Raw genomic sequence first — 238243 nt, forward strand, 5'->3', positions numbered from 1 at the left:
AGACAGAGCCGTGCGGTCTCTCCTCAAATCGTGGCTACCTTCACAGAGTGAAGTCTCTGATGATGAGATGAAGAAGCTCTGGAAAGGTCTCTTCTATTGCGTTTGGCATGCCGACAAGATGCCGGCTCAGTCCGACATCATCGAAAAGCTTTCCTCGGTTCTTCTGGAGCTCGAACCAGGTCTATCTCTCCAATATTTCTCTGTTTTCCTTCTTACGATGCGTCGCGAGTGGACCGGGATTGATAAGTTAAGGTTAGATAAGTTTTACCTCTTAATTCGTAGGTTTTTGAATCGTTTTTTTGTTATGTTGAAGAAGTGGTCGTGGGATTTGGAATTTACTCGTAATTCGATTAGGATTTTAGTCGATGGAACATTTCTAGCTGACGATAAGTTTCAAGGGAATGGCGTTAATTATCACATTGCTTCGGTTTTTCTTGAAGAAATTAGGCCCTTTATTCCATTAAGAAAGGAGGTTGTTGAGGTTCTGTTGGAGCCGTTTGTTGGAATCTTGGGGAAAGTGGGTGATAAGGTTTTGGTTGGGAAGATTAGGAGTAATGTGTTTGATGTGTTTGTTAAAATGGGAAGGAGATTCCTGGAATTTAAGAGGTCTGGGGGCGAGGTAGATGATGGTGATGATGTGGTCGTGTTGGGGACGATCAGTTTGGTGATGGGGTTCTCCACAAAGTTTTATGAATTGGGTTCTTCAGTAGATTGCTGTCAGGGCAATAGGAAGACTTTGTTAGCTCTACACGAGGAATTCTTGACGTTGGAGAAGGATTTGACATCATTGGGTATTGATATTTTAATTCCTGAGGGTAATGAAGAAGATGAGGCGCCTGAATTGATACCTATTGCTTGTGAGAATGATGTTTCAGAGCCAATTGAAGTTAATATTAATGATTCTGCAAAGAAGGCGGTAAAGAAAAGCAAGAAGGACAAAAAGTTAACTGGGGGCAGTGGCAAAAAGACTAAGAAAGGCAAGAAAACTGAATGTAGCCCTGCAGATCAAGAGAATGATGTTAAGTTACCTGTAGAGGTTGCCAGTTCTAATATCGAGCAGAATGGTGATGGGGATTCATTAACGTTTACTGAATCAGTGGTATCGAACCTTCAGCTCCAGTTTGAGAGGGTTGCTGCAGAAGTGGGCTTGAATGGTGATGCCGCAAGTGCCTGCGATTTGCCAAAAGTTAATGGTGTTGTCTCCAAGAAGAGAAAGAGAGCAAAAAGAATGGATGGCCTAAAATCTCAGAATAGGGAGCTAATCAGTGAAGCTGACGGTGAAGGTGGTGGGACTGCAAAAACATGTGAGAATAGCACAAAGAGAGTAAGATTTTCAATGAAAAACAACTTGGTTTGGAAGCCCCACTGTCCTTTACCTCCATTAAGTTTGAGGTTACCTCCCTCTGTTACTCCTAGAGGAAGTGCACTTAAGCAAGGGATACCTCCAGGTCCTATAAGGGAAATACCTGCTGTGACTAAGAAAACGAAGAAAGCTAAATCTGTGAAGAAGGCTCGGAAAAAAGTGATAAAGAGTATGCATCCTATAGTCAAATGCACGAAGAAATCAAAATCTACGTCCTCTTAGCAGAGTCTGATTTGTTAGTTTCTTCTAAATTTGGTAATCGTGGTCTTGTTTTTCACAGTTAAAACCTTCCATAGCGTTATGCTACATTTACTTGGTAGACATTTTGGTCTTTGAATCCTGAAGTTGATTGTGCTGAAATGGTGACTTTTGATTGAATTATATTCTTTGCTTTCTGGTTGTTTTCTAGCATTCATTTGTTGCTTTATTTTTTTTCATATCTGTGATATTTTTTGTGACTAATTTAGGAATTCAGCTATTCATTGATCATATCCATTCTCATTGATACGAATCTGGCAGCTGATGTTGAGGATTTATGAATTTTAACACATGCCCATGTTGTTGGACATGTAACCTTTAACTCGTCCCTTCTGAAACACCACGGTCAAGGTTAAATATTTTTTGAAAACAATGAAAGGGTATTAAAATAGTTCTATAGTTGAAACCCCTCTGGTTCATATTGGTCTTTCTTTTACAGCCGCCTGGAACTGCAATGCGCAATGCATAAAATTCAGCTCTCTTCTATAGGCCACTGCTATCTACTGTCCTCTGCTTCTCGTCAACCCAACATAAAATGAAACAGTGTAATTGATACATAGTCTAACTCTAAAAAGTTTAATGATCAACCCCTTAGGCATGATATAATATACTGTTCCGAACCATACTAAGCCAAATCCATGGAATGGTGGAAAGTGGAACAGAAAATGTCCACTTTCTCACTGAGGCCCAGCAGAAATACATTATTCTTTGGTCAGGAACACCGAACTGAAAAATTAGGATTAGTTTCTTTGGGTAAACTACATACACACAACCACTTAATTTTTGAGGATTTTATTTTATTTTAACCGCAAATCTTTTAATTTTTTCAATCATACTACTTATTTAAATAATGTCAATCAAGACATCTGCTGTTAATATTTAATAGAGGGCTGATGTGGTTATTAAAAAATTTAATACAATTACACATTTGATATTTTATTATTTGTATATTTTATCAATTTGATCTTAATTTTAATTAGATGATAACACATGTCATTATTTGATTGGGTCTATTAAATATTAACAGTCAATGGTTTGATTGACATCATTTAAATAGTTAAGTGATCTTATTGACAAAATATAAAGATCAATGGTTAAAATAAAATCCCGCAATAGTTAAGTGATCATTACTGTAATTTACCATATATGTAAAATGATGATAAGTTAATAACTTTTGTAATTTTTAAAAACTGAATCAAATGAAAATTAAATGTATACAATAATACAAAATCAAACATTTAATAAAAAATTATGTAATTTTTATATTTATCCAAAAAAAAAATAATTCCTTAACATCATTTGCTACTAGTAATTAGTAAGAGGGTTTTCTTGGTTTGAAGAATATAGCAAGATAGCAGATACCGAAACTTTGAAGGTAACAAATAAGTATCAAACATCGGTCATATATAATACTTATTATTTTTTCTAAGTTCAAATAATGAAAGATTCAAATCCTACTAGCAAGGTAGCAACAACAACAGAAAAAAACATAAATTACCAGTCAATAATGTATTCTTCACCACCGGTGTTCAATGCACCTATATCCAAGTCAATTACCGAAATGTGACATTATTAGTGTGAAATTGAAAAGATTGCCACACCTTGCTTCAAACACAAAGGTGTCGCCAAGTTTACATCCTCCTAAATTTCATGATGAACCAAAATCATGGTTTACAAATGATGACACAAGAATTGCACCTTCATCATGTACGCATGCTGGAAGCAAGGCTCTGCAGTGTTGAACCATGGGAGTTCAACACAACTTCAATATATTGGCACGATCACTTTTGGAACCAAATGCGCAACCTTCTCGGGTTTTCTCTTGCTTGACAACAAAATGGTCTCTTTTTGAGTTCAAAGTTAAAGATCTGCCATTGTCTTTTAAGTTGAGGTTATGGCAGCATTCTGCTCGTGACATAAAAGGGAACAGAAGAGCCATTGTGCTCCATTACTGTGATATCGAAAGGCCAACATTATTCAGGTATAAAGAAAAAATCTTACCACTCAGCTATTGTTCAGAGGTGTCATCGTGATTGTGCTCTGAGGATGCAGCTGCCTCTTCCTTTGGAAAATCAGATTTTGTACTTTCTTGATCGGAAATTCCATTTGGATCATCATCCTCCCTATCAGAATCCTTTTGTGACCCAAAATTTTGAACTATTGATCTATTATCTTCAGATTTCTCAACTGTTTCAACATGTTGCCCGGGTTGAGCTTGCGACATAGACAAAGGAAAAGCCGCAGAAGCACCATCTGATCCTTTTAAAAGATAAACATACTTTAACACAAGTTGTCTATAGTTATTTAGCAGGTCCTCAACATCATTTATTTTCAAATCACCGGCATGAGAAAACATGTATGGGTACTCTCGGAACACGCTCATCGGATCCTCCTCCAGAAGTATGGTTGCCCCTCTATTCTCCAACTCTGAGATAGATGCAATTTTAGTGAGTGATGACTGGTCTTCTTTACTTGACCGTTTTCTTCCAGAAGATTTAGGTCTAACAGCATGGTCCTCCTTAAGAGTGTGATGTCTGGATTCAGTTGGTTCACTCTGATCTTGTCCAGTAATTTGGTTAATTTGACTGGACAGACCATCCAAATCTGTTGAAAGGCCAGAAAGAAGTGCTCGAGCAAACTCCATGTTTTTCTCAAACTCAGTTTCCTCCATAGAAAGGGCCTTCGCATCAATATTTGAGATGAAAGCCTCAGCAGAGAGCATGTTTGTGAAAAAATAGGCTGCTTCAGAAACTAATCGAGATTGACGTCTATAACGTTGTATATACAACAAATTTGAGTGAAGTTGAGGAGGATTTGCCTACATAACAAATTCCATTAGAAGAAAACGTTATGACCCTTTTTTAATGGAGGATTATCAACTAAACAACCAAATTATGCATACATGACTGATCTTACCAAATCTTACCTTTATGGTAACATAAATCAACACAGGAAGAAAATCATCAGCTCCCGGAGGATTCTTGTTTGAAGCAATTGAAACATTAAGCAATAAATTATTGATAACCTTGCAACAATTGAGGATACACACAAGCTTGTCTCTTGGAGCCTTGTACATATTGATTTTTTGTAGCTCTTTCTGTGCAAGCTGGCAACGTAAAGTATAGATTCAGGGGAGAGACCGATAGGTAGAATAGCTATCATATTGGGGAACCCAAACTTCCATGCATATCAACATACAAGCTTCATTGAAGAAGAACTTTTTCAGAAATAAATTAGAACCATAATCAAACTGCACTCAAGTGTTGGGACATATCTTGCACATAATAAATGTCTGTTACTGAACCAGCAAAAAAGGTAGAAAAATACAGGCAGTATATATGGTATGATATATTGATCAATAGTTAATAATCCAAAAAACAAGATACATTGCTCAATGGTTATTAGATCTTAAATTAAATGCAAGACAACGTCAGACACATAAGAGCGTGAAATTAAAAAGGAAGCAACATTTACAGCTAGATTGGACATCATAGTGATGACAGGCTTGTTTTAGATGGACTACTTATTTTGGGGAAGTGTTTGTAAATAATTTGCAATAATGAACTGGTTAAGTCTACAATCGTTCATTAAAAATTAGCAAACTTATTTAGCGTTAGGTGAGAAAAACTTATTGACCAAATTCCAAGTATTTTGCAACCAAAACTAGAGAAAACAAGTTGCTCTTTTGTGGAAAATATTTCTGAGGACAACATTCTTTAAAACCAGCCAAAACTTCATCTTCCAATTCATTCATTACTAAAACAAAGTTCATTTAATTCTAAGTACAACGGAAATATTAGCACAAGTTCAACCAACTGCTGGAGCTATGAGCACAATATCAAAGTGAATTCAATAATCATATTTAAGACAATATCATTGGTCAGGTGTAGAATTCATAGAAAAATGAAAATTAGTGAGGTATGAAGCTCTGAAAAAAGGGGGGAATATTTGAACAAAATAAAATTTAAGGCATCAAACAAGGGAGAAAAGTGCGTGTGTGTGTGCGATTTCATAGAATGCAGCTTCAAGTATCCACTTATGCATCAATGTTCATGGTTTTGGTTAAGTATAATATCTAAATCTAGATAAGCATACATTCAATAGGAAACAGACGAGATAAACTGCCATAAAAAATGTCCGGTCATGTTACCAAGTCTACTGCATGAGGCCTTGTAGAACAAGAAAACCACATCATTAGTGAACATTCCTTATTAGGTCATGCCATGGGAGGAAACCTTAAAATGAGTTCATGTCAAATTTAGACTCCTATGCTACACTGGGGGTAAGACACAAAAGAGTCCACCAATAATATGACTTTGATAGAAGTTCTCTTTTGGCCTCAATCACGGATGCATTAAGGAAAATAGATTCTCTACGAGGCAATGTTCCCACCTTGGAAGCCTCTAATAAAAATGTTAGCCTTTTGATGGTTTCACCATGATGGATTTTGAGAATCCCTATCAGCTTTTATTAAGTAGATGTTAACACCTGATTTCTAGATAAAATCATTGATTCTTATCTTCAAGGAAGGAAGCAACTTGTAAATGTTATGTTACTTCCAGCCAATGCCATATCATTTCACCATTTTCACAGAAGATATCTAAAAGCATATTCTGGCACAGGTTAAAAAGGGTTCTCACTTCTCAGTAAAACAGATTGCCAAACATAACAAAAAATAGAAATAGCTCAAAGAGACAACATATGCCAAAGGAAAGTTTATTCCATACAGAAAAACTATGTGTATGCGTGTGTATTTGAGACATCAATTCCACCATTTACCAGCCATGATGTCTCGTTTTGAAAGGTTGGCTTAATATCCAAATTCTCAGGCCGAACGAATTGCTGAACAAGAGCCATCTTCTCAGAAAGCTGTTCATCATGCTTTACATCATCTGAGAGTGAAGCAAACACACGGGCAAATAACTTTGTCATAACATACTTCTCCAATCCCTGTATTTGAAAAAGGAAAAGGTGAATAAATCAATCCCAGATGAAGTTTTTTCTTCTAGAAAACAAATTACCCAAATATAAGAAAGGCAAGTAATTTAATGCATTATATATATGCAAGTAAAATCAGTATAAGTTGACTTACTTCACCAGCACTGTCCAGCTCCTCCTCAGAGCATCCAGCCCAAAGCGGATGAGCTCTAAAAGCAGCTTCCATGTTGGCAAGAAATGCCTGTACGGCCGCACTATCCCTTTCGGGATCAGGAGCATTGTTCGAGAACGAAACTATGAAACTGTAATATGGCGACACGAACAGAACTCAAAAGTCAAAACCTAGAAATGACAGCCTAAAATGAAACACCGCTATCCAGTCCTTCAGAAATTAAGTTTTATTTGGTAATTAATTAAAAAAAAGTATCCGCATCGGGAATTCTACTTAAATTCGAAAAAAATCGACTAAAAAATTTAAATCATTGATCAAATAAATAAATAATTAATCACTTCCGATTCGTAGCAAATCACGTTCAATCTTGAGCCTCTATATACATTTAAAGATGAGAAATGAAAAAACCAGGAAGGGAAAATAATTAATACCTTTTGATAGATTTGACGAAATCAGCAGCGGTAGGCTGGCGCATGCGGTCTAGAAAATCTTGCAATCCTAGGAAAACGTCGGTGTTCTCCATTTTGGGTAACCAACTTCTGATTGTTTGACGGTCTCTTAGGACACGTTGATTAGAGACGAGAAAGAGAACGTTCTTGCTTAGGGTATAAGTCTTCTAGAATAAGAGGAGTGCTTGATTGAAGGTAGAGGTGTACTAGCAGACAACGACAAAAAAAGATGATTGAATTATTAAAAATTATAAAATAATTTTTTAATTTTTTAAGTTGATATTTTTTTAAAGATTAGAGTTTTTTTTTAGTTGGACGTTAATTTATTAATTAAAATAGAATAAGACTAACAATAAGTTTATCTAGTGAGAAAAGGTATTAGGTTTTTTAAGTAATGTTAGGGGTTCGAATTTTGACGTTTGTAAATAGAGTAAACTGGGTTGAGAGGGTCGCCCTCGCCCCTACAGTACCTGATCTGAATTAATTGGTCAATAGATCGGATATCAGTGATTGATTTAAAAAAATGACAAGATCATATCTTATAATCAATTTGAGTTGTATTATGTGAATTAACTCTTCATTTACATTATGTCATCGAGTCAATACTTGAAATATTATGTCGTCGTTTTAATACTTGAAAAGATCGATTATATCAGTAAATATCATTAAAATATGATTTTATCATATCTTAGTTAATAGTTTAATTTCCATCTCAAATGATTGTCAAATTTTTAGCAGAAAACGACAAGTTTAGAACATATGAATAGTCGAGTGGTATTTTTGTAACTTTTAATAATCATGAGACTTAATAAAATAATATCTTATAATCGAAGGATTATTTATAATTTTTAATAGTCACGAGGCTCAAAATGTAATATCCTATAATTGAGGAATCATTTGTATATTCACTAAAAAAATAAAATTCCAGATATTAATTTTTAGGGTAAATTATACCCAATATCACTAAATTATTAGGATATTTTATTTTAACAACCGATCTTTCAATTTTTTCAACTAAACCACTTAACCATTTAAATGTTGTCAATCAAATAACATGCCTTTCACATTTAACAGATGAATTGACAAAAATTGACAACAATGATTATCGGCCGAAATCAAGTCACATGTAGTTCACATTCAACAAAATTAGTATAATTATATATTTAATACTCATTACTTATATATTCTATCAATTTAATCAAAAATTAATCCTTTAATCATTAAGTGACACATATTATAATCTGATTGAAGGAAAAATGAATTAAAAATCATTCAAAAACTATAGTTTAACTTAAAATCTGATTGATTTTTGGAATTTTCATTTTAGAGGATCAAATATTTATTTGAAAAAGCAAAACAGTTTGAATTATAGTTAAAAAGCAGTAACTTACCATTGTTGAAGAAGAAAACCAAGATGAAGCTTGAATTCTTTACATTTCTATTAAAAAAAAAGTTCAGAGAAAGGAAAGAAGAAAATAATGTTTTAAGCTGATTTTTGAGAGAGAGAGAGAGGAATTTTGTGTTTGAGTTTATTGAATATCTAGATAATTCATTTAAATAAGAAAACAATAGCACAAACCAAACGATTTTGGTGATTAATGAATTGTTGTTATTTTTTGATGTTTCGAGTTTAAGTATCATGAATGCTAGAGATATGAGCCTTCAATTTTAAATGATTAAGATTTATCTTTCAACAGATACTATATTTAGGGATGGCAATGGGTCGGGTCGGGTCGGGTTTTTGGGCCACCCGACCCGATCCGAGAAGAAAGGGTTTTTCACCCGTGACCCGACCCGACGAAATTAAGGTTTCACCCGACCCGACCCGACCCGAATATATGACTTAGAAACCCGACCCGACCCGAAATAATAATAAAAAAAATTTTATTCAATGAAAACAGTGACTTAATTGAAAAAAATTATATATGGAGGGACATTATTGTAATTATCCCTAAATATATATGATAAAATTATATATATTTTTCGGGTCGGGTCGGGTTGGATTTTTTTCACCCTAAACCCGACCCGACCCGAACAGTACATTTAAAAAAAACCCGACCCGACCCGACCCGAACCCGAATTTTTTAAAAAAAAATCCGACTCGATCGGATCGGGTCGGGTCGGAACCCGTCGGATTCGGGTTGAGTTGCCATCCCTAACTATATTGTACTTATTTTATATTAATAAAAAATATGGTTATAAGAACATAATTTTGATCACCTGATTAAAAAAATATCAAACCTAAGTTTAGATTTTAAATTAAACTTAAATTATTCTCAAGAAAAATCATTGGTAACTATCTTTTCCTGAAAATTAATTAAAAAAATTTAAAATTTAGATCAAAAATTTAATTTTATTAATCTGAATTTTTGGATGCCGCACTCAAGATACGATTTTATATTTTCAAATCTAGAAAAAAAATATTACATCAACAATATTTTTTCTTCTATTGGTTAAATATTCAACCTTATTGAGTGAACATGTTACTAATTAATTGAAGTGTCACTGAAATAAGAACAAAAGGCCTAAGATCTTAACCTTAAGTTTCTTTTTTTATTTTGTGGTCGTTAGTCTTTTTTCCATTTTATTTTTTCAATTGATGACAATATTAGTTTTAATCTTAGTCGTTGATCATTGATAATCATTGTTTTACTTTATTTTATTATATCATATATTTATTTTTTTTAATAATTATGTTGTTATGACACGATTTTTTTATCTTTATGATATATTTTTTTCTGTCTTTTGACATGTTTTCATTCATTTAACCGTTATTTTTGTTTATTCTTTTTTTAAGATTTGATTTAACATCGTCACGATTGACTTTCAGATTAGATTTGAATAAGTGATTGGCGTTCGTGGATAGTTTTTCACGTTGCTTGATTCTGATTTGTGGTTTGCTAATAATCTTTCAATAACTTGATCCTTTTTGTAGTTCGTTTTTATATGCAGTCATATATGTTAGTATCTACATTTTATTTGAGTTTATTTAATTAGTTTTTCTCTCTTTGTATATGGTCCTTGTGAGATCTTAAGTGGCTAGTTTATTGTGTTAGTGATTATAGGAAAATATATTTATTACATGTTTAGTTTACAATTATAATTATAAGCCTTCATTGTAATTTAGATATTTTATATATTTAATAAAACTAGATGCTTCTATATTATAAAAAAAAGGTCTGATATCTTACTCGATTTTATATTTCACTATATTTAGAATGATTAAATGTACTATTGTCTCTTAAATTATGCATTTTGTATTGATGGTATTCTAAAATATTTTTCGGGATGTTTTACTCTTTAAAAATTAAATAGTTAAAATTATCATAAACCATTAATTCTATTAAAGAACAAGGATAAACTATATATTTAGTCCCTCAATTATTCTCACAATTTTATTTTGGTCATATAACTATTTTTTTTAAATCATCATTAAACTTAAGTTTTTATTTCGTTTTAGTATTCTGTTGTTAAAAACTAAAAATTAACATATTTGCAACTTTTATTTCATTGTTTAGTTGAGTTAGAAATTGGTGATACAATGGAACAAAAGCAACCAACCCATCTTCTTATGCTATACCAACTATAGTTGCGAGTTTGACTAGGTGAGGAAAACGAGCAACATATTTATAACTTTTATAATATTTGAATTTAAGAATATAAATTTAATTTAAAATTAAATTATAAATCTAAATATTTTGACGTGAGATCTTAGAAGAACCACACCAATGCTTCGTTATAATTGACATGAGATCTTTTAATCAAAATTTGAGGAAATAAAAACGATAATTAATAAATAAAGAGAGATTAAATCGATTTAATAAAAACGATTTTACCTGAGGCAGAGTTTGAATACAACAAGCATTAATACAAATTGCAAGTCGTTCCTTAAGACCAATGAACACTTATTTCTTATTTCGACATACCATAACAGTAAAACCTAAGTGTCTTTTATTTTAAAATTTTCTCTGCACAGAAACCGTGAGCAATGACTGAACGATTATCTTCACTCGTTTTTGCACTAAAAAAAAACCCTTGATGATAATACGAGTGAAATAATGAAAGAACAAGTTATGAAAAACTTATTATAAACCAACGTTATAAACCTTAAACCTTAAACTCATGTTATGACAAATTTATTCCGGAAAGCGTCACCAATCACGATTGTAAGTTTTCAATTAAAAAGTCGATATAGTATTGGCCGAAATAAAAGGATACAATACAAAATAATACAATTATTGTTAGGGGTATTCAAACTTTGATTTTAATCGAATTAATTGATTGAATCAAATGTTTTTGGTTAATCAGTTGGTTAATATTTTGGTTTAGTCTATTAACGGTTAATAATTTTTTAAAACTTTAATTATCAATTAATTAGGTTCTATTGGGTTAAAAAAATTTGAAAAAATTTAATGATGCTTTTGAGAAAAAATTGTGAAATCTCGAAAACATTTGAGTGACTAAACATATATTTTACTCTTATTTTTTAATAGAATTAATAATTTGAGATAAATGAAATAATTATTTAAATTTTAAAAGAAAATTATATTGACAAAATATATAATTGGGAGGGAACAATACATTTAAACCTATTTAGGAATAAGAAAGAGAGCGAGTGTAGAACACGCAACGAATTACAAGAGCGATGATTTAAAAATCGTATTATAAACAATATCTAACAAAAAGAACACATAGTTAAAACGATAAAAATTTCTTCGAGTAAATATCAATCCGTCAGTGTCTGAATAAAATAAAATACATTATAATTCGTATCACAATGAAAATCATAAACATAAGTATTTCAAAATAAGAGCACATGTCACCGTAAATAAAGCAGTTCGAAATATAGAAATATTACAATATATAGTTCTGTAAGAATGTGCCAATCTTCTAAGTGTCTGGTTTATGGTGCATATCCAAAGGTATCTGAAAGGGGGGGAAACAATTTGAAAAGGGTGAGCCAGCGGCTCAATTTGTTCCAATGGTGCAAGTAAAACATAATAGATAAAATAATCAATAAGTGTTTTAGTAAGGTTTCGTAAAGGTTATCGATAAGTTGAATTTAAAACTCATAGTTACCCTCCTCCAGTACACCAAAATGCAATTCCCTCAGAATTGCATACATAAAGGCTACCTAATACTCATTAGGTATAGGAGCCATCTTAAGGGAGTACCTTGGGGCCTGAGAGCTTACCCAAGAAAGTTATTGGGGTTTCGGAGTCTACCCAAGGGTTGATCATAGCTTAACATCCATACTCCAGTATCATATCCAAAACAATATCTCAATAAAACAGTTCACATAGTAAACATAAATTTCCATGTTCATAATCAGCATAATCGTATTTCCAGTGTAAACAAGTAACCAAATAACATACATCAAACAATCATAATTCATAAATAGTAGTCCAGTAAATCAATAATTTCGAAAAATCACATTTTAAATAAAGTAAAACAATTATATGACACATAAGGAACACACATCGCAAAATACGGTCGGTCAGGGTGTCTACTGAGCACTTGTTTCACCATGCTCTGCAGCAGTGTTTGAACCTAATTCATAATAAAAATGGGAACATTTTAATATATGTAATCACAAGGTTTACGGGTCATACGAGTGACTACTGGCTCAGGAGGTCGAACAGATTAGAGGAGTTGGGTCGAGTTGTCGAACGATCGGGAGAGTCTCGTGTACCTTCAAATAACAGTATATGATCATTCTCTAACCTTAATTTAATCATTCGTAAGTATATATGCATGCTCGAGTTTGACGGTAAATTCAAAAGCCTTCATGTTCGAATATGAAAAAACGGACTCCAGATTCGGATTCAAGAAGTCAAAAAACATAAAATATAACTTTTCGAAAAATTTGACTTTTTGTTCAAAGTCATCAATGGTCAAAGTCAACAGTCATGTCAACAATCATTCAAAGTCAGCGAGTTAACTCAGCTCAGACTCGGTTCAGACTGACTGAACAGTTCCAGAATGCTCCTGGACCGGCAGGAGAGTCTCATGCGCACTGTCGGCACGTAAGGCTGTAAAAAGCTGACCCGACCTGTAAAACTGACTGAAACCGACTCTAGTCAAAACTGTTTTTGACTTGCACTGTGGCGATCCGAAACCGACTCGAGTCGTAATTGCTGTTGACTTGAACCCCGATTTGGACATGGAAATTATGGATCCAAACCCGACCTGCATCCGGCATGAGAACGACCTGAACCTGAATTGAACCGAAAATATGATACCCGAACCCAAACTGCATCCGACTGATATGAACTCGAACCCGATATTGACCTGGTAAATAACTGGTATTACCCGACCTGTTTTCAACCTGGCCTGTTTTTAACCTTACATGTTTTTAACCTGACATGTTTTCAACCTGACCTGTTTTTAACCTGACCTGTAAATGATCCGACTTGTTAATGATCTGATATGATATTTACATAGACAAAATTATAAGATTTTAATAAAATTATAAGTTTTTTAGCTTATGATGTAATTAAAATATTAATATGATTACTTTTTAAATGTTATAATAAAATATTTATTATGATAATTATATTAATAAATAGACCTATTATATAAAATTATTTAAATGTAAATTAGATAAAACATTATTAATAATGCAAAGGAAAATTAATATAGTTTAATTTATATAGATTAATTTATATAAAAAATTATATTATATAAAATAACTTGAGCCTCTAAATTAGGAAAAATAAAGTAAAAACTATAAGGAAAAGGCCCACAACCCATAACTTAACTTCAACAATGTGAATGAAACTGGGAGACTAAATGACTAACCCAATTTCATTTTGATTTTAGCTTATATTGTAAGAGAAAACTGTAAGGAACAAGAGATCGAAGACGAAGAAAAGTGAAAGATTTGAAGGATGATTTATAGTTGGAGAAGTGATGAAAAACAGATAGTACACATCTTTTAATGCCCACTTCCTATACTACCACATGTAATACCGTAAAAAAGTAAATGATAGGATTTTTTGCTGTAAAACTTTCATCATATTAGAATTAGATCAATGAGTTCCCATTGTTATACCAATTCCTATCTATACAAACACATATAACACCGAATCTACCAATTTTATCCACAAGAAAAGATCTCACAAATTGATGGTGTAACCTAATCGACAGTGAGGTCTCTCATCAATATTTTAATAAGCCTCAACTGACGAGAAAATGATGGTCCCCCAACTGAGTCATCTCCTACCCTCCTGACAGACTCTTCATCCAATGCAAGAGTTGCTTCTAAAGTTGGAAGCCAGTTGGGTTGCTGAAGCCAGTGTCTTAATGAAAAGCTATAATGGTACTGCAAAACATGTATATATAAAAACATAAAAAAAAGTAGTTTTAACCCACTCAAAAGAAGTACAGAAGGGAGTTGTTTGTATTGGTATACAAGTCTCATAGGCAAAACAACAGAGTTAGGGAGGAAGCATGGATAGATGATGCAATATACATGAAAAGGAATAGTACTAAAGAGTTAAATGGATATAAAGGGCATACCCCATGGACAAGAGTTAATGAGCTATGACTGCCACTTTTATGTGATGATACATAACCATAAACTTGCATGGAGTAAAAATGGTAGAGGATTCTTCGACCAACAAGCTTTTTCAACACCTGCAATATATTCAAACACAAGGCATCAACATTCAACACAAAAAGAGACTGAACTTTGGGGTAAAAAATTACACCGATTGCTGCACAGACCTCAATTGCACGCCTTTCCCTACGTTGAGCTTGAGCACTAGTAGGTTATCAAAGCACAACTCTCGAGTTATACAAAGGACTGCAATTTCATTAACACCAAATGTTAACCAAATGTTAGAATCATATCAGAAAGACAGCTTAACATTAAATATTCTTACCCCTTTTTGAGGGCTTATAACTGCCAAGTCCAACAAAGTATAAAACATTAGGCTCATCTTACGAGCAATTCTGGATTACTTTGAAACTACAATGGGCATGGTATGCAACAGACTCTCTGTATTCCCTGATGGCAGTTAGGAATATCTACTAAAGAATAAAAAAGAAAAAACCTCTAGATGGAAGCGCGTAAGGAATTCTCACATGTTTAAGCTTTCTGGAAGGTTGAAGTGTGCATTTACAAACAAAGAAGGCTGTAGAAGACAAGTGGTATAAAAGCATTATCAAGTTGCGTTGTGTAGGCCTCCAACAGACCGCTTGTGGTCATAGCTATTAAAACAGGGAGCCAGTGCTGTGGAAATTGAGATTTACGTAATCAAATATTTGCAATGTAACAATAATCCAAACACTCAATTAGGCCCACGAAACTAATTCGAACAGCTTAACAAGATCATTTAAAAGAAAACGAGAAGAAAAAAATAAATAAACAACCTGAAGTACCCACATAGGGTGTTTAAGTGAACAAATTCCTTCCAGGCTAAGTTACCACAGATGTGCTAATGATGAATATCTCAGACAACATAAGAATGCCAGTGTGCGTATGTGGTTGGTGTGAGAAAGAGAAAGAGAAAGAGAGAGAGAGATAGATAGATACCTGAGTTAGAATGTATCCAGTGGATGCCAAAAGTGGAACCAGAACTAAGCAAGCAGCGGGGACAGATGTTATACCAGCTGGAGTGCCTTCAGTAGTTTTCTCTAAAGTGTAAGAAATTTGCTAGAATTAGCAGGTATCTCCTCAAAGGAAAGCTTAAACATTAAAAAATAATCAAAGTAGACAGAAAGAAAGCAAGAAAGGAAAATCCTTACTGCCAGTTTTGCTCCACCTAAGGACACCATACTTATGGCCAACCATTGATGCCTAGCATAAAAGCAAGATGATTACAACTTTATGAGCCACTTGGCAGGAGTAACAGGCAAGAAGCCAATTCTATCACTTTGTAGACTCTTTCATATTTATACCTCTACTAGTTCTCAATTATCCACTGTTTCAGATTATTCTGTAAAACAACCATCATAAGTTGGACTCCTATGGGGTTCGAGAAAACAGAAGATGAGTATAATGATTTGATGTCTAAGAAAAACACCATGGAGGTTGGCGAGGTGGCTGTGGATATGAATATAAAAGTAGAACAAACACTAGGTATGTAGTTACTGATAATACAAAGTAGGATTCTTAAATATGAGGTCAAGGATTTTTGAACCTCCACTACCACTTCACACAATCAAACATTCGGATATCATGTCAAAGTGTTCCGGTTCTTCCAGGTTTTCATTTTCTTATGTTCGCAGGTGCTGCAATACAGTAAAGAGTTAACTGATATATGCTCACCACAAACATCTGGAAACTTATTTCACTTCACCGGCTAGGCTTAGATGCTACGGTCCTCTGGACTGTGGAAACACCATCCACAAATTTTGTCCGGAAAAGGACATTGGCATTATTGAACATGCCCTCCTTCAGTGAAATAACAATAAACTGCAAGGTACAAACACAAAGTTCAAGCATTATTAAACATACACTCGTGTTGATATAGTTTCATAAGCAAATAAAAGAACACTAATGACGATTGAATCCTATATTTATTAGGTAGTCTCCGTGTTCAAGGCAACATTAGCATCGGGAAAACATAGTAATTATCAGTCCACACCTCAAAAAATGATTGCCTTACTGAGAGATTATTGATAAATTTAATTTTTAAATGATAATTGCCCCCATGTTATAATTTCACATTTCAGAGTTCATTTCCAGAAACTAAAATTTCCTCAAAAAGAAAGGGAACAACAAAGAATCAACATACCTAAAGAGTGTGGAAAGTGAGCTTTAATCATTCTTCCTATGTTATGAGTGTGGCTTAGATCTAGTGCTCCATCAACCTGTTGCAACCATCTCATAAGGAGGTTAATCACTTTGACTTTCATTTAATGAACAATAATTTACCGAAAATAAAAAAAGTACAATATCAAAGGATAAAACAAGTACAATTTCAGAAGATAATACAATAAGGAAGATGACCATGATTATGCAAGTTTGCATATTTGCAAGAGCCTTTAGATGCAAAAAGATTCAATAATTAAAATCCTTTAATCAAATTAAAGATTCAGAACTTATTCAAAGTCTGGCATGGTCTAAACATTAGCCTAATTTCTTATTTCATGCCATTACTATGATATTTGTAACCATCTGAAGCAAATCACAATAATCAAAAACCTTGTATGGGTTCCATTGTCCTGCAGAGGGTTAATATGAAGATGCAACTAGAAACTCTCAGCAAGATCAACTAAAAGGAGGAGAAGAAGAAAAAAAGTATAAACTTTCACTAAAAATTGAAGTCACTTTATTTATGGGATGAATGCAGATAATTTTGTAGGCAGTAAAGTCAAACGGGAAGAAAGCAAAAAAGCATACTTCATCGAGTATATAAAGTGGAGTTGGTTTAAACAGCAGTAGAGACAAGATTAGAGAAAGTGCTAGTAGAGACTGTTGACCTCCACTCAACTCAGACAAGGATTGTTTCCAAACACCACCAAATGCAACACGGACCTCAAGACCATCTAAGAAGCTGCAACCTTCTGGTGGTTCAAGCTTTGCCATGGTTCCCGGCAACAGGGTAGAAAAGATGGACCCAAAGTCACTGAAGGAAAGTGCATTATAAGGACAGTGCGACACAAATTTTTTAGAAACCCCAAAACCAAAAGAATCAGCATAGAGATGTAACATACCATTTGAAAAATAAGATTCAAACAAGTAAAATGCAGAAAAATCGACATTTCAGATGCTTACTGGTTAACTTTGACCCAAGTGACCTTTAGTGTTTCTTTCTTCTTCTCATCTAGCTCTTCAATTGTCTTCTTAATTTTAGATTTGTCATTCTAGGCAGAGAAACTATAGGATAAGTAAGAGTGAAATGCTAAAAAAAAGGTTAATAAAGATTGAGAGTAATCAACCTCCACGGTGTTTGTACGGTGCCCACGCTTGGTGGACCGGGATGGAGTTGGGGTAGTTGCCGAATTAGAAAAACGAGAAGGATTTGAAGGTGGGGTTGTGGCGGCAGAGGAATGAGTAGAGGCTTGACGAAGACCACGCGTGTAAATGATGCTGATTTTGGAGAAGAATCGGAAGCCATGGTTATGTTAAAATCATCAGGCGGTAAATGATGCTGATTTTGGCGTCACAGTTGGCGTAGCCTTGTGGCTTAAGCGATGGAGAAAACTCGTTTTTTAACTTCATTTGACATTGTAGTGTTATCTATTAATTTTAAATTTATTTAATTTAGTCTAAATTTAATGATTTAATATATTAATTTAAGCTTCAAATTTTAATTTTTTTTCAATTTAATCCAATTTTAATGTTATAATTTTTTAATTTAAGCTTCATATTTAAAATTTGTTCAATTTGATCCTTATATATTTTTCAATTCTTTCAATTAATATATATTTTTATATTAATATATTAATATATAGTTTATATATACTAATGAACTATTTAATATATAGTTTGTATATATCATATACTATATAGGTTATATATACTAATGAACTATATAATATATAGTTTATATATACTATATAGTTTATATATACTAATGAACTGTATAATATATAGTTTATATATACTAATAAACTATATAATGTATAGTTTAGGGTTTAGGATTTTTATATATAGTTCATGTGTAAATTATACTATATAGTATATATAGTTTATATATATAATATATAGTATATAAATATAAACTATAGTATATATATAGGTCATATGTAAACTATATAGTATATAAATATCAACTCTAGTATATATATAGGTCATATGTAAACTATATAGTTTATATATGTAGTATAAATATAGTATATAAATATAAATTATAGTATGTAGTTTATATAAATATAAATATAAACCCTAAACCATATATACTATATATATAAACTATATAATTTATATTAATAAACTATATAATTTATATTAATAAACTACATAATTTATACGATATATATTATTTATAATTATACATAGTATATAAATATAAATTGTATAGCTTATATATAATTCATATATAATTTATATATAAACTATGTAGTTTCTATATAGTTCAATAGTTCATATATAAACTATATAGTATTATAGTTTATACATGGTATATAGTTTATACTTTATACATAATATATATAATATATGTTATATATATAATACATATACTTTATATATAAACTATATAGTTTATATTATATATATATATATATGTAACATCCCAAAAGTCGGGTCAATAACCAAAATGGAATTTTTGGTAATTTAGTGACCAATCTCAGAAAGATTAAAAGTTTAGGGATTTTAATGAAAAATGTTGGTCTTGGATTTTATAACAAAGTTTGGAAGTAATAAGGGTATTATGGTCATTTCTCAGGAAAGATTTTATTTCCCTTTACAAAGGATAATAAGCACGTGGGAAATGAGAGAATTCTCCAGAGCTTTCTTTCTTTCTCCTTCTTCTCCAGCCGTGAGCTTCAAGAGAAAATGTGAGTTTTATGAATTCTTGATTATTTGTGGAATTAAAGGTTGGGTTTTGATCATTAGATAATAACTAAGCTTAAGGAAGCTTAAGTTATATTAGAAATCAAAACATAAAGGAGTTACAAAAGATTAAAGAAAATGAGTTTCAAAGCGAATTTCTGAAAAAGAGTTAATAAATGAATGTGGTGATGGAATTTGACTTGTCATAGGTGTGAATAAGAAGTTATAAGTGTTAAATCAAAGTTTGGATAACATGGAAAATTGGGAATGATTCTTAATTTTAAGAATCATGAAGAGATATGAAAGATAAAGATAGCTTATATGGATATAAGTTGGTTTATAAAGTGGTAGTTGAGTTTAATGACATGTTAGGGGCTTAAAATAGAAGAATTGAGTGAAGAGTTGATGATTTTCGGGCTTGAATACAATTTTTGGGCATGATGCATCGGTACACATTCAATATGTACCGATGCACTCTTAAAAGAAGAACACCGAATGCCTGGAATGCATCGATGCAGTTTGAGTGTGCACCGATGCACCACCAAGACAAATTTTGAAGGTGTATCGATACGTTAAGGGGATGTATCGATGCATAAAAATTCGAAGCCATTTTTTGTATCGATGCACCTATAGTGCATCGATGCACCCCTAAGGAAAATGTGAATATGGGTTTATTAAGCTCGTTTAAGTTGCTAGTATCAAATTACAAGGTGTATGTATCTAATAATTGTCTTGAAAATGTATAATTATGTAGATTCAGAGCCTGAACGAGTTCCAGAATCATTGTCAAGTAAGATCGATCAAAGGGAAAGATAAGAGATTGGAATTGACTAGTGAGTGCATATTCAATAGTATATGATAGGTGATGGGAAGAAGACTTACGATGAGTCTATTTCCTGAAGAGTTACATATGAATTCATGATTAAAGGCATGAGTTGAATATGAGTGTATGTATACTTGATTATATGAATTGATATGTTTTGTATGTGCTATGTGGTTTATGTACACACCCTATTAAGTGTTAATGAGAGAATATCAAATAAGTTATGAAATTATATGAATATATAAGATAAGTCAGGAGATGTAGGGAAATGGAAATAGAGGTTTATGAAGAATCATAGGAGAATAAATATAAGTAATGAGATAATGAAATATAAGACTATGTGAAATACATGGTTATGAGAATTAGTAAAATAGAGTTATTTGATTTAATGAGAATTGAGGAAACTAAATAAGATTGAATTATAGAATGAAATGAGAATAATATATCTATTAGGGAATTGGAATACAAAGCGCTGATATGTATATATATATGATAAATTATATGCTAAAGATCTATGGGGATTATATGAAAAGGTTATAAGGAATGTATGAAATTGAATTAATTAAATGGATTAAAGTAGTATATAAATAAAAATATGATTAAGTGTAATATATATGTTTAGAAATACGACATTAGTTATATAATCTAAGGGAATATAAAGAAATAAAGCATAAAGTAGACGAAATGAGATTATATAACTATATGATATACGTTATCAGGTAATATGAAAGGATTCAGGAAACTTATATAAGCTATGTGAAAGTGATCTAGGTGTTTATATGTGAATTATTCAGTAATAAGTTATATGAAATAAGTGTAGTGATTATAAGATCATAAGAGATAAGTCAGAGAATGTGAATAATATGACTAGAAACTATGAGCCTGTGTGATGAAATGAATATATGAAGACATGACTATGAGATATATGATAAGAAGTTATGATTAAACGATCAAGAGATATAAACTAAGGGATATATGTGAATTACGTGAAAAATGTGCTATGTGTAAGTGAATTATGTGATTATATGAATATGAAATCATATGAGAATTTATATGAACCATGTAACATCCTCCATGTCGGGTGAGTGATTAATTTGCAAAGTTTCAACATTTGGTGATTAAAGTAGAATAATTATATAGTTTAAAATGTATGGTTAGTAAAAATGAGAAGGAGGTAAGGACCAAATGGTCATTTGTAAGGAATTTTTTTAATTAAAATAAAATGTTATGGGGTTATATGAGACCCACGTGTGACATTAGGTTCCAGAACCCTCCCATTTCTTCTTCCTTCTTCCTTATTTTCTTCTCTTCCTTCTCTCAACGTGAAGCTTGCAAGTAAAGGTAAGAATCTGAACCTTGGTAGTTTCTTTGATTTTTAAGATTGGAAATGAAAGTTTGGATGTTATATAAGCTAAAGGAAAGCTTATATGACATTAAAACAACAAGATAAGTGTTTTAGAGATAGATTTGGAAAATGAATTTTTAGATGAAATTTTGATAGGAATGAGTTTTTGAAGTTTGAATAAGATTTTTGACTTGTCAAGAAGCTAACTAAGAAGTATGAGGTGTTAGAATTCAAATTAGAACATATTGGAATTTGGGGTTGGATTCTTAAATTCTACATGGAGAATTAGATTTCTAGGTTTTAGAGGTATTTAATGGATAATAATTAGTTTAAGTAAGTGTATGAGAGCTAAGAGTATTAAAGGGATTGAAATATGCATGTTTGAGTTGAAATGAGATGATTTCCGGGCTCAAAATAGAATTTATGGGTTAGGGGAATCGGTACCCATTCAAGGGGAACCGATATCCCCTCATCGTATATGAAATTCCAGATTGCTTGAGGGGAATCGATACCCCCAGGGGGGGAACCGATTCCCCCATGAGAAAAAAAAAGAAGAAAGAAAAGAAAGATAGACCAATCTATAAATTTCTTAAATTAGTAAGCTATTAAAGCTTAATTTCAAGACATAGACATCTGATGATCATCTTAAAAATTATGTTTATGTAGATACCGAGCCTACTCGAGTTCGGGAACAATCTACAAGTAGGATCGATCGAGAAAAAACAAAGAAGTATAGGTGAGTGCATATGCATAGCATGAATATAGTATTATATTCAGTTCTAGACTTGTGATAAGTCTAGATTCCATATTTTGACATATGATCACATTCCATATTATGATACATGACATGAATTTATATTAAATGTATTACATGACATGAATTCATATGATATGTATTGCATGACATGAATATGCAGAAAAAGTTATATGAGCTATGTGATAAAGGTATGTAAATGATATGACTATGTGATAAAGGTATGGAAATAATATGACTACGTGATATGAACTACGGGAAATGTATAAGCCCATGTTATGTAGATGAGAACTATAGGTATAGTTGGCATGCCAATGGTAGAGGGTATACTCGGTTCTTTAGGACATATGTATATCCTTTGGAACCTGTGTGAAGTCTTGAAAGACACATACTTGATCCATAGTATATGTATATGATTCTTAAGGAATTCTATGTGGTCCTTATGGACATCATTATATGGCACTACGGTGCAATTCTACGGGCACTTCGGTGCAATTCTACGGGGCACTTCGGTGCATTTATACGAGCTGTGGTGACAACATAGTGCACAACCTCACATTACTCAAATACCTTAGGTTCTCAATATGCTATCATGGGCCAATAAACTTATTAATACAGATTTATAAATGTTACAGTCATACGCTTACAGGTATGGGTATTGATGATGTATACTACATTGATTAAGTACATGTTTGCATTTCATCTCATATGATCATGACATTTTCATTACAATTGCCTTATTATTATTGCCTCACTAAGTCGATGACTTAGCGTGTGAGTGTTTCACACGTAGGATCCGAGGAAATAGACGAGACAGGTGAAGCAGCTTGACAGTATTACTCCTGCAACCATCAGATCAGAAGCAACTTAATCAGTAGGTCATTTTGTTATGTAAATGGCAGTTGGCATGTAATTAAAGGGTTAAGTTGTGTATGCTCTGAATATTTTGGTAAACTTATATTACAGTATGTATATTATGGTATTTTCTTAATATAAGATCAAATATTTTACTATTATTTATTAAGAGTTGTGTTTTAAAGTCAATGTAGTATCTCTGACTCATATCCGGGTCGGGTATGGGTTGGGGGTGTTACATTTAATGGTATCAGAGCTATGGTTTAGCTGATTCTAGGCATAAACCAGAGTCTATGGAGTCTTTAAATAGAATACATGCCAACAAATAGTGAGAACTTCTGATCTGGTATAGTATGAGTATGTTGTTTTGCTAATAGAACAATGTGTTTATTCTTATTAGATATCCGGACATAATAGCTCCCGAAGTGAAGCGGGAGAAGATAGGCATGCTGAAAGCAGTAATTCACCTGCCCTGGCCAGGCAAGGTGAAGAACAGGCATCTCAAGGAGTGCCTGTGCAAGATCAAGATACGTTTTTCAGAACGTTAGACGCTATTCTGACGCGTCTTCAACCTCCTGCTCCACTAACTCCAAGAATGAATGTAGCAAAAGAGTTAAGAAGTTTAGGAGCTCCCGAATTTAAGGGAGAAGCTGAGGAAGGTCCAGTGTCAGCGGATCTTTGGTTGAATGATTTGAAAATCATGTTAGAGGGTCTCCACTGTTCTGAAGTGGAGAAATTAGATGGAGCTGTGTCTTTATTGAGGGGTCATGCGAGGATATGGTGGACGAACGTCACCATGAGGATGTCAACCGACCAGTTGACTTGGTCTTTGTTTTTAGAAGAATTTAAAAACAAGTATATTGGAGATCAGTTTATCCGACAAATGAAGCAGGAGTTTATGAATTTGAAGCAGATGAGCCGCTCTGTATATGAGTACGAATGTGAGTTTAATAAGCTGAGCAGGTTTGCAGCTGAGCTTGTGCCTACTGAGAAAGATGCTTGTGAATGGTTCGTGGAGGGCTTGCGCCCTAGGCTTAAGGAAATGTTGATAGTATTAAACTTGTCCTCGTTTCAGGAGGTGATCAATCGTGCAAAAGCTCTTGAAAGGGCTCAGAATGAACGATTTGGGGACTCAAGAGTTCAGACATCAAAGAGGATGACTACTTCTTCTAGCTCAGCACCAACAAAAAGGGGAAGAGACTCGGGATTTCGATCACAAACTAGATCAGAATCAGTTGTATCGTCTGCTAGGGGAGCAAGTCAGGCAAGACCTAGACAGACGCAGTCAGTGGAATCTGGTGCAGGGAGATCTACTCCGGGTCAAGGGAGACAGTGTCAGCATTGTGGGAAAAACCATTATGGAACTTGTCGTATGGCAGCTGGGACTTGTTTTCGATGTGGAGAGGCCGGACATTTTGTCCGGGATTGTCCATTGATTGTTGGTGAGCCGGCACCATCTGGAAGAGCTGGTTCTTCCTCACAAAGAGGACGAGGAAAAGGCAGAGGAAGGAACCCGTCTGAATTCTCTGCTCAACCTGAAGTTCGATCCACTGCTCGAGTATACAACCTAAAGACAAGTGAAGACCGTGATGACCCTAATATTATAGCAGGTACTTTTCAGTTGTATGATAAATTAGTATTGGTACTGATTGATCCGGGTTCTAATTATTCTTATATTACAAGTAAGTTAGTAAAGGAGTTGGGGATTCCCTTAGAAGCTACGAGTAATGAGATTATAGTAACAACTCCGTTAGGCCATAGTGCCCAGGTGAATAAAGTCTGTAAGGGGTGTCCCATAAAGGTTCAGGGAATTGAATTCCCTGCTAATCTGATGGAATTACCCTTTGACGAGTTTGAAGTGATTCTTGGAATGGATTGGTTGTTCCGTTATTATGGAGATGTTAGTTGCAGATTGAAAAAGGTAACTCTGAAAAGTCCAGAAGGAATAGAGATAAGTGTGAGCAATGAAAGGTTTAATCCTTTAGCAAATGTAATATCAGTGATGTCTGCCAAGAAATTATTGCTACAAGGATGTCAGGGTTTTCTTGCAAATGTGATTGATCCAAGAGCTCAAGAGAAAAGGTTAGAGGAAATTCCAATAGTTCGAGAGTTCCCTGATGTTTTCCCTGCTGAATTGCCAGGATTACCTCATGATAGAGAGGTAGAATTCCAAATTGAAATAATGCCGGGAACAGCTCCGATTGCAATGACACCTTATCGAATGGCTCCGAAAGAATTGCAAGAATTAAAGAATCAATTACAAGAGTTGCTAGAGAAGGGATTTATCCGACCAAGTGTATCGCCTTGGGGAGCTCCGGTGTTATTTGTTAAAAAGAAGGATGGATCAATGCGTCTTTGCATTGACTATCGGCAGCTCAATAAGGTGACCATCAAGAACAAGTATCCCCTTCCGCGCATTGATGACTTGTTTGATCAACTAAAAGGAGCTTCGGTATTTTCGAAGATTGATCTACGTTCGGGTTATCATCAATTGAAGATCCAGGAGAAAGATATTCCGAAGACAGCTTTCAGAACGAGATATGGTCATTATGAATTCATCGTAATGCCATTCGGAGTAACGAATGCACCTGCTGCTTTCATGGATCTCATGAACAGGATTTTTCAGCCCTATCTGGACCAGTTTGTTGTTGTCTTTATTGATGACATACTGGTGTACTCGAAATCCCATGAAGAGCATAGCACACATCTGAGGATCGTCTTGCAAATTTTAAGAGATAAGAAGTTGTATGCCAAATTGTCCAAATGTGAGTTCTGGTTAAAGGAAGTAATTTTCTTGGGGCATGTGATCTCGGCAGTTGGGATTAGAGTAGACCCTCAAAAGGTTAAAGCTATAATGGATTGGGAAGTTCCTAAGAATGTGTCTGAAGTTCGGAGTTTTCTGGGACTTGCCGGTTACTATCGAAGATTCGTTAAGAATTTTTCGATGACTGTGCTGCCTCTAACAAAGCTAATGAGAAAGAATGTACCATTTGTTTGGACTTCTGAATGTAAAGAAAGCTTCGAAGCTTTAAAGAGAATTCTGACGGAAACTCCGATATTGGTTCAACCGGAATCTGGCAAGAATTTTGTAGTATACAGTGACGCATCCCATAACGGGTTGGGGTGTGTACTAATGCAAGAAGGAAAAGTGGTAGCGTACGCATCGAGACAGTTGAAACCACATGAAAGGAATTACCCCACTCATGATCTAGAAATGGCTGCTGTAGTATTCGCTCTCAGGATTTGGCGTCATTATCTTTATGGGGAGCGTTGTTACTTATATACTGATCATAAGAGCCTGAAGTACCTGATGACTCAAAAAGAATTGAATTTGAGGCAACGTAGATGAGTAGAGTTCTTAAAGGATTATGATGTGATAATTGACTATCATCCCGGAAAGGCTAATGTGGTAGCAGATGCTCTGAGTAGAAAGACGTTTGCAGCTTTACGAGCTATGGATGTAAGATTATCTTTAACGGGAAACGGTGGTCTTTGTGCAGAATTAACCCTTAAACCAGCATGGTTGGAACGAATAGGAGAATTGCAAGGTAAAGATGAAATGTGTTTGAAAAGAATTGAACAAGTAAAGAACAAAGAGATTAAAGACTTTGAGATTAAGTCAGATGGAAATCTATATTGTAAAGGAAGAATTGTAATACCTGACAATGACGACTTGAAGAAAGAAATATTAACAGAGGCTCATTGCAGTCCGTTAACGATGCACCCGGGTGGAACCAAGATGTATATGGATTTGAAGAATCGATTTTGGTGGTCAGGGATGAAGCGAAGCGTCACCGAATTTGTGTCTAAGTGTTTGATATGTCAACAAGTCAAAGCTGAGCATCAAGTTCCATCAGGATTATTGCAACCGCTTTTCATTCCTCAATGGAAATGGGAAAATGTTACGATGGATTTTGTTTCGGGGTTACCCTTGGCTCCGAACAAAAGAGAATCAATCTGGGTAATTGTTGATCGATTAACTAAATCAGCGCATTTCCTCCCGGTTAGAACAGATTTCTCTATGGAAAAGTATGCAGAGCTGTATATTAGAGAAGTTATTAGATTGCATGGAGTACCTGTTTCCATAGTCTCTGATCGGGACCCTCGATTCACTTCTAGATTCTGGAAATCTTTGCATGGAGCGTTGGGGACTCGTTTAAACTTTAGTACGGCTTTTCATCCTCATAATGATGGGCAATCAGAGAGAACTATTCAGATATTGGAAGATATGCTGAGAGCATGCGTAATGGAATTTAAAGGATCATGGGAAAAGTATTTACCACTAGCAGAGTTCGCTTACAACAATAGTTATCAGTCTAGTATAAAGATGGCCCCCTATGAAGCATTATATGGAAGAAAATGTCGTACTCCATTAAATTGGTATGAACTCAAAGACCGAAGTATTCTTGGTCCGGATTTAATTCAAGATATAGAACAGAAAGTTCGAGAAATTCAGTATAACCTCAAAGTAGCCTCTGATCGGCAAAAGTCCTATTTTGATCTTAAAAGGAAAGAAATTGAATTTCAAGTTGGAGATAAAGTGTTTTTAAAAGTGTCTCCATGGAAGAAGGTGTTGAGATTTGGTCGGAAAGGAAAATTGAGTCCTCGGTTTATTGGACCATATGAGATTGTAAAGAGAGTAGGACCTGTAGCATATCAGCTAACTTTACCACCTGAGATGGAAAAGATACATGATGTTTTTCACGTTTCAATGCTTCGAAGATATAGATCTGACCCTTCTCATATCGTGACACCAGAACAGATTGAGGTTCGTCCTGACTTGACTTATGAGGAAGAACCGATTCAAATTTTAGCACATGAAGTTAAGCAATTGAGGAACAAGATTATTCCTTTGGTCAAAGTATTGTGGAGAAATCACAAAGTAGAAGAAGCAACATGGGAGCGTGAAGAAGATATGCGACATCAATACCCTCATTTGTTCGTGCAATGAAAATTCGAGGACGAATTTTCTTAAGGGGGAGAGATTTGTAACATCCTCCATGTCGGGTGAGTGATTAATTTGCAAAGTTTCAACATTTGGTGATTAAAGTAGAATAATTATATAGTTTAAAATGTATGGTTAGTAAAAATGAGAAGGAGGTAAGGACCAAATGGTCATTTGTAAGGAATTTTTTTAATTAAAATAAAATGTTATGGGGTTATATGAGACCCACGTGTGACATTAGGTTCCAGAACCCTCCCATTTCTTCTTCCTTCTTCCTTATTTTCTTCTCTTCCTTCTCTCAACGTGAAGCTTGCAAGTAAAGGTAAGAATCTGAACCTTGGTAGTTTCTTTGATTTTTAAGATTGGAAATGAAAGTTTGGATGTTATATAAGCTAAAGGAAAGCTTATATGACATTAAACAACAAGATAAGTGTTTTAGAGATAGATTTGGAAAATGAATTTTTAGATGAAATTTTGATAGGAATGAGTTTTTGAAGTTTGAATAAGATTTTTTGACTTGTCAAGAAGCTAACTAAGAAGTATGAGGTGTTAGAATTCAAATTAGAACATATTGGAATTTGGGTTGGATTCTTAAATTCTACATGGAGAATTAGATTTCTAGGTTTTAGAGGTATTTAATGGATAATAATTAGTTTAAGTAAGTGTATGAGAGCTAAGAGTATTAAAGGGATTGAAATATGCATGTTTGAGTTGAAATGAGATGATTTCCGGGCTCAAAATAGAATTTCTGGGTTAGGGGAATCGGTACCCATTCAAGGGGAACCGATATCCCCTCATCGTATATGAAATTCCAGATTGCTTGAGGGGAATCGATACCCCCAGGGGGGGGAACCGATTCCCCCATGAGAAAAAAAAAGAAGAAAGAAAAGAAAGATAGACTAATCTATAAATTTATTAAATTAGTAAGCTATTAAAGCTTAATTTCAAGACATAGACATCTGATGATCATCTTAAAAATTATGTTTATGTAGATACCGAGCCTACTCGAGTTCGGGAACAATCTACAAGTAGGATCGATCGAGGAAAAAACAAAGAAGTATAGGTGAGTGTATATGCATAGCATGAATATAGTATTATATTCAGTTCTAGACTTGTGATAAGTCTAGATTCCATATTTTGACATATGATCACATTCCATATTATGATACATGACATGAATTTATATTAAATGTATTACATGACATGAATTTATATGATATGTATTGCATGACATGAATATGCAGAAAAAGTTATATGAGCTATGTGATAAAGGTATGTAAATGATATGACTATGTGATAAAGGTATGGAAATAATATGACTACGTGATATGAACTACGGGAAATGTATAAGCCCATGTTATGTAGATGAGAACTATAGGTATAGTTGGCATGCCAAGGGTAGAGGGTATACTCGGTTCTTTAGGACATATGTATATCCTTTGGAACCTGTGTGAAGTCTTGAAAGACACATACTTGATCCATAGTATATGTATATGATTCTTAAGGAATTCTATGTGGTCCTTATGGACATCATTATATGGCACTACGGTGCAATTCTACGGGCACTTCGGTGCAATTCTACGGGGCACTTCAGTGCATTTATACGAGCTGTGGTGACAGCATAGTGCACAACCTCACATTACTCAAATACCTTAGGTTCTCAATATGCTATCATGGGCCAATAAACTTATTAATACAGATTTATAAATGTTACAGTCATACGCTTACAGGTATGGGTATTGATGATGTATACTACATTGATTAAGTACATGCTTGCATTTCATCTCATATGATCATGACATTTTCATTACAATTGCCTTATTATTATTGCCTCACTAAGTCGATGACTTAGCGTGTGAGTGTTTCACACGTAGGATCCGAGGAAATAGACGAGACATGTGAAGCAGCTTGACAGTATTACTCCTGCAACCATCAGATCAGAAGCAACTTAATCAGTAGGTCATTTTGTTATGTAAATGGCAATTGGCATGTAATTAAAGGGTTAAGTTGTGTATGCTCTGAATATTTTGGTAAACTTATATTACAGTATGTATATTATGATATTTTCTTAATATAAGATCAAATATTTTACTATTATTTATTAAGAGTTGTGTTTTAAAGTCAATGTAGTATCTCTGACTCATATCCGGGTCGGGTATGGGTTGGGGGTGTTACAAACCACGTGATTACATGTATGTGTGAATGAAGCTACGAGTTTATATGAATATGTGATATGTTACATGAATATGTGCAATGATATAAAAGATAGTGCCCATGTTATGTGTCTTGAGAGCTAGGGGTATAGTTGGCATGCCAAGAGTCGAGGGTCTACGTGGTCCTTTGGGATATATATATTCTTTAGAACATGTGTGAAGTCTTGCGAGACATATACTTGATCCCTAGTATATGTATATGATTCTTAAGGAATGATATGTGGTCCTTATGGACATTATTATATAGCACTACGGTGTAATTCTATGCGGTACTCTGGTGCAATTCTACGTGGCACTTCGGTATAATTATACGAGCTGTGGTGACAGCATTAGTGCACAACCTATATAGACTCACATATCTATGGTTCTCACATATGTACATGGGCTAATAAAGGAAATAATATAAAAGAACCTTACATGATAGTATATGATTGGTTTGTAATCTTTATGGTATTAAGTGATATATGTGATATGATGATGTGAATATAACTTGGTTAAGAGGAATTGATGCAAGAACATATGACAAAAAGATAAAAAATGAAAATAAGACTAATAAAGAGATAATAATAAATACCTTACATATGATTTACATGTTTTGTGCTAGGAAACATGTTATAAGAATATGTGAATGATGTGTGTGTACAAGTGGATAGTGGTTGCATGACAGAATGTATGATTCTGTATGATATAATAAGTATAGATTATGAATGCATTAGTAGTGGTTATATGTTTTTATGCCTCACTAAGTCATCGACTTAGTGTGTGAGTGTTTCACCCGTAGGTTTCGGAAAGCTAGAAGAAAAGTGAAGAGGAGCAAGACCGGTCAGTTACTTCTTACCGAAGATCATATCATAAAATATGTCTTGAATTAGATGTATTCTGTCTATTGAATATAGTTGGCATGTACTAATTGATTGAGTTAAACAAATCGTTGTGACTTTAATGAAAGTTTTAAATTTTCTCGAGTTTTTGTCATGAGTCAAAGTTTGAAAAGTCAATGTGACACCTCAGACTCGTATCTGGGTCGGGTACGGGTTGGGGGTGTTATATTTAATGGTATCAGAGCTAAGGTTTAGCCGATTCTAGGTTTAAACCGAAGTCAAATGAGTTTTAAAGATGCGTACATGCCAACATAGAGTGAAAATTTATGATATGATAGTGTAAGGAGTATGTTGTCTTGCTAATAGAGTTAGATTGCTAAGTTATAATAGAAGTATGATTATGATAATTCTGAAATAAAGGGAAAGGTGATATTCTTGATTGTTATAGCTATTCACCTGCCCTGGTCAGGCAGGATGAAGAGCGGACACCTCAGGAAATGCCTAGTAAGATCAAAAGTTGATTTCAGAAAGCTGAAATCATATCTGAATAATGATATAAATTTTTCATTGTTTTGAATCGGAAATACGGTATGGAGTAGTTTTGTTATTACGTGGATAAGATAGAATATGGTGAACAAGTGTCACCATAAGATTGTTAAAAAGATCAAAGGATATGGTGAGTATTTGTATAAGAATTCAAGAATAGATGCATCAGAGACAAGTGTATAAGAGATATGGAGATAAAGTTTATGAATTTAAGACAAAAGGATAGTACTATGTTTAAGCAATAATATGGATATGATAAGGGTTTGCATTTTAGATAGAAAGAGTTAGCGTTGGCTAACCAGATGTGATGGAAAAGGTATAGAAATATAAATTTTAAGATGTTGTCAGGATAAGACAATCAAAGATGAGGAGGATTGGGATACAGTTGTATATTTTGATCATGATAATGTGACATAGTGAAGAAGATGAGGATTCATATGTTTAAGTAAAGCTAAGGATTGATAAGAAGAGTTTAAGAATTGGTACATCAGTGATCAGTTTATAAATAAAGGAAGTTAGAATGTTGAGTTAGAACAACGGAAATTTTATGAAGTATGAGAATAAATGTGGATTTGATAAGTTAAGTAAACTATCGTTGGGATAATTTCGACTGAAAGGAATATATATATATTAATGGTTCGATGAAGGCTTATGTTTTAGATTGGAATATTTGGTGGTGACTAACATAATTATGTGATGATAAGTGTATTAAGTTGAAGGATTATAAAATGTTGTCAGGGTAAATTAACTAATTATGGTGTGAATTGAGACATGATTATGTATTTTGATCACATAAATGTAAGGTAATGAAAGAGACAAAAGAATAATATTGTATACGAATAAGAGTGTGGGCTGGATAAGTGAGTAAATTGCACTGATTGGATTTCAACTGAGAAGATGAATATGATTTGTCTGATTAGGGCTTATGCCCTAAATTGGAAAAGTTGTGACGGATTAATTGTAATGGTATGAATAATAAAGTTATAAGCTTTGAAGAAAAGATAAAGTTAAGTTAATTAAGTATGATGTGGATTTGGATATGGTTTTGATCATATAGATATGATGTCGGCAAGGAAATAAGTATTTGTATGTTTAAAAAAAAGGAGCTTTGAGGAAGAAAATACAAGTACAAGAGATGGTAAAGAATGAGGTTTTGTATAAGTAAAGCGGATTATTAAAGTTATGAAGATGCGATGAAGATCAGTAATCAGGGATAAGTATAAACGATATGAAAAGAATATGAGAGCCTGAAGAAAAGATGTGATCTATGTTATAAGGAGATCTTGATTTTGGAAGGAATGAAAGAATAAAGGGATAGGAAAAGACAAAGATTGAGGTTAAACGATCAAGTAAGACAAGAGGTATATTGAGATATAAGTTATAAGTTTGAAAAGATTGTGTGTATAATAATACATACAATGATTAAGAAATAAGCAAAAGCTTGATTTATGTGCAAAGCACATAGAGAATGATGGAAAAGATCAATTGATCCATAATAGTGAGGATTAAGGATTTGGGGTTGTTGTCTATATAATGAATAATATTATATGGACTTATAAAGGTGTAGACGTATATGAAGAATTGAGTATGGGAAAATGGTAAGTTGTCAGCGATAGTAGGAATATTAAGGGAAGCAACATGGAAATATTAAAAGACGTGATATTATAAAGGCATGCAGTAAAAATTCGAGGAAGAATTTTCTTTAAAGGAGGGGAGATTTGTAACATCCCAAAAGTCGGGTCAATGACCAAAATAGAATTTTTGGTAATTTAGTGACCAATCTCAGAAAGATTAAAAGTTCAGGGATTTTAATGAAAAATGTTGGTGTTGGATTTTTTAACAAAGTTTAGAAGTAATAAGGGTATTATGGTCATTTCTCAGGAAATATTTTATTTCCCTTTATAAAGGGTAATAAGCATATGGGAAAGGAGAGAATTCTCCAGAGCTTTCTTTATTTCTTCTTCTTCTTCTCCAGCCGTGAGCTTCAAGAGAAAATGTGAGTTTTATGAATTCTTGATTATTTATGGAATTAAAGGTTGGGTTTTGATCATTAGATAATAACTAAGCTTAAGGAAGCTTAAGTTATCTTAGGAATCAAAACATAAAAGAGTTACAAAAGATTAAAGAAAATGAGTTTCAAAGCGAATTTCTGAAAAAGAGTTAATAAATAAATGCGGTGATGGAATTTGACTTGTCATAGGTGTGAATAAGAAGTTATAAGTGTTAAATCAAAGTTTGGATAACATGGAAAATTGGGAATGATTCTTAATTTTAAGAATCATGAAGATATATGAAAGATAAAGATAGCTTATATAGATATAAGTTGGTTTATAAAGTGGTAGTTGAGTTTAATGACATGTTAGGGGCTTAAAATAGAAGAATTGAGTGAAGAGTTGATGATTTTCGGGATTGAATATAATTTCTGGGCATGATGCATCGGTACACATTCAATATGTACCGATGCACTCTTAAAAGAAGAACACCGAATGCCTGGAATGCATCGATGTAGTTTGAGTGTGCACCGATGCACCACCAAGACAAATTTTGAAGGTGCATCGATGCGTTAAGGGGATGCATCGATGCATAAAAATTCGAAGCCATTTTGTGTATCGATGCACCTATAGTGCATTGATGCACCCCTAAGGAAAATGTGAATATGGGTTTATTAAGTTCGTTTAAGTTGCTAGTATCAAATTACAAGGTGTATATATCTAATAATTGTCTTGAAAATGTATAATTATGTATAGTCAGCGCCTGAACGAGTTCCAGAATCATTGTCAAGTAAGATTGATCAAAGGGAAAGATAAGAGATTGTAATTGACTAGTGAGGCCAGGTGAGTGCATATTCAATAGTATATGATAGGTGATGGGAATAAGACTTGGGATGAGTCTATTTCCTGAAGAGTTACATATGAATTCATGATTAAAGGCATGAGTTGAATATGAGTGTATGTATGCTTGATTATATGAATTGATATGTTTTGTATGTGCTATGTGGTTTATGTACACACCCTATTAAGTGTTAATGATAGAATATCAAATAAGTTATGAAATTATATGAATATAGAAGATAAGTCAGGAGATGTAGGGAAATGGAAATAGAGGTTTATGAAGAATCATAGGAGAATAAATATAAGTAATGAGATAATGAAATATAAGACTATGTGAAATACATGGTTATGAGAATTAGTAAAATAAAGTTATTTGATTTAATGAGAATTGAGGAAACTAAATAAGATTGAATTATAGAATTGAATGAGAATAATATATCTATTAGGGAACTGGAATACAAAGCGATGATATGTATATATATATATATGATATTATATGCTAAAGATCTATGGGGTTATATGAAAAGGTTATAAGGAATATATGAAATTGAATTAATTAAATGGATTAAAGTAGTATATAAATAAAATATGATTAAGTGTAATATATATGTTTAGAAATACGACATTAGTTATATAATCTAAGGGAATATAAAGAAATAAAGTAGACGAAATGAGATAAGTTATTATATAACTATATGATATACGTTATCAGGTAATATGAAAGGATTCAGGAAACTTATATAAGCTATGTGAAAGTGATCTAGTGTTTATATGTGAATTATTTAATAAGTTATATGAAATAAGTGTAGTGATTACCAGATCATAAGAGATAAGTCAGAGAATGTGAATAATATGACTAGAAACTATGAGCCTGTGTGATGAAATGAATATAAGACATGACTATGAGATATATGATAAGAAGTTATGATTAAACGATCAAGAGATATAAACTAAGGGATATCTATGAATTACATGAAAATGTGCTATGTGTAAGTGAATTATGTGATTATATGAATATGAAATCATATGAGAATTTACATGAACTACGTGATTACATGTATATGTGAATGAAGATACGAGCTTATATGAATATGTGATATGTTACATGAATATGTGCAAGGATATAAAAGATAGTGTCCATGTTATGTGTCTTGAGAGCTAGGGGTATAGTTGGCATACCAAGAGTCGAGGGTCTATGCGGTCCTTCGAGATATATATATATTCTTTGGAACATGTGTGATGTCTTGTGAGACACATACTTGATCCCTAGTATATGTATATGATTCTTAAGGAATGATATGTGGTCCTTATGGACATTATTATGGCACTACGGTGCAATTCTACGCGGCACTCCAGTGTAATTCTACGTGGCACTTCGGTGCAATTATACGAGCTGTGGTGACAACATTAGTACACAACCTCTATAGACTCACATATCTATGGTTCTCACATGTGTACCTGGGCTAATAATGGAAATAATATAAAAGAACCTTGCATGATAGTATGTGATTGGTTTGTAATCTTTATGGTATTAAGTGATATATGATATGATGATGTGAATATAGCTTGGTTAAGAGGATTGATGCAAGAACTTATGAGAAAAGATAAAGAACGAAATAAGACTAATAAAGAGATAATAAAATACCTTACATATGATTTACATGTTTTGTGCTAGGAAACCTGTTATAAGAATATGTGAATGATGTGTGTGTACAAGTGGATAGTGGTTGCATGACAGAATGTATGATTTTGTATGATATAATAAGTATAGATTATGAATGCATTAGTAGTGGTTATATGTTTTTATGTCTCACTAAGTCATCGACTTAGCGTGTGAGTGTTTCACATGTAGGTTTCGGAAAGCTAGAAGAAAAGTGAAGAGGAGCAAGACCGATCAGTTACTTCTTACCGAATATTAGATCAGAAATGTCTTGAATTAGATGTATTCTGTATATTGAATAGTTGGCATGTACTAATTGATTGAGTTAAACAAACCGCTGTGACTTTAATGAAAGTTTTAAATTTTCTCGAGTTTTTGTCATGAGTCAAAGTTTGAAAGTCAATATGACAACTCGGACTCGTATCCGGGTCGGGTACGGGTTGGGGGTGTCACAATATATATATATTAGTTGTTTTAATTTTTTTTCTCAACTTATTACTTATTTATATTTATTAATTGGCCCATAACTTTTTAAATGAGTATAATTTAGTACATTTTGTATTAATTTCAACCTCAAAATTTAAAATTATTTGATTTGATCCCTTTTGTGTGTATAAATATTTAATTTTTATTGTAATTTCATATTTGTTCAATTTAGTCCTCCAAATTTTATTTGCACCTGAAATTGACACATACTTATTACTTATTTCTATTTTTAAATTGGCCCATAATTTTTAAATAGGTATAATTTAGTACTTTTGTATTAATTTTAACCTCAAAATTTAAAATTATTTCGGTTTGATCCCTTTTGTGTTGTTTAATATATTTAAATTTTTATTTGTAATTTCATATTTGTTTAATTTAGTCCTCCAAATTTTATTTGCATATGAAATTGACCTATACTTATTACTTATTTCTATTTTTAAATTTGCCCATAACTTTTTAAATTGATATAATTTAGTACTTTTTTGTATTAATTTCAACATCACAATTTAAAATTATTTCGATTTGATCCCTCATCAATGTGTGTTGTTTAATTTTTTTAATTTCATATTTGTTCAATTTAGTCCTCCAAATTTTTATTTGCGTATGAAATTGATCCATACTTATTACTTGATTTTTTTTAATTGGCCCATAATTTTTAAATTGGTATAATTTAGTATTTTTTTGTATTAACTTCAACCTCATAATTTAAAATTATTTCGATTTGATCCCTCATCAATGTGTGTTGTTTAATATTGTTAAATTTTTATTTGTAATTTCATATTTGTTCAATTTAATTCTTAAATTTGTATTTTTCATAAAATTGAACCGTGATTATTTATATTCTTAGTAATTTACTCTAAATCATATACAATTACAAATTGCAATTCAACGTTCGCGAAAGACGAAAATAATTAATCCAAAAATAAAAATTAACCCGATTTGAACTCAATCCGTATCGATAGAGATCCGACATGAATTTTATCTGCCAATGATGTGACTTGATCTGAACGAGATCCGCCTGAAGTCCATCCGAACATGAATTAAGCTGCTTTTTAACTGCTTCGGACCTGAATTGGCAACGATCTGAACTGAAAATGACCTGACTTGAACCCGATCTGGATCTGGTGTCAAATTTACCTGATTTGACATGTATCTGATTTTACCCGACCTGTCAGGATCCGACTGAAACCTGAACGATTACCCGATTTTTACAGCCCTATCGGCACGTAGCGACGCATATGACAGTGACGGGGGTCATTTTGACTGGCCGATACTCCCCCAATCTTTTACATGCTCGAATTAACCACTTTCAAACTTAATTTTGCAATAACACTCGCCAAAACTAACCGAAAACCGGTCGAAAACTTACCCCGATGAAGAATGATGACAATGCAGAGACCTACCGGTTGGGTTTTGAGCGCACGACACTAGAGAAGCCAACGGAGTCGGCGATGAGATGGTACCGTCATTGGATCGGTCGAAATCGAGGGAAAATCAATGTGGCGAGTTTGGAAATGGTGAAGCTTCAAGCGTCGATTAACATTGATTCACGGTGCGACAGGGCTCAGGTCTTGGTTTCCGATCGACGGTGAGTCGAGTAAGGGTTGTAGAGGGCCGGATAGTGGTGGGTTGGTGAGGCCGACAAGGATGTGTGGGTTGGGGATTATGGATTTGAGAATTGTGAATTTTGGGTATATAACCCGGGCTTTAAGCCTCAAGTAAAATTTTAATAAAAAATTAACATGTATAGTAGCCTAGCCTAGCCTAGATAAGAGCGTGGCCGGCTTTTATGGGTGATAAGGGTTTGACACCCAGCTGCACGTAACCATTTTTTTTTCTTGCTGACATAAAATGAGTAAATTCAGGGATATGTCTCTAAATTTATGTAACTTCTAAAACTGGATGTAAGTTATGAAAATTTTCAATTTGGTCCCTAATTTCATTAAATTAATTCTTTTAAAATTTTAATTTATTAATTATTATTATTTAGGTTTGTTACATATTTCTCCTGACGCTAACAGATCGCTTTTCTGCCTGTTTCTCCGACTCTCACAATCTTTTCCGATTCTTCCCTTTTTCAACATACCGTATCTTTTTTTCTCCTTTTAAACCCTACATCCATCGATGCCGCCTCCACAGCCACCTGCTGCGGAGGTTCGCCACCTCGATTCAAGGATCTGGCGAAACTTGCGCTGGCTCTTCCGTTCGAATCCCCATTGTTAACTCCAGCGTTTACTACTTTCCTCAAGGACACATGGAACAATCCTGCGGTTCGGCGCCGTTACTATCTTCTCTCGTACACTCGAGGCCTCTCATCCCTTGCATTATCTCCGACGTTCATTGCCTCGCCGATCCGAAAACTGACGAAGTCTTCGTGAAACTCTTTCTCGTCCCTGTTGAACCTTCTAGACTTCCCAATCAATTTCTTGACATTAACGGTGATGTCGAAGATTCTGATAAGATCGTTTCATTTTCCAAGATTTTAACGCCGTCCGATGCTAACAATGGCGGCGGATTCTCCGTCCCGCGGTTTTGCGCTGACTCTATTTTCCCGCCGCTTGACTACAATTCTGAGCCGCCGGTTCAGACTCTTTCCGTCACTGATGTTCGCGGTGGGACTTGGGAGTTTCGCCACATTTACCGTGGAACGCCGCGTCGGCATCTGCTCACTACGGGATGGAGCAAATTCGTTAATCAAAAGAAGCTCATCGCTGGAGATTCCGTTGTCTTCATGAGGGATGGAAATGGGAAAATGTTTATTGGAGTCCGTCGGGCGATGAAGAAAGGAGGAGTTGGAGGGGATTCTGGGAGGTGGAGAGAGACAAGTGATGGAGGAGCAATGAAAGGGGAAGGAAGGGGGAGGATGACGGCCGAGGCGGTTGCAGAATCGGCGGAAAGAGCCGCGAAGGGTTGCCATTCGAGGTTGTGTACTATCCTCGGCCCGGTTGGACTGATTTTGTGGTGAGAGCGATTTGGTGGAGGCTGGACTCAGTATATGCTGGTCTGGTGGGACCAGAGTGAAGATGGCAGTTGAAACAGAGGATTCCTCGAGAATGTTGAGCTTTCAAGGGACTGTTATTTCTGCTGCTCCGTCGGATTCTGGCCCCTGGATTGGTTCTCCTTGGCGAATGCTTCTGGTAAAAATGCTTTGACTCGGTTGTTTGAATTGTGGTGTTAAACAGAATGCATTTTGCTGATAACTTCAACTTAGAAAAAGTTTTGATGGTAGATTGATGGAGCGAGGAATAGCAGCAGGCTGCATTTTACTTTCTTATATATCATTTTTTGCTTATTTTCCCCTAAAATCAGTGCCCTGTACTGAGATTCTCAATCAATAAATTTGACTTTTTAATGAGATTGGAGATACAGTAACCAGAAAAAATGTACAATAAATCTTGGAGTTAATCTCCATAGGAAGTCGATCAAGGTTTGAGGTTGGGATGGTGCAATTCAGATTTTAGTGATTGGTTTAGATTGGGAACGCTTTGCATCCATTTCATTTTTCTTATAGGTTGTGTTGACTTTTGAGTGGCTTTTTATGTAGTGGTTTCTCCTTAGGAGTAACAGTTATATATATTATTGTGCGTGAATCTAAATTTACTTAATATTTGTTAAAAGAATAAAGTGCTTATGTATTCAGCTTTGAGCCACTTGATTAACAAGAAAATTACAGTTTAATAACTTCAATTTGCATCAATTCGGCTATTTTTTGTTTTGATGCTTGGTTGAAATGTATCTTGTTATGTTTCTACTTAGTGTTATGTTTTCTATTTCAGAGCCCACATTTTGGCTGTTGGGTTTTGTGCAAGGATGTGGGTTATTTAATCTTACATTTAGATTTTTGAGAGTTACTAGGTTTTTATCCATTTTGCTACTTATAAAATATCTTCCTCTTTACCTTTGCTGACTCAAAATTTCATTCTTTATATCATTAGGTTGCATGGGATGATCCTGATGTTCTTCCGAATGCTAGGAGAGTGAGCCCATGGCAAGTTGAAATTGCTTCCTCCTTACCGCTTTATTCCTCATTTCCCTTGGCAAAGAAGTACAAGCTTTCTCGGGAATCTGGGCTGGCTGATGCAGAGGGAGAAATCTTCTTCCCTATGACGGGGTTAACCAATTCAACAATGAAGCACATGAATCCATCACTGTTGAATTACAATTGTTTTCCTGCTGGCATGCAGGGGGCCAGGCAAAATCCTTTTCTCATACAAGGTTCAACCAACTATGTGAGTGAGAATACCCCAATGATGTCCACTGATAGTTTATCCAGCAACTTTTGGCAGCCCAAGTTGAATAGGATATCCACTGAGCTTAACATTGGCAGTTCACAGTCTGACAACTTGTCACCAGATAGCCAGAGCAGCATGGTTTCGTTCGGCACAGGATTGACTGAAAATGTGGGCTGCAGCTCGAGCAAAGTAGGTGTTAATTCATTTCAATTGTTTGGCCAGATAATTCATCCTGTTGGAAGCATATTTGGTAGCATGGAAGATGAAAGTGGTAAAAGATATGATGAAGCGGTGAGTGAAAAGAACACATTAGATCTTTCTTCAACTTATGGCTTTTCAAAGCTGCTTGATGGGATAGACGTCCGATGTGAAAGAGCTTCAGCTTTCAAAGACATTTCTTTGTGAATGAATCCAATCCCACATCTTGCAAATGAGTAACTCTTTAGGTATTGTTTCTCTTATTGGATTTCACAAAATCATTCTACAATTTGGATGCATAAATGTGTTGTTGTTGTCCAAGTTTTACCAATTCCTTTTATATTAGATGTTATTTTACATGATGTACTTGCGGCCTGGACATTATAAAGCTTTTTCTTTAGGGCATCCTATTCCTCTAGAAGTGCTCTACTTTTTATTGTTAATTTGTCATGCTACTGTGGTTATAGATCATGCTCTTAGGTTGCTTTCATCTTTTGGCATGTTTTGAATTTTTATATTGATATTTAGGATTATGAAGGTTGAACAAAATATTCATCAATTTTTTCTAGACTCATACCTGCATCTTCTCAAAAAGAACAATAGAATGTGCAACTGCTTTTAGTTCTTTCCGGCCTCTGCTTTACTACCGCCTATCAATAATGAGTATCAAATCAAATAATTCCCTTATTCTTTAGCAACATTATCAAAGCCAGATGAAAGAGTGGAGCATTAAAACCAGGGCTTTGATTGGAAATCATAGAAATGGTATCCAAAAGTCACCCGCAAATGCTTATGATTTTTGGTACGGACAAAACCCGTGGTGAGGATTTTGAGAAAACCAGTTCGTTTTATGAGCTCTATTTTGGCGAGGGACAGTAGTTCTGGAAGCTGCCACAAAAGAGCCTAATTTTACACGGTCAGTAGTGGACATATCCTGAGGTTTTTTTTTGGGTATTAGTTTTGGAAAGTTAAGACACTTGAATTGATAAAAAAATTGTTGACATATATGGAGTTTGAATACACTAGAGAGTTGCATTTTATTTGAGTTTGGATTCCAAATTCCATGCTCTTTGGTTTGGCGTTTTGCTATGTTTGATTTCCCTCCGACACTGATCTGAAAAGTATATCAATTTTGCCTCTTTAAATAGTAAGCGAGTGTTTGGCCAAGGAATCTTACATTCTCGATGTTAATGTAAGATTCTATGTTTGAATCCTGTAGGGATAGGTAATCTCCTCTTTTTATAATTTTGATTAGTTTTACCCATTAAGGGAAAAAAAGGTATAATGACAAAAAAATCCTTTTAATACGTTTGATTAAATAATAATTTTGATCTATATATATTTTTTAATATTTTGATATCAACGTTTTACTGTTGATTAAAGAGATCCTTTGTTGATGAAAAATTGTCAATCAATAAATTTTTAACATTTTAAAATAGGATCACTTTTACCATAAAATAAAATATTGAAGGTCATAATACTTCAAATAAAAAAAATATTTATAGATTTACAATATAATTATTTTTTTCAACATATCTTAGTATCTTACAATATCCATATGGTTGTAATCCACTGGAGGATAAGCGAACTTTATCTAGCATATGAAGTCTAAGTATTTATTTTAATGATGTCTAAATTTGTTTCAATTTACATTTTGTACGTGTCAAGTATAATTTAATAAAAATATCTTTAGATAATTTACATTAAGAAATGTGAACATGTTGTAAATATATGTAATTTAATTATAGAAATTATGTTATGTTTTGTAAACCAAACATTTCCTTTTAACTAATGAGCTAAAATCTGAAAGGGGAAGGGGCGAAAGTGGTAAGAAGGATTGAATTAAGAGCAGACTAGCCTCAACTCTCTTTTTTTTCATTTTAAAAGTTGAAGACATTTTTTGAAATGGTTTGGGTGTGGTTCAGGTCCTCTGAAACCCCTTCCCCCTTTAGTTATTTCTTTCCAATTCTGGGTTTGTTTATAGCTGCTTTTGAAGAGTCTTCCGATTTGCTCGATGGAGTTCCCCCCCTCAGGTCGGTTGCACTCTTCTTGAGGGTGCTTATAACCAAGGAAAAAGTTCTCCTTCCGTCCACAAGGATTTTGAGGGATTGAAGATGGGTTTTGGAGTTCCTTTTTTTCTTTCTTTCTTTCTTTGATGCTTCTTTCTCTTGTTTTTTTCTTCTTTGTTCTGTAGGGTATGAACATCTCAACTCAGCCTAGCGTCGAAGTTTTGTCATGGTAGATCTCAAGTTCTCTTGTTTTTTGAATGCTGCTCATTTTCTTCTGTTTTGGGTTTGCTCATCCCTGGATAGGAATTCTTTTTACACCTGTTTGTGTGGTTTCTTTGGGGTCTTTCGGACTCATTTTAGGTCGGTGCTTCTTTTATATGGGGAGTTCAGTTATTATCCTTCCTATGTACTTGTTTTCTTTCAAAATTATTTTTTTATTGAAAAATCTATATTTGTACATTTCATAAAAGGGCAAAACAATATCTCCGTTGAAAAACTGTTAATCGTTTACATGATAATAATTAAAAAAAAGTAAAACAATTTTTAGTCTCTCATGCGTTTTTATCAATTTAACTCGGCTTAATTATACAAAAGGTGTTCAATCTAAACATGTTTTTCCAATTTAATACCTATCGTTTATTTTGTTCAAATTTGGTGTTTAACGTTTTATTTCTTTACTCAAAATGGGTCAATCCGTGACGGACCGTTAGTTTTTTCCGTTAAGTGACACATGTCATAATTTGATAATTTTAAAAAAATTATATAAAATAAAAAAATAAAATTATATATTTTTTAAAAGAAAACAAAATTTTTGAAATAACCCTAAAACTTTGAAAACATTCGTTTCAACCCTTAAATCCACGTCGACCGCCACCCTTTTCCGTCAACGAAGCTCTACCCGACCTCACCTCCTCCCAACGACCAAAACCCTATGAAATCGTGATTGATCAACGATCGATCGACAACTAATCGACGTTTTATACCCCAAAATTCTAGGATGAAAATCGCAATCCCAAGCAATTTTAGGCCAATCGACAACAATTACGGCTACTTATAACTAGGATGATGACAAGGACTACGTCGGTGACGGTGGTCATAGTCGGAAAGGGCACCGACGATGGATTAGTGTTAGGATTTGGGGATCTTAGGGATTTTGAAGCTTTTTTGTAATTAAAAGAAATAAGGATTTTTTATAAATATAATAATATTTTTAATATTTAAAAAATTTAAAATTACGAGATTGTGACACATGTTACTTAATGAAGAAAATAACTGTCCGTCACGACTGAACCCGTTTTGAGTAACGAAATGAAATATTAAGCACCAAACTAGAACAAAATAAACGTTAGGCACTAAATTAAAAAAACAAACATAGATTAAATACTTTTTATATTTAAGCCATTTAACTCCTATTAGAAAAAGTCGTGTACATTGTTCCTAAATTTGATATTGCATATAAATCGATAAAGTAATAAATAAATATTAACTCATTGATTATACATGGTTTAATAGAATATTAACATTAGTATAGTGTTGATTATAATATAAAAAGTTAACTTGTATTAGTCAGTAATTTAACCATGTTCGTAGTTTATAGAATTGTCCTGAATAAACAATTTGAAAAAAAATTATTGTCTAAAGTTTAAATAGATATTGCGTTTGTCTTGGCAATCCGAACAAGGCAACTCTCGGTAGGCCTGTAAATGAACTGAACGTTCAGCGAACCGTTTATGAATCGTGCGGCGGGAAGTTTGTTTATGTGCGTTTATTTATTAAATGAACGACCATGAACAAGATTTTGTGTTCGTTTAATTAAATGAACGAACATGAACATATGTCTCGTTCGTTCATTTACGTTCGTGAACGTTCGGTTATGTTCGTTTATGTTCGTTCGATTATGTTTGTTTATGTTCTTTCATTTATGTTTAACCCAATCTTCTTAAATCAATTTTGGTGAGCAATTTGTAAGTATCTTAAAAATATTAATTAATCTGATATTCCGATGACCAACTCTATAATTAACCCAATTTATTTGAAACGATCGCTGAAAGCTTCAAAACAATTTATATTATAATGCAATCTGAAATTTTACAGGTTTGTTTTCATCTCTTTCTCTGTTTTATTTGGCTTAATAGTTGATATGTAAAGTTATTGCGGGTATCATTACATCTAAAACTCAAGAAAACATCATACTTCTTTCTAGAAATAGATGGGAAGATAAAGGTAACAATCGGAAGTATATGAGCATCAGTAAAGAGAAAAATATATAGAATTTGCCAGAAAACAAAACAAAGGTTTATGCAATTTCTGAAAAAGAATGTAATAACGGAAGTAATGGTTTACAGGAAGAACCCATTAATAAGTAGAAAATACACTTTGACAATGAACTTTTCTTTTCATAGTTCTTGTGTGACCTTTAGTTGTGGAGTACACTTTAGGTACGTTAAAATTTTAAATGGTGGTTTAGCAATAATATCATTTACGATATGTAGCATCGAAGGGATTTCGATCTATGTTATTGTCTTGTAGTCCAATTTGTACCGTTCGAAATCTTCATGATGTTAAATTTTCTACTCTGCCAACGGAAATGACCATTATTAACAAACCTCACTAAATTCTGACATTAATGTCACAAAACTTTTAGCCGGCAAATTTATTAGATAACGTAGTGGAAAATGATTGTTCTTATGTAATCATGGACCACTAAGATAAATGTTATAGCGTTAAATTAAAGTCGTGTGAATCATTTAATATTTTTAAAAGATCGATCGAAATATTTGATATCTTCAAACATTTCATCACTGCTAATCAGTTCTTACGTATTTATCACGTAGATTTGGTTGATTTGCATTGTCGACTATTTTTATGAAAGAACAATGGAAGGTAGGGTCTCCAACGTTGATGTTCGTTTATGTTCGTGTTCGCTTATGTTTGTTCATTTATGTTCATGTTTATGTTCGTGTTCGTTTATGTTCGTTTATTTAAATGAACGAACATGAACAAGTTATATTCCTTAATAAACAAACATGAACAAAAAATTTTGTTCGTTTATGTTCGTGTTCGTTTATGTTCGTTTATTTATTAAATGAAGAACATGAACATACCTCTGTTCGTGTGCATTCGGTTCGTTTACAGGCCTAACTCTCGGTAATTAGTTCTGTAATCATATTCGAGGCGAGGTAAGTATAAGATAATATTTGTTTAAAGATAATTCTTAACTATTTGGCATTAAACGAGTACACATCTAGTATTCATAGTGCTCGAACCCAATACTTTAAGGAACAACAACAACAAAACCCAATTCCTATATGCAATGGGGTAAGGGGGAGGTAGGGTAGTAGGCTGCCCCCAACGCCAGGTTGAGAGTAGCTTCCGTGGAAGACCTCCGGCAGTCAGAAAATTAAAAATATAGATAAAATGCAATGCATGTATAAATAAATACATAAATATAAATACATAGTTGAACATATTCATATACAGACATTAATATCATTAATATCATATGCGCGTTTGTACTTGGGCAGTAATCCCTGCAAATAAATCCATACGAAAAAATCTCTGCATATAGACAGAAACGTAAGACCCGACTAAATTTAAAAGTGAAGAGAATGTTACACAAAACAAACCCAGTTCTAAGCCTTCATAAATACCAATAACAGAAACGTTACTTTTTACGAACTTAACTGGTCATTAAACCAATTGGGTCTTCCAAATATTATTCAACACCCATAATTTTAAAGTGCTCCTTGAATCTTAAAGGATACACGTTTAACAAAATATACTTAAAAATAATATCTTCGATCTTTGTCCTTTTAACCCTTCGTAATTTCTTACAAGATTGTCAAACGAATAGGCCTATGATACACTAAAAATAAAAATAATCGAATTATACATTTATTTAAGGACAAAGACTTTTGGAATGTTGACATCCGTTCATCTCAAAGTTGGAGCTTAAGGAAACTCCTAAAATTAAGACAGGAAGCTCGTCCTGTTCTGGACGTTGGAACTACGACAATTACAGCAGTTTGGGATGCTATTAGAGTTAAGAAAGCTATTGTTCCCTGGCAGAAAATACTTTGGTTTCCTATGCACATTCCTAAGCATAGTTTAATCTCTTGGATGGTTTGCTTGATAGGCTTCCTACAAGAGAAAGACTAAACTGCAAATGTATTTTCTGTGATGAGCATTTGGAAACAAGGGACCATATTTTTCTGCTCTGTCCTATGGCTACATCAATCTGAAAAAATGTTTTTTCTCTCTCGGGACTTCACTTCTTCCCTTACCCGTGGGACGCTTTTTGCGCAAGGGCTTCCAATGCTTGGAAAGGCAAATCAATGCTCACTCTTATTCTGAAGTTATCTTTTAATGCCACTATTTACTTACTATGGGATGAAAGAAACAAGCGAATGTTCCAAGGTAGATCCAAGAATGCTCAAGAATTATTCATACTATCAGATATATAATTGGACTGCATTAAACAATAGAAAATTCAATAGTAATGACAATGTTAATATTACTCTTTCTAGGAATTGGAATATAGGGTGATCTTTGTTTTGTGTTGGATGATCACTGCTTACTTCGCTCTGATTCTTTTGTATCTTAATGTGTACATGCTGATTTTGGGTAATAAAAATTTTAATTATCCAAAAAAAATATTTATTTCATTAACGATAACTAATTAATTTACTCACTTTTTTTTTAAATAGTCTTGAGTGATTTACAAAGTAATATTTGTTCAGATTTTTTCTTAGTCAATCGATAACGTAAACACACTGTAAACGTAATTACTCAATTTGAGTTTTCTATGAAACAACAATTCCATTTTACTATTGAGAACACTAATAGATAAACTTACCGTTTATTTAAATCGAATTTATGGACGTAAATGGCTTAACCAATTACCATGGGTTAAATCGATTTCAAGAAAATTTTATTGTGCCCTAGTTAGGCACTATTCCCTTGCTGCAGTTTGTCATGGATATTTACCGGGACAAGGCAAACACTTCCTGCATGGTACAATGAAATTGTCTCTGCCTAAACTTGAAATTCTTACTGTTAGTTATTTTCTTAAAAAAGAAAACCGTCTAGTTTGAGTAACTGATGCAAGGAGGAAAAAGAACTTTAATTATAAAATGAGAAATTCTAAAATACAACTTGTTAATATAAAATTTTAAAAAAATACATAAATGAGTTATAACAAATTTTTTTTAATAAAAGCGTAAATGTTTAGATTAGAAAGAGTAATATTTTCGATTGTAAGTCCTAAATTTTTCCATAATGTAATTTTTCAATTACGATAAGAAAAATGTTATAAATTTCTATAATTTTTAAATTGAAAATCATCTTAAATTAACCGTAAATTAAGACGTGACAAAACAAAACTAGCCTTATAAAAATAAAAAAGAAGGAACATGAAATGTGGGTTGTTGGAAGGGGTAAGGATGATTTGTCGTATACGAAAGTTCGGCCACATATTATGCATCACACTGCCAATACCATAATTTTGTTCTTCCTAAACTTATTCAACACATCGTGCCACCACCGCTGTCCTTGTTTTAATGACTACTTTGATATTCTAAACAATGTCCTCTTTTTTCTTTTAATTAATTCAGCAGTCTTTCATGGAACATGGAACCCTTGAAGGGAGGCAACCCATGAATTCCCGGCAGTCACAAAATGCATGATATATTCACACAAGTGGAATCCCCAATATAATCTCCCATTTATATATTCAACATTCATTTAATTAAATTCTTGAAACTACGAATCAAGTGATTTCAATGACTAAAAGAATAATTGTTATCCTCAGAAGTCTCGAGTCTAAACATGACATTTACAAAAGTTTTTGAACATTCACCGTCAAATGATTAAAAATCTTTCGAATAGATGCCTTATAATCAACTCAAACTAATAATTAAAGAAACTCTTAGAATAAACCCAATAATTAAAGAAATTCTATTTCCTTTAATAACTTGGGTTCAAACAATATAGTTTACACGCGTCCATAACTTTAGATCTAATTTGTTTATTAAAAAAGGGAATCCTTCACTCAACTGCTTTCCTTCTTCTTTTATATAAATTTTATCCAAATTATAATATATTGTAATAATTATATAGATTGAATTATGACCCATCAACATTTATGAATATAATAATTATCAATGTTTGAATTTAATGATGTGAATTTGAACGTATATTTTTAATTTAAATGTTTTAGGTATAATCACGAAGATTTTAGTGGTTAAAAAGATGATTGTTATCACTTGAAGTCTTGGATTCATTGTAAAATGATTGAGTATTCATTTAACATTCGGAAACATTTTCGTTTGAATGTCAAAAAATGATAAAATTATGTTACTAATGCTTAAACTTCTTAAGCTTCATAGTTTAAACATCAACTTTTATCATGTATTCAATTTAGTCCTTACATTTATCAATATTTAAAATATAAAAAATAAAAAGTAAACGATTTTTTAAACAAACCATTAAACGAGTTTGTTGATAAATATAAAAAAACAAATCTTTGATAATTTCTAAACAAGGATGTTATCCCTTGAGGTTTTGTCGCCTTCTCAAACAAGCCAATTTTTTTTAGTAGTTAAGGGATTTGTTGTTATCTCTTGAAATATTGAATTCGAACACTACAAATGTCAGAGATATGAACGTTCATTAAAAAATGATTAAGAATCTTTCAATAGGTGTTACCTTGTATTTATTCTAAATTTACGCCATATAAACGGTTAACGAACAATTCATTTACACCTCTACCTTTTGAGTTGTAGAGATGGAAATTATTATTATTTTAACTCGAAGAAAGGATTGTATTCCCTCAATTATGGATTCCAGTTTTTTTAACAGATTGTTTAAGCCCACAAATACTCTGTTTGTGATTATAGTATCTCCGCAGTGAATGAAAGAAGAATTTAAATGACACATTGTAAAAGAGGACAAGTGTTTAAGGGCACAACAACCCTAAAACCGACTGATTTTGTGTACCTCTAACATTATGAAAATTCCTAGTCTTCTTCTACCTGTGACTGCAAAAATCCAGGAGTTTCTTCCTCCCTTCAACAATCTCATCAAAGAAATCATCAAGTTGAGCTACAATGTTCTCTGCTCCACATCTCAACACCCCAAAGCATCCTTTCATGTTTTCAACTCTTTCCCTCATCATCCCTTCCTCTCCACTTCCACTCTCCATCTCCTCTCTCACCTCTTCCATCGCCATCTTCGCCTTCCTATACTCATACATCAATATCCCCCCGCCCCTCCCATTCATTCCGTTTATCTCTTCCGCCACCCTCCTCTGCAGCCTCGCCGTCGATATCATGAACGTCGATCCGAAAAATATACACCCTTCGTTTCCTCCTCTCAAGAAACTCGATTCCGGCCAGCAATACACCAGCCCGTACAGCAATATCATCAGCAGCAATGAGCTCACATTCCTCATTGCGTAAATACTCCTCGAAAACCATTGAACCCGTTCAGCTTCGATTCTATTGACACCTTCTCGTCGAACCTTAATGAAAGCGGTTGGATTCTCGTTTGCATCAAACCTTTGTTCTCTTCTTCTAGTCCCACAGCTTCCCTTGTGCACCCTGAAATCGCTCGGATTATCTGTTGCTTTTTAACAAATATCAGATCATCAATTCAATGGTTCAACAATTAAAAAACCAAAAAAGGACTAATTTAATGACCTGTCTGGAGAGTTGTGGGCTAAGATATCGATGAGTGTCGAGAGAAGAAGTGATGTTAAAACCACAGAATAATAGTTTTCGAGGCCTGAAAGACCCAACTTGAGGACATGGCAAGCTTCCCAAAGCTTGGAACTTTCGTCCATGTACTCATCGAGCCACTTATCGCCGACGGGAAGGTGGAGTTTTTGGACAAGGAGGAGTAGGTGGGAATGGAAAGATCGAAGAAGGGAGAGAACCCTTTGAAGGAATTGGAGTGACATGAAGTTATTGGATAGGTAAACACGTTCAAGTTCATCTATGCCACGAGTAAGGAAGGTGTAGAAGCCATTGACAGAGCTTGTGGAAGATGGATCCATTGTTAAGGAGGGGGGAAGAGTTTTGAGAGTGAGAGTAGAAGGGGGGGGGGGGGGGGGGGGGGGGGAAAGGATATAAAGAGGAGGATATTTAGAAGCTCAAGTTTCCAAGGTAGAAAAGGATTGTTGGGAGCAATGAAGGTGTTTCCTATAGAGGGGAAAGTATGATGGTAATTTGCCATTTCTTTGTTTAATGGGGCAGAAAAGAAGGGTAGTCAAATAGAAATATATACGTACTCCATATTAAAATAACAGTTTATTATAAGAAAATTTTAAGAATTCGTAACTTTTTAAGTGGATTGAGTAGGAATGTTGATTTCTCATAAGTTTTGTGTTCGAGTAGTTGTATATGTAAGGATAAGAATACGTTGTCAACTGATTAAAAAAATTCTAAATATATATGACTTTAGCCCAATAAAAAAGAGGATGTTATTTTTCTTATGACATAATGTCAAAAATAACCCTAATATTTATTAAAATATCATTTTACCCGTTATTCTTTTTTGGGAGTATTTTAGCCCCCCAATGTTTCATTTTAGGACAAAAAACTCCTTCCAATATGAAAACAATTAGTTAACGAACGATTAACACTAAAATTAAGAGTTTTTTTAACCTAAAATGAAACATTAAAGGCTAAAATGCACAGAAAAAGAATAAGAGACAGAATGATTATTCTGTGAAATGTTATAAGTCATTTTATCTTAAAATAAAATATTATGGGCCAAAATGCTAAAAAAATTAAAATAAACTAAAATAATCATTTAATAAACACTGAGAACTAATTTTAATATTATTTATCATATTATGGGTTCGGATCTATTAGATATATTTAGGTTGTTAATAAACTCAAACTACGTCTGAACATATATTACAAAGAATGTATTTATAAAAATTTTAAATAAAATATTATTTAGGGAAAAGATAAAAAATTTGAAGTGTATGGCTAAACGCTAATGGTCCCTTAAATTCCACGATTTCTTTCATGAACTCCCTTCCGACCTTCCAATTTCTACCTTGTCTCATCCCATTTTTCTTTTTTTTTTTTGTATTTTAGATTAAATTATAGTTTAAATAGCATACTCAAATTTGAGATTTAATCTTTTTAACAAAATATTTCATCTTTATATATTAATTTGACATAATTTAATTCTTTATTTTATATTTTAATTACTTAATAACTAATTTAAATAGCTAAAACTATAACTATTCCTGTTAAAGTTCTTACATATATTTTTCATATAAACATTCATTTTGATAAAAAAAAACATATTTCAATAATTTAACTAAAATAATTAATGGTATGCTTTTTTAAAATAGTATGGGATTGTCACAAGATAATATATGTTCAGAACTTTTTTAATCAATTGTTTGACAAAACACATACAAACCTAACAGATACAACTGTTCGAATTTATGACTTTTAGAAAGAATAATATTATCTTTTATCACTGAGATCACTCGACAAGTTTAACATAATTAATTACATTAAAAAGAACGAAGGCCAACAAATTGTGCTAAGTTAAAATATAAATACTAAATGTGTGAAATTTGAAGGCCAAAATTATAATCGGAGGGTATATTTTAGTGTTTAGAAGGCAAGTGGGGGTATTTAGGCATTTGAAATGGATTAGAGGGTGCATTGTTCAAGTATGATAGACTATTTGGGGTTCATTGGGTTATAAAAAGTTTGACTGGTCTGGATTTCCCCCAAAATAAAAGCTTGAAATTTGCAAGTGGAGTTCATTGTCTTATTTTCCTTCTCGAGCAACTGAATTTGGTCCTTCACTTCACTTGCATTCTATTGAAATTTGTGGCTTTTATTTTTACTAGACATTTTCTCTTTGATTTTTTCAAAAGAATGGGGCCTTGTACTTCTCTCTTATTTAATATACTGTTCCTTCAAATTCATGACCCATAAACGGCGGAACTTAGACAAAACAAAATTAAATCCTGGCTTTATTGTTAGTACTACTTGCTAATCAAAAGCAACGGATACATTTATTTCTCACCACAAATTTTTTAAGGGTAAATATCGTATTTAGTTATATAATTATCACTTTGGTTTCGTTTTGATTATACAATTATTTTTTTCAAAATCATTACTAACGTTATGTTTTGATTTCATTTTAATCATCGGGTCGTTAAAAAATTAATAAAACTATTGACATGTCATTTTTTTTATTTAGTGATGACATGACATTACCTTATAATGACATGTAAGTATCACTGCTAATTTTTTTAACAACAAGTGACTAAAACAAAACTAAAACATAACATTAGTGATGATTTTGAAAAAAAAAATAGTTGGATAGCTAACACAGAACTCAAATAATAGTTGGGTGACTAAATACGATTAAATCTTTTTCTTAATTATTTGAATGTTGTTTATGGAGTATGATAATAAAATAATGTAGAAAATGGATTTGGAGGTCTCGTGGGTTTTTGGAGAACGGGACAAGTAAAGAGGATGTTGGTCTTTTGGGATTTTCATTGGAAAGTGAAGGAAGATGAAGAAGCCAAACAATTTGCGTTGATTCAAACGCCCATCCCCTTCACCTTGTCTTCCATCTACAGCTAGGAACTACCACCACAGCCTTTAATTATGGATTATATTATAAACAACATAACCACTTATCTATTTTTTTATTACATCCCCTTTTCGTACCGTTTTGTCCATTTCCATTGACATAAACGAATGGATGTGTTACAGTACTATCTATATATATCTATATCTATAACTATATTTAATAATATATGGTGATTATAAAGTAGTATCAATTTAAATATTATTTTTAATCTATTGATAACGTACATAATTTCTATAGACGTAATTACTTAAAATCATTGATGAAAATGAAACATTTGTGGAGGGGAAAAAAAGGATGGAAATTCTTTAGTTTCAACACTCATATCAACGTATTAATCAATACCTAAGGAGTTCTGTTACTGAACGAAGCACTAAATGTTTAAAGCGAGAATTGACAGAAGCAATGGATTTTCTTGTCATGGTTTGCAATTTCATGATTCCATCTCCAATAGTTTGGTCATGCTTTGACACTTATGAGCATCTCTGGGAAATGCACTGTATATCCAGCCATGTGTTGTGTTGACCGATTCGGTCAACCGAGTCCATGTTCGAGTTGGTACGATCATTTCGAGTCAATCATCAGCATATCATAGCGCACAAGTCATCATCCTAGCCTGTGAAACGTTGGTGAAAGGGAAGAACCTGGTGTTTCCATTATACAAACAGGTCAATGTCATCTCAGAGCTGCTCTTCATGATCTGCAATTACATGCCATTATACTTTGGATTTGAAGTAAATATGGATCAGAAAGCAGAACTTCAGTTTGGAATTAGATAGTAATTGCTTTGATGCTTTTGTCCACCATCACAAGGACAGTGATCATCACAAAAGAAGCAAAACAATAATCAAATTTGTGTCAGTATATATATACCTCACATGTCTTTGGTCCATCATTGCAGCTCCACCTTTTGGAAGGGATACAGTCAATGAATCTACACCATCCGCAATACTGATTCATATCAATGCCTAGGAATACTGCTACAATACATCCAGAAAGTCTGCAAATGAAACAAGACCCTTGTCTAAGATCGAACACGTTTGTTAACAAGAACAACAAAATGGATTCAGCTCGACATTTAGGCGGACAAAACTTACAGAAGAACAAACAGTACAAGAGAAATGCTCCTCAGGATCAGCCTGTCGAGCTCCAGCTTCTGCTTTACTTTAATAGTATTTTTGGCACGGTTGACGCCATATTCAAATAACCCTGCTTTGTTTTTAGACATTTGCCTAACCTGAGGGGTAAGTAGAAGCACAAACCCGAGTAGAAGTCCTGATACAAAGGCTCCGATATTTGCAAAATTGTCAATGTAAGGTAGCAAACCGAGGAGGAAATTCATCACCATAACTGTGAAAAGAGTTGTTAGGGCTGCACACTGCAATAAACCACAAAGGGAGGGATAAGTGAACATCAGTTGGAGATAGACATTAGTCGATACGAGGAAAACGAGAATTAAGCACCTGCTCGAGTAAACTTTCCAGTTCCGGATTAGCCCTGAGAGCATCGTTCCAAGTAATCCAAACAAAGCACCAGAGGAAGTAACCACAGGATTTCTTCTAACAAAAAGTGAACATATCAAGCTACCAGAAAATGCAGAAAGCAGGTAGATTACCCCAATTCTCACTGTCAATCAAAAGTGAAAATGTCAGTCAATAAAAATTTTAGTGGATCAATGCAAAGTAAGGGTACTTATGTGATGAGAACAGTTCCCTTACAAGCTCCATAGTCTCTCTCTAAGTGGATGCCAAAAAAGATCGTACAGCTGATATTGATTACAAAATGTATGATCCCAGCATGTAACCAGGGGCAAACGAAGAAACGCCAATTGAAGGGGTTCTGAGCCAAAAATACCCTTCGAAGTGCCCCAACTTTGTCTAGCCTGCAACATTACAATCATGATTTCAGCACGGAAACTAAGGCCAATAAACTTAAAATCATAGCCATGAAAAAGTTGAACAAAAATTGTTAGAAATAACAAAGAAAAGGGTAGCAAAAGTGAAAAATCTTTATATGACAGTAATCTGATTCAGAATAGTAAATGACTTAACAGCAATCAAAGCAATTCTTTTTCTTCGAAAAGACTATGATTCAGAGCACCTTAACTAAGAAAACCCGAAAGAACACACTTTAAACACCAAGAATCAAAGAGGAAATAGAACTGACGTGGAAGCAGAGGGGCCAAGCAGGGGATTCTCAGAGAGAGGCTGAAAGAATACACTGGGAAGTGAGAAATAGTTGACGAGAGTGGTGGTTATAAAAGTCATGAGATGGAAGATGACCAAGAGAGAGATGAGCCATGTGTCGGACGCCCTCTGCCGGTACCGTGACTTGAAGAAGGGTAGTTTCCCTTCCATCTGGTTATCCGTATCGGGGTCGTCGAGTACGGATGAGGATGGGGGCGGTGGTTCTTGGCCTTGGGGGTTGATTTCGATCTTGGTATGGAGCTTATTGCCTAGGCTTTCTCCTTCCATTTCATAAAAGAGTCAATCTTTTGCTGGAGAGAATAAAAGAATTGAGCTCCGGTGTTCTTGAAGTCACTGTGTGGTCTAGACGGTTGGTTTTGGAGGGAATATTTTGCGTACGCTACAACGAATTTTCGATTTTGTTAATGTAAGTAGCTGTGTGACTTCGTATTTAGACACCAAATTATCACTTTGTTCAATTTTTATCACCCAACTAGTTTTTTCTTTTTTTCAAAATTATATCTAGCATTACGTTTTGATTCCGTTTTTGGTCACCCGACATTAAAAAATAAACATAATTGTTGACATGGTAAATATTTAATTTTTTCTCAGTAATAACACGCTAATATTACCGTTAATTTTTTAACGAAAAACGACCAAACCTAACTTTATATATGATTTTGAAAAAAAAACAATAATTAAATGACCAAAACAAAACTAAAGTGATAGTCGAATGACTAAATACATAATTTACCCTAGTAAAAATTAAATTATATATGATGTTTAGGATTATATTGTACATATATAATTTATATAAACATCAAATTATTATATCATATTCAAATACAATTTTATATTAATAAAAAATACAATTATAAGATCTGAGTTATGAATTAAATTATATTTTGAAAATATAATTAATTTAAATTTAAGTGTGTTTATTTGAGGGCATGAAAAAATATTTATTTGAGTAAATCCAAATTAAATACAAATCAAATTTAAGTACATACTAAGTTGGAGTTAACTTGAGATCAAATTATTTTGAATTATAGATCAATTTCTAGTTGAATGAATTGAGATGGTTAACTCATCAGATTAGGTCAAATTTGAGATAAAAGTATGAGATTCAGGTCAAATTTGACATCCATCTTATGGTGTTAGGAAACAATTGCGTTGTAGGCAACTAACGAGCAATAACAGTTATTGGTTACTAATTTTTAAATGCATTTTGAGTTTGCATGGAGAGATGAAACAACATAATAGCAGGTGACAATAACCATCCGATATTGAATCACAAAATCCAAAACCCGAAACTGAAAAGCAGAATTATGCAGCAAGTTTTCCTCATTTCGGAGAGAGACATACATACCCCCTATAAATATTAGCAACACGTATATGGGTTGACCAATCCATGTCTTAAATCTGTCTTCAGTCACATATGGGGAAGATGGTGAAGTATTCCTAGCCGGCCACTTTTTAATCATGAAGGGCGTACAACGGCCGCCAATGAAAACCAATAACTGAATTTCTTCGGGTACTTATGCAATTCTTTATCCTTGCAACGTCTTCTCAAGAATGATACACCAGTTTGATTTGTCATAAAACTTATCAACGATCACAGCATTATCCATTCCCGATACCAACCTGCACAAATTTGTGTAAAATAAGTTAGCAGAAATCTGCAGATGTAAATGACAGGGCATAATTTCCATTCCGGTAACAAACTGATTTTATGATGATAAACGAAGATGGTTGAATATGTTCCATCTTAACTGAAATCGTGTAAATCCCTTGGACATCAGTTCCCAAGGCGATAATATAGACAGTTGCAAACAGTATTTTGAAAACCGGACCGGACCGGCCGGTTCAACCGGGAACCGCTGTCTAATCCGGTTTATTCTACACCGGTTAAACATCTACTAGTGAACCGGAAGGAACCGCTGAACCGACTGTGAACCGTTCGAATCGGACCGGACAGTGATCCGGCTGAAAATCGGTTCTGTTTTTTTTCTAAAAAAAATTAAATCAAACGACGTTTATCAAGTTCAACTCGAACTCGAAATATAATATTGAAACTTGAACTCAAAAAAGAATAGAATTCAAAAAAAAATTAGAAGCTCGATTGAAGCCTGAAATTCAAGCTCGATTGAAGCGAAAGAATAGTTCGCTCTATGCTCACCAAAAGACCCCATGATTTTGATTGTCAAATTACCTCTATTATTTATAGAAGTCAGTTGAAATGCTCTTCTATGTTTCTTAGCTATGTGAGATTTTTTTTTTTTAAAAAATTTAACCAAACGACATCGTTTGTTATGATTTTTTTAATCTCAAATTTATTTTTTGATTATAATTATATAATTAAATTTATTATTTAATATGTTTTACCTTAAATATTATGTTGTAATTGATTTGAATCATTTTGTTTCACTTGATTTTATGATTTTTAACTTATATATGTTATAACTTAATTTGAATATGTATTGTGATATAAAAAACTGTTTTTTATTAAATGTTTTTTATATTTTTATTTAATTTTTTAAATAATTAATTAATTATGACGTCGACCGGTTCTTTCGACCGGTCTAATCGGTTCGACTGATTGAACCAGTGAACCGGTAGCACAGCCAGTTCGCTGACCGGTCCGGTTCTAAAAACCATGATCGTAAACCATTTCCATCCCCCATAAGCAAAAAAAAAAACATTTACACCAACTACTATGTCATGATATCATGTCCGGTTAGCTTACTAAAAAACAAAGTGTACTGTACCGACATGTGTTGGGTGCAATGCTAAGACATGATGCATTCTCAAAGAGAGAACTCATGTTCGAACCTTGCAACATTGTTGTGAGGGCAGCCACAAACCCCGAATATGAACAGTTAAACGGACATGCACGAATAAAAAACACAAAACAGTCTATTAAAATCCCAATTAGATAGCTAGAAGTTTTCAGCATCATATATCTAAAATCACACACCACAGACACACCATATTGGAGAGCCAATCGACTGGGGAAGGAGGCTTGCCCCACGTGCAGCCCGACCATTGGTTAATATGTTGCTAAATAAATGGAAAATAGAACAAGCATTTACAAAAAAAGATTTTACATACCTCTCAAGCTCGCCCTCACCAAACACGTGGTAATATCTATTGTACACTACAGCACCCTTCTTATCATCTTTCTTTGCCAAACCATTTGCAAGAGCACTGGCAGAGGCACCACTAACTTCAGCGCGATGATAAGGTAAGTGCCAGGGGACAAAATATTCCTGCTGACTCCTTCCATCATTAGAAACCAATGAATCATCTTCATTTTGCGGGGTTGAACGCATTGATTGTAGCATATTCCCATTTAAGCTCTCCCTAGAATCTTTTGGATTCCCACCCAAATCATTTTCCTCAGTTTCAGGAATGCTTTCCAAAGTTGGGGATGAAGGGCCACGAACACAAGGACTACCTGGTCCAATCCACTCTTCTACATACTTTTCAGCAAGTGGAGTCCATTTAGTAAGTAATGACTTGTCCTCTTGTTCAACAGCCCAGATGGTTATTAGAACTAGGCCACCCTTTTTGACAACTCGTACTAATTCTTCAATAGCTTTCTTTCTCCTATTCTCTGTACTTAAGTGGTGTAAAACAGCAATAGAGATCGCTGCATCACAAAAATTAGTTCTGTAAGGAAGATTAACCGCATCTGCAACCAAAACTTCATGCCCTTTATCAGCACAAATTTTGATAAGGGAAGGACTTATATCACATCCTATAAAATAGCAGCTAGAATTTAAACCCAAATATTTCCCATTTCCACATCCTGCATCTAAGATAAGAGAGCCAGAAGGTAAAGATTCCAAGAAAGCAGCAACCTTTGGCCACTTAGCAAAACGGGTTTGAACTAAAATGGGGAGCAATAGCATCATAAACTCGATGGACATATTTCTTTTCTATTTCAGGGGTAGATATCACACTTATAGACAAACACTTATGGTCCTCACTTCGAGACGAAGGTTGCTGGATACCAGGTTCTGTATCAGGTACAATAGTACACAAAGGAGAAGCATCTTTTACTTTGACTTCCTTCATACTCGGGGAACCTACTGAATGGCCCGCTGCAAAGATACAATCAATAGATGGCCGCTTGTATTCCAAAATCGATGACTGTATCTACCAGCACTCAGAGAATTATAAATCATCAGTCCTAAGCATTAGAAACTATCATCAGATCACAAACAATAAGAAAGAAAGAAACAGTGTAATCTATCAGCATGGTTTTATACTTTCAAATCTTAAAAGAACACTTCACATCGCCAATTGGTTATCTACAGAGGGGTGATTGACAAATTATTGAAGGCAATAGAAATGAGATGGTTCTGGAATAATATCCGAATATAGAGCAGCAACCAGGTAAGAAGTAAGAAGAATGGGGTAGATTTCACTAACTTATCTGTTAAATATTTAGTAATTCATTTTTGTGCTTTCCAGCTGATTGAATCTAGCCAGTTCAATACAGCAAAAGAAACCCAGATATTGATAGAGATAAAATCAACTAACTGAAAGTTTATCTGGTTAAAACACTCTCAAATTATAATTCAAACAAACCCTAACTAACTTCATATTCAGCAAATGAAGAAGGGGCATTAAACCAGATCAGTCACAACCTCAATTCACTCACACTGTTACATATAAGCATCATCCAAAACATTATCTTTCTTTTAATTAACCAAAAACTTTTCAATCTTATTCTCATCTGTATTACTAAGAAAACAATCAAAACTTGATAGAGGGGAAAATCGGAGTGCATCTGGAAAAGTTAAAATAAAACACTAATTACTAGAAAAATTAATAAGCTTTTATCGATAAATTATGGTGGCTTACATTGATGCAGAGCCAGCGGAGATGGAGAAGAGAGAGATTAAAGCTGTGGATATTTCATCTGGTTTTTGCGAATTTCGATATTTAGGGTTTTGGAAATGGAAGCATAATAATATTAAGGGAGAAATATTAAAAGACGCATAAGTATAGTACCGAAACGTGAGCCTTCAAATATTGGCCGTTAGATACATAGACGATTCTATTCTCCCAATGAAACTTCCAATAAAATATGGTTCAAGAGTAGAGAATCTAAATATATCAAAGGGTTTCAATTAGTCTTGTTGAATCTTGATGATGATTACGATGTTTTTTATATTGATAATGGATTTTTTTTGTCACCAAGTTTGAGAATGATGAAGATTAGGGTTGTAATCGAGTTGAGTTCGAGTATTGTTGATCTTAATTTAAATCAAAAAGTTTAAAATTGAGCTAAACTTGACTTAAAAATTTGTTAGTTTAAAATTGTCAAGTTTAACTCGAATTTGAAATAAAAAATTAAAGCTCGATTGAAAAATTCACAAACTTGTTCAAGCTCCACTTGAAATAAAAAATAAATAAAACTCGATTGAAGCTCCCGAGTTTTAAGTTAGACGTCAAGTACCTCGTTTCGTCTTATTAACTATTCGAGTCAAGCTCAAACTCGAGCTAAAGTTCATTTAATTCGTGTTGATCAAACTTTGATTGAATCGATATTGAATAATTCAAAATTTATCTCGTCACATTTATAATTTTAATGAATATAGGTTAAAAGTTATGAGACACAATTTAACAATTCGTGAGCGGTAACCATGATTAGGAAATTATTTTCTGTACAACAATTTGGGTTCATTTACTAGGACTATCATTAGAGTAATTTAGCTCTCGGCGTCCCCTTTTTTCCTCTATTTTTTTGGCAGCTTTGGAAGCGCAGAAACGAATTTATTTGTTAACCATGAGTGCAAATCAATGGATGCTACTTTTCACATTGCACTAACTCGGGCGAGACAGTTTACATCTTCTCCTACCTTGCGAGCTGGTATTGCACGGGCTGCTGTTCAGTCTGTTCAATGGGAAAAACCATCCCTTGGCTGGGTTTGTATTAACACTAATGGAACAGTTTCGAATGACACGGGACATAGCTCTGCTGGGGGAGTTATCCGAGACAATGTAGGAAATTGGATTCTCGACTTCACTCAGTTTACAAGTTGCTCACCGCTTGAGGCTAAACTTTGGGGTATGTTTATTGGTCTGAATCTTGCTTGGAGTCGTGGCTTTGGAAGAGTCATAGTCCAATCTGACTGCCTTTGAAGTCGTAAAACTCATTGAAACTGCTAGTGTTGCTGGTACGTTATTTCACTGGTTCATGCGATTGTGGGATTGCGTCAACGACAATGGGGAACGCAATTCATATGGATTCCTCGTGAAGCTAATAAAGTAACGGATGCTCTTGTGAAACTCGGATTTCCACATCAAGTTGGTCTCACTTTATTCAGTGTTGCTTCTCCGCCCATCGCCAGCTATGTTTCGAGAGAGATTCATGGTTCCCGTAGCTAAGATCATATTGTAATCTTTAATCCATTTCTACTTAAAAAAAGATAGAATACACAAATGGTCCCTCAGTTATAGGGTTTTACTATTTTGAGTCCTCTAACTTTTAAAAGTTACAAAATGATCTTTTGACTATATAGTATTATTTTATTCCGTTTTTGACTATTAAAAGTTATAAAGTGGTCATTTGACAATTCATATGTTCCAAACTTATCTTTTTCCGTTTAAAAATTAGAGGTTGTATGAGCTAGACAAAAACATATTAATTGAGATGTCATAAAATCTAATCTCAAAATCATTTGAGATGTATTTTGTGGATCAACTTCCGATTTATATTATGCCATCGAGCCAACGCTTAAAACATTATGATGTTGAGCCAATGCTTGAAAGCAACGACAATGTCAGTAGAAATCATCAAAATATGATTGATAATATAATATTCAGTATGTTGAAATCTAGTTTAGATGACTATTAATTTTTTAATTGAAACAAATGAGATTGGAACATATGAATAGTCGAGTGACTATTTTGTAACTTTTAATAGTTAAAGGACTAAAAAAATAACACCTTAGAATAAGTGGACTATTTTGTAACTTTTAATAGTCAGAGACTCAACAAAGACACATCGCATAACCGAAGGACCATTTATATACTTTATCCTATTTTTAATTAATCCTATAAATTATAATAATGAGCAAAAGGAATTGACGACTCCAAGCTCCGGCGGGATGTCTCTCTTTTACCAAGATTGAGATCATATTTTACCTGTAAACAAAACCCCATTTCATCCAATTAATTAATTAATTATCTTCTAAATATTTATTTCATTTATTAAAAATCCCCAATATTTTTTCTCTCATTATTTACGCATCTAAAACACACACTCTCCCAAAAATCCTACCTGACAAGATGTTTTCGATTTACAAAAGCACCCGCACATCACTAAAAACAATTCATCGATTCAAAAATAATAATAATAAAAAGCTAAACCTTTTTTGGGATAAAGCACACAAATGATCTCCAACTATAAGACGTTACTTTGTTAAGTCTCCAACCTATCAAAAGTTATGAAATTATCCTCAAACTATTAATGTATTTTAAACTCGTCATTTTTCGTTAAAATTTGACGGTTGGTTGAGTTAGACATTAACTTTATCACTAAGATATGATAAAAATTTGATCCCAAAACTATTTGAATTGTATTTTGTAAATTGAGTATCTGTTTACTTTATGTCATCGAGTTAATGCTTAAAATATTATGCTGTCAAGTCAGTGTTTGAAAGAGATGACAGAGTCAATAGACATTGTTAAAATATGCTTTTATTATATCACAATAAGCAAATTAACGTTGGCTTAAACGACTGTTAATTTTTTAATGAAAAATGAGGAGTTTAAAATATATAAATAGTCGGAAGACCATTTTATAACTTGTAATAAGCGAGAAACTCAACAAAGCAACACGGAGGATCATCTTGTAACTTTTAATAGTCTAGAGACTCAACAAAGTAGAGTCTTATAATCTGGGGACTATTTTTGCACTTTACCCTTCATTTTTTCACCGTCTGTCTCAATTTTTTTTTTTTAAAAAATTTCCTCTCATTCACTCTCTTTTTGTTTTTTTTAAGCACTCTCATTCACTGTCGTTTGTATGAAAAATGGACCCTTCTCTGTAAAGATTCATCTTCCCTTTCTTCCAGCTTAAGCACCTGCCGATCCGCAACTGGGTACTTAACTTCATTGCTCCTCTGCATTATTTTATTGTATTTGTTTAGTGTTTAAATGGATTAAAAATGTCGTTTTTTTACATGGATTATTGTTTCCATGTGCATTTATTGACTTGTTCTCTGTTGGGTTGGGTCAGTTCTTCCTTTTGTTTTTCTAGTGGCAAATTAGTTCTTTTTTTTCTTCTTGATGTTATCTAAAAAGGAAAAAATAGTGGTCTTTTGGAGCTTCTGTAAGGTGCTATTCATTTTTCTTATTTCGGTGTGACATTTGGTTTTGGATTCTCTTTTACTCTATCCTTTTTCCTTTTCTGTCAGTCTTTCTGAAGGTGGACATTTGCAACTTTGTTTCTTTTGAAGTAGTGGAGTGCCATTTTCTCTTCTTTGCTTGTTTTGTCATCTTTAAAGCTTTTTCTTTTGAAGTTCACTCTTTTACTTTTCAATAAGAAGGGTTTGGATCCGCGAATTTTAAGTCAGAGTTTTGAAGTTTGTTTCTGGGTTTTTGCATTTTGGGAAAATTTTGCCTTTCTTTGAGCAAGGTATGGTCTGGAATTAGCGATATCCTCTAATTTGGCTTTTAGTTCAAATATCCTCTTTATTCATATTTGGATCTTGTGTTGGTTTCTGAAGAAATGAAGTCTAACTCCCTAGGTCAGATAATTGAAATCAGCAGAGTTTAAGGGTTTTATCCCCTAGATTTTAACTTTGAATTTTGTTTAATTTGCATTCCTGGTTACTGAACTGAAACCTTGATCTGAATTGACCTTCTGTGTAATTGGGTTCTTTATAATAAAAAAAAAACCTTTTGTTTGCTTTTATATTGTTTTGTCCTAATTATGTTACTGTCTTGGTGAAGTACACTTATTCATGGGATCTCAAAGCTCGCAGTAGGCACTGGATTCCAAAAATGCTCATACCTGCTTTTGAACTAGTTTATTTGGTCTCAGATGTCTTTATGCAAATGATATGGTAATTTTGGTTGATTTGTTGTAAGCAGGGACAGTTTAATCAGGGGGGATTGTTATTTCATAGAGCTGGTGATTAATTGATTTGCTGGTAATGTCGAGGGTCCCCAAGTGGAAGATTGAGAAGACAAAAATAAAAGTTGTGTTCCGGTTACAATTCCACGCTACACATGTAAGTCGCAATTTGTAATTGTGGAATTTTCTTACATTTTTATTCATGATTTCTATTTGAAGCTAATATCTTATTGATATTATTATATGGAAGAACATGTTACAAGTTGATGAATTCGTGATACTGGAAATTGTTACGTGTACCAAATTGTACAATGTACCTTATTAAGGTGAATCAAGAACTCAATGGCAAAGCATTGAATGTAGAACTTTAGCTATATTATGTGAATGTTCTATGATGTTCACATGGATTGTGATTTTATCTTTTATGTTACTTCCACCATGCAATTACGATTTCATGATTGCTTGCATCTGGTAGGAAATATGTATTTTGAATGCAAATTTTGCTTTCAAGTATTTCACTGGTGTTTGCAGTTAGAGAGTTATAGTGGTCAACAATAAAAAAATAGATTTGGAAGTTTACAAAATGGGTGTAGATTGCTCAATGCCCAAGGGTTTTAGAAGGCCAGCTGTTTGAGGGATTTATTTTTATGCACTAACCATGATTGGGGTGCAACAAGGATTGGCATCAAGTCATTTTATCTTCGCCATAGTATTGGATAGATGGTCAACTAGACTTCAGTCCTAAACTGGTTGAATCATCTTGATGACTGATGTCCACCATTTCATATGATCTGTGAATCTAATTTTTCCCACTATTTATATGCCGGTAATCTAATATGTGATTGATTGATTGTCCATCCTTCATTACTGGAAAACATATTCTGATGCATCATTCATCTTGCTATGTTTATTTTTGTGAAAAATTCAGATTCCACAAAGTGGATGGGATAAACTGTATGTATCCTTCATTCCTGCTGATTCTGGGAAAGCAACTGCAAAGACAACCAAAGCAAATGTGAGAAATGGAACTTGCAAATGGGCTGATCCAATCTACGAGACTACGAGGCTTCTCCAAGACATCAAAACTAAGCAATTCGATGAAAAACTCTATAAACTTGTCGTGGCAATGGTAAGATTCTAATCCTTACACTCCAATTGCAAAAGTTAACCACACAGGAAAATACTCTTAGTTTGACCGAAATGTGAATTATGAATTTCCTAGATCTATAGACAGTTTATTACTGACCTCTAATTGTAGCAGAATAGATCTTCGTTTTCCATGTCGTTTTAACTAGGTTTAACAGTCTTTCACCTTGATCAATTTGGCATCAGGGTTCCTCACGGTCTGGCCTTCTGGGTGAGGCTACCATCAACCTTGCCGATTATGCCGATGCATCAAAGCCTTCTGTTGTTCCACTGACACTTATTGGCTGTGATTCTGGAGCTATATTACATGTGAGGACTTTTGGATTTCTCAAAAATATTCTTGGTTTGTTCTTTTCAATTTCTTGTTGGATTGCTTGAGTCTTAATGTAGCTAAATGCTAAAATATTTGTGTGTAGCTTCTTCGAAAATGTTTTCGGAACTCTTTCATAATTGTTGTTGAAGTTTTTTCTCTGTTACTAGAGATCCTATTGTTTTACGCGTAAATAGTCTTTAATTTATATTCAATGACAGGTCACTGTACAACTTCTAACCTCTAAAACCGGTTTCAGGTATTTTTTTTTTTTGTTGAAAACATTTAAACTTATTGCTTCAGCTATTTTCAAACTGCTTATCTGTAACTATGCTTGGTCTTAGGGAGTTTGAACAACAACGTGAACTTAGGGAGAGGGGATTGCAGGTGGGGTCAGATGAAAATGGTCCTGATCGGTCTTCATCCTTAAAAGTATCAGTTTCTGAGGATATCCTCAACAATTATACGGTTAAGGTTCAGTCCTTTGTTTCTTTTGGATTTCTTGATGTAACAGTATGTATTGTATTGTAGTTAAGGTTCTTTGCTTTTGTTTTATGCTTTATATTGATATCTTTGCACATGTACCAACAAATACACATTCTTTGTTGGAGATGCATGATTGGTCATAGTTATCTGCTTTCTGAGACAATTCTTCACTTTTCTGTGTTCTTTTAAAAAATGTGATTGAGATTATAAGATCATTATTGAAGAAAAATGTTTTATCGGTTCCCTGGTTGAATTTAGAATTTAAAATCACAAGGATTGGTTGAATTTAGTTGTTGCAAGCATTTTATGAATGAACAGTATATGCTTTCCTGTTGTCTTCTGCAACTAGGAGGTAGCCTAATCTTTCACCTTTTATTCTGTATGTAGGTTAATCCAAGGGTTAGATTTAAAGAAAAATCTAAAGAACACCCTTTGCTTGAAGAAGATGTTGGCTTGAATGAAGACTATGGAGACTCAGCTGTTGGGTTTGATGCTCTTCTAATACTTCAGAAAGTTTATATGCAGAGAAATATGACACGTCCTGTACTCATGAAATTGGCAGCCTACAGAGTACAGTCTCTGGTGATTTGACCGGACTTGGTCACAGCCCTAAGCAAGAGAAAGGAGATCTCTCAGATCATCGATTTTTGGAACAGGGGACTAACAATTGGGTTCATGGCTGTAGTTCAGACTATTCCGGGTATAATGACTTAACTGTTGCTTATGAAGAAATTAGCAAACACCAAGGGTGCTTGGAAGTGGCAGAGTCCTCTATTCAGGAACTTAAGATACAAGTAAGCTTGTTGGAAATCATGCTAGTCAAATAGGTGTTGAAACTGAGAAGTTTTCTCAGCAACTTGTCACCGAGATTTCTTCGGAACGGTTGACAAAAGAGGTTTCTGCTTTAAAATTAGAGTGCTCGAAGTTGAAAGATGACCTTGAGCAGATGACAAGTTCTGAACTGTGCCCTTCTCTAACCAGCAAAGAAGTTATTAAGAATGGCCAGGACCACTTACTTCAAGACTTAGAGGTCTTATTGTCAAAGGGGCTTTTAGTTATGGAGGATAAGATAAAGGAACTTCAAACAAGGCATGTTTGAATTACCATGGAGACCTTAGGTTCCTTCAAACAGACTTGGAAGCATTACTTGGCATTCTGCAAGATCTCAAACAGGGAACTCAAAAAGAAATGTTTAATCTTAGGTCATTACCATCTGAAAGATGCAACATGAAGAGTAACCGAGAAATGAGCCTAACTAATTCTTTTATACCCGCAACTGGTTTTGATGCAGAGCTTTATCAACCAGAACTGGGCATGGTTCCATGTATTAGTGTACCTGGTCTTATGTCACATGAACCTGATTCTATGGTTGCTACTAGTGCAATGAAAGGAAAAATCTTTGAACTTCTGAGAGAGTTGGATGAATCAAAAGCTGAACAGGAAAGCCTTGCAAAGAAAATGGACCAGATGGAGTGCTACTATGAAGCTCTTGTTCAGGAGCTTGAGGAAAACCAGAGGCAGATGTTGGGAGAATTGCAGAGCCTCCGAAATGAGCATTCTACTTGCTTGTTTAGGGTGCAATCTGCTAAAGCTGAGATGGAGACTAGGCGCCAAGATATGAATGAGCAAATCTTGAGGTTTGCGCAAGAAAAACAAGATTTGGAATCTCTGAGCAAGGAACTGGAAAGAAGGGCTATTATTGCAGAAGCAGCACTGAAAAGGGCACGCCTTAATTATTCAATTGCGGTGGGCCAGTTGCAAAAGGATCTTGAGCTGCTTTCTTCCCAGGTTATGTCTGTGTTTGAGACAAATGAGAATTTCATCCGGCAAGCTTTTGTAGATTCTTCACAAACCAACTCTCAAGGATACTCAGAGAAGATGCAGAATCATGGGCTGGATTCAGAAGAATTCCAACCCACCAAGCCCTTGCATTCTCAAAATCATTATGTAGGTGTGAAGAAACAACAGTTGGGTGGAGATATTCTTTTAGAAGACTTGAAAAGATCCCTCCATTTGCAGGAAACCCTTTATCAGAAAGTTGAAGAAGAAGTTTGTGAAATGCATTACCAAAATGTATACTTGGATGTGTTTTCAAACACTCTACTAGAAACTTTTCTTGAAGCAAATTATGATATTAAAACAAGGAAAGAGAAAATAGATGAGCTTGCATGGCAACTGGAACTTTCACTCAAGTCCAAGGAGTTACTGATGCAAAGGCTGGAAACAGCTATGGATGATGTTCATTCCCTTAATGAGTACAAGGCTACTTGCATTGCCAAGTATAATGACTTGGCTCTGCAGAAACAAGCTTTGGAAGCAAATGTGGAAAATATCACCCATGAAAATCATCTTCTCTCTGAGAAGATAACTGAACTGGAGTGCAGCTTGATGGAGTACAAAAGTTACAGGAGCAAATTTGATGCCTGTGTCGTGGAGAAAACAGACTTGTCTAATTTATTGAAGGAAGGAACAATGGAAAATGATAATCTTAGAAACAATAACTCTTCTTTGGAGGAAGAGTTGAGGATGATAAAAATGAGTTTGATGAATTGGTTCTTGTGAAGGAAAAGCTGCAAAATACTATGAACTTTCTGCGAAACAGGTTTCTTAACTTATTGTCATCGTTTGGGAAATTTTTTGATGAACCACCCCTCTCAAGTGACTTGGTTTGTCAGGATATTGAGTCTGATGACTTGACATCTGTCATTGTCCTGTTAGAAGAGGTCCAAAATAACGCATATGAAAAATTTCTTCATCTCTTGAAGGAGAAGAAAGATCTGATGGGTGAAAGAGACAAGGCTCAGGTGTCTTTAAGTGTGGTAGAATCAGACATGGTGCTAATGAAACAAAAGTTCGAACATGATGTACGATCCATGGTTGATAAAATGGATTTATCCAATGTAGTTGTAGAAAAGCTTCAGTTAGAAATTGAAGCTGTTTCTAAAAAGCTGAAGATTAGCTCTGAAATTGAAGAAACCTATGCACAGCAGCAGAGAGATCTTTTATGTGATCTTGAGCATTTCGAAACGGAGCTACATCAGCTTACTTCTAAGAACAGGGAGATTGCTGAAGAACTCTTGGTCTTAGAGTCTGTCAGTGAAGAACTTGGAAGCAATAAGTTGATTGTGGCAGAACTTGTGGAAAAAAACAAAGCATTGGTACAATCTTTACAGGATAAATCCGAGGAGGCATCCAAGCTTGCTTTGGAGCTTAATGGTCTGAAAGAAAGTTTGCATTATGCACATGATGAGCTGCAAGCACAAAGAAGCGCCAAAGATAATTAGAGAGTACTGTTACAGATCTTACTTCCCAAATGAATGAGAAGCACCATCAGTTGTTGCAATTTGATCAACTGAAATCTGAATTGGCCCATCTTACGCATATGTTCTCGGACCTAGAAGAAGAGAAATCTAGAGTTTGCAGTCTTTTACAGCGGTCCGAGGAGACCCTCAACACTGCTCTCAAAGAGTCTTCCACTATTACTTCTCTGGACTCTCAGTTATCTGAAATGCATGAACTTTCAATAGCTGCAGATGTTAGCCTCATTTTTTTAAGAGCTCAGTATGAACCTGGACAACTGACCTTCTTCGTCAACTTTCCAGGTCTGAAAGACAACTTGCAGAGCTTCAAAAAAGCATCTTAATTTTGAGAGTATACTTGATTGTTGTCTTGCTCGTGAAGCACACTGCATTGAAGAAAATAGAAGATTATCTGCGAGTCTCGACTCCCTACAGTTGGAGTTAGAAGCTTCCGTGGCTGAAAACCAGGTACTTGTCAATAAAAATAGCTCTGTAATAGCTGAGCTTCAGGACTACAAAAGTAGGATTGAAAAGATTGAGTTTGCTTACTATGAGGATAATCATCAGCATGCTCTTGAAGTTGAAAGCCTGAAGCACTTACTTGGCTTCTCCCGAGAAGAGATTGATACTCTAATGGTACTGAAGGAAGAACTGGAACTCAATGTAGTTGTACTCAAAGCTAAATTGGATGAACAGAACACTCAGATGAACTTACTGGAAGTGCGTAGTGATGAAGTGCTGCTGCTGCAGAATCAGTGTAATGAGCTTTCTCAAAGGCTTTCTGAACAGATTTTGAAGACTGAAGAGTTCAAAAACTTGTCAATTCATTTGAAGGAGCTCCAAGATAAAGCTGATGCAGAGTCCATCCAGGCTCTGAAGAAGAGAATCTGAAGCACCACCAACTGCTATGCAAGATTCCTTAAGAATTGTATTTATCAAAGAACATTATGAAATAAGGCTGCAAGAACTAAAACATCAGTTGGCTATCTCCAAAAAGCATAGTGAGGAAATGCTATGGAAATTACAAGATGCCATTGATGACATTGAGAATAGAAAGAAATCAGAAGCGTCTCATTTAAAGAGAAATGAAGAACTGGGAGTGAAGATCTTGGAATTGGAGGCCGAGTTACAGGCATTGATTTCGGAAAAGCGTGAAAAATTGAGGGCTTATGACCTGATGAAAGCTGAACTGGATTGCTCAATGATTAGCCTTGAATGCTGCAAGGAAGAAAAACAGAAACTTGAAGCATCTTTGCATAAATGTAATGAGGAAAAACAGAAACTAGAAGCGTCTTTGCAAGAATGTAATGAGGAAATATCTAGAATCTCAGTTGAACTTAGCATAGTGAAAGAATTGCTTGAGACCTCCAAATTGACCATGAATTTCCAGAAAGAAAGAAATGGCAAACTGAAAGATGCTTGCATTCCTGATGAGCTGGTTGTCAGTAGTGCTCGAACTTGGGACATTGATCTTAAGCATTTGGGCCAAGATACTTCAGAAAACTCCAAAGAAGCAGAATGCTTAGTTTCTCTTGGTGAAGGTGACCACACAAATGCACCCACAGAATTGCAACCTGAGCAGGTAGTTTCTACCACTTTGCTTGGAATATCTTCTCTTCCTTTTATTGATTCAATTAATAGTTCTTTGTTTCTGTATGAATTATAAGTCTAAAATTTTTATGTAGCATATGACTGTTGTGTTGCACATATTTGTTTTTTGATGTTATCTACTCCTGTCCGGGCTAGGCTCTAGGCTTAGCATCATCAGAATTATTAATCTTAAGGTCTGCATTTCAGTTTTTTTGATGAACTATCTTGCATTTACTTATGGACTGCAAAGTTATCAATTTATTTTAACTGGTTAAAAAATCTATTTCAATTTACAATTCATCCTATTTCCCTAGCAAGGATCTTGGTTGAAGATATCTTTGAAGAAAATATTATCCACTTTCATTTATCCTTCCTCTACTGTGTGTGACCCGTTCTATGTACTTGATAATTTTTTTATAGTGATTTTTTGCTTAATTCTATATCAGGATCTTGTATCTAATGATACAAATAAAGTTCAAAGTCTGGCACTTGTCAACCAATGTAACTTGCCGAAGGTTGATGCAAAACATCTAGCCTTAATCAATGATCGTTTTAAAGCCCAAAGTTTAAAATCTAGCATGGACCACCTAAATAGTGAGGTATGCTTATTGTCAAAGCCGTAAGGTGCTGGTTAGTGATGATCTCACACGATTTTAATTGCAATTTCTTCTTATATTGTTGAGCTTTAGGGAATCATTACATTTGTTGCATAAAGTTTCTTTAGAAAATGGTGATTAATTTATGTTTTTCTTTTGGCGCTTTTAGCTGGAAAGGATGAAAAATGAGAATCTGGTTCTTTCAAAAGATGCTTATCATTTCAATACCAAGTTTCCAGGTTTACAGCAAGAACTAATGCAGTTAGATAAGGTGGATTGATATGGACCTCTTCCATAAAGTTTTGATAAAGTTCTTCAATCAGGCTTCACTTTTTGCTTTTCCACAGGTGAATGAAGAACTGGGAAGCATATTTCCTTTGTTTAATGAATATTCAGAAACTGGAAATGCATTAGAACGGGTACTTGCGTTGGAACTTGAACTTGCCGAGGCACTGCAAACAAAGAAGAAATCAAGCATCCTTTTTCAGAGGTACGCTACATTCTAGAAATAACTCTAATTTGCTTTTCTGAGACAACTTTTTTATTAAGGAATTTGCTTTGGCCTTGAAGGTCAATTAAAAGAAAATTGCTATGGCTTCTAAGTTTAAAGTTCTAACCCTACTGCATATTAATCCCTCCGGAGTGTTGCATGCATGAATGAATTCTAAGCCTAGTTGAGCAAAGGAAACATCAAAGAATTTGACATATTTTATTGTGGTCCAGCTCTTTCCTGAAACAGCACAATGATGAGGAAGCAGTGTTCAAAAGTTTCAGGGACATCAATGAATTGATCAAAGACATGTTGGAGATAAAGGGAAGATATGGAGCTGTAGAGACCGAACTAAAAGAGATGCATGAACTATACTCTCAGCTAAGCCTTCAATTTGCAGAAGTTGAAGGAGAGAGACAAAAACTCACAATGACTCTCAAGAATCTTCGGCAATCGAGGAAAGCTCAAAACCTACTTCGCTCCTCATTAGCCTCTACTGGAGACCATTCCTGAGCCGCAAGGACAAACTTGGCACCGGATGTCTTCTTCGCAACGGCTCCCTTGCAGGATTAAGTTCATGCCTGCTCCTTATCATTAAGTTAGCAAATTTCCTATTTCACAGGTTATTAAGATATTGCAAGGTTCAAGGTTCCCAAGCTTGATACACAATGTTTAAAAGCAGTTGTATTTTATGTAAATAAATATAAGTTTCCAGACTTTGTCACGGGTTTAACAGTGTCATAAGGTATAGATAGACATAACACTTCGGCCTTTTACCCCTGGTCATAGTGATTTATTCTTCTATTGTATAGTGATCAAATTCTTTGGTTGGCAGGACTATTTTCATTTAGTTACTAGAAGCAATTATTCTACAGACGTACACATTTCCCTTAATTCCTGCTCTAATTATATGCATATCTGCCCCCCTTTTCTTTGCCTTGTATTCTACGCTAGACTTTTATCTTTCTGGTTTCAATCAACTTACATTGATTTAAGGCCTGCAAAATACCTGTAATGGAAAAAGATAATTGTAAACAGTCACACATGCACTCATCCACTTGTATAGGTGACAAGAATTTACATTTTTCAAGAGCAGTCTTAATTGAAAACAAAGAAATCAATAAATCCTCACAATAAATTTCGCTTTTTCATCTTTTTTTTATCCATCATCAACTAAGTTTTTTCTTTCCAAGCAACATTGGACATGTAAGATTTTCCAATAATGGTAAACGTAGAACTTTTTGCTTATGTTTCTGCAGCCACCAGAATACGCAAAATATTCCTCGAACAAGTAAAGATGAAGGACTGCAATCACAACAAGTCTGACAGGAAAGTGAAACCGACCGGTATCACATCTGATTAGGCGGCTAGTCTACAGTATTGTGCATGAACAGCTACTTTTCTTTGGAGATTCATCCTGTCGTTTCTCTGTGGATAAAATGTGGGGAATTAGTACTTGAGTTTGGTTTTGGCATACTAATCATACCGAAAGTTTGGCACATGAAACATAGTTCAGAAAGCAAATATAGTACTAAACAACGTACATTTGCCCTCAAACTCCATTCATGTGCAATGAAATAAAATAGATACGCTGGAGATTACCGTTGTTCTTGTCTGATAAAGGAAGGCGAAGAACGACATGCATTGTAATTACACCCCCTGGAAGTTCACCAACTGGAAGTCTGGACTCGGCAAGTGTCCTGCTGTTTTCAAGTATCTTTCCAGCATTAATCAGCTTCACATCCTGTATTGTCTTGGGGCAATTTTCTTTGTCTGCAAACAGAGAAGAATCACTTCATATGCAAACAGAAGCTGATCAAACGAAATCACAATGTTATAACCTACATTACCCAGAAGTAGCTGTGTTTGACATATGAATTCAATCATATTAGAACATGAGGAAGGTACAATCCTTCAGAAACATGAAAAACTAAGAAGCAAAATATATAGAACCTAAATTCAACATATATATATAGAACCTAGTTGCAGTAAAAACTTTTTCACTCTTAAGAAGCAAAACTGAAAAAATAATGAATGAGAAGAGACATAAGTCAAAATCGGTATATTAGACTCGTACAGAAGTAACAAACTTTCCTCCAATCATCTAATCCGAAATCGAAACTTTAGATTACACAATGGAATCTGTATAATCATAGGCGTTCTTGAAAGGCAGATTACACAATGGAATCTGTATAATCATAGGCGTTCTTGAAAGGCAGACAACAAAATAATTGAGAGACAACTTTGGTATTCAAGAAACCAGTATGTTATTGATCTAAATCCATGTGCCTTTGAAACATAGCTCTAGTTAATTTTGGAAAAGACTTCATAAATCAACTAATTTGCAAGCATATGAAATAATGAATAAGATGCAAGTAAAAAAATGGAAAAGTTAGGGTAACCTTTAGGCCACTGAGCAAGTATTTTCTCTTTGAGAGATGCAACAGTTGTATCTGGACTATACTTGCTTGGACCAATATCAGTTCCATCTGCAAGCCTGAATTTGAGCTCCACTAAATCTTCTCCAGCCATAGATGTATTCTCTCACCTCAAACTCTCATGTTAATCTGGGGCCCCCAACCAGATCGAATTAACTCTTCACTGTAAACCCTTTTTCTTTTTCAGAAACAACTGAAATTTTCTTGTCAAGAAAAACTAAAACTTTCCAGAAGAAACGAGCAATAACCCATAATTTTTTGTGCAAAATTCTCTGCAAAGAGTTAATCACTTGAAGCTTGAGGAGATTTCAAACTCCAAGAAGGGGAAAAAAGAAGAAATTTTTAGTATGAACAAGCAAGAGCATGGAGAGAGAGAGGACAGAAAGAGAGAGATTTGCAATTTGATGAAGAAAGAGAATAATGAAACCCCCCGAATAGGAACTTTTCAACTGAGATTATTGCCTGAATCTAACCGAAAAATCTAATGAAATGGAAAGTGACACTTTTACATTGTAACTCGTGAATAGCCCCACTTGGTTAAAACTCCATTGATGTATGTAATCTGATGAACACAACAAACTCATCTGTTTGAATGGGAAAACAAGTTTTTTACTTTAAAATAAATTTCAATATTTTTTATTACAATCGGATGACATGCAACTTTGTAGTTGTATGAACCTATTAAATTTTTGAATAGATAAAGAAAATGTTGTTGTTTTTAAAGAATTAGAATATAAATAGTTACATCTATAAAACAGATATACATTATTAAATATATTAACAAAATTTAAATATATATTATTTTATATTAATATTTTAGAAAAAATAATGAAGGGAAACATGCATAAAGCAGAAAATGTGAAATTCTATGAAAATAAAGAGATGTTAAAAATTCTTGACACAAGAGCGATCACTAGTTGCATAATATGATACAAATATAAACTGAATTAGAATTTTTTTTGATTAATTTGAGGTAAGTGTAAGATAATAAATATTTAAAGATAATTCTTAATCATTTGATATTAAATATTTATATTTTTAATATTTGTAATGCACGAATCAAAGATTTTAAAAAGTAATAATTTTTTTATCATCAAAGTCGCTCGATAAAATCTACTCAAATTATCTATTTTAAATATTAATATAGGATGGAAGTGAAAGAGTGGGAATCATGTCTCCTCACATTCTTAGTAAAGTCTACTAGATTATATGTTTTTCTTTTCTTCCTAATTCTATATTTGCACGTCGAGCACTGACAAATCACACAGGTTCCACTCTTTCTTTATTTTGTCTTGAAAATTTTCCTGTTTCATCTTTAAACTTGAATATTCCCACCTGATTATTTATTAATGTATTGATAATATGTGGAAAATGACCGTAAATAGGATATTGTAAATTATTTAGTTTAATTCGATTAAAGATTAAACAATATTCAAATCAAATAAATTCTATTTGAACTCGAACTTGACTATTTGATATCCAATTCAAAAAACTCATGAATAATTTTAAAAAATATATATATATATATATATATATATTAAAACTTTAATTTTCAAATTAAATCATTAATAATATTAATATTTATATGTTGTTTTTTTAAAATACAACATAAGATTTTCATGTACTTAATGTTCAGGTTCGAATTTGAGTTCAAACTTGAACCGAGTTGGAGGTTGAGCTTCAATCGAGTTAAGTCTGAGAATGTTTCGAGTTCAAGTTTTTTTGAGCTCAAGTCGAACTTCAACTTTTTATTTCGAGTTGATTTAAAAAAATTTAAGCTCGTGGGCTTTCGAGTCGAGTCGAGCTTCAATTTTTGATTTTGAGTTCGAATTAAACTTGATAATTCTAAGCTCGCGAGCTTTCAAGTCAAACTCAATTTTAAGCCTTTTAAGTCGAGTCAAGTCCAATAATACTCGAACCTGACTCGACTCGTTTACATCCTAAATTGTGGAAATATATATTTTTATTACAACTTCCCACGATAGTGAAAGAAGTAGAAAAGAAATTTGAGCGTTGAAACAAATTGCCTACTAGAGACCGACTTCTTCGAATGTGAATTGGCACTGACAATCTTTGTGTTAATTGTAGCAACTCAAACGAGACGAGAGACCATCTCTTTTTGCAATGTTCTCTAGCAGTGGAACTCTGGTATTCAATTTTGAAACTTAATGGGATGAATACCAATTCCTTCTCATGGGAAAAATTGGTTTCAAAGGCATGTTCATCATGGAAAGGGAAGTCTCTAATTACCACCATTTTGAAATTTTCTTGGACTGCTTTTATCTACTCTCTGTGGCAGGAAAGAAATCGGAGAATATTCCAAGGACGGAGTAGAACAATCGATTGCTTGCTCAAAGATGTTAAAGACGTTGTTGGAATCCGTCTCAGGGGAACTAATATTAATAGACTTGATAGTACTAATTTAATGCTTTGTAATGCTTGGGGTATTGTCTTACCAATCATTTTGTAGGTTGTTTCATTCTTTCATTGTAGATTGGTGGATTGGTTGTAACTAAACATTGATTTGGGTAATAAAATCAGAATTATCCAAAAAAAAAAAAAGATAAACGATAATGGAAGACAATTGTACATTTGATTCTACCAGGAAAACTCCAGAATCACAAGGATCAGAGTTTAAACTAATGAAAATAATATAAGAATGAAAGAATCATTCATATACGTATCAGTTTGCATGACGGAGAATATAATCATTTAAAAAAATTAATTTAGTGATTTCAGTGAGAAAAACAAACATAATTCTCATATCATATGCGGAACTATGTTCAAGTAGTTGTATTTACATTGTGTATATTATCAATAGATTAATAACATTTTAAATAGATAATAAGTGAATTTTCTTTTTTTAATAATTTCCAAGACAATACCTTATGCATATATGTTTTTGTTGACAGATTCTTTTTGAACTGTTTATAATGGCGCCCACGCCCTTCACTCACCACAGCAGTTTGGGATCTAATTAATGGAAAACCAACTGTAACCCCCTCAGACCGATGCGGATAGCCTGATCCGATCTGGAGTGTCATACTAGGGCCACCGGAGCGACCCATTGTAAAAATAGCGGAAAATTTAAAACTTTTCTTAAAACATATAAAACATAAAATGATTTATTATTATTCAAAAATAAGATAGGTTTTTCAAATTCAGATATAAAACAAAAATACAATCTACATGTCCCCTAATCACATGTACCATACTCTGCAAGCAACACCGGAAAACTCCCTTACTGATGTTGATAGTGATACTGGTACAATTCTTTTAACCTGCAATGTTGAGTAATAGAGTGAGCTTCGGAAAGCTCAGTAATACAGAACTACCAGATGATGCTACATGACATGTAGATAAATGGAAAGCCATATAATTTCCTTATTGAATCATGCGTATACCAGTTTGCGAAATAATTTGGGGTTCCCTTAGAAGTTCATCGAGTAGAAGCCATGAATCTCAGTTCATAAGAAACCTTTCAAAGTATGACATTTTCAGGAAATCGAATAGGATGTCTAGTGTGTTCCAACAGTATAATACAATCATAATAGGTACACTTATCAAATGATAGTTCAGTAAATCTCATAAAATCATAATGAAATTTAACTTTTGAAACTTGTAGTTTAAACCATTCTCTTGTACACCATCTGCAGTTCCTAGAACTGCGTCCATAGGGCTTACCTTAAGCACACAACGAAAAGGAAGCCAACCTGAGGATAGTCTTTGGGTCCTGTATCCTTAAGTCCGTAAGTCCATAGGGCTTACCCTAAGCACACAACAAAAGGGAGCCAACCTAATGGAACATCTTGGGGCCCGTGAGCCTACCCAAGAGTCACATTAGGTCCGTCAAAGTTTTCCAGCTTGATCAGAGCTGTACTTTATAAATCCGTATCAAAAATACAATTGCACCGTGACATAAATTCCATAAATCCATATACATGGTAATCAAATACCAGTTTAAACCAAAAATCAGATAGTCGTCTTAATCCATAAAACATCACAATAAATTGGTGCATCAATAAAACAGGAGCCATAGAATTCAGTGTACCACATTTTAAAACAAATAAAACAGTTCAGTAATAATTAGGGAACACACTAGAGAATCCAAGTATTTTCAGAGGCCATTGTAGTTATCATTATGGATAACATGAAACTTATGAAATTTGATCGAATTCCAGGAACAAGGTCCTATTCAGGAGAACCGATTACTAACCGATCTAGCCAGACATTTAAGGTTGATATATTAGAATCCCACTATATTTTCGTGTGCATTAGGAAAACGTTCAGGAACCTTTATACATAATAATTTTAAATTCAGATTTATTGCGAGTGATTCCATTACCCAAACAATCCGGGGTATTCAGGAATATACTTTGAATTCATAGGATTTCAGCCCAATTGAACCAAATGAGGTATTCATAATCTTTTCCTTCTGCGTTACTTGCTTTTTTTCAAACATGACCGAAGTGATTTTAGATGAAAATATAGAATCGAAGATTCAAGTCATTTACAATCTACGACTATCGATCATATTATCAAACAACTCGAGTTACACAACTCTCAAACTGATGCATGTCAACAAGTCAATTCATTATCCTTCCAGTGTATTCACTCTTTAATATCATAATGAAGATCCATAGATCATCCCCATAATCATCACTGAATAAATCTTCCAACGGTCTTTATTTCATTTTCACGTTTCAACAATATCAGGAAATACGGACGTACTTGATCCATGGCTCATAACCCATAAGGACAATTCATCATGTAAGTTCAACAGTGTTTTCAAACTCATCCAATCACCTATTTAATCCTCAGTCATTGATGTTACTTAGTTCGTTTAGTAAGCAAGTCTATCCCGATTACTTTAAAGTTTTCCAGAATAATTCAGACGATTCTGAATTTCAAATACACGTTGTACTTCATTTCAGTCCAATTTATTCATATAATAAAGTCATTCTGGTATTCGTGGTTGTTTTGACTCACGAATACCCACTTATTAGTACTGTATGCGCTCTAGAGTTGAGCTGAGCCAAGTACTTCTAGAATTATCATCGATCCAAATTTGAGAAGATGAACAAACATTCAAGTGGTACTTATATCATTCAGGTAATGATATAGCACTAACGTTGGTTGATCACTTAAGTTGCGTTCCACAACTTTTACTAGTAGCACAACATCCATGTTTATTTGGATTTCTTAATTAATCCAAAGACATTTACTTATTCTAGGTCATAAGGGCATTTTGGTGCTCAACGTTTTTCTATTCATTTCAAAGCTTGAGTATATCCATTCATTCTTGAGCTTGGTGACATTCTTGAGTAATTTCCATTCCAGGGGTATTTTGGTCATTTTATAATTCTAGAATATTTCAATCATTTTCTTCCATCCGGTCTTATTATTTAATTCAATCTTATCATTTACTTCAGTCCTTTCGAACAATTCTGACAGCAGAATACCTCCGATAAATTACTCTTCAAGTATTTACTCATTATTCGAATATTTTCGGGTCAAGTGTCTTCTCAGATTTTACAAACGGAATATCATAAAATTTTCTGTACAAAGACAGGATCTTAACAATTAAATTCGTACTTAATCGAGTTAAGTACAAATCCTCAAAGTACTCTCTCATTCAAGGTCAATTCAGACTATTTTATCTCTCAAGGGCATTTTCGTAATTTCAATATTAGCTCTTAACGAAAATAATTATAATTTAGAGATCCTATGATCAATTAATTTCTCGAACATTCTCTTATCTTGAAATTATTCCTTAATAGAATTCTAATATCTTGCACAAACCCTCTAGGGGTGTTAAAAACCGGTTATCCGTATTTTGTAAGCAAAATCTAGCATTTCTTAAGCACGTCTGTAGTTTTATCATATCAATATATCATTATAGAGTTATTAATCAATTTTCAGGGACAATTCTTGACATCTTACAACTTAAGGGTATTTTCATAATTTTACCCTATCAGAGTATTATCATAATTTCCCATCCAAGTATCTTTAACATTTAACCTTTGATGAAATAAACTATAAGTTACAAATCCATGTTGATTTCTTTATCACTAAGCACAGAACTTATAATTAAATTATAACAATCCCTCAATTTCTTATAAAATTCATCTGAACCATAATCAATTACTGAACCCTTTTATTGTATTCAGATCGAGTGTAGAAACTAATTAACTACACAAATGAGACCAACGTTATCTTAATCATGCATTTACCAATATTCACATGTTCCATAAAGCATAAAGAGGTAGTAAAGTATTACCTCAATTTCTGAGCAATATTGATCGACCATAAAAATTCCATTCGAACGCCTTTGATCTTCAATTCAACTTCCAATAATTCCTCAGATACATATCAACATAAATTATATAAAAAACGGAGCTTAATTACGATAAACGGATTGAATCGGGTGATAAATCAGTGAAAAATAGCTTACCGGGTTCGAATTTGGCGAAACGGACTTTGGATTCGGATTCAGGATGTCGAAAGCATAAAATATAACTTTTTGAAAATTTGGAATTTTTGGTCAAAATCAAAGTCAAAGGGTTTGACCGGAAATTTCGAGGTCTTCATGTTCAAATTTTGAAAAACGGACAGCGGAATCGGATTTGGAACATCTAAAAATGTCAGGATAGGTATACTCGGTCAAAGTCAAAGGTCGTTTAATGCCCGGTCAAAGCCAGTCAAAGTTATTGTCAACATAGTCAACGGTTCGGTCCAGGCGGTTCGGTCCGGTCCAGGCGGTCCAGTCCAAGCGGCTCGATCGGCTCGGTCGGCTCGGTCTGCTCGATCGATCGGCTCGGTCGATCGGCTCAGTCGGTTTAGTCGGTCGGCTCGGTCGGCTCAACTGGTTCACCAAGCTGCCAGACGAAGCCCACTCTCAGGGGTGGCGCGTGAGGGCGCGTACAGTGGCTTCCGGAGTCCTAAAAATCACACAAAAATTTTTAAAAATTATTTTATGGCATTTTAAGACACTTACAAAGCTTGGTTCACATTTTTGAACGGCGGAGAGCTCGATTTCAACAAATCGGAAACTTTGACCGTCTCACCTCCTCACACACCGCCATCTACAGAGACCAAGGATGACACCGGCGGACTCGAAACGACACAAGGAACACGATGGTGCGGGAGGTGTAAAAAAATTCCCGACGTATGACAGCGCTTCACTTGAATTAATTTAAGGGGTTTGTTCATCACTCGATGACAAACACGATGGTGGTTTTAAATCGACGATCGGATGTTGGACGGCGTCGGGATCGGGTTTGGAAGTTGGGCGATGGAGGAAGGAAATTTGAGAATTGTTTTTCTGTTTTGAAACAGAAAACTCACGTATTTAACATGAGTTTACCGACAATTCAAGGGTAAATTCAGGATTTGATCCCTGAATTTCCTTCAACTCTAAAATAGGTTACAAGTTTTAAAAACTTTTAATTTAATCCTTAATTTTCTTCCAAAATACCAATTAAAATCATCAATTTATAATTCTAAAATTTAACCCCTAAATTAGGGTGTTACACCAACCGATTCCGCCAACAAAAATAAGGAAACAAGACCATATGATGCCGTCCTAATTGAGAACAATTCAGCTTGAACCTGACCGTGATAGAGTTTGTTGATGATAAGAATGGGATTCTGATAATGTTTGACTATTTATCTATTCTAATTTAAAAAGTGAGTTTGTAGTTGGTGATGCTGTAGATATAAACGAGAAGATAAATGAATTGAAAAAGATAATAAATAATAAACTTAGAATGAGAGAGAGAAAGAAAGAGTTTGTTCTTTAGTTTTACATGATGATTTATATATGTATCCTCAATACGATTAGCAATGAATTTTTTTTACAGTAACTCAAAAAAGAGTTCAAATAAAGACAACCCACCACAATATTCAATGTTTTTGAAGTTCCATTAGTAATTCAAGCTTTTAGCCAAACTAGTAGACTAATAATTACCGTCAAAAGCTTGCAATTGCAGATAATAAGTACAAAAATGGTAATAAACTAAGTGAGACTATCATGATTTATACGAAACAGTGTTTGACATTTTGGTAGTTCCACTAGTAATTCAATGTTTTTTTAATTTTTATGATTCATACTCAATTTATTACGAAAACTTTTATTATTCTGAAAAGAAGAAGAATATAAGAGGATTTTTTTTTAAAAAAAATTAGGGTTTAATCATAACTCTAATAATTCCGATATCTATTTATAAATAAAGCTTGTTTAATAACTTATTTAATAGATATATACTTAAAAGTAGATTTTCTATATATAAAAAATATTTTCTTATTCTAATCAATTTAAGTTTTTTATTTTTTTTATTATCTCTTAATTAACTTATATCACATTAAATTTAAATTTAAATCTATCGTTTAACATCCACTAACATATTATATGAGAATTCCCATCAAACTCGATTATGGATCTTTTCCAAATCTAGTTATCCACTCTTTCTTATGTTTCTTATTTTTCATTGAATGGACTACCACGATGGTAAGGTGTATGTTATTCCTACCGGCTACAAAGATAGCATGATTGACAACATCAATGGTTCCAATACGTTCACCACAACCTTGGTCAGTATTTTGCACCAACTAATGAAATTTCATTAATGTTTTTTTAACAATTCCTACTTAGAGAAAGGGAAATAGAATTTTACTTCTAATGGGCATTGAATTCATAATAATAATAAAAATGAAAAACTTTTAACCATATATTCTAAAAATTATTGACAAAAATTATTAGAAGCTTATATATATATACACACACGCGTGTGTATATAAATTATAAAATTCCAATGCCATGAACAATATCTAAGATCTATAGTAGGCATGAATTTAATAATCCAAAATTGAAGTAAAATTAGCAACGAAGCAGTGACATTGCCATAAATTTAATGATTTAACTTACATCATTTAAAACCTCATCCTTTATTTAAATAAATTAAATGTTTAAAAAAAACGAGATTGATACATGAGTAAAATTTTATAAATATTCTTTCTAACGGTGGTACTAAATTAAAACCTAAACTAAACGTTAAATGCGATTTTGAAAAAAAAAATGAGCATCAAAACAGAATAAAAGTAATAAATTAGGTAGTTTACTCGTAATTTAAATACTAATAAAAGGGCTAACTGCTCATATTATTAAGAAGATGACGATATTGGTATATTCCTTCAATCTGCTACAATTTCTCTTCTACACATTGAAATTTACAGGGACTGTTGCAAATATCACCGCATCAATAGATACTGACATCCGATAAGACGACAATGAACAACAAACAAATTACAAACTCCAATTCCATTAATATGCTGTTTGATATAACTATATGTCGAGAACCAGACAACTGACAAGTTCAGCAGAGCCGAAATCTCTGGCAGCAATAATGTTCCAATTAACCGTTTCTGATTCAGCCAGTGAATCGGAAACTTGGTCAAAAGAACCATCTGAAGAAGAAGTTGAACTTGACGGCAAAGGGCTGAGACTATGCTCCGGCTCACCCTGAAGAACAGCAATGTTACGTTTGGCATCGTTTGTGATGACATGAAGCCTTCCATGAAGTCCAGCAAGTAAAAACGGAGATTCTGAATTAGATGATTCATTGATGGGAACATTTCCTATGACAACTATCCAAGCATCTTCGTATTGATCGTACACCTTTATTTTACCCCGATCCGACGAGCTGGATGCATCACAGGCATAGCTGACCATCAAGCACGACACTCAACTTTGTACCTGCTTGCTTAGCAGGCCAACCCTCCCCCATTCCACTTGGCATATCACCCCAAGAATTAGTTTCGGGATCATAAATCTCACCCCCAGCATCAACGATGAAGGGCCATGAATATAAACTCTGGGCTACACATAACCTACCCATGTATGAAGTCATTCCAGTTGCAATAGGCATCAACACATCCACCAAAAACGCATTAGGTAGCTCATGAGCTCTCGAGCATGGCATACTTGGGACTTCAGACCAAATGCCGGTTTGGGGATCGAAAACTTCAGCCGACTGAAGAGGAGTTAATCCACCACGGCCTTGACTAACTCCTCCTACAACATATAACTTGTTATTTAAAATGCTTGTCTTACAGTAGGCTCTACCTATTGACATGGGAGCCATTTCACTCCAGGCATTTAGAATAGGATTGAACCGCCAGACGTTTCTTACTGTAGAAGCTCCAGAGAATCCCCCTAGCACATAAAGGCATCCATCAATAGTACCAAATGCCGGAACCACAAAACGGTGCGTGATCTGATCCACCCTTCTTCCCGAGCCAGCCTTTTATAAATTCAACAATTTTACTGCTTGGTCCCGCCATGTTCCATAAACACTTCCTCGACTCTCCTTCAAAAACGACACTTGGAATTGATGGCAGCCTCTGCCATTTCCTTGACAAAGGGTCCAAAGCATGCCATAGATGCTTTTCCTCTTCATCCTTGGTTAACACATACAACCACTCCTCCGTCATTCCAAGTTTTTTTCTCAAATTAAACAGCTGAGGGCTCATAAGAGTTGCTTTCCACTTCTGCGAAACCAACCTCAGATTGCAGTAGTTAATTCTAGGAAGTCGAGCAAGGATATGCATTGATAGCTCGTCGGGAAGACAAGGAATCAATCTCGAGTTATCTTCATCGAAGAATGACAACTTCTTTTTCTTGCAGGTTTCACTTTGTAAGATTTCATTGTAGTCATTTATTGAGCTCCTTGGTGCAGCCAAGCTCAGAACAGCCCCCATGAATTTTAGTCCGTTAGCTGCAATGTCAATTTGCTTCCATTGATCAGTGAAAATGTTGCAGAAGAAAGAATTGAAGTAAAAATATAAGATTCAACGTGCATTATCAGCTGGCACGAACTTAATATAAATCAAAACCTAACACATTTGCTCCCTTTCTTTTCCAAAAATTTGACCAAGGCAAAATCAATAATATATTAAAGAATTCGCTAAAACCAATTAGAGAAAATCCCCCCTGCCGTTATGATCAGAGCTTGACCCACAAAAAATGCTCAATTCATGATGAACCAGATAGTACGTAAAGAAAAAAAATTGAACAGACAAACACCCTCTTCCCCCTGTCGCCAATCAATACAAAGAGCAAAGATACATAACTCTTCAGCTCAATTCCCAATAAACCCAAAAATTTATCATAAAACTTTCAGTAATTAAACCGTTAATTTTTCCCAAATTTAACCATTCCACCTTATAATCAAAGAAAATTAAAAGAATCGAAGCAGGAACCGCATGACTTCCAGGCGGCTTACTCAGATCATTAACCGGGAAACGATTAAAAGAGAAGGGTAAGTGAAAAATTACCAAGCACCCAAAACTCGATTGTTGTTGGGACTCTTTTTGCAACTGTAACAGCAATTCTTTGTTTTCGTGAACTTCGAATTTGGCTACTTGAAGTACATGTACGTATATATAAATAAACAGAACGAGCAGAAGAAAAGAAAAAAAAAATAGTATGGTTGTTGTTTGAGGCAAGATACGGTTTTAAAACAATGCCAAAGTGTGTCACAAACATTGTTTTTTTTTTTTATATTATCAGTCAACCGGACTATACTATGAACCAGCAGTTTATGGTTGTTGTTATTAATGAACTATATAGGTTGTTAAAGTTTCGTTTTTCACATTCCATTAAACTTTATGGGCTCGTTAGCCTCAAATTCAGCCCTTTCCCTTTTTAGATTTTTTTAGTTTCTTTTAATTCAATTGGTCAAAATAGTTTTGCTTACTTTCTCAATGTTTAGATTTAACTCGCGTGCTTAAAAAATTAAAAATTAAAGGCTGCTTGGTTCTAGAAAACACATGTCATTTGTTTTAATTTTTTAGAAATTGAAAGTATTAAGAGTGTATTTGGATAAGAAATTTTAGAGATTATTATAATACTAGCATTTAAAGAGTTTGATATGGTGATTAATTTGTTTGGATAAATAATTGTTTTAAAATAATTTAGATTATTATAATTAGTTCGGGTGAAATTTTATAGAAGAAGTGAAAAGTTAAACGATGATTTAACATTGTGTGAATATGGATGATAAAAATCACTAAACGTTAGAATTTTCGAAGAATATATGATCTTGGATTATTCTTGAATCGGAATTATGGGGTGTTTACAAAGGTATGTATTATGTATAGAATTTGGGCACACAAAGCGATTGTGGAGATAGACAATTGGAAAGTTGCTCGATGGTTGCAAGATGACCAAAAGAAGGAAATGCCACATACGATTATGCAACATATAGTTCTTCTTGCAAGGCAAAACTGGGAAATCGACTTTGTAGACGTACATTGCGAAGGGAATAAGCTAGCGGATGACGTGAATAAAATGGCGTGAAGGTTACTTTTTGGAATTCATTGAATGTTGTAAGTATTAAGGATCATTTAACGATAAAAGTTTAAATATACTTATAGTTTTTTATGTTTGAACTTGAGATCTTTAGAGATAGCAATCATCTCTTTAACTATATAACATAGTTCTTGAGGATACAATTAGAATTTTAAAAATATACAAATAATTTTAATAATATAAAATATTAGATTTAAAAAAATACGTTTTGAAATTAAATTTTTTTCTAATTAAAAAATGCATTAAATGAAATTAAATTAGGATTTTAAAAGCCATCTCTTTAATGAGATTTGAGTAAGGATTTGAATTTTAAGAGTTTTCATTTGGTAGTGTTTTTATTTATTTATTAGTGATGAAAACGTGGTTATTTCTATAAAATAGTAATATCTAAGATTAGGATGGGCATGGGTCGAGTTTTTGGTCCACCTGACCCGAGAACAAGAGAGTCTCCACCCGAGACCCGACCCGACCAAAACAAGTTTTCACCCGAACTGACCTGAATATATGACATAGAAACCCGACCCGACCCAAAATAATAAAAAAAATATTTTTATTCAATAAAAACAGTGACTTAATTGAAAAAAATATAGAGAGAGATATATTATTGTAATTATCCCTAAATATATGGTAAAATTATATTTTTCGGGTCGGATCGAATTTTTTTCACCCTAAACCCAGATCCGACCCGACCAGAATACCACATAAAAAAAACTCGACCTGACCCGAACCCGATTTTTTTTAAAAAAATCAGGTCGGGTTTAAATGCCCATCCCTATCTAAGATTAGGAGCTTGCTCCTATGTGTTTGCCCTTGGAACAAGTTAACTGCACTAATTATAAATTGAGATTGACATTTTAGACTTCAAACAACAAACCGAAAGATTGACGTGTAAACTATTATATTTCTGAATTTTAAAATTAATTAATTACTAACAAACAAAACAGGTGTCGATTTTATATTTAACGAAATTAAAATTTCAATTGTCTTCTTCAAAATACAAATCCATACATGGATTCGGTAGTTAAATTCGAGGTTGCATATGTGACACAGAGAGGAGCGTGGATCATTTAAATTTGTATGAATTTAAACAAGAAAATTGAAAGAGAAAATTATAATCAAACAATTTTTCAATTCGATGACAGAAAAAGTGTGAATTAGAAGAATATTAATAGGAAAGTATGAGTTATTAGGGATGTGAAATCAGGTAATCATTTAGGTTTGAGTCGGATCCTGTCATGTTAGGTTAAATCAGATACAGTTGTGTCATTTTAATTTAATGGTTTGATTCGGATCAAGTTGGAACCGGGTCAAATCAATTCGGATCATTCCCGGGTATATTTTAAATCATAAACACCCCTAGAGTTTTGATTTTTTGTAAGAGTATAAATGAACAGAGTATTCGATGAACTATTCGTGAATGTTTGTTCGTTAAGCTAAATAAATAAGTATGAAAAAAAAATTATGTTCATTTAATAAACAAACAAACACGAACAAATGCGTATTTGGTTCGTTTATGTTCATGAGCAAGCTCGTTTACCAAATTCTCCTTTTTTTTTTAAAATTAGTAAAGGTTGAGATTAAATTTAACACGTGATAAAATTGAAATTTAAATTATGGATTTTAACGATTTTGAGCATCAATGCTGTAACTTTATCATTTTCCATTAGCAAGCAAGGTAAAACTAAAAATTGAATATATAAATGAACACTAAACAACGCTAACGAACATATTCGTGAACGTTAAATGAATATGTTCGTCAATATATAAATAAACACGTTCGCGAACATTAAACGAACATATTGGCGAAGAATAAATAAACGAACACGAACATCTTCAAAAATAAATAAACAAACACGAACACGATACTAAAAATTTCAATGAACACGATATTTAATTTCATTTACAGCCCTAATTTTTTGCAATATAGTGGGCTTGTAAAATGGACTTAATTTTATTTATTGGGCTATTATTTTATAATGGGGTTTTTTATTTTAAATTAAATTTTATTTAATTTATTAATAAATTTTTACATAAAAACTAAATTAAACTTACAAATATTTAAATTAATTTTATGTAATCTAATAAAATCAGGTTCAATAAATAAATTATTTAATAAAATTAATTTAATGATTATAATTAAGATTTATAATGTAAAGATTATAATTAATATATAAAGTAAATTTATTAATTTAATTATTATAATTAACAATTTGTTTTAATTTTGAAAAAGTAATCATATTAATTATTTATCATAGTTTATCGTAAATTTAAAATAGCATGACTTCATCAATTGTAACTATAAGTCAAGTAAATATTAGATCAGTTCAATAACAAGTTAGATTATTTACAGGATGAGTCAATTACATGTCAGATTCATAACATGTCAGGTTGGTAACAAGTCGAGTAATACTATTTATTTACCAAGTTAATTTCAAGTTCAGGTTCATATCAGTCGATGCATATCGGGTTCGGTTATCATAATATCGGTTCAATTCGGGTTCAAGTCATTCTTAGATTGGTTGCTGGTCGAGTTCAGATCCACAACTTCTAGGTTCAACTCGGGTTTATGTCAACATCAGTTCAAACTCGAATCGGTTGCAGATCACCACCACCTCGAGTCACAAACAATTTTTACTTAAGTCAATTTCAGTTAGTTTTACAAGTGGTGTTAGCTTTTTACATCTACATGAGTTATAATGGTTATTACAACATCTTAAATATGATCACTAAAATATTTGTTGTACTTAAATTATTTTCTTAACAAAATAATCAAAACAACGTACTTGATAAAATTTAATCATTTTTATGGTTTATTAATATAATATTAAATTAATTGTTTAAAGTTATAAAATATATTTTCGATATATAGGGATCGATTTTTGAATTTTTTTCTTAACAGCTCTGAAAACAAAATCTCAATTAGAACAAGTTTATCAGTTACTTTCTCTCTGCATGGAACGCATACTAGGATATCATAACATCAATGCCAAGGAAACCCTAACAAGAAGAGAATTACATGCTTAACAAGTTCATCAGTTATTTAATTATTGAAGATCAAAGAGCAAATTTTCAAAGGACTAAACAATAAAAGTTCTTATCAAAAGGCATTGAAATAACTGAAAGACAAAATCCATTCAACAGAAGTTTGACAAAGGCCAATGATACAATTGAGGGAGCTCTATTCAACTTCATATTACTAACTAAAACAGTCAGCTTACTGTCAGATCATCATACCTTATTACCCCATCCAAAACATGACTCGAGCTTCGGTTTTTACTAGAAATGAGGCTTTCTGAATCTTAAACATGACTGGAGGAACCATCTACCTTGCCATTGTCAGAGGCATTAGAATCTGAGTTTGGATCAACAGAATTCAAGTCAACAGTAGATGTGGGCATGGGTTCTGGTGGAGCTGTGGATTGAGCATTTCCCCTAGTCCAAAAGGCATGTATCCTCTTGTCGTCTTCCCTCATCCTCTCGGCGTACTTATTGATGTTGAAACCCGAGTAGTCGTTTCCACCAAATGCAGACTCCAATTTCTCCATATCGAAAAGATCCTCCATTATTTTCTTGGTATTGAGATCAACAGAGTAAACAAATTTTACTTTGTTTTGAGTCTTGGGCTCTAGAAAGGGTTTCACAAGCTGCCAAGGAACGTACTTCCAATATTAAATCAATCAGACATTAAGCATGGGACTAATAAGATAACAGCATAAGCAGAACAATAACGAATCTGGAAAATCTCCGACTTGGTATTCCATATTAAGATAATAACCATTGCAAATGCTTAAATAGATCTCTGTGCAATGTGCATAAATAATACTTTGTGAATACTTCTGAGACATAACCTCAGGGAAAAATTTATTTTCTGAACGAAAAAAAGGAGGAGAAAAATATCCAAACGGGTTACCGTCCAGAAAGGTTCGAAGAACTTGGGTGGGTTGTATAGTATCGCCACACCTAGACGCTCTGGATAATGTTCTTGTAAAACATGTGCTGTTTCCCGTGTCACCTTCACTGATATATGTGACAAGTTAAAGCCATTGAAGTCAATCAACCAGACCATCTGTTCCTGGTCCGCTGGAAGATTTAAAATTGCATTCTCCATGCAATAAACCAAATACCTAATCTGCCCTTTTGTTGATTTTGAGTTCTGCAGTCAAAGCAAACTTAACTAAGATGTCAAGGCCAACTAACGCACAGTTAAGTAGTGTGCTTTGAAACTTGAATCCTCATGGCTGATAGTGGTATGGTCCCAAAAATATGGAAAAAGAGAATGTTCCTTTTTCTTTCCACTCATAGTTGCTTCATGGTCTACTTGGCTACTTGCACAATAATACATGCTTACTAATCTAGAAAAAGTCGGCAAAGGATACTGGTGCAGTGACCTGTTTTTGAACTAACTAAAGGCGTAAGATATAGAGGATAATCCTACTGTTGGAACAAAGATGGACACCACTGTGACCAGAAATCTTAAACCGTTAGATTGAGATCTAATATTTATATGTTTCTTCAGTTTCTCTAGTGTAGGATAACTTTCACAAATAAACTTTGATAGCATTCACTCAAAATTGTTTCAACTTTATGTAGTACAAGATGTGTAAATTGCAAAGAAATCGAAGGAAGTCGGATGAAACCTGGCAACTAGGTCTCATGACAAGAACTGTTCTTCCATGTTTATCTATATAATTTGATATGTAGATCTTTCCTGTCTCAGCTTCATGAGCAACCTCTTCCTACATAGAAAAAAACAGAATTAAAGCAGCATATGGCAAAAGAAAAAAGGTTTGACCTGAACCAGCTATTTGTTCACACAAAAAAGGACAAAGCCCCTGAGCTGCCAAGTCACCAGAATTCAGCCCTAATAAGTAGATTGGATCGAGTTTCCCTCTTAAGGGTTAATACAAAAGAAAGTTCCTAATTCAATGAACCATGCTGAGTGCATGAAAAAAAAACGCAAGAGAATGCTATGATTAAGAAAGTAAGGCCTAGGATTGGCAATTCCTAGTATCCTCAATGGTCAAGTCCTGCATGTATTTCATACTTTAAGAAACAACAGATAAATCATGGGAGGCTGAATTGTAGCATACCCAGTGAATCTCTTCTGGTTTGTATTCCGCTCTCCATTTCAAGGTTTCTTTCAGCATTTTAGATGCCTTCTTGACATTCCAGTTTCGAGCCCTTAAATATCTAGTGATGGCTGCATCAGAACAATAAATGGCTAACTTCTCAGGCAATGGTCCTATAAACTTTCTCATTTCAGTAATCTGCAAATATCAAAAGGTCTGAAAACTTTACTCCACAACGTCCAAGTAGCTTTTGCTTGCTTCAACCATCAATATCTATGATAGGTCAAAATGGTAATATATGATAAACTAGGGATATTGGATCCTATAAACAAAATATACCTTTGCCTGCTGCTCTTCATATGGTAGTGACTTCTCGGAGCTATTTGAAGAGGATTTCTTTAAATCTACACTCATAGTTTAACCGATGTCTCCCTGTATGTTAACAGTTAAATCCTTTACAATTGTAGTATCATTAATCTCAGTGTCACTACATCTGCACATTGTGTTCCAAATGCAAGCTTGTTAAAGAAAAAAAACAAAAGCAATATCTCATTTTTCATGAGAAAACAAGAAATTGCATAAGAACATGAGGGACATAGATGTGTGAACAAAACCTATGCACTTTTTTTGTATGAATGACATGCAAATTCAAAATTATTCTTTATTACAATTTATTCACTTTTTTGTATGAATGCTCTGCCTTAACTATTCATAACAACAGTTAGCATTAGATTGCTCTTTCCTACAACTTGTTTGTCAGTTTCGTTTTCTTTATTTTCTCGTATATGCCCTTCTAAGAAAACCATCTTTTTCCGAGTATGAAATAGCATCCCAGGCTACAATAATGTTGCCACAGACGAAACAAACTATTTTTTTTGTATGTTTGTTTCCTTTCAATCCCATCCAATAGTAAACCAGGAATTCTTCTGCAAGTTTCCTTTATGGGTCATAGTAATTTCTACTAATCGAACTCGGGTAAAAAAAGAATGTTATTTTTCCTAGAGAACTCGGTTTCGTGCAACCGAGTCCGCAAGGAATGCCTCCTTTGTCAATTAACTAATAAAATTGTAAACAAATACTACAAGACTATTCAAAAAAAAAGAAGATAATTTCTACTGATAACCCCTCATAGGAAATAAGATTATTAAAATTAGTCAACGATCCGTTTGATGAACCAAGTGACACTTGACTTCAAAGTGGACTGCAACTATGTAAAACCAGATTGAAGACCCAAAAATTTTAGACATAAACACCTAGATATCAGTCTAAAATTGGATCCACAACAACATAAAACTCCATTATTTTTAACCCAAACCCCTTTTTTCTCTTGTCGGTCAAACAATAATCGAATCAAAGAAGAAAACGATTAATCTAGCATAGAGTTCCGATCCAGGAACTGAATTCTTCAGATAAAAAAAGAGCCCAAAATATAAATGAAAAACCAAATAAAATATATGAAGATCCAAAGGCCAAAAGTAATCTGTATTTATGTTGAAATCGAGCAACTTACCTGACTGGTTTAAGGAACAAGAAATGGATCTTCAAAAGGCAAGCAAAGAGAGAACTTGTTGGGATTTTCAGATAAAGATCAAAGAGAAAGGTCAAACCCAGAAAATTAGGAGCGGTGAGGTCGGTTGCTTAGGTTGGATTATTTTAATGGAGTATTAGTTTGAATTGAATCACACTCATGTGAAGCAAAGCAATTGAAGAAAACCGGGAAATTTGGGTTATTTTCTTATTTACTAATTGGGTTTGGCTGTTGCTTTTGTTGTCTGGACTTACCTTGGGCTACTTGTTTGCAAGAATTGACCTTTTCAAGCGGGAAAATGTTTGGGAAACCATTACCAGACAAAGATTAGGAGAAGAAGACATTATTTATGGAACCCGCCAGCTTTGCATATTACAATACTATCGGTAAGGAGAATAAGACACGTGGATGAGGAGTGAAATTACGAACAGGGAACCAATATATTTGAGTTTTCCTGTTTGTTTGACGATGGTTTATGTTGATTTTCTTTTCTTAATATTGTGATAAATTGAAGTATGTGGATGCATTCTTTATTATTTTTTAAAGAGTTGATCACTTTATTTCATACTTTTTTATTTATAAATTTAAAAAATAATATTTTAATGAATTACATGATTGATTTATTAAATTTTGATCACGTGATGTTATCAATTATTATATATTTTAGTTATTGATATTTTAATTTTTGTTAATTTAATGATGTGGTATAAAAGGAATTAATTTTTAATTTGACCAATAAATTTTAGATATAATATTAATTTGATTCTAGGCTTTAGATGCAATATTATTATAACTCTTAAATTTTAGAAAAAATATCAATTTCACATATAAATTCGACCAATAAATTTTAGATATAATATTAGTTTATGTTATAAATGCCACATTTACAAGAGATTGTGATTTTTTTAATCAAACCCAGTGTTCATTAAAGTTCCAAATGAAAAAAATAAAATAAAATTGGTAAAATATATTTTATTGACAAAGAGAAAGGAGTGCAGGGAAGAAGTAAACGAAGGAGGATGGATGTTGAGTTGGAATGGAGATTAATCATGTGTTGGCAAAATATTTTATGACATAAATTAATTCTTATTTGGTATAAAATTATTAGTTAATAAAGGACTCCCGCGGTAGGAAGAGCTCATCTAATAATTTTCATGTATAGGTAATTTTCAAATCTAGAATTTTAAGAGAGAACAATAATCTCTTAACTATTAAAGTTAGAGAAAATAACCTCAGTGACCAAAAATCCCATATAATATACGATTTTAACCAACTTTTTCCGGATTTGCCAAAATGACCAACAAAATCGCAATGCGATCGCTAATTCGCAACGCGATCTCCATTATCACAAATTCGCGTTGCATTTTCGCAATGCGATAGTTGAAAATCGCGTTGCGATGGTCTACAGTATCGTTGCGATTTTCCCAATTCGCAATGCGAATAAGTAAATCGCAACGCGAATTGGGAAAATCGCAATGCGAATAAGTAAATCGCAACGCGAATTGGGAAAATCGCAATGCGATACTGACTATCGCAATGCGATAATAAAAAATCGCAACGAGATACTTACTTTCGCAACGCGATACTGACTTTCGCAACGCGATAATACATAATCGCAATGCGATTTTCAAAGCGCCATTAGTATCCTGGCCAAGTATTTTATTTTTAAATTCCAAACATGAATATTAATATATTGGAACACTGAACTGTCCACAGTATATCCCGTAATCGCAACTCATAACCTAAAACCTAAAATCACAACTCAGTCCCATCTCCATCTCTCACTCTCTCACCCATCTCCGACGAAATCCGTCCCCATCTCCGGCGAAATCCGTCTATCTAAATCTCTCAGAGCCACCCTCACAATCAGAAATGAAAAATCAACCAAATCAACCAACGAGGGTTAGTTTTTTTAATTATTTTCTTTTTGAAATTTTTGCATTATTATTAGGTTTTGTGTTTCGCGATTTGTGTTTCGCGTTGCGATTTTGTCGTTGCGATTTCATTTCGCGTTGCGATTTTGTCGTTGCGATTTTCATTTCGCATTGCGATAGCCATTTCCGCGTTGCGATAGTCATTTCGCGTTGCGATTTTAAGTTTCGTGTTGCGAAAGTAAACTATTCTTCTTCTGGAATGTTTATATATGTTGTCCTTTAAAATGTTTATATAAGTGCTTACTTCTGGAATGTTATCTGAGCATTTTGTGAACTATGATAGAATAATGATTTGGGTGAATACAATGCTAGTTTGAAACATATTTGTCTTTGTTTAATATCATGTCTGTTTATTTACTGATTTATGTATTAATTTTTTTAGCGGCCCGATAAGGTGGATGCTTTACGTCGGGTTTTCCTTGCACGACGGAGTTCACGCATCAGACGGCGTGGACGTGCTATTACGTCTTCGTTCACCCCAATGGTGCGAAGACTCCGCAAGAAGAAGCCCGACTCACCGGTCATCCCTCAAGAGTCCCCTCCAATCGTTCAAGAGGCCCCTATTCTCCCTCAAGATTCCCCCCACCGTTCAAGAGGCCACTGTCATCGTTGAAGAGGTCCCTCCCACCATTCCAGAGCCCGATTCATATGGGGTAATATATCGAAGTATTGAGAAACCCCCACCGGTTCCGGACATGATGGATGAGAGTTGGCTCTCGTATGAGTTACCGGCTAGTACCCTTCCGGTATCTGAAGTGGAGAGGAGACAACTACCGGAAACATTGTGGATAATACCCTTTGGGCTAAGACCGCAGTTGATTTTATCTACATGAGCGGAGCCAAGGGTGTTACACTGACATCAGCAACTCACGATGAAATGTTTTTGTTGCTTGATCGGTCTTGGTGGGTGTGCTATTAGGGGTTGAAGACAGTGGCTATTTGGATGGGGAGGTAAGACTATATTTGTCTTATATATGATTTTGATTAATTTGTTTAAAAATTAATGTAATTCACTAATATATGTATTTTTTTGTAAAACAGCATATCGATGCGTGGGTGTCACGTCTACTAATAATAAGGAAGCTTAGGAAAAATAAAAAAAATTCGCTATATACAATAATGCCGACGGCTTTTCACGCAGCTCACTTGAAGAATCAACGAGATGAATCATTTTTGTTGGGCAATGGACAAGCTAAACTTTATCTTGCATGGTGGGAGGTCGATAAGGTTAGTGTTTATTTTTTAAATTTTTTAAAGGTGTTCATAAATAAGTGCGCAAATAAATGAATTATTACTTATGATCGCAGGTGTTTATCCTATTTGGAACGTCGTCACTGGCTTCTCGTCCAACTTCAGCTCCCATCCCTGAAGATAATAGTGTATGACAGCATGATCAATTACATATCACTGTCTGATTTGAGATATATTTTCAAGGGATGGAGCTCTCATTTGGCTAAATTCTTGGATGGGATTAAGTATTGGAGTCATTCTGGACACAAGAAGCCAAAGAAGTTCAATGTCACAGTTGTCAGAGACGAGACCGCGCCACAGCAATCGCCGGGAGCCAGTCTCGTATGCCTTTGCTTGGCGCGTTTGACGACGGGAAGCACAGAGTTTTTACCTCCCACCGATAGAGATAGAGCTGCAGTAGGCTTGTGGTTTCGGCATTATATGGCTAGAGCAATATATTTGAGACGCTGCCTACCTGCATTCGCGTTATGAAAGTGTCCATTGTTAATTGGTAAGTCAAATGCAAGTTTTGTTAACATATATACTCCTTTTGGTTTGAAAATGTTTGGTTAAGTACCTAGAATTCAATAATTTGCTGTTTGTAGGTTTTAGATGTGTAGGAAGTCTTGTTTGAGCAAATGTTTGGTTTCTGCAGGTTAATCCTTAAGTGAGCTGCGTGAAATAGATGTACGGGGTCACAAAGTTGTTGATTCATTGATTCAATAATTGATGAAGAAATAAGAATTATTATTATTTTTTGATTGTTTAATTGATTTGTAAAAGATAATTTGTAAATCTTGATTTGTTTAATTGATGTGTACATAATTTGTGTTGAAATGTAATAGTTGATTTGTTGATTTTCAATCTGCTTTATGTTGAAGGCAAAACAGACTATCGCAACGCGAAATGGCTATCGCAACGAGAAAATCGCAATGCGAAATGAAAATCGCAATGCGAAATGAAAATCGCAATGCGAAATGAAAATCGCAATGCGATTTTCTCGTTGCGATAACCATTTTCGCGTTGCGATAGCCATTTTCGCGTTGCGATAGTCAAATGAATGTCTAATAAGTGATGACAACTGAACAGATCATAGCAATGTTCAAACTCAAGTTACTAATACATGCCTAACTGAAAATGTTAAAAGTGCACACATAAAATACACATAATGCAAGTTTTGTTAACATATATACTCCTTTTGGTTTGAAAATGTTTGGTTAAGTACCTAGAATTCAATAATAATTGTTAAAAGTTTATGCATGTTAATCCTCGTTGCCTTTTTCATTTCGCATTGCGATTCTATCGTTGCGATTTGCATTTCGCATTGCGATGGTCAAATGATTGCCTTTCGCAACGCGATTCTGACTTTCGCAACGAGATAATACAGAATCGCAATGCGAGTTTCAAAGTTCGCAACAAGTTTTAGTTTCGCAAGCTAAATTTTTAGTGTATATATATTTTGAGCAGCAACAACTCATAACCTAAATCCCTAAATCGCAACTCATTCCATCTCCATCTATCACTCTCTCCGGCGACATTCGTTCCAATATCCAACGACATCCTTCCCCATCCGGCAACAGGTCTTAGTTTCGCATCTCGTTTGTTTAATTACAACCATGAAATCATCTAATGTTGATCATGTTTGGATAGATTTGTGTTTTGGAGGGTCATGGGAGAATGTTCATGGTGTTTTACAATATATGCCTTTACCCATGAATCTTCAACTAAAACTGTCATTAAAGAAGTTAACTTATGAAACCCTAATGTTACATGTTTCAAAGAAATTGAATTTAGAGCCCCTAAGTGGATTTAGGCTATCTTATCAGAGAAATGGTAAAGTTTATTTGTTAACCGATAATGAAGATGTTGAACGATTCATTGCTTACATTAATGTTTCAAGTGATGATGTTACATTGTATGTTGTTGAACCTAGAAGTAGTATTGTTGGGTCAGTAGCGGGTAGTAATCAACTAAGTGGGTCAAAAAACCCACAGCCTTTCTCTAATCCAAATCCAAATCAACTTTCAGCACCAAATTCCGGTTTTCGTATTGACCAATTAGACGATGATGAGCCAAGAGAAAAAATTGTGAGTACTAGTCAGTATTCGAAATTTGATCTTGGTCAATACCCGGACTTTGATATTGGTCAATACACGGATTTTGATGATGTTTTAGAAGAAGAAACAGACCCTGCGTGTAATGATTTTGATATTGGTCAATACCCGAATTTTGATGATGAAACACCCGTTGCCGAGGAAGATGTTGTTGATGATAATGAGGAGGAAGTTACGACTGTGAATGAACATGTTGAACATCCATTCTGTAATTCATATAATCCTGAAGAAGAAAAAGAAGAAGAAAAAGTCCCCGAAGAAAAGAAAATGCCACGGGAGTATAACTGGAATATGCCAGAATTACTTCAGTTACCGGAAGAAGAGTTGGCAAAGAAAGCAGTTGATTGTTACACAAAAGTTATTCGTATAAAGAAATATGATTGTTTTGATACAAAGGAAGACTTGAAGATAGCTTTGTATACGAAATGTGTGGAAGATGGCTATCAACTAAAAGTTAACAAATCAAGCAAAGATCGTTTCGAAACAAGGTGTACGATTGACAAAAACTGTACGTGGCGTATGATTGCAAAGAGGATAAAAGATTGCGCAATGTTTCAAGTTAGGACTTTTATTGATAAACATACATGTTCAAGAACCCAAGTTTTTCCTCACCATAGACAGGCAAACAAAAAGGTGTTGGGTGGTTTTCTGGCTGAGTTAATGTTTTTGAATGGCAGGGTATATCGGGGACATGAAATTATGACTGACATGAATGCTCGGTTCAAGATTAGTATATCATATTCTCAAGCTTGGAGAGCCAAATGTTATGCCTTGGAATTGTTGAGGGGGTCGCCAGAAGCATCGTTTGCCCAACTGCCGGCTTATTGTCACAATTTAAAGCTGAAAAATCATGGGTCGGTAACTCATATCAAAACAGATAGAGATGGACGCTTTGAGTTGCTGTTTATCGACATTGGTGCTGCGGTTAGTAAATCAATATAATTATGTTGACTCATTTATGTTAGTTACATGCATTTCACATTTAAATGATTATATTTCTTGTGTATATTATTTTGTAGATTCGTTCGTTTATTACTTGCATGCGCCCAGTTATTATAGTTGACGGAGCACATTTGAAAGGTCGATACCTTAGAGTAAACTTATTAGCAGTAGCCATGGATGCTAACAATGGGATATTGCCAATAGCTTACGGGGTTGGCAAATCTGAAACCTCTGATTCATGGACATGGTTTATGGGGCATCTTAGGGATTGCATAGGTCCTATTAGCAATCTGACAATCATATCCGATAGGGCAAACTCAATTGACAACGCTGTTAGAAGGTGTTTCCCAGATGCTTTTCATGGACTTTGTGGTGTTCATTTGTATAGAAATCTAAAATCAACTGCGGTCTTAGCCCAAAGGGTGTTATCCAGAATTGTGTCCGGTAGTTGTTTCCTCTCCTCTTCAGATACCGGTATGGTACTGGCCGGTAACTCATACGAGAGCCAACTTGAATCCATCATGTCCGGCACGTCAGAGGGTTTCTCAAGAATCCTACATATGACGCCATGTGAATTGGGCTCTTGAATGGTGGGAGGGACCTCTTCAACGATGACAGTGGCCTCTTGAACGGTGGGAGGGGACTCTCGAGGAATGATAGGGGCCTCTTCAACGATAGGAGTGGACTCTTGAGGGATGATAGGCGAGTCGGGCTTCTTCTTGCGGTGTCTTCGCACTATTGGGGTATACGGAGACTTAATAGCACGTGCACGCCATCTGATGCGTGAACTCTGTCGTGCAAGAAAAACCCGACGTAAAGCATCCACCTTATCGGTCCGCTAAATAAAAATACAAATATCAGTAAATAAACAGACATGATATTTAAACAGTGAAAACAAAGATAAATATATTTCAAACTTTCAACCAAAAGACAAAACAAAGACAAATACTAACTTCACAGTGTTAAAGTAAAAAGTTTAGCAGTTTTGGCAGCAACCGAATAAATATACTAAGCAATCTAAGTGAAATGGTTAATTTAAGTGAAATTACGAGTAAATTTATCATCAAGTTAAATATGGAAAATCTTAAACTTACCTCGTTGCGTAGAGTATGAACCTCATTCTGTAAAGATACTACCATCTCACGTAGAGCGGCAACCTCACCACGTAAAGTAGACACCTCCACACGCCATGCACCATCGTTATCGCGTAGAGTATCGATCTCCTCACGCAAGGCATTGACCTCATCACGTAACTCCCTTGACTCATCCCGTGGAGGTGGAGAACAGGGAGATAGAAGTCGTGGCATCTTTGTCGGTCGCCTATCATGAGGTGATGGTGGAGAAGAGACTCGATGATGTGACGGGATAGGTGATGGCTCTCGTTGTAGAGGTGTATAGTCGGGTCGATCAGGTGATGGCTCTGGGTGAGGTGATGGCTCTCGAAGTGGAGGAAGTGGAGGCTGCTCATCATTCGTGCCATCAAAAAACGCTGACTAGCTTGCCACCAATCAGTGGCAAGCTCAGCCTCCGTGGGTGTCAGTCTCATTAATGGAGTGTTGGCCTCCTAAAAATATAAAAACTAAAACAAAGTTAAACGTCTACTATTAATAACTTGTTTATATATGATAGTATTTGTGTTAACTTACATTATTTATTGTCGCATATGGTATTAAGTCTTCCCAATCCAACATACGTTTCCTCTTCCAGGAAATAGCCCTAGGAATATCATCTGAGGATTTTAATGCATATGTCCGCATGCTGGGGAAAGCCTCGAATATCCAAATCTACAAACAATATAATAACAAACATTAGTAATTGTTAAATAATTAATTATAATTTTGAAAACATTATATAGAAATTCTTACCTTAAAGGCCCAAACAAAGCCTGACAAAGTGTATTTCGACCCATCGCCCCGCAAACTTTTGCGGTCATCAAAGGCAGACGACAACTTAGTCCAGGTAGCTTTCCATATATACGAACCCACGGAAACAGATTCCATGCATTTAGGTCCTCTACCAATAATATTAGCTCCTGAGGAATAGGTTGTCTGGCCTCTCTGCCTAAAAAGCCGGCATAGAAAAGTAGTAGAAGGCATACTCGGACAACATCGTCGTCATTCATCCGAGTAAAACCATCTTTCTTATTAAACAATTTCTTCATGTCGTCGACGTGTAAGTTCGGCTTCTCTATTGACTCATCAGGAAAAACCCTGGATAACCATGATGGGCGGGTGATATGACGAGTGTACCGGCCTACATCATCGTGTCCGAATCGTAGACCAGTGATTAAGCAGAACTCCTTCCGCCCAAAACAAGTATACGCCGGTGGAAAATGAAACCATATCTCTTCCTCACCACGTTGTATACTGTCGAGTAGATCGCTAGTCATGGTCTGAAGCCACAAATGGGTCAAACTAGCATCTCCACCCGGATGCTGTACTCTCAGCCATGGCCCGAAGCAGGTTTCTTCAAACAATTTTCTTTGTGCAGTTGAAAGCTTCGAAGCAATTGTAGTGGCTAGGCTAACTTTATTCCTTAATGTCAATGAAGCCGAAAAAAATTTCTACAAAAAAACAATAAACATACCAAGTTAGATATACCAAAAATTACACTGTCAAGATATACTAAAAACAAAACAATAAACATAAATAGTAGTTTATTCTTGAAACTAAAATTTGCAACACTGTTTTTGTCTTTTGGTTGAAATGAAAATCGCAACGAGATAATGAGAATCGCAACGCGGAAATGACTATCGCAACGAGAGAATCGCAACGCGAAATGACTATCGCGACCAGACAATCGCAACACGAAATGAAAATCGCAACCGCGAAATGAAAATCGCAACGCGAAATGAAAATCGCAATGCGATTTTGGTTTCGCGTTGCGATTTTTATTTCGCGTTGCGATAGTTATTTCCGCGTTGCGATTTTCATTCTCGAACTATTCTTCTTCTGCATTACTTCAACCAAAAGACAAAGCAAAGACAAATACTAACTTCACAGGCTAAACAGTTTAGCAGTATTGGCAGCAATCGAATGAATTTAATAAGAAATCTAAGTGAAATGGTTAATCTATTATTGAAATTACCAGTAAACTTATCATAAATCTCAATATGAAAAACCTAAAATAATGCAAAAATTTCAAAATAAAAATAAAAAAACTAACCCTCGGAGGTTGATTTTCCATTTCTGAATGATTGTGAGGGATTTTTGACTGTGAATGGTTGTGAGGGATTTCGCCGGCGATGGGGACGGAAATCTTCGGAGATGGGGACGGATTTCGCCGTAGAGAGTGAGAGATGGAGATGGGACTGAGTGTTGTGTTTTTGGGTTTGAGGTTATGAGTTGCGATTACTGTGGACGGTTCATTTTCCGATTTATTAAGAAAAAATTCGTGTTTGGAATTTGAAAAAAAATACGCGTTAATACGAATGGCGCTATGTAAATCGCGTTGCGAAAGTCAGAATCGCGTTGCGAAAGTCAGTATCTCGTTGCGATTTTGTATTATCGCATTGCGATAGTAAGTATCGCGTTGCGATTTACTTATTCGCATTGCGATTTTCCCAATTCGCGTTGCGATTTACTTATTCGCATTGCGAATTGGGAAAAGCGCAACGATACTGTAGACCATCGCAACGCGATTTTCAACTATCGCATTGCGAAAATGCAACGCGAATTTGCGATAATGGAGATCGCGTTGCGAATTAGCGATCGCATTACGATTTTGTTGGTCATTTTGGCAAATCCGGAAAAAGTTGGTTAAAATCGTATATTATATGGGATTTTTGGTCACTGAGGTTATTTTCTCTTAAAGTTATTTGATTCTTATTTATTTTTTTATTTTTAAATATAAACAACCGGTATTTTCCTAAAAAGAAATAGTAACGTGAAGTGTGAACGTTAATGGGAATTTTAAATATATATTCCTCTTTCATATTCTCTTTAACAATGTAAGTATCGATTAATTAACCATATATATATGGTAGTGGTTAATTGTTATATACTTTAAATTAATCTCAATACCACGTAGAATTCATTTAATGATTTTAGGAGTTAAATAATTTAAAATTATTAAATTTAAATAATTCATATCTATAAGATATGCGTAATTTATAACACAGTATACTAAGTTATCCTCTCTCTTTCTCTTTCACTTTGAGTTTGACCCGTCGCCAGCCACATCCAACTCTTATTTTCTCTACTCCAATGGCTGCCCCACCCTGCACTCTCTAGACAGGATCATCTTAGTGGAAGCATTCTTAGATCATCACATAAATACCCTCTTTTTCTTCCTCCTTTTTATACCTAAATAACCTTTCCTTTCTTTTCCTTCTCCAAAACAAAAAACCCTAATTCATATCAAAGAGTGTGAGACACCAGCAAGACAATGAACAACTTTCTTTTTTGAGACCGGCAGAAAAACTCTTTGCGAGCTTTTGCCATGGATTCCGGTAACCTACCAGGCTCGTCTTCATCAAGCCAGTCACAAGGACTCAACCGTGGTTCATTCCCAAGCTCATCGTTGGTTCAAACAAGGCCACCTCATGACACCAATGGTGTAAGATCATCAACAAAGAATCTCAAGAAGCGAACAAGGGCATCGAGGAGGGCACCCACTACAGTTCTCGCCACCGACCCAAGGAATTTTAGAGCAATGGTGCAAGAATTCACAGGAATCCCTGCACCACCATCATATTCTCCAAGGCTCGACCTTTTAGGCTCTGGCTCAGGTATTCGGTCCGGTCATTTGGAACAATCGGGTTCTGTCTACCCTCTACGTCCCTCAGCTAAAAGGGTACTTCAACCAACTCCATTTGCATCCTCATCATCTTCTCATTTATCCCTAAATAATCTTTTACTTGATCCTTCTGATTTGCCTCAGAAAATGTTAAACTTGGAAAATCAGAGCCCCATTTTACCTTTTCAGTTCTTCCAAGACCCTCATAATATGCTTGGCTTGGGGGTCAAGTCCCATGGAAGCTCTTTCCCATCACTTGATGAACTGGTGTTAAGCCATGGTCAAGTCGATGTCAACCTGGTTAGCTCAGCACGTCATAGAAACTGGATAGATGGGGTTGGATTGAACTTTGATCATTTGAGGGTTTTAGATTGGACTCGTGAAAACACATGAAAAAGGGTTGGACAACGTTTCTTCTAGAGCTGAAGGTACTGTTGATTCATGGATTTGTCCCGCAGAGTATAAATTACATTATCGCAACTTATATATTAATGTGCACAGATCTGTCATTCAGAACAACTATACAAGTTTAAATGTGGAGCGGCTAACTTTTGCACCAGTAAAATCCTAGTCTCATTTTCTCGTTTCTTTTTCTCTCCCTTAATTTATTTCCTTCTTACTTTTCATTTTACTAATATAGTATACAGACCCATTATAAATATCTAATGATGATAGACTTATCAATTAAATGGAGTGTTGTTCATTTTAGATTTGAAGTATTGCGACTGTACATGGTGTGTGTTATCAATGATTAAGAAATATTATGAATAAATATTACATTGTAAACACATCAAACCTCAAATTATCGATTAGTAGTCCTAGATTTTACCTCACATGTAGATTCTAAAACCTAATCATTCAAATATATACTATAAAGGGGGAAACTATTATACACTATAAGAGAGATTCTAGGGATAAATAATCTTTTGTGTGTCATTTTGAAAGCTTGAAGAAGGATGCAAGCATAGCACTATAATATCAATGTATGTGAAAAAGAAGAAATGATGAAATGTTTGGAAAACAAGAATGAGAGTGGGGGATGCTGTTAATGGTGGCCCATGGCACATAATAATATGGTTTTTAGCAATCATCTTTATCTCACTCATCTGATGTGAAATAGAATGCACTGCCGTTGTTTTCAAATGATATATACAAGTATGGAGTACATTTTTTTTCTATTATATTATGAAAATGTATTTTGAGTTTTGCTTTGTAAGTGTTAGAAACTAAAATATATACTTGATAATATAGTAAAGAGACCTGATTTTTTTAGCCAAATAATTTATTAAAAATTAGGAAAATATAATTGTCACAGAAAATATTGTAATCTAAAACAATTGTTATAGTAAAAGATGAATAAAACGAGTTTTAATCGAACTTTCAATATTGGTTTTATTGAAACGACGAGTTCACCCTCCACTGTAACAATTGTTATAAATTATAATTTTTTCTCCTGATCTACATTTTTCTTATTTATTTTCTTCTATACTTGTTATTTTAAAAAAGCGGAAACACATGCATAGTTTTTGGATATGAGTTAAAATTTATTTATTACAACATTTAAATTATGCAATCTTTTAAAATTTTGAATTAAGAGTATTATAAATTTAAGTATATCAGTTTTATTGAATGTTACAAAAATAGTTATAGCAATCAAAATAGGATTGAATTAATTATTTAAATATTTTATTATTATTTTTGAATTAATACATAAATGCATATTCATAAATATCACCTGAATTGATAATGCCATGCCTACTGCTTAACCTTTTAAATTATCTGGCACATCATATCCCTTTCAATTTCGAATTAGCTGCTTCAAAAGTCAGAAACCTTTTCATTAGAGCAAAGTCCTTTCTCTGAGGAAATTTATATTTAAAATATAGATGGAATGGGAATATTATAATATTGGGGTAAATTAAGATCAGTTTTTTTTTTACAAAATTTAAATCTAACCTTAATTATACTTAAAAAATAGTGGAGGATTCTTTAGGAAGAAAGGAGAATACTCCTAATATATCTAAAACTCATGATAATATTATGATAAAACAAAAATAAACAACTTGACCAACTGACTAGATGTGTTTTCTCCAAAGCAGAACCAGTTAAATTATATAGGCATGTCAGTAGCTGAGAATTGGCAGGAGGGACACCTACCTGCCTACGTCCAAAATTATGAAGTCTACATATAATTAAGAAATGATAAATTATCTATTTTATCTCTCACATATTATTTTATTTATGTTTTGGTCATCTAATTATTATTATTTTTTAAAATTCATTCATAACATTATATTTTGTTTCTTTTTTATTACCTATTATTAAAAAATTAATAGGGTTGTTGATGTGTCATATTTAAATTATTTTTCACTTTTGAGTTAATTGTTCTTTTATTATTTTTTTTATAAGACAAAGAAAGCTGAAATTGAATTCGGACCCTCTTAAAAGCGGGTCATACTTGTTTTGTGTGAGTGGTTTGGTGTTTAATATTTTTTTATATTTTCTATTTAAAATTTGATGTATTTATTGGATAGTTTATTAAACATAACGAAGAAAATAATTTATAAGTTAATTTATTTAGTTTTGCTTGTTCTTACAATTCAATTTTCCTCAATATTTATTATTAGAGCCTTGATTTTTATATTTGTTTTGGACCACTAAAATCTCATAAACATGCATGTATATAGGATTAATATCTTATTATGCATATACTTTAGTTTTAATGAGGATGTTGAAGCATCTTCTCCCACTTCATTTTTTCAATAATCTGATTTTTTTTTTTTTATTCTTTGATTGTGTTTTAGTTATATAAGTAAAATGCACGTAAGCAGTGATGAAAGCTGATTGCATCATGACGCAATTTGGTCATCTTCCAAGTCTACAAAACATTCGTACGTGGATGGCACCCATTTATACTTTTGATCCAGCCCTAAAATAAAATTTCAGATACAATGTAAGTTCATTGCTAGAATTTATTATTGAATTTAAATTTGATTAAATTTAAGAAAATTTAAGATATAATTTATTTAGTAAAAAATAAATTTGAGAAAAGAATATAAGAATTTATAATAAATACGAAGGTCCTCACATGTTGTCACACATTCGTAAATGATTATATTTTTGTTATTAGATGATGATTGCCATTCACTTATATATTATTCGATTTTAATTAATTGATTGAATATCTATGGTTAAACTAAAAATAAATAAATACTGTATTTGGTTTTATATTATTTTCATGTTCTAAAATTTGAATGTTAATTTTGAAAATAAATTGAAGAAAAATAAAAATGTGAAAAAAATAAAGGCCAAATCTGCTTCTTGGTTTTTCTCATGCTTTAAAATTTATTTTTTAAATAATATATTTTTATATGTGAATGTTTTGACATATATGTATCGTTGTAATGTGTTTAAATTATTTTTATTTTATGTTGGATTTTATTTTTTTTAAATATTTTTGTATTGTATATATATGTGGATGATTTAATTTTAATTTAATATTTTTTATTTATCATAATATAATAATATATATAAAACATTAAATATAAAAATATTGAAATAATTTATCTATTCATTTAATTTATTCAAAAACATTTTATTATTTATTTCATAAAATTATTTCTGAATTAAATTTTAGCATTATTAATCAAATAAATAACTACAAAAATGACATATATGACTTTATGTCATAGTATTTTTAGTGAAACGAGTATCAAATTCGCGTTCAGAAGATTAAAAAGGGATTAACTAATAATTTTATGGTACAATCGCTGCCAATGATGATGGACAATTACAACGGTAATCGGTGGCCGACAACATGAAATTTTGATTGGATTATAAGGCCAACTTGATATTTTTTGTAAAATTATGAATTAAATTGATATTCTATCTAAAATTCTTATGTTAAATTAAAAGTTAACAATATTTTGACATGTCATGACATCGAAGTAACAAGAGCTAACAACCCAACAATCAAAATGCAACAACTTAATAACGTAAGTGATCAAAACATAATTTTTTAATCGATGATTAAAATTAAATTAAAATAAAATAAAGGTGATCAAACTTATGAATTTACCCTCTATATAATAAAATATATTATCATATTTAAATTAAAAGTGTATCCCAATTTCTAGCGTTATTTATAAAATGATATTGAATTGTTTAATTAAAAAAAAGCAACACGTGGGGTGGAACCACATGCGATTTTCCCCAAAAATCACTCTACACCTATATATTTCTCTGTCAGATACCGTTTAGGTTATATTTCCCGATTTAACACCCTTTACAGAAAAACACCCCTGCAGCGTGCCTTGTTAAATGTGTAAAAAATCCGGGTGCTAATTTTGTAAATATTTTTAAAGTGGTACCTAATATGTAATTAATTATGTTAGAGTGATATATGTGTAAAAACGCCAACTTTATCTATTTATTTTTTTGTGATATTATTTTTAACAACAGTTAATAATGTTTATTGACTTTTAAAATTAATTGTTTAAAAATATTAAAATAAATTTTTCATTACAATTGGGAGATCAAATTAATTATTATTCACTTTTTTTAAAAAAATAAATAAAAATACAATAAAAATGAATTAAAAAATGAATAAAATTCAATAAAAATATGATGTAAAGCTAAAAATATCACATCTTTATTTAAAATATTTTTTCTAATATTAATTTTAAAAAATATAAAATAAATATTAAATTTTAATTTTATTAAAAATGAATAAACATTATTAATTGTTGTTAAAAAATAATAATTAATAAATGATAATTCATTTGATCTCTCAATTGTAATTAAAAGTTTATTTTAGCAAAGTTTATGATTGTTAAACAGTCATAGGTGTGGAAAGCTACAAGAATCGAATGAAAATTCGATCGTACAAAGTCAATAACTTAAAATTGACTAAATGTTGTATAAATATCAACTCAATTGTACCACGAAAAAACATCCGATCAAAGAGTTGATCTTTTCTGCTCAATCTTCACAAAAATTGTTTTGTCTCGTCATTAATTATTATTTTTTAACAACAGTTAATAATGTTTATTCATTTTTAATAAAATTAAAATTTAATATTTATTTTATATTTTTTAAAATTAATATTAGAAAAAATATTTTAAATAAAGAGGTGATATTTTTAGCTTTACATTATATTTTTATTGAATTTTATTAATTTTTAATTAATTTTTATTGCATTTTTATTTATTTTTAAAAAAATGAATAATAATTCATTTGATCTTTCAATTGTAATTAAACGTTTATTTTAATATTTTTAAACAATTAATTTTAAAAGTCAATAAATATTATTAACTGTTGTTAAAAATAACATCACAAAAAAATAAATAGTTAAAGTTGGCGTTTTTACATAAATATCACCCTAACAGAAATTAATTACATATTAGGCACCACTTTAAAAATATTTATAAAATTAACACCCTAGTTTTTTACACGTTTAAGAAGGCACGTTGTAGGAGACGCACGTTTAAGAAGAGCGCGCCTTTTTGCAAAAGGTGTTCAATCAAAAAATATAATCTAAACGGTGTCTGATAGGGAAATATATAGGTGTATGGTGATTTTTGATGAAAATCGTCGAAACCACATTGAAATTTTTGGAGTAATGTTTGTTTTTAGGTGTAGGAGAGATGGGAAGGAAAAGGTGAGGTTAGGGGTGTAAACGAGCCGAGTCGAGTTTGAGTATTGCTGAGCTCGACTCGAAAACTCTGAAATATAGCTCGACTAGACTCGAAAACTCGCGAGCTTAAAATTTTTAAACTCGACTCGAACTCTAAATCATGAACTGAAGCTCGTGAGCAGCTCGAAAAGGCTCGAAATGAAAAAAAAATCTTAAACTTAACTCGATTGAATGTTCAAACTAAAACTCGAACATCAACCTTAAATAATAAAAATCTTACTGTATTTAAAAAAAATCAATACATAAATATTAATATTATTAATAATTTATTTTCTAAAAAAAATAAAATCTTAATATATTATATTTTCGAGCTGCTCACGAGCTTTTCGAGTCAAATATCGAGTAGCTCGTTTCGGCTCGTTAAGAACTTTAATTAAATCTATTCGATTCAAATATTTATCGAGTCTTAATAAAGTCAATCTAGAATAACTTGCGATCTGTCTTGCCTCACTTAGTGAGGCAATGTCCATTTTATATATCAGTCTGACAGTCACAGACAGTACAATTGAGAGAGGATTTGGCAAACGGAATTTGGCATTCAAGCACACACTGCCTCGCTTTTGTCTTTATTTCCTTTCACTGCAATCCTTGTTCACATGTTTTGAGGTAACTGTACGTCCTACAAAGATGCCATTATTTATATTTAATTTTAAGATTTAATCAACCGATTAAATAATTTTAATGATTAAAAATTTATTATTAATTTTTTAGATTTTAAGTTTAAGTACAGCATGTATTAAAAGTTTGAGATTTCAGATTTAAATATAACTAAAAATCAAAATTATAATTTAGTCATTATTAATAATTATTTTATCGCTAAAATCACTGAAGTTGGTGCATAATTTGACCATTAAAATGCAACATATGGCAGCTATATCTTAATTTATTTCGAGAGAAAAATTCAAAATCATGAGTTAGTTTTTGACGCGATTATTCAGTTACAATACGATGGTAGCAGCATAAATCCAAAGGATTAATTAATTAATTTCAAATTTGTTAGTGGCCAGATGTAACGAGGTACGGAAATCGATGAAGGTTGGTATCTGAGTTTTAATCCACTGCCTCGAAACTACAATAGCATCAGAATGCATGGATTTGCTTACACTGTTTTAGGTAACATTGTTGTTGTTTTAAATATATTTTGACTCTCTTCAATCGAACCTATTAAGTAGTTTATTTATATTAGTGATAAAATTTGTCTATTTAGGGATTAATATTTGAACAAATACATCTATAATATGTAGATTACCAATAGGTTAAAAAATTATAAATAAATATATTTTTAATTATTTTATATTATTAAAAAAATGAAATTTTAAATTCTCTTCAGTTGGATATTTTACAGAAATATCAAAGGTTAATTTTATGATTAATTACAATATAACGTAAAATAAAATAAAATGGTACAGTTTACTCGCACAAACAAATTAGGTCAATAGATCAAACCAAAAATCAAGCATTTTTAATCGTTAAAGAAGTTAAGATTTTTTTATTTGTCTATTTAGATTCAGTTTGCTAACCAAAAGCCTTAAATCATTTGCAAAAAAATATATAATAAGAAACAAACCCCTTTTCGAAAAAGATCCTCCTTCCGCCCTCTAAACTTTCTTTTTGGGCTTTGACAGTATAGTGCCGGCACCTCACTCCAATGGCGTGAGCTTAAACAACACATCCACATCTCCGTACACCATCCTTTTTTTGTTTTGTTTTCGTAACAGTCTCCAGCATACGGGACAAAAAAAAAACCCATCATTTTCTCTTTAAAAGAACCCGAAAATCCATCTGAAAAGGAAACGTTTTTTTTGGGGTGTTCTTCTCTTTTGCCAACTTTCTTTTATGTAAAAAAAAAGTGTGCTCTTTTGTATTTGTAAAGATTTGGGTTGTTTTTTTTTAATATGTCTAAGCTGGGTGAGAACAAGGAGCAGATGATGATGATGAGGGACATGAAGAAAAACAGTGGGTATGAAGCTTTCTTGGATGTTGACAGCCTTGAGGTTTCTCCATTTCAAAATCTTCGACACCATTCAACAATGGGTAGAGTTTCTCCTTGTCCTTCAAACTCTTTCACCAATGGGTTTTCTTCTTCATCCGGAGAAGCCCCGTTATTTGAGGACCAACAACAGCAGCCCAAGTTTCATCACTACGGACTCTGGTTGGATTCTAAAGGGTCACCCAATTCTCATTATAGAAATAAGAATGCCGATGAAAACAAGTTGGTCGACGATGGCTTTGGTTTGTGTGAGAATCTGTATCAAATGCATATTAGAGATGAAGAACGAGATGGAGATAATTCTGGTCAAATGAGGAGATTTGGCCATTTTTCTTCTTATAATGCTGAAAAATATGGTTCTTATGAAGGTTTCAACAAAGGGTATCAATCGTCTCCACAGCAAGTTCCACTTTGTTTAGGTGGTGGTGATGTCATCAGGTCCACCTTGCTTGGGCTGCAAGATGGATACGAAAAAGATTATTCATTTGGGTCTTACAGCATTGGTTACAATCAGTCCAATGATTTGTCTTCATTACCGACTTGGTATGATAACCGAAGAAGCTATCTTTTGGAGCATAGAATGGACCAGGGTAGGGGATTGGACAGTAGGGGAGTTTTAATGCAGAGTGCTTTTAGCACTAGGCCCTACATTGGGAATCCTTTTGTTTGCTCCCAGCAATGTGGGTTGGATGGCAATGGAGGAAGAGCTCCCATTGATTCTTTGAGTTCTCCTAGGTTCTTGCACAGCAAGATTCCTCTTGAGGAAAATGTAGTGGAGGATCATAGTGTCATCATTCAAGGAAGAGGTTTCAAGTATGATATCGATAACAAGGGCCTCGATTCCATCAAGTACCGAAAGAAGAAGTCTCTCAAAGAGATTGCAATGCAAAACATTCAAGAGAAAAGTTCTAAACATGATAAGATACATGGGGAAAATGTAACACTGATGCCAAGTCCATATTCCTTGGTTGAGTTTCAAGGTTGCATTTATCACATGGCTAAGGACCAGAAGGGTTGTCGATTCCTACAAAGGATATTTGATGAAGGAAGCTGTTTGGATGTGCAGATAATATTCAATGAGGTTATTGGTAATATTGTTGAACTAATGATGGATCCCTTTGGAAACTACCTTGTCCAAAAGTTGCTGGATGTGTGCACTGAAGAACAAAGGCTGCAGATTGTTCTCACTGTGACCAAAGAACCGGGGCAGCTAGTGAGGATTTCTTTGAACACATATGGGTATTTGCTTCATTTATCATTCACTCTCTCTTCCTTTAATGACATTGTTTGATTTTATTTTTTTCTATTTCAATATGTATTTGTTGTTAAGTAGATTCACTGCTATATTTCAGTACGCGTGTGGTACAGAAGTTGATTGAGACTCTCAAATCAAGACAACAGATTTCTCATATCAAATCCGCTCTTAAACCTGGAATTCTTGATCTTGTCAAGGATCTCAATGGAAATCATGTGTTGCAGCGCTGTTTGCAATGCCTTGGCAATGAAGATAACAAGGTATAATGATGAGGATGAACTATTTTTTAGGTTTAATGTTTGTTCTCATTTTGTTTTGGGTTGATTGTCACCTTAGAATCATAGCTTTCTCTAAAATGAATAACTTTTCATGTGTGGCTAAGCTAATATTTGTTTAATAAGTTGTTAAGGTCATGTTATGGTATCATCATGAGTTTGCTCTTTGTTGATGACTGAATTTTTAAATCTAAAATTGCACATTTTACATTATTTAATTACAACTAGTGAAACATATATCTTTCTTGCATTGAATTCAGCTTGCCAAAGGGCACTCAATTCTCCTAAAGAAAATTATATGGCTATTTTAGAGGTCATTATCCTATGGCCAAGTACCTATGCGCTTAATTTAGTCTCTGATGCCAATTGGCTGCATATCTTGGTTTGATTCATTACAAACTCTGAAGGTTATAGCATTCTGTTTGAACATGTTTCTCCTCTTTGTCGGTTCAGGGCATCTTTTGTGTGTGTATTCGTATACGGTTTATTTTAATTCATTGTTCGTAGGCGTGCATCGTAAACAGGCAGAAGCCTTTCTTCTAGACACAGGCTTGATTATGGGCATTTGGCTATAATGGCTATAATGTGATGTGAGATAGATAATGAGTAAAGCACTTGAAGAGTGATTAGGCCATTGGAAGAACCTTTCATAGTTTGCAACTTCTCATAATTGATCAGGCACTCTTGTGTTAGAGTTGTAAACTTATAGAAGTTTGTCTAAATTCTTTAAGAAGCTTTCTTCCATACCTTAGTTGTCACCCTCCAGTGCGCTTCCCATTATAAAAATTCTGTCTCTACTTTGATGCTATGCATTTTCATGTGACCTGAAAATCTTATATTTTTACTCGAGTTTCCTTTGTTTCTGTCAGATTATTTTCGACGCTGCTGCAAAATTTTGCGTAGATATCGCCACTCATCGCCATGGATGCTGTGTGTTGCAACGCTGCATTGCTCATTCCAATGGACAACATCGAGATAAGCTAATCACTCAGATTTCTAGAAATGGACTTCTTCTTGCTCAGGACCCTTTCGGGTAATAAGCTAAGCACTTGGTGTTTATTTATTGCTTCCTAGTTTTCTGGCACATAAGATTCTTATAGCTGGTTCTGGTTAGCTTATAAATTGACTTCAATCAAGCATGTAAAATTATTGCTTTTTATTGCAATCAACATCTCTCTAAATATCTAATCTCAGAATAACAATCTTTGTTCATAGAACAGGGAGATGATTGACATAGTTCATTAGTGGATCAGGTTTCTGAGATATAACCGACCGAGTCTTGAGTAAAAGAAGTTTAGCTCAAATCATAAATGACTAGAGGAGGATTTCATCATGAAAATAGAGCTCTCATATTCTGATATTCTTTTGTTATATGAAACAGGAACTATGTTGTTCAGTACATAATAGAGCTGAAGGTCGTTGGCAACTTACTATCTCAGTTCAAAGGGCACTATGTTCATCTGTCAATGCAGAAATTTAGCAGCCATGTGGTCGAAAAATGCCTCAAGCATTTCACAGAAAGTCGGTCTCAGATCATCCGTGAGTTAATCTCTGTTGTCCACTTTGAACAACTGTTGCAAGATCCATTTGCCAACTATGTGATTCAATCTGCTTTAGCCGTAACCAAGGTAAGGGAACAACTTGTCATTTCCTCTTTTTTCAATGCTTTAGCAACTCATTCCGGATGAAACATATTATTTTCATCACGCAAGCAGGGTCCTCTTCATGCTTCTCTAGTCGAAGCGGTCCGACCGCACACAATCCTTCGTACCAGCCCGTATTGCAAGAGGATTTTCTCGAGGAACCTCCTGAAGAAGTGATGGAAGTCGGTTTCAAGAAGTGTTGTTGTGCTTCCAAGGTTTGCTAGCTTGTTCAGTACAAAATAAGGAAATGTCCTGGGATTAAGAGAATGTAAACATGAAAATCTGGGGCTGCTTGATGAGCTTGGAAAGAGTCCCAAGGATGATGAAGAAAAGATTTGGTTACGGTTGTTTATTATGTAGTTGCAACTTGTATTATTCTGTTGTCTTGTCGATCCTAACTTTGAATGTATGATACTTTTATCACGTTCAAAGACTTCAGTTTCTGCTTAGGAATGAATGCTGCAAATCTTTTGTTATGCCCTAATTTCCCTATTATCTATTTATAATCTTTCTTAATTATTGACAACACACAATGCAGAAGCAGCTGCTCGAACTTAGAATCTTTAGAGATAACAATACTCCCTTTAACTAAAAGTCACATAGGGTTCGGGACTTTCTTCATCTGAAAAAAAAAGGTTGGACACAAGTCCTAGTTCCAGGGGTATGGTACCAGAAAGTTGATTACAATACAAATGAAGATAAAGCAAGAAATCAACTTTGCAATTTGCTTTGGATTCTCTCCAATTTAATGGTTTGATGAAAGAAAAAGCTTTCCTATCTTACGTGAGTTTCCAATCTCAGCTACCAGTGAGATTGTTCCTTGCAATAGTTAGCCCCTGTAAACTTTTGCACAACCCTCTATTGGAAGACAAATCACCATAAAATTCATTGTTAAATAATTATTATAATGTTTAAAAATAGTATTACTCATTTTTTTTAATAATGAGTAATATTATTTTATATGTGTAATATTAATATAATTTTAGTATAAATTCTTTTAAATAATTATTAAAACATTTAAAAATATATTTATACTTTTTAATAATATATTATTTCTCTTTTAATAAATAAGTAATATAATTAATAATATTTATTATTTTAATAAAATATTTCAATTTTAGAATTTTTATTATTAAAAATAATAATAATTTAAAAATAACACTAATATAAATAATATTTGATTAAATTAATATAATATTTATAAAATAATAATATTTAATTTTTATAATAAATAATATTATTATTTATTATATTTGGTATTCATCCCATTTTTGTATAATTATAAAATCTACCTAATTTATCCACACACACAAAAAATCTACCCAAAATCCAAAAAAGAATCTAGAACCGCACGTTTATAAGCCAACGGTTGATTTCCCTCTCAGCACGTCATCTGTAAAAAAAAGGCAAGGAGAGAAATTAAGAGTCTGTTTGTTCGGCTGTAATTAATTTTTCAGAAAATAAATTACTCGAATTTGAATTACTGGAACTGAAAAATGAATTATTGAAATTTGAATTCTAGAAAATGAATTATATTTCTGGAAAATATTTTCCGAAAAATGTTTTCCGTAAAATGAATTATATTTTTCTGAAAAACATCTGGAAAAATTTTATGATGTTTGGAAGATGTTATTTAAACATTTTTTCCACTAGTTGAAGAGTTTTAAAAAAAATATTTATTACAAATATTAAATATAATAAATAATATTATTTATCATAAAACATAATATTATTATTTTAAAATATTAAAATAATTTATTAAATATTATTTTTATAATTTTATTAATAAAAATAATAATTTTTGTATATTTTAGTGAAATAAAATATTATAAATTATATTAATTATTTATTAAAGTAATAGTGTTATATTATATTTTAAAAATATTAATTAGTATATTTTAAATATCTTTATTAAAATATTATTTAAATATATAAATAATATTATTCATTATTAAATATAAAATTTTTATTATATTATTAAAATAAAAATATATATTATATTATATATAATTGATTATTTTATATAATATTAAAAATATAATATAATATTATTATAAATATTAATAAATAAATAAATATTATTTTGATGAAAATGATATTAAAATATTTTTATTAATATTAAATTCATAAAATAAAATTATTTTGAGTATTTATTTTTTAAAGTGAAAAGTTCGGAAAATAACTTACGAAAAATGAATCCGTAAGTCATTTTACAAAAAACACAAATGAAATTATATTACTAGGGAAATGAATTACATTCCGAAAAACTAATTACGTGAAACAAACACGGAAAACCATTTTCCGAAAAATGAATTACATAAAACAAACACAAGAAAATATTTTCTAAAAAATAAATTACGTGAAACAAACACAAAAATTCAAAAAAAAATCAATTCTGTAATTCCAATTACGACAAATAAACCTACCCTCCTAAGTCTAAATTTAAACTTTTAAATCGGCGAGCTCTCGCGTTAATTTCTTCTTTTTTTACTCAGCTCCCCTATTGTTTAAAGGCCCTTTTTGCTTATTTCCGCTCGTTCGTCTCGATGGCGTTTACTTCGAACCGAACCGGTGGCGATTCCTTCTACGGTGGTGCGACACCTTACCGATCAAGGTCTAATTTTATTTTACTGGGTTTCTTTTGATTCAATGATTTTTAATTAGAGGCGAGTTTAGAATTTATTAGGTTTCTTTTTTTCCCCCTTAGTTTGTCTGAGCCAATTTTGATTTGTTGTTAATATTGAAATAGGGAGGGTTTAAGCACGAGACCGGCGGCTAGCTCCGATGAAATACAATTGCGGATTGACCCGATGCATGGTGATTTGGACGATGAGATCTCCGGTCTCCGTAGCCAAGTTAAACAATTGAGAAATGTAAGACCTTTTCATGTATTGGTTGACTGATTGATTTACTAATTTCATAATCTACGATTCATTTGATATTTCTTTCTATATTTGATGAAGTGCATAAAGGATATTGCTGATAATTTGACATGTTTTTTCACCTTAGTTTGGCTTTAAGCTAAAATCTGAGTGTAATTATTCCTTTTGATATATTTCAGTTCTCTGTAGATGTCGTGAATCGTGATAATATTATCATTGTTTATTTGGTCTATTTTCTTTCTTGAAAAGATATTGAAAATCAACTTTAAACCACTGTTTATAAACATCAAACGTCACTCTGAATTGAGTTAAACAACGGTTATAAGAATTTATCGTCTAATGGCATTTAATATTATTTTTCTTTTCTGTTGGACTTGTGTCGGTATTTTTATTTCTTTCTTGCAAGGACTTGTAACTTGACAGTTGACACTTGGAGTGAACTTTGGCTTCGATTTTTTTACCTTTCTTTTATTCTCTGGAGGGAGGGTTCTTTTCCTCTCTATTTGTTCTCTACGTTTAACTAGCTAAATTGTGTTAATCTTAAATATGGTGCAGGTTGCCCAAGAGATAGGATCAGAAGCCAAATTTCAGAAGGACTTTTTAGATCAGCTGGTATTATTTTCAGCTACATTTACCCATTCTTCACATTTGTCTTTTTATATGGTTTCTTGCATGCTGTAAATTATTGCTATGATGTATTGTTCCTTGAAAATGAGGGATGACCATCTTAGTTTATCACACATTTCGTGGTTTTACTGTAATATTTCTACATGTCTTGTATAGCAAAGTGAAATTGAGGGGAGGGGAAATAAACTTTTGAACTCTTTGCACCAATGGAAGTCTTGGAAAATAACCTGAAAAAAGGGGAAATAATTATTATCGGATATCTTTCCTTGACATAGTATTTATCATGTGATTTCTCTATTGTGTAAAACATAGCAATAGGATCTTCATCTGTTTTTTGTCCCTTCAGTTCATATGTTGTATTATTCAAGTAATTTTTTATTAGTTGAACATAATGCACTGTGTTCTTTTATTCATCCGATCATTATTTTCCTCCATCTCTTTGAATCTTATGGTTGACATGGTCCTGTTAGCCATCGAGTTGGTATTGCTAAGCTGTAATGCAAAGGATAAGCAGGAAGCTTTTCTTGATAATTAACCCTTTCTTGATTTGAACTGTTATCTGCAGTGACCCCTTTTTATCATGCCTGCTTTATTAAGTACATGTATACACATGCATTCAAAATCAATTCTATCAGTTTATTGTCTTAAATTGCGATTTTCTGTTGAGGATAACATGAATTACTCGGTGCTTTGCCTGCCATCAATAGTTGGAGGAAAAAGATGCTTAATAATTTTTTGCTGCTTCCTGAATGTGTAATCTCACTTTATGACAGCAAATGACAATGATTAAAGCTCAAGCAGGGGTAAAGAACAACATTAGGAAACTGAACAAGAGTATAATCAAGCACGGCTCTAACCATATTATTCACGTGGTTCTTTTTGCACTATTTTGCTTCTTTGTTGTCTATATTTGGTCCAAGTTGTCAAGAAGATGAAGCTCGTGGGACTGCTGAATGAATGTCAATTGACAATGAGAGATAGTGCCAAAATGTCGATGTTGCTAACAGTTTCTGTAAAGGCTGTTCGTGTATTACTTTCTCTGTGATTTGTCAGCAGTAATCGACAAAAACATTGATGTTTCGAGGTTTCTTCTGTTAAGCTGCGGTAAGAACATTAGTTCTATTTTAATGCATGATTTGTATGATCCACGCTATTATATGAAGACTATACTCCCCTAGATATGCCTTCTGTTCTTATGGTCTGAGCCTGTAAATTTGAACATAAATTTCTAAAGGCCGGTTAATAACTCAAGCTCTCTTCATCATATGCAAACAAGATGTTAAATTTCTCTCTCGAACTCGTCATGCATATTTGCATTGCATTTGAAGCCAATAAAAAAATTAAGATGTTTCATATTTTGTAAACATTGATAACATACAAAACATAACTATACATCTCCAAACATTTGCATAAGTTGCAAGACGATAAACGAAGTGAGAAATTAAAAGATAATATTCTTCAAAGTAGGAGGCAGATATTCACCATGGGAGATTCTCATGGCAAGACCAAAATCTGTTGGCTTTATCTTTCCTGAAGTTGTGAGTATGAGTCTCAGAAAAAGAAAACAGAAATATGTAATAATCTAAAAACTTATCAAGAGTATAACCTTTTAGAATAAATTAGGTAACATTTTAAATAATAAAGTTTAATTTTCTGAATAAAAATTTTAATCATAATTTTTCAAATCATAATTTTTTAAATAGTCCGATTGATTTATGCTCATCATCATTCTTAATCAGGGATAAACACACATAAAACAACACTCCCTTTAATTATTGAAACTATTCAATAAATCCTTAAATAATTTTTTTTATTTTTAAATTCCAAATTTGAAATATTTATGCTTCAAATAAACATTTTAAATTTATTAGTATAGGACCCATCTACAGTATAGATTGTGCTATAATTAATTATTTGCAAATAATGATGAAAGCGTGCAATTTATTAATAAAGCCATATTAGAACGAGAATATTTTAAAAGAAAAAGGATATTGCCAAGACATCAGTGGGGACCACATTATAAATTTTTAACTCTGATCTTAGAAGCAGCACTCTAACGGCTACTTTTTAAATTTTATTTTTTTCAATTAGAAGCCTGGGGTAGAAAAAGGAAAACCCCAAGAAAAAGAGCGGAAGGAAAATCCCCTCTTTTTCGTCTTCCCTTTCAGACAACCCTAATTACAACTTCTAAATATTTCTAATTTCACATCTTTTTCAATTTTTTTTGAGATCTAGGTTTATTCAACATTCTGAAATTTCTGAGTAATCGAAGACATGGATCTTCCTCAAGAAGTCGATGATTACATAAAAGAAACAATCGAACATTCCTTAGGCCTTCAAATCTCCACTCAATCTTTGCAATCAAAACTCCGCTCCACCGAAGAAGCCCAGCGTCGCCTCCGTGACCAGTGCATATTCCTCCTCTCAAAATTGAAAGAGAAAGATCAAATCATCGAGCGTTCAAAGGTTCTTAACTTGATTCTTTTTTATAAAGCAATTTTTTAATGTGAATTTATTGACGTTCTTGTTGATTCTTTTTTAAGGCCGAAGCGAATATGAATGCTGTGGCGTTGAAGAGATTCGTGGAGGAGAATCAGAAACTTGCATCGGAGTGCGCGGATTTGTTGACTCAGTGTAACAAATGGGAAAGAGAGTGTTCGCTTTATGATCATGATAGGGAGGCGTTGATGGATTTTGGGAATGAGGCTGATGAGAGGGCAAAGAAAGCTGAGATTCGGACTCATGAATTGGAAGAGGAGTTAGGGAAATTAACTGAAGAGTTAAGGTTTTACAAGCGCTATTATGAGAGCCGAGGGGTAAATTAAAATTTCTCCCTTAAATCTTTTATTACTTTGATTTGAATTGTTGATAATTTGGAAGTGGAGTTGATATTCTCTTGTAGTAAATACTGAGTTTTTATTGGATTTAATTGCTGATTTGTGGAGATTTAGTTAAAGGCTTAAACTTATTTGAGCAGCATGATAGAACTATTGCTGATAGAGATGACATAACTTGAAACAATGAAAATGATTTTAGGAGATTGTTTTCATTTTTTGATGCTCTATGATTTGATTAGAAAACCTGCAATCATTTATAGTTTTGTCTAGTTCTGCTATATATCGGACTGATAAGCATAAACCTTCCTCGCAGATTGATTCATCTTCTGTGGGAACTACTTTGGAAGAGAATTTGCTTGAGTCAGTTCTATCAACATTGATATTTAAAGATGAAGTCACGTGTGGACGAACATTCTTGGAGGCAAATAATTCCCTTGAAGCATGTCAAAGGTTACTTAAAATGTGGAATAGGTGAGTGTTCTCTTCTCTTATTTCGATGTATCTGCAACTTTGTTGATTAATGTAGATACTTGGTTAATGACATATTTCTTGAATCAATCTCTTTGGGCTTCTTTTTCTTTGCAGGTTGAGGCCTTCAACTCAAAAAATTTTGTCAGTGGCTTCTGAAGTAAAGACCCTTGAGAAAGACAAAGAACATCTTAGAATGAATCTTTTCAAAGCTGAAGATGAGGTGAGAACTAAGAAGTTTGAAGATCACGTGCTCATGAAATTTCCATCTCTTGTTAGAACTTAACAATATATTTTATCTCCACAGGTCAAAGTTTTGTTTGAAGAAAACAATATATTGAATGAGGAGAACAGAAGACTATTAAGGCAATACCACAAAGAAAAGAACCTCCATGGTTCTGGTGGGAAGCATTCTGGTATTGCATCTACAAAGGTGAGTGAGGAGTTCGCTTTATTTTGTCTTTGTAAGTATTGCACATGAGTGCTTCTTCTCACATGTAAAATAAGTGCACTCCCTGCATGTTTCTGGTCGATTTATCATTAGTTTGTTTGATTTCATGATATTATTTACTTGACCATCTCACAGACAAACAAGCGAAAATCAAGTCCAAGGATATGCAGTCCAATTGAGAAGAAAATTGACTTGACTGATCCTGATTCAGCGAGGAATCCTCTGTCACCCTTGCGACATAACTCCCCTGATTTAAGAATGCACAAGTGAATAAATCTCATGATAGGGTCTAATGTCTTGTCTCTTCTTTTACTTTTCTTTAGCATTATCCTGACTAATTTGATAATAGAATAGATAATTTCTCAATCTAATGCAGAAATGAGAAAAACTTCAGCAATTTTAGAAATGATTGTTAGAGTCTTATTGTTCTTGACAGTCTCTGACTAATGCTTCAATTCAGTGTTGACAAAGGTGATATGTACATGAATGTTAAGTACATTTCTGCTCTGTTATTTTTCGGTGGTCCTTCGAATTTGTTTTTCAATTCAGTGTTGACAAAAGGAATATAACTGTACATGAATGTTTCATACATTTTAGCTGTGTTACTTTTGTGGTCCTTTCAATAGTTGAGTATTCACACAAACTGCTGTTTGGGCCTTCTAAGAAATCTTGGATTTTACTATGGATTTCGAAAATGCACTATCTACAAGGCCTCGTGCCCCTAGACTTTTGTGGTTATTAATGTTTGAATAAGTTTTTCGTTTTCCCCCACTCAAATTTGAAAAGAAACAAATTTGGTATTAATGTTATTGATTTGTAACAAATCGGTTATTCACTCTTAACAATCGTTACAGTGAGTGACGGAAAGTTGACGTGGCGTGTTAATCGTTGACTTGACACAATTTGATCATCATTTTGATTGACATTTCTCTTCCATCACCACTCTCTCATCTCCACACTTCTTGTTATTTCTTGCTTCTCTTTGACTTGGGTTTCAATCCACCCTCCCATTTTCCATCTTCTTCTTTGAACTTATGTTTCCGTTTCATCCCCACGTTCTCGTTGAAGTTGAACCTCTGTTTGAACCCCACCTTTTCTTGAATGCAAAGTTTGACAACACGGACAAATGAAAGACAAAAAAGCAAAATCTAAATTAACAACTACATGTACAAATAAATTTAAAGAGATCGGCAGCCCCAATGAAAAACAGAGACGTTGACATCATTCTTAAAATTTATTTAAAGAGAAAGTAACACGAGGAAGAAGAAAAATCATAGTTTGTTTGGTTCAACTTGACCTTCTCATCTAATTGGATCTGAATTCAAGCCATGATTTACATAACTTCAAGCCTTCTCATCTATTTGTTTGGTTCTTGGTTTCAAATACACCATTTTAAAAATTTTCTGGAATTTTAGTTGGGTCCAACCAGATAAGATGACAACGGCAAAACGAAATATGTCAGTTAGGATTTTCATAACTTTTTTTTTTTAAATTGATGATCAAAACTAGATAAAATCAAAACAAGAGTAATCAAATTTATAGTTTACCCTAAACATTATTAAAGACCCTTATATCAACAACTTAATCCATAAACTAGATGGTATATGTTCCTACCAACTATATTTTCAACGACACAACAATATAACCTGAATGCATATATCATATATGGCCTTCGGGTTTGTTCCTTTGCGGAACCAGTGGTCTTCTGCAAGAACATCCTGCTCATAGAGAGACCTAACCATCTCAGTGAATAGTTTCATCAATTTTGCGTTACCATAGCATTGCATCCTCAGTATGGAGATGGGAGAGTGGAGCTGGAAGAGAAAGATCAGTCAAATAGTGGTCATACGGTGCCAGATTAACAATTAATATGTCACATCAGCTTTTCGTCACCACTGTCATGGCTTTAACGACAAGTGACCAATTTATTACAAATCAATAACATTAGTGACCAATTTATTACTTTTAAAACTTCAGTAGATAAAACAAAAATTTACTCAAACATTAATAACCATTTGTATAGTTTACCCTAAAATATAATAAATAATAAATATAGTTTTAAATTATCTAAAATATATAATAAAAGATCTCATTAAATTTAATTACAAATAATAAATAAAACATTAAAGATTTATAATAATTAAAATTTCTCGTATTAAACTCGTATGAAATTTTTGATTACGTTCTCTTTATTAGAATAGAAATATCTTTAATTTTTGACTTTGATTAAAGCATTTAAAGATACATTTGAAAGGTAATTACCAGTCAATACCCATGAGAAGAGTTAATGATCGTATCGTTTTTGTTAAAATGTCTTAAACTTCCAAAAATAATCATTGTTTAAATAAGTATATCTTAAATTTCTTACGTCTAACCGAGACATTCAAAGATGCATCAGAAAGATAATGTCTTTTAATTCAGAAATATTTTGATTTCATAAAAAAAAAACATCACAAGTCGGTTCATGTTCTGATCTTCAAAAATAACTTTTTTTTTTGGGTCTAATATGACTTTGATTTACAGATCCTATACTCATGACAAAAGTGCAATGAATGGTGGAGACCATCTCCTACGACTTTGAAGCAACTTAGGGGGTTTTCTCAGCCTTAGTAGATAATGTAGGGTCATATTGCACGACCCCTGAGATATTTATTAAAGAAGAAAAGTTTTATAAAGATATAAAATCAAATTACTTGTCTCTCGAATCAATTCAAGCAACTTTCCCTGAAGTAAATTAGAGGGCACATATTTTAGAGAAATGAATAAATAGTATGGTACTAAAAAATATCTTCCATAACAACTTCTACACTAAAACCATACATGATTTTGCCAAACATAAGTTCCATGCATGAAGAATTTCAACACAATCTGACTTTCATCAAAAGAAGAAAAAAAAGAAAAAAAGGGGGGGGGGAGGGAGGTTGGTGACAGAACACCTGTATAGCTACTTAGAGTGGGCAAACACATCTCACTAAATTCATTGGTTCTATAGATGATAATAGGATAGTTTCGTAATGCTAACTGTCAATGAAATCCAGTAGAAAAATAATATTCTCTCTGCTCCAAATACATGATACCAAGATTATTCCCTGTGAAAATACATGAAAGAAATTAGTTATAAGTTCAAGAAATCCCAACTTAACATAGTATCCTAGTTAATTCAATCCATAATGTTACAGCAACATGATACCAAGTCATAAAACAAATCTAATGATATCTTAAGATCAAGCAAAGCATAAACTAAACAAGCCGGTATGCACATGCTGAATGAAAAATTTATCGAAGGTTTACTTGGAAGGGGTAAATAAGTGCAAACACCAAAATCACACATGAAGGTGGCCCAAAGCTTTGATAAATCAGTTTACCAGAGTTCAACAGATATGCCTTGTCATGAATACAAATTATTTAATTGAAGTTCATGCACATCTGGTTCCATACAATACAGGGAGACACCAAAATGTATCCAGGCAATGAGAATTCCATCTTCAATAGTTTTAAACAAACAAATCACTATTGAACACAAAAAAGATTGGAAGAACCAATCTTCATCATTTCTTGCATACAGGTGAAATGGTCGTTTCATGTGTCACTTTGAGGACACTTTAAGATAACCTTTTTCACCTTCAATGGTGGCTTCAAAAAGGAAAGCACCTCAATCGGAACACAGATTGTCCAGAAACAAATCTTCATCAGCCATCTCACACAGTGCAAACCTTGTTTTTCATATAATATTGATGATCTTTTAAGCTGATATACTACAATCTATAGGAGAGACAGTCAGGATTAGTTGTATCAACTATCAAGATCAAGATTGATTGCAAATTCTTTTCTGGTCTCTCAAGAAATCTCTGACAGGTGTTTTAGATGATCTCTATACAGCACAAGCCTATCACGAGATTCATGGAATTATACTAAATTCAATCATATGGCCTAATATATGATGTATATCTAGACAGGAAAATAAAAGGATTAATAAACAAATGTGCATTCCTAGATAAGAACAGAAAAAATATATACCAAGAGTGTAAAGCATACAGTGAAATATGATTACTCACAACAATCAAAGATAGCAGAATAATTAAGGCATAAGTAATTAGTAATCAATTATCAAAACGAAACATGTCAGTTACTCTATTTGTTCCATCACACCCAAGTACAACTAAAGAGAAGATCAATTCATGAGGAAATAGTTTGATATGAACATGTAACGGTATTAAGTTGTGATAAATTCTATGATAAGGTTCAGAATAGCTTAGCAAGGCATGTTCAATATAGCATAGACCTATAGCAAGGCATGAAATTCAGTAAAACATGAAGCCTTGCCATCTACTGAAGCCACCAAAGTCTGCATTATGAGGAGACTAAAAAATTATATTAAAAAATGGAATCAAATCAAACAAAACAAAACGAACATGACATTCAAATCGGAAAATGTTATATAATAAGAACATGAAATAAAACTCTAATTTATAAATAAATAACTAAACCCCAGAAATAACTTACCACTTAATGAGCCATCCAAAGAGGAAATGCTGCATAATAGGAACCTTTTCCAGCACCTCAGCTTTATACATCTTAAGCATCCCACCATTCACCTTCTTCCAATGAGGCACTGCACTTATATCATCCAACAGGGGTGAATGCTCTGCAAACGGACCTTTTTTCACCTTCTTTATAAACCCAGTACACGAGAGATACATATATTCACTCGAAAAGTTCTCCAAAATATCCTCATTATGAATCGATTTCGGCTTCATATACTTATGATCAATCAATTGTGAACTCCCAAATATAAACGGCAAGAAATGGTAATCATCTAAACCCCAAACCCCGTGTGACCCCGCCGGTTCCAAGCAATAAACAAGCTGAAGCTTCCTCATTAAGTCTATATATTGACAAAAACTCTAGCCACCACTGCTTGGTAATCTTCTTCCATAATTACCCCCATTCTGGCTAAGCAATATAACCAGGCTGCAAAATTGGTTTCGTGTCCCGTTCCATAATCTATTCGGCTCGAGTTTCCAAAGCCGTCAGAGAAGTAAGGGACTATTTCGATCGTTGAGGGTTTGAGATCGTCGGGGAGGAACTGTCGCATGAGGGATTCCGCGTTTTCAGTTAATCGTTCGTGCCAGGTTCGATAAGAGATGTTACCGTATCGAGAGGTTTGCTGAAAGGGTGGGATTTGATCGACCCAAAGAGATAGGTTTTCAATTATGGAAACGATTTTGGACACAGTGAGGGATTCGTGGCATGGGTCGGAGATTTTACGGCCTCGGATCGATTCCGACAAGGCGACGATGAAACCCAGGAAGTTTTTAGAAGTAGGGGAGTCGTGGAACTTGCGGATGTCGTCTGGGGATGTGATTTTTTTGGATGGGATTTGGAAATGAAAAGGTGGAGTGATGGTGGGAACTTTTTGGGATTGAGGGACGGGAGTTAGGATAATGGCTTGGGTGTTGTTCGGAGGCAGGTTCAAGGCGGGAGCTCGAATAGGTCGGTATGCAGGGGGAGAAGAAAGGTCGGGCCAGGAAGTTGAGGATTGGGTTGGTGGCGCGTAGGTCGTTGAGCCGCCGCACTTGCAGCGAGTTCCCGTGACGGGGATGGAAGTGGAGGGATGAGAGTGAGTGTGAGAGGCTTCGTCTTGTGGGGATCGCGGCGGCGGCGGTTCCATGGCGGTGGCGAAAAAATGTTTGAAACAAGGAAGGTTCCGGATGATCGTTGGAAAATTACGGGTAAATCAATGTTCCTTCAAAATGATTGAAAATGCTCTCTTTTAGTTTGTGATCGGCGAATTTTCCAGACCAAAACCAGATGTTTGCATTTGTATTGGGCTACGTAATTGAAACGGTCCACAGGTGCCTATTTGAAAAGCTCAAGGCCTAATTGATAGTTCGGCTTTATGATTGACCCATTTGAAATGATTCATACATACATACACACACATAAAATCGTTAATTGTTCTGAATATGACCATTAGCCAAATATTCTTTTTGACTGCTGCTTTTTGTTGAAAGTTCTACAAAGTGGCCAGACCTTTACCAACTCTTATATTTGCTAATTTTGATTTTTGGCCATATTTTGACTCCTATGTGTGACTTGTGCAAAGATTATTGTGTTTGAGCTTTTGGTAAATCAACTTTTATGCTAAATGTGTGCTAGAGATGGTATTTTCTTTATTGAAGTTGATAGAGTTCTAAAGCCTGGTGGATACTTTGTATGGACTTCACCTCTTACCAATGTTCAGAGTTTTCTTCGTAACAAAGAGAAGCAGAAAAGGTGGAACTTTGTTCGTGATTTTGCAGAAAATCTCTGCTGGGAATTATTGTCTCAACAAGATGAAACTGTTTTATGGAAAAAGACCAGTAAAAGGAATTGTTACAATTCCCGGTAAGGCAGTTTTCTAGATTTACATTCATTTTCTTCAAAGATGGATGTATTTTGATCATATGAATTATTCGAAATCCTAATAACTTAATCATTTATGTGCAGGAAGCCTGGTTCTGGTCCTCCTATTTGTAGCAAAGGACAAGATATTGAATCTTCATATTATCGCCCTCTACAGAACTGTATAGGTGGCACGCATAGCCGCCGATGGCTTCCTATTGAGGAGAGGCCAACCTGGCCTTCTAGGTCTAACTTGAACAAGAATGAACTAGTTCTATATGGTAATTTGATGTTCTTTACATATGTTAGAAGTAACAATTCCTTTATGTAGGCAATGACATGAGAAATGTTTGTCACTTTGATTTAATTTTGCTGATGTTTTTTATATTTTGGCAGGAATACACTCAGAAGAACTCAATGAGGATACCGCAAACTATAAAACAGCTGTTCGTAATTATTGGTCTCTTCTGTCACCCCTAATATTCTCGGATCATCCAAAGAGACCTGGTGATGAGGATCCCTCTCCTCCTTATAACATGCTCAGGAATGTGTTAGACATGAATGCTCGCTATGGTGGTTTAAATGCTGCTTTACTATAAGCAGGGAAGTCTGTTTGGGTTATGAATGTAGTCTCGACAAGTGGACCCAACAACCTTTCCCTCATTCTTGACAGGGGCTATGTTGGTGTACTGCATGATTGGTAATTTTCTTCTCTATCTAAATATTTTTTTTATCATTTTTTCATGTAATATATCCTTTTAGTTATAATTCCAATGTTGTCAAATAATACGATTTTCAGCAACTTAAAATATGCTTTTCTAAAATGGTTTGGCTGTCTTCACTGAAACTTTAATGAAGGTGAAGACATCATGTTGCTTTTGTTTCACAGTTGATTAGCTGCTCTTACATTTAAAGATGTGAAACGTTTTCCATTAAAGCTTTTATGATCAACATATGCTTTTCCTTTTTTGTGTTTTTATTCATCTAACGATCCATCTGTATCACTTTTAGGTGTGAAGCATTTCCAACATATCCTAGAACCTATGATATGGTTCATGCAGAAGGACTTATATCCCTCGAGAGCAGTCAACATGGAAGATGCACCATGCTTTTTATATTCACTGAGATAAACCGGTTGCTTCATCCTGAGGTACTAGGACCAAGCTATCAATTAGTCGAATCTAACCACCTTTAGCTCCTTTTATGGTTACTTTCTACAGTTTCTCTATTCCTGAAATGGTATAATAATTACAGTAGGTGTATATAATAATTAAAAAGTACTGTTTTAGAGCCAAAGCGTCCATCTGTCCCATATTACTTCTTTATCACATGCCGCTCTTAATTTAGCTATGTTGCATAACGATTATCTTAAAGATTGTTAGGGATGTTTGCTGGTTTTTATGTTTAAACGAAGTCCTGTTTTTGGACAAATTTTAGAAGCACGAGTCAGCTATATTAGGCAAATTGCTTTGAGTATATTTCTTACATATATGCCAATGAGTACCCTGCAAATATCGTAGATCTTTTTTTCTCATAAACCTAAATGATTGATGTTTTTCCATCCAAAGAGTGTTAAAGAGCAAATGAATTGTTTAAAAACCCTACATCCTAAACCCATTCTATCAAACAGTACAGATCATATCATCTTCTACCGTTATGTTCTAATATATGATGAGTTGGATGGTTGGTGCAGGGTTGGGTGATAATCCGTGACACCGCTAACAACACGGTTGAAGTGGGATGCCAGAGTTGTAGAAATTGAAAGTACCAGCGAGGAAAGACTCCTCATCTGTCAGAAACCTTTCTTTAAGAGGCAAGCAATTTCTACCTTGGAATTCAAACTTATAATGTGCACGTTAACTAATCTTCATAATTCATAAAGCTCTACCTTGGAAGTGGATATACCATATGTTTTGAACAGGAAGAAGAAAGAGAAAGTGAATCTTGACGAGACCAACGATGATGACAACTCCTATGGAGCCGTAAGGCAAACATAGGGCATTCTCGATCGAGGCATCATTGCAAGTGAGAAACTATAGGGTCAGATTTAACATTTTCATGTTTGTCTCGTTATAAATATACAACTACATGATTAAGATTGTGAAAGATGATTTACAGAATAAGCAAGTGCTAATGGCTGTGCAGTATAGATTAAAGAAGAAAAAAAGTTCTTGACAGTGTCATTTATGATTTTATGATTCTCTACGTTACCATTTATATCCAATGGAAACTCCTGTTGAACAGTGTTCTCACGTCTCGTTCGATCCATCTCTGCATATAGGGAAGCTGATCATTAAAAATTGAAGAAACGAATGCATGTGATACAGTTTTGGTGCATTGAAGGGAAAATTCTTGTACATGCAACATGAATTTCAGTATTTTATTCGGTTTTTAATTATAATACTACATATTGTATTTACAATTATTTATCGGTTAATGTTTAAGATCGGATACTGGTTTTTTAATGTCCAATATAACTTGTTTATTTCTTAGATTTTTTTTTATATTTGTTCTCAAAACATATTCTGTAATTAAAATAAATTTAGTGAGATTTAAACTTTAAAAGGCTGAATTAAATATAAACAATCACATAAATATTCTAGCTCATGAACTTGTATATTTTATAATATCCTTTTTTGTAGGATGATCAAAACACGATCTGTTTAAAAAAATTAAAATTAAAATATTTGATTTTTCAAAACAACATAAATAAAAAAAAATGATTTGTTAGAATTTAAGTTGAATTGAGTTTTTACAATTCGAAAATATGATCAACACATGTTATATGAAAACTCTTCAAATGAAAAAAATAATTACACAGTCACTAATATTATCATTTTACAATAAACCAGACATTAACAACTGTTACCTCAATTACGAAAGACTAATGTGGGGTTGATCCAAGCCCTTGTATTGTAGCTGTATACCTTTTCATCTACTTTTAATGCTTGTAGGTTCTTGTTTCCTCCCAAGATTGGCCGGAGGATGCTGGTCTGGTTTGTGCTTAAGCTCATCGTCAGGAACCTTTTCATCCGCAGGTATGATCAAGTTGCTGTTATTATTCTCTCCTAATCCCTTTACTTTTGTTTTTTTTTAGTTTTTTTTGTGACATGTATGTATTTCCACGCACGATTGTTGACTCCAAAATTTACCATCCAATGGGTTGAGGGGGTGGACGAGGACAATCGTTCCCTGAAATTTTCAAATTCTCTTATATTTTAAATTTTTTTATATATTTTTTTATTGATTATCTATTTTCGTCCCCTCAAAATTCTATAAACTCGTTATCCTCTAAAATTTTATACGTTCATCCCTTAGCATAAAATTATACACCTATCCCTCGCCTAATGGAGTTTGACTTCTACTTAAGCTGGGATTCAGGTTTGATTTGTTTCATTTCTACACTCGAATGTTTATCTGTGTTTTCTTTTATAGTTTAGTATATGTTTCTGTTATATTTTATCTACCTTGAAAAACATGGAACAAACCGACCAGCTCTTTACCATGTACTATAGGATGAGAACAAGTTTATAGCTGATGCATTGCAATCTCTGCTATACGTATGTTCTATCCCTAATCTTTATGATTCCGATTTCTATTTCGTCATGTTTCTTCAGCAGATATTGTTCACTACACACAAACCAAATGACTTCGATAAGTAAATGAATGATTATTGATTATTATTTCTAGAGATTCTGGTTCTAACACGATGTCTATGAAGAGGTTAAGGGGCACGTTTATGCAGTGGTACAGAGATTCGCAGCAACAGTCTCCCTCGCTGTCGGGTCAGAGCAGCAATGAGTGCTGCAACTTAAGGGTTTTGGACAGGAGATTTCTAACTTCCAATGTGAGGGAGGGTGACGATAGATGGGCAACATAGCACCAAGTCGAATACCAGTAGGGATGGTAGTGGGCTTTGGTTCCCAAGAAGGGGCTCAAGGCTTTTAGTAAAGGGAGAGGAGGTGCATACGCCGACGAGCTGGCAACTTGATGATGAATATGGTTGTGGTTTTCCATAGTATTGAGTTGAATGGCGGTGAAGACAATGAGGCACAGACAGTTCCCGAAATCTTGAAATTTAACTTTGAAAAATAGACAAAATGTTTATTTTCTCTACCAATAATAATAATAACAATTATAATATTACTTGAAATATCTAAAAGATTTTGAACAAATATATACATCAATGAGATAAAGAATTTGATTAATTTTTTTATTATATTTTATTTTAAGTAAAATGAATTAAAATCATTAAGAATAATCTAAAATTACCAAAGGAAGAGATGATAAGATTACCACTTCATTACAAAATTTTGAGAAATAATATCACATTCCTGACTTAGGATCTTACTCTTCATGCAAACATAAGAATGTGACATGAGAATATAAGATTACCCTTTGATCTGAGGATAGATTTCTTGACGACTTTGTTCAGAATGCATTAATAAAAATTTAAATCCCTAAATAAATAAATAAAAAAGGGACCTTAAAGCTTTGGTTATGACCAAATTCAGGCAAAGGCTTAAAGCACAAGTGTGATTATAAATTGAAGAGGTGAAAACAAAGTGTAAAAAGCCAATCACACATGGAAAACGCAAGCTGAGAACCAAAAACTGACACACAATAAGAGAATATCATATTCAATTGTGTTTAAACACAAGAGAAAGCAGAGTAAGTCTGCAAGCCATAAGTCACAAATACGAGTATTAATACGACTTGAAAAGAGGTCACTCTATCGGCAAACCCTTTTCTATCGCGATAAACCAGCCTTAAAAGAATTGTCTTCCATCGGATTAACTCTGAATAGATGGACCAAAATCAATAAAGTAACTAACATTTGCACCAAAAAAGATATCTAACATTCCATAAAAAAATCACCAAAACAGCTAAAATTTTAAACATTTCTTACCTCTGCCTGATGTTCATCGCCCTTTGATTTCTCACCTGGAATATGATTTGCAAACAGAAAAGTATCAGTAGCAGTTGACAAAAGAGATTAGAAGGCGAGCTTATACTTCTTGAAACAAGGGATAAATATATAAAATTCACTCGGACAATAAGCAAACCATGGCAATTAAACATACACTATATTCATTGACTAAATCATAGCCAAACACACATGCAAAGCATTTACCTCCTTCCTCTGGCAGATCTGAGGTCCACAAGGTGAGATTATCCCTGAGAAGTTGCATAATTAGGGTGCTATCCTTGTAAGATTCTTCATTAAGGCTATCGAGCTCAGCAATAGCCTCATCAAAAGCTTGTTTAGCCAGATGGCAAGCCCTGCCCAAATGTTGCATCACATTAGATAGAAAGTAGCTTCTAAAGTGGAACTTGTATCAATAACTTCATGCCTCATCTATAGTTGCTAAAACATGTAAACAACAAATGAACGGCGATTAAGGAAACTATTCCTGAAATTATCACTAAATGAAGCATGGTCATCATTGTCCCCAATAAACCGAAAATTTTCAAATAGATTCATGCATGTGTGTCTACATATGAAGAGAGGAAGGGGGGGAGAGAGAGGGATGCACTCCAACCTCTCAGCAGAATTTAATATCTCATAGTAGAACACAGAGAAGTTCAAAGCCAGGCCAAGTCTAATTGGGTGAGTTGGAGGCAAATCAGAATTTGCAGTAGTTGTGGCAGCCTACAATACAAATAACAACAAACACCTGTCAACTTTGTAATATGAAATCAAAATAAAGGGCAGATGAAGGGAAGAAGAGAGCAAAAACAACAAAAAGAAAAGGGGGGCTGGAGAGTTCCATGCACCTCATAAGCCTTAAGCGACTGATCGGCAGCTTCTTTACGATCATCCCCTGCTTTAAATTCTGCCAAATAACGAAAATAATCTCCTTTCCTGTAATAATGGGAACATATAAGACATAATAAAACTATTTCCTTTAAAAACATATAGGCAAGATAATCCTCACATCTTATAGTAGAAAACAGTTGATTCCCCTGTTGAGGAAGATGGAATGAGATGCTTATCAATGACGGATAGTATATCATTGCAAATCTTTGCTAGCTCATCTTCAACCTTCTGCCGGTACTCCTTTATCCTCTTCACATTTTGTTCATTACCCTTAGCCTCTTCCTTCTGTTCGATCGAAGACAATATCCGCCATGATGCCCTTCTTGCTCCAATCACATTCTTATATCCCACAGATAACAGATTCCTCTCCTCCACAGTCAGTTCAACATCCAACTTAGCAACACTCTTCATGGCCTCAACCATTTCTGCAATAACAAGGTTTCTAAAATCTCAAAACAGATCTCAGATAAGCTAAAATTCCAACAAATTATAAGATGAAAACACCCGTGTTGAACTCTCTAGCTTTATGCATGTTTCGACTACTTATAAATAAGCAGCAACTTAAAAACAAAACACATTTCAAACATAAATAATCACATGAAAATAAAAGCAAACATTTTTTTGTACTCTATTCAAGTTTTGAACTTTAATAAGCCAAAATACTAGCAACTGCTTTGATCAGATCCAACTTTTTTGCTACTAAATAAGTTCATCTCCTTTTTTTCTTTTTTGGTCATCTACCTACTGCTAAAACTGACAAAAAAAGATACTTTTCAACAAAAAAAATGAAATCCTTTATTTTTACCATCAACTTCATTACTCATTTTCAGTATATCATCAAATCAAAACTAAAGCCTTTACTATCCTCTACATCACAGATCACAGATCATTAAGCTAAAAAACGGAGTAAAAAGGGGGAAGAAAAACTACAATCTAAATCAGATATTTATCATAGGATTAAAGATTTTGAAAAGGAAAATAAGATTTACCGTCATATCTTTCAGCTTGCTCGGCGAGTCTTGCCAAGTAAACTTGTTGCTCCCTTTCCATGTTCGTCACTTCTTTCTCCGCCTTTGTCTCTTTCTTTTGAGTCTTTGCTCTTTAGGGATTGCGGCTTTGGGGGAGATGAAGGTAAGGAGGGTAATAAAGCCGCCTTTTAGAAATGAATCTGACCGTTGGATGTGATTCGATGGGTGAAGCTGAACTAACGGTCCAGATTGAGTTCTCTGGTTAGAAATTCGGAAAACAAAAATGGAAATGTTTGGTGCGGGGGAATACTGCAATCAGAACGGGTGCATCTGGGCTGAGGGATTTAATAGATGTTTACACCGTTGGATTAAGGTCCTGATCACATAATGTTGACTGAGACCACGACCGATGACTTTTATCATCTCTTTGGATAATTAAATAAGGATAAATTATTGGATTGATCAATCTCCTTATATATTTGTACTCATTATATTAAAAAAGTTATGTTTGATTACTTACTTTGTCAATTTATTAATTTTTAATCAATTAGTTATTGATTATTATATTTTGATCACAAAGTTGTTAACTCGTGTTAGTTTAATGATATTAGATTTGTAATGTAATTGACTAAAATTTATTAATCTATAACATAAGTAACCAAAATTTAATAAATTTGTAAAGTGAGTGACCAAAACATATATATTTTTTTCAATTTGGTGAACAAAAATGTATAAATATGAAAAAGTAATCAATCTAATAATTTACCCTTTATTTATTTATTTCTCAATGGAGGATAATTTGCTTCTAAGGTAGTTTCATATTTCTTCAAACCTATACAATTAAGAGTAAAATACACAAATGATCCATTGATTATAAGACATTACTTTATTGAGTCCAACTATTAGAAGTTACAAAATCATTCTTTGATTATAGGGTGTTGCTTTGTTGAGTCCACTGACTATTAAAAGTTATAAATTGATCACCTTAAGTATTCATATGTTTAAAACTCATCATTTTCCGTTAAAGAATTAATGACAGCTCGAGCTAAATGTTAACCCATTGACTAAGAGAAGCTAAAATTTGATCTAAAAATCTCAAAGAACTATTATATCTCAATCAAAATGTTAATGTATAGCTTAAACAATCGTCAATTTTTTTATCAAAAAAAGTACGAGTTTGAAATATATGAATAGTTAAGTGACCATTTTGTAACTTTTAATAGTCAAGAGACTCAACAAAGCAACACAATATACTCGAATGATTATTTTATAACTTTTTATAACCGAAAGACACAACAAATCAATATCTTAAAGTCCAAGACCATTTGTACACTATACCCTACGATTAACTATTAATATCTATAGTGCTATAATTTTAATATATTTATTATTATTAATCGAAAGAACTTAAGATCAATAATAAAGTAATATTTATAAATAATAATTAAAATATAATAAATTGAAAACATAAACAATAATCCTTCACCACTAACATATTGTTATTTGTTGCAGCTCCGATTTTGGTATTTTCTTATAAATAAATTGAAGTAAAAGTAGAAGCAAAGGTTTCGAGGAAAGAATGCTTTTCATGCCATCTCAGGGTTAAAAGAAGATATCTCCACCGCATGCAAAGGTCAAACGAAAATGGTATAACATGCAAGGCGCTCATGGTAACTACATTGAACCACACCATCAAAATCAACTTCATCTGTACACAACAATATACACTCGATTCGTAATCACCTTCACAAACAAATCAAACATCTGAACCTAATTTATAAAAACGAATTTACTTGGGGTGAATCCTACATTTTTGGTTTCTTGACTAATACGTAATCTGCTACCTTCGATCCCAGTAGAACTTGAAGGATAACCCCATGCAGGTATGTATTTTCATGTTGGTTAAATCCACAAACTGCCATATTGTGTAAACAAACTCTTATTTCAGGTATATACTGCAAAGGGAGAGCAATGTGATCTATGAGCTAACCAATTCTATCCCCTAAACCTAAGGACGATGCAAGATATGTCGTCTTTACTGTCTCTATGAACTGCTTCGGCAATTAGTTGTTTTGAGGCCTTCAGTGGGTCTTTAATCTTTCTTGCAATATCAACAGCCTCCTGATTACTCATCACCTGGATTAAGCATATAGAGAAGGTTAGAAAATAAATCTTAGATAACAACCGGCAGATCATGCATCCCGAGCGATTCTTTACATTTGCACAAAGTAATTAATAAAGATGTATCAAAATGAGGAGACTTCAAAAGCAAAATGTTTTACCTTCCAAAGACCATCACTTGCAAGGATTAAAATATCTGTATTGTAATCTAAATTGGTGTTTTGAATGTCCGGATCTGATCGCAGATGTGATTTAAGGCTCTTGTCCCCGAAAGCGCGTGAAACTGCAAGTTGTCCATTAACTCTAGGGACATCTCCTGATAGCATACAAAAACAAAAGTTCTAACAATATCATCAACATCAGACCACCCTCCCAACCTTTTTTCTATCAATTAACAAGAATTTGACAAAGCATACAAAAGCTAAGAAACAATATTAGGATATCATTAAAAAGCTGCAAATTTGTCATTTGGCGGGATATCCATTCTTATCAATCCTTCTCATCATATTAGCAAATTGGAAACGATGTTCCTCTGGATACAAATTCAGGGTCATATTTTACACATGGAAAATGATGCATTTACATTAACCGAATTAGGACAAGACCTTAATACCAATCAATAGTAGAAACCTCGACTTTTTCTTGGTGTCTTGAGCATGTATTTCCAAGGCCAACAAACAAGAAGCAAAAAAAAGAAAGCATAAACAAGATAATGGTGGCTGGCAGTTCCCTTTTCAGTTGGCAAGATCAAGATTTTGAAGGCAAAGGAAACCCATCATCTAGATTTTTCCAGCAAAGCAACATTTTTTATGGCTTCACTATAAGGCCCGGTTCATTTTTACTTCACAACCAACAGAAAGACATGCCTCAGGAGACCCTTAAGTTGTTATAAAACAAGAAACAGAAAAATAAAACAGAGTGCAGAATTTCACCAGTGCACAAGTGAAAAAGGAAAGGCAAACACTTTAATCATCTTAATGATTAAACATGCTAAATAATACTTCGCTATAACCAATAAATTCAACCAATAATCAAACATTTGCCTCCATCAGCATTTACACCAGGCTTTATTCAACTTAATCCAAAAAGAAGAGTGCACACTAGTAAGGTTGATCGCAAGACAATCCTTTCAATGTAATTGATCTATTCTTGATAAATAGATTAACTGACTGACTGCTGATGCCTTATTGGGGAATGAATTATGAAACTAAATGGACACGAGTATATAGTACATAAAAGAGCATTTGCTTATCAGGCACTGAACAGATCAGGAAATTAGTACATGTTAAAGTTGAAATAAGTTATTTTATGAACTTCCAACACAAAAGTGTTACAAAAGCTGCAAAAACAATTAAAATAATCAGCAGGCTTGACTACTCAACTGTCTAGCCAAAAATATTCGTTGAGTTATCAACATATATGACTAGACGTGCACAGTCTCAAAGAATTAACTTCTAAAAATTGGCTGCAGTAAAAGACCTGGCATATTTGAGACAAATCCACCTCTGTTCTCAATGCTGCCTCGTTCAGTGTTGGGCTCATGATCTGTGCTCATCTGTATTGCCTGACCCCCTCTTGAAAGAACTGCACGTGAATCTCCAACATTTGCCACCCATAGCCTTATTCCGTTTATCAATATTGCAGTTACAGCAGTGGATCCGCCATGACCCAAGTCTGAGCTATGTGAAAGAATTGCTTGGTCTGTTTTCTCATAACCTTTGGAGATGGCTCTGGAGGGGTCAACCCAAAACTCTTCCTACAATAAGTTCAAAAAAAAGTGAGCATATAGTGGCTTGAAAATAATAAACCAAACCATGTAATTGCCCCTCTAAAAATGATATGGCATATCTCACCTCCTTTAGGATATTGGCAAACAAATGCTTCTGTAGGTAGGAAGGAATACTATCTCCCAAATGACCATCGTAGATAGCGAAAAGCCCTAACTCGTGCTCATGAATCTGCATGAACTTAGCGACATGATAATCCTCCATAGGATGATTAGCTTTCCCTTTTACTAGGCTGAAACCAAACTTTGTCATACCCTCACGGCTTTTCCCCTTACCAGAACTGGAATATGAACGCCCTTCTACAAGCTGAAAGAATAAACTAAGAACAATAAATCTCATTGTGAACCAAACATAGCCACATTGCTTAATGGAAACAAAAGCAACCTCATACTAATCCAGTTTTCAAAACCATCAAACGTGTTGCACTAACCACCAAAGTTTACAACTCATCCAAAGCATTGGTTACCAAGTTCTAAACATTCTTTTCCTTTTTACTTCTAAAAAAGGGTTCAGCAATGTTCATCTTACAGTGAAAAAACAAATACATAAAAAATGGCTCAATGCAGTAAAGCTCGTTACTGGGGAGTCTATGAAAAATGCTTGTAACCCCAAAACAAACCTAACATGAATGACCTAATCTTCTCCATAAGCAGTAGATTTATTCAATTTTAATTGAAATCAATTAAAGTAAACTCAAAATTAACCACAGACCAATCCATAAACAACACTGAGCTTCGTCATAATTAATTAAGTATTATTTACCCAAAAAATATGGGATCCCAGTGAAAAACTTTAAAGATAAAAACGTGCTTTACCTGAGATGAACTAAAGCAGCACAACCGATCCATAGAAAATAAAATTGGACAAAACCTCTAATTTGCCAGACTCGTTTCCCTTCAGCATCAAATTGCAGGTCACCTTCTATCCAAATTAAAAGCCTGGAGCATCGGAACCCGAAAGCATTAAAGTAAAGCCCTTTAAACTATAACCCTAAAAGCCAATAAAGGAAGAGCAAAAACAAGAAGTGGGTTATTAAAGAATCACCCTAAAAATGATCAATTCAAAGGCCAAAGTATGGACGTGCTTGCCGCTGCTGGGTGAAGTCGTCAAGAGCGGAACATTTCAAATTTTTTTTGTGTGTGTGTGAAAGAAGGAATCAAAGATATTATGATTTAGTTGAGGAAGAGGTTTCTTCTACTTATCTCACACGAATTAGTTTTAATATATGTTTGACATTGCTCTTTCATTCTGATTCTGGTTTCCACTCTTCCTGTACCCAAGGGGGAATAACCATATAAACCCTTTGTGGCTTTTTAATATTTTTATACTAATATTAGGGAATCAGATTTAAAATATCACTAATAAAAAACTAAAATATCACTAATAAAAAATTAAAATATCAAAGTATACTTTATGATTATTTTTAAAATTAAAAATTTCCTGGAATTTTAATATTGTAAATCAAATAAATTAAATTAGAAATATCGTTTCATAATAAATTTTATAATATTTAATATGATTAAACTAATTATTAAATATATTTCGATAATTATCATAAATAAAATAAAATTAAAATTTTAATATAATTATTAGACAAACTATATATATTAGAGAATTTATTTTCACAAAAAATGGTTAACTATTAAATTGACAATATTTTCATATTTATTTTGCCTATCAAATAAATATTAAAGAATCAGTCTTTTTTATTAATACGACGTGATTATAATATAGTATATTTTTAAGGACTCTCAATCATTTGATAATGAAGACTCAAATACTCTTATTGATATCGTGTTTAAATTCAAAATCTTTAAAAAATAATAATATTTTTTAACTATTAAAATCATTTTAATTCGTAGAATCCTAAAAAAATTAAATTCTATTCATAGCAAAAGAAAGTCAAGATATAGTGTCCCACTTTGAATAGTCTACGAGGCATAACAATTAACAAAGATCTTCCGCGTAAATGGTTATACAAGATTATTCCTTGTATCTGTTTTATATAATCTATATTAGGGGTGTGCAAAAAAACTTGATTCGATCCGTTGATCCGATCAGAAAATTCGGATATCCGATCCGTTTTTCAATTTTCGGATAGTTCTGATCGGGTATCTGAAATTTTTTTCGGATTATCGGATCGGATACGGATCGATAAAAAACCATTTTCGGATTATCCGAAAACACGAAAAAGAATTAGGGCTATTTTCTTCAAGTTTATATCCATTCCTCTCTGTTTTTTCTTCATATCCGAAAAGAATTTGCTTTGTTTCTATCAGAATGTCCGTGATCTATGATTTTTTTATGATTAGAATGTCATTGAGTGAAAGTAAAGGGTTTTGTCTGTCTGAAATTCTATCGTCTGAAGTTTGTTATTGTGTTTTTATTTTGTATACAATACTCAACAGATGCTTCAGAGAAAATCCTTTCTTCGTCCCTGCTCCATTTCCTGGAATGCCAAAATCACAAAAAGAATTTGTATGAACTGAAATATGGCCACACACGTGCACAATCAGTTACTATTGCTAAGATTGTTATACCAATTGCAGATGTTTTCGTGCTTAGATGATATGCTCATAAATCTCGATACTATTTGAAGTTATGGTTTTGCCTCTAATATTCTCTACTTGCTTGCAATAATTCTTCTCTTATGGGAGCAGTTTATATGCTCTCCCCATCAATTCCTTTTACATATTTTATAACAGTTCATTGTAAATCATTAATCATGATGATTACACCCTGTTAACTATCAATTCATTTTGAGTTCAAGTAATAACCTGCTCTCAATTGATGGATGAATGTAATATGATTTTTCTTCATTGCAGGCAGTAAGAGTTGAACATTGTGAACGAGTTCATGTGATTATAGTTGCAAAACGAGTCTGCATTGCAAATTGTCGTGAGTGTGTGTTCTTTTTGGGAGTGAACCAGCGTCCCCTTATTGTTGGCGATAACCACAAGCTACAGGTGAGCGAGTCAGAAGCATCCTCTTCCGCAGGTGCAACGAGAATTTAATTTGATCACATTTGAGTTTCTGAGATGAGAAGCCGTGAAGAATCTATTTCTAAGTAAATGCTCTACTAGTTTTAATTTTGAAAATTTGTTAACGCACGGGGAAGAAAATTGAATTCGTCAAAATTAACTTGTTTTTTCTTATTTTCCTCCAGAGTGGTGTGTCTCTTTGTTGGCCACTTCTCATGTTCTTTGCCCTTTCAACTTCATCAAGTCAGCCAAACTCACTGCCCCACCCTGTGGTTGATGCTGTTTTGGCCCTGGTCATGACAGACCCCTTGTATTGAAGTGTTATCCACCCCTTTTCTTCCTTCTCCTACTTTTCTCCATTGTCCATCACGTCTCTGCTTTACGAAACCAAATCCAAATCCACTTGTACGGTTATACTAAATTTCTTTGGAAAACAAGTAAATATGAACATTTTCATTTCTGTTAATTTATTTTTTTGAAAATTTTGCAAAAAAGAAAAAAAATCGGATTCGGATATTTGGATATCCGATCCGAAATTTTGGATATCCGATTTTTTCGGATCGAATACGGATCATTACTTTAGGTATCCGAAATTTTCGGATATCCGAAAATTCGGATCGGATAATATCCGATATCCGATAATGTACACCCTTAATCTTTATCACATATGGTGGAATTATTCTTTAAAACATCGATTATCATCTTTATAAATAGTATTGGGTTAAATTCAAGGGTTGTATTAATTATTTTTTAAAAGATTTAAATATATGTAAAATTATTTAATATCAAATGAATAAAGATGGACCCATGATTTAATGCTAAGAGCGAATTTATAATATTTTAAGAGAGATAAATTTATAAAATTTTAAGAGTAAATAAAATATATTAATAAAAAAATATCAAAATACATAAATAAAATTGAACTTTTTATGATGTAACCGCCCTCAACCGTTCCTCAGTCCATCACTGTAAACACTTCTTAAAAGTTATAATCAAATTGGTGTCATTAATTAATGAGTTTCTATTTAGGTGAAAAATAGTTTAAATATTTTCATTATAAATGATATAGGATTTGAACACATATTAATAAATTCAAGTGTAAACCATTTATTCGACTCACTATTCATGTGTTATGTTTTAATTAGTCAATTATTTTTTAAAATTATTGATATAATTACGATATTATATTGATTCTGAAAGAAGAAAATCAATGGGTATCAATTTCGTCCAAAATCAAAAAATAAAAAATCCACGAAGGAGGATGAAATAAAAAGGAATTTGTTTTAGTAGTATTAGATGATTATAAGGTGGTATGTGTTTGAAACACTTAATCTTTTAGCAATGAACGCTTATACACCCTACAAACATCAACTCAAATTTGTGACCTCAAAAGATAATATTTATCATTTTAACCACTCAAGTCAGTTGATTCATGCATTACAAGGAAAATTAAAATATTTTATGAGGATTATTTTGGGACGATAGAGGGGGACGGTTGAAGATGGTAAAAATTGTGTATATATATATATAAATAAAAGAAATGTGGATTTATTATTTAAGCATGTCTAATAATTTATTATTAGTTTATTATTAAGTTTTAATAAATTATTCAATTATTTCAAATTATTATTAAATTAAATGTTAGGAATTTATTATATTAATTTTAATTATGATCAATTTGATAGAATGTGTCAGTTTTGAGGACTAAAATTGCTATGATATCATGCTATATTATCATTTTCATTAAATTAGTCAATCTTAACGATTAGTGATCAAAATATAAACAAAACATAATGTTAGATTTAATTTAAAAATACAGTTGAGGGATCAAAACAAAAAAATTTAGGAATAGATGACTATCAAATAGAGAATTTACCCTAAATAAAACAAAGAAAAAGGTTTATTGATATTTAAAAAAAAAAGATTGAAATGAAGTTAATTAGTTTGGTCTTCTTATATTCCCACCCCAACCTTCACTTTCAACTTTTTACAGGATGTTAATGGATTGAGTCTCTCTTAAGTTATAGTTAAATCTTTCCCACCCCACAGTCACTCAAAGCTTTTCCGTAATTGGGAGGCTTTTGGTTTCTTTTACCAGACGGAACCTGCAGCCCTTGAACCGAAAATACCAGTTTCCTTAACAAGGTAAGACATGAAAATAAACCAAGAAATCTTAGACCTTGGAGTGCTTCCTTTTGCATGTTAATGAGCTAAGATTTGTGGGTTCTTGTTTCTTTTGTTCCAAACATCTGGATCTGAACATGGTCTTCGTCCACAGCTCCACTAGGGTTTTATCTTAAAATTACCATTGAACAGAGCACGAAACAAAAATAAAGAAAAACACACTTCTTTTCTCTCCTTTTTCGAGTCATTTTATGTGCTAACGATATATAATACAAGTATTATTGTTTCTCTTGAACAATGGAGGAAATAGATAATAAAAATGGCAAGTGAGAAGATAAAAAACAAGAAGATAGACAACCTCAAGGCAAGGGAAGTGAATTTCTCCAAGAGAAGGCAAGGGCTTATCAAGAAAGCTCAAGAGCTTTCTGTTCTTTGCGGCGCTGAAGTTGCTCTCATCATTTTCTCGCCTACTGGGAAGCTATTTGAGTTTGCTAGCTCCAGGTATATTGCATTAACTCTCAGTTTCAGGAATAAACCCTTTGAAGAAAAAAAAAAGATTTGTTGTTTGTACAATGTAAAGAGGCCTTGGCTACTTGGACTTCATTGAAGAATACTGTTGTCTGAGTAATTCCATTCATCATTCCATGACAAGTATGAAAAATATTTTGGGAAGATATAGTACTTTGCACTCCAACAATCTCAGCAAATTGGACCAGCCTTCTCTTCAACTTCAGGTATTTAATTATATTACTTAATGATCATTGTCACGGTTATCCACATATCCACTGGTGTCCTTTTCTATGTGGGACTAAAGCATTGCAGTTACATGATCCATTTGCATAACACTGTACAGGAACCTGTGGGGGGTTTGCAGATGGAGACACTGTTTAAAGGAAAAGCAGTTGTTGTGGTTGGGGAAGAAGGCATGCCATCGGAACCTGTCACAGATAATGTTTGCAGCTGCACTCCATTGGAGGATGAAACAGGTCTCAAGTCAGGGTAAGTTTTAGATATCTCCTTCAACTTGCCTATTTTTGTATGGAAATTATCATAGTTTATGTATGGTGATAAATTATTAAGTATATGGTTTGTTCCATTTGTTTTTCTTCTTTTGTGCAGCCTTTCACTTCACTTCGCTGAAGCAGATGAGAAGAGAAGAGGCAATTTGAATAAATAGTTGAACACTTGCCAGAACATGTATGCATGAATGGAAGGTAAATGTTGGTAATTCAAGTTAAATATCTTGAATGTAATATCCTTGAAGTGGTAAAACACTTGGGGTCTCCTATGATTGGTCTTAAAAATTACAGTTGCAGGTTGGTACAAGTGAATTGTTACACTTGCTTTTCTGACAAATTAACTTTTGGCTAATAACTCGGAGAAGATGCAACAATATAGCTTCCTGTTGCATACTAATCATTAGGTACAAACAGAATGTAGCCATTTCACATGCACGTGGGACCTATGAATGTATAAATATATGCATCAATTCAACAAAAAAAATTATGCTAATTTTGTTCCACGTAAAACTTCCTAGGCTCTTATATTGTTATCCAAGCAACGATTTGGGAATGGACTAAGGGGAGGGTGGGAGTAATTGTCCCATTAAATTTTCAAAAAATAATTTAGATTTTAGATTTTTATGTATATTTTTATTGATAAATGTTTTCGTCTCACCTGAAATTTTATAAGTACACATTTCTTAAAATTTTATAAACTCTCCCTCAACATAAAATTTTGTGTACATTTGTGAGCACTGTCAATGCAACTTGTAGTAATTCTTTTGAAAAGTATCCACTACCGTCATCCATAGTAGAAGGGGTAGCCAATCGATAATATATACCATGATGTACACCTTGATAACAAACAGATTCATATATACTAAAAACCAGAATTGAAGAGATTCTTGAGCTAATCCCAGAAAAGCTATTCCTTGTGGCCGCCTGGATATGTCCTAAGGTTAGTAAAACTTTTGAATATTTTAGTTTCATCTTTCATTCTATATTAGTCCTCAAATTTTTTGAACATTTCAATTTCATCCCAAACTATATGTATATGCTAATCGCATCTCATGTTAACAGAATCGTTAGGCCAATATATATTATAATATGCTTGAAAAAAAATAAAACCTAGGTTAGAGTATGGTTGAAACTAATTACATATTTGGATGGATTTGGGATGAAATTGGAAGATTTAAAAGGTTTAGGACTAATTTAGAATAATAATTATAATTTGAGGATGAAATTAAAATATTCAAAAGTTTAAGGACAAATTTAGAATTATTGTCATAATTTAAAGATGACATTAGAATGTTTAAAAGTTTAGACACCTATTTAAAATAAAGGTCATAGTTTAAAGATGTGTGATGCAATTAACTCGAAAATAAATCTTAAATCTTATAAATAGTAGTATTATTTTACTTGTATTTATTTATTTATTTTTGCACGAACTAAGTGGCCTCCGTGGTAAAAGTATTGTTATTATTTTTGCATCATAGATGTTAAGGGTGTAAACATTCAATGTCGAGAAGTTGACAGTTATGTTTAAATATGTATTGCCTTGTACTTACCCCCAATTTAATAAAAAAAATTAATTTTTAAGTTTTGATTTGATTTAATGTTTGTACATACGCCTCATTAAATATATTATTCTATTTATCTTATTAAAATTGTCATTTATTGACTTTTGTGATAATAATTTTTTAATTTTAATTTATTATTAGTAAAAATGTGAGGAAATATATTTTAAATATATATTTTATAAAATTTAATTAATGGAAGAATTATAGTTAAAATCTTAAAAGTTTAACCACTAAAATTTTCACAATTTCAATGAAACTAAGTTAATTTTTTTAATTACATCTCAATGGATTAGTTTAACAGACTAAATTAGAAAACTCATAAACCCATACGTTAAGGATTGGACCCTCCTAACCTAAATCCAACTGAAATGTTCAGTTCTAGTTGTCAAACCAGACACTAAAGCGTGTCTAAACTGTTTTGTTTACTTACTGCGTCGGTGCTTTTACCGGCAATTACCGGTAAATTAATCCACCTTCTTTTTGTTATGGGTAAACTACATTAGATAGTCACTGATGTTTGAATAAATTTATCTCTACCTATTGATATTTAAAAATAATGATTTAATCACCGACTCTATTGATTTATAATAAAATAGTCACTCGTTGTTAATAACCATTATTAGAAAAACAAAATATTAATGTGACGAGTTAAATCGATTATTGTGACATCCTTTGGGCACACGGGATAACTATGTTGACTAGTCATTTGACACCGCTCTATTTTTAACCAACTTTTGACGTGATTGTTTGTAGAAAATTACGAATAATTTGATTCACCAAATTGCTCAAAAAATCTATCTACTTGAGTCTAACCAGCCATGAGAGTGCATGGATAGGTTATTAGATGAGCCGAAAACCATTGCCGAAGGCGGGTTCGAGCTAAATGCATCCATCATTGACCCATATCCATCATGGGATCTTTCGTGCCTTAAATTGTGAGGGAAGGAAAACAATTTGCATATAAGGGAACAATTCCCAATTACGTGACTGGATGTAAGATCACCATAGATTAATGCTTATAAAATGACAAAATTCTCTCAATCAAGGGTTAAGTTTATAATTATTAGTTAATATATTTTCTCAACGAGTTAATACATTTCACTTGGTATGGGCACATACGTTGAAGATAGCAGTCGATGTGGCATAGGATCTAAACTATCTCCATTGCGACCCAACTATGTCACTCGGTAACTTAAAGGTCTTCCATTGCTTCCCTTGAAGTTTGATGTGCATGTATTCCACATTCAGAGTGATTTTGTTAGAACTTCTAATGAGTAAATGTGTGGATGATCAATCTGTTTGATAGAATAGATTCAATTGAAGGTAGCAGAAAATAATAATTCATATTATTTTAATATAGTGTTGACTAAAAATAGAAAGGACTTAAAAAATCGGTTAATGTGGCTGTCCTGTGTGACCAAATATGTCACATCAATCCGTTTAATGCGTCACATCGAAATACTAGTAGACATAAATCGATTTATTATAAATCAATAATATTAATGACTAAATAGTTAATTTTGAAATATTAGTAGAAAAAAATAAAAATCTACTTAAATATCAGTGACCATTTATGTAGTGAAATATTTCACTCTATACATTTCATATCCGCACAAAATTTTTTCTTTTTCCTCCCAGTCTCTCTCTCTCTCTCTCTCTCTCTCTGTGTTTTTCTTACCGACCACTTGCGGGCCTGGTCGCCGGTTATTTTTCTAAATCGAGGTTGCCGGAGAATCCCTTGTCTCCGACATTTTTGCTAGCTTAAGAGGTTTGCTTTTCAATTATGTAAAGCTCTTTCTTTCTGTCTTTTTTTACGGGTGAGTTATTTTGATGAATTTTTTTGGCTGAGCTTCAGATCTGTGTTTATTTCGTTAGGTGGCTTAATTGGCAGTTTGAAAAAAAAATCTTGCTTGTTTTTCTTGGTATGCAACTTGATCTGCTTCATCTATTTTTTTTAATCTTGATTAATTTGTTCCATGGTAATTTTTTTCCTATAGTCAAATGTTGTGCAGTAAATTTCTTAAAATATGCAAAACAGATTATTACTTATTATATTAAGAATACATTTTAAACAAAAATTTCCATATATATATATATTCAAAGTGTATTATATAGGAGTACACTTAAATTAGTTGAAAAATAATCGAGCTTTATACACTTCTATTAAAGTTTTTTATGATTAATATTTTAATAATTCAAGTGTTTAATTTCACGTTTTATTCACATATACCTTGTTAAAATTTAAATAAAAATGAAAATTATTAACTGTTTTTTATGTAAAATTGTCCAATTGTTGAATATATATTAATGAAGATATCATTTCAGATTGACATGATAAAAATATTAGATTGATTTGAAAATTTATATGCACAATCATATGTATAAATTTAATTGTTAGTTTGTTGAAATATCAATCCAAGAAAGGTTTATGGAACTTAATTTAAGTTTTCCACCGGTGTAAGTTGATTCCCATGTGTTTGTATATATATGTGTGATTCAATTTGGTTGTTGGAAAATTTATTCTTACCATTGAACCATCATGGTAATCACATTTAGAATTAAGGTTTATATATATATATATGTATGTATATTGTTTTTGTTTTCTGCACTGTAACAGAAAGGAAAGGTATGTTTAATGGATAAACGGGCAAACCTCCTTTTTATATCAGCTTTATAAACATCTTCCTAGCATTTCAGTGTCCTATATTAAGCATGCTTCTTTGCTATTAAGGGTTTTTTGCTTTCTTCTTATCCAAAACAATTGGAGCTCTAATCCTTTTATCTGTTCCTTTTCAAACTGTAGATCTCTTGTTTTTAAACCTTGTGTTTCATTTCCGCTGATTGACGTGAAAGAAATGGACGGTACTAAAGAGATTGGACTTAAAAATGTGAGCTCAATGTGCTCAATCTCCGAAATGGATGATTATGATCTCTCACGCCTTCTCAATAAGCCGAGGCTTAACATCGAGAGGCAAAGATCATTTGATGAGAGGTCGCTGAGTGAGCTCTCTATTGGTCTCACAAGAGGAGGTTATGAAAATTATGAGAACACCTACTCTCCCAGTGTGAGGTCGAGATCGGGTTTTGATACTCCAGCTTCATCAACAAGAAACTCATTTGAACCACACCCCATGGTGGCTGAAGCATGGGAAGCTCTCAGGAGGTCTTTGGTGTATTTCAGAGGCCAACCAGTCGGTACCATTGCAGCATATGACCATGCTTCCGAGGAGGTTTTGAACTATGATCAAGTAAAGTTCCCATCAGATTCTTCCCAAAAAAAAAGTTCATTCAGATCCTGTTTATTGGTGATAGTGGTGCAAAATGTTATTGTATATGTATATACATAAAACTCAAAACTATGATTTAGTGTTGATTATGATCACGAGTTAAGCATCCGGCATGAAAATAAATGGAAAGCTTGAACCTGAGGTTAAGGTCTCTATACTTAATTGAAAATGAGAAACACCATTTAATAGTAAACATCGACGTTGGATAATTTTGATTAGATGAAAAACTTCAAGCCAAACATGGGAACTTTGATATGAAAAGGGAAATCTGATTACTGAAAATAGTTGGTGAGGGAAAATGGGAAGACAAAGTATCTTTAACTGTTTGTTAAGCTAGAGATTATACAAAAATTCATAATAATTATAGTTACTTTAACACTTGAGATTCATTACCATTTCAGTGATTGGAATTTTCTGAGTCCGTTCAGGTTTTTGTTCGAGATTTTGTACCCAGTGCTCTGGCTTTTCTGATGAATGGAGAGCCTGAGATAGTTAAGAACTTTCTCTTGAAAACTCTACAACTTCAAGGGTGGGAGAAAAGAATAGATAGATTCAAGCTGGGGGAAGGTGCAATGCCAGCTAGCTTCAAAGTTCTTCATGATCCTGTACGAAAATCAGACACAATTATTGCAGATTTCGGAGAGAGTGCCATTGGAAGAGTTGCTCCAGTTGACTCTGGATTCTGGTGGATCATTCTGCTTCGTGCATATACAAAATCTACGGGTGATATATCCCTAGCTGAGACCCCTGAGTGTCAGAAAGGTATGAGACTCATACTGACTTTGTGCCTGTCAGAGGGATTTGATACATTCCCAACCCTACTTTGTGCTGATGGATGCTCAATGATTGATCGAAGAATGGTAACCTATCCTTCTAGACTTAATCTTTCTCTCTCATTTGTTGTGCATGCATATGTGCTTCTCTGCTAATGTATATATATATATATATATATATATATATATATATATATATATATATATATATATATATACATTGGTTATCAATCTTGTACTTTGATTTAACCTGAGACACACAATGCTTCTGAAAAATCAAAGGTACCAGGATATACTTGATTGTTAATGGAAAATATAAAGTGTAGCAGATAGTTATTTATTGTTGTAGCCGAGAAACAAAGAGAATGGAGCAGTATAACCTACAGAAATTTGGTTGCTTGGTTTTGATGTTTAGCATTTTGCTTCTTTTTACTGTGATCGTCTGGTTATCTGTTCGAGAAATAAAAATCTTTTAAGCATCTGGTTTACTGTGATTGTGTGGTCGCTTCTTTAAGAAGTAAAAAACCTTTTAAGAAAATGGTTCTTTATGTTGACTGGATCCATATTTTGTTTGTAGTGAATTATTAGTGGTTGTCTTCATGCCTCCTTAGATTTTTCTTTCTTTATTTTTTCATCTTTCTGCCCAATAATGGAATTGATTCAAACTTGTAGCCTTATTTTGTGACATATGCAAATTAAATACTTGGGAAGTTAATTTGCTTTATGCATTCTATATTAGTGTTTAAACTTTTATGATACCTTAATTTCTAAGTTTCCTTTTCTAATAAACGAGTCAAATAGGGGTAACGAGAATCGATAGTTTTCTTTTGTCACGTTGCCTTGTCCCTCTTTGAGGCCAAACCAAGGACTCTTAGCTGCATGTTCAAATAATGGTGTGAACTTATTTTACAGGGTATTTATGGTTATCCTATTGAAATTCAAGCTCTTTTCTTTATGGCATTGCGGTGTGCTTTGTCAATGCTGAAGCATGATGCTGAAGGAAAAGAATGCATTGAAAGAATTGTGAAGCGCTTGCATGCCTTGAGTTATCACATGCGCAGTTACTTTTGGCTCGACTTCCAACAACTAAATGATATCTACAGATACAAAACCGAGGAGTATTCTCACACTGCGGTAAATAAGTTCAATGTTATTCCTGATTCTATCCCAGACTGGGTATTCGATTTCATGCCAACACGTGGTGGTTACTTTATTGGCAATGTTAGTCCCGCAAGGATGGATTTCCGATGGTTTTGTTTAGGTAACTGTATAGCAATTCTATCTTCTCTTGCAACTCCTGAGCAATCAATGGCTATTATGGACCTTATCGAAGCCCGCTGGGATGAGCTTGTTGGAGAAATGCCTCTAAAAATCGCTTACCCTGCAATAGAGAGTCATGAATGGCGAATTGTCACTGGTTGTGACCCTAAGAATACAAGATGGAGTTATCACAATGGAGGATCATGGCCAGGTAAGGCCACCACTCCCTATTCTATCTTCACTTAAGTGCTTTTGATCTTATAAGGGAATTAATTTGTTGCATGGATACCGACAAGTGCATTATCACCTTGCTTGTTGGAATTAGTGGCTGTTAGGATGTAAACCCGAAACCCTTAACATTCATGACTGACTTTTGCATTCATATTTTATTTTTTAGTGTTTATAATTTTCCCTATCTGCCATCCTGCAATTATCCACTGCTTTCAATGCAGTACTTTTGTGGATGTTAACGGCTGCTTGCATCAAAACGGGAAGGCCGCTGATCGCAAGACGTGCGATCGATCTTGCCGAGACACGTTTGTTGAAAGACAGCTGGCCGGAGTATTATGATGGGAAAGTCGGGAGATATATAGGTAAACAGGCTAGGAAGTATCAGACATGGTCAATAGCGGGATATTTAGTGGCGAAAATGATGTTGGAGGACCCATCTCACTTGGGGATGATATCTTTGGAGGAAGACAAACAGATGAAGCCATTGCTAAAGAGATCATCTTCCTGGAATTGCTAAACGAAACGGGAAAAGACTGAAATATACAAATAATAGGATTAATTGAGTTGTGTCAGTGGTGAAGGAGACTGAAATATACAAATAATAGGATTTACTCCTATGAATACATCACCTATTTAAAGAGACTGAAATTTAGTTAGTGACGAATCGGTGCCAAAAAGGAAAAGCTGAATTGATTATAACTTATGAAAATAAAATACATAATTAAGTTCGAGTAAGTTTTTGTTTTTTCTACTAAACTTTCAAAAGTTACAAATTGGTCACTAACGTTATCAATTATAACAAAATGATCACTCCACCGTCATCATCGTTAAATTGATCATGTGAAAACGTGAATAAAAAAGTTAATATTTAATTTTACTCCTAAACTATTATTAAAATGTCAAATATGTTCTTAAACAATGATTTCATATCTAATTTACTTCAAACGCCGTCTAGTTTTCAATTTATTTCAAATGCTCGCCACCAACTTATTCCTCCCCTCCCCGCCTCTTTCACCTCATGAGCTACCAAAGCCATTTTCGACCATTTGATTGCCATTGGTAAACGTATTCTTCAGGGAAGACAACCTCCTATGTTCCACTTCCATTTAATATATAATCTTTTGGATCTTCCTTAAATTGCAAGAAGAAGAAAGTCCTATGGACCAATGACAAATTGTTTGGATGCCAAAGTTCAATATCTCTCTTTGAGCCTCTTAAATTCTGAAGTATGCTCATTAATAGTATCGCTTGTTGAAGAATTTGGAGATTAATTTTTAATGAACTCCTCGACCTCGCTCTGGTGATCAACGTTAGCTCTCCTCGTTTGTTCGTCACGATTGGTTTCTGTTCCGACACCAATGCAACAATCTCGACAAATTTTTGGTAATGCTTGACCGACTCCAGCCTGCTGGTGACCGCATTACAAAGGTTCAAAGCCTTGACGAATCGGTCTAAAAGTTGAGGGATCAAGCGATTGAGATGGAATATAGAGATCAGAAATGGGTCATTACCTATTAAGAGAACAACCTTGAATTCAGCTTCACAACAGAGAAAAACATCGATGAGCTTGCATAGCCATGAAATTGAGAGAAATGTATCGAAAGGGATGTCATCAAGAGGTGATAAGAGCTCAGTGAAACGCTCGACGACGTGCTTCGAGAAGAGTTAGAGGTCTTCGAGCTCTTGTTCGTGGTTACCGTCCATGACGATGACTTGGTTTCGCCGTATGTTGATTCGACCCAAGAAGGAGGCGTGGTAATCGGTTGCTGACATTTTTGTTGGAAGATTTGTGGGGAATTTGTAGAGAGGTAGTGAATGCAAAGGGAAAAGGGGAAAAATTAAGGATATGAGAGTAATTTGGAAAGGGAAAATGGAAGGTAAGGGATGTATATAAATAAGAGATTGATGGAAAATTGAGTGTCTGGGACGAGACTGATTCTACTTCCTTTTTTGGGACGATGACTCGGCAACCGATGAGGTGAGAGAGGCGGGGAGGGGAGAAATAGCGTGGTGGTGGTGGCAGATATTTAAAAAAAAATTGAAAATTATAAAGTGTTTGAGGTAAATTAGATATAAAATTATTATTTAAAGATATATTTAATGTTTTACTAATAATTTAGGTGTAAAATTAAATATTAGCTTTTTATTTACGTTGTCACGTCATTAATTTATCATGAATAATGGCTGAGTAACCGTTACAAATTGATAAATGTTAGTGACTAATTTATAACTATTGAAAGTTTAATAAGAAAAACGGAAACTTACTTAAATTTAGTGACTATTAGTGTGGTTTACCGTAATTATTAACTTCATCGTGATTTTTTATGGTGTTATTGAGTAATGGGTAGTCATTAATTCTTTAAATTAACATCCCAAATCAAGATTTAAGTAATTAATGTGTAGAACTTAGATAAGTTCTATGCCACTGTAACTTCTTTGTCTATTCTTTCCCAAAGTAGACTTTGGCTTCCATTGCTTTTCTTCTTCTTCTTCCTTGATCTCTTAATTTCTTTTCATTTCCTGTGTGCACAGAGATGAAACAAGGCTCGAAGCCCCGATCGGAGGTACTTTTTTCCTGTTTCTCTGCTTTCTCTTCCTCTATTTTTCTTCTGCTGGTTTTCGTTTTCGTTTTGTGAGTTTGTGATTAATTATGGTATAAATAAGAGAGAACTTGCAGAGAAGTTGGGTTGAAATCTGCTGTTTCGGTTGCTCCTGCCTGCAGCTCCTTTGGCCTCGAGTTGTCATGCGGAAGTTGCTCAACATCGATCCTAGAGATTCTGATTACAGTGCCGATACAGATGATGAAGAGGACATTGATTTGGATTATGATACCAAAGGTGATCTCACCATCTTCCTTCTGACCCCTTCTCTCATGTCTTGGATTTTTCCCCAGTTTTCTGGGAAATTTGAGAATTTTTTGTGGTTTTTATGTGTTCTAGAGTTGGTTTTAGGGACTGCTTTTTGTTTGAGTCTATATGTAAAGGGTTTTGCAGAATTTTTTGAACGTAGCAATGACGTTGGGTCAAGGTTTAGAGGGATTAGAGAGGAGGACCCTCAGCGCGATCTAATTGGTAATGAGTTTAATTCCTTATCAAAGTTGACGTTTTTGACTTGCTATGCCTATATCTTCTGTGTGAGCAAATAAAAACCATTTTGGCTACAAAAATAATGCTGGAACGTTTGGAAATTTAAGTTGCTGTCAAAGAGTTCTTTATACATGAGGATCATCTAGTCCAAAATTTTGGATCGTCAATCTTGATTGTGGCTCTGGTGAAGTTTAAACTTCGTTTGTATGACCTAGTGGTTCATGATGCAACCAGATTGAAATGATTGTTAGTTGTGACATTGTGTTTGGTATTTCCTTCCAACATAAAATAGTTGATGATTTAGTAAAAGGCTTAATTAGTCCCTTCAGCTGATAGCTGTTTGTGCATCTAATGAAATATGGTTAATAAGGCTGGCTAGATTAAGGCGAAGGAGTTAGGTGTTGAGGGATTTTTAGATTTGTTAGGTGTTGGTTTCTTGGATTGCATATAGCTCTCTTCTTCCCTTTCTTTTCATGGGATGCTATCTATTTGTATGCACTTTTCTAATAATCCTTAAGAGGAAATCGTAGGTCACAAGGAAATGGAGCTATCCTGTAGCATCTAAGCTAGTTTTGGAGGCGTTCCTTGTTATTTTTGGGTTTTGCCCCTTATAATTTTATTATTTACAAGCAAATCACCTTCCAATTGCCGTGAAATTAATTTGCCAGGTACACTACATGTCAGTGAAATTTTCTGGAGAGCACCTTTTCTCCCTCTTGTTAAGTTTTCATCAGATATCCCTGCAATCAGTCTCCTTAACTTTGAAATTCTAACTTCAATCTTTTTTGGCTTGTGTGAATATCCAATTTAGGGAGTAAGATGAATAGCTTTATCAATTTCTTCTCTTTGAATAGTTACGAGCTTTTTCCTTCTTTTTGAGCTCAGATGGTCTTCCGAGGTCAAGTAGACGGAATTCAGAGACTTTTAGGGCACAATATATAAGCACAAAGGAATTAAGGTGCAGTGCCTCTCCTTTGTGGCTTTGACAAGTAAATCTTAAACTAGTAGTAATTTTGGTGACACAAACCAATTTGGTTATTGATTTGTTGTTGAAACTTGTTTTTCCTTTTTAATTAATAGAATATGCGTTGGTACCTGGAATGTTGGTGGAAAGGTTCCACCTGATGACCTAGATATTGATGATTGGTTAAGTATAAATGAGTCTGCCGACATCTATGTGTTAGGGTAAGTGTTTTCCCTATATGCATTTTGAACTTTCTTCAATTAAAGCTGATTTTCTTTTCTTATTGGACTCTAATTTCAAGCAATGTTTACGTGAAAAGTTTTTGGGATAGCTTTCATGTTTTTATTACTTGACCTTAGAACAACTGTATTTATACATGTCAGATTGAGAATTTGGTACATCTTTCTTTTAGCAATTATCCCTGAATTTTGTTTTTGCGTTATTCATGTTCTTCAGAAAGTATGATAATTGCTTTATACTCAGTTTTCAGGAGTTAGTACCATTACATGCTGGCAATATTTTTGGCGCTGAAGATAATAGCCCTGTTCCAAAGTGGGAAAACATCATTCGTGAAACACTTGATAGAATCCGACCTGCAACTACCAAAGTAAAATGCTATAGTGATCCCTCATCTCCAACAAAGTTTAAGCCATTTGATGATGTTCCCAAGTTAGAGGAGGAGATAATTCTCAGAAGTGAAAGGGATATTGGTGAAGAAATTTATCCATTGGATGAAGACCCAAATGGTTTTGATGAAGTTAATAATTCAACCGAAAGTAAACGTGTGTTCAGCAGTTGTGGGGTTTCATGCAGTAATGATGCCACTAAATTTTGTACAGATGTAGAACAGGATTTAAAGAGGCAATTTTCTTCACCAAAGATGTTAGATGGATTGTATTGCTTGCGGACGCAGGATTGTGCAGAAAATGTAGAAGATTCAGCCTGTCAACAAAATAGAAAATTAACAAGAATGCTTAGTGGTACTGAAAGGATTGGTTTGAGTTGTCAAGGGCCTCCACTATACTTTCTATCTCAGAATATTTTGGACAGACCAAGTTCTTTCAGAGCAACAAAGTCTTTTAGAGCATATAGTTCCTTCAAGTCCATAAATGATATGGGTCATAGGTCATCTGGGATAGCTTTGCTTGCAGAACTTGATCTTGAAACCCTCACGAAGCGGAAAAGAAGATCATCATATGTAAGAATTGTAAGTAAGCAGATGGTAGGAATTTTCCTCACTATATGGGTTCGTAGGAGTTTGCGCAGGCATATTCAGAACTTGAAGGTGTCTACTGTTGGTGTTGGTGTAATGGGTTACATTGGCAACAAGGTCTGTTATTTTCTTTAATTTTTTTCTTATATTGAACGTTTGATTTTCTTTTTGTCATGTTAGCACTCCCTTGAATCATATAGTTTTTATATTGTAGTGCTATAGCTCATGTTCATGTGCTTTCTAGGTTGGACACTTTATTATTTAGGCTTTTTGTATCTAAGCTTGGTGTGCCTTGTAACACCCTCAACCAGTATCCGACCCGAATACGAGTTTGGGGTGTCACATTGACTTTTCAAACTTTGACTCTTGACAAAATTCAAAGAAAATTTAAAACTTTCATTAAAATAAAAACTGTGTATTTACATAAATTGACCAAAATCGATCAGAGCATATTCAGCTCAATCAATTAGTACATGTCAACTATATTCAGATTAACCATACACATTTAAATCATCTATTTTCTGATCTGAAACTTTGTAAGGAAAATGCTGACCTGTCTTGCTCCTCTTAGCTCTTTACTCTTCTCACTTCTGTAACTTACGTGTGAAACAATCACACGCTAAGTCGTTGACTTAGTGAGGCATAAAACATATAATAAAACTCTAACTCGTAATCATGCTTGAACAATTTCTACTAACATATCACATACAAGCATCATACCCACATATACATATAATAATTCCTACTATGCACCTTTCATATATTCATCTATATATATATATATATATATCCACTCATACATATAATTATCTTCTTTCCTATCATTATCATATTATCACCTTCATATTTCTATTCTCTTGTTTATATGATCAAGCTCATATCATATATCTTATAGCATATACAATAATCACTAACACACATATATCATATACATTACATTTCATGTTATCTCTTATTAGCCCATGTGCACCTGTGAGAACTGTAGATACGTGAGTCTATTGAGGTTGTGCACCACTATGCTGTCACCACAGCTCATATAAATGTCCCGAAAGACCTATCCAGAGGTCACAAAGACCCCGGTAACTATCCAGAGGTCATAAAGATCCTCGGTAACTATCCAGAGGTCATAAAGATCATCGGTAACTGTCCATAGGTCCCGAAGAACCTAGGTAAACTGTCCATATGTCTCGAAAGACATAGGTAAACCCTCGACTCTTGGCATGCCAACTATACCCCCTAGCTCTCATATCACATAACATGGGCATTATCTTTTATATCCTTTTACATATTCATGTAACCATATCATATATTCATATAAGCTCATGGTTTCATTCACATATACATGTAATCACGTAGTTCATGTCAATTCTCATATGAGTTCATATTTATATAAACATATGATTCACCTTCACGTATCACATATATTTTCTCTTTCATATAGCTCATAACATTTCTCATGTGTTCATATGATATGTAAATCATTGTCATCTCATCATGTTATCACATAAACATATAATCTTACAATACATACAAAAACACCTCAATACATATATTCACATATACCTATCATTTCATTATCCTTATTATTATTCTTATCATCACCATTAATCCCTTTTACTTACCATATTCATATCAATAACACATATACTCATGCACACATATAAATCATAACAAATACATACTTCTATGAATTCATGTTTTTCACTATTGGAAATAGACTTATCGCAAGTCTTATTTTCCATTGAACCTCATATACTAGAGAATGTGCACTCATCTGAGCCTCACTAAGTTCCAATCCACTTTTATGCTTTCATCTCTTCGATTGAATCTTGACTTGATAATCGTTCCGGGACTTGTTCGTGCTCGATATCTATATGATCATACATTGATACATATCAATATCCAATCGATATACTCCAATCTATCATTTCGTAGACCAAAAGAAAGGTATAATTCTATTTCCCTTGAAGTGCATCGATTCATTCCTTATGCATCGATGCATAAATTGCATTCGATGTTTCCATTTTTAAGGGTGCATCGATGCACTTCATGTGCATCGATACACACTGAACAATTTCTGGAAATTTACCCTTGATGCATCGGTGCACCTTGAGTGTGCATCGATGCACAAAGCCCAGAAATCCAATTTATGCCCGAAAATCCCCTCTTTTCAACTTAATTACTTCATATATCATTCTATTTCGTATTCTTAACTTACTTACTCCCATTCAAACTCATTTATCTCGTCTTGAACCTTAATATCCTCTCCTCTTTATTAACTTCAAGAATTATACCAGATTTCCAACATGTTTCAAAACTCATTTTATCACTTCATATCTCTTATTTTAACCCTTGACAAGTCAAATTTATCTTCCAATTTGAGTAATGAACTCTATTTCAAGATTTCATCCAAGAACCCCAAATCTTTAATCCATCCTAACTCCATCATACTTTGATTTTAAGATAACTTAAGCTTTCCTTAAGCTTAGTTATCATCTAATAATCAAAACCTAACCTTAAAATCAACAATTAATCCATAAACAAAGAAACTCACCTTTGAGATTGGAGATACGGGAGGAGGAAGAAGAAGAAAGAAAACTTTGGATAATTCTCCTTTTCCACGTGGTTCCTTATCTTATAAAAGAAATATAAAAATCTTACTTGTCAATTGACCATTTTACCCTTTAATTCATTCTATAATTACTAAATAACCTTCATCATATTTCCAATAAATCATTGAACTATTCAATTATCCTACTTTAATCACCAATTTCTAAAACTTTACAATTTGGTCACTAACCCGGTATTGAGGATGTTACATGCCTTGCTTTGAACCTTAAGCCTCAAAATCCGAGGCATTATCAGTTGGGCAGTTGCACTTCTGTTATAACAAATTGATTACATATTTGCCTCAAATATTAGCCCCCACCCCGCTGCCGAAATTAGGTACAATGGCATTAAAATGAACTATAATTTTGAGCCTTAGCCTGTGAAGACTGATTCTTCTTTCTTGAAGTTGATAATCAGTGTAGGTGCTTTTCAGTAGATAGCATCTAGAAAATGTGATTTTCTGTGTCTCTTCAACATAGTGTAGGATTTATGACTACCAATTTTAACATCTACAAGAATGCAGTGCAACATTTCAGAAGTTTTGGTAGTTGATGGAAGTTAAGACATGGCAAAGTATGAGAGGGAGTGAAAAGGTACCTTAGCTGGAGATACTGCACATTAGAGGTATCTACACTTGAAAGCAATTATTTGAGATATGGACCTTGAGAGAGTAAGAAAGGTAGTAACATTAAAAATTGATGGTAGTCGAATAAGGCTAAAACTACTGTGATAAATTCTTGGTGGTAAAGATGATATTCTCCTCCAAATGATGTTAGGCCATATAATATTGGCTGAAGCGGTGCAGTTGATGAAGTCAATCAAGTTGATGAGTCATTTCTTAGTGAAAAAGGGAATGGATTATAAGATGGGGTGCATGACTGTAGAAAGAAGTCGATTTAGAATCTCTTTTCCGCCGGTTCTAATATGAAGTTTTATTAGTTGTTTTCTTTTCTGTTGTTTTTTAGGATAAGTTTTATTTTAATTAAAACTCCATATCTTAGAGATAAGATAAGAGTCTTAGGAAACAAGAAACATAATAGTCTTAGGATTCTAGTTTATATAAACAAAACCTATTTAAAGGTTGTGTTCTGCCGCATAATAAGATAAATGAAATTTTCCTTTTAACTGAAATTCTACATGGTGTCAGAGCTAGGTTTTAAACCCTAGTATAGCATGCTGGTACAACCTAATTTTTCTTTTGCAAATATTGCGAAAACCAGCAAAGTAAAGCCTTAAATAGTTGATTCTGGAGCCTCAGATCACATGACTGGAGACATCAATGTTTTTTACAAGTTCATCTCGCAGTCAAGCCTCTCCACAATACTTTAAATTGTTTTATTCCATGGTTCATTCTTAATTCAAAAGCAAGATCCAGACTCTGAAAACATATAATGGCAGGGAGAGTTTTTTTTTATTAACCTTAGGTTCCTATTTCAAAGAAAAAAGGATTATTCATGTGAGTTCTTTTGTTAACACATCTCAGTAAAATGGGATAGCGGATAGAGAAAAAAAATACACACGTACTGTAGATCGCTAGGTTTTTTCTTCAAACGAGAATGGGTGAGAGAGTAGTAGAGAGAGAAAAGTTGAAGGGGAAGTCTGATTCCGACGAGGTCTGGAAAGCTTTTGTAGATAACCTCAGTAGGAGAGTGTCTCGACAGGAGCTTAGGGGTATTTTTTCGGCTCAGGGAACGGTGGTGAGAGTTTTCATCCCAAAAGAAACTAGAAATCCAAAATATAGATTCTCCACTTTCGCTTTTATCCAGTTTGAGAGGGAATCTGGTTTGAAGAGGGCTATTGATATGTTAAATGGTTCACTGATAGATGGGAGAAGGATTACAGTTGGAGTTGCAAAATACACTGTTGCTCGTCCAAGGAAAGAGGTAAGGAATAGTCCAGTTAAGATGGTTCCAGACTCGTTTACAGCAGGACCTTCTAAGTGGAAGGAGGTTGATCTTCTCAGAAAGAGTGTTAGGGATAACAGATCGTACAAAGACGCTTTACTGTCCAATGCTATGAAGAACCATGCATTGGGGGTACAAGGAGTCATATTCTGAAGGGAGTCACAGGGAGAAAGCTAGGAAGAATGTTCTAGAAATGCATATTCCTAATGAAAGTTCGAGCTGGGTAAAGAGATCTTTAACAGGGATTATTAAGTTTTCCCTTGATTTTAAGTCAGTTCAGGAGGCTTTCATTGATAAGGGTTATGAAGTACATGTTGCTGGTTGGGGTTATGTCCAAAATTCATGTGCTATCATTTTCAAATCTTATGAAGAGATGATGGAGGCATGGACAAAGAAGGAAAATGAAATAGGCGTCTGGTTTGACAGAGTGGCCCCTTTACTGAATGAAGATGGAGTTCCGATGGCCTTTTGTCAGGTTGAGTTAACTGGTGTTCCTCTGTTATGCTGAAATGAATCCTTCTTGGTACGAGTTGCTGGGAGATGGGGAAATATGGTTGAAATCCATGATTCCACTAAGAAAAGGGAGGATCTCACGTCTGCGAGGATTCTTTTGAGAGTTGCAAGTCCTTTCGATGTTCCAGAATTCATTACTTTTGGATCCTATGGCAGATCTTATAGAGTTAAGATCAAAGTTGGATCGGGCTATGAAGATTCAAATCCTTTTTTGAAATTTTCTCCGGTGAACGGAGCAGTTGGAGAACAGTCTGGCGAGTTGAGGTCTGAGGAAGGTAGAGACTGGGAGAAGTCAAAATATGAGGAAAGTTCTGTCAAATCAGTAGAGATGTTCAGACAGAAGGTTGACTTGTGGAGTGATGATGGTGCTTCTTTCGGCTCAGTACAGTCTGATGGGGAAATTCACTTTCCAAGATGTACTAAACATGGGAAAGGCATTAAAAGAGGATTGTCAGGTGTTCAGAATGGTGGGAATATCATAGGAGGTGATTTTGCAGGTTTGGGCATCAGAAATTCAAATATTTCGGCTGATGGGCCTGAGTCCTTATACGATGACAATGAGCTGTCTGGGTTGGAGGCTAATAAGATAATTCCTTCTGGGCCAGGCTATACAATTGACAAGTTTGGTAAATTGGTTTAGAACAGGGGGATTAAAGAGGCTAGCAGTGTTAAAAAACAGAATAAGGGGACTAGCTTCTTTTCAGTTTCGTCTGCCAGTGAAGATATTGAGGATTCTAAATCTAACTTTTCGCTGATAGATCCTAATTCAGAATTATTGAAGAGCCACTTAAGAAATAAAGTGATGGTGGTGCACAGAAGCTCGTTGTCTACTAAAAGTGAGCCTCTTGAGAGAAGGAAAATGGCCAGTTACAGAAGAGCTTATAGAAGAAGGAGGGAGAGGAAATATTGGCATGGGGAGAATCCAAAGGGAATTAATGTAACAGAGATTGTTTCAGATCCAAAGAAAGTTAATAATCAGGTCTGCACGTCAGTTCATCAGATTTCTACAGCAGCAGAGCTTAATTTTCAAGGCAGAGAGGAGACAAATTTAGTAGAAGCAGCTGGGGTTAGTTGTTTTGATGGAGAGCCAGAGGGTTGTGTTAAGGATAGACATATGTTCAATTCCAAATCTGGTTTTTGTAAGAAAAGGGCAAAAAGATCATTGGTAAGAGAAGCTCTAGAACATGTTAACATTTATACAACATCTTCTTCAGAGTTTTTGGAGCTTTTGGATGAAGCAGTAGCTACATGGCAAGTGAGTCAGATTCTGGGGGTTTCTTTTACTGAGGGGAAGGAAGCTTTTCTGGATAAAATCATTAAATTAGAACATGGCATGAATATGGCCAATTGAGTTGCCATAGTGGGGAAGTCAGTTTTTCAAGCAATATTAATGAAGGATAAATTAGCAATAATTTCATGGAATGTAAGGGGCTTGGGAAGAAGAGAAACATAAAGCAGTTCAGAGATTAGTCTCTAGCACATATCCTTCCTTTCTTTGGCTACAAGAAACTAAAGCAGAGAAGTTACAAAGATCTTTTCTGAGAAGGAATGGGCTGAATATTTTTCAGGGTGTCATTGAATCTCCAGTTGTTGGTTCTTCAGGGGGTTTATTATGTTGTTGGGATGAAAATGTGTTTAAGATGGAAAATCACTGCATTAACAGAAGATTCATTGCTGTTGTAGGGAAATTCAGATTGCATCAATTCAGAAGTGTTCTTATAAATGTTTATGGACCCTCAGTGGAGGAAGAAAAAGAAAGTTTTTTTAAAGAACTTAGGGTGTTCATTTCTGGACAGAATCTGCCGGTTTGTGTTGGAGGGGATTTTAATGTATACTTGTGTGAAGATGAGAAGGTGGGTAGAGCTCAGAATAGATTCTCAATGAGGATTTTTTCTCAATTTATTCAGTCTTTAGGGTTAATTAATCTGCCTTTGAATGGGGGCAGGTTCACTTGGTGTAATAACCAAGATGATCCAACATTTGTTAGATTGGACAGGTTCTTGGTGGATGGTCAATTTTTGGCTACATTTCCTGAGATTATTCAGTCTCTTATTCCTAAATCCATTTCGGATCACAATGCTATTTTATTACAAGATGAAGGAATTGATTGGGGAAAAAGGCCTTTTTAGACTTTTTAATTATCTAATGGAGGAGGACGGTTTTGAGGAAATGGTTAGACATTCCATTACAGATTGTAAGAAGCCTGGGAGAAAAGGTGGAATCTTAAGTATTTTGAGGAACTCTAAAGCAACCATCAAAAAATGGGCAGGGAAGAAAAACCAGTTTCCGGGAGCAGCAATCTCAGATTTAGAAAAGAAAATTCAAAAGCTTGAGGAGGATGCCCAGCAATTGAATGTCAGTTCTGTTCAGGGGATTGCTGATGAGATTAGTGTTTGTAGAGCAGAATTATGGCGACTTCATAGAATTGAGGAGCATATTTGGTTTCAAAATTCTAGGAAGAAGTGGATTAATGATGGGGACCGAAACACAAGATTCTTTCATACTTGTGCTTCAGTTAGAAGAAAACGAAATGCTTTGAATGCTTTAATAGTTGATGGGAATATTACTCATGATCCAACTGTTATCAAGGCCAAGGTCAAAGATCATTTTTTCAAAATTTTCAATGATCGGTCTACTTTAGACGTTGAGGATATTGATTTGGTTTTTCCTAGAATTTCACTCGAACAGAATATGCTTTTGGAGAAGGATTTTTCCGAGGAGGAGGTTTGGGAGACTATAAAGTCTTGCGACAGTAATAAAGCTTCGGGGCCAGACGGTTTGAACATGGGTTTTTTTAAAAGGTTTTGGTCTGTTCTTAAGGGAAACATTATGCAGTTTTTTCACAGATTCTTTGTGGGGAAGGATTGAGAACATGGTATTAACCATACTTTTATCACCCTAATTCCTAAGGGATCAAACATTGGAAGCCTTGATGATTACAAACTTATAAGCCTAGTAGGAGGAGTTTATAAGATATTATCCAAGTGTCTTGCAAGGAGGCTCAGAAGTTGTATAGGAGATATTATCAGCCCGACTCAATTTGCTTTTATACCCGGTCGACAAATTTTGGATTGCTCTCTCATTGCTAACGAGAGTATTGATTATTGGAGGAAGAAAAGGCTAAAAGGTTGTGTTTTTAAAGTTGATTTTAAAAATGCATATGATACGGTTGACTGGCCTATTTTGTTCAAGGTGATGGAAAAGATGGGATTCAGTTTCACTTGGATAAGTTGGATTAGGAGATGTGTTTCTACAGCTTCAATTTCTGTTTTAGTCAATGGGGTTCCATCCGAGGAGTTTCCAATGGCCAAGGGTCTTAGACAGGGATGTTCACTCTCACCTTTATTATTTAATCTAGTTGGGGAATTACTGAATCTATTAATCTGAAGGGCTGTTTCTGAGGGATTATTTTCTGGTATGATAGTTGTCAAGGAAGAAGGGTCCTTTAATCTTACGCACTTGCAGTTTGCGGATGACTTAATTATTTTTTGTGGAGCTTCGAAGACTCAAATTATGAATGTGAAGAGGGTGCTTAGAGTATTTGAGGTTATGTCAGGGCTGCAACTGAACCTTAAGAAAAGCAGATTGTTCGGGATTAATATTCCCCAACAGGAGGTTAAGACTTGGGCAGATTCTATTGGTTGTACAGTGGGAAACTTCCCCTCTAATTATCTAGGCCTCCCTCTAAGTGCTACTAAGAATTCCTCTGTTATTTGGGAACCAGTGGTGCAGAATTTTCACTCTAAATTAGCAGGTTGGAAGGCTGCTACTCTATCTTTAGCAGGGAGATTGGTTTTGATCAAATCGGTTCTTTCCTCACTGCTTACGTATTTTTTATCTTTGTTCAAGATTCCAGTTTCTATCCTTAAGTCTCTAAATTCAATTATGTCTAATTTTTTATGGGGAGGGGGAAATGGTAATAAGAAGATACACTGGGTTAAATGGGATGATGTTTGCAGATCAAAGAATGAGGGAGGTTTGGGAGTTCGGAATCTGATTTGTATGAACAGGGCACTGCTAGGGAAATGGTCTTGGAGGTTTGCAAATGAGAGAAGTTCTGTTTGGAGGAATTTTATTTGTAGCAAATACAACATTGATTCTTCTAGATTACTGTTTGATAGCAAGATTTCTACTAAATCTTCCTGGTTATGGAGATCAGTGGTTAATAACCATTACAAACAAGACTCCTTTGGTTCTAAGTTTCGTAGTTTGTGCAATTTTCACGTTGGAAATGGTAAGCATGTTCGATTTTGGCAAGACAGCTGGGCTGCTGATTTTCCGTTTCAGATTATGTTTCCTAGACTGTTTTCGCTTTCTACTAATAAATACGGTAAACTTTGTGAGTTTGGGGATTTTCTTTCTTCTCGCTGGATTTGGGATGTTCAAATTCGAAGAAATTTAAATGATTGGGAGCTTGAACAATGGTGTAATTTGGTGAGCATCATTTCTTCTTTTTCTCTCTCTCTTGATTCTAGTGATGGTTTGATTTGGAAAGGTAGTGGGGACGGTGTTTATACAGTCGGTTCTTGTGTTGAGAGGTGTGGATCAGGTTTAGAAGATGTTCATTTCTGGAATAAAATTGTTTGGAGAGGATTGGTTCCCCCTAGAGTTGAAACATTAGTGTGGCAAATTGTGCTTCACAAAATTGCTGTTAAAACCGAATTGGTTAAAAGAGGTGTTCAAGGTATTGAGGATGAGTTATGCCCTCTTTGTAGAATGGTTGAAGAAACTTCATCGCATCTATTCTTTTCTTGTTCGGTTGTGTGGTCTTTGTGGAACAAATTTCTAAATTTTTGGAGGTTTAGTTTTGTGTTTCCTGCAGAAGCAAAAAGTTTTCTTCTAGCTTGGGATGAGTTGAAATCCAATTTTGCAATATGGACTTTCATTCCTGGGGCTGTTATTTGGTTAATCTGGAAAATCAAAAATTTTATTGTTTTTGAAGGGGGAAAGCTTGATCAGTCTGAATTATTTTTCTTAACAAGAGTTAGGCTGGCCTCTTGGTTTCTAGCAAAGAATAAGGATGTATCTATTACTAAGGACTCTTTAATTTCTGATCCTTCTATAGGAGATTCCTATTCGTCCTACAATTTCTTGAAGTCTTCTATAATCCCTTGGTTACCTCCCCCTATGGGTTTCGTCAAGGTAAATATGGATGCAGCCACTAGCAGTGATTGGAAAGAATCAGGTCTTGGAGGTCTTATGAGGGATCAATCTGGTGCAATCCTAGGTTCTTTTCAGGAGCCTGCTGGTTCAGGACCTCCAACATTGAAGGAACTTAAAGCTATTCAAAGGGTTATTTCTTTCTTTGCCTCTTTTCAAGGGAGGGTTAAAGATAGGCTGATCGTTGAGAGTGATTGCAGGGTTGCAGTAGACTGGATAAATAATGTTGACTCATGTCCAATTGTATATGGTTTTATTGTTAGAGATATTGTTGATAGTCTTAGAACTTTCGGGGGGGTTGTTAGATGGGTTGCAAGGACAGCGAATATGGATGCTGATGGTTTAGCAAAGGCTGGTATAGGTTGATTTTTATGTTGTTGGCTTCTTTAGTTTGGTTTTCTGGCTCCTGTATTGTTTGTAAGGGTTTTTTGGAATAGTTGTTCCAAGGTTGTAATTCTATTTTCTATAATGAAATTATAAGGCACTCTTTTCCTCCTTTCGATGATTAAGAAGCTTCTATACAAGCTCCATTAATCAAGAAGGAGGTTTTTAATGAGGCCTTCAAATCTTATCAAAAAAAAAAACCTCCCTCATAGTAGTCCTTTCCCCTAAGGAAAGAACCGACTAGCGGAAGGAGGAAAAGAGTACCTCATAATTTTATTGATAAACAGATTACATAATACTTAAAAAAAACCTAATACAACTATTTTATCATGACACACAGAAACAGCTTAATAAAAAACGTACAAACAGCAATCCCCTGCTTTGCTAGCTTATCAGCCTCACAATTACAACCCCTAGGGACCAACCTAAGAATAATCCCCCTATCTAAAACAATAGACACAATGTTCTTTACTAAATTAAAGAAAAAAATAGGAGCTGAAGGAGATTTAATCCTATCCGCTGCTGCCTTGCAATCACTTTCAACAATCAGCCTACCCTTCGAAACCCATTCTGATAGGATAAAGATGTCGATGCCTTTTTTTATAGCTTTCAATTCTGCTAGAGGGGGAGGGTTAGGACCAACATTTTCTGAAAAAGACAGGAGAGTAGAGCGTTTCCAATCTCTAAGAATACCACCTATACCTCCTATCCCAACACAACTAACAGCCCCATCCACATTCATCTTAAAGAAATCACCTAGGGGAGGACTCCAACAAAGCACCGACCTAGTCATCTTAAAGAAGTCGAACAATGAAAAACAGAGAGGATCTGTCCAGCTTTCCTTTATCAAAATTTCTTGGGGGAAGTCATCCTTACTGCCTCCTATCTCATAAATAGAATGCCTAGCCTAGTCCTAAAATTTCAAAGACCTCGTTAACTCCTCCTACAAGTCTTTCCACATGCTAAATCTTTTTCTTCTGATCTTCCACTTAAAGTCTTTGGTTGCTCAGCTTCTTTTCACATTCACCAACAAAATCGAACCAAACTTGATCCGAAGTCAGTAAAATGTGCTTTCCTAGAGCATTCTTCCAACAAAAAAGGGTACAAGTGTTACTCACATATTACTAGTAAAATCCGCAATTCAAGGGGAGAACTCAAGGGAATTTTAGCTTTGAGACAGCCTTCAAAACATTCAATCTGAGTACATTCCAACCCAAAATGTCAACCTATAAAGTTTACCGACTCCAACTCCTGAAAACAACACTCCATCCAAATCTCGACTCTTGTAAATACGTCTACTAATCTAAATCTCAACTTAACACGAATCATCAAGGACTACGTGTCTACTCTCGGAGGGGACGGTATGCTGAAGATCTAGAGAACATCTCATGAATGGGAGATTGTCAAGAACTTGAACTGGAGCTTCATGCTTCAGAAGTTAACATGGGTAAGGAATCTTCACCTAGTGAGCCTCTTGTTTTGTTTATTGATAATTCATATTTATCTATTGCTCAGAGAAAAGCTGTTTGAACACGCACCAAATATCCTATTGAGAGATATGTGGCCCATGGATAATTGCTGCCATCATATAAAGACTTTATTCCATCTCTTGATAGTATTTAGATTCCAAATTCAATTCAAGAAGTTTTGAAGATTCCAAGATGAAAAAGGCTATCGAAGAAGAAATCAAGGCCTAAGACAACAATGGAACTTGGATCTTTATAGAGTTACCTAAAGGAAAGAAGTCAATAGGTTGCAAGTGTATATTTACATTTAAGTGTTGAGAGGTTCAATGCTAGGCCGGTGGCTAAGGGCTTTACTCAATCATATGAGATTGATTATCATGGAACATTTGCGCCTCTTACCAAGTTGAATATTGTTCGAGTACTTTTGTTACTTGCAGTAAACAAAGACTGACCTCTACACAAACTCGAGATGAAGAATGTCTTTTTAAACGGAGACCTTGAAGAAGATGTCTACATGGAGATACCTCCAGGCTTAGAAAGACCGCCAAATAACCATTGAATGTGCAATTGAAGAAGTCATTATATGGACATCTAAAAGATCTGATAGAAATGCGAGAGTCCTGCCAGTTTTTTAGAATTCTGTGTGGACCTATTGATATGTGTGGTCATCCTGTAATAGCTGCAAGAATTAGTGTAAAGAAAGCTCAAGAGTGAGATACTATGATTGAAATAAGCCTGAACCATGAATCTACAATAATCATGCTGATTTTTTGCTTCCATGTCTTCTAACAATGAATTCTGTGTATGGCTGGTAAACTTTGAATCAGTTTATCCGTGCTATTACATTCTATTATTCAATTTCCAGTTGTTGGTCACTGTTAATACTGCTATATTTAGCTAATTTTATGGCTATTCATTTTTCTTCCAGGGATCTATATCAGTCAGCATGTCCATATATCAAACATTTTTTTGTTTATATGCACTCACCTGACGTCAGGTGCAAAAGATGGGGATGAACTTAAAAGAAATGCTGATGTGCATGAAATACTTAGACGAACTCATTTTCATTCCCTTTCTGCGACTGGACTCCCCAAAAGCATCCATGATCATGAGTGAGTATTTTTAAATTTCTAATAGTGGTATGAATTAGTGGTTATCTACTTATCTATCATTCTAGTTCTTGAGATTGTTACCTTCTGATTGTTCACATAATATATCACAAGTAGTTTCCCCAAGTTTCATGGACCATAAGATTCTGGAAAGACAAAGAGAGTCATGTATTTTATGCATGATCATTACTTTATTAGGATTTAGGGTTGGTTATCTTGTGGTATGAGTGAGTTGGCTGTTAGTACCTATGAATAGAACTCCCAGGGGACATTCATAACCTCAGTGTACGTACCAAAAAAGTTATACGTTTTATGCATCTATTTCTTTATTCATTGAGATGTTATGCTTGTTCAGTAAATTAGAAAATGCATTCTTTGGACTGTACATTTACTTATTCACCTGTCATCGGCTTGATCATATATGCTTAACGGAGCTGCTTTTCTTTTACTTTTATTCTTTTTTCAGAAGAATAATTTGGTTGGGTGATCTAAATTACCGTATCAACCTGTCATATGAAAAAGTACATGATCTCATCACCAAGGAGTGGTCCAAGTTGATTGAGAGAGACCAGGTTTAGTAGTAATAAGCAGTCTAGGTTATTGCGATTTTCTTATCAACTATGAACTTTAAGGCTGTTGATAGGATGCTAGTGTAGTAATTAAATATATTATCTAAAATATTGACAGCTTGTACAAGAGCTGCAGAAAGGTCGTATATTTGATGGATGGTCTGAGGGAGCTATAAATTTTGCTCCAACATACAAATATGAATTAAATTCAGATAAATACTATGGAGAAGATCCAAAGGTTGGGAGGCGAACTCCTGCATGGTATGCTTAACAAATATTATACTATTTATCCTTTATTGTTTGTTTGTCTTGTGAAATTTTCAAGTAAACCTTATCTCTCAGGTGTGATCGCATCCTTTTTTATGGTAGAGGAATGAGGCAACTAAGGTATAGCAGGACTGAGCTAAAACTTTCTGATCATCGCCCTGTCAGTGCTGTATATATGGCCGAGGTTGAGGTGTTTTGTCCAAGGAGACTACAGCGTGCTCTCACCTACTAACACTGAAATTGAAAATGAGGAAGTTGCAGCAGAGGGTATTGAATAATGATTTTAGAATTAGTCCCTTGAGTTGGACTAGGTGAGTGGTATGCCTTGTTTCTCATCCAGGAATATAGATAGCTTCTTTCTACCACAAGATGTTAATGGTCATGAGTCTCATGACTGATACCAGGAAAATAAAGTAATGCTGGCTAAGAGAGTCAATAGTTTAATGATGATATGGGGTAATACGGGTGAATAGCTAAAGATCATGGCCACAAGGTAAGGAAATTAAACTGAACATCACTAGAAAGGAGCAGTCTATGTTGCCTTGGGAAGAATCTGTTTCTGGAAAAGGAATTGATTGGCGTATATGTATATTCATGCACGTATGTATGTATGTGTGTGTGTATATGTATATATGTTTTCCATTGAGAATTTCAACTGCATCAAGTAGTTGGGATAGATTCTTCCAACGTTTTGTGATTGATTTGGTAGATGCTAAACATCTTGTTCCCTGCCATGTATCAAGGATGATACATGGAAGGTAATTGATATAGTTTTTTTAAAATAGGTGAAATAGATGCTAAATCAAGGACCCCAGAGTCAGATCTTTGTTTCATTCAATCTCTTTCACCATTGGAAAGCATGTTTTCTTTCTGGCATATCATGAATAAAATTTCGTTCTCACAGGATAACACTAGATGGCAGATTGTAACATTGAGATTAGGTGATCTCTACAAAGGTCAAGAACCCACTTTTTTGCTGATCTGCACCACAACCCTCATACCACAAACTGTGAACTGAACCAAATATATAAAAAAGGTTCGAGAACATGTCAATTTTACTTGTTTCATATCCAAATTCTCTTCAGCTGTCAGCTATGGCAATTTACCTTTTCATAAGGAGTCAAATACTTGAAAGATATATATTACTTAAAGTTACATAAATTTTGTTATTCCTCTAAATAAAAACTTGCTTTCTGATGCAGGATAGCTGGGAGAGCACAAGGGATACTAATAAGGATGAATCGAGGGGAAGCAGGCAGGACAATCGTTGGTCTTGAAAATTTTAAATTATCATATATTTTATATATTTTCTATTGATAATTTGTTTTGTTCTCCTAAAATTTTAGAAATTTACCCTCAACATAAAATCTTGTGTTCGTCCGGAATATTAATCTATACATGAGCTTTTGAGGGTGGACGTCAAGCTCCCACAACTGTTCATAATATCAACACCTTGCATTCATTCATTTCATTCTATTATTCTATTATTACACTGTATATCAATCATTATACAAATGCATCCGCACTAGGGACTTCACAAATAGGCTCTAAAACAATGCCTCATTGTCTACTATCGACAGTTTGCCACAGCTGATTTTTAGTGGTTATAATTATTTATGTGTAGATTTTTATTTCCTTAAATATGCTATATAATTCTTGTAATACTCTAATACCGACTTACTCTGGGTAAGATTAGATATAGAATTTGTTAAAGGACCAAGTTGAATAGAATGTAAAATGGATGAACTAAATTAAAAATTTTGTTAAAAAAAAACTAAGTCACACACATATATATATATTCTGTAGTGGGAGATGAATTTGTAATTTAAATTTAGTCATAAATAAATTTAAAATGAATGAGATATTTTGAATAAAAAAAGTAAAAAAATCTTATAAAGTTAAGGTATTAAAATAAAAAATATATTATTAGAAAAAAATTAAATCTACATAAAAATTTTACAGTAGTTTAGTAACATATTCAAATTTAATGAAAAACAAACTTAAAACCAAAAGAAATGAAAAAAAAACTTAAATCATAAAAGAATTAAATTACTTGTGAGAATAAATCCACATCGTTTCAAAAAATATTTTAAATTATATTTAATATTATATTTTGTTTTCATTATGGGTCATCATTTATTAAAAAAATTTCGTTAATTTTTAAACAAATGATAACTAAAACATAGAGAAAACATAATGTTAAATATAATTAAAAAAACAAAATTTAAGTGACTAAAACAAAAACTAAGTAATATGTAGATGACTAAATAAATAGTTTATCCTTCAAAATTTTGTAAATTTGAAGTCGAATCTAACCTAAAATCTGAACTTCATTATTGTGGGATTTTATCCTCATCGTCTCCCAGTGTCGGCAATTTCTGGAAAGCTATTGCTGCAAACAACCCAAAGTAAAACCTACAAAACCTATCTGCCCGCAGAGCATGGTGCACAAAACTATGATGGCAGGAACTTCAAGAACTCTCCTCTGTCTCTCTTCTTTCCTCAAACAAACATTTCTCACGCCACCCATTTATCACACTCCCCTGAACCCTCTAGGGTTTCACCAGGGTTTAAGCTTTTTTGCACTGCCCCATCTCTAGTCCCCACCATCTCTGAACCAGTGGACGATTTGAAACACTCCATGCTACTTGAAAGGCTTAGAATCAGACATCTTAAGGATTCTGCTAAAACCCATTCTTCATCATCACCCTCTAGGCCTCGAGAAAACTTGGCTGTTTTGGTTAAAGATATTGAAGCTTCTGATAAGGGGAAGAAGAAGAAGAATAAAGTTGTGGTAGATAGTTTTGAGGAGTTGGGTTTGAGTGAAGAAGTGATGGGTGCTGTTAGAGATGTGGGGATTGAAGTTCCTACTGAGACTCAGTGTATTGGGATTCCTTCCGTTTTGGAAGAGAAAAATGTGGTTTTGGGCTCTCATACTGGCTCTGGCAAGACTCTTGCTTACATGTTGCCACTTGTTCAGGTCTCCCTTTCTCTTCATTTTTCTTGGGTCAATCGTTGTTTTTAGAATAAATTTGGATTTTTAAGCAGTTTCTTTGGTTCGTTTTCCTTGTATGTTTTCAATTTTTTTGTCCAGGTGCTTTCATTTATTCATTCTTTTACTTACTTTAATTCTTGTATCTAGTGATTGGAAGTTGCATTTTTCTTATATTTTTCCCTTTACGGGGTTTGGTTGATTCGATTGTGCTTTGGATGATTTTCTCATCAGGCCTTGTGGAAGTATTGAAACTTGTGGTGTTTCTTTTTGTATCTTTATTGTGTTTGGCACTGAATACTAATTTGCATTGGAATTGTGATTTTGGTTTCTTAGCATTCTCATTATATCGTGTATGATTTTGCATCCGCATTCAACAGCATTGAAATTGTGGTTCTGGTTTCTGAGCGTACATTTCTTACATCTATCAGTTGAAGAAGTAACAATTATCATGCCGATTATGTTGGTACTGGAAGATGTAAGAATCTAAAGGCAATTTGTTTCTGTTTGCTTGTCTTGCAGTTGCTGAGACGGGATGAGGCAATGTTAGGTATGCTAACAAAGGCCAGGCGTCCTTGAGCCATTGTTCTATGCCCCACGAGGGAGCTATCTGAGCAGGTTTCAATTACTTACCCTTCAGAATGTATTCAATATTTATAGAACTTGGCTTTATAACTTAGGATCATGCGAGATCAAAATCTCATGCATGGTTTTGAATGAGAAAAGGCAGAGAGGAATCCTCTTTTTGACTTCTATTCTCCCATTCCAGTTGCTTTTCTTTCTGTTACAAGATTGACGTTAGTGGCCTTTTAGGTTTTTCGTGTGGCAAAATGTATTAGCCATCATGCAAGATTTAGGTCTACTATGGTCAGTGGCAGAGGCCGGCTAAGACCACAAGAGGATTCTTTGAATAACCCAATTGACATGGTAGTTGGGACCCCTTGCAGGGTCCTTCAACATATATATGATGGGAACATGGTTTATGGTGACATCAAATACTTGGTAAGCTATGTTTTAAAAAGCACGCCTGAGGCGCTTTGAGGCGCTAGGCGAGGCGAGGCGTTTAGAAAAAAGCCTCCGACCACCAAGGCGGCGGCGAGTACATGAGGCGGCGATTCAGTCGTCGGAGGCGGCGAGAGGCGACGAGGCGATGCTTTTAGCGATTCACATACAATGACCCATTTTTAAATTTTGGGTCTGGGCTCGATTTTCTTCCAATAGTCAGACCTTTTAATCTTCCAACAGTCAGACCTTTTAAATTCCAATTACTTACATTAATGTATTCCTGGAACTTTGAACTGTCTCTTGACCTTCTAACGTCCAATTTTTTAATTACTGTATGTCTATAAATCATGATCCAAGCTCTCTAGTTTCTCCAATGCATACCCTGGAGCTTCTTTTCCCTCCTAAAATTTTCTCTCCCTCCTCCATTCATGCTTAATTCAGCGATTGGTTATATCTATAACCATGTTGGCATTGTCAACATGATGAGGAGGTTTACAAATCAAAGAAACCTACATAGGCCCGCAATCGCCAGATTTGCAACATCGTTCATCACTCTCGCCTAGATGCATAAGCAAAAAAATAATTTGCGAAAGATGATCACGTCTTCAGAATGGAACAATACCAAGTGGTCAAACGATCCTGCTGGGAAGAGACTAACATCAATTATTTTGCAAGAACGCTTTTGGAGAAATATAGTGTATGCTTTGAAGTTGACAGGACCTCTTGTCAAGGTATTGAGAATGGTAGATGGAGACAAAAAGCCGGCCATGGGATATATCTATGAGTCCATGGATAGGGCTAAAGAGACTATCGCTCTTAGTTTTTTACACAAAGAAGAACACTATAAGAAAGCTTTTGAGTATATTGATGCAAGGTGGGATTGCCAACTTCATAGGCCATTGCATGCAGCCGGGTTTTTTTTAAATCCGGAAATGTATTACGAGAATCCGGAGAATGCAATGTGTGTAGAGGTTATGAACGGGTTGTATGCTTGCATTCAAAGGCTGGTACCTGATTTGAGCACTCAATATAAGATTGGGGAACAATTAGACTTGTATCAAAATGCCCAAGGTCTTTTTGGCAATCCGATGGCTGTAAGACAAAGAAAGAAAAGAGCTCCAGGTAAAAAACACACACACACAGACGCATATATGTATATTATATATATATATCATACCTCACAAAATTAAATATTGATTTATTTTATATGTTAATAGCGGATTGGTGGTTTGCATATGGAGCCTCAGCACCGGAGTTACAGAAATTTGCAATCCGAGTTCTTAGCCTAACTTGTAGTGCTACGGGTTGCGAGAGGAACTGGAGCGTTTTTCAACAACTTCATTCAAAAAGGAAATAGATTGGCACAAAGTCGTTTAAATGACATGGTGTATGTCAAGTTTAATCGTGCTTTGCGACGAAGATATCAAAGAAAGGACACCACAGATCCTATTCTTTTGAAGGAAATAGATGAAAGCAACGAGTGGTTGATGGGCCATATGGACGATGAAGATGGTGAGGAGGACGACTTTGTCTTTGATGGAGATGATTTAACATGGTCTGCTGTTGATAAAGCTTATGGGGCATCTCAAGCTACTTATTCCACTAGAAGAACATCTACATCAAGTTCATCAAGAGATAGAGGAAAGGGTGTTGCCCAAACCTCCACTCGTAGAAGGCCCTCTACTGGACTAAATTTGATTGATGAAGACGATGAAGAGATAGAACAGGATATTGGACTTTCCGAAGATGATGGGGAGGAGGAGGTGCTTGGGATTGATGTTGATGACGATGATGATGAAGACGAGTTTTAGGCATTTTGATTATTGATGATGTTTTTATTTATCTTTTTGAGATACAATATGACCTATGCTACTTGGTTTTTTTGCTTATTAAGTTGTTTTGTGTTTGAGATATGGTTATAAAATATTTACAAATGTTTTGTAAAATTAAGCGCCTCGCGTACGTGAATCTCTCGCCTCAAAGCGCCTCAAAAAATTGAGGCTCTCGGGTAGCTAATCGCCTTGGAGCGCCTCACGCCTTTTAAAACACAGTTGGTAAGGATGCCAACATATTTTACACAGCTTTGTTCGGTGTCCAACAATAAATATGCACATTTTTTCCTTTGTTTGACTATTTATGAAGAGCTTTGATAATCTATAAAGTTGGTAATATTTCCATCTTTTGTTAGGTTTTGGATGAGGCAGACACTATGTTTGACCGTGTCTTTGGTTCTGACATTCACAAGTTTCTTGTTCCACTAAAAAACCGTGCTTTGAAACCCAATGGTCAAGGATTTCAAACTATTTTGGTTACAGCTACAATAACAAAGGTTTGCTGCCTTACTCTTGTGCTGTTCATGTTACGCACTATAGTTGAGTTACTCTTTGGCTCACAAAATGTTATTATCTACCTTTTTATCATTTAGAGTTACCCATTTACTTTCACTGGGATCTAGGTTTTGGGTGATCAGGATGTTGCAATAAAATATTCCTTCTGTAGTTCTGTCTTACTTTGTCAGTCATTATAGTTCTGATTATTGTTATTTTTTGTAGTTCAGGGCATTAGAATTTAGTGGTAAATCTGCAATATTGCTTCCAACATTGAGCAACTTTTTTAATAATTAATTTTGGCACATATTGAAGGCAAAGTATTAGAATCTTTTCGGTGATCTACACTTAGAAACATTAACTTAATTAGAGAAAAATTAGGCACATAGTTACTTCTTTGATGTTTAGGTTTATTATAATATTTTAATGATTTGCTTTGGGTTTAATCAAAATTTCAAATTTTAATATCTGTGAATTTTTCAGGCTGTGCAGAAACTGATTGATGAGGAATTTCAAGGAATCGAACATCTACGAACATCAACGCTGCACAAGAAAGTAGCCTCTGCTCGGCATGATTTCATCAAACTTTCAGGTTCTGAAAACAAGCTGGAAGCATTACTGCAGGTCTAGTCCTATGATTTTCTTTATTCACTAGCTTGTCATTAATAGTGGTTTGTGAGAATCTTTTAACATATAATATGGTGCACTAACTGAAGCTGCCTGCTGAGTTAATATGGTGCTGAGTTAATAGTGGTTTGTGAGAATTTTTTAACATATTAATAGCTGGGTATCTCCTATGTAATATGGTGCATCTGGTAGAATTCAACATATAATTTTTAAATGATGATCCCTCAAAAACCAAGTCTATGCTTTTGATTTTGATTCCTTATTACATTTTTACAATTTTGATTCACCGGAATGATTATAAAATTATCATAGTTAATGTAGTTTTGAAATCAAGGACTCATCTAGGTTAACAACTATATTAAATCCTTTTATATGAGTGTTAAGTGGCATTATCTCCAACATCGGTTATGTATGTAGTTTGCAGTGGTCTTAGATTTGTGTTGGGCTTTCTCAACTAGTCCCATTTAGTTGTACGTTGTATACCCATGCTTTAATATGATAGTAGTAGCCAGTTGTTTGTTGCTCCCTTTTTTTCTTCCAATTACATGGTAGTCCTGTATTAGTTGATCACCTACTTGTGAACTAATGCTAGTATTCTAAATTGCTTAGAGTTATAATTTGTAGTAGCATTACTTTCAGCTTTGTAACTCAACTTGTCTGCCTTTTGCTTTTATCGTGAGGTTTTGCTTGGTACTAAGGATGGAAACGGGTGAGGATGGAAAATTTGTTAGTCTAATGGTTAAGCTACAAAGTAAGGAAAATTTGTTCCATCCTCACTCCTTTCCATCCTTTATACCAAGCAGAGCCTAATCCATTAAAGTCTTGCTGTTTACAACCTGCCTACCTTTCTTTTACCTATCTGGCAGGATCTCGGTAATGATGTTAACAAGTGTACCGCATGTTCTCTGAAAAATAGTTTTTTTAGTATTTCGACAAAATTGGTGAAGATTTTCTTCATGAACATTAATTTTAAAGTGAAATTAGATGCTGAATTTATTTAACAGTCAAATTGAGCTGGTTAGCAAACTAATTACAGTAACTTACATAGGTTTAGTTTTGATGTCATAACAGGTTCTCGAGCCTAGTTTAACTAAGGGGAACAGAGTGATGGTGTTCTGTAATACACTGAACTCTAGCCTTGCTGTAGATCATTTTCTTGGCGAAAATCAGATATTTACTGTCAATTACCATGGCGAGGTGCCTGCAGAACAGAGGTGAGATATTACAAGATGCACATGGAATATCTAGTGCTGTATTAATGCCCTATGGATGTATGTTGATGTGGGTCCAAAGTAAATAGTCCAACTGTTTTCTCATATAAACAGGGTTGAAAACCTGAACAAGTTCAAGAGTGATGATGGAGATTGTCCCACATTGGCTTGCACCGACTTGGCTGCTAGAGGACTGGACTTGGATGTTAATCATGTTTGATTTCCCCTTAAACTCGGGCCTTTGTGAGAGAAGCTCCACATTCTCTCTAAAAATCAGGTGTTTTAGATAATTTTGTCTTTATTCCTTTTCATTTCTCCTGGATGGCGAGTAAGGTGAGAGTTCCTGTTGGGAAAAATTGTGTCACAGGGATCATTTTCAAAATTTCCCGAGTGTTTTCATTACCAGAGTGTTACAAGCTGATGCTAAAAGTTTTTTGTTAGCTTGGGGAGATTTGGTGCCTAGTTCTATAATTTGGTCTTTCATTCCGGGAGTGGTGTTTTGGACAATCAGGAAATGTAGGAATGCGATTGTGTTTGATAAGGGGAGTTTAGATCAGACTGATCTTTTCTTTATGGCAAGATATCGGCTGGCTGCATGGTTCTTAGCTGTCTATAAGGAGACGTCTATTCTAATGGACTGTCTTATTTGTGATCCTGCGCTTGGGGATTGTTGCGCTAATTCTAGATCTTCAGTCATTAAAATTAAGGCCTGGACTCGGCCTCCAAAGGGCTACATAAAGTTGAATGTGGATGCAGCTGTTACTGCAGATTGGAGGAAAAGTGGAGTTGGGGGAATTCTAAGAGTGGAGAATGGCTCGGTGGTGGGTTCTTTTCAAGAGGCTTCTGGTCCGGGTCCTCCCATTTTGATAGAACTAATGGCAATTAAGAAGGGTTTGTTTTTCTTTGCTTCAATCCAGCAACAGTTTGAGGATCGCTTGATTGTTGAAACTGATAGTAAAATTGCGGTGGACTGGATCAAGAACTATGATAGATGTCCCAATGTATATGTAGACCTTGTGAACGAAATTGTTACTAAGTTAAGAGGTTTGGGAGGCATTATTAGATGGGTTGCTATGTCAGCTAATGTTGAGGCTGATGCCTTAGCTAAGGCTGGTATTGGCTAGCTTTAAAGTCTTTTGGTTATGTTTGGGTCTGTTATTTTTAAGCTATGGGTTGGTGTGTATAGGGAGTCTATATGATTGTTCCCTAAGTATCATGTAATTTATGCGTTTTAATGAATTTTAAGGCACTCTTTCCCTCCTTCCGCTGATTAAGGAGCACTTTATATTCCATTAATCATGAAGGGGGTTTTAACGAGGCCTGCCATTCCTATAAAAAAAAAAAAAAGCAAGGGAGGAAGTAGGTTTGGTTTTGTTTGTTTCACCAGACTGGAGGACGCGAGGAAGGCTATCAACTGTGTTGATAGATCTTGGATTCAAGGTAACAAAGTTAGAGTTTTCATGGCGAGATATCATCCTCGCGATGTTTTCTGGAGGAAGAAGTTCTCTGGTCCATATCCAGTCGAGGGCAAGAGTTTAGTGGAGGATGTTAGTCATACGGAGGCTCCCATTGTTGGTTCTGTTGACGAGATTAAGCTCTCAACTCTCAAAGACAGCCTGGTAGGATGGTTTAAAAATTTTATTAAGATGAAAGAGTTAGCTACTATTATGCACAAGGAAGGTATTGTAGGTCCGAAAATTATGAGATTAAGCGGGTTAGCAATCTTAATCTTATTTGAAGATACAGAGAGTAGGGACTTTACATAATCAGATTGGGGCGTTGAATAAATGCTTTGACAGAGTGGATGTTTGGTCGGAAGATTTTAAGTGTAGCAGTCGTCGAGCATGGCTTTTGTGCAAAGGGATCCCTCCGTTTGCGTGGAGTCTCCACCTTCAGAAATATTGCTCTCAAATGGGGAGTTCTTATCTCCATTGAGGAGGGGACCTAAATAACGGCTCTTTTGATAGGGCTTTGCTACAGATCATCACGAATTGTCAAGCTCGTGTGGAAAAATCAATTGTTTTGAAAGTCGGGGATAGGCTCTTTAAAGTTCATGTTTCTGAGTTTGAGCCTTGCTTCAACCCAGAATCTGTCTGGGTAGAGTCGTCTTCGTTGGAAGAGGCAGTCGCATCCCCGTTATCCAAGGTGGGGGAGCTCGTTGGTGTCTCTCCAGTTAAGTATCCCGAGTTGGAGGTGGGTGCTGAAGAAGCAGGAAGAATCGTGCACTCATCAGAGATGCAGTTTGCCGAGAGGTGTTCTGAGAAAGAAGAAAAAAATTTATGTTGTATGGGGAATAGTACTAGAGGCAGCTTCTTGTCGGGTGAAGGCGTGGAGGACAGGAACATAGGCGAGGAAATGATGATGGGTCCAAGGAGTGCCGTTGTGGGTCAGGGGATGGTTCTTTCGCAACTTGAGGAAGTGGGGGAACACGAGACATTGTTGGTGCATGGGGAGAGAAGCAGTGGATGTCTTTAAGGACAATTGTTTGCCTGTACGTGGTTATGAGGGGAGTAAGGATTATTTAATTAATTTTCCCATCCTGGATGGTTGTTTAGTGTCAAGGGAATTGGAAGATGTGAGTCTAAAGGATAAAGTGGGTCTGTTGGTTCACGCGGAGAGGGAGAAAGAAGATGCCTACAGGAAAAGTAGTGAGCTTGCACGTGCTTTTGAGGGCTCGAAGGATTATTATATAGATTTCCCCATGTTGGATGGTCGGGTTGAGTCAAAGGTGGTGGAGGATGGGTTTCACGAGGGCCTGCGCATACAAAAATCCAAAGGGTAACGCAAGGCAGTACATGAGACCTAAGGAGGGTTTTGGCAACAAATATAGATCCGTCCAGATTTTTCAAGAGAATTTTACAGCTCCCAAAAGAAAGTCTAGGGGTTACCGAAGCAAGAGCCATCAGAGTATGGTGCAGCGGGAGGAAGAGGTGTCTGTTATTGAAGGCAGATTCATATATGATTCTGACTTTCCAGCATTGGGGTAGTCCCAACAGAAGGATGCGATCGATTCCTTGCAGTTTGGGAAAGAATTGGGTTGTGAGTCTAATGGCTCAGTAGTGTATCTGATTTTGGAAGACTATGGCGGGGGAAGTAGTAGAAGTTTCAGGTGATCTGCATCATGCTTATTGTTTGGAGCTGGAAGTTCGGATGGTCTCAGCTGACAAGACGAGTTAAAGTGGCAGAAAGGCGGCTATGTGCGTGCTCTTTTGTATTCTTATCATGAGAAAGCTGGGTGGCTTTTGAGTTAGAAGTTGGCTTCTATGGTTTTAGTCAGTTGTTACCCTTGGCTTCTATTATTGTTGTTTTGTTTTGTTTGGGCGTCTTTCGAGCCATGTTTAGGCTTTTAGTGTGGTCAGTCTGTTTTTTAGGCTGCTGTTGTTGCTTAGTTGGATAATGTTGGTTCAGGTAGGATTGTTTGAGGTTGTTTTTGGTGTTTTGTTTATATTGGGGGTGGCTCCCTGGTTGTATCTTGTATTTTCTATGGTTAATGAAATCTTAAGATACTTTTTTCCTCCTCCTGCTGATTAAGGAGCTTCTCTATAAGCTCTTTTAATCATGAAGGAGGTTTTGAAGAGGCCTTCAATTCCTATAAAAAAAAATCCCCTTAAACTCTGTAAGCATTGTATCTTTGATCAACTTGTTTGAGTCTTAGCTTGCCCTTCTCTCGGATCTGACTCCTTTGCTTTTCTGCCCCCTTTCTTTATGATTCTATCTGCTCTTACTTTTCTTTGGCCTTTTAGTTTGACTACCTTCATCGCACTGGAAGAACTGCACGAATGGGTGCCAAGGGTCAGTGACCATTTCATTTAAAGTCTATGCATAACTTGTTTTATTTCTATTTACATAATTAAACAATGCTTTATCAACTTCACCAATCCTAATATTTCTTCTTTCAACCGATAGGTAAAGTGTACTATTGGAAATTTACCAAAGAAAATTTTGGTTATGCATCATATTTCCCAAACAACCATGGTATTATCATCAATAAACTGTTTCCATTGGAGATCAATTTGTTCATTGAATCCTCTTTTGTGTAAGGGTTTTGCTAATGTCGGGCACTCATTTTCAGAACCCTTATAGATAGTTATATCTGATGCCATATCTTTTTCTTTTGCATTCAATGCCGTATCTTCTTTTCCTTCACATAGGGGCAAGGCCATTTTTATCAAGTTTAGTTCTTAATATGTGACAATTTTTATTCTTTGAAGTGGTAAAGGATCTTACTTTCAGCAAATTGAAATCACACAATCTTCATTTTTCAGGTAAGTAACAAGTTTGGTGGCTGAAAAGGACTTGTTGCTGGCTGAAAGGATCGAGGAAGCAATAAGAAAGAACGAGAGTTTGGAATCTCTTACAGTTGATAACGTCCGAAGGGATACTGCAAGGGTACGGATTACTGAGCAGAAGGGGAAGAATGTTAAGCTAATTAAGGTGTCAAATCAGAAAAACAAGACTAAAGATGTGTCTGTCCACACATCCGGGGGAAAACCCACAACTGCAGTGTCGGTAAAATCACGCAGTCCAGCCAAACCTGCAAAGAAAATGGTTAGGGTCTCAAAAACTTCGAAGGCTGCAAAAACATCTGCAGTAGGAAAGAAGAAGACCAGTGGTACGAATTCCATGGGGAAAAAACTGAAGGTTGTTGGTTTTAGGGGACAAGCTTCCTCGAGCAAGGGAGAATCATTTAGGCCTAGTTAATTGTGTTCAAATTTCTGGTTTCTACAAATGGCTTTTAACATGTAAGAATCATTAATATAAAAAGAAAAAACTTTCCATTATATGCAGATTTCTCTTACTTTAGCACCTACAATTGACTGATTTTCCCCCCACGTGGCATCCTTCATGGATAGCAAGCATTGAGGCAAGTAGGGAGTTATATTTTAGCCTGCTCTGCAGAAAATTCATACATGGGGAGTTATATTTTCACACTGTTTGAATAACTATATCAATTTATTCATTTCTCTATTTAGGGTTAATGCAATTATTAACCCTTGATCTTGATAATTAGGACCACATTAGTATTTAAATGTTTTATTTGGTCCATATAGATACGTAGACTTGGAATCTGTTAAACACATAATCAGCTCAACAAAATTTTAACTATGTTAACATTTTGGGTTATATGTGTAAACTGATTCTAAGTCTAGGTCCTTGTCTCGACAAAAAAAAAACCCTCAAGTAGCAATTTAGTTTTAGTTTTCGAAGTAGGGGTCAAGAATTACATTAACGCTTTTAGATTAGCTAAATAAAAGTCTTTTAGATTTTTTCTTAAATTTTCTTTACAAAAATAAAAATTTCAATACATTATAAATAAATATATTATTCGCATAATTCTAATTTAAAAAATTTTATTTTATTAATTTAATTTAGGGTTTAAGTTGTTAAGAAATAAGGCTTATATTTTAGGGTTTAGGATCTAGGTGTGCAATGTTCAATATTTAGAGTTTAAGGTTTAGATTTTAGGAATTTACATTAATTTAGCATGCTACGTCATCTCATAAAAATATTTAATGATAAGTAAATATTTTTTTAACAAAATTCAAAATTTATAGTCTATTTTATAATATATTTTTTAAATTTAATAATTATTATTTGTCAATTTTATTATATTTCATATTAATAATGCATATTAATGTGTGTGATGTATTTCAGTCTATAACATTTATTATAGACTCGTCCTACAAAATAAAAATAATTGAATGGAAAAAAAATTAAAAATAGAGTTTTGTTGACTAATGAATCTCCTAAGAATGCAAGACTCGATTACTATTTCTTTTTTTTTCTTTATAGTTTTTCTCAATTTCAGCTCTATTACAGTTATAGCTAACCGTCCAAAATAAAAGAACGTATGCCCTTTCTCTGTATCAGGAGTCTAATCTATCTCTGCCTTGGATTCAATTATCAACTTGTTTTTGTTTTAGAAAACTTATTGTTTCGTGTCTTTATCTATCTTTAATATTTAATAATAATTACGATCAATTTAACTTTAAAATATTTTATAATTTTCTATCGAATTTGAAATTTTTATAATTATCTCAAAATTGTACATTTATTTTTAATTTTAATATTTTTAGAAAAATTATTTATTTTTATTTTTAATATTTTTAGAAAAATTTTACATTTATTGTTAATTTTAATATTTTTATAAATTTTAACTTATTCAAAATTTTCGAAGCTAAAAATCATCGTATTATCAACAAACTTAAAAATCAATGCCAACTGAATTTTGGGGTATTTTTTTTATTTTCATCATTAAAAATAAAAAAACGATTATTATTAGTTTACAGGGTAAAGTACGTAAATGGTCTACTGATTATAGGACGTTGTTTTTTTTAAGTCCTTTAACTATTAAAAATTACAAAATAATCACTTGACTATTCATATGTTCCAAACTCGTACTTTTTCATTAAAAGTTTGACGACAGTCTGAGTTGGATGTTAACATGCTGACTGAGATATGATATTCGTTTGAGATTTTTGGATCAGATTTTAGTATTTCTCAGTCAATAAGTTAAAGTATAGCTTTGGCTGCCATTAATTTTTTAACGGAAAAGGACGAGTTTAAAACATATGAATAATCGTGTGACCATTTTGTAACTTTTAATAATCAAGGAACTCAACAAAGCAATATCCTAAAATCAAAAGATCATTTTATAACTTTTAATAGTCAGAGATTAAACAAAACATCATTATATAATTAGAAGACCATCTATATATTTTATTTTAATTTATAATAAAATAATCATTATTATAGTATCTTTGTATCACTAAAAATAAATTTTAAAAAACGATTTCCGTAAAATAATTAAACTTTTTAAAAATAATATTTTAAACTCCTATGTAATAGTTCAATAATAATATTTTTAATAAAATTAATACGTAATAATTTAGGATGAAAGCTTCAGGGTTGGATGCGGGCCGGCATAAAGTTGGCATGATTAAAGGGTTAATTATATAATAAAACATGCATTAGATCATGCGGTTCACGTCAATCATATTCTCATCGAACTCTCAATCCATTTTCTCAAATTCCCACCATACACATTTCATCCCTTCAGACTACAACGGGTAACCTCATTTCCAGTTGCGTGTCTTCAAAGCGGAAACAGGCCATGGCCGCCGCCGCCGCTAATCTCTACTCGGATTCCAACCCTACTCAGTCCAACCCCTTTGTCTTCTCAGCAGATTATCCCCCCAAAATCTCACTCACTCCGGATCAGTTAGTTCAACTTCTGTTCTGAGGCTCTCAAATTCTTCTCCGAAAAGCTCCAAACGCCCCTCGAAATCATCCGCGAGTTCTCTCTCTTGCAGGTGCTATTTACCTTTTTTTTTGCATTTTAAATTTGTTTTTCCGAATTTGGTTATTAACTTTTGCCTTACTATTTGTAGGCAAATAGGGTTACATCTTCGGAGATGATGAGGAGATGCACAGTGGGTCTGAACGGTGTCAATATGGACAAGAATAGATACTCTGATGTCGTACCATGTACTTAAAAAAGTTTATTTTCTTCCCAAAGTAGATTGTCTTAGTCGTTTTAATGATTAGTCGTAGCAAATGATTAAGAGTTTTTCTTTCTCTCGTTTTGGTTAAATTGATTTTTTCTGAATACTTGCTTTTAATGGTTTCAGTTGACGCTAATAGGATAGTTCTTAATTCGTGTAAAGATTACAGACCAGCTTCAATGGGTTATATCAATGCTAGCTTTATCACGGTAGATTTCTATGTTCTTTGTGTTTTAGTTGGAGGAGTTAAAATAGGGAGTTTGGAACTATGTCCCTCGAATTGACCTATTTGGATCCTGATATTTTTTAATGTAGATTTCTTCTTCGGAAAACATCTCTCAGTTTATAGCCACACAAGGTTCCTTACCTCACACCTATGAGGATTTCTGGGAGATGGTTATCCAATGCCATTGCCCTGTCATTGTGATGCTTACTCGTTTGGTTGACAATTATAAGGTACCTAGTTATCCAATGTCATTGACCTTGAAAGTGGTTGAGTTTGACTATATACTGTTCATATTGTTTCCATCTAGGCATGTTCGTTAAATCAGAAAGCTTCGCCATTCAAAGTTTGGTTGGTCCATCTAAGTAATTGGTCTTAGATGTGTGTGCATGATTAAATTAAGTAAAAACTTTACCCCCTAAAATATGATATCGATGATGATTATTTGTTGTATTCCCATTATTATCATTAGGTTTAGCCCTTGCTTGTGTTTTTAATGACCTTTGAGAACATGTATGCTCGTACTCTTTTCGTTCTTTCAAAAAGAAAAATGTTATTAACTAATATATATATGAAGTGATCATATTGGTTTGTTTGTGGATTATATTATCTGATTGTATTGTGATTTCTATAGAGAGGCAACAATTAGCAGGCAACTTTGTTTGTTTGGTCTTTATGCTTGCTTTAGTTTTATGCTTGCTTTAGTTTCCTAACTATCTCACGTACCTTTCAACAAACCATATGAATTTGCCTTGTGAAGTTATCATTTTTTTTATAAGAAAGAGGCCTCGTTAAAACCCCTTTCATAACCGTTAAGCTACAAGGTATTTTAACGGCATTTGAAGGAGGAAAAGAGTGCCCAAATTTTATTAATAGAAACATAGATTACATCCTAGGTACAACCCCGTATATTACAACCTTTCTCATATACCTACACCTTTCTATAGGTAATAAAACTGACACTCCAAAAAAAAATTCTAAAACAGACCACAAACATTGCAACCTTTACCCTATTCCCTCCTTGACTAAAGCATCAGCTTCCCAATTACTGCTTCTCTTCACAAACCTTAGCAGGACATTTGAAACAAACAACCTATTCGCTAAATCTTTAACCAGATTGCTAAATACAGCTGGACAGAACTGTGGGTTTTTAATCCAATTAACATCAACCAAAGAATTAGTCTCCAAGATCAGACGACCCTTATCTTTCCACTTTGAATCTAAAAAAAATTCAACCATGCTTGAATAGCTTTGAGTTTTGCTAGAATCGGCGGACCAGGTCCTGACGCAACTGAGAAATACATCAGCTTCTTGCCTTCTGTATCCTTAAGTAAACCGCTGATACCACTGCACCTCCAATCATTGTTTACTGCCCCATCGAAATTAACTTTAAGCCAGCCCAAAGGGGGAGGACACCATCCTGTCAATGGCGAAATTTTCCTCAATGTGGCCTTATGCACTTCTACCAGAGTAAGGTCACCTACAAGCAGGTTAAGAGGAACTAGAAACCCAGACTTCTTCGCCAAGAACCAAGCAGCCACTCTATATCTAACCAGAAAGCACAGATAGGTTAGATCCAACCTTCCATTTTCAAAAATCAATTTATTCCTACATAACCAAACATACCACATAATTGCTCCTGGAATAAATGTCCAAAACTCAGAATTCGGAACTAAATTAGCCCACATAACAATTAATTCATTTGGAGTATTGGGCAAAGCTGTACAAACATTCCACATGCTCATGAGTCTTATCCACACCCCCAAACTAATCTGTAAGATAAGAATAAATGGCTAACCGACTCGACATCTAAACCACAAAACGGGAACAGAGGATCTTCGATTCCGCTAAAACCCCGCCTAATTAAAGCAGCTTTTACTGCAATCTTCTGGTGGAAAATCTACCATAAAAAAGTTTCAACTTTAGGGGGAGCTAAATGTTATGTTTTTAGGATAAAATGGTAGAGAATTTAGAGATTTCAGAGAATAGAAGGAAAGCAATAGATACAGAAAACGTTTATTCTTCTTTCATAAGATCCCTTACATATTTCTGGTATAATTATATATCTAACAAGTACCAGCTGTCTAACAAAATAACTGCTTAGGTGCTGACTCACCAACCCAACCTCTGTCCAGATATTATCTTAACAGACTCAAGCCCAAACGAAAAGCCCACATGTGAATTAAAAGGGTTAAGTCTGGATAAGCCCAACTATTTTACTCCATCCGCCTGCCTTCATTTCATTCCCAATTCCTCCTATGATTTCTCAATCCCTAACCTCCTTACAATCCCTAAATTCGTACGATCCTCCCCCTTTTCTGTTGATTCATCCCCAATCCCTCTCTTCTATATTTACCCCAAATCAATACCTTTAAACCCTAACCCACCTTCCATCGTAACAATACCCCCTCCATCAGACGATCCTTGTCCCCAAGGATCAAAATCGGGAAACTGATTCTTCAGTACTGCTACATCCTCCCAAGTGGCATCGGAGGAAACCATGTTCGTCCATTGGATAAGAAACTGTTGGACTGTCTGATTGTTTCGTTTCACTACTCGTCGATTCAAAACCATGGCTGGGTAAACTTTTAGTTGGCCATCCGATATAACCTCTAGAGGATTTATCGAGGTAAACCCCTGTGTCCCTACTTTTTTCTTAAGTAAACTGACATGAAACACCGGATGCAACCTTGACTCTGGTGGTAGTTCAAGTTTATATGCAACTTGACCTATTCTTTTCTGTATCTTGTAAGGACCAAAAAACCGAGCAGTCAGTTTGAGATTCTTCCTCAATGCCAGAGATGTTTGTCTATACGGTTGAAGTTTCAGGTAAACCTCATCTCCTACCTGAAATTCCCTGTCAGTGCGATTTTTGTCCACCATTTGCTTCATTCGATTGCTTGCTTTGAGTAATTGGTCTCGTAGAAATATATTCAATTGATTCCTATGTTGCATCATATTTTGTACTGCATCTACCCGTGACTCACCTGACCAGTTCAGACTAGGAGGTTTATATCCATATAATGCCTCAAATGGAGTCATCTGTAAAGCTGTGTGGTAATTAGTGTTATACCACAACTCAGCCTATGGTAGCAACTTTGACCAAGAATTTGGCTTTAGAAAACACATACTCCTTAGATATTGCTCCAAACACTGGTTGAGTCTTTCAGTCTGACCATCTGTTTCTAGATGATAGGCAGTACTAAAATAAGTAGTTGTCCCCAGTTGCTTCAGTAACTCTTGCTAAAATAAACTGGTGAAAGACGTATCTCTGTCAGAAATAGCAACCTTAGGAGGACCATGCAATTTATGAACCTGATCAAGATACACTCTAGCAACCTCCACCATTGTGTAGGGATGAGATAAAGGCAAAAAATGAGCATATTTAGTAAATTTGTCAATTACCACCAGGATACACTTGTACTTTGTTGAAGGTGGTAACCCTTCAATAAAGTCCATTTTTATCACCTCCCAAGCATTATTTGGAACTAGAATAGGCTGTAATAGCCCAGGTTTAGGAATATGCTCAATTTTAGTCCTTTGACAAATATCACACTGCTTAATATATTCTTGCGTCATAATCTTCATTCTTGGCCAGAAAAAATAAGATTTAATTCTCTGATATGTAGCTTGAATACCTGAATGTCCTCCTTGTGGGGAATCATGTAAAGCCACAATTATCTTCCGTCTAAGGTCTCCTGTGCTGCCAACATAAATCCTGTGTTTAAAATATAAAACTCCTTTAGTTAACTTCCAGTCTCCTGTACTGTCTGGTTGAAGAACCAGAATGGGAATTTTTTCTTGAGCTATGACATCAGCTTCATAACTTTCTTCAATTTCATTTACCCAAGTAGGAGTGATAATTGTGACCCCCAGCTGTAAAAATTCTCCAGAATCAATCTGCTGCCTAGAAAGTGCATCTGCCACCTTATTAGATTTACCCTTCCTATACTGAATGGTATAATCAAGCCCAAGTAACTTTGTAAGACCCTTCTTCTGTATAGCTGTAGTTAATTTCTGCTCTAGAAGATGTTTTAAGGGTTCATGATCTGTTTTGATTACAAAAGACCCACTCTCCAAATAATGTCTCCAGTGTGATACTGCCATTAGGATAACCATATATTCCTTTTCGTAAATAGAAAGATCTGCATGTTTAGGGCCCAAAGCCTTACTCAAGTAAGCTATAGGTCTGCCTGCCTGAGATAGGACAATCCCAATTCCCTTTGAACTAGCATCAGTCTCTAAAAAATTTTTTTGTTCAAAATTGGGCAAAGCCAAAACTGGAGCTTCACACATAACAACCTTTAATTTCTCAAAAGCTATTTTAGCTTCAGTAGACCAATGAAATCCTTCTTTTTTCAACATGTTTGTTAAGGGTTTACTCAATTCTCCATACCCTTTTATAAATTTACTATAGTACCCTGTGAGACCCAAAAATCCTCTCAAAGCTTTTAGGTTCTTAGGAAGAGGCCATTGTTGCATAGCTTTAATTTTAGTAGGATCAGTTGCCACTCCTTTAACTGAAATGAGATGCCCCAAATACTCTACTTGTTGCTGCCCAAAAAAACATTTACTCTTTTTGGCATATAACTGATTCTTCAACAAAATCTCTAACACAATTCTCAAATGTTGTTTGTGTTCTGCCATACTAGCACTGTAAACCAGAATATCATCAAAAAATACAAGAACAAACCTCCTTAAATAAGCTCCAAATAGACCATTCATCAAAGTTTGAAAAGTAGCTGGAGCATTAGTAAGTCCAAAAGGCATAACCTTAAATTCATAATGCCCTTGGTGAGTCCTAAAAGAAGTTTTAGGAATATCCTCATCTTTAATCCTGATTTGCCAATAACCAGATCTCAAATCAATCTTTGAAAAGAAAGTAGCTCCATGTAGCTCATCTAATAGGTCCTCTACTATAGGAATAGGAAATTTATTTTTAACTGTAGCAGAATTAAGTTGTCTATAGTCTACAAAGAATCTCCAAGTTCCATCCTTCTTTTTAATAAGCAGGCAAGGAGAAGCAAAAGGACTTTTACTTACTTGTATGATAGAAGAGGATAACATCTCAGCAATCTGCTTTTCCACTTCAATTTTATGATGATAAGGAAATCTATAGGGTCTTAAATTGACTGATTGTGTTCCTTGTTTCAAAACAATTGCATGATCATGTTTTCTCCTAGGAGGCATCCCTTTTGGTTCCTCAAATACCTTCTTAAACTCTGCCAATAATTCTTGCAAAGGTAGAGGAATTAGACTATCTTGTATTTCAGCACTTAACAAATACAATTCTCCAGTCAATTCAACATCTTTTTCCACCAATTTCTAAAATTTTTCACCTGTTATGGGTCTGATTAGTGGTAATTTTTGAGTACCTCTAATCACAACAGACTTCCCATCCTTCTCAAAACTAATAGTTTTTGCCTTAAAATCCATCAGTATAGGGCTAAACTCCTCCATCCAGTCCACCCCTAATACCATATCACTGCCTCCCAATGACAATACTCTGAAATCATGTTGAGATTCATATCCTTGCATCTTCCAACTCACCTTATTGCTTCTGGCAGTACTAAACAATTTTTCACCATTAGCTACTATAATAACTAGTGGCTGAGTATTAACTACCTCTATTCCTTCTTTAGCCCATTTAGGAGTCACAAAACTGTGAGTGCTGCCACTGTCAATCAACACACTAATAGGTTTGCCTCTGATGGAACCTTGAATTCTCAAAGTAGTATGCCCCACATTTCCTGTAATAGCATTAATAGAAATTTCCAAGGCTTCCTTTACTGCTTCTGCCACTTCCCCAGATTCTCCTTCAATCAATTCCTGTTCAGCAAATTCTTCTGCTTCTTCCATGCAGTTCAATTGTCTATCCTTGCACTAGTGCCCAGGAATAAACTTTTCCCCACATTTGAAACACAAATTATGTGCCCTCCTATATTCCACCAAACTCTGCTTTGTATTGATATTAGGAGGAACTGTCCTGGGTAGGAAACCCCTATTTCCACTGCCTTGTTGATTACTTGAAGGGGTGTAAGAAAAAATTTTGTTAGAAATTTTATATTTCTTCCCTTCAATCTCATTGGCTAGCTTATACAATTTTGCTTGTCTGTAGGCTTCAGATAGTTTCTTGGGCTCTAACACCTTCACTTTATGTTTTAATTCTTCTTTGAGACAATTGATGAAACTGGAAACAAAGTAATCTTCTCCCAAATGCATATTCTGTTGCAGTAAGTAGGGTCTTAGCTCCTCAAACTTTTCTTGATATTCCTCTACACTTCCCTTCTGCATCAACTTATTAAATTCTTCAATGATATCTGAATAGTTTCTATCACAAAATCTATAACACAAATCAGCTTCAAATTCATGCCAAGTTACTCAATGCTTTTGCATAATATAACCATCAAACCAGACCTCAGCCTTTCCCATTAAATACATTGCAGCCACATCTAATTTTTGTTCTTCAGGAACTCCCAAAAGATTAAAATATTTTTGGCATTTTCTAACCCATCCTCTAGGATTACTGCCATCAAACATCTGCAGCTCTAATTTAGGTCGAGGTAAAATAGGCCCTGAACTTCCAAATAAACCCTTAATGTCCACTTTAACCTCACTAGAACTGCCCATAACATTTTCTTCTTGCAATTTCTGATTAAAAGTTAAAGGACCAGTAAACCCTACAGGTTTAGAGGCTAATATCCCTGGTTCATTAGGTTGAAAAGTATACTTCTCATGCTCACTAAGAACCGTAATCAAACATGGTTGTTTACCTCTATTTTTGTTCTGTTTTCAGCTACTGTTGGTTGACTCTTCATTGACTGAGGTGAATCTTTCTCCTCAGCTGCTTGATTGACCAACTGTAGGATCCTCTGTAAATACCCCCTGTTTTCAGTCATTCCATCCTCCAATGCTTGAATCCTCCCTTCCAGCTCTTCTTTCTGCCCCGCCCACCAAGAAGGTAACGTCTCCTCCTTAACCTCCACTGCTGATTGTTCTGGTACTTCTGTGATTCCAGTTTTTCATTTTTCTTGTCTTTCCCAGCGTGGAAAATTGATTTTGGATCACTAAAATTCAGCTCTGATTACCAATTTGTTATGTTTTTAGGATAAAATGGTAGAGAATTTAGAGATTTCAGAGAATAGAAGGAAAGCAATAGATACAGAAAACGTGTATTCTTCTTTCATAAGATCCCTTACAGATTTCTGGTATAATTATATATCTAACAAATACCAGCTATCTAACAAAATAACTGCTTAGGTGCTGACTCACCAACCCAACTTCTGTCCATATATTATCTTAACAGACTCAAGCCCAAACGAAAAGCCCACATGTGAATTAAAAGGGTTAAGTCTGGATAAACCCAACTATTTTACTCCATCCGCCTGCCTTCCTTTCATTACCAATTCCTCCTATGATTTCTCAATCCCTAACCTCCTTACAATCCCTAAATTCGCACGATCCTCCCCTATTTCTGTTGATTCATCCCCAATCCCTCTCTTCGATATTTTCCCCAAATCAATACCTTTAAACCCTAACCCACCTTCCATCGTAACACTAAACCAGTCCAGATAAATTCCGACCAAAGTGAAACCGGTTCCGAATTGCTTTACATTGCTTTAGTACCCGATTTTACCGAATAAACTCCTTCCCCATTCCCTCTCCACACACAATAGTCATCATCACCTACTTCAACACTTACTTTTTCCAATAACGAAAGCAATTCAACCCAAAGATCCACCTCCCAATCCAACAAATTCCTCCCCATCTTAATATTCCACACCCACCTACCATACTTAAACGATCCAAAATCTGCTATAAACCCCTCCTTGTTAACTGATAACGTAAAAAGCCTAGGAAATATCCATCTCAAATTAAGGTTATCGATCCATACATCCTGCCAAAATCGAATTGAATTCCTTTTCCCTACTTGCAACACCAAAAGATTATGAAACCCTATGCTAAAATTATCATCAGAACATAAATTATTGAAAACACCCTTTCAAAGCCAAGAAGAATGTACAGACAGACTACTACTCAACCTTATCTCTCTTCTGCCCAATTCATACTTGGAACACACCATCTTTTTTTTTTATAAGAATTTCATGCCTCATTAAAAATCCTCTTCTTGATTAATGGATCTTTTAGGAAAGTTCTTTAATCAGCGCAAGGAGGAAAAGAGTGTCTTAGGATTTTATTAATCATAGACAAAGTACATAAAATACAACCAGAAGACAAACTAATAGAACCTTAAAAATTATATAACATAAAATCAAAACCACCTATACGATCAGACCACCCTTAAAAAACAAAACTAGCTCAGCCCAAACAACCTCAATAGGCCACCATAACCCTACTGAAAAACCTCTAAAGCAACAAAAATTAATCATCCAATCCCCTGTTTAGCTAGATTATCAGCCTCACAATTGCAGCTCCTCGGTATGTGTCTAACAATAATCTCCCTCTCCGAGATTAGGGAAACAATTTTCTGAATCATCGAACTAAAAAAATGAGGAGATGTAGTCGGCAGCAAAATCCAATCTACTACTGATTTATAATCACTCTCTATAATTAACCTTCCCTTCATCGTCCACTACGACGAGAGAAAAAAGTCAATGCCTTTCTCAATAGCTTTCAACTCAGCGAGAGGAAGAGGACCTGGACCAACATCATTCGAGAAAGACCCTAGAATTTTACTTTCCAAATCTCTTAAAATGCCCCCAATTCCCCCCAACAGCCGTCCCCACTGACTGTCCCATCAATGTTAACTTTAAAAAAAAAAAGTGGATGAGGAAGGCATCCCTGAACCTTCATCCTTTTATGGTCCCTAGTATGATACTTGTCTGTAAGAGTAGGGTCCCCCACAAGGGGAGTCTACCTGAATAATGACGTTCGGGTGCTTAGCCAGAAACCATTTAGCCAGTCTAAATCTGCAAATGAAGAAAAGAGTAGGACCGTCCAGTTTCCATTCATCAAAAACCACCGAGTTTCTAGCCTTCCATAATGACCATAGAACAACACCCGATATAAAACTCCATATTAGATATTTTGGCCTCATGTCAGACCAAGAACACAGCAAAGAGAATGGATCTTTAGGCAAGACTGACGAGATTTCCCATTACCTCCAAAAACGGCTCCATAGGTCCCATGCAACCAAACACGATATGAACAAATATTGAACTGTTTCTTCCTGTTTAGCAAAAAAGGACAAGAGACCTCCTCCAATGTAACACCTCTTCTTATCAACTCCGTTCTAACCGCCAATCTTTGATGAGAGACTTGCCATAGAAAAGTTTCGACTCTTGGAGGAGCCAAACCTGACCAAACGAACCTTTTCCAATTGAACATAGCCCCTGAATTTGTAGAAAGAGTTAACCTACATGCTTTAGCGGTGAACAATCCATCTCCCTTCCCCGACCACGCCAGAAAATCATCCACCGAATCAGACAGACCAACATTCTCCAATAATGACATCAATTGAATCCAGTAATCTAGCTCCCAATCACATAGATTCCTTCTCGTTTGAATGTTCCAAACCTATGTATTACTAAGGAGACAGCCAAACTCTAAAACTTTTCCCCACTTGTTATTAGAAATAACATAAATCCTTGGAAATTGATTCTTTAAAGAATCCTCATTTATCCAAACATCATGCCAGAATACAGTAGACTTGCCATTGCCTACTTGAATCTTCGAGTGAGATCGCAAACCTTGTCCAATTGCGTCATCTGCCAAGTAGTTTTTTGTAATACCCTTCCAGATCCAAGAGTCCGAAGGAGAGACTACCTTGTTGATGTCTAGAGACAGATTACTCACATTATGTGCAAACTTGCGACCATTTAACTCAATGTACTCTATTCCTCTGTGAATTACTTGAGTAACTTGAGTAGCCATTTTAAACAAAGACATAATATATTGGTAGGGCCGACAGGACATATTTAACAAGGACAACCCTTCCAGTAAGAGAAAGCGTTGAAGCTTTCCAACCAGCTAATTTCTGATAAAATCTATGGATAATCGGCTCCCATAAAACTGTCAAATTACGTTTATATCCAAGGGAGAGCCCGAGATACTCCGTTGGAAAAACATATGCTCTACACCCAATTGACATTGCCAAATCATTAACAATCGTGGCCTCCAAATTTACCCCAAATATTTTGATTTTCGAAAGATTTAACTTCAATCCTGTGCACATCTCAAAAACAACTAAAATCCTTTTAACATTCTTCAATTGACCTTCAGTCGCTCCACAAAAAATTATTAAATCATCAGTGAATTGCATATGCAATAACAAAAAAGAATTACTCTCAGAACCAATTTGAAAGTAGTTAAACAATCCAAGCTCAACCGCCTTTGTCAGCATCAGATTAAACAACTCTCCTACTAAGATAAACAACATAGGGGATAAATAACAACCTTGACGTAAACCCCTTGAAATGTTAAAACTTTCTGTCGGAGAGCCATTTACCAGGACAAATATAGTAGAAGAGGAAATGCACTCTAAGATTCAAGATCGCCATTTCTGTCTGAAACCCATGTGCTCCATGATCTTCATTAAGACCGCCCAATCGACTGAATCATAAGATTTCTTAAAGTCCACTTTGAAAACGATATCTCTCCTACCTTTTCTCCTTCAATAATCGATGCCTTCATTCGCGATAAAGGAGCAATCGTAGATCTGCCTCCCCGGGATAAACGCGAACTGAGAATGGCCAATCAGAGATTCTAAGCACAACCTTAGTGTCATTGAAAGCACTTTCGACAAAATCTTATACAATCCTCCTACCAAAATAATTGGCATATAGTCTCTATTCTAACTGGATTTGTCTTCTTCGGGGTAAGAGTAATTAACGTATGGTTCACACCTTTTCTCAGTTTCTTACCCGGGTAAAAATGCTCAAAAAACTTCAAGATATCTTCCTTGAGTGAAGGCCAATATTTTTTAAAGAATCTCATGTTCAATCCATCCAGACCTGGTGCCTTATTGCTATCTGACGAATTAATAGCTTCTCAAACTTCCTCCTCCGAAAATTTTCTTTCTAGCAATGAACTTTGGTTCTCGGATAAGTGTTTGAAAGGCAAATCAAATTTCAGCACCTCCAAAGTTGGCTTCAAATTGTAATTTTTCTTGAAAACCCCCACAGACACTAGTTTTTATCTCAGTCGGATTCGAAATAATCTTACTGTTCACTTCCAATATCTTCAGGCCATTTATTCTTCCCCTATTTGATGCGCATCGATGGAAATATCGAGAATTTTGATCTCCGTCTCGAATCCATTTCGCTCGATATTTTTGAAACCAAATATGTTCCTCTTTTCTGTACAATAACCATAACTCATCCTTGGCTTTCGCAATTGATTCCATTGGCACCTAAGCAGACCCTATTTGCACTACAACCTCCATTTCTGAAATAGAATTTTCCAGACTCACAATCAATTTCGGCAGTTTCATATGATTATTTGAGGACCAACCTTTAATTGATTTCTTCAATTCTTTTAACATATAAACAATTCCTCCACTTTTAATCTTCTTCACCTCCTTAATCTTCAACTCCATCATCTGTTGGAAACCCTCTTTTTCCACAATGTAATTAAATAATTTTAAAGGGTTCGGACCCCAATTAACCTCACTTCTTTCCAAGACCACTACATTATGGTCCGATAGAGATTTCGGAAGTAGAAACTGAGCAATATTTATGAACGTTGTCAAAAAATCTACATTCACTAGAAACCTATCCAGTCTAACAAATGCAGGATTATCTCTATTGTTGCTCCACGCGAAGTTCCCAACCGTCATCGGTAAATCCACCAATTAGGACAGAAATAAGAAATCCTGAAAAACTCTCATAGAATGCAAATTCTGTGATTTACCAATTTTCTCTTCATGAGATAAATACGAATTAAAATCTCCACCCACACATAATGGACAGTCCACATCGCCTACTAGATTGAGTAATTCCTCAAAAAAGACCTCATTTTTCGATTCAATGACAGGTCCATATACGTTCACAAAACAAACATTATCTTCAGCATCCTTGAATTTCCCTTTTATTGTCACAAATTGTTTCGAAACTTCTATTATCCGAGGCTCAAAAAAAATTTCATCCCATAAACTCAATAATCCACCTGAAGAACCTTCTGCTGGAGAAAGCACAAAACCTCGAAGCACTTTTCCACCCAAATGTCTAATCAAAGTTGGTCTCACCACTTCAACTTTCGTCTCCTGCATGAATAATACCAGCGGTTTTCTATTTACAATCATTTTTCTTACCGCCCGGACCTTTTCTTTCCTTCCTAGACCTCTACTGTTCCATGTAACACAAGAAAGCTTAATTATGCTTTCAATAACTTATACTCCTAATTCCAGGAATGAGATTAGTTCTCATCCTTCATCCCTTGCCGGTCAATCTTCATTATCATGACGCCTTTCCTACCTTGTAAGTTTGAAAATGTGTAGTCTGCTTCCTGCACAACGAAAATATTATCAGAGTATTTCTTCCTGGTAAGAAATTGTTTTGATAAGGCCCAACTAGTCTTTAAAGAAGAAGTCTAAGCCTTTGAACCAAAGCTTTAGCCAAAATTTTGTAAGAAGTATTAAAAAGTCTAATTGGCTGAACATATGTAAGCTGTTCGCATCTTCTCTTTTGGGAATGAGAACCATATAGATGTTCAGAATAACCCTCATAATTGATTGTAATGAAATCTTGATACTTTACCTTGATAAGGAATAACCCTCATAATGTAAATATTTTTTAATTATATTACTTTTTTGTAGATTAAAATATTGGTTTCATACGAATCATTTGTGATGAGGTTGCAAATATTAATTCATTTTAAGCAACATGCAATAAATAACAATAATAAAAGAAAAAGTTGATGAGCACAGAGACAAGTTGTAGTAAAATGCTTCAAAAATAACAGAAGTATTCTCCTTTATTTTAATAGCCATGTTTCATAAACTTAATATGAATCTATATCTAAAATAGGTAGTCAAGATATCTATATAATTAAACTTCACCTTGAAAAAGAGCAAGCTTCATCCTGTAAATAATTACTACTGTTATTTTTACTGATAAAATATACAAGTATCATACATTTTACATTTATCTTATTAAAAAGTTACTATCACATGTAAATAGTTAATCTTATTTTTTGTAGGAAAAATATAGGTTATCGTAGAAAGCATATGAGTTGAAGCTACAAAAGTTATTCGATTTTAAACGTCTTGTCGAGTATTAATAATAGAAGAAAAAACTCATAATGCATATTGAATTTGCAGATAAAACATACTTGGACAGTTTTCCTTTACCTCAAAACAGTAACAGAGTAACCCCCATCAAATAAAAATTTACTTATCATATAGGTTTCATGAAGGCATGCAAACATAAGTTGAAAAAACATATTTGATTTATAAAAAACTTGTCAAATATTAGTAAGAGGAAATACTCATGAAGCATGGAGACAAGCTGTAATAAAATGTTTCAAAAATCACAATAACATTCTACTCAATTTCAAGAGCCCATAATGTTAAAAACCATGTTTCAAAGACATAACATGAATCTATTTCTAAAATGGGTTGTAAGGAAATTTAAGATAATTTACCTTTGATATAAAGTAACCCTTATCATGTAAATAGTTACTTGCAAATATTAACTCATTTGAGCTGAAGTTACAAATATTAATTCATTTTAAGCAACTTGCAAGAAGTATTAAATATTAGTAATGGAAGCAAAACTAACGAGTATAGCTGTAGCAAAATGCTTCAAAAAGCACAAAAATATTAACCTTAATTTCAAGAGCCCCTAATACCGAAGACTGTGTTCTAGAGACTCAAAATGAATCTATATCTAAAAATGAGTTGTTTATCTAGATAACCCCTAATACCGAAGACTGTGTTCCAGAGACTCAACATGAATCTATATCTAAAAATGAGTTATTTATCTAGAAAACCTGAATACTGAAGACTGTGTTCAAGAGACTCAACAGGAATCTATATCTAAAAATGAGTTGTTTATCTAGATAATTTACCTTTATATGGAAAAAGGTAACCCTAATCATGTAAATATTTACCCATATTGCTTTTGCCGATAAAATGTATAGGTGTCGTATAGATTATCTTTTCCTCGATAAACAATAACTGTCATTGTGTAAACAGTTACTCATATTGTTTCGGGACAAAATGTATATGTATCATAGAAAGCATGAAAGATTAAGTTATAAAAGTTTTTTTTTATTTAAGCAACTTACATGGTATTAGTAATAGAAGAAAAGGCTCATGATGCATGGAGACATGATGCAGAATTTTTTTTAAAAATTAGAAGTATGTTCCACAGACTCCGCATCAATCTATATGCATCAATCTATATCTAAAATAGATAGTCAAGTTATCCATATAATTTACCTGTATCATTGCAAAAGAACATGAAAAAAGATGGTCGTAAATAAGGAAATTATGGATCCAAGAAACAACTCACCATATTTTGATATTGTCCAAATGCGGAATCACTATTGATATGATAACATCAAAATGCAACTCGATGACTGGCATCATTTTAACGAATCATTTCCTGGCTAAATAAAGAAATCAAGTTATGTATAATAGTATAGAAACATGATTTAAAGCCAGATATCAGCACATGAAAGGAATCTAAATTGACTACTCGGAGGGAATGTTTGCTGCCACCATAAGAGGTGGCTCCACGGGGCTTTTGTTTCTGTTAGATTGGTTCCTAAACAGAGATGGTAGCAAAATTTTGTAGCTCTTTCACATAGATGATTAGAATACGAATGGTGATAAACATAATACACACAAAGAGTGAAAGAAAGAGATCTATATGAAGGAAAAGATTAACCAGAGAGTTGAGCTGTTAGATTAGAAATGAAAGATTTAACACCTTCATATCGAGTAAGCAACATCAGAAGCTCTTATTTATTCACTTCGACGAAGTTTTCAAAAAGCATAATGTTAAAAACCATGTTCTAAAAACTTAACATGAATCTATGTCTAAAATGGACTGTCAGGAAATATAGATAATTTACCTTTACTTTGATAACGAGTAACCTTCATCATCTAAATAATTACAAATCATATTATTTTGTAGATTAAAATATCGGTTCTATATATTTAATTTTAGCTGAAATTGTAAATATTAATTCATTTTTAAGTAACTTGCAAGAAACAACGAAAAATAGTAACAGAAGCAAAAGATAATGAACACATAGACAAGCTATAGCAAAATGCTTCAAAAATAGCAAAAATATTCTCCTTAATTTCATGAGTCCCTAATAGTAGAAACTATATTTCAAGGGCTCGACATGATTCTATCTAAAATGAGAGAAAAATATATCTAGATAATTTACCTTTATATCGAAAAATAGTAACTCTCGTCATGTAAATAATTACTCATTACTTTTATTAATCAAATGTATAGGTTTCATACAATTTACCTTTTCATCGATAAAGAGTAACGTCATCATGTAAATAGTTACTCATTGTTTTAGGGGGAAAATGCATAGGTATCGTAGAAAGCATACAAGCAGAAGTTACAAATTTTATTTAGTTTTAAGCAACTTGTTAGGTATTAATAACAGAAGAAAAAGCTCACGATGAATAGAGAAGAGATGTAGTAAAATTATTTAAAAACCATAATAATACTCTCCTCAATTTCAGGAACCCTAACGTTTAAAACAATATTGTAAAGATTCGATAAAAATCTATATTTAAAATAGAAAGTAATGGTATATAGATAATTTAAAGTAATGGTACATAGATAATTTACCTTTACTTTGATAAAGAGTAATTCTCATCATGTAAATAGTTACATAGCATATTAGTTTTGCAGATAAAACATATACTATATCATACAAGTTATGTCACTTGAATTTCTAAAAGTTTTCTAATTTATGCAACTTACAATAAGTAACAAATATTAGTAATGGAAGCAAAAGTCCTCGAGCACAAACACAAATTGTAGAAAAAGTATTTCAAAAATCAAAAAAATATTCTTCTTAAATTCAGGAACCCCTAATATTGAAAACCATTTTATAAAGACTCAACATTTTATATCTAAAATGGATAGCCAAGGTATCAAGATAATTTTATTTTACCTTGATAGAGAGTAACTCTCATCATGTAAATAATTACACATATTGCTACTAGGGATAAAATGTATAGGTATCATACAGTTTACCTTTTCATCGATAAAAAGTAATATCATTATGTAAATAGTTACACATTGTTTTTAGAGATAAAATGTATAGGTATCATAGAAACATGCAAACTGAAGTTACAAAAGTTATTTAATTTTAAGCAACTTTTCAAGATTTAGTAATAGAAAAAAAGTTGATGATGAATGGAGATGAATGGAGACAAGATGTAGAAAAATACTTCAAAAATCAAAATAATATACTTCTCAACTTTAAGAGCCCCTAAAATTCAAAATCATATTCTAAAGAGTCGACATGAATCTATATCTAAAATAGAAAATAACATTATATAAATAATTTACCTTAACTTTGAAAAAGTGTAACCCTTATCATGTAAATAATTACACCATATTATGTTTGCAGATAAAACATAAATTGTATCATACAAATCATGTGCCCAAAATTTATAAAAGTTTTTATTTTTATTTTTAACTTACAATAACAAATATTAGTAATAGAAGCAAAAGTCCTCAAGCACAAAGACAAGCTATAGCAAAGTGCTTCAAAAATCAGAAAAATATTCTTCTTAAATTCATGAGCCCCTAATACTGAAAACCATTTTCTAAAAACTCAGCATTTTATATCTACAATGGGTAAGTCAAGGTATCAAAATAATTTTATTTTACCTAGATAGAGAGTAAGTCTCAATCATATAAATAGTTACTCATATTGCTTCTATAGATAAAATATACGGATATCATATAGTTTACCTTTTTATCGATAGAGAGTAATGTCATCAAGTAAATAGTTACTCATTGTTTTCAGAGAAAAAATGTATAGGTATCATAGAAAGCATGCAAGCTGAAGTTACATAAATTATTTGATTTTAAGCAACTTGCCAGGATATAGTAATAGAAGAAAAAACAATGGAGACAAGTTGTAGCAAATACTTCAAAAATCATAATAATCTATTCCTCAACTTTTAGAGCCCCTAATGTTCAAAACCATATTCCAAAGACTCAACAAGAATCTATATCTAAAATAGAAAAACAACATTATATAGATAATTTATCTTAACTTTGATAAGGAGTAACACTCATCATCTAAATAACTACACATCATATTACGTTTAAAGATAAAACATAAATCATGTCATACAAATCATGTACACTGAAATTGTAAATGTTTTATTTAACTTACAATAAATAATAAATATTAATAATGGAAGCAAAAATCCTTGAGCACAAAGACAAGCTATAGCAAAGTTCATCAAAAATCAGAAAAATATTCTACTTAAATTCAGAAGCTCCTAATATTGAAAACCATTTTCTAAAGACTCAACATTCTATATTTAAAATGGATAGCCGATGTATCAAGATAATTTTATTTTACTTCGATAGAGAGTAACCCTTGTCATGTAAATAATTACTCATATTGCTTCTATGAATAAAATGTATAGGTATCATACAATTTACCTTTTTATCGATAAAGAGTAACATAATCATGTAAATAGTTATTCATTGTTTTTAGAGAGAATGTATAGGTATCATAGAAAGTATGCAAGTTGAAGTTACAAATGTTATTTGAATTTAAGTAACTTGTGGAGATTTAATAATAGAAGAAAAATCTTACAATCAATTAAGACAAGATGTAGCAAAATACTTCAAAAGTCATAATAATATACTCCTCAACTTCAAGAGCCCCTAATGATCAAAATCATACTCCAAAGGCTCGACGTGAATCTATATCTAAAATAAAGTAATATTATATAGATAATTTACCTTAACATTGAGTAAACCTCATCATGTAAATAATTACACATCATATTATGTTTGCAGATAAAACATAAATCATATCATGCAAATCATGTGCATTGAATTTGTAAAAGATTTTTTACTTTGAACTTACAGTAAAAAACAAAAGTCATCGACCAATAAGACAAGCCATAGCAAAATGTTTCAAAACTCAGAAAAATATTCTTTTTAAATTCAAGAGTCCTTAATACTGAAAACCATTTTCTAAAGACTAATCATCCAATATCTAAAATGTGTAGTCAATGTATCAAGGTAATTTTATTTTTCCTCGACAGAGAGTAATCCTTATCATGTAAATAGTTACTCATATTGTTTCTATGGATAAAATGCAGAGGTATCAAACAGTTGACTTTTTCATCAATAAAGAGTAACGTCATCATGTAAATAGTTACTCAATGTTTTTAGAGAGAAAGTGTATAAGTATCATAGAAAGTATGCAAGCTGAAGTTACAAAAGTTATTTGATTCTTTGCAATTTGTCAGGATTTAGTAATAGAAAAAAATGCTCTTTATGAATGGAGACAAGTTGTAGTAAAATACTTAAAAAATCATAATAACATACTCCTCAACTTGAGGAGCCTTTGATGTTTAAAACCATATTCCAAAGACTAGACATGAATATGTCTAAAATAGAAAGTAACATTATATATATAATTTACCATAATTTTGGGTAACCTTCATTGTAACATCCTCCATGCCGGGTTAGTGATTAATTTGTAAAGTTTCAGCATTTGGTAATTTAAGTAGAATGATGGAAGAGTTCAATGACTTATTTGAGTTATTTTGTGTAGGATTGAATATAAAGAAGGAAGATTAGAAGGACAAAATGGTCTTTATAGTAATAATTTTGGGGTTAGTATTATATTAAGCACGTGGGAGTAGGAAATTAAAACAAGCTTCCAGAGTCATCTTCTTCTCTTCTTCTTCATACGTGAGACCCAAGCTAAGGTAAGATTTTCTTGTTAGTGAATTTCTTGATGAATTTATGGTTGATTCATGACCATTAGGCAATAGTTAAGCTTAAAGGAGGTTTAAATTATTTTAAAACCTCAAGAGGAGAAGTATATGAAGAATTAAAGAAAGGAAGTAGAAAAGTGAAATCTTATATTAGAGTTCATAATAAGAATTGGAAGTGAGATTTGACTTGTCATCAAGTTAATTAAGGGATATGAAGTGTTAGAATTGGAATTAGAACACCTTGAAAATTTAGTGTGATTCTTGAATGCCATGTAAATGATGGAATTTTGGTTTAAAGAAGTGATTATGGAATAGAAATGAATTTAAATATGTATATGGAAGTTAGGAATATTAAAGGAAGTAAAATATGAAGGTTTAAGCTGAAATGAAGTGATTTTCGAGCTCAAAATAGGATTTCTGGGCTAGGGGAATCGATACCCATTCAAGGGAAATCGATACCCCCTCAAACGAATATGAATTTCCAGAACGCTAGAGGGGAATCGATACCCCCAGGGGGGAACTGATTCCCCCATAATAAAAAAAGGAGAAAAGAAAGAAGAGAGACTAAACTATCAATGTCTTAAATTGGTAGGCTATTAGAGGTTAATTTCAAGACTTAGGCATCTGATAATCATCTTGAAAATTTTGCTTATGTAGATATTGAGCCTAATCGAGTTCCGGAACCATCGACAAGTAGGATCAATCGAGGGAAAACAAAGAAATCTAGGTGAGTGCATATGCATAGCATGAATATGTATTTTATTCAGTTCTAGACTTGTGATAAGTCTAGATTCAATATTTTGATACATGATCGTAGTTCATATGATGATATATGACATGAATCCATACCATATGCATTATGGGACATGAATATGAAAGAAAAGTTATATGAGTTATATGATAAATGTATGGAAATAATATGTCTACGTGATATGAATTAGATAAATTGTGAAAGCCCATGTTATGTAAATGAGAACTATAGGTATAGTTGGTATGCCAAGGGTAGAGGGTCTATGTGGTTCTTCGGGACATATATGTATTCTTTGGAACATGTGTGAAGTCTGGTGAGACACATACTTGATCATTGGCATATGTATATGATTCTTAAGGAATGATATGTGGTCCTTCGGGACATATATGTATTCTTTGGAACATGTGTGAGGTCTGGTGAGACACATACTTGATCCTTGATATATGTATATGATTCTTAAGGAATGATATGTGGTCCTTCGGGACATATATGTATTCTTTGGAATATGTGTGAAGTCTGGTGAGACACATACTTGATCCTTGGCATATGTATATGATTCTTAAGGAATGATATGTGGTCCTTATGGACATTATTATATGGCACTACGGTGCAATTCTACGCGGCACTCCGGTGCAATTCTACATGGCACTTAGGTGCAATTATATGAGCTGTGGTGACAACATAGTGCACAACCTCATAATACTCACATACCTTAGGTTCTCTGTATGGTACCATGGGCTAATGAACTTATTAAGGCGAACTTATGAATGTGAATTTGATAAGTATATGTGTAAGAAACATGGTTTTGGTTATTGCATTGTTTACATACATCTTATTACTGTAACCCATCTCATTTTGGCAATTACTTTATATTTATTGATATTATTATTATTATATTATTGCCTCACTAAGTCGATGACTTAGCGTGTGAGTGTTTCACACGTAGGATCCGATAAGTAGACGATCGAGGTTAAGCAGCTGGACAACATTACTCCTGCAACTATCAGATCAGAAGCAACTTAATCAGTAGGTCATTTTGTTATGAAAATGGATGTTGGCATGTAATTAAAGAGTTAAGTTGTGTATGCTATGAATGTTTTGGTAAACTTATATTACCATATGTATATTATTTTATTTTTCGTAATATAAGTTCAAGTATTTTACTATTATTTGTAATGAGTTATGTTTTAAAAGTCAATGTAATATCTCTGACTCGTATCCGGGTTGGGATACGGGTTGGGGGTGTTACATTTAATGATATCAGAGCCATGGTTTAGCCGATTTTAGGCATAAACCAGAGTCTATAGAGTCTTTAAATGGAATACATGCCAACAAATAGTGAGAACTTCTGATCTGGTATAGTATGAGTATGATGTTTTACTAATAGAACAATGTGTTTATTCTTATTAGATTTTCGGACATAATAGCTCTTGAAGTGAAGTGGGAGAAGATAGGCCTGCTGAAAGCAGTAATTCACCTGCCCTGGTTAGGCAAGGTGAAGAACATGCATCTCAAGGAGTGCCTGTACAAGATCAAGATATGTTCTTCAGAACGTTAGACGCTATTCTAACGCGTCTTCAACCTTCTGCTCCACCAACTCAAAGGATGAATATAGAAAAAGAGTTGAGAGGTTTAGGAGCTCCCAAATTTAAGGGAGAAACCGAAGAAGGTTCGGTTGCGGCAAATCTTTGGTTAAATGATTTAAAAATCATGTTTGATGGTCTCCACTGTTCTGAAGTGGAGAAGTTAGATGGAGCTATCTCGTTGTTGAGGGGTCAGGCGAGAATATGGTAGACGAACGTCACTATGAGGATGCCTAGTGACCAATTGACTTGGTCTTTATTCTTAGATGAATTTAAAAACAAGTACATTGGAGATCAGTTTATTCGACAGATGAAGCAGGAGTTTTTGAATTTGAAACAGATGAACCGCTCTGTATATGAGTATGAATGTGAGTTCAACAAGTTGAGTAGGTTTGCATCTAAGCTTGTGCCTACTGAAAAAGAGGCTAGTGAATAGTTTGTGGAGGGTTTACGCCCTAGATTGAAAGAGATGTTGATAGTATTGAATTTGTCCTCGTTCCAAGAGGTGATCAATCGTGCCAAGGCTCTTGAAAGAGCTCAGAATAAGAGATTCGGGGATTTTAGAGTTCAGACATCAAAGAGAACGGGTGCTTTTCTAGCTCCGCACCATAAAAAAGGGGAAGAGACTCGGGATTTCGATCACAAGCTAGATCAGAATCAGTTGCATCGTCTACTAGGGGAGTAAGTCAGGCAAGACCTAGACAGACGCAGTCAGTGGGATCTGGTGTTGGGAGATCTACTCTGAGTCAAGCGAGACAGTGTCAGCACTGTGGGAAAAACCATTATGGGGCTTTTCGGATGGCTGCTGGGACTTGTTTTCGATGCGTAGATGCCAGACATTTTATCCGGGATTGTCCATTGATTGTTGGTGAGCCTGCACCATCTGAAAGAGTTGGTTCTTCCTCACAAAGAGGACGAGGAAGAGGCAGATGAAGGAACCCGTCTGAATTCTCTGCTCAACCTGAAGTTCGATCAACCGCACGGGTGTACAATCTAAAAACAAGTGAAGACCGTGATGACCCTGATATTATAGCAGGTACTTTTCAGTTGTATGATAAATTAGTATTGGTACTGATTGATCCGGGTTCTAATTATTCTTATATTACAAGTAAGTTAGTAAAGGAATTGAGGATTCCCTTAGAAGCTACGAGTAATGAGATTATAGTAACAACTCCGTTAGGCTATAGTGCTCGGGTGAATAAAGTCTGTAAGGGGTGTCTCATAGAGGTTCAGGGAATTGAATTCCCTACTAATCTGATGGAATTACCCTTTGACGAGTTTGAAGTGATTCTGGGAATGGATTGGTTGTTCCGTTACTATGGAGATGTTAATTGCAGATTGAAAAAGGTAACCCTGAAAAGTCCAAGAGGAACATAGATAAGTGTGAGCAGTGAAAAGTTTAATCCCTTAGCAAATGTAATGTCAGTAATGTCAGTAATGTCAGCTAAGAAGCTATTGCTACAGGGATGTCAAGGATTTCTTGCAAATGTGATAGATTTAAGAGCTATAGGGAAAGGGCTAGAGGAGATTCCAATAGTTCAAGAATTCCCTGAAGTTTTCCCGGCTGAGTTGCCAGGATTACCTCCAGATAGAGAGGTGGAATTTCAAATTGAAGTAATGCCAGTAACCGCTTCAATTGCAATGGCACCTTATCGGATGGCTCCGAAAGAATTGCAAGAGTTAAAGAATCAATTGCAAGAGTTGTTAGGAAAAGGATTTATTCGACCAAGTGTGTCACCTTGGGAAGCTCCGGTGTTATTTGTTAAGAAGAATGATGGATCAATGCGTCTCTGTATTGATTATCGACAGCTTAATAAGGTGACCATCAAGAACAAGTATCCCCTTCCGCACATTGATGACTTGTTTGATCAACTAAAAGGAGCTTCGGTATTTTCGAAGATCGATTTACGTTCGGGTTATCATCAATTGAAGATTCAGGAGAAAGATATTTCGAAGACGGCTTTCAGAATGAGATATGGTCATTATGAATTCATCGTAATGCCATTTGGAGTAACGAATACACCAGCTGCTTTCATGGATCTCATGAACACGATTTTCAGCCTTATTTGGACCAGTTTGTTGTTGTCTTTATTGATGACATATTGGTTTACTCAAAGTCCATTGAAGAGCACAGCGCACATCTGAGGCTAGTTTTGCAAATTCTCAGGGATAAAAATCTCTATGCGAAATTGTCCAAATGTGAATTTTGGCTAAACGAAGTAATTTTCTTGGGGCATGTAATCTCGACAGTTGGGATTAGAGTAGACCCTCAGAAGGTTAAAGCTATAATGGACTGGGAAGTTCCAAAGAATGTATCTGAAGTTCGGAGTTTCCTCGGACTTGCCGGTTATTATCGAAGATTCGTTAAGAATTTTTCGATGATAGTGCTGCCTTTAACAAATATGATGAGAAAGAATGTATCGTTTGTTTGGACTTCTGAATGTCAAGAAATTTTTTAAGCTTTAAAGAGAATTCTGACGGAAACTACGATATTGGTTCAACCGGAATCTGGCAAGAATTTTGTAGTATACAGTGACGCATCCCATAACGGGTTGGGGTGTGTATTAATGCAAGAAGGGAAGGTGGTAGCGTATGCATCGAGACAGTTGAAACCACATGAAAAGAATTACCCCACTTATGATTTAGAAATGGCTGCTGTAGTATTCGCTCTCAGGATTTGGCGTCATTATCTTTATGGGGAGCGTTGTTACTTATATACGGATCATAAGAGCCTGAAGTACCTGATGACTCAAAAAGAGTTGAATTTGAGGCAACGTAGATGGGTAGAGTCCTTAAAAGATTATGATGTGATAATTGACTATCATCCCGGAAAGGCTAATGTGGTAGCAGATGCTTTGAGTAGAAAGACGTTTGCAGCTTTACGAGCTATGGATGCAAGATTATCTTTAACGGGAGACGGTGGTCTTTGTGCAGAATTAACCCTTAAACCAGCATGGTTGGAACGAATAGGAGAATTGCAAAGTAAAGATGAAATGTGTTTGAAAAGAATTGAGCAAGTAAAGAACAAAGAGATTAAAGACTTTGAGATAAAGTCAGATGGAAATCTATATTGTAAAGGAAGAATTGTAATACCCGACAATGACGACTTGAAGAAAGAAATATTAACAGAGGCTCATTGCAGTCCGTTAACGATGCACCCGGGTGGAACCAAGATGTATATGTATTTGAAGGATCGATTTTGGTGGTCAGGGATGAAACGAAGCATCACCGAATTTGTGTCTAAGTATTTGATATATCAACAAGTCAAAGTCGATCATCAAGTTCCGTCAGGATTATTGCAACCGCTTTTCATTCCTCAATGGAAATGGGAAAATGTTACGATGGATTTTGTTTCGGGGTTACCCTTGACTCCAAACAAAAGAGAATCAATCTGGGTAATTGTTGATCGATTAACTAAGTCAGCGCATTTCCTTCCGGTTAGAACGGATTTCTCTATGGAAAAGTATGCAGAGCTGTATATTAGAGAAGTTATTAGATTGCATGGAGTGCCTATTTCCATAGTCTCTGATCGAGACCCTCGATTCACTTCTAGATTCTGGAAATCTTTGCATTGAGCGTTGGGGACTCGTTTAAACTTTAGTACAGCTTTTCATCCTCAGACTGATGGGCAATCAGAGAGAACTATTCAGATATTGGAAGATATGTTGAGAGCATGCGTAATGGAATTCAAAGGATCATGGGAAAAGTATTTACCGCTGGCAAAGTTTGCTTACAATAATAGTTATCAGTCTAGTATAAAGATGGCCCCATATGAAGCATTATATGGAAGAAAATGTCGTACTCCATTAAATTGGTATGAACTCAAAGATCGAAGTGTTCTTGGTCTGGAGTTAATTCAAGATGTAGAACAGAAAGTTCGAGAAGTTCAGCATAACCTCAAAGTGGCCTCTGATCGACAAAAGTCCTATTTTGATCTTAAAAGAAAGGATATTGAATTTGAAGTTGGGGATAAAGTGTTTTTAAATGTATCTTCATGGAAGAATGTGTTGAGGTTTGGTCGGAAAGGAAAGTTAAGTCCCCAGTTTATTGGACCATATGAGATTGTAAAAAGAGTTGGACCCGTAGCATACCAATTGACTTTACCACCAGAAATGAAAAAGATTCACAATGTATTCCATGTCTCAATGCTTCGGAGATATCGATCGGATCCCTCCCATATCGTAAACCCAGAAGAGATCGAGGTACAACTGGATTTGACTTATGAGGAAGAACCGATTCAAATTTTAGCTCATGAGGTTAAGCAAATGAGGAACAAGACTATTCCATTGGTTAAAGTTTTATGGAAGAATCACAAAGTAGAGGAAGTAACATGGGAGCGTGATGAGGATATGAGGAATCAATATCCCCATCTCTTTTCTTATTGAAAATTCGAGGACGAATTTTCTTAAGGGAGAGAGATTTGTAACATCCTCCATGTCGGGTTAGTGATTAATTTGTAAAGTTTCAGCATTTGGTGATTTAAGTAGAATAATGGAAGAGTTCAATGATTTATTTGAGTTATTTTGTGTAGGATTGAATTATAAAGAAGGAAGATTAGAAGGACAAAATGGTCTTTTATAGCAATATAATTTTGGGGTTAGTATTATATTAAGCACGTGGAAGAGTAGGAAATTAAAACAAACTTCCAGAGTCATCTTCTTCTTTCTTCTTCTTTCTTCTTCTTCATACATGAGACCCAAACTAAGGTAAGATTTTCTTGTTAGTGAATTTCTTGATGAATTTATGGTTGATTCATGACCATTAGGCAATAGTTAAGCTTAAAGGAGGTTTAAATTGTTTTAAAACCCCAAGAGGAGAAGTATATGAAGAATTAAAGAAATGAAGTAGAAAAGTGAAATCTTATATTAGAGTTCATAATAAGAATTGGAAGTGAGATTTGACTTGTCATCAAGTTAATTAAGGGATATGAAGTGTTAGAATTGGAATTAGAACACCTTGAAAATTTAGTGTGATTCTTGAATGCCATGTAAATGATGGAATTTTGGGTTTAAAGAAGTGATTATGGAATAGAAATGAGTTTAAATATGTATATGGAAGTTAGGAATATTAAAGGAAGTAAAATATGAAGGTTTAAGCTGAAATGAAGTGATTTTCGAGCTCAAAATAGGATTTCTGGGCTAGGGGAATCGATACCCCCTCAAACGAATATGAATTTCCAGAACGCTAGAGGGGAATCGATACCCCCAGGGGGGAACCGATTCCCCCATAATAAAAAAAAGGAGAAAAGAAAGAAGAGAGACTAAACTATCAATGTCTTAAATTGGTAGGCTATTAGAGGTTAATTTCAAGACTTAGGCATCTGATAATCATCTTGAAAATTTTGCTTATGTAGATATTGAGCCTAATCGAGTTCCGGAACCATCAACAAGTAGGATTAATCGAGGGAAAAACAAAGAAATCTAGCTGATTGCATATGCATAGCATGAATATGTATTTTATTCAGTTCTAGACTTGTGATAAGTCTAGATTCAATATTTTGATACATGATCGTAGTTCATATGATGATATATGCATGAATCCATACCATATGCATTATGGGACATGAATATGAAAGAAACATTATATGAGTTATATGATAAAGGTATGGAAATAATATGTCTACGTGATATGAATTAGATAAATTGTGAAAGCCCATGTTATGTAAATGAGAACTATATGTATAGTTGGCATGCCAAGGGTAGAGGGTCTATGTGGTCCTTCGGGACATATATGTATTCTTTGGAACATGTGTGAAGTCTGGTGAGACACATACTTGATCCTTGGCATATGTATATGATTCTTAAGGAATGATATGTGGTCCTTCGGGACATATATGTATTCTTTGGAACATGTGTGAGGTCTGGTGAGACACATACTTGATCCTTGGTATATGTATATGATTCTTAAGGAATGATATGTGGTCCTTCGGGACATATATGTATTCTTTGGAACATGTGTGAAGTCTGGTGAGACACATACTTGATCATTGGTATATGTATATGATTCTTAAGGAATGATATGTGGTTCTTATGGACATTATTATATGACACTACGGTGTAATTCTACGCGGCACTCTGGTGCAATTCTACGTGGCACTTAGGTGCAATTATATGAGCTGTGGTGACAGCATATTGCACAACCTCACAATACTCACATACCTTAGGTTCTCTGTATGGTACCATGGGCTAATGAACTTACTAAGGCGAACTTATGAATGTGAATTTGATAAGTATATGTGTAAGAAACATGGTTTTGGTTATTGCATTGTTTACATACATCTTATTACTGCAACCCATCTCATTTTGGCAATTACTTTATATTTATTGATATTATTATTATTATATTATTGTCTCACTAATTCGATTACTTAGCGTGTGAGTGTTTCACACGTAGGATCCGATAAGTAGACGATCGAGGTTAAGCAGCTGGACAATATTACTCCTGCAACTATCAGATTAGAAGCAACTTAATCAGTAGGTCATTTTGTTATGAAAATGTATGTTGGCATGTAATTAAAGAGTTAAGTTGTGTATGCTCTGAATATTTTGGTAAACTTATATTACCATATGTATATTATTGTATTTTTCGTAATATAAGTTCAAGTATTTTACTATTATTTGTAATGAGTTGTGTTTTAAAAGTCAATGTAATATCTTTGACTCGTATCCGGGTTGGGATACGGGTTGGGGGTGTTACATTCATCGTGTAAATAATTACACATCAAATTATGTTTGCAGATAAAACATAAGTCATAGCAAAATGATTCTAAACTCAGAAAAATATTATTTTTAAATTCAAGAGTCCTTAATACTGAAAACCATTTTCTAAAGACTAAACATTCAATATCTAAAATGTGTAGTCAAGATATCAAGGTAATTTTATTTTTCCTCGACAGAGAGTAATCCTCATCAAGTAAATAGTTACTCATATTGTATCTATGGATAAATTGCAGAGGTATCAAACATTTGACTTTTTCATCAATAAAGAGAAACACCATCATGTAAATAGTTACTCAATGTTTTTAGAGAGAAAGTGTATAAGTATCATAGAAAGCATGCAAGTTGAAGTTACAAAAGTTATTTGATTCTTAGCAATTTGTCAAGATTTAGTAATAGAAAAAATGCTCTTTATGAATAGAGACAAGATGTAGTAAAATACTTCAAAAATCATAATAACATACTCCTCAACTTGAGGATCCTTTGATGTTTAAAGCCATATTCCAAAGACTAGACATGAATCTATGTCTAAAATAGAAAGCAACATTATATATATAATTTACCTTAATTTTGGGTAATCCTCATCATGTAAATAATTACACATCAAATTATGTTTGCAAATAAAACATAAGTCATAGCAAAATGTTTCAAAACTCAAAAAAAATATTCTTTTTAAATTCAGGAGTCCTTAATACTGAAAACCATTTTCTAAAGACTAAACATTCAATATCTAAAATGTGTAGTCAAGGTATCAAGGTAATTTTATTTTTCCTCGACAGAGAGTAATCCTCATCATGTAAATAATTACTCTTATTGTTTCTATGGATAAAATGTAGATGTATCAAACAGTTGACTTTTTCATCAATAAAGAGTAGCGTTGACGTGTAAATAGTTACTCAATGTTTTTAAAGAGAAAGTGTATAAGTATCATAGAAAGCATGCAAGCTGAAGTTACAAAAATTATTTGATTCTTAGCAATTTGTCAGGATTTAGTAATAGAAAAAAAAACTCTTTATGAATGGAGACAAGATGTAGTAAAATACTTCAAAAATCATAATAACATACTCCTCAACTTGAGGAGCCTTTGATGTTTAAAACCATATTCCAAAGACTAGACATGAATCTATGTCTAAAATAGAAAGTAACATTATATATATATAATTTACTTTAATTTTGGGTAACCCTCATCATGTAAATAATTACACATCAAATTATGTTTGCAGATAAAACATAAGTCATAGCAAAATGTTTCAAAACTCAGAAAAATATTCTTTTTAAATTCAGGAGTCCTTAATACTGAAAACCATTTTCTAAAGACTAAACATTCAATATCTAAAATGCGTAGTCAAGGTATCAAGGTAATTTTATTTTTCCTCGATAGAGAGTAATCCTCATCATGTAAATAGTTACTCGTATTGTTTCTATGGATAAAATGCAGAGGTATCAAACAGTTGACTTTTTCATCAATAAAGAGTAACGTCATCATGTAAATAGTTACTCAATATTTTTAGAGAGAAAGTGTATAAGTATCATAGAAAGCAAGCAAGCTGAAGTTACAAAAGTTATTTGATTCTTAGCAATTTGTCTGGATTTAGTAATAGAAAAAAAAACACTTTTTATGAATGGAGACAAGATGTAGTAAAATACTTCAAAAATCATAATAACATACTCCTCAACTTGAGGAGCCTTTGATGTTTAAAACCATATTCCAAAGACTAGACATGAATCTATGTCTAAAATAGAAAGTAACATTATATATAGAATTTTCCTTAATTTTGGGTAACCCTCATCATGTAAATAATTACACATCAAATTATGTTTGCAGATAAAACATAAGTCATAGCAAAACGTTTCAAAACTCAGAAAAATATTCTTTTTAAATTCAGGAGTCCTTAATACTGAAAACCATTTTCTAAAGACTAAACATTCAATATCTAAAATGTGTAGTCAGTGTATCAAGGTAATTTTATTTTTCCTCGACAGAGAGTAATCCTCATCATGTAAATAGTTACTCATATTGTTTCTATGGATAAAATGCAGAGGTATCAAACATTTGACTTTTTCATAAATAAAGAGTAACGTCATCATGTAAATAGTTATTCAATGTTTTTAGAGAGAAAGTGTATAAGTATCATAGAAAGCATGCAAGCTGAAGTTACAAAATTATTTGATTCTTAGCAATTTGTCAGGATTTAGTAATAGAAAAAAAACACTCTTTATGAATGGAGACAAGATGTAGTAAAATACTTCAAAAATCATAATAACATACTCCTCAACTTGAGGAGCCTTTGATGTTTAAAACCATATTCCAAAGACTAGAAATGAATCTATGTCTAAAATAGAAAGTAACATTATATATATAGTTTACCTTAATTTTGGGTTACCCTCATCATGTAAATAATTACACATCAAATTATATTTGCAGATAAAACATAAGTCATAGCAAAATGTTTCAAAACTCATAAAAATATTCTTTTTAAATTCAATAGTCAATATTGAAAACCATTTTCTAAAGACTAAACATTCAATATCTAAAATGTCTAGTCAAGGTATCAAGGTAATTTTATTTTCCCTCGACAGAGAGTAATCCTCATCATGTAAATAGTTACTCATATTGTTTCTATGGATAAAATACAAAGGTATCAAACAGTTAACTTTTTCATCAATAAAGAGTAACGTCATCATGTAAATAGTTACTCAATGTTTTTAGATAGAAAGTGTATAACTATCATAGAAAGCATGCAAGATGAAGTTACAAAAGTTATTTGATTATTAGCAATTTGTCAGGATTTAGTAATAGAAAAAAACACTCTTTATGAATGGAGACAAGATGTACTAAAATACTTCAAAAATCATAATAACATACTCCTCAACTTGTGGAGCCTTTGATGTTTAAAACCATATTCCAAAGACTAGACATGAATCTATGTCTAAAATAGAAAGTAACATTATATATATATATAATTTACCTTAATTTTCGGTAACCCTCATCATGTAAATAATTACACATCAAATTATGTTTGCAGATAAAACATAAGTCATTTCATGTAAAAAAATGTGCATTGAATTTGTAAAAAAATTATTTTTAACTTACATTAAGTAACAAATATTAGTAATAGAAGCAAATGTCCTCGAGTACAAAGACAAGCTATAGCAAAGTGCTTCAAAACTCAAAAAAATATTCTTCTTAAATTCAGGAGCCCCAAATACTAAAAACCATCTTCTAAACACTCAACCTTTTATATCTAAAATGTGTAGCCAAGGAATCAAAATAATTTTATTTTACCTCGATAGAAAGTAACCCTCATCATGTAAATATTTACTCATATTATTTATATGGATAAAATATATAGGTATCACACAATTTACCATTCCATCGATAAAGAGTAATGTCATCATGTAAATAGTTACTCATTTTTTTAGAGAGAAAATGTATAAATATCATAGAAAGCATGCAAGTTGAACTTACAAAAATTATTTGATTCTAAGCAATTTTTCAGGATTTAGTAATAAAAGAAAAAGCTCATTATGAATGGAGACAAGATGTAGCAAAATATTTCAAAAATCATAATAACATACTCCTCAACTTCAGGAGCCCCTAATGTTCAAAACCTTATTCCAAAGACTCGACATGAATCTATATAAAAAATAGAAAGTAACATTATATAGATAATTTATCTTAACTTTGAGTAACCCTTATCATGTAAATAATTACACATCATATTATGTTTGCAGATAAAACATAAGTCATATCATGCAAATCATGTGCACTGAATTTGTAAAAGTTTTTATTTTTAACTTACAGTAAGTAACAAATATTAGTAATAGAAGCAAAAGTCCTTGGGCGCAAAGACAAGCTATTTTAAAGTTCTTCAAAAATCGGAAAAATATTCTTCTAAAATTAAGGAGCCTATAATACTGAAAACCATATTCTAAGGATTCAACATTCTATATATGAAATGGGTAGCCAAGGTACGAAGATAATTTTATTTTACCTCGATAAACAATAACCCTCATCATGTAAATAGTTACTCATATTGTTTCTATGGATAAAATGTATAGGTATCATATAGTTTACCTTTTCATTGATAAAGAGTAACGTCATCATATAAATAGTTACTCATTGGTTTTTGAGAGAAAACGTATAGGTATCATATAAAGCATGCAAGTTGAACTTACAAAACTTATTTGATTCTAAGCAACTTCTCGGGATTTAGTAAAAGGAGAAAAAGCTTTTCATGAATAGAGACAAAATGTGACAAAATACTTCGAAAATCATAATAATATACTCCTCAACATCAGGAGCCCCTAATGTTCAAAACCATATTCCAAAGACTCGGCATGAATCCATATCTAAAATAGAAAGAAACATTATATAGATAATTTACCATAACTTTGAGTAACCCTCATTATATAAATAATTACACATCATATTGTGTTTGTAGAAAAAAAAACATAAATCATATCACACAAATCGTGTGCACTGAATTTGTAAAAAAAAAATTATTTCTAACTTACAGTATGTAACAAATCTTAGTAATAAAGCAAAAGTCCTCGAGCACAAAGAAAAGCTATAGCAAAGTGCTTCAAAACTCTGGAAAATATTCTTCTTAAATTCAGGAGCCCTTAATACTGAAAACCATCTTCTAAGGACTCAACATTCTATATCTAAAATATGTAGCCACGGTATCAAGATAATTTTATTTTACCTCAATATAGAGCAACCCTCATAATGTAAATAGTTACTCATATTGCTTCTATGGATAATATGTATATGTATCACACAGTTTACATTTTGATAAGTTTACCTTTTGATTGATAAAGAGTAACGTCATCATGTAAATAGTTACTCATTTTTTTAGAGAAAATGTATTAGTATCATAAAAAGCATGCAAGCTGAAGTTACAAAAGTTCTTTGATTCTATGCAACTTGTCAGGATTTAGTAATAGAAGAAAAAGTTCACTATGAATATAGACAAGATGTAACAAAATACTTAAAAAAAATCATAATAAAATACTCCTCAACATACTGAAAACCATTTTTTAAAACTCAACATTCTATATCTAAAATGTGTAGCCAAGGTACCAAGATAATTTTATTTTAGCTCGATTGAGTGTAACCCTCATCATGTAAATAGTTACTCATATTGCTTCTATATGGGTATCATATAATTTACCTTTTTATCGATAAAGAGTAACGTCATATAAATAGTAACTCATTGTTTTTAGAGATAAAATGTATAGGTATCATAGAAAACATGCAAGCTGAAGTTACAAAATTATGTGATTCTAAGCAACTTGTCAAGATTTAGTAGAAGAAGAAAAAGTTTATGATGAATGGAGACAAAATATAGTAAAATACTTCAAAACTCATGATAATATACTCCTCAACTTCAGGAGCCTCCTAATGTTCAAAATCATATTTCAAAGACTCGTCATAAATCTATATCTAAAATAGTAAGTAATATTATAGATAATTTACCTTGAGTAACGCCCTGTAGAAAGAAAAAATCGTGAAGAAAAGAGTAACCCTCATCACACAAATAGTTACTCTCCATAAGAGGAAAAACTCGTGAAGAAAAGAGTCAAATTAGAAAACTGCTTCAAAATAAAAAAAACAACACTCTCAATTTTAGGAGCTCGTAATACTCTTTTTGCAAATAAAACAATTGGTATTATTCAAAATAACTATAAAGTTGTAAACTTTATTTGAATTTTAATCAGTTTGCAAGAAGTAACATATATTAGTAATAGAAGGTAAACTCATGAAGAAAAGAGACAAGTTATTGCAAACTGCTTTAAAAATTAAAAATATATATATATATATATTCTCATATTTAAGAGCCCATAATATTGTTTTTGCAGATAAAATATATTGGTATCATACAAAATAATGTAACCTAAAGTTGTAAAAATTATTTGAATTTTAATAAACTTACAAGATGTAATGTATATTAGTAAAAGAAGGAAACACACATAACAAAAAAAGAGATGAGTAATAGCAAACTGCATCAAAAAAATATTCTCAATTTTAGGAGACCATAATAATGTTTTTGCAGATAAAATATATTGTTATCATACAAAATAATGTAACCTCAAATTATAAAGATTATTTGAATTTTAATCAACTTGCAAGAAGTAAGATATATTCGTAATAAAAGGAAAAGCTCATGAAGAAGCTATAGCAAACTACTTCAAAAATCACAAAAATATTCTCAATTTTAGAAGCCCCTAATACTCAAAACTATGTTCCACATACTCAAGATTATTTTATAGTGTCCACGCACCGAATCACTACTGACATGAAAGATTATTTTATAGAAAAGCTTCACTTGATATAGATTCAGTAACATCAAAATGCAACTCAATGACTGGTATCATAATCATTTCTTGATTATTTAATGAAATCAAATTATGTATAGTATTATGAAGGCATGATTTAAAACCAAATGTCAGCAAATGAAAGGAATCTATATTGACTGCTCGGAGGGAATGTTTGCTGCCACAATAAAAGGCGGCATCATAAGGCTTCTATTTCTGCTAGGTTGGTTCCTAAACAAATATGGTAACAAAATTCTATAGTTCTTTCACATAGATATTTTGAATTCGAATGGGGGATAGACATATACACACACAGAGAGAAAGATCTGTATAAAGGAAAAGATTTACCAGAAAGTTGAGTTGTTTGATTGGAAGTGAAAGATTTAACACCTTCATCTTGAGTAAGCAACATTGGAAGCTCCTATTTCTTCATTTCCGCAAAATCTTCTTCTAGATAAGCTCCTCGATTGTACAAAATGCTAATTAAAACCGATTTGTTAGTAATCACTCTATTTATTCTAAAAGTAACAGATTTAGAAAAATCGATGAGAAAAAAGACCCAAAATAAACAAGAAATGGTAAAAATTAAGAAAGTCATCCCAAAAAAAATACTCAGAAATCACATTAAAATAAACAAGAAATGGTAAAAATTAAGAAAGCTATATTTGAAAAATCACATACCAAAAAAAATTGCTCACCGTTGTCGCTGAGCATCGAAGGGTGATAAATAATATCTTGGGTAACAATTCTGTCTATGAACTTCTTCTACTATTCAGATAAAAGAGGGGGAAAATGTAAAATTTTAAATGGAAGGGGAAAAGGTAAAATCAAGACAAGACAACTGGAATCAGAAATTCAATAGGTAGAGATTATTGTTTGAGTTGGAAAACTAAAATCAGGATAAGAAGGCAACTGGCATTCATCGTCTTCCTAACGATTGCTTTTTGGGTTCTTTTTATTTTGATTCTTCAAATGAGCATAACAACGTCCCCTTCCATCTCTTCTGATCCGTTTTCAAATTTCGAATTCCCAAGAAACCTTCTCTCACACGATATTTTTTTCTCTCTCCAAAACCGCTTCCGCCCAACCTTTTATTATAAATTATGATCATCGCAAGATGTAACGGCTAGTTTATTGCGCGCCTTTTTTCACTCTTTTCTTTAGATATGTTTTCTAGTTTAAGTTGATGAATGATGCCATGTTCAGGGCCAAATTATTAATCCGACTTCAAAATTCAACCAAGTTAGATAAAATTCGTTTGACTTTTTATGGATTTAGCCCACTCAGGCAGAATGCACTTTTCCTGACGTGTTTTTATCTCACGTGATAAAAATAGTATTAGATTAAAAAATATGTAATAGGTGTAAAAAATTTTATTTTTAAAAAAATATATATTTAGATAAAAGATAAAGATAAACTATACTTGTGGTCAATAAAGTTTAAGAATTTTTGTTTTTCTCATTAAAATTTCAAAAAATAACAGGTTAATTATTAACATTATTGATTTTATAATAAATCAATAGTTCGTTGTTAACAAGGGATGCTGACGTGAGAAAAAGCTTTATTGGGTTTAGAAAGAAGAAAATTCAATGGCTTGTGCCTTTCAAATTGTTTTATCAAAAAAAATTGTCGGATAAAATGATTAGAAAAATTTCTCTTAAAATAAAATTAAAAATCTAGGAGGAATTTAATTTGAGTATATTTCTTTTTATGCAAAGTTTATTTTGTAAATGAGAAATATATCTTTATAAATAAATATTACAGATTAAGATTTAGAATTAAGTTGATTTAATACTAAATCACATTTAGATATAAATAATTTTGTACTTTTTTCGATCTAATGATTTTTTTTCTTTTACGTGTGATTTTTCGTAAAAAGTGATTCTTCAAATTAAATTTTGATATATTTTATTTTATGATTATTTTTTATTTTTATTATCGTGTTAATATTATTATAAAGTGTATTTTTATGACTAAAAGAAAGATGACAAGCATTGCATAATTGGGAGAAAGATGGAAATCTGCAATTCACATTTCTAATAATTCTTTACATTTTGCAACAGAATCCTCACATCCTATGGAAATATGTGTAGATATAACATGTTTAAGGCCATATCCTGAATAATACAATGATTGTCACTAAAAGTGTAACTGAGAAAATATTAGACGAGACAAAATTTAAGCATTTATTTTTGTATTAAATCTATTTTTAGAGGACCTATTCTCGTTTACTTGTTTGAATGTGTATTTAATATTAAATACAAACATTTTAAGAGAAATGAAAAGTCGAAACAACAAAGATACACATCATTATACCTGGTACAACTTGTATTTGACTTTCTGTCTTACCATGAACACAAAGACAACAGTCTACGGAGGTCGGACATGTCTATCGATGTAATGTCCGAATGTCGTACCTGTATTATGCGTCCATATTTGTATTCGTGTTCATACTTCCTAAGGAGCAGAGCAACAACCCGAAGCCACTAAGATCAGAGGCTAACCAAAAAAACTAGTCTCTTTCATCGCCAACCCGATTATTCTTTTCCTTAGGACCAGTAGCGCCATCCTCTCCATAAAGTTCAACCGGAAGCTTATCGTAAATGTTCTTAACCGAAGATCGAAGCATCACCGGTAATACATGAACAATTTTATCCAATTCAGTTCTCGAATCATAGACGATCATTGGACCCCATTTTCGCATAAAATGCAACCAACCAGGCTCTGCTATGACCCTATCTCCGAGATACTCGGCTGCAGCAAGTTCATATTGAGTACTTGAATCTACGTACAAGTTACCACTAGCTCAAACGTTTCGAATCCCGATTCTTAGTGTTGCAGAACCTTGAATGTAAGTCCCCGGATGAGGAAAGCTCGCGTGTCCATTTTTTGACGAGTAGACGATTGCTTTATTTCCTTGTATGTACTCCAAATCATATGCATTCACCCATGTACCACCACCGTGCTGAGAGAAGTATATGCTCCAGAGCTCTCCACTGAAGTTGCATATACGGAGCGTAACATGCTCCCAATCACTTACATGTTGTCCGATCGTGTTAAGTGCGATGTTCATGATGCCAATTTCAAGAGTCGCTGATCCGTTGAAGGGGCAGAAAATCCACATTGCAATATCAGTGAAAGTTCCACCAAGTGCTGGCTTCACATGTACATAAATTTTAGCACTTGCCAAATTTCCTAGTTTGATAGTTTTTCTCCTATCACCACTCAGCAAACCGATCCAAAATTGCCCATCGTTGCAGGCACCACGAGGTAGATTCGAGCCATCGACATTGATTGGTTCACCTGTTGAGTCTCCTTTTCTGAAAAGTGCTCCGTTTTCGAAAAACCAAGAAACAGAAGACTGTAAGTAAATCTCATCGGGATGAAAGAAAACCGTAGGACCATAGTGGTTTATCAGTGCATGAATTTGATCCTAGTTTGGCATTCCATGGAGTTAATGATCTAAATTCTTCAAGCATGAAATAGACGATTCTTGTCTCGGCATCGAATCGCAAGAAAAGGTCCCCACGGAAACACCCTTCCCCTGCATCCCTCGATGAGACGGTCTCATGCTCCAAACTCTAAATGAAAATTCCGAATGCATAACTTGATAATTTTCTCATCCATCCGTCAGATCAGCTCGAACACATCTCACTTTATTTAGTTTCAGTTTTTTTAGAAGAATTCGTGACCAAATGACCAACAGAGTTATAACCCTCAGGAGATTGCGGCAACCAGAAGAAACCGCAACCTTCGGGGCTTCCCTCACTACCATCATTTGATTTCCACACTAGCGTATAATCAAGAGGCACTCTAAGGGCCGGTGAGGTAGCACAGGATTCAAAAGGCATTTCTCAAGCAACAAGGACAAAACCTCTTAAAAGCTGGTCATTAGATTGCCAATAGTGACCAAGGCAATAAAATCCATCGATCAGGTATTCCAACAGGTTTATGAAACGAGACACCTTTTTTTGTATCCTCCAAGTTACTGCTCCAGATGAACTTCGATCTCGAGATTTTAATGACTTCGAGTTATCCTAGATTTATTATTCCAGAAGCAAATCCTTCACCTGAAATTGGAGACAGTCAATAAAAACATTTACAAAATAATGTTTTTTTAAGTATTTTGTCCAACACTCACATCCGAGTACAAGTAGTATAGATTTGAACACTTTTTTCGAGTAGGTTTTCATATCCGTGTCGGATACTATATCTCGTAATTTATACATATAAGTCGATATAGACTTGATCATGAATCACCCATCGATCAGAAAATGATAAGTGTGTGTGTATATATATATATATGATGCAATCAACCAAAAGGAAGAAAACCCATGAACGAAATACCCATTGAGAGGCAAACCCAGAATTCAAAATACATAAATTGTTTTGCAAATGAGAATTGCAAGTACCTGGAGGCCATTGAGGAAGATGTGCTTGAAGAGAGAAGGTTTCGGGCTCTGAAGGCGGCAATGGATCCATTTTCATCCTGTAAGAACATTCGCACCCGAACAATTCTCTCTTGATCTGAACAATTCAAACTGGGAATTCAGATGCTAATTTGCCGCTGATCTCCAAACCCGTTGGCATTATTTTGATAAATCCAAAAGTCTATGGAAAGAATTGCAGGGTGTAACCCTAGACCCGGCCTATGCGTTTCGACTAAGTCTAGTAGATCATTAAAGACATTTTTCGAAACCGTTATTCAATCAATATAAAATCACATTATAAATAACATGAAATTATAAACAAATTATACTATCAAAATCCAACTCGTAAATATAGTACCAATAAATAATAATTTAATTTAAAACATGTCTTCAAAATCACAATAAACCGAACAGTAATAGCAAAAGAGTCATCATTATAAAATCCGATATTTTAAATTAAGATACATGTCACCAAAACAAAGTCAACTTGCAAGATAAAAACATTACAATCTGATTTACTTCAAGAGATATGTTGATTCTCCAAGTGCTCGAACCGATGTATCTAACCAACAGTATCTAAAAGGGGGAAAACATTTTCGAAAGGTGAGCTAGGCTCAGTGTGTCCCAACATTTCCATAAAATCACAATAGGTACAAATCATAATCCAGTAATCTCACAAATTCGTAAAAGAGTTTAACTTTTGAAAATCATAGTTTAAACCCTTTTCTGGTACACCATCAGTAGTTCCCAAAATTATTTTCCATATAGCTTACTTTATGCACATAGCAAAAAAAAAGAAAGCCGACTTAAGGATAGACTCTGAAGCTTGTATCCTTAAGCCCAAGTCAATAAGTCCATATAGCTTACCCTAAGCACACAGCAAAGGAAAGCCGACCTAATGAAACATCTTGGGGCCCTCAAGAGTCACATTAGGCCCAGTTAGCTTGATCAGAGCTATTCCATCTTAATTCAATTCCAAAATTCAATTGCACCGTGACATAAATTCCATAAATCCAAAAACATGGTAATCATATACCATTTCAAAACAAAAATTAGATAGCAGCCATATTCCATAAATTGTCACATTAAATTGGTGCATCCATAAAACAATAACCAATGAATTCGGTGTACCACATATTAAAACCAATAAAACAGTTCAATAATAAGTAGGGAACACACCTCGACAATAGGTTCAAATAGCAAATCTACTGATTGCTGGTTTCACCACGCTCTGCTACAGTTTTCGAACGGGTGAATACTGGCACACGTGGTTTAACTGATCTAGAAGAGTTGGGTCTAACTGATCTAGAAGAGTTGGGTCGAGCTGTCGAACGATCCGGAGAGTCTCTAGTACCTTCAAACAATAATATTTTATCAGTCACAAATCCTATTTAATTGTTCAAAGCTAAACTTCTTAAGTATATAAGCATTTTTTGGGTTTGACTATCAATTTGGGGTATTTCGAGTCTGAATTTGGCCAAACGGATTCCGGAATCGGAATCAGGGTGTCGAAAAACATAAAGTATGATTTTTCGAAAATTCAAATTCTTGGTCAAAGTCAAAGTTAACCACTTTGACCGTCGATTTGGAGACCTTCGGGTTTGAATTTGATGAAACGGACTTCAGAAACGGATTCGGGACGTCGAAAACTATCAGAATAGGTATACTCGGAAAAGATTAACGGTTGTTTAATGCTCGGTCAAATCCATTTTAAGTTTTGGTCAAAGGAAGTCAACAGTCAACGGTCGGGTCGGGTCGGGTCAACGGTCGGGTCGGGTCAGACAAATCAAACCGGTTCAGACCGGCCAAAACGGTTCGAACCGGTCGAAACCGGTCAAACCGGTTTCCAGCAGCGTCCACTCTCCCTACGGCGGCGCGCGTGGCGCGTGAGGCCTTCTCCGGGTCCCTAAAAATCCCGGAAAAATTTCTAAAAATTATTTTGAGCGATTTCGAGATACTTACAACGATCGGTTCAAATTTTTGAACGGCGGAGAGCTCGATTTCAACTCGGCCGAATCTTTGACTGCTCCACCTCCTCACGCGCCGCCGTCGACGGCGAACAAGGTTGACACCAGTGGACTCGAAACGACACAAGGAACACGATGGTGCAGGAGGTGTTGTAAACGGAGCAACGATCGGCGGTGAATTTAAGATTTTCCCGGCGATAAAGCTAAAAAAAGCGTCGATACTTTGACTGGAAATTCCCGACGTTTGGCCGCGTTTCGCTTCAATTAAATTGAAGGGTTTGTTCCTGGCTCGATGATGAACACAACGGTGGTTTCAAAACGACGATCAAAATTTGGACGGCGTCGGAATCGAGTTTGGAAGTTGTGTGCGTGAGGAAGGATTTGTGAAATTGATTTATGTTTTTCAAAACAGAAATCACGCATATAAACAATTGCCTGCCGACACTCCAAGGTTAAATTCAGGGCTTGGTCCCTGAATTTTTTTTAACTCTAAAACAATCTCTAAGTTTTAAAATCTTTCAATTTAGTCCCAATTTTCGCCAAATTTTCACAATTAAACCCTTCAATTTCAATTAAATATTATTTTGAAAATCGGGTTGTTACAATTCTCCTCCTCTACAAGAAATTTCGTCCTCGAAATTTACCTTATGAAAATAGATGAGGAAATTGAGCCTCCATTGACTCCAATGTCTCCCAAGTAGCTTCTGAGGGGCCTCGATTACTCCACTGAACCTTGACCATTGGAATACGCCTATTCCGAAGAACTCGTTCATCTCTCTCTAAGATCTGAATGGGCTCCTCCTCATATGACAAATCAGGTCTCAGGTCTACATCTTCAACCTGAATGATGTGATCTGGATCTGGATGATATCGCCTCAACATTGATACATGAAATACATCATGAATACGACTGAGCTCAAAAGGCAACTCAAGCTGATATGCAACAGGTCCTACCCTCTTCAAGATACGAAATGGTCCAATAAATCTTGGACTCAATTTACCCTTACGCCCGAATCTCAATACTTTCTTCCAGGGTGAAACTTTCATAAAGACCTGATCTCCAACCTCAAACTGTATATCCTTCCTCCTTTGATCTGCATAAGATTTCTGCCTATCAAATGCCTCTTTCAGACGGTCACGGATTAATCTGACTGTGTCCTCCGTCTCTCGCACTAACTCAGGTCCCAACATTTTCCTATCACGCAACTCAGTCCAACAGATCGGAGTGCGACATTTATGCCCATAGAGTGCTTCATAGGGTGCCATACGACTGCTGGTCTGATAACTGTTATTGTAAGCAAATTCAGCCAACGGAAAAAAGTTCTCCCAACTACCATGAAAATCGATTACGCAACCCCGCAACATATCCTCCAGAATCTGAATCACTCTCTCAAATTGACCATCAATTTGTGGATGAAAGGATGTACTATAATCCAATCTTGTTCCCAAAGCCGTATGTAGCGCCTTCCAAAATATCGAAGTAAATCTTGGATCTAGATCAGAAATAATAGACAATGAAACACCATGTAATCGTACAATCTCTGAAATATACAATCTCGCCAGCTTGTCCAAAGTATAATTTACCCGCACAGGAATGAAGTGAGCTGACTTTGTAAGTCTGTCAACAATCACCCAAACTGAATCCTTTTTCGAAGGAGTCATAGGTAAGCCGGTAATAAAATCCATAGTAATACGCTCCTATTTCCATTCCAGAATCTTGATAGGTTGTAACAAACCTGATGGATGTTGATGTTCTGCCTTAACTTGTTGACAAGTCAAAACACCTAGCCACAAAATTCGAAATGTCCCTCCACCGGGGTGCATAGCATATGGACTACTATGAGCCTCAGTAAGGATAGTCTGCCTCAACTCAGCATCATTAGGCACACAATACCGACCTTTGAAGCATAAAACTTCATCCTGATCAAGGGTGTAATCTGAGTTTGTCCCTTGCTCTACTTGCTCTAAAATGGAAAGCAAGGAGCTATCAAGGGGTTACTTAGCCTTGATCTCATCAACCAAGGTTGGCTTAACTTGCAATTCTGCTAACAAAGTGCCATCGTCATATAAATTCATCTTGGCCATTAAAGACCTCAACTCCGATACTGTCTTTCGACTCAAAGCATCCGCTACAATATTAGCTTTACCAGGGTGATAATCAATCACGCAATCATAATCCTTTAGAAGCTCTAACCAGCGACGTTGTCTCAAATTAAGCTCCTTCTGGGTCAGAAGATACTTTAGGCTCTTATGATCCGTGAAAATGTAACACTTCTCTCCATAAAGATAGTGTCTCCAAATCTTCAAGGCAAAAATTACTGCTGCCAACTCCAAATCGTGAGTATGATAGTTACACTCATGCGGTCGCAGCTGACGGGATGCATAAGCCACCACCTTCCTTTCCTGCATTAAAACACAACCAAGTCCTGAGTGTGACGCATCACTATACACTGTAAAATCCTTCCCGGACTCTGGTTGAATCAACACCGGTGCTTGAGTCAAAACCACCTTTAATTTCTCAAAGCTCTCCTGTTGTGCCACACCCCAGTCAAACGGCACATTCTTCCTTAACAACTTTGTCAAAGGAGAAGCAATGATCGAGAAGCCCTCAACAAAACATCGATAATAACCAGCCAAGCCCAAGAAACTGCGGATCTCAGATACGTTCTTAGGTCGTTTCCAATTCATAATAGCCTCTATCTTGCTGGGATCGACCTGAACACCTCGCGCAGAAATAATATGCCCCAGAAACGACAGTTCTTGAAGCCAAAACTCACACTTGCTTAGTTTGCCATATAGACGATGCTCTCTCAAAGTTCGCAGAATGATCTTCAAATGCTCGTCATGCTCTGCCTCAGTACGAGAATAGATCAGAATATCGTCAATGAAGACCACCACAAATTGATCCAAATATGGTCGAAATACCCGATTCATCAAATCCATGAAAGCTGCAGAAGCGTTTGTCAAACCAAAAGGCATCACTAAAAATTCATAATGACCATATCTAATGCAAATGGTCGTTTTTGCAATATCATATCCTTTAACTTTCAATTAATAATACCCCGAACGAAGATCAATCTTAGAGAATACAGTAGCTCCTCGCAATTGATCAAATAAGTCATCAATCCTGGGTAGTGGGTATTTATTCTTGACCGTCATTTTATTCAAGTTCCGATAGTCAATACATAATCTTAACGACCCATCCTTCTTTTTCACGAACAGGACTGGAGCTCCCTATGGTGAAGTACTATGTCGGATAAATCCTCGATCGAATAATTCTTGCAATTGGATTTTCAACTCCTTAAGTTCCTTTGGAGCCATACGATAAGGTGTCATAGAAATAGGTGAAGATCCCGGATAAGTCTCAATCTCGAACTCTACCTCTCTATCAGGAGGTAAACGAGGTAAACCAGGCAACTCCTCTGGAAAGACATCAGGAAACTCGTTAACTGTACGAATCTCTTCGATCGTGGACAATGAACCTTTAGTGTTCAAAATACAAGTAATGAAGGTCTCATATCCCTTCCGGATCATACGATCAATTTCCATCGCTGAAACTATATTGGAGAGATAACCATGCCGTTCACCAATTAACACAAAAGTCCGACCATCTGAAGTCTTCAGAGTAGCCTGCTTGTATTTGCAATCCAGCTTTACCTTGTGTATATTCAACCAATCCATTCCAAGAATTAGATCGAACTCCTCTAAAGGAAGCTCCATAAGATCAGCGAGAAAAATTTCTCCCTGAACCTCGAGAGGACAACGCCGGAATACTTTATTCACTAATACCGCTTGTCCTATTGGACTTGTAACTGTAACAGTATTTTCAGTGTTCTCGATCGGAATCTGAAGATTTCGAGATACTGAGCTCGATACATAGGAGTGGGTGGAGCCATTGTCCAATAGTGCAAAGTATGGAATGGAATAAATAGTAAATGTACCTGCAATAACCTCAGGCTCATCTCTGTCATCACGACGTCTAGTGGCATAAACCAAGGCTGGTTGTCTAGCCTCACAAACTGTTGGCCCTCTATTTTGTTGAGGTCGTGCTCTACTGTCTGTCCTGGACGCTGAACCATGTGTCTTTCCTTGACTACGATCTCTAATTGGAGTATGTACTGTAGTTTGAGAACGCACAGGAGTCTGAGAGCAGTCTGCTCAAACGAAACTAGCTGAGGAAAATCCCTCCGATAATGACCACTAGATCCACACTGATAGCAAAGACCCATCTTCTTACGACACTCTCATGTGTGCTGTTTACCACAATACTCACAAAGGGGCCCTATATAATACGATGAGGAACCGCCTCGACTGACAGCTAAAGGTGAGGATACTGCAGGCCTGAAACGTGTATTGCTTCTCTGAGGGGCCAAAGTACGAGTCCTCTTCCCGGATTGTGCTGATGACTTAACAGGGCCTGAAAATTTCTTAGATCGTTCTTGATCAACACGCTCTCTACCAGAAGCTAAAACCTCCACCTCTTCCGCATCTTTGGCTCTACCCACCAGTACATCAAATATCTCATCCTGATAGGTTACAACTTGCCTACGCAGTTCGTATCTGAGTCCAAGGGCAAATTTACGACATCGATCTCTCTCCGTAGGTACCATACTGAATCCATACTTTAGCAACTTCAGGAACTCGATCTCATATTTAGAAACAGTCATGTCTCCCTGAACTAGGTCTTGAAACTATTATCGTCTCTGAGCTAAGTAGCGCTCTCCCAGAAAACGGCTCTGAAAGCGATCCTTAAAGAAATTCCAGGTCAAACGATCGGTAGGAACACTACTGGACACTGACTCCCACCAAGTGTAGGCATTGCCATCTAACATCGCCACAGCACCCTGATATCTCTTAGTTGAGGCCAAACCCAACTGATCCATGCGTCTCTCTGTATCCTGGAGCCAATCCTCAGCTTCAGTAGGAGCTCCACCTATCTGTCCCCCAAAAGTTCTAACTCCATTGGCAATCAAAGTCTGCGAAATAGAAACCTCATATACAACACCAGTAGCTCTGACTGCTCCCTGTATTAACTGCAGAAATTGTCTACCAAAATTCTCATCCAAAGCAACTCCGGTAGACTCTGACTCAATATCGGTCGCTCCTATGATCGGTGTAGTCATGCCAATACCAGCGGCATGAGGCAGATCCGTTAGGGTCGTAGGAGCATGATCACCTATCGGAGGTAGGGGATCTACCCGTATCTCATCGATCGGATCTGCGAATCTAGCCACTCAACCTCGTCCACGGCTAGTTCGACGACCACGTCTAGCACTCATTTTGATGGATCTCAAGTTTACTACAGAAGATAAAACTTAGGGTTAGATAAGCACTTGGAGTCTCGAACACAGTTAAAAATCTTAATAATTTTGTGACATGGCCTTTGTAACTTGTTTTGTAAAATATTTCAAAACCGTATTTTCAATGTGGACTCATACACAGTCCGAGGGTTAAAAACCAAAAGCTCTGATACCAATAAATGTAACCCCCTAGACCCGGCCTATGCGTTTCGACTAAGTCTAGTGGATCACATTATGATTATTAAAGACATTTTCCGAAACCGTTATTCCATCAATATAAAATCACATTATAAATAACATGAAATTATAAACAAATTATACTATCAAAATCCACCTCGTAAATATAGTACCAATAAATAATAATTTAATTTAAAACATGTCTTCAAATTCAAAATCACAATAAACCGAACAGTAATAGCAAAAGAGTCATCATTATAAAATCCGATATCTTAAATTAAGGTCCATGTCACCAAAATAAAGTCAACTTGCAAGATAAAAACATTACAATCTGATTTACTTCAAGAGATATGTTGATTCTCCAAGTGCTCGAACCGAGGTATCTAACCAACAGTATCTGAAAGGGGGAAAACATTTTCGAAATGTGAGCTAGGCTCAGTGTGTCCCAACATTTCCATAAAATCACAATAGGTACAAATCATAGTCCAGTAATCTCACAAATTCGTAAAAGAGTTTAACTTTTGAAAATCATAGTTTAAACCATTTTCTGGTACACCATCAGTAGTTCCCAAAATTATTTTCCATATAGCTTACTTTATGCACATAGCAAAAAAAAGAAAGCCGACTTAAGGATAGGCTCTGAAGCTTATATCCTTAAGCCCAAGTCAATAAGTCCATATAGCTTACCCTAAGCACACAGCAAAGGAAAGCCGGCCTAATGAAACATCTTGGGGCCCTCAAGAGTCACATTAGGCCCAGTTAGCTTGATCAGAGCTATTCCATCGTAATTCAATTCCAAAATTCAATTGCACCGTGACATAAATTCCATAAATCCAAAAACATGGTAATCATATACCATTTCAAAACAAAAATTAGATAGCAGTCATATTCCATAAATTGTCACATTAAATTGGTGCATCCATAAAACAATAACCAATGAATTCGGTGTACCACATATTAAAACCAATAAAACAGTTCAATAATAAGTAGGGAACACACCTCGACAATAGGTTCAAATAGCAAATCTACTGATTGATGGTTTCACCACGCTCTGCTACAGTTTTCGAACGGGTGAATACTGGCACACGTGGTTTAACTGATCTAGAAGAGTTGGGTTGAGCTGTCGAACGATCGGGAGAGTCTCTAGTACCTTCAAACAATAATATTTTATCAGTCCCAAATCCTATTTAATTGTTCAAAGCTAAACTTCTTAAGTATATATGCATTTTTCGGGTTTGACTATCAATTTAGGGTATTTTGAGTCTGAATTTGGCCAAACGGATTGCGGAATCGGAATCAGGGCGTCGAAAAACATAAAGTATGACTTTCTGAAAATTCAAATTCTTGGTCAAAGTCAAAGTCAACCACTTTGACCATCGATTTGGAGGCCTTCGGGTTCGAATTTGATGAAACGGACTTCAGAAACGGATTCGGGACGTCGAAAACTATCAGAATAGGTATACTCGGAAAAGATTAATGGTCGTTTAATGCTCGGTCAAAGCCATTTTAAGTTTTGGTCAAAAGAAGTCAACGGTCGGGTCGGATCGGGTCAACGGTCAGGTCGGGTCGGGTCGGTCGGGTTGGTCGGGTCGGGTCGGGTCAGGCCGGTCAAACTGGTTCGAACCGGTCAAAACCAGTCGAAACCGGTCAAACCGATCAAAACCGGTTGAAAGCCAGTCAAATCGGTTTCCAGCAGCGTCCACTCTCCCTGCGGCGGCGCGTGTGGCGCGTGAGGCCTCCTCCGGGGCCCTAAAAATCCCGGAAAAATTTCTAAAAATTATTTTGAGCGATTTCGAGATACTTACAACGATCGGTTCAAATTTTTGAACGGCGGAGAGCTCGCTTTCAACTCGGCCGAATCTTTGACTGCTTCACCTCCTCACGTGCCGCCGTCTACGGCGAACAAGGTTGACACCGGCAGACTCGAAACGACACAAGGAACACGATGGTGCAGGAGGTGTCGTAAACGGAGCAACGATCGGCGGTGAATTTAAGATTTTCCCGGCGATAGAGCTAAAATAAACGTCGATACTTTGACTGGAAATTCCCGACGTTTGGCCGCGTTTCGCTTCAATTAAATTGAAGGGTTTGTCCATCGCTCGATGATGAACACAACGGTGGTTTCAAAACGACGATCAGAATTCGGACGGCGTCGGAATCGAGTTTGGAAGTTGTGTGCGTGAGGAATGATTTGTGAAATGGATTTCTGTTTTTCAAAACAGAAATCACGCATATAAACAATTGCCTGTCGATACTCCAATGTTAAATTCAGGGTTTGGTCCCTGAATTTTCTTTAACTCTAAAATAATCTTCAAGTTTTAAAATCTTTCAATTTAATCCCAATTTTCGTCAAATTTTCACAATTAAATCCTTCAATTTCAATTAAATATTATTTTAAAAATCGGGTTGTTACAAGGGGTTCCTTTATTTTTATGATACGTAGGGACGCATGCAATTAACTTTTTTATTATTTACATTGTTTTGGAAAATAAAATATATAAGTTAGAATCCGAACATGTGTCGTGTTCGTGTTTTTTCTTATTCGTTTCTTTTAACGAAAGGAGCTACAAACATCAGACAAAAGGCGGAGAAAAAACACGTGCAAAACTACGTTAGAGAGAACAAACATGTACGAAACAAAACACAGAAGAGACGGTTCTTACAAAATGCTTGGAATGAGACCGGAGAATGAGACTTTCTCATTATAGACGGTTCAACATTTTTTTCCAGCCCAAACATTGTCTTTTCCTCTTCACGAAACAACAGTCTGTTAGGTTATGTCTAAATCAAAGACCAACTATTAAAAATCACCACAACTTCATTTCTCTCATTAATAATTTATGCGGTGTAAACCCTTCAAATAAAATAATCAATTATATCTGACCAATAATAAAAAATCGTATACGACTTCACGTATAACCAGACTTATCACAATATAATTTAGAGTTGATAGATAGATGATT

At 34.3% G+C, this 238243-nt stretch overlaps 18 protein-coding genes and 8 pseudogenes across 19 annotated transcripts in view; 13 read left to right on the forward strand and 13 right to left on the reverse strand.

Annotated features, from left to right (window-relative positions):
• Nucleotides 1–1723, forward strand: part of LOC120195537 (ribosomal RNA processing protein 1 homolog) — a 1880-nt gene extending 157 nt beyond the window's left edge. The window contains exon 1 of the mRNA XM_039197538.1: nt 1–1723. This exon is cut by the window's left edge and continues 157 nt beyond it. Within this exon, the coding sequence (XP_039053469.1) occupies nt 1–1585 (1585 nt within the window). The 3' untranslated portion in view covers nt 1586–1723.
• A 1400-nt stretch (nt 1724–3123) lies between these two features.
• LOC120195546 (vacuolar protein sorting-associated protein 9A-like) lies at nt 3124–7392 on the reverse strand. Its single transcript, XM_039197542.1, has 6 exons — nt 7163–7392; nt 6714–6861; nt 6401–6571; nt 4548–4727; nt 3621–4439; nt 3124–3524 (listed from the first exon to the last, which is right to left on the reverse strand). Exons 1-5 carry the CDS (start codon nt 7252–7254, stop codon nt 3630–3632), a joined length of 1401 nt encoding a protein of 466 aa, XP_039053473.1. The 5' UTR covers nt 7255–7392; the 3' UTR covers nt 3124–3524; nt 3621–3629.
• Nucleotides 7393–14271: 6879 nt separating this feature from the next.
• LOC120195497 (probable plastid-lipid-associated protein 14, chloroplastic) lies at nt 14272–14879 on the reverse strand. The gene is made up of 2 exons (XM_039197509.1): nt 14702–14879; nt 14272–14504 (listed from the first exon to the last, which is right to left on the reverse strand). Exons 1-2 carry the CDS (start codon nt 14768–14770, stop codon nt 14319–14321), a joined length of 255 nt encoding a protein of 84 aa, XP_039053440.1. The 5' UTR covers nt 14771–14879; the 3' UTR covers nt 14272–14318.
• Nucleotides 14880–15188: 309 nt separating this feature from the next.
• LOC120195328 (dolichol kinase EVAN-like) lies at nt 15189–16622 on the reverse strand. Its single transcript, XM_039197399.1, has 4 exons — nt 16455–16622; nt 15932–15983; nt 15720–15820; nt 15189–15416 (listed from the first exon to the last, which is right to left on the reverse strand). The coding sequence occupies exons 1-4, from the start codon at nt 16461–16463 to the stop codon at nt 15303–15305; spliced, it is 276 nt and encodes a 91-aa protein (XP_039053330.1). The 5' UTR covers nt 16464–16622; the 3' UTR covers nt 15189–15302.
• Nucleotides 16623–39031: 22409 nt separating this feature from the next.
• Nucleotides 39032–41640, forward strand: LOC120195556 (annotated as a pseudogene).
• Nucleotides 41641–50334: 8694 nt separating this feature from the next.
• On the reverse strand, nt 50335–51401 carry LOC120195488 (annotated as a pseudogene).
• A 3120-nt stretch (nt 51402–54521) lies between these two features.
• LOC120195338 (RHOMBOID-like protein 8) lies at nt 54522–56483 on the reverse strand. Its single transcript, XM_039197404.1, has 5 exons — nt 56148–56483; nt 55700–55863; nt 55079–55607; nt 54855–54981; nt 54522–54681 (listed from the first exon to the last, which is right to left on the reverse strand). The coding sequence occupies exons 1-5, from the start codon at nt 56453–56455 to the stop codon at nt 54571–54573; spliced, it is 1239 nt and encodes a 412-aa protein (XP_039053335.1). The 5' UTR covers nt 56456–56483; the 3' UTR covers nt 54522–54570.
• A 931-nt stretch (nt 56484–57414) lies between these two features.
• On the reverse strand, nt 57415–61117 carry LOC120195568 (tRNA (carboxymethyluridine(34)-5-O)-methyltransferase-like). Its single transcript, XM_039197553.1, is given in 4 exon segments — nt 57415–57811; nt 59279–60054; nt 60056–60362; nt 61040–61117. Coding segments are annotated over 3 exon segments (1062 nt in total). The 5' UTR covers nt 60248–60362; nt 61040–61117; the 3' UTR covers nt 57415–57717.
• Nucleotides 61118–64188: 3071 nt separating this feature from the next.
• Nucleotides 64189–74013, forward strand: LOC120195579 (annotated as a pseudogene).
• A 270-nt stretch (nt 74014–74283) lies between these two features.
• On the reverse strand, nt 74284–76036 carry LOC120195587 (membrane-anchored ubiquitin-fold protein 6-like). Its single transcript, XM_039197566.1, has 3 exons — nt 75584–76036; nt 74784–74954; nt 74284–74609 (listed from the first exon to the last, which is right to left on the reverse strand). The coding sequence occupies exons 1-3, from the start codon at nt 75711–75713 to the stop codon at nt 74554–74556; spliced, it is 357 nt and encodes a 118-aa protein (XP_039053497.1). The 5' UTR covers nt 75714–76036; the 3' UTR covers nt 74284–74553.
• An 8829-nt stretch (nt 76037–84865) lies between these two features.
• LOC120195596 lies at nt 84866–86966 on the reverse strand (annotated as a pseudogene).
• Nucleotides 86967–91080: 4114 nt separating this feature from the next.
• Nucleotides 91081–93948, reverse strand: LOC120195605 (phosphatidylinositol transfer protein 3-like). The gene is made up of 5 exons (XM_039197580.1): nt 93398–93948; nt 93080–93256; nt 92627–92725; nt 91900–92142; nt 91081–91633 (listed from the first exon to the last, which is right to left on the reverse strand). The coding sequence occupies exons 1-5, from the start codon at nt 93470–93472 to the stop codon at nt 91289–91291; spliced, it is 939 nt and encodes a 312-aa protein (XP_039053511.1). The 5' UTR covers nt 93473–93948; the 3' UTR covers nt 91081–91288.
• Nucleotides 93949–105246: 11298 nt separating this feature from the next.
• Nucleotides 105247–105936, forward strand: LOC120195179 (VQ motif-containing protein 22-like). The gene has a single exon (XM_039197269.1). It carries the CDS (start codon nt 105247–105249, stop codon nt 105934–105936), a length of 690 nt encoding a protein of 229 aa, XP_039053200.1.
• Nucleotides 105937–113115: 7179 nt separating this feature from the next.
• Nucleotides 113116–116695, forward strand: LOC120195348. Its single transcript, XM_039197407.1, has 5 exons — nt 113116–114467; nt 114581–114743; nt 115628–115791; nt 116140–116386; nt 116474–116695. Exons 1-5 carry the CDS (start codon nt 113134–113136, stop codon nt 116576–116578), a joined length of 2013 nt encoding a protein of 670 aa, XP_039053338.1. The 5' UTR covers nt 113116–113133; the 3' UTR covers nt 116579–116695.
• A 2175-nt stretch (nt 116696–118870) lies between these two features.
• Nucleotides 118871–121040, forward strand: LOC120195614 (bet1-like protein At4g14600). The gene is made up of 4 exons (XM_039197585.1): nt 118871–119015; nt 119151–119274; nt 119839–119895; nt 120684–121040. The coding sequence occupies exons 1-4, from the start codon at nt 118948–118950 to the stop codon at nt 120843–120845; spliced, it is 411 nt and encodes a 136-aa protein (XP_039053516.1). The 5' UTR covers nt 118871–118947; the 3' UTR covers nt 120846–121040.
• Nucleotides 121041–122078: 1038 nt separating this feature from the next.
• On the forward strand, nt 122079–124103 carry LOC120195358 (centlein-like). Its single transcript, XM_039197414.1, has 6 exons — nt 122079–122376; nt 122454–122726; nt 123061–123218; nt 123333–123438; nt 123523–123648; nt 123802–124103. Exons 1-6 carry the CDS (start codon nt 122185–122187, stop codon nt 123934–123936), a joined length of 990 nt encoding a protein of 329 aa, XP_039053345.1. The 5' UTR covers nt 122079–122184; the 3' UTR covers nt 123937–124103.
• Nucleotides 124104–125010: 907 nt separating this feature from the next.
• Nucleotides 125011–129393, reverse strand: LOC120195623 (annotated as a pseudogene).
• A 301-nt stretch (nt 129394–129694) lies between these two features.
• On the forward strand, nt 129695–131143 carry LOC120195633 (probable pectin methyltransferase QUA2). The gene is made up of 4 exons (XM_039197597.1): nt 129695–130053; nt 130156–130331; nt 130447–130750; nt 131062–131143. Exons 1-3 carry the CDS (start codon nt 129815–129817, stop codon nt 130647–130649), a joined length of 618 nt encoding a protein of 205 aa, XP_039053528.1. The 5' UTR covers nt 129695–129814; the 3' UTR covers nt 130650–130750; nt 131062–131143.
• Nucleotides 131144–134665: 3522 nt separating this feature from the next.
• LOC120195647 (14-3-3 protein 7-like) lies at nt 134666–137001 on the reverse strand. Its single transcript, XM_039197607.1, has 7 exons — nt 136861–137001; nt 135990–136296; nt 135829–135916; nt 135594–135703; nt 135185–135333; nt 134960–134994; nt 134666–134849 (listed from the first exon to the last, which is right to left on the reverse strand). Exons 1-7 carry the CDS (start codon nt 136919–136921, stop codon nt 134844–134846), a joined length of 756 nt encoding a protein of 251 aa, XP_039053538.1. The 5' UTR covers nt 136922–137001; the 3' UTR covers nt 134666–134843.
• Nucleotides 137002–138701: 1700 nt separating this feature from the next.
• LOC120195681 (probable protein phosphatase 2C 9) lies at nt 138702–141870 on the reverse strand. Its single transcript, XM_039197626.1, has 6 exons — nt 141792–141870; nt 141563–141665; nt 140814–141053; nt 140440–140716; nt 139122–139276; nt 138702–138975 (listed from the first exon to the last, which is right to left on the reverse strand). The coding sequence occupies exons 2-6, from the start codon at nt 141593–141595 to the stop codon at nt 138835–138837; spliced, it is 846 nt and encodes a 281-aa protein (XP_039053557.1). The 5' UTR covers nt 141596–141665; nt 141792–141870; the 3' UTR covers nt 138702–138834.
• Nucleotides 141871–146171: 4301 nt separating this feature from the next.
• Nucleotides 146172–147029, forward strand: LOC120195189 (MADS-box protein JOINTLESS-like). Its single transcript, XM_039197276.1, has 4 exons — nt 146172–146353; nt 146526–146586; nt 146706–146851; nt 146972–147029. The coding sequence occupies exons 1-4, from the start codon at nt 146172–146174 to the stop codon at nt 147027–147029; spliced, it is 447 nt and encodes a 148-aa protein (XP_039053207.1).
• Nucleotides 147030–150060: 3031 nt separating this feature from the next.
• Nucleotides 150061–154667, forward strand: LOC120195668 (probable alkaline/neutral invertase D). Of its 2 annotated transcripts, XM_039197619.1 has the most exons (6): nt 150061–150201; nt 150309–150355; nt 151237–151681; nt 152149–152580; nt 153406–153964; nt 154206–154667. In XM_039197619.1, the coding sequence occupies exons 3-6, from the start codon at nt 151289–151291 to the stop codon at nt 154499–154501; spliced, it is 1680 nt and encodes a 559-aa protein (XP_039053550.1). In that variant the 5' UTR covers nt 150061–150201; nt 150309–150355; nt 151237–151288; the 3' UTR covers nt 154502–154667. The 2 variants fall into 2 exon arrangements, with proteins under 2 accessions (XP_039053550.1, XP_039053549.1); XM_039197618.1 differs by lacking the exon at nt 150309–150355.
• Nucleotides 154668–156395: 1728 nt separating this feature from the next.
• On the forward strand, nt 156396–174686 carry LOC120195658 (annotated as a pseudogene).
• A 969-nt stretch (nt 174687–175655) lies between these two features.
• On the forward strand, nt 175656–186189 carry LOC120195691 (annotated as a pseudogene).
• A 2196-nt stretch (nt 186190–188385) lies between these two features.
• LOC120195200 (protein-tyrosine-phosphatase PTP1-like) lies at nt 188386–189442 on the forward strand. Its single transcript, XM_039197283.1, has 4 exons — nt 188386–188704; nt 188783–188879; nt 189023–189105; nt 189212–189442. Exons 2-4 carry the CDS (start codon nt 188807–188809, stop codon nt 189440–189442), a joined length of 387 nt encoding a protein of 128 aa, XP_039053214.1. The 5' UTR covers nt 188386–188704; nt 188783–188806.
• A 36476-nt stretch (nt 189443–225918) lies between these two features.
• On the reverse strand, nt 225919–227888 carry LOC120195221 (annotated as a pseudogene).
• Nucleotides 227889–238243: the final 10355 nt, after the last annotated feature.

Source organism: Hibiscus syriacus, unplaced genomic scaffold, assembly GCF_006381635.1.
Source record: "Hibiscus syriacus cultivar Baekdansim isolate YM2019G1 unplaced genomic scaffold, ASM638163v2 tig00004620_pilon, whole genome shotgun sequence".
NCBI classification, from domain to species: Eukaryota; Viridiplantae; Streptophyta; class Magnoliopsida; order Malvales; family Malvaceae; genus Hibiscus; species Hibiscus syriacus.

Excerpts from the sequence above, each read along its gene's own strand:
- LOC120195546 (XM_039197542.1), bottom strand. The coding sequence starts at position 7,254 with ATGGAGAACACCGACGTTTTCCTAGGATTGCAAGATTTTCTAGACCGC. Across the intron at positions 6,862-7,162 it reads TTCGTCAAATCTATCAAAAG|TTTCATAGTTTCGTTCTCGA; the intron begins GTATTAATTATT and ends GCCATATTACAG. Across the intron at positions 4,728-6,400 it reads AAAACGAGACATCATGGCTG|CTTGCACAGAAAGAGCTACA; the intron begins GTAAATGGTGGA and ends TTACGTTGCCAG.
- LOC120195497 (XM_039197509.1), bottom strand. The coding sequence starts at position 14,770 with ATGCAAGTTTATGGTTATGTATCATCACATAAAAGTGGCAGTCATAGC. Across the intron at positions 14,505-14,701 it reads CATTAACTCTTGTCCATGGG|TACCATTATAGCTTTTCATT; the intron begins GTATGCCCTTTA and ends CATGTTTTGCAG.
- LOC120195328 (XM_039197399.1), bottom strand. Across the intron at positions 15,821-15,931 it reads TAGGTGGAGCAAAACTGGCA|AGAAAACTACTGAAGGCACT; the intron begins GTAAGGATTTTC and ends CTTACACTTTAG. Across the intron at positions 15,417-15,719 it reads CTGGATACATTCTAACTCAG|CACTGGCTCCCTGTTTTAAT; the intron begins GTATCTATCTAT and ends CAATTTCCACAG.
- LOC120195338 (XM_039197404.1), bottom strand. The coding sequence starts at position 56,455 with ATGGAAGGAGAAAGCCTAGGCAATAAGCTCCATACCAAGATCGAAATC. Across the intron at positions 55,864-56,147 it reads CTTGGCCCCTCTGCTTCCAC|GCTAGACAAAGTTGGGGCAC; the intron begins GTCAGTTCTATT and ends GTAATGTTGCAG. Across the intron at positions 54,982-55,078 it reads CTTGTACTGTTTGTTCTTCT|ACTTTCTGGATGTATTGTAG; the intron begins GTAAGTTTTGTC and ends TTTCATTTGCAG.
- LOC120195587 (XM_039197566.1), bottom strand. The coding sequence starts at position 75,713 with ATGGCTGGAGAAGATTTAGTGGAGCTCAAATTCAGGCTTGCAGATGGA. Across the intron at positions 74,955-75,583 it reads ACTTGCTCAGTGGCCTAAAG|ACAAAGAAAATTGCCCCAAG; the intron begins GTTACCCTAACT and ends CTCTGTTTGCAG. Across the intron at positions 74,610-74,783 it reads TTTATCAGACAAGAACAACG|AGAAACGACAGGATGAATCT; the intron begins GTAATCTCCAGC and ends TTTTATCCACAG.
- LOC120195605 (XM_039197580.1), bottom strand. The coding sequence starts at position 93,472 with ATGAGTGTAGATTTAAAGAAATCCTCTTCAAATAGCTCCGAGAAGTCA. Across the intron at positions 93,257-93,397 it reads ATGAAGAGCAGCAGGCAAAG|ATTACTGAAATGAGAAAGTT; the intron begins GTATATTTTGTT and ends TGATATTTGCAG. Across the intron at positions 91,634-91,899 it reads TCTTCGAACCTTTCTGGACG|CTTGTGAAACCCTTTCTAGA; the intron begins GTAACCCGTTTG and ends GTTCCTTGGCAG.
- LOC120195179 (XM_039197269.1), top strand. The coding sequence starts at position 105,247 with ATGGATTCCGGTAACCTACCAGGCTCGTCTTCATCAAGCCAGTCACAA.
- LOC120195348 (XM_039197407.1), top strand. The coding sequence starts at position 113,134 with ATGTCTAAGCTGGGTGAGAACAAGGAGCAGATGATGATGATGAGGGAC. Across the intron at positions 114,468-114,580 it reads ATTTCTTTGAACACATATGG|TACGCGTGTGGTACAGAAGT; the intron begins GTATTTGCTTCA and ends GCTATATTTCAG. Across the intron at positions 115,792-116,139 it reads CTTGCTCAGGACCCTTTCGG|GAACTATGTTGTTCAGTACA; the intron begins GTAATAAGCTAA and ends TATATGAAACAG.
- LOC120195614 (XM_039197585.1), top strand. The coding sequence starts at position 118,948 with ATGGCGTTTACTTCGAACCGAACCGGTGGCGATTCCTTCTACGGTGGT. Across the intron at positions 119,275-119,838 it reads AAGTTAAACAATTGAGAAAT|GTTGCCCAAGAGATAGGATC; the intron begins GTAAGACCTTTT and ends AATATGGTGCAG. Across the intron at positions 119,896-120,683 it reads AGGACTTTTTAGATCAGCTG|CAAATGACAATGATTAAAGC; the intron begins GTATTATTTTCA and ends ACTTTATGACAG.
- LOC120195358 (XM_039197414.1), top strand. The coding sequence starts at position 122,185 with ATGGATCTTCCTCAAGAAGTCGATGATTACATAAAAGAAACAATCGAA. Across the intron at positions 123,439-123,522 it reads TTTTCAAAGCTGAAGATGAG|GTCAAAGTTTTGTTTGAAGA; the intron begins GTGAGAACTAAG and ends TTATCTCCACAG. Across the intron at positions 123,649-123,801 it reads CTGGTATTGCATCTACAAAG|ACAAACAAGCGAAAATCAAG; the intron begins GTGAGTGAGGAG and ends ACCATCTCACAG.
- LOC120195633 (XM_039197597.1), top strand. The coding sequence starts at position 129,815 with ATGTGTGCTAGAGATGGTATTTTCTTTATTGAAGTTGATAGAGTTCTA. Across the intron at positions 130,054-130,155 it reads AGGAATTGTTACAATTCCCG|GAAGCCTGGTTCTGGTCCTC; the intron begins GTAAGGCAGTTT and ends ATTTATGTGCAG. Across the intron at positions 130,332-130,446 it reads GAATGAACTAGTTCTATATG|GAATACACTCAGAAGAACTC; the intron begins GTAATTTGATGT and ends ATATTTTGGCAG.
- LOC120195647 (XM_039197607.1), bottom strand. The coding sequence starts at position 136,921 with ATGGAAAGGGAGCAACAAGTTTACTTGGCAAGACTCGCCGAGCAAGCT. Across the intron at positions 135,704-135,828 it reads AGTCGCTTAAGGCTTATGAG|GCTGCCACAACTACTGCAAA; the intron begins GTGCATGGAACT and ends TTTGTATTGTAG. Across the intron at positions 135,334-135,593 it reads ATATTAAATTCTGCTGAGAG|GGCTTGCCATCTGGCTAAAC; the intron begins GTTGGAGTGCAT and ends ACATTTGGGCAG.
- LOC120195681 (XM_039197626.1), bottom strand. The coding sequence starts at position 141,595 with ATGGATCGGTTGTGCTGCTTTAGTTCATCTCAG. Across the intron at positions 141,054-141,562 it reads GCTGCTTTAGTTCATCTCAG|CTTGTAGAAGGGCGTTCATA; the intron begins GTAAAGCACGTT and ends TTATTCTTTCAG. Across the intron at positions 138,976-139,121 it reads CAAGTGATGGTCTTTGGAAG|GTGATGAGTAATCAGGAGGC; the intron begins GTAAAACATTTT and ends TGCTTAATCCAG.
- LOC120195189 (XM_039197276.1), top strand. The coding sequence starts at position 146,172 with ATGGCAAGTGAGAAGATAAAAAACAAGAAGATAGACAACCTCAAGGCA. Across the intron at positions 146,354-146,525 it reads TTTGAGTTTGCTAGCTCCAG|ATATAGTACTTTGCACTCCA; the intron begins GTATATTGCATT and ends TATTTTGGGAAG. Across the intron at positions 146,587-146,705 it reads AGCCTTCTCTTCAACTTCAG|GAACCTGTGGGGGGTTTGCA; the intron begins GTATTTAATTAT and ends AACACTGTACAG.
- LOC120195668 (XM_039197619.1), top strand. The coding sequence starts at position 151,289 with ATGGACGGTACTAAAGAGATTGGACTTAAAAATGTGAGCTCAATGTGC. Across the intron at positions 152,581-153,405 it reads CAATGATTGATCGAAGAATG|GGTATTTATGGTTATCCTAT; the intron begins GTAACCTATCCT and ends CTTATTTTACAG. Across the intron at positions 153,965-154,205 it reads CAATGGAGGATCATGGCCAG|TACTTTTGTGGATGTTAACG; the intron begins GTAAGGCCACCA and ends CTTTCAATGCAG.
- LOC120195200 (XM_039197283.1), top strand. The coding sequence starts at position 188,807 with ATGATGAGGAGATGCACAGTGGGTCTGAACGGTGTCAATATGGACAAG. Across the intron at positions 188,880-189,022 it reads ATACTCTGATGTCGTACCAT|TTGACGCTAATAGGATAGTT; the intron begins GTACTTAAAAAA and ends TAATGGTTTCAG. Across the intron at positions 189,106-189,211 it reads TCAATGCTAGCTTTATCACG|ATTTCTTCTTCGGAAAACAT; the intron begins GTAGATTTCTAT and ends TTTTTAATGTAG.